General features: G+C 36.4%; 18 protein-coding genes, 1 long non-coding RNA gene and 1 other non-coding gene across 27 annotated transcripts; 11 read left to right on the top strand and 9 right to left on the bottom strand.

Annotated features, from left to right (window-relative positions):
* Positions 1 to 11,032: 11,032 nt before the first annotated feature.
* LOC112050314 (larval cuticle protein A2B-like) lies at positions 11,033 to 12,343 on the top strand. The gene is made up of 2 exons (XM_024088560.2): positions 11,033 to 11,114; positions 11,746 to 12,343. Exons 1-2 carry the CDS (start codon positions 11,103 to 11,105, stop codon positions 12,253 to 12,255), a joined length of 522 nt encoding a protein of 173 aa, XP_023944328.2. The 5' UTR covers positions 11,033 to 11,102; the 3' UTR covers positions 12,256 to 12,343.
* A 1,583-nt stretch (positions 12,344 to 13,926) lies between these two features.
* LOC112050330 (male-specific lethal 3 homolog) lies at positions 13,927 to 39,186 on the top strand. 2 transcript variants are annotated; one of them, XM_052888321.1, is made up of 13 exons: positions 13,927 to 14,360; positions 14,634 to 14,812; positions 15,370 to 15,500; positions 16,111 to 16,231; positions 22,973 to 23,161; positions 29,368 to 29,493; positions 29,954 to 30,132; positions 30,305 to 30,644; positions 32,367 to 32,465; positions 33,308 to 33,416; positions 33,792 to 33,879; positions 34,854 to 34,938; positions 36,983 to 39,186. In XM_052888321.1, the coding sequence occupies exons 1-13, from the start codon at positions 14,259 to 14,261 to the stop codon at positions 37,053 to 37,055; spliced, it is 1,821 nt and encodes a 606-aa protein (XP_052744281.1). In that variant the 5' UTR covers positions 13,927 to 14,258; the 3' UTR covers positions 37,056 to 39,186. The 2 variants fall into 2 exon arrangements, 1 of the variants encoding a protein (XP_052744281.1); XR_008251968.1 differs by lacking the exons at positions 34,854 to 34,938; positions 36,983 to 39,186 and having other exon boundaries at positions 32,326 to 32,465; positions 33,792 to 33,820.
* On the bottom strand, positions 16,921 to 17,011 carry LOC112050335 (U6atac minor spliceosomal RNA). Its single transcript, XR_002887144.1, has one exon. It is a non-coding gene; the product is annotated as a U6atac minor spliceosomal RNA (small nuclear RNA).
* On the top strand, positions 18,332 to 22,417 carry LOC128199317 (uncharacterized). Its single transcript, XM_052888319.1, has 2 exons — positions 18,332 to 18,927; positions 19,008 to 22,417. Exons 1-2 carry the CDS (start codon positions 18,423 to 18,425, stop codon positions 22,337 to 22,339), a joined length of 3,837 nt encoding a protein of 1,278 aa, XP_052744279.1. The 5' UTR covers positions 18,332 to 18,422; the 3' UTR covers positions 22,340 to 22,417.
* Positions 24,113 to 28,198, bottom strand: LOC128199318 (uncharacterized). Its single transcript, XM_052888320.1, has 2 exons — positions 27,603 to 28,198; positions 24,113 to 27,522 (listed from the first exon to the last, which is right to left on the bottom strand). Exons 1-2 carry the CDS (start codon positions 28,105 to 28,107, stop codon positions 24,191 to 24,193), a joined length of 3,837 nt encoding a protein of 1,278 aa, XP_052744280.1. The 5' UTR covers positions 28,108 to 28,198; the 3' UTR covers positions 24,113 to 24,190.
* Positions 39,187 to 43,798: 4,612 nt separating the features above from the next.
* LOC112050329 (histone acetyltransferase type B catalytic subunit) lies at positions 43,799 to 53,840 on the bottom strand. 2 transcript variants are annotated; one of them, XR_008251979.1, is made up of 9 exons: positions 53,460 to 53,840; positions 52,734 to 52,903; positions 51,228 to 51,399; positions 49,956 to 50,115; positions 48,280 to 48,445; positions 46,866 to 47,014; positions 45,922 to 46,090; positions 44,711 to 45,000; positions 43,799 to 44,474 (listed from the first exon to the last, which is right to left on the bottom strand). XR_008251979.1 is itself a non-coding variant. In XM_052888381.1 (8 exons), the coding sequence occupies exons 1-8, from the start codon at positions 53,518 to 53,520 to the stop codon at positions 44,833 to 44,835; spliced, it is 1,215 nt and encodes a 404-aa protein (XP_052744341.1). In that variant the 5' UTR covers positions 53,521 to 53,840; the 3' UTR covers positions 43,799 to 44,832. The 2 variants fall into 2 exon arrangements, 1 of the variants encoding a protein (XP_052744341.1); XM_052888381.1 differs by having other exon boundaries at positions 43,799 to 45,000.
* Positions 53,841 to 60,104: 6,264 nt separating this feature from the next.
* Positions 60,105 to 78,342, top strand: LOC112050328 (E3 ubiquitin-protein ligase Kcmf1). The gene is made up of 7 exons (XM_052888375.1): positions 60,105 to 60,313; positions 60,488 to 60,655; positions 62,212 to 62,348; positions 74,045 to 74,164; positions 75,321 to 75,415; positions 76,503 to 76,819; positions 77,480 to 78,342. The coding sequence occupies exons 1-7, from the start codon at positions 60,298 to 60,300 to the stop codon at positions 77,719 to 77,721; spliced, it is 1,095 nt and encodes a 364-aa protein (XP_052744335.1). The 5' UTR covers positions 60,105 to 60,297; the 3' UTR covers positions 77,722 to 78,342.
* Positions 78,343 to 87,114: 8,772 nt separating this feature from the next.
* On the top strand, positions 87,115 to 88,205 carry LOC112057550 (SAP domain-containing ribonucleoprotein). Its single transcript, XM_024098006.2, has one exon. The coding sequence runs from the start codon at positions 87,234 to 87,236 to the stop codon at positions 88,038 to 88,040; it is 807 nt and encodes a 268-aa protein (XP_023953774.2). The 5' UTR covers positions 87,115 to 87,233; the 3' UTR covers positions 88,041 to 88,205.
* A 1,425-nt stretch (positions 88,206 to 89,630) lies between these two features.
* Positions 89,631 to 90,853, bottom strand: LOC112054926 (S-adenosylmethionine sensor upstream of mTORC1). Its single transcript, XM_024094870.2, has one exon. It carries the CDS (start codon positions 90,685 to 90,687, stop codon positions 89,731 to 89,733), a length of 957 nt encoding a protein of 318 aa, XP_023950638.2. The 5' UTR covers positions 90,688 to 90,853; the 3' UTR covers positions 89,631 to 89,730.
* Positions 90,854 to 90,866: 13 nt separating this feature from the next.
* LOC112054925 (uncharacterized) lies at positions 90,867 to 103,191 on the top strand. The gene is made up of 5 exons (XM_024094869.2): positions 90,867 to 91,556; positions 91,629 to 91,814; positions 92,486 to 93,217; positions 100,365 to 100,596; positions 101,393 to 103,191. The coding sequence occupies exons 1-5, from the start codon at positions 91,446 to 91,448 to the stop codon at positions 101,491 to 101,493; spliced, it is 1,362 nt and encodes a 453-aa protein (XP_023950637.1). The 5' UTR covers positions 90,867 to 91,445; the 3' UTR covers positions 101,494 to 103,191.
* LOC128199331 (uncharacterized) lies at positions 93,230 to 95,761 on the top strand. The gene is made up of 2 exons (XM_052888376.1): positions 93,230 to 93,967; positions 94,997 to 95,761. The coding sequence occupies exons 1-2, from the start codon at positions 93,784 to 93,786 to the stop codon at positions 95,713 to 95,715; spliced, it is 903 nt and encodes a 300-aa protein (XP_052744336.1). The 5' UTR covers positions 93,230 to 93,783; the 3' UTR covers positions 95,716 to 95,761.
* Positions 103,189 to 113,896, bottom strand: LOC112054932 (abasic site processing protein HMCES). Its single transcript, XM_052888283.1, has 5 exons — positions 113,736 to 113,896; positions 113,409 to 113,647; positions 110,330 to 110,532; positions 104,458 to 104,670; positions 103,189 to 103,434 (listed from the first exon to the last, which is right to left on the bottom strand). The coding sequence occupies exons 1-5, from the start codon at positions 113,753 to 113,755 to the stop codon at positions 103,189 to 103,191; spliced, it is 921 nt and encodes a 306-aa protein (XP_052744243.1). The 5' UTR covers positions 113,756 to 113,896.
* A 279-nt stretch (positions 113,897 to 114,175) lies between these two features.
* On the top strand, positions 114,176 to 118,819 carry LOC112054930 (uncharacterized). The gene is made up of 4 exons (XM_024094874.2): positions 114,176 to 114,658; positions 115,446 to 115,816; positions 116,254 to 116,344; positions 117,036 to 118,819. The coding sequence occupies exons 1-4, from the start codon at positions 114,404 to 114,406 to the stop codon at positions 117,375 to 117,377; spliced, it is 1,059 nt and encodes a 352-aa protein (XP_023950642.1). The 5' UTR covers positions 114,176 to 114,403; the 3' UTR covers positions 117,378 to 118,819.
* Positions 118,809 to 139,440, bottom strand: LOC112054929 (scaffold attachment factor B1). 2 transcript variants are annotated; one of them, XM_052888369.1, is made up of 18 exons: positions 139,174 to 139,440; positions 138,653 to 139,084; positions 138,321 to 138,348; positions 137,415 to 137,538; positions 136,876 to 136,910; positions 135,864 to 136,006; positions 131,691 to 131,808; positions 130,532 to 130,665; positions 129,430 to 129,546; positions 128,584 to 128,664; positions 126,730 to 126,890; positions 125,395 to 125,508; positions 124,691 to 124,817; positions 123,490 to 123,619; positions 122,474 to 122,561; positions 121,409 to 121,533; positions 119,921 to 120,096; positions 118,809 to 119,153 (listed from the first exon to the last, which is right to left on the bottom strand). In XM_052888369.1, exons 1-17 carry the CDS (start codon positions 139,291 to 139,293, stop codon positions 119,924 to 119,926), a joined length of 2,250 nt encoding a protein of 749 aa, XP_052744329.1. In that variant the 5' UTR covers positions 139,294 to 139,440; the 3' UTR covers positions 118,809 to 119,153; positions 119,921 to 119,923. The 2 variants fall into 2 exon arrangements, with proteins under 2 accessions (XP_052744329.1, XP_052744330.1); XM_052888370.1 differs by having other exon boundaries at positions 121,418 to 121,533; positions 139,174 to 139,439.
* A 47-nt stretch (positions 139,441 to 139,487) lies between these two features.
* Positions 139,488 to 140,799, top strand: LOC112054921 (uncharacterized). The gene is made up of 2 exons (XR_002887476.2): positions 139,488 to 139,965; positions 140,230 to 140,799. It is a non-coding gene; the product is annotated as an uncharacterized LOC112054921 (long non-coding RNA).
* Positions 140,800 to 144,808: 4,009 nt separating this feature from the next.
* On the bottom strand, positions 144,809 to 188,519 carry LOC112054928 (glycoprotein 3-alpha-L-fucosyltransferase A). The gene is made up of 8 exons (XM_052888371.1): positions 188,288 to 188,519; positions 159,153 to 159,390; positions 158,437 to 158,600; positions 157,726 to 157,966; positions 156,322 to 156,519; positions 153,315 to 153,547; positions 150,504 to 150,675; positions 144,809 to 147,797 (listed from the first exon to the last, which is right to left on the bottom strand). The coding sequence occupies exons 2-8, from the start codon at positions 159,318 to 159,320 to the stop codon at positions 147,636 to 147,638; spliced, it is 1,338 nt and encodes a 445-aa protein (XP_052744331.1). The 5' UTR covers positions 159,321 to 159,390; positions 188,288 to 188,519; the 3' UTR covers positions 144,809 to 147,635.
* Positions 147,717 to 219,882, top strand: LOC112054933 (uncharacterized). 4 transcript variants are annotated; one of them, XM_024094877.2, is made up of 4 exons: positions 209,056 to 209,364; positions 209,651 to 209,807; positions 216,008 to 216,133; positions 218,185 to 219,882. In XM_024094877.2, the coding sequence occupies exons 2-4, from the start codon at positions 209,720 to 209,722 to the stop codon at positions 218,739 to 218,741; spliced, it is 771 nt and encodes a 256-aa protein (XP_023950645.2). In that variant the 5' UTR covers positions 209,056 to 209,364; positions 209,651 to 209,719; the 3' UTR covers positions 218,742 to 219,882. The 4 variants fall into 4 exon arrangements, with proteins under 4 accessions (XP_052744339.1, XP_023950645.2, XP_023950647.2 ...); XM_024094879.2 differs by having other exon boundaries at positions 209,078 to 209,142; XM_052888379.1 differs by lacking the exons at positions 209,056 to 209,364; positions 209,651 to 209,807 and adding an exon at positions 147,717 to 147,828.
* Positions 193,084 to 195,412, bottom strand: LOC112054927 (peroxisomal biogenesis factor 3). The gene is made up of 2 exons (XM_024094871.2): positions 195,189 to 195,412; positions 193,084 to 194,962 (listed from the first exon to the last, which is right to left on the bottom strand). Exon 2 carries the CDS (start codon positions 194,740 to 194,742, stop codon positions 193,633 to 193,635), a length of 1,110 nt encoding a protein of 369 aa, XP_023950639.2. The 5' UTR covers positions 194,743 to 194,962; positions 195,189 to 195,412; the 3' UTR covers positions 193,084 to 193,632.
* Positions 196,826 to 197,770, top strand: LOC112054923 (proteasome assembly chaperone 2). Its single transcript, XM_024094868.2, has one exon. The coding sequence runs from the start codon at positions 196,943 to 196,945 to the stop codon at positions 197,684 to 197,686; it is 744 nt and encodes a 247-aa protein (XP_023950636.2). The 5' UTR covers positions 196,826 to 196,942; the 3' UTR covers positions 197,687 to 197,770.
* LOC128199330 (uncharacterized) lies at positions 197,810 to 201,329 on the bottom strand. Of its 2 annotated transcripts, none has more exons than XM_052888374.1 (2): positions 201,078 to 201,329; positions 197,810 to 198,110 (listed from the first exon to the last, which is right to left on the bottom strand). In XM_052888374.1, the coding sequence occupies exons 1-2, from the start codon at positions 201,325 to 201,327 to the stop codon at positions 197,920 to 197,922; spliced, it is 441 nt and encodes a 146-aa protein (XP_052744334.1). In that variant the 5' UTR covers positions 201,328 to 201,329; the 3' UTR covers positions 197,810 to 197,919. The 2 variants fall into 2 exon arrangements, with proteins under 2 accessions (XP_052744334.1, XP_052744333.1); XM_052888373.1 differs by lacking the exon at positions 201,078 to 201,329 and adding an exon at positions 198,580 to 199,296.
* Positions 219,883 to 256,518: the final 36,636 nt, after the last annotated feature.

The raw sequence follows: 256,518 nt of genomic DNA on the forward strand, positions 1-256,518 counted from the left end.
CCTGAGGTAAACTTACTGAGGTGTATAGTCACAAAGAAATCCTAAAGTTCAGGATTTTCCTCCGTGAGGTACTGACCTTATCAATATGAAGCCGAGCTTGGAATTGAAAAACAGAAAAAAACGTTATAAATTCAGACATCGTCAAATACACTTAATAAAGATTGACATCGTAAAATAAATCTTGTCGTTTAAAATTGCTGCTTGTTACAAATTGCAACAATTTACTATTAAGTTAAATACCTATGCATAAATACATAATATTATATATAGTGTGCTGATAATGTGAAGGTAAGCTTGCAACGAGTATTATATAGTGTGTGCAAGGAACATAATGTCAGCATATTCTTAGAACGGGTTCACACATTTACGAGTACCTACATATAAATGAACTTATTAGACAAATGGCCTCTTTAGAAAGCTCCAACCCATATATGTATAAACGCCGTACATTGATAGCCAATCCATTGAGGATTTAATTAGATTTTAACTTATGAACCTTATTAAAAGGGTCAATGTCACTCAGCGGGCGATGGGGCGAGCTACGCTTGGAGTTTCTCTGCGTGATCAAATCAGAAATGAGAAGATCCGCAGAGGAACCAAAATCACTGACGTAGCTCAGCGATCCGCAAAGCTGTAGTGGCAATGGGCAGGCCACAAAGCTCGAAGAGCTGATGGTCGTTGGGTTCCCAAGGTGCTGGAACGGCGACCCCGAACCGGAAAGCGCAGTGTTGGTCTACCCCTACTAGGTGGACTGACGATATCAAGCGAGTCGCAGGGATTCGCTGGATGCAGGCGGGCCATGATCGTGATGTTTTAGAAGTAATTAAAAAAGGCCTATGTCCTGCAGTGGACGTCCATCGGCTGTTATGGCGGTTATGGCTATTATGAAAATGTTTAAAAATATGCGTAATGGAGCTTAAGAGGGAATTTTCGAATTTATTCGAGCGCAACAGATGAACGTATATAATTTGCAATTTGCATGATGTTGAATACACAAGACCTCAATTAAGGTAGGTTCCATTCTCATGGAGTATATGCAAGAAAACTATTTTAAGAATATTTGCCATATTTCTTAAATATGGCTAATACTCCCGTTCCCCTCCAACTAGTCGGGAAAGACTGTATTAGGAGTGGGTACGACAATAGTCCAACTAATCGTACCGCCATCCCTCGGTGATGAGTCTGAGCTTTCAAAAATTATGAACCTAATCTATACTTAATATTATAAAGCTGAAGAGTTTGTTTGTTTGGTTGAACGCGCTAATCTCAGGATCAACTAGTCCAATTTGAAAAATGATTTCAGTGTTAGATAGCCCATTTATCGAGGAAGGCTATAGGCTACATATTATCCCCGTATTCCTACGTCAGCGAGAACCACGCAGGTGAAACTGCACGGCGTCAGCTAATAAATTATAAATCATTGTCGTCTCTATATTGACCACGTATTTTTATAGCATTTGCATCATTAGTATGCTGTTTATAATAGTGTCCGTGTTGTGTAACATCCCTATTTGAGAAACAGTACTAAATCTTCCTGCTACACATTAAGAAATGTCTTTTATCATGTCATAATGTTAATAATTTTATCATTTCCGGTACTGCGAAATATTTTGAAATCCTCCTCAGATATTTATTAAAACTAGGAGATGGCAGCAATTTTGTCTGAGTGAGAAACTTTGACTATTTTAAGTTTTATACTCTATACTATATATATATTATAGTCTTGTCTCAATAACCTGTATTCCAAAAATCTTTGCTAAATATATCTGTATCACAATATCACCATTAACTAGTATCTTTAGTACTTCCGACTGGAGGTTGATAGTATGTCAGATAGCATTATATTTTATGAGTATAAAAATAAATACCCTAAATAATAATATAAATTTCATAAAATAAGGAAATGAAATACATATTAAATAACTATTTTGAAACTGTACACAAGGGCAGAATACTGACACTATATGACCTACGAATATAGTTTACCACAATAAAACGACGAGATTTTTATTGCAAGATGAGAAGTGAAGTCAGCTGTTAGGGGCAGAGGGTAGATCGATTCTGCCCCTAACAGCTGACTTCACTTCTCATCTCGCAACTTCAGTCCCGTCGTGACCACGATCCATGAAACTGGGTCGAAATATCGACAAAAAAAATCTCGTCGTTTAATCATGGTATGTACCCGTTTAAATAACATTCATAATGAACAACCACGAAATAAGTTTAAAATCATTAGTTTACCACAGTTTTCGCAGTCGATAAATACGATCCAGCTGATGCAATTCCGCCATGTCCTGCATACACTCGAGTGTCGGATAAATTGGATTTTGTTATCAATATTTTTATAGTGTACGCAAGGACACAAAACTGACACTATATGATCTATATTCCACCTCAGTTTTCGCAGTCGATAAATACGATCCAGCTGATGCAATTCCGCCATGTCCTGCATTCACCCGAGTATCGGATAAATTGGATTTTGTTTTCAATATTGACTTTAAGCCGACCTTTTACACTTAACTTAGGCGCTTAAATGGAATATTTGAGCGTGTTCAGTTACGCATATGTTATAAGGCCTACAGTTAACTTAGTGAACTAACCTCGTTGAGTTATTAAGTTGTAACCTTTACTGTTTTAATTGACAACATTACAAGTAATCTATAATTTTGACGGCCGTCGTGGCGCAGTGGTACGCGCGGTGGAATTACAAAACCGAAGTCCTGGGTTCGATCCCCGGCTTGGCAGATTGAGGTTTTCTTATTTGGTCCAGGTCTGGCTGGTGGGAGGCTTTGGCTGTGGCTAGTTACCACCCTACCGACAAAGACGTACCGCCAAGCGAATTAGCGTTCCGGTACGATGCCGTGTAGAAACTGAAAGGGGTGTGTATTTTCATCCTTCTCCTACCAAGTGAGCCCGCTTCCATCTTAGACTGCATCATCACTTACCATCAGGTGAAATTGTAGTCAAGGGCTAACTTGTAAAAAATAAAATAAAAATGTAAGAATAGATAATAATTATATTATTTGGATAGTAATGCAGTTTTCTCTGCGCGTTTTCAAGGAAGGCTTAATTCCTTGAAAAAGCGATTTTTTTAACAACGCCTTTCGTACATCTTTAAGATGTTTACTATCTAAACTAATATCATAAATAAGTCATGTTTGTGAGGTTGTAGGGGGTATGTAAAAAAATAACATAATTTGAGATTTTTTAAAAGTTATTTTTAATATAAATCGTTCATGTTTTTAGTTATGATTTTGTTAAATGATTAGTGGATTATTTATTAGCAATAGTTGAAAGTGTACATCGAATTCCACGCGGACGAAGTCGCGGGCATCGCTAGTGCAGAATAAAATGAGACGCTTTATGTAAGTTAGATGTTGTCTGGAATAATCATTGCGACCAGCCCTTATTGCGAAACATACTCGTAGTGTACGTGAACTAGATCATAAGATTTATTGCGCGTTGTACTTTTTACGTAAATACATTAATTCAGTACTTATTCTGCCGTGAATAATGTTTTCATCTTTATAGAGTATACCTAAACTGAGTCGTGATAGCCCAGTGGATATTACCTCTGCTCCCGATTCCGGAGGGTGTGGGTACGCATATTAAGAAATATCAAAACAATAACATAGATAGCCGTGATAGCCCAGTGGATACGGCCTCTGGCTCCGATTCCGGAGGGTGTGGGTTCGAATCCGGTGCGGGGCCTGCACCTCCAACTTTTCAGTTGTGTGTTAAGAAACTAAAAATCACGTGTCTCAAACGGTGAAGGAGTGTCTAAAATTCGTATTCTCTGTATACGAGTAAGAAAGTGAGAGATACAGACGAATCCTAGACTCGAGCCTACTGGCAAGTTGTAAAAAATATCGTTACAGAATACCGCCAATAATAATTATAATGTTATGATCGTCGCATGTTAAATAGTTCGAAGCGCTAGCTAGCTTAAGCAGTTGTATACAGTGGCTTAAGCAAGTTATATTCTGTACAAACGAGTAGCACCTTCGCCCCCTTAAGTATTTTACCACGGTAGGTATTAAGGCTGTGCTAGAGGTTGACGAAAAATTTAGATAAGATTGAGTATAATATAAGTATTTGTGCTGACAATCCAAATTGTGTGAATGTAAGATAAAGATTAGACCTATTATGTTCTTGTTTGGCCGTGGCGTTCGTTGGGTATGTCGCAGAGGTCACTTTGTTATAGCTTGGCAACTTTGTTCGTAACACCCCCGATGGTCCGCGCGGGGCAGGGGGCGTGTAGCGATGAATGAAAAACCCACGAATGATGCACGTCACTTCCCCTCACGCACGATTTCACACCCACGCAGTCTTTCCCCCCGACGCCCGCATATCATGGGAGTGTCATCAACGAACTTGCTAGACTATAATGCAGCCAGTACAAGTTATAATTACAACACTCAAACTTCTACTTATGGTGGACTTACAAGACGGAGGTCCTGGGTTCAATCCCCGGCTGGACCGATTGAGGTTTTCTTAATTGGTACAGATCTGGTTGGTGGGAGGCTTCGGTCTTTTTTCGTCGGTCGGTCGGGTTTCGTCCCGGTACGATGTCGGGTAGAAACCGAAAAGGCTGTGATTTTCATCCTCCTCCTTACTAGTTCGCTTCCATCTTAGATTGCAATTGCATAATCACTTACCATCAGCTTACTAACAAGCTAACTGTAAAGAATAAAAAAAACTCTTACTTGCAAAACTAGAACCTTTTTCATTTCAAAAAAAGTTTCAACTGAAACTATATTTATCTTCAACAGGAGTGTATTTACAAAAAATCTACTAATGTAAGTAGGTAGTACATTAGTACATTTTTTGTGATTTTTTTAGTCAAGGTGATTTTTTTATTTGTATTATTCGAATATCCCATGAAAAGAAAAAAAAACGACTCTAGAGCTATAAAGTTAGCTCTTTTAGTTCTACTCAGTGTAACAATATCAGATTCTGAGATAAATTACTGTAATTGGTTCTACGGGTATAAGAAACATTTTCTCTGTACAAGATTTATGTACCCGCAGACAAGTGTCAAGGTTATGCCCCGTATTGTTTCTAATGATATCTACGGACTTACGGAGGCATGGTCCGAATCATTCAATCATAGCTATATTCGGCTGACGTTGCAAATTTATTATTGTCATATTTAATCATTGTTTATTGTCTATACTGTGATAAAGTTGAACTTGCTAGTCACAGCTTTTGTTTTAAATTAACAACATTTTGTTATTTATTTTTATCGGCCTATTTTAACTGTCCCACTAGGTGGATCGAGGCCACCTAGTGGGACAGTTAAAAATGCAACCCGCTTGATATATCAAGCGGGTTGCAGGGAGCCGCTGGATGCTGGCGGCTCGAGACCATTGTGGCCTATGTCCAGCAGTGGACGTCCATTAGGCTGATAATGAAGATGATGATGATTTTAACTGCTTACTACACCCGGCGGACGTGCCACATAGCTACAGGACCCGGGCCTGTAGCTATGTGGCTACGTGTAGTCGATTCTCTTACTCTTCAAACGCTAACGCTTCCAAAACTAGAAAAATGTATGAGTATTACAGTTTCGATCGATAACTTGATCACGTGATCTGTTGATAACGAATGTCATTTCCATACATTTTTTAATTTTCGAAACGTCTGCGATCGTAGAAAGAGACGAGTCACATGGCTATAGGCCCAGGCGTCCCTTCTTACAGGAAAGAGGATATGGAATTTAGATTCAACCATGTCTCTGCAAAATGGGTTGTGGCAATAATCATTTTAAACTATAGATCGGTTACGTCCCTACAAAATCACCGCAAAAAGCGATCCGACTAATAGGCTACAAAACTGAACGCACACATGCACAATTTTGTCTTTTATCCATTATTTATTTATGTATATGTAGTTTTTACACTTCCTGGACACACAACTTGACATAGTAGACGATATTTAGGTAGTATTTGTTTAAATAACGTTCGTAGTTGACCACAACTAACATTGAGATGTAGAAATTTCCTCTTTTGAGCGCCTCATTTTTCGTGACCTAGTAACACATCTAACAGTATTTAATATCATTGCTTAGGGTTAATATCGTTAAACTATCACTTGATGTATTCTTCGGCACCTGAGGTTGCTTACAGTAATACCTCCAACTTTCTAATTCTAGAATAAGATTTTTTTTACTAAAAAGTTCTTTATAGAATGAAAAGCTCGGTATTTCATAGTCCGGCCCTGGACTATTACCCAACATTTTCTAATCCAAAGCTCTATTTTCTAAGAATGAGTGAATTTGCAGGTAATAATAATTAATTAAATATACAATTTATCTGCAAATTGTAAGTGGAATATAAGCATTTAATGTATATTTTTATTTATGTACTTACTAGCGGACGCCCGTGACTTCGTCCGCGTGGATTTTAGTTTCACCGGGAACCGTGAATTTTTCTAGGAACAAAAGTAGCCTATGTATTAATCCAGAGTAAAATCTATTTCTATTCCAAATTCCAGCGAAATCGTTTTTGTAGTAGCGGCGTTATAGAGTAGCAAACTTTCGAAACAAAAGTTTATAATATTAGTAGGGTATGTAATACATACATGGTGTACATAGGCACTCAATTCAATGGATATGCAACTATTTTCCTCCAAAGAAATTTATTCCACTAAGTGGTCAGTAGAAGCAATGACACATAAACACAGACCTTGCGCTAAATTGTAGAGATATGCATTGTATAGGTGAATAACTTGCAAAATGCGTCCACAGCGCCGCTGAAATATTAATGTCAGCCATGATGAAATCCTGAACTTTAATAGAGGCCAATCGTTTGTCATTACAATGAATTACTATTATTAAAACTGCCCCGTTGGTCCAGTGGTTAGTATATGCCACTTCGCATTATGAGATCGTGAGTTCAAGTCTTGGGCAGGGCTGAAATATTAATGTCAGCCATGATGAAATCCTGAACTTTAATAGAGGCCAATCGTTTGTCATTACAATGAATTACTATTATTAAAACTGCCCCGTTGGTCCAGTGGTTAGTATATGCCACTTCGCATTATGAGATCGTGAGTTCAAGTCTTGGGCAGGGCTGAAATATTAATGTCAGCCATGATGAAATCCTGAACTTTAATAGAGGCCAATCGTTTGTCATTACAATGAATTACTATTATTAAAACTGTCCCGTTGGTTCAGTGGTTAGTATATGCCGTTTCGCAATATAAGGTCATAGATTCGAGTCTTGGGCAGGGCTGAAATATTAATGTCAGCCATGATGAAATCCTGAATTTTAATAGAAGCCAATCGTTTGTCATTACAATGAATTACTATTATTAAAACTGCCCCGTTAATCCAGTGGTTTGAATATGCCGCTTAACATTATGAGGTCGTGGGTTCGAGTTTGCGTCGATCTGAAATATTAGTATCAACCTTGTTGAAATTTGAACTCCAATCGTTAATCATTACAATGAATTACTATTATTAAAACTGCCCCGTTAGTCCAGTGGTTAGTATATGCCGCTTCGGATTGTGAGGTCGTTGGTTCGAGCCTGCGTCGATCTGAAATATTAATATCAGCCTTGTTGAAATTTGAACTCCAATCGTTAATCATTACAATGAATTACTATTATTAAAACTGCCCCGTTAGTCCAGTGGTTAGAATATGCCGCTTCGCATTATGAGGTCGTGGGTTCAAGTCTTGGGCAGGGCTGAAATATTAATGTCCGCTATGATGAAATCCTGAACTTTAATAGAGGCCAATCACTTAATAAACACTACTATTAAAACTGCTTCAGTAGTCCAGTGTTTAAGCCCATGCGTCTTCGCATTATGAGGTCATAGGTTCAAATATCTATATAGAAAGAAGAAAGAAAGAAAAAATGATGTATGTGTGTATAATTGTTCTTACTGAAAAACGATGACTTCTGCATTTTCCGAAAGTATATCAAACCTCTTATATACTAGAAAGTTTTTTTCCAACCACTGCGCCATAAAGGCCGTCGATCCTAAACCGGTTACAAGTGGAACGTACTTAGTATTTATCTAACATCATTATGGTAACGAAGTGTGTCATGCCCCGTGTTAAATGGCATATAATAAGTTCAGTGAGCTTTGCTTTTGTGCTTATGATCTCACACGCGCTTGGCTTCAGACTTCGCAATCGCGCTCAAAATGGTCTAGACCATTGATTCCCAAAGTAGTCCAGGTGCATCCCCAAGGGTCTACGTTGACGTGACACAAAAATTGGGGTTCACGATTAATAATCAATCAATTCACAATAATTATTATTTGTGAATTGATTGGTTCCTTGTGCTGTGAGTTTAAAAATTAAAGTTAGCCTCAACGGTAAGAGCGGTCGGTCTCATTACCGAGGGGATGATTGGATTCCATCCCTACCCCATTGGTCTATTGTCGTACCCACTCCTAATACAGCCTTTCCCGACTAGTTGGAGGGGAATGGGAATATTGGTCATATTAAAAAAAAAAGTTGGCTGAAATAACTTTTTGCCTGAAAAATTGTAGTGACTTTTTAGCATCAACACACACAATCAATTAATTAATTGACTTGATTAATCAATTGTCATTATATATATTTTAACTGTTATTTCGTGGTGGCTGTTAGTTCGAAAAAACGCAAATTTCCATAAATGAATCTAATCACATTTTTTGGCAAGTTTTTGATATAATTATACAGGGGGTCCACCGTAAACAGTTAAATTAGAAAGTGGTGTATGAGATATATAAGTTTGGGAACCTCTGGTGCAGACATTAGTTGCAATCTATCTATTAATTTGTAAACAAAAAAAAACAATAATCGTTCCTTTTGCCTTATTAACTTGGTTCAGGAGTTTTGTTATCTTGATTAGGGAGCTAAACTGAAAATGAAAGGTATACCGTATAGGATTCGATCCCAGCTCATCATCACATCTTTGCCAGGCTCGGCAACAGCGACAGAAATCTCTGTTAAGTCTTACGATGGCTTCGATCATGTGCCTACATGTGACTTTTGTGCCCTATCTCTGCGCGCAATGTTCTGACGCAGAGAGGACATGTTAGGGTACCTACCGTCAACATTAATACGTGACTAGCGGACGCCCGCGACTTCGTCCGCCCTTAGACCTCTTTAATCCGGCCCTATCGCAAAATCCGTTCTTGGTAAAAATACCTCCCTGCCACTTCTATTTTTCGTGTTGAATTAATTATGATGATATTGGAGGGTGGTCTGGCTTTAAGATTTTTATAGCGATTGTCTAGATCTTGCCTTCCGCTTGTTTCCAAAATTAAAGGTATTCTGCTGAACTAAGAACTCTATTCAGGTCGTTTTTTTTTTGCTAACGACTCCTGATAAGTGGAGTCTATGTTACAGTTACCCAACCAACGCCTCTTCTCCACATCCTTATTTATACCATAAGAACAGACAGTTTTTATTTCCACTTGCCGTTCCACAGCTCTGAGTAGATCAGGTGATCCTCAACTATTGCACTATTCGGTCAAGGGGTGCAGGCAAAGAGTACAGTAAGTATATGCAGGGTTCAAACGTCCCAACTCTAAAGAAAGTTTCCTAGCAGATAAATCATATTAGGTATAATTTTCCAAGTGCGGCTCAGGATTTGAATCACCTCATGCTTCTCTCGGACCTTCGTATTTTGAAATAAAGTTAGAGTAAGCAGGTACTAAATATCGATTTAAACGAAGTCAATAAATAAAGACTTAAGTAGATAGAAAATGTTCTAATGCGTCTTATTACATAACTGATGTATGTAGGTATAATACATAATTCATGTTTCCCAGTATACCGGTTTTTAAAGTAATATGCTAGGTCAGCATTGGCATTAGATCAATGTCTTTACTAGAGGTGTTGACACTAATACATTTCATCATTTTTCTTCTTTTTTTATCAAAATTGTTTTGCAGGGATTTTGATTACAACTGGACTAAAGTGTGAGGAATCTTTTCACAATACGCGCCGTCTCAACGATTGATCCAACAGTCAAGCGTGTTACTCCAATGTCGGTATACGACCATTGACTAAAACGACTATCGGAACAATAATAATTGCTGACTGATCACTCCACAAAGCGACAATCTCGTGAGCTTTTTCTTTGTCAACATTCAAGTATATTTTTCCCTGTCAGCTTTCACGGTATAAAATCATTATGGTTGTCTTTTGTGACTTGAAAAGTACGAAAAAGGTTTACAGATTAACTTCTTACTTCTTGGAAGACTTCGAAGCTGATATTATTATTGTAAGAAATACGTAGCGCGTGTGAGTTTTCTTTTTAAACCAGGGTCACGGCTGACTTAAAATCATTAGGTTATCAGTTCAATCACTTATTATATTACCATACGACCTCGTGAGCTGTCGAACGGACGAACTATCGAGATAAATGATATATTAAAGGCGCTAACGATTGTTATCAAGTCTTGTGAGAAAGAAACTGAATAGATAAGTGGTCATAAACCAAATGCTTTACTTTATAGTGTTACATTAGCTATTTAGTCATAAGAAGTTATAACTATCACTGCCAGAATGCCAGAATCAGGATATTAGCCTTTGTCAATTTGCTAGACACTTCTTTACCAATAGAGTCCCTACCTGGTTAATAAATGCAACATTCAAATGCTAGTATAATTCTATTTTGATTTACCTCTGCCCTGCAGTTTCACTCGCGTATATATGCGAATTAACATGATTTAATTTAGAATATAACATCGATTCGGACGAATTCTACGACGCCCGAGTCTTTAGATATAATTTAAATTTAGTATATTTCCTTTTTTATTTTTATAATATGTAGTTAATTTTATAGGTAGGTACGTAGTTTTAATAATATTGTAAAATTTTATAAAATATAATATGAATAAATAAATGAATATAAAAGCTTGTAAACTGAGCCTACTTAAAATAAATGGATTCTTAATTTTTTGAATCCAAATATCAAATTCAAGTTGTACATTTTCGGGGCAGTGACACGTATGTCGCCCCTAGGGCGCGACGTCAAGGTCACTCGACGTCACGATGCAAGTCCACTGAGTGAAAGGGTGAACCCCCGCTTTTAATATAAAAGCTCTATGCACTAGCCATCAGCATCATTCCACATCCTCTCATCAAACCGACACAATGGTGTACAAGGTATTATCATTTTAATATCTCGCTACGTCTATCGGAGTTTTGTCCCAATTTCAAACTATAGAATTAGGTCAGCAAGTCAACAAAATTTTCATAGCTTTTTCTTAAGTTAAAGCTTCATTTTGGCAATTACTGTACATTTTCGTAGTCTAAACTATCAGTAGTTGAAAACACCATAGTTTTAACTAACATTCCACGTAATAAATTAATAGTGCTTACAAAATATATTGAACAGAGATTTTTTAAACTGTATACGAGTAACTTTTCTAAAAAGTTCTGCATAATTTTTTACGACAAAACTGCTCGGAATTGGGGAAACTTTTTTTGCTTAAGCTGCTGCCTGTGAAAACTCCATGAAAAGTGCATAAGTAGTCCCGAAGATAAATGAAAATAGAAAATTAGTGTTTAGTGTTCTACGTCTCTTCTTTTATTGACCCATTTTGGGTCATGTTAATTTGGTAATTTCATTAAAAGAATTTTGATTTCTACTCTCTTAATAGTAGGTATATATAATTATCGTTCAGAAGTTTCGTAAGGTTGTAATAGAAAAACAATGTTAGACAAATAACACTGTTAGGGAAAATTAAATTAAATTAAAATAGACGAGATTATATAAAATTTCTTGTTATTTCAGTTCGTTGTTCTTGCCTGCTTCGTGGCGGCCGCCAGTGCTGGTCTGCTCCCAGCCAGTCCCTACGCCGCCTACGCCGCGGCCCCGGCCTACCACGCAGCCCCAGTAGCCTACGCGGCTCCCATCGCCAAATACGCCGCCGTCGCGCCCCGCGTCGAGGAATACGACCCCCACCCACAGTACAGCTTCGCCTACGACGTCCAAGACGGACTCACCGGCGACTCCAAGACTCAGCACGAGACTCGTGATGGCGACATCGTACAGGGCTCGTACTCCGTCGTCGACCCCGATGGTGTCAAGCGCACTGTTGAATACACCGCTGACCCCCACAATGGATTCAACGCGGTCGTCCACAGAGAACCCCTCGCTGTTAAGGCTGCCCCAGTGGCGTACGCCGCCCCCATCGCTAAAGTCGCCCCCATAGGATACGCCGCTGCCCCCGTGGTACACGCTGCCCCCGTTGCCAAGTTCGCCGCACCACTGGCCTACTCTGCACCAATCTACCACCACTGAATAATGCCAAATAATTGAACTAGTGATATGATCGTGTTGTGGATCGACTCATTAGATTATAAGTGAAATAAATTATTTTTTACTGATACTTAATTTTATTTTAATTTAACCGACTTCAAAAAAGGAGGCGATTTCTCAATTCGACGGTTTATATTTTTATTCAAGCGTCCATGTACGTATAAAAAAGCAGTGAGGTCATTTTCTATTCAATTAAGTTAACCCTTGACTATGACGATGCAGCCTTTGATGGTAACGTTCTAACTTTGAAAAGATTTACCCAATACCCATACCTACCCCTAACCATTTCGACCGTAACGCGAAAACTACGATATTGATGCCGCTTGTCGAACGGCGCGCGATGAACCGCTTAGCGATACGTTTTTGCCGGTAGAGTGGTAACTAGCCACGTCCGATGCTTACTACAAGACCAAACCTGAGCCACCTAAGCAAACTTAGAAAATATGAAATTCGAAATTGACTCGAGCTTGAAATCGAGAGGTCAATTGGCAAGATTTTTCATTAATTATTTTGAAGTAGGCAAGCAAAGCGAGATACGAGATACATCATTATTTCAATTTCATCTAGAAAATAAAAAATATATAAATGATATTTACCAGCTAATTACTAAAAGTATACCTAATATCATTTACACGAGTATAAAGCTTCTAAGTACGTCCATATTGTACTGAGTATGTCAAGATTAGGCCTTGATATTTGTCTCGTTCCCACGACGTTGGACTGGGACACCACACAGGCCAACCGCTTGCGCAATTTGATCCATGAGTCTGTGTTAAGTACGCCTTGGCTAAAATAGTAACTAGTCAGACCTTTTGATAAGTAAGCTAAGCAATGCAAATTTAAAAGCTTTCAAGCAGTCTTAAGCAGAGTATTTATATTAAGGAGCCGTTTTAGCATTTAGCAATCAGCAGGTTATTCATATTGATAACAAAAACGTACTTACTCTTACTTTATGAATAAAACAGTACATAGTTAATAAGAAAATATCACACTTAAATCAGGTAATTACTAGCAACCACAGAATAAAGAATGTCCAGTTGAGTCTTTACAAGCAACGTGTTGAAGCCGGTGAAACCCATAAAAAACCGTCTCCTTGACATCCCCTTAAACCAACTTTTTTGTATTTAAAAATTTAACACTAACAACAATTACGTAAATTAAATAATATTCAATACATACCAACAAAAAAAACTCCATCATCTCAAATTTGACCACCATATTTTATCTTGAAAAGTAGGTAATACTGATGCGACGCGACGCTTTGTGTCGTACTGACTTGAGAATGTATTCGTTTTTCAATTTTGTATTTGAAACGGATACGACACCGTCGTCTTCCGTGAGCTCTATCTGTCTGTTATTCTTTTATCTGTGCTAGAAACGTTTTTATTATTTGAGAATTCAGAAATTGAAAATGCTGCTACCTTTAATAAGTAGGAATACATTTTTTTTTTGGGAACTTGGTTTTTTTCGTTAAAAGGTAAGCTTCACTAAAAGCTGTATACAATAAAATGTAATATTAAACTGACTCACGAGATTTTTTGCGAGTTTAATTTGCCAAAAACATAATATATTTTTGAACGATATTTTTTATCTATCAATCACCATCAATATCAATGTCATGTGTCAACTTGAGTTTGCTTTATCTGTCTGATTTGTTTACGCGGAGAATTGAGATTTGTCAAATTTGCGTACTTCGATTGGATGCACAGCGTAATTTATTAATACAAAATTATTCACGAATATGAAGTCGACAGTAAAAATCTTGGCTTGTAATTAAATACCACATATTTCCCAATAATTTTCCATTGATTATCTTGTTTTAACTCATTTAACATACGGGGTGTGTCTCAAGTTCATTTTGTCATGTTTTTTTATATTAATTCAAAGTCATGTCGCCGGTCCGGTGATGTACATTGTGTTATTAACGACTCTGTTAGTGTTTCGTAGTATATATAAATACTCAATCGTCAAGCTAAGCGAAAGTTATGGTTTCTACGAGAGGCGTACGCTATAAGTTTAGCGAAGGAGAACGTGTGTTATGTTATGAACCTGATCCTACTAAAGCCAAAGTTTTGTATGACTCTAAGGTTGGTCTGTTTACAAAATTTCATTATGCATTATTCCTATATAAGCTATTCAAAAACCTTACACAGAAATAAAAATGTAATTTATTTCACAAGGAGCTGTGTCCCGTGATTTTACTCGCATAGTGCCCGTTTTCATGAAAATATTGACACAAATTGCTTGACTGCTATTTGAGAATATAATCTATCTCTGTTTTAAATTTTATCCAAACCATTCTATGGTTCAGAAGTTGTGTTGATTATAAAAAAATATAATGAAAAATATACTGTTTCCAGGTTTTAGAAGTAATAGAGAGTAAGGATAAGCGTGGAAGGCGTACAGTTGAATACCTGATACACTTTCAAGGTTGGAATTCTTCATGGGACCGCTGCGTCAGTGAAGACTTTGTGTTAAAAGACACAGAAGAAAACAGACAGTTGCAGAGAGATCTTGCTGAAAAATCACAGCTTCAGTTGTAATTATTACTAATTCTTTGCTATTGATATATTAAATATGAATATAAAAATTAATCCATATATCCCTTGGTCACGCCATCACACGTGAAGGGCTAGAAAGATTTCACTATTTATTTTTTTGATGTGTTTGTAATTGTCAGGAGAAGGTTCTTATGACAGGAAAATTTAAAAAGGGGTAGGGGTAGGGTAGGGGTAGTTGAAAGTTTACATAAATTTTCATGTGGACAAAGTCGCAAGCGTCGGCTAGTATTAAATAAACTATGCTCCGAGACAAATATCATAGCATATGGATTGTCAGCAGTTATCACTTTCATTGTGTGGCAGAATTTATCTAATCTAATTTAATAATTCAATATTTAAAACTATGACTTTGTAGTATGAATTCAATATTTAAAACTATGACATTGCTCAAAATAAAAAAAAAACTAATCTTAAATCTTTCTAGTGAAGCATATAATATTTGAAGTCGAGCAGTTTTTTGGGCTCAGAATAAGAAAGAACAACTGAGATATTATTATAAATTGTTGCAAATATCAACTCTACATTTATTTTTCAGGGGAGCATACTTATACAGGAGAGAACGGAAAAAGGGTACCAGTACAAACTCAGGTTCAGGGCCAGCCAAAAGACCACGCCACGGCTTCAGTGATGATGGCTCGTCCAGCAGCACACAACCTGATCCAGATGGTACTATCATAACTTTAAATAAATTAACCAACAAACAAAAACAAACTTGATATTAAGTGATCACTTACATATACCAACACCTCTTGAGGTATATAATATCTTAAAGAGAAGTATGTAACCTAATAAAGCATATTTTAAGAAACCCCCGGAACTTGATTTGCCTATAGAACTTAATTGTAAAACCATTCTAAGAGTATATCTGTTACCTATAAAATATGAGCCTGCCAAATTTTATATTTGTCAAAATTCAATATCAGCTGTTGTCGAGATTTTGTGCTGAGTGATGTTTCACTTTTATATACATATTTATATTGTGTTATATACTTCTCAGTAGACCTAACATGCAACCCACGGTTTGTGGAGACAAAATGACTAATTATTCACGTAGGATGGTACAGGTGACAGTTCATATCACTTGAAAGTTTGAAAGAAATTAAATATCACGAGGAAACCTGCATACCAAAGAATTTTCTTAATTCTCTGCATGTGTTAAGTCTGCCAATCCACATTGGGCCAGCGTGGTGGACTATTGGCCTAATCCCTCTCATTCTGAAAGGAGACTCGAGCTCAGCCGAATATGGGTTGATGATGTAGAAGTTGTTAATTTCAGAAGCGGAAGCAGAGGCAGTGGATACAGATTCATCCTCAGGATCTGCATCCAGCACACAACCCAACTCACCCCCCAACTCACATGCAGGCAGAGCTAACATAATATTACCATCAGCTCTCAGGTAATACTTTTAATTATATGTACTAACTAGCTGACGCCGCGCGGTTACACCCGCGTGGTTCCCGTTCCCGTAGGAATACGGGGATAATATATAGCCTATAGCCTTCCTCGATAAATGGACTATCTAACACTGAAAGAGTTTTTCAAATCGGACCAGTAGTTCCTGATATTAGCGTGTTCTACCAAATAAACAAACACACTCTTCAGCTTTATAATATTAGTATTGATGTAATAAGGTTATTGTCACTGGTTCCTACTGGTAAACTACAAAAAGGCTTATTATACACTAGCCTACGCCCGCGACTTCGTCCGCGTGGAAATCAATGTAAACTTTCTACCCCTATTAGGAGTTTAATTTCAAAAACATTACATTACAACATTATATTTCGTATTTTTTAATGAATAATAAACAAATTTTTAAAACTGTAACTCTAAAAATGAAGGACTTACCATACAAACGCTATTTTACCCCTTTCTATTTTTATTTTAGGGTCAAAATATGTTGTTCCAACATCCTATGTTTTGCCCCAACATCCCATTATACCAAAATTCATATTATGAACTTATTATGAACCTCAAAATATTTCTATAATAATAATGTATTTTTAAAAATTTTATCTGGAATGAGATATTTGACACGGGCTCATTGACTATAGATCTATTTAATATTTTCTTTTTATTGTCATCTCTAAAAAAAATGTGGTAAAGTTGTGCCTTCACCATTTTATGTGTTCCATCCTTGTCAAGGGGAGTGCTAACCGTCTCTCCTTTCAATAGACACAATGTGGTTTCACATCACAAGCCTTATATACTTCTAAATGAAAAACACTTCAATAGCGTGAGTTAGGAATTTATTAGATTTTTACCAAAGTTGATAAAATTACGTAAATATTTTTTTATATTTATATTCTATTGTATTAAAAATACAAAATTATTATAATTTAAATATTAAATTGCTGATAAATTAAAGGAATATAGTAGAAAATGTTTTAAAAAATCTTCCTTTTGCTTTATTTATTAAAGCGCCATCTATCGATGATACAGTAAAACATGTAATGGCGCTAGTAGTAAGTATAGTTTTACAAGGAGTTTTACATTGTTCTTAGTAAATCAATAAAAAATATTTAAAAAAATACATAATACTATCTATATATATAAAAATCAATGCCACTTTTCGTTGTAATTCCATAACTCAAGAACGGGCTCACCTATCCAAACCAAATGCTTAGGATTTGGTCGGCATATTTAGTAGATGGTTTATGTGAAGTTTGCATAAAATCGGTCGAGCCGTTCCTCATTTGTCACATTTTTTGTAATAAATGAATTCAATAGAAACTTTTTTCACAGAAACTTTTTTGAAGTTTTGTTGACAGGACAAGCACGTTGTTATGTCATTCATGCCGTCAGTTCATTTTGGACGTGGTTCGATGAATTTATGTGTACTTTTCTAAGTTGCCGTATATGATTTCACATGGCATCATATGCGACAGCTTCTTGGGAATTTGTTTTTTTTTTGTTCTAATTTTTTTTTTCGAGTTTTAAGCGAAAACATATGTGCATACGGGAAAAATGCCACCAGCCAGACGAGCAAATATAGGTCGGCGAACGCGTAATGCAAATGATGTGGCATTACTAAGACGATCACAGACTGCAGATGAACGCGCACAAGCTAATGCATCGCAGCGTGAACGTAATGCACGCAATGGATTTGTTAACCCAGTACCTGTACTGAATCTTGCACGGCCATCACGAATACGTCGTGCTGTTTTGGCTGAAATGATGCGTGCTGCTTTTAATTACAACAGTCAGATTGATTATAGTATGTATGGATACATTGGAATGATGGACGCAATATGTCCACATTGTGATGCGGCTAACTTTCCAGGTGAAACGCCCGGCATGTGTTGTGCTAATGGCAAAGTGAGATTGCCAGCATTAGAAACTCCACCCGAACCATTGTATTCATTTATTTTTGGGACATCGCAAGCGTCGAAGCACTTTCTGAGTCATATTCAACAATACAATTCGGCATTTCAAATGACTTCTTTTGGTGCAACTAAAATTATTAGAGATAATTTTATGCCGACGTTTAAGGTAAATACTTCAACAGGATTATTCCATGTTTGTATCAATCTGAAGCATAAAGTATATTTAAAAAAAAACTGATATAAGATTTACCTAAAATTGTATACATGTTACAGATTCAGGGCCAGATTTATCATCAAGCTGGTTCGTTATTGCCATACCCCGACGCTGATCATCAATTTTTGCAAATTTATTTTATTGGTGATGAAAATCGTGAATTGGATCAACGTTGTGCAATTGTTTCGAATACAAGACGAGAAATTATTCGTGAGCTACAAAGGTTTTTCCATCAGCATAACGCATTAGTTCAATTGTTTAAAATTGCTCTCGATCGTATGCCAACTGATAATCACAAAATCGTAATAAGAGCTGATAGAACACCTTTTGGAGAGCATGCAAGGCGATTTAATGCACCAACAATTGATGAGGTTGCAATTGTAATTCTTGGTGATCAGTTTCAATCCCGTGATATTGTACTTCATCGTAGAAATGAGCAATTGCAACGTGTTTCGGAACTTCATCGTAGTTACGATGCATTACAGTACCCAATATTGCATTGGAAAGGTGACGATGGTTACCATATCAATATACCAATGATTGATCCACGAACAGGTAAATAATTGACCTATTTTTAGTGTGTTGACATTTCATTTCTACAACTTTCTAAAGTCACATTTTGTAATTATTTTCAGGTCTACATATACAGAAAAAAGTTAGTGCCATGAATTTTTATTCGTATCGATTGATGATTCGTCCACAAGAACAAAATTATATCTTAAAATGTGGTAAACTATATCATCAGTACATCGTTGATATGTATGCCAAAATAGAGACTGAACGTCTTAATTATATTCGTTTCAACCAAGCAAAATTAAGATCCGAAGAATATATTCATTTGCAAGATGCGATAGCGAATGATGCTAATGTTAATGACATCGGACGTTTAACTATATTGCCATCTTCGTATATTGGTAGCCCACGGCATATGAACGAATATGCACAAGACGCAATGTCTTATGTACGAAAATACGGTCGACCGGATCTGTTCATTACATTTACATGTAATCCGCAGTGGGATGACATCAAGAACAATTTATTTGAAGGCCAGTCGACAACTGATCGTCATGACATTACAGCACGTGTTTTTCGGCGAAAATTGAAAGCACTTATGGATTTAATTGTGAAATTACGTGTATTTGGAGAGGTGCGTTGCCATATGTACTCCATCGAATGGCAAAAAAGGGGATTGCCGCACGCACATATATTAATTTGGCTGGTAAATAAAATAACTCCGGATCAAATCGATAACGTTATATCAGGTGAAATTCCTGATCAAACTGTTGATCCTGAGTTATTTGATGTTGTCGTTAAAAACATGATACATGGTCCGTGCGGTGAACTAAATATGAATTCGCCATGTATGATTGATGGAAAGTGTTCGAAACGATACCCAAGACAATTGACTTCAGACACAATAACGGGCAATGACGGATATCCGTTGTATAGACGTAGATCACCTAATGATAATGGCAAAACGGCAACCATTAGAATGCGTAACCAGGACGTTGAAGTTGATAATCGTTGGGTGGTTCCGTATTGTCCATTATTATCGAAAATATTCAAGGCTCATATAAATGTGGAGTATTGTAATTCAGTCAAATCCATTAAATATATTTGCAAGTATGTAAATAAAGGGAGCGATATGGCTGTTTTCGGTGTAGCTGGTGATAATAGAAATGATGAAATTACTCAGTATCAACTGGGGCGCTATATTAGTAGTAATGAAGCTGTCTGGAGGATTCTGTCGTTTCCAATGCACGAAAGACATCCTGTGGTTGTTCACTTAGCTGTGCATCTTGAGAATGGCCAACGTATTTATTTTAATGAAGCAAATGCATTGGAAAGAGCAGCACACCCACCAGCGACTACGTTGACAGCTTTTTTCAAATTATGCGAAACTGATACATTTGCTAGAAATTTGTTATATTCCGAAGTGCCTCAGTACTATACATGGAATGTGTCTTCAAAAAAATTTCAAAGACGTAAACAAGGAACAGCAGTCGATGGGCATTCAGGCATTTTCAAAACAGATGCAATTGGGAGAATGTATACAGTACATCCAAACAATGCTGAGTGTTTTTATTTGCGATTGCTATTAGTTAACGTCAATGGCCCAAAATCATTTCAAGAATTAAGGACAGTCGACGGTCATTTGTGTCAAACATATCGTGAAGCATGTCAACTCTTGCATTTGTTGGAGGATGATGCACATTGGGATTCAACACTTAATGATGCATCTACGTCAGCTCATCCACAACAAATACGAATGCTATTTGCCATTATATTATCGACATGTATGCCATCAAATCCACTTGAATTATGGAACAAATATAAAAATTATATGGCAGAAGATATTTTAATTCGTATGCGTCATCATGCAAGAAATCCTGATTTGTTGATTACCTTGGAAATGTGCAACGAAGCTTTGATAATAATTGAAGATATATGTCTAACGATTGCAAATAAAGCATTAGTACAATTGGGTATGACCGCACCAAATCGTCCCATGCATGATTTGTTTGATCGTGAATTGCAACGTGAGCAGGAATTCAACTGTAATGATTTGCGTTTATTTGTACAATCGAATATAACCAAATTAAATATTCAGCAAAAACATGTATATGATACAATCATGCAAGCCGTTTCCAATAATGCAGGTGGATTATATTTTTTGGATGCACCTGGTGGCACAGGTAAAACGTTCGTTATATCATTGATTTTAGCGACTATTCGATCAGATCAGAAAATTGCACTAGCACTTGCATCTTCGGGAATTGCTGCTACATTATTAGAAGGTGGTCGGACCGCACACTCTGCATTAAAATTGCCATTGAATGTACAGGTGATTGAAACTCCAACTTGCAATATATCGAGAAATTCTGCTATGGCAAAAGTTCTGCGATTAACGTCAATTATTTTATGGGATGAGTGTACAATGGCGAATAAAAAATCACTAGAAGCATTCAATCGAACAATGCAAGATTTACGTGGTAATCAACAGCTTTTTGGTGGTGCTTTGATATTACTTTCAGGGGATTTTCGTCAAACATTGCCTGTCATTCCTCGATCAACTCCTGCTGATGAAATAAATGCCTGCTTGAAGTCATCAGTTCTTTGGAGATATCTACAAAAATTGACACTAAACATTAATATGCGTGTTCACCTACAAAATGATCCAGCTGCCCATGAGTTCTCAAAACAATTGTTAGAAATTGGTGACGGCAAAATACAAATCGACAGAACCAACGGATTGATCGCTGTACCGAACAATTTTTGTACAATTGCGCAATCGATAGATGAATTGATTGAATGTGTTTTTCCGAATATTGTTCAGAATTACAGAAATCATGATTGGTTGACAGAACGCGCCATTTTAGCACCGAAAAACATTCATGTCAATGCAATTAATTTTCAAATTCAAGCGAAACTGCCAGGCGTAGTCACGAAATATAAATCAATTGACAGTGTTATGAATCAAGATGAGGCAATGAATTATCCAATTGAATTTTTAAATTCATTGGAGCCGGCTGGTATGCCACCGCATTGCTTGAATCTGAAAGTTGGTTCTTCGATTATATTATTGCGAAATATTAATCCACCAAAACTGTGTAACGGAACAAGATTGGCAGTGAAAAAGTTATTGCCAAATTTGATTGAAGCTACGATCTTAACTGGTAAATCAAAAGGAGAAGTTGTTTTGATACCGCGTATACCTATGATTCCAACTGATATGCCTTTTGAGTTCAAACGTTTACAATATCCTGTGCGTTTATCATTTGCGATGTCCATCAACAAGGCCCAAGGTCAAACACTTCACGTTTGTGGTGTGAATTTGGAGGAACATTGTTTTTCACATGGCCAGTTATATGTTGCCTGTTCCAGAGTCGGTACCCCCAGCCGTTTGTTTATTTATGCTCAAAATGGAAAAACAAAAAATATTGTTTATCCAAATGTTTTGGATTAAGTGTGTTGTAAATAGCTAGCAATTGATTTCGATTTTAAATAAAATATTTTTTTGATTAAATAAATGAATTTGATGTTCCGATTTGTTTATTTTATTTCACTTTATACGTAGCGAAGCACGTACCGGGCCGCTAGTTTGTAATAAAAAAAAATTAAGAGAAATACATTTTATCACTTAGGCCGACATATTATAATAATATGTATAATTTTTATATGTTTAATTTTTCCTATAATTTTTAATAGTGTTTTATATTATATTTTGTATCTTGTAAACATTGTTAAAATTAAAAAAGGACAAATAAATAAATGAAAGAAAAAAAATAAACAGTAACCTGACAATTGAAGCAGCAAGCTGTCTAGATTATTATTACAATTAATATGACAGGTTAATATTACAATTGTCAAAAAGCGTACAGCATTTAACCAACATTACATTTAGGGAGTTTCTCCATTCAGTACGTATTATTTCTAACCGACTTCAAAAAAAGGAGGAGGTTTTTATGAGTAAAAGTTTGATAATTTCTTTTTTTTTACTGAATACAGTCGAGGGATCATTAACTGAGAATTCTTTAGCTGTAAAACTACGTTTATTGCTCACCAGTGTATGTAACAAATTTCTAAACGTTAATTCCAGGGACAGGTTGACATTCGACTACCACCTGGTGGTGAAGCGCGGGCGACTCTCGCGGCTGCCGGCGTCGCCGTGCGCGGCGCAGATCCTCGAGTCGTTCGTGAAGTGGTTCGCTCGAGCGGGTGCGTGGAACCCGCCTCGTGCGCGCCTCGACCCACACCATAAACCCGACATGCTAGATGTCTCGTGCAGGTACCATAGACAATTATATAGTTTATCATATTGATCGTATAACTAGTAGGTTGTTGAACGCGTGAAATTTTGTATGTATGAACGCGTGAATTAAAAAATCATACAGACAGACTATAGCCGAACAAAGAACCTCCATCTTTGAGAAGTGGGTTAATAATTATTGTTAAAACAACGCCATCTAGTAAAGAATTGTTTTTCACTTGTTGTAACTAGATGGCGTTATGGTAAACTTATATGGGTATTAAAACAGCGCCATCTAGTTATAAGTAGAGAAAACACTATCCGTCAACAGGTGACGCTGTTGCTTTTTCAATAAAGATTGGAGTTGCGCCTTTTAGTTACTTAAGAGATAACACAATCCGTCAACAGATGGCGTTGTTTCTTTTCTATATCAATATCAAAGATTCTAGAATTTTAAAATGCCTTGTTCACAGGACAACAATAAAACTCGATACTCATAAACCCTGTCTAGCTAACTCTAGTAGTCTGCGATGTTCTCCGTATTGTAACTTCTTAGTATTGTTATACTACCGAGTTACAAAGAAATCGGCGATATTATGAATTTTAAATAATAATTGGCACAGGGCGATAAAACAAGAGTAATTTGGTTACTGGTCCTAAAAACTATTTTTTTTGTACATATATTTGATGCAGTTTTTAGAGTGCTGAAACAACTATACATTCTTGAGTCAGTACGACATAAAGCGTTGCATCAGTAATTTTTAATATTATTCAAGAAAAATGGCGTCTTATATTATCAAATATTTTAAAAACTGTTTACAAAAACTAAAAAAAAAGATGGTGTGTTTTTTTATTGATAACGATATCAGTAGGTACACTATTTCTAAACAATCACTAATTTATTTTAATTTTGTAGTTTTAGTTATATATTTTACTAGCGGCCCGGTACGTGCTTCGCTACGTATAAAGTGAAATAAAATAAACAAATCGGAACATCAAATTCATTTATTTAATCAAAAAAATATTTTATTTAAAATCGAAATCAATTGCTAGCTATTTACAACACACTTAATCCAAAACATTTGGATAAACAATATTTTTTGTTTTTCCATTTTGAGCATAAATAAACAAACGGCTGGGGGTACCGACTCTGGAACAGGCAACATATAACTGGCCATGTGAAAAACAATGTTCCTCCAAATTCACACCACAAACGTGAAGTGTTTGACCTTGGGCCTTGTTGATGGACATCGCAAATGATAAACGCACAGGATATTGTAAACGTTTGAACTCAAAAGGCATATCAGTTGGAATCATAGGTATACGCGGTATCAAAACAACTTCTCCTTTTGATTTACCAGTTAAGATCGTAGCTTCAATCAAATTTGGCAATAACTTTTTCACTGCCAATCTTGTTCCGTTACACAGTTTTGGTGGATTAATATTTCGCAATAATATAATCGAAGAACCAACTTTCAGATTCAAGCAATGCGGTGGCATACCAGCCGGCTCCAATGAATTTAAAAATTCAATTGGATAATTCATTGCCTCATCTTGATTCATAACACTGTCAATTGATTTATATTTCGTGACTACGCCTGGCAGTTTCGCTTGAATTTGAAAATTAATTGCATTGACATGAATGTTTTTCGGTGCTAAAATGGCGCGTTCTGTCAACCAATCATGATTTCTGTAATTCTGAACAATATTCGGAAAAACACATTCAATCAATTCATCTATCGATTGCGCAATTGTACAAAAATTGTTCGGTACAGCGATCAATCCGTTGGTTCTGTCGATTTGTATTTTGCCGTCACCAATTTCTAACAATTGTTTTGAGAACTCATGGGCAGCTGGATCATTTTGTAGGTGAACACGCATATTAATGTTTAGTGTCAATTTTTGTAGATATCTCCAAAGAACTGATGACTTCAAGCAGGCATTTATTTCATCAGCAGGAGTTGATCGAGGAATGACAGGCAATGTTTGACGAAAATCCCCTGAAAGTAATATCAAAGCACCACCAAAAAGCTGTTGATTACCACGTAAATCTTGCATTGTTCGATTGAATGCTTCTAGTGATTTTTTATTCGCCATTGTACACTCATCCCATAAAATAATTGACGTTAATCGCAGAACTTTTGCCATAGCAGAATTTCTCGATATATTGCAAGTTGGAGTTTCAATCACCTGTACATTCAATGGCAATTTTAATGCAGAGTGTGCGGTCCGACCACCTTCTAATAATGTAGCAGCAATTCCCGAAGATGCAAGTGCTAGTGCAATTTTCTGATCTGATCGAATAGTCGCTAAAATCAATGATATAACGAACGTTTTACCTGTGCCACCAGGTGCATCCAAAAAATATAATCCACCTGCATTATTGGAAACGGCTTGCATGATTGTATCATATACATGTTTTTGCTGAATATTTAATTTGGTTATATTCGATTGTACAAATAAACGCAAATCATTACAGTTGAATTCCTGCTCACGTTGCAATTCACGATCAAACAAATCATGCATGGGACGATTTGGTGCGGTCATACCCAATTGTACTAATGCTTTATTTGCAATCGTTAGACATATATCTTCAATTATTATCAAAGCTTCGTTGCACATTTCCAAGGTAATCAACAAATCAGGATTTCTTGCATGATGACGCATACGAATTAAAATATCTTCTGCCATATAATTTTTATATTTGTTCCATAATTCAAGTGGATTTGATGGCATACATGTCGATAATATAATGGCAAATAGCATTCGTATTTGTTGTGGATGAGCTGACGTAGATGCATCATTAAGTGTTGAATCCCAATGTGCATCATCCTCCAACAAATGCAAGAGTTGACATGCTTCACGATATGTTTGACACAAATGACCGTCGACTGTCCTTAATTCTTGAAATGATTTTGGGCCATTGACGTTAACTAATAGCAATCGCAAATAAAAACACTCAGCATTGTTTGGATGTACTGTATACATTCTCCCAATTGCATCTGTTTTGAAAATGCCTGAATGCCCATCGACTGCTGTTCCTTGTTTACGTCTTTGAAATTTTTTTGAAGACACATTCCATGTATAGTACTGAGGCACTTCGGAATATAACAAATTTCTAGCAAATGTATCAGTTTCGCATAATTTGAAAAAAGCTGTCAACGTAGTCGCTGGTGGGTGTGCTGCTCTTTCCAATGCATTTGCTTCATTAAAATAAATACGTTGGCCATTCTCAAGATGCACAGCTAAGTGAACAACCACAGGATGTCTTTCGTGCATTGGAAACGACAGAATCCTCCAGACAGCTTCATTACTACTAATATAGCGCCCCAGTTGATACTGAGTAATTTCATCATTTCTATTATCACCAGCTACACCGAAAACAGCCATATCGCTCCCTTTATTTACATACTTGCAAATATATTTAATGGATTTGACTGAATTACAATACTCCACATTTATATGAGCCTTGAATATTTTCGATAATAATGGACAATACGGAACCACCCAACGATTATCAACTTCAACGTCCTGGTTACGCATTCTAATGGTTGCCGTTTTGCCATTATCATTAGGTGATCTACGTCTATACAACGGATATCCGTCATTGCCCGTTATTGTGTCTGAAGTCAATTGTCTTGGGTATCGTTTCGAACACTTTCCATCAATCATACATGGCGAATTCATATTTAGTTCACCGCACGGACCATGTATCATGTTTTTAACGACAACATCAAATAACTCAGGATCAACAGTTTGATCAGGAATTTCACCTGATATAACGTTATCGATTTGATCCGGAGTTATTTTATTTACCAGCCAAATTAATATATGTGCGTGCGGCAATCCCCTTTTTTGCCATTCGATGGAGTACATATGGCAACGCACCTCTCCAAATACACGTAATTTCACAATTAAATCCATAAGTGCTTTCAATTTTCGCCGAAAAACACGTGCTGTAATGTCATGACGATCAGTTGTCGACTGGCCTTCAAATAAATTGTTCTTGATGTCATCCCACTGCGGATTACATGTAAATGTAATGAACAGATCCGGTCGACCGTATTTTCGTACATAAGACATTGCGTCTTGTGCATATTCGTTCATATGCCGTGGGCTACCAATATACGAAGATGGCAATATAGTTAAACGTCCGATGTCATTAACATTAGCATCATTCGCTATCGCATCTTGCAAATGAATATATTCTTCGGATCTTAATTTTGCTTGGTTGAAACGAATATAATTAAGACGTTCAGTCTCTATTTTGGCATACATATCAACGATGTACTGATGATATAGTTTACCACATTTTAAGATATAATTTTGTTCTTGTGGACGAATCATCAATCGATACGAATAAAAATTCATGGCACTAACTTTTTTCTGTATATGTAGACCTGAAAATAATTACAAAATGTGACTTTAGAAAGTTGTAGAAATGAAATGTCAACACACTAAAAATAGGTCAATTATTTACCTGTTCGTGGATCAATCATTGGTATATTGATATGGTAACCATCGTCACCTTTCCAATGCAATATTGGGTACTGTAATGCATCGTAACTACGATGAAGTTCCGAAACACGTTGCAATTGCTCATTTCTACGATGAAGTACAATATCACGGGATTGAAACTGATCACCAAGAATTACAATTGCAACCTCATCAATTGTTGGTGCATTAAATCGCCTTGCATGCTCTCCAAAAGGTGTTCTATCAGCTCTTATTACGATTTTGTGATTATCAGTTGGCATACGATCGAGAGCAATTTTAAACAATTGAACTAATGCGTTATGCTGATGGAAAAACCTTTGTAGCTCACGAATAATTTCTCGTCTTGTATTCGAAACAATTGCACAACGTTGATCCAATTCACGATTTTCATCACCAATAAAATAAATTTGCAAAAATTGATGATCAGCGTCGGGGTATGGCAATAACGAACCAGCTTGATGATAAATCTGGCCCTGAATCTGTAACATGTATACAATTTTAGGTAAATCTTATATCAGTTTTTTTTTAAATATACTTTATGCTTCAGATTGATACAAACATGGAATAATCCTGTTGAAGTATTTACCTTAAACGTCGGCATAAAATTATCTCTAATAATTTTAGTTGCACCAAAAGAAGTCATTTGAAATGCCGAATTGTATTGTTGAATATGACTCAGAAAGTGCTTCGACGCTTGCGATGTCCCAAAAATAAATGAATACAATGGTTCGGGTGGAGTTTCTAATGCTGGCAATCTCACTTTGCCATTAGCACAACACATGCCGGGCGTTTCACCTGGAAAGTTAGCCGCATCACAATGTGGACATATTGCGTCCATCATTCCAATGTATCCATACATACTATAATCAATCTGACTGTTGTAATTAAAAGCAGCACGCATCATTTCAGCCAAAACAGCACGACGTATTCGTGATGGCCGTGCAAGATTCAGTACAGGTACTGGGTTAACAAATCCATTGCGTGCATTACGTTCACGCTGCGATGCATTAGCTTGTGCGCGTTCATCTGCAGTCTGTGATCGTCTTAGTAATGCCACATCATTTGCATTACGCGTTCGCCGACCTATATTTGCTCGTCTGGCTGGTGGCATTTTTCCCGTATGCACATATGTTTTCGCTTAAAACTCGAAAAAAAAAATTAGAACAAAAAAAAAACAAATTCCCAAGAAGCTGTCGCATATGATGCCATGTGAAATCATATACGGCAACTTAGAAAAGTACACATAAATTCATCGAACCACGTCCAAAATGAACTGACGGCATGAATGACATAACAACGTGCTTGTCCTGTCAACAAAACTTCAAAAAAGTTTCTGTGAAAAAAGTTTCTATTGAATTCATTTATTACAAAAAATGTGACAAATGAGGAACGGCTCGACCGATTTTATGCAAACTTCACATAAACCATCTACTAAATATGCCGACCAAATCCTAAGCATTTGGTTTGGATAGGTGAGCCCGTTCTTGAGTTATGGAATTACAACGAAAAGTGGCATTGATTTTTATATATATAGATTAGATATTTCCTTATATTTTATTTTTATAATAAGTTTAGCCTATTTAAGTATTATCTTCATTAATAAAAGGTAATCTTTGCTTTTTATCACTAATTGTTGTAAATGTTAAATCTTGAAATACAAATTATGAAAAGAGTTTGTATAAGCGGACGTCAAGCAGACGCTGATTGTATAGACTCATTCTGTATCATTGTTTATTCTGTGTTCCCAGGTTAAACTTACTACGGGAAGTGGCAGACGGTCTGCGAGTGTACTTCGACTTCATACTGCGCGGCCATTTGCTGTACAAGCAGGAGGCGGACCAGTACTTTGAGTTCTGTGGACAGTATGTCGACGAGTAAGTTAATATAAACTATATTATATCAATCCACTAGCGAGCCGCCATCAATTCCCATTTTTTTTTTAATTCATGATTTTAAAACCTGATGTTAATTGGATTCTAAAATGGAAACGGTGAAGGAAGGCTTTTGACTGGTGGCCATCGGCCGTGGTTAGTTTTAGCGTTCCGGTACGATGGCCCGAAAGGGGTGTGAAGTTTCATCCTACTCCTAACAAGTTAGCCCGCTTCAATCTTAGATTACATCACCACTTACCATTAGGTAAGATTGTAGTCGAGGGCTAATTTGTAAAATCGTGTGGAAACCTGCATATCTGAAAACTTTCATAATTCTTTGCGTGCGTGAAGTCTGCCAATCCGCATTGGGCCAGCGTGGTGGACTAAGGCCTATCCTCCTTCTGAGAGGAGACTCGTGCTCAACAGTGAGCTAAAAATGCGTTTTAATGATGATGTTGTTCAGATTAGATATAAAGTCGGAGCCGGAAGACGAGGACGAAGAGAACCAGGATCCGGCTCAAGAGGGCGCGGTGGCGGAGGCGGAAGCGGACGCGGGCGCGGCGGAGGCGGACCTCAAGAGTCCCATAGTGCCCGAGTACGCTCACCTGCCGCCCGACCCCGACCACGGAGAGAACGGGGAAGGTATAACAACCTCCCTGCCTTTTTTTTAATGGGTTTCACCGACTTCACCATGCGGCTTGTAAAGACTCATTCTGGATCATTCTTTATTCTGTGCTCGTAAAATAAATTATTTTCATTCAATATGCATTGGCACACACCAATGTGCTTGGCTAATCTAGATTCCTTTATTTAGAGGCAGTAGCAGAGAGCAATGAAGGCGAAGTCGAGGTAGAAGCGGAGGACGAGGCGCCAGAGGAGGCCGAGGCAGACAAGGCGGAGGGCGACGAAGCCGAGGCAGACAAGGCGGAAGTCGAAGAGGCCGAGGCAGAGAAAGCGGAAGTCGAAGAGGCGGAGGCAGAAAAGGTGGAAGGCGAGGAAGTTGAGGCAGATAAGGCGGAAGGCGACGAGGCCGAGGCAGACAAGGCGGAAAGCGAGGAGGCGAAGGCGCGAGGCAGCGAAGGTGCTATGAGTTCGCCTCGGACTGAGGACAGCGTGAGGCGGGCTGCGCCTCGATCACACAACCTCGCTAGAAGGTACTCTTGCTTTTTATTTATTTATTTATTAAGGGAAATCTACAGTTAATACATTAAATTCATGCTTACATTATTTACAATTTTAGGTTATGTCGATGCTTAACTATTTAAAAGATTTCCAAAACATTTACAATTTTTTACAGAGTATATATTATGTCATTACTTTCTAAGCTACAGATCTACTCATATCCATTAATTCAACAAGGTAACAACATGATCAAATATATACTAATCTAATCTGCAATATAATCTAAGATATCAAGTTTATTTATAAACAAGTAAAATAAATAAGTAATTTAATTTTCACTACTCTTGCTCAAAAACACTGTCATATTACCACTCCACAGCGGGGCTAAACAAGCATTTAAGCCTCTAGGGGCTAAAGTAATTTTGTTTTTTAATCCTTGTTTGTTACGAGTACTAGCCAAGTACTAGCCTACTATAAAACGGAGGAGGTTTTATTCGAAAATAGAATCATTATAGGTAAGGCCCTGATTGTTTCGAAAAATAAATAAAAAACTTTAAATTGGAATGAAATGCAGCGTTCTTGTCTGTGAAATACGTTCATTTTTTTTATTTAATTTTTATTGAGTTGCAAATAGAGCGAGATTTGAAGACATGGGAAATCCTTTACGGTGTAATACCTTTGCCTTTTTCTCACGTGAAAAATATAAAATTAAAAAACGAGAATTTAAAAACCAATTGGCGTGAATAATACACACTTGATTTTTTTCAGAAATTCATTGTAAATTTGTGACCGTAACTTACATATTTTTCAACAATAATTGTAATTGTTGTCTTCATCTAGTGAGAATGGTGATCCTAGTTTGGAGATGGATGAAATTTTCAATCTGTTACCATCAAAGTCGAGACGCATTTACTTAAATACCTACCTACGAAAAATTTAATAAGTGGAGAAAACAACAACGAATGGATTCACTTACGAAAGGAGTTTTTTAAGCTATTATCTCCCACGTTTACCTTACATAGTACATTATTCATCTTCAAAGTAGTCGGAAATTATGTTACTGGGTAAAAGCATCTCCCTTAATATCCAAAATTGTAGACTTTGTACATTTAATTTTCAATTAAAATAAATCATTGAATATTGTACTAAACTATTTTATTTTCTCGCAATCGTAGTCAAAAGCAGAATGTAACACGTGGGGCTAAACCCATTGGTCTCACAGTGGTTTCGTCAACATCTTGAAGTTATGGGAAATACTCCCGAGCACCCTGTATAAGGAAAGAAGTTTTTTTAGTGCTCAAATTTTTGTATTTCATAAACAATGAAAAGGAGATATACGAATTGGATGTAAACAGTTTAATTAATATCCGTGTAAGCTGTCAATGTCATGTAATATTGTCAAATGTCAATAATTGACGCAAGTTAATAATTCAAATTGCAAAACGCCACGAACGCTACTACGCGAAGATCACTGACAACCTGTCAAGGTTTAAGTTATAAGAATGTTGCCATGATAAAAATTCTTAGTTAATGTTGTCAGCTAATGAAAAAAATACATTTTATTTAATTAATTTAAAAAAAGAAATGCGGTTGATTGTATATTTTTTTAATAAATTGGGACTTGTCCTTTACGCTACTCGACTAAACTGCTACAGTAGTCCAACAATCCTTAATGGCGTCCTGAACAGAGTGACACTGTTTCATTCGTTGCAGGTATCGTCGACTATCCGTATATTGTAGCACATTGTCCGCAGGCTCCGCTCGCACAAGTCCGCGGTGTCGCAGTCCGAGAGCGAGGAGCCGGCGCCCTCCACCTCTGGCGAGCAGCGGACCTTCGAGACGCTGTCCTCCAGGTGACTTTAACCCACTTTTAAATAAGCAAAATCATCATTTCGACCTGTTTGTATGTAAATTTGAAAATTGTCTGTATTGCATTGTATTTTTGTATAGATATGTTTGTCCCCCCATATGTCCTAAATTAGGATAAATTAGGATTGCAATTTATTTTAAGGTTCTTTAACAATGAAAATGATAAACAAGAGCAATGATATTAGCCTGTCAGTATATATTTAGCAGTATAGTCTATGTAAGACAAAATATTAATTTGTACAAACGAAAAGGAGATTTAAACCCACGTCTTAATAGACACGGGCATAAATTAGTTATTTCTGCGTATCGTCTCCAAAGAGTTAAAAAATCTTTTGTAGGTTTGGGTGTACTCTTCTATAACAAGATCCCCAAGACTGTGATGGACTTGCCAATATGCACAACTTTAAGCAATGTGTTAAAAACATTTACTTAGTCGAGGTTAATACACTATTGATGAGTTCCTTTACGATAAAAGTGCCCAGAGGCCATTGGATCAGCTTCCACCTTCACACATGAAATAAAACTATAAGAATTTGTAATTGTTATCAATTGTAAATTGTAATACTGTATGACTTTTTCATTTCAAAAGAGCAACTGTTGAGTTTCTTGCCGGTATCTTCTCAGCAGAACCTGCCTTCCGAACCGGTGGTAGAATCTTTACAAATAGTCAACTGACGTGTCAAAAGTACTTGTAAATTGAGCCTACTTGAAATAAATGAATTTTGATTTTTTTTTTGGATCATAGACTTCAGACGTTTCTTTTTGAGGTTTGGGAGGGTCAGGATATGTCTACTTGAAGCTCACTGTAGTTAATTTGTTTTCACAGTGTAGGCAGCAGCGGCTCGTCGCTGAGCGAGAGCTGGGCGCGCCCGGCGCGTCCGCCCCCCGCGCCCCCTACGCCCGCCCGCAACCCGCTCTCGCAACTACTCGACAAGGTACTACTGCATCTACTCACTCGTTTGTTTGATCACACGGTGCACTAGCTTTTTTTTTTAATTTTCCATCTTATCCCCCCAAAAGTGACCATCATTTTAAAAATTTTAGAGTTTCAAAGTATTCCGGAAATCTTCAAGTGAAAAGCTAACGCTAACAGTAGTTTCGGAGAAAAACGGCATGGTTAATTGCCGTCTATTTGTTTAAATAACTCGAAGGCGATTTTTTTTTGAATTTAAAAAAAAAATATTTTTTTAAATCCTCTTTTAAATTTGAAGTACCTAGGTATAACACGATCAATTTTGAAAAAGTTGTTTTTTTACCCTACTATATGTATAGTATGTTTATGAAATTATAAGTAAACGTTCTTTCCCCAGGTAGCCAAATGGCAACTAATACCGAGAGAGAATACAGAGCACCTTCCCTGTAGAGTGTATGGAGCCATCCATCTAGCGAGACTCTTTGGTAAATATACTAAATTCTGTTTTATGTTCGTATGTACTTAAATAAACCTTGAAAAATCTGTATGTATGTCTGTATGTATCTTTATAACTATTACGCGGACCCGGTTAGGCTTAGCTTTGACTTATGTGCACTTCTTCCCTATCCCTATCCTACCCTACCATATCCCTATCCTATCCTAGCCTACCCTGCCTCTACCCTAAGAATCCTATAGACGTCTTCTGGTTCTAAGCTACCTCCCCATTCATTTTCAGCTAAATTATTTTTTTTTATTCACATTTTACAATCTCACCTGATGGTAAGTGATGATGCAATCCATGAAAGAAACGGGCTAACTTGTTAGGAGGATGAAAATCCACACCCACTTGGCGGTACGTTTTTGTCGGTAGGGTGGTAACTAGGCACGGCCGAAGCCTCCCAACAGCCAGACCTGGACCAATTAAGAAAACCTCAATCGGCCCAGCCGGGGATCGAACCCAGGAACTCCGTCTTGTAAATCCACCGCGCATAAAACTGCGCCACGGAGGCCGATTCAGCCGTTATTGAGAACTAACATTCCTTTAATAAACATATATTGAAATAGGAGATAGCTTTTTGTCTGTTTATTATTATAAAAAGAAAAGCCGTAATAGCCCAGTGATATGATCTCTGCCTCCGATTCCGGGGGGTGTGGGTTCAAATCCGGTCCGGGGCATGCACCTCTAATTTTTCAGTTGTGTGCATTTTAAGAAATTAAATATCACGTGTCTCAAACGGTGAAGGAAAACATCGTGAGGAAACCTGCATACCAGGGAATTTTCTTAATTCTCTGCGTGTGTGAAGTCTGCCAATCCGTATTGGGCCAGCGTGGTGGACTATTGGCCTAACCCCTCTCATTCTGAGACTCGAACTCAGCAGTGAGCCGAATATGGGTTGGTGACGATATAAGAAAAAGATAAATTCTTATATATTAACTAACCGATGTGTTCACTTTACAGTAAAACTGCCTGATTTCTTGAACGCGACGCAGATGCCCGACTTCAAATTGAAACTTATATTGAAACACATAGACATGTTTGTACAGTGAGTATTGCAACATTTATAATTGATATTTTACCTTTAGACTTGACTTCATCATCATCATCATCATCATCATCATCATCATTATCATTATCATCATCATCATCATCATCATATCAGCCTATGGACGTCCACTGCAGGACATAAGACTTCCAAACATCACGATACTGAGCCACCTGCATCCAGCGAATCCCTGCGACTCGCTTGATGTCGTCAGTCCATCTGGTGGGGGGTCGGCCAACACTGCGCTTACTAGTGCGGGGTCGCCATTCCGGCACTTTGGGACCCCAACGTCCATCGGCTCTTCGAACTATGTGCCCCGCCCATTGCCACTTCAGCTTCGCAACTCGCTCAGCTATGTCGGTTCGTCTGCGGATCTCCTCATTTCTGATTCGATCACGAAGAGAAACGCTAAGCATAGCTCCCTGCATCGCCCGCTGAATGACTTTGAGCTTTCTAATAAAGCCCATAGTTAGCGAACAAGTTTCGGATCTGTAGGTCATCACTGGCAACACGCACTGTTCAAAGACTTTCGTCTTCAGGCACTGAGGAATTTCGGACGAAAAGATGTCGCGGAGTTTCCCAAACGCTGCCCAGACGAGCTGGATTCGGCGATTTACCTCTTTCTCAAAATTGGACCTACCTAACTGGACTGTGTGTCCTAGGTATATATATTCGTCTATGATTTCAAACGCAGAGTCCTCAATAATTGGGTGAAGCGGTACATGACCATTAGACATGATCTTCGTCTTACTCATGTTCATTTTAAGCCCATACACATTGAGAAACTCTGCTGTGGTCGTTGAGCATGGTACTTTGACGCGTTTGTTGAAGACTGCAATCTCATTGCTTGCCTCTCCTCCATGAGCTTGTGTGTATGTTCCGAGAACTTGTTGGTTCTTTTTGTACGGTGGTTTTTGAAGAACTTAAACCCGACCGTATGGACAGTTTCCACAAGCCTGTTGTTTACATCGTCCACAGCAACGCAATCTGCTAGGCAATCGAAGCGGTTCTGTAACTCCAGTTGAAAACTCTCAGGGGTTTGGATTTGGGCACCAGTAGGTGGGAGCGTAGATTTCACCAGTTTATACCGTTCCAGCTGTAAGTTGATATTCATCGTGCCTCTTACTGGGACTGTTTGTTTTTGGCTGTATCCATAAAAGGTTGATGCCCAAAGAATGACCACGCTGGGCATGCGGGTTGGTCATTCGCAATCCTAGGCATCTCGCACAGCCGTCGCTGCTCACCGGTCTGTGATACTTATGAAGTCTAACTGAATTGAAATGGTTATACCGCCATTTACCGGTCGCCAGAGCCTCCTCGGTCCATCTGCAGGGTGCACCACGAGCAGGTGAGGTTGGCAGTTAAGGAGGCTGATTGGTACTAACCTCCCTCTTACACCAGCTAAAGAGGTAAACTCACACATCGAAAATATTTAACACCAATAAATATATCCTGTGTCCTTACACTTAAAAACTATAAAAGCTATACATTTAAATAGTAATACAAACACGTGTAATTTTAACAGAATGAAACATCGATTCTATAGACGCAGTTTGACTGAAATATTAGCTAACAATAAGTTTGAAGTTTAGTACATCAAGTGTGTTAGTGACGTCACAAAATGGACGTCAGCAATTTTGACGTTTGAAAATTTTTAAAAAATAAGTAATATTTATGTTAAGTTTTTTAAAAAATCCTACTTCATCATCATCTCCTTACCCTTATCCCACTTAAGTGGGGTCGGAAAAATATGTCAATCTTTTCCATTCGTCTCTATTACTCGTTAACTCATCATCCACTCCTTTTACACACATGTCCTCTTTCACACAATCCAACCATCTGTTCTTTGGCCTTCCTCTCCTCTTATGTCCTTCCACTTGCACATTCAACATTTTCCTAGTAATATGACTTTCCTCCCTACGCATTTTTTAATAAATCCTTAACTTTTATTGATTGATATCGATATATTTCGGACCCTTATTCCATGTACTATACCAAATATTGTTTATATTAAATTTGATATGAGTCAACTACCCTATTCCAGGTACCTGGACGAGCACAACGAATGGTTCGGAGAAATGTTCTACATCACAGACGGCGTGTCGCGTTCACACTGAGAGCGAATGTTTGACACTTGTTGATCCTTCAGAGATTATGTACAGAGCTTTAACGAGGGGCTCAATAGTACGACTTAGTTTGTATATACGCAGTGGCGTGCACAAAATCTTCAACTAGAGCATGCACTATACGTACAAATCGTACAAAATGTTCTACAATACGTCTTTCAGACAGGTTTAACGACTCATAAGGGTAGGCAGGGCATGTTTGCATATAAGAAGTGCACGCCACTGTATATATGCTGTTGAGCTTGAGTTACAATGGGATGGGATGGCACACCTATAATAGGGATGATGACATTTTCTTTTAAATTGTATATAAATTAGGAGTATTAAGTAAAGCAATTTTGTAAAAGTAACAGGGTATCTGCAACCATTACTTTAAACAGGATTTTAAGGGTCATATTTGCATCTCTGCCACGGATCACTTAAAAATGCTCCATACTAAATGTCACAAAAGAATGACGTCATCGATCAAAGTGAGTATTAAATTTGTATGCGCGTTCAAACACAGCTACAAATACCTTTTTTTATTTGTCCGTTTATGTTTATATAGTTTTAATATAGTAAAAAAATGTCACATTGAATGTAAGGAAGCTAAAAATGTATGAATTTTGTTAATAAACTGTTCTATTTTAAATCTGCTTCCCGTCATATTACGTCATTTACTTGTATCATGACAATATCTAAATCTATAACTTGGTTTGTTAAGGTTTGTTTCCTGTCATGATACGTCAATGTGCCCACGTATCATGACGTAGTATCATGACACTTATTAAGACCAATATTAAAAATTGCTATCAATTAATTAATTAATATTGACCTTATTTACCCGAATGTCTCCTAAAATCAATAATTCATTAAAACCTTGTCATCATCCCTATTATATTGTCAATATGTTGACAAATAGCGGACGCCCTGAAAAGAAAGAAAGAAAAACTTTAGTTATAAGTAATGCAACACATCACAATATTAAATTATAAAAATTTTATTGATTTTACCTGCGATTTTACCCTCATAGTACCGGTTCCCGTGAACACGGGGATATAATAAACGACACTCGCGAATAACGTGGCTTTCTATGGGTAAAATAATTTTCAAAATCGGTTCAATAGACAAATTACCCACTACAACATCACAAACTTTAGCTGTATATAATATTAGTTGTCAGGTTGATTTAAGTTAAAGCATACGCCGAACTGTGCAAATTTAATACAATAGGAATATTGTTATAGTCTGCATTCTTTATGAGGTCTCCGAAATAAGGTGATGTACAAAAAAAGACGCGTGAGGAGACTTCGGGTCACCGCGCCCCTGCGAAACCTGTGATACCTAAAATCTTATATTGCGGAACTCTACTCATTTGTTTAATTCAAGCGTATTTTAATTCATTTATTTAGTTTCGTGACGAAAAAAGTATAGTGGACATGAAAATATTATTCACGATATTGTGTCGCATAAAATTTCGAGGAATCATGTAGGCTTGCATATCTCGATACGAAATAAAGACAAATGTCGACCAATAGCGACGCAATCCAAAGTATCGCTCTCTCTTTCGTTGCGTAAGGACGTAAGAGAAGGATATTACTCCGCCGCTATCGGTCGACAATATGAATTTTTCAAATCTACAGATATGTTATGCCTACTAAAACGTAAAACCATTGTTTCTTTTAAAAACGCATGTAGTTGACAATAATATTTAAAATTTTAATAATTGTGAAATTCATTATTCAATATTTTCTATTTATTATTCAATGTATATTTTTCGTCCTTTCTTCATTCGTATTATGTGTCGTCCGAGCAATGTTTAAAGGTAATAACTCATTAGAGCCACCTTGCATTGGTTTACCTCGCCATAGCTTGCAAGTGAGGCGATTTGGTGCTATTTAGTACGAGATCCGTTATTAGAAGTATATACTCATACTCATCTGTTACTCATGTACTCATCTGTTATTTAATTGTAATTAGAAATAAATGATAGATAATATTCACCCTGACTCGTTGCACATAGGTTGCCTAGTTAAATTGTGACCAAACGATGAAAAAATATTAGCTAATTAATTAATTTCAATTGAAGTCAGGGTGAATAATATCTATCATTTATATCTAAATAACAGATGAGTGTCTATATTTCTAACTAGCGGACGCCCGCGACTTCGTCTGCGTGAAACCCTAATACTACCCCTACCCCTACCTTACACCTACCCTACCCCGTCCCTACCCCTACCCAAACCCTAACCTACCCCTACCCTACCAAGCGACGGCGACGGAAGCTTAAAAAATGGAGTAACTTCTCCCGTTTTCTCAACATTTCCCTTCACTGCTCTGCTTCTATTGATCGTAGCGTGATGAAAAGTATACTATAACCTGCCCAGGAGTATGAAGAATAATTGTACCAAGTTTCGTTAAAATCCGTCTAGTAGTTTTTGTTTCTATAAAGAACATACAGACAGACAGACAGACAGACAAAAATTTTACTGATTGCATTTTTGGCATCAGTATCGACCACTAATCACCCCCTGATAGTTATTTTGGAAATATATTTCATGTACAGAATTGACCTCTCTACAGATTTATTATAAGTATAGATAACGTAAGTAATATATTAAATGTCGGACTTTGTATAGTAAAGGTCATAACTCTTTTGAACCACCTAGCACCGCCTCGCCTCTTGACAGCTTGCATATCGTCTATCGTCATACCCCTGTAGCACACGGAGACTTGTAGTTATGCAGTTCGTCTATATTTTGGTGGACAAAATGATCGGGACCTTTTTTTGTCGACGGGAATATTGTTATCTGTGTGTCAATTACAATTTAACCCTAAAAGCGAAGTTTTTAAGTCCATTTAGACATATCAGGGACTAAGGCAAACCGCACAAGTCAGTCTTTTTACCTCCTCGCCACCTCTCCCGCTGTTATCATACCCTGCACATTAATACTGCGCGAAGGACTGAGTTTTGCGATTTGTCTGTAAGTATGTTGCTTTTACACAATTTGATATTTTAATATCCTTAAATGTAAAGAAACTAATTGTTGTTAAAATAATGTTGTAGTCAATCTATTCCGGGTATATAACTGAAGGTTTGTTACATTACCCGCGCTACAAACGTTCAGTTTTAACTACGCAGTTTTAATTGTACAGTTTTATCTAATCGTAATTTCAATCAAAACCAGTAGGACTAACTAACAGACACTACATACATACGATTTAACTGAAGCGTTCGACTGCTCAGTTAAATTTGGACGTCTATGGCACGAAATAAACAATGTCCCTTCAGTTTTACTCCAACTGTTAGTCAACTATTTACTATCAAACGCTTGTCTACACACCACTCGTTTTAAGCCTAACAGACTTCCAAAACGAAAAATTATAGTGCACATGAAAATTTCATTTGCAATCCTCAATCGAAACAAATAATATTGAGGAAATAAGGGAACTTGATCTAGAGATGAATCGTATTTTAAAAACCTTGTGTAGTTGACAATAATAATTTAATAATTTTGGAATTTATTATTCTGTGTATATTTTTGTAATGTGTTGTCCAAGCAATGTTTTAAAGTTGTAACTCATTAGAGCCACTCTGCACCGCTTCACCTCGCTATAACTTGCAAGCGAGGCGATACGAAGTTCATGTAGTTGTATGTCAATAGATGTCCATCTATAGAATACTAACCGTATGGCCTAGTTCGGACTACTTTAGTCGAGTACAAACGATTTACTAAAATACTAAAGTACGGCCTATAAGGCGAAGTGCTTGGTACGTAGTGACACTAATGAGCTATGAGACTTAAGCTTATTTAATTCTATTTTACATTACATTACTGCAACATTTTAATGTTTTTGACATGATTGATATTGATTTGAATACAAAATATTATGTATTACATTATTTTTTATTTGTAGTGCAAAATAAAAAAAAAATATTCATTGTTTATTTTGGAGGTCTTGAATTATTACTCTATGTATTTTACCTATGACGTTTTAATGTTTTTGACATAATGGATATTCAAATACAAAATGTTATGAACCTATTACATTATTTTTTATTTGCAGTGTAGGTATATCAATATAAATAAATTATTCATTTTTTTTTATTTTGGAGCTCATAAATTAAATGTATTTTACCAAAGACGTTTTAGTTTTTGACTCAGAATATAGAAAACTCCAGAAGGTGTGTTCGCGCATATTATTGAAGCCGTTTTTTCTCTAACTAACTACTCTTTTTTGGTGTAATTTCACGAACAAGCTATTAGTCACTCTTTGTATGCCGTGTTGTGTGATGTGCTATAAAAGGTACATTTTTTGGTGACAACAATGCTTTATAATGATGGCCGAACGTGGCTTCTGGTGTTTTCTGTAGTCTGAGGTTTTTGACATTATTGATATTGATTCGAATACAAAATATTATGTATTACATTATTTTATATTTGCAATTTAAAGAATTTTTAATAAATTACTGATTGTTTATTTTGGAGCCATCAAACTCCTATTAAAAAGTGAATGCACAATCAGCGACCACAAAAAACGTCCCCACTCAATGAGTGCCAAACACAACTTCTTGGCACTCAATTCAAGTAGTCGCATTTGCAAATTCAAACTTAAACTCAATCTTTAAGGTTGAATTTGCTCTGAATTTGCGATATAGAGAGAATATTGGACTATATTTAAAGGCCTTTAGGTGTAATTTTCTTTACCAAGAATTCTAAAACTGACAAAGCAAAATTGGCCAGTTTTTAAGTGAATTTTTTACATGATTGTGCGTCGTTTTATTATAAGAGGTCAATGTTTGGAGCTCTTAAATTATATGTACTAAAGACGTCATTCGCATTTCGTCAGCCTCAAGTAACCCGCTGCGGTACCTACGACATTGTTAAATTAATTTACGATAATAAGAAGTATGTCGTGTTGCAATAATGATAGTTGTTGCACTTTTTATCCAGTACAAAATGTAAATACTAGATCTTGTTATATAAGTAGATTTTTCTACTGATCGATCTTGTAATTTTTAAGTTTAGGGATCTCAGTCAAAGCTCACATATTTTTATAATAATACAAAAAAAAAATAAACCATTGTGATGACTATCGGTTTTTTTATTTATTATCCCAACAACAAAGCTTGTATACTAGCTTTTTTATCCTTTCCATCTAAAAACCTTAGCTGAGAATAGCATTGTAGTGCAAATGGTTAATTAGGGTACGCATCTATACTAATATTATAAAGCTGAAGAGTTTGTTTGTTTGATTGAACGCGCTAATCTCATGAATTATTGGTCCGATTTGAAAAATTCTTTCAGTATTAGATAGGCTATTTATCGAGGAATTCTATAAGCTATATATTATTCCCTATATAGTATTTCTACGGGAACGGGAACCGCGCGGATTCAGCTAATTATACATATACATTCTTGTTATGTTTTTAATCGATTTAAGAAAACAAAACTATGACAAAATTTAATCTCCAAAATAAAACATTATTATTTTCTGCAAAATAAACTCTAATATATCTGCACTTTGACTATGTTTATAATAGGTAGGAGTAGATTATTAGTGAACTCTTTTTTAGTAATTCACGTCTAGTGAATGTGGCAAATACAAATTACTAATGATTTTTATCGTAACCTTGGAATTTAAAATAAACAATGGTGACATTTCAAATATTTTTTTATTATCAGAAAGTACAAGGGAATTTTAATAGAATACGGGAAATAAACAAAAAATAATACATTTGAATTAGAAAATCATAAGTAAGGCACAAGTTTAAATTAATAAATCAAATTAAAGCATACAGATACAAGTTAATAATGTAATAATGAATAGCATGTTTCTTGTAAAAGAAAAAAAAACAGAATTCTTTTAGTACTTCCAATAAAGTTTGAATACAAAAAGAAATAGGTTTCAACACTCGACAAAAATTCTCAGTAAAACATTGAAAAAATAACATTCAATTTCAAATTAACAAAAAGCAATTATTTTCTTAGTTTTTAACATGAAAATGAAATGAGTTCAACATGACTGTGTTTCATAACATAGCAAGTGACATAAATCTCTTCAATTAAATTCTTTTATAAGGAGACACGAGAGAACTAACAAGAAAAAAAAAACACTTTGGCCAATATGGCAACTGGCCCAATCAGTGCTGTTATCACATAAAGTGTCACAAACATTTCTGACCCAGTGGCCAAAACTGGAACTAAAGTCGCGGCGGTCGCCATTTTGCAAAACATTATAGCGCGACAACAGCGCCACCCTCACCGGGGTCGATAAGTTTGTGGCACTATAGTGGGCTGATACATACAGTTCCACTTCTGGCCACTTGGTCAGAAAAGTTTGCGGCACTACAATGGCCAACATTGTGGCGAATTTAGTGGTTGGAAAAACGTTTTTTCTCACTCTCAATTTCATATGAGTTGACCAAAAATATGAGTATTATTGAATCATAAGAATTATAATTAATTTTAATATATTACAATAGATAACTACAACTCATAAAAGTTTGACAAAGTATCAATGTCGTTGTTGATGGTGTTATCTGTAAAAACGCTAATGTTATAAAAAAAAAAAAAGTTGCGACAGAAGTGAACTTAAACCTCCTGCCGTATGCATGAGAGAAAGGGAAGCTAGGTAGAGTAGCGTCGTAACGCGTTACATTATGAAGCGGTTTACCATAAGTAAACTTTAAAAAAAGTCAGTTGCTATATTCTTAAAATGCACAGCCAATCTGGATTTTTATTAAAAACTTGAAAAACATGTTGAAACGGCAGACCTTAAAAAATAACAATCTTCACTTAAGAGTAAATTTTTTTAACATCAATAAGTCTTCAATTTTAAACACCAGGACAAGTGTTAATTCTCATATTTTGAAATTAATAACAAATTTGTTGGTTTTTTTTTTTGGCAAATACTTGACAAATGTAACACTTTCTTCCATTCAACTTTAATATTTTTAATATCACTTCACTTTGACATCAGGCTAAACATTTCTCTTCACTGTTAAAGTCTTGGCACACTTCTAGTCCGTTCTGAACATAAGACAAATGGCTCAGTAAGACTATTATACCTGCGCAGGCGAATTACAGCTTCATAGCGGACTAGTTATGTGGCGCTTAGTACACAAGGTTAGTGTTCATTCACACGAGCGGCAGCTGTTACCGACGACTGCAGTCAACGACGTCTCGGCGGCAGCCAACGGCAGTCGACTGCAGTCAGTGACGTCTCGGCGGCAGCCAACTGCAGTCAGCGACGTCTCAGCGGCAGCCAACTGCAGTCGACTGCAGTCAGTGACGTCTCGGCGGCAGCCAACTGCAGTCAGCGACGTCTCGGCGGCAGCCAACGGCAGTCGACTGCAGTCAGTGACGTCTCGGCGGCAGCCAACTGCAGTCAGCGACGTCTCAGCGGCAGCCAACTGCAGTCAGCGACGTCTCGGCGGCAGCCAACGGGAGTCGACTGCAGTCAGTGACATCTCGGCGGCAGCCAACTGCAGTCAGCGACTACTCGGCGGCAGCCAAGGGGAGTCGACTGCAGTCAGTAACGTCTCGGCGGCAGCCAACAGCAGTCGACTACAGTCGGAGATGTCTCGGCGGCAGCCAACGGCAGTCGACTGCAGTCAGTGACGGCTCGACGGCAGCCAACGGCAGTCGACTACAGTCGGAGATGTCTCGGCGGCAGCCAACGGCAGTCGACTGCAGTCAGCGACGTCTCGGCGGCAGCCAACGGCAGTCGACTCTCGGCGGCGGTCGACGGCGGTCGTCGTAGTTGCCGCTCGTGTAAATAACCCTTACTCTATTTGCATCCTGTGTACGACTCGTCTGTAGTCATCCTCCAAGGCGAGGTACTGAGTGGACAGTCGGGCTTGAGTCTCACTCATGCCCGTAGTTGTTATGGCCGCTGCATACTCGTCGGGTTTTAATACCTTCTGGAGCTTTTTCATCTCTAACTTCTTTTTCTGCAATAAAAAAAAAACAAATTTTAATTATCCATCATTATCAATACTCGGCTCACTGCTGAGCACGAGCCTCCTCCCAGAGTGAGAGGTTTTAGGCCAATAGTCCACCAAGCTGGCCCCATGCGGACTGGCAGACTTGACACACGCAGAGAATGGGGATGATGACTAGGTTTGAATATATTGATTTTTATGATACATTCGGGTAAATAAGGTCAATGTGAAATTTATTAAAAATCTTTTATAGTAATTAGACGAAAATTACATACAGTTTTAGATTCCTTACGTTAAATGTGACATTTTCAATAAATGAACTAAAAACACAAACGCACAAATAACAAAGTAGTAATTTTGTTTGACCATCCATACAAATCTAATGATCATTATGCACCTACGACGTTATTAAATCGTACCATTTTGTATGGGGCGTTTTTCATGGATCCGCGGCAGCGCCGCAAATCTGACCCTTTAAATCCCTGTAGCTCCGAAAGTAATTATCGCAGACACCCTGTTCCTTTTACAAAATTGCTTTACTATTAGCATACTCCTAATTTATATACAATTTAAAAACAGCCATCCCTATTTTAGCAAAAAAAGCTCCGTTGACGTGCGCACTTCACACTCTGAACGTCGCTCGTAGCTAAGAACATCGACATATTCTCTTGTACGCTGTGTGAACTCACAAGGATTGCTGAGTAGTATATTTGTAATAGTAAGTAATATTAATTTTTAAATGTATATATGTAGGTATATAGAATTAAGTTTTAGATTTATAATAAAGTGCTAAGGTAGCGAATTAGGTGGTACCTGTAAGGCTAGTTTTAAGTTATGATGAAAAACAATAAATGAATGAATGAATGAACGAGGTTTGTGATTAAGTAAAAGGTGATTTGCTCGGCGAAATGCTGTATAGAAGTGACTTACTTGGTACGGTGCGTTCAGTCTGTTCTTAACGTCCAGCCTGTACTGTAGGTAAGCGCTCTTGTCCGATAGGTTGGTGTTCTTGAGCCGCAAGATCTCGTACACGCGCCTCGCCTGCTTCTTGTTTATCTTCAGTTTGTTCTGAGCCTGGCTCGCCATTTCCGCTGTGAACCTATAACAGCACAAAAAAAAATAACAGTCATCAATCATTAATCATTGTGGGAGGGAGGTATTTGTACGAAATTGTTGCAACAGTTGACGACTTGAGCTGAGTTGTTTGTTAGGCAGCGTGGACACCGTCACGCTGCTAGTCACGTTAGTAGTTTTGTGCAATAATGTATTGTTGTAATTATTGATCATAAATTATTGATGAAATTTTGCACACTCTCTGAGTTCTGATGACAATACATAACTAGCTAAGAAACGTCATTACAAATCCAATATAGCCGCCTCCCCAATCACAGTAACTATGAAGGAAAGACAAATCTTGGAATCCCAATTTGACCCACTTCCCGGTCTTCGTGTAGGATGAAATTTTGCACACGCTCTGAGTTCTGATGACAGTACATGACTAGCTAAGAAACGTCATTACAAATCCAATATGACGGCCTGGCCAAGCTTGTAACTATGTATATAAGAAAATCTTGGAATCTTAATTTGACCCACTTCCTGGTCTTCGATTAGGATGAAATTTTGCACACTCTCTGAGTTCTGATGACAATACATGACTAGCTAAGAAACGTCATTACAAATCCAATAAAGCGGCCTCTCCAAGCTTGTAACTATGTATATGTATAAGAAAATCTTGGAATCTTAATTTGACCCACTTCCCGGTCTTTGATGATGATGATGATGATGAGATGCACAGTAAACTGTTAATCCTAATCTTTTACATATATCAGATTTGATCAAACCAATAAATAAAGAATTGTTTGAAATATAAATACCTCTGTGTTAGTTTGGCGGGATGGAACGCAGACAATGTCTCACAAAGTTTAGCGTCCACATAATCTCTGATCCTCTGGAAGTCGTCTGACGGGTCTTCCACAGTGATGTCCACCACTTCAGAGTGCAGGATGAAATGTGAATATATAGCCTGGAAATAAAATGAATAAGTACATTATTATTAGCAAGAGAAGTCATAGGTTACTCTGAATGATAAAATTGACACTTATGATAAAAGTGTCGCTTACTACAATTTGACAGTCGATTATATGTCGATTTATACCTCCCCCTGGTGCTGTTGCTCCATCAAGAAAATTTATATTCAATTTCCAATATCTGATGAGATCATCGATTATTAAAAGTGGATGAAAAATAAGCGACCAAAAAAACACTACTTCTTGGGTCTCAATTCAAGCAGTCACATTTGCAAATTCAACCTTAAACTCAATCCTTAAGGTTGATTTCGCTCTGAATTCTTCAAGTCATGAGCTGGTTCTTGGTTTCACGATCCAAACTGTGAAGCGGCTGCGCGACGCGCTGCTCGCGTTGCGTGCTGGGAGTTTCGCAGTTTGGGTCGTGCCGCGATGCAAGATCCAGGTCATGACTAAAGGCCCCGTATGGGTTCGAAACTAGTCGGGCATACTCCGACCTAATATCACGTGAGTTTTAGCCGTGTTTCATAATCAATTATTAGTATAGGTCAATTATTAATCTCCAACCCGATGGCCCGATCTTCTAAAGGAAGCAGGAACCCGCACCTTTTACAGTGCCGTCCAATTTAAGCCTCAATAGCTCAACGGTAAGAGCGGTCGGACTCATCACCGAGGGATGGTGGTTCGATCCCCGCCCCGTTGGTCTACGACTAGTTGGAGGGAAATGGGAATATTGGTCATATTATAAAAAAGATGGCTAATATTCTTTTAAAAAAAAAAAAAAAATGGCCAGCGACCGTACTCGATGGAGGAGCATTGTAAACCAAACGATGACTCGCCAAGATGGTCACGATCCTAAGTCGTGAGGGACCGACTAGAGAGAGAGAGAGAGAGAGAGAGTATAGGTAACATATAAGTGAATTTTTTGACGGCCTCCGTGGCGCAGTGGTATGCGCGGTGGATTTACAAGACGGAGGTCCTGGGTTCGATCCCCGGCTGGGCAGATTGAGATTTTCTTAATTTGTCTAGGTCTGGCTGGTGGGAGGCTACGGCCGTGGCTAGTTACCAACCTACCGGCAAAGACGTACCGCCAAGCGATTTAGCGTTCCGGTACGATGCCGTATAGAAACCGAAAGGGGTGTGGTTTTTCATCCTCCTCCTAACAAGTTAGCCCGCTTCCATCTTAGACTGCATCGTCACTTACCATCAGGTGAGATTGTAGTCAAGGGCTAACGTGTAAAGAATAATAAGAGTGACGTAGTACCTGCAAGAGGTTGGCGCAGATGCCCATCTTGCGGTAGGGCGGCAGAGTGAGCACCTGCGAGATGCGCGGGCGCAGGTGTCGCGGGTAGGCGTAGTACCGGTACACCGTGGCGTACGCCGCCACAGCGTAGCGGGTCCCGCCCGTGCTGCTGCGGTACTTCTCGAACCTGGACAACACCAGAGTTCTGTATCTTATAGTAGGGGCGCCCAGCAGCTTATACTAAGTGATGATAGGAAGATAATCTATACTTATAATAAAACTGTAACATGAATGTTTGTTACTCTTTCACGCCCCAACTACTGAACCGAATTAGCTGAAATTTGGTATTAAGATATACTACAGCCTGGATTAACACATAGGCTACTTATCCCTCCCTTTTCTTTTTGATCCCGGAAAATTCATGGTTCCCGCGGGATTTGTGAAAAACTAAATTCCACGCGGACGAAGTCGCGGGCGTCCGCTAGTATACTAAAATTTTGAAAATATCTTCAATGTACAGAACATTAAAGATATTTTCAAAATTTTAGTATTTTAGAGTTCTACTTACTCTGTTCAAAAAGTAAGGTGATTTTATATTTTTATGAAAAAATATTTATTTATTCATAAAAATTTATATTCTCGCGCGATGCAGTTTTTTTTAGGTCTTGGCTCTCCTGGGTGCGTCCATTGGGATGATTGGGCTTTTTTTTGACGCCATAGTCATAAAGCCATGACACGTCATGATTTATGACGCTTTTGAACAAAGGAAGATCATCACCGATATCATATAAGAACTTCTGAGCGATGCTCAGGCGACGGTTCTTCAGATCAAAATTCATGACGTGAACCGATTGATATGTCAACATCCTCAGCAACTTCCTTTAAGATAATTCGACGATTTTCAAAATCAATTTTCTTAACAACTTCGACGATATCTTTTGTTGTTGACGTGCTTGGTGCGTCCAGAGGGAGGTTCGTCGTTGGCATCTTCTCGGCCATTTTGGATACAACATTTAATTATGTTTTACTCAAAGCAGACTTACCATCACTCACTCGTCACTCGTGATATTATAATCTACCGTCATATTATGAAAATACTGATTACAATTTAAAGTGTTATTTTTCGGTATATTATAGGTTATAATCCGAAGTGAAACCATCAATATATTATTATTATTATACTATGATGATGTCTAATAACTTAAACTTGGTGTTTATGTCTTTAGTGTCATAGTGTAAACCATTATGTTACACTTTGTTTACATGATCTACCTACTTGGACTGATGATAACAGAATAACATAAACTTTGCTTACTTTTGACGGCCTCCGTGGCGCAGTGGTATGCGCGGTGGATTTACAAAACGGAGGTCCTGGGTTCGATCCCCGGCTGGGCAGATTGAGATTTTCTTAATTAGTCCAGGTCTGGCTGATGGGTGGCTTCGGCCGTGGCTAGTTACCACCCTACCGGCAAAGACGTACCGCCAAGCGATTTAGCGTTCCGATACGATGCCGTGTAGAAACCGAAAGGGGTGTGGATTTTCATCCTCCTCCTAACAAGTTAGCCCGCTTCCATCTTAGTCTGCATCATTACTTACCATCAGGGGAGATTGTAGTCAAGGGCTAACTTGTAAAGAATAAAAAAAAAAAAAAAAAAAATACTTTATTGTTGTTTTTTAGAAGTGAAAACCATACTTACACAGTGAAGAATGTCCACCGATCGTCGTCCACATCAATGAAGGAAGCAGCGTCAACATACCACAGAAGGAACGTCTGCAGCCGCTCGTGGTAGGCTTGGAAACCAGGCGTGGACGTTTCACAATAGTACACTTCAAACTCTTGACTTTCACCACCTTCGCCTGGAAATGTAATGCTCTCCCTTTAAACATACGGCAATCAAAGACACTGGACATTTTTAAAAATGCCGTAGACTCATTATCTGGTGCAGTAAAGACGATTTGTATATATTATTTCTCTTCAATATAATGTATTTATTAGTATATTTTGATATGTATTTTATTCATTATTGTAGGTATTTGTGTAATATTGTTTATGTATTAGGATGTAAATTATTTGTATTTATGTGTATTACTAATACTATGGGTATTTTTGTTTTACGCCACTTGCTGATGTCCTTAAGTTTTCCTAAACCGAAGGTTGCCTGGAAGAAATCGCTACTTAGCGATAAGGCCGCCTTTTGTATGCTGATATCTTCCTAATTTGTTTTTTATTTCACTTGTTTTTGTCTTTGTGGTGTGCAAATAAAGTATATTTATCTTAATGTAATAATAATAGCAAACAATCAAAATTTCATTTCCATAAACAAATTTTAAAAATTTACATTCTACGAAAATTGCATTTATTTTCTTGTTCTTGCAATGCGAATTAATCGTTAGACTTATGCAGGTGAACTGTGCAACTTTTGGGCAGTTTCTGTCATGTAATCATCGAGCATGTCAGCTCACTTCAGGCGATTAATTGAGTGCACCACTGGTGAACTAATGAAGGGAAATTACATAAAAATCTACTTACGTAGGTCCAATCTCAATGATAAAGATCCATATTTAATATACTCCTTCCTTTTCCCATCTCTGGGGAGGAGGCAAGGGCGACCACATAAGAGATGGTAGGATGACCTGCCGAAAGGATGGCGAGGAAAGGCCAGAGATCGAGTAGAGTGGAAAAGTCTGGAGGAGGCCTATGTCGAAGGACAACCTGATTGCTCTAGTATATAAATTAAGTAATAGTATTAAGTATATCGTATGTATTCAGCAATCAGAGAATAAAGGCTATTTTTATTTTATTTTATTTTATTTATTTATTTTATTTAATATACTGCCACTCTTGGTGAATGTTTGTCTTTCTCTTGTACATAGATAATTAAGTTGTTGTATGGAGTATCACAAGTCTACTAACTTATTGCATACCTGCTACAAATAGTACTGCTATATCTAAAATGAGAGGAACTTACGATTTACAGTTGAGAAAGACTGAACAAGAACTCCGTGAGGTTTAAACTGTTTATCTTTTTTGAGCATTGACACAAACTCGTCTATGTTGGTCACATATCCCGGGGCTAGCACCTTGCGGAGTGCACCTTCCACGTCATCTGGCTTTAAGCCGCCCGACGTCTTTGGATCTATCTGAAATTTTAATACACATAACACTTAACTTCTTATAATTTTTTTAACTGTATCTTGAAAATAGGTCTCTTGATTAAACATTCAATTACAAAAAGTAAATACAACAAAAGTATATCATAACAAGGCGGTGTGCATCAAAAACATGAATTCGATAATACTGTTATAGTATAATAATAAGCTTTATTTTTCCCATTTAGATAGTACTTAACAATATCTTAAAACTATTCTAACTAATCTATATATTTATCTAAATAATTAATTTATGTACTAGTTAATAATGGGCCCCTTCGGGTATAAGCCTCCTCCATTTTTTTCCAATTGTCCCTTTCTTTTGTGAGTTCCATCCAACCTTGGCCAGCCACTGCGGTAATGTCGTCTACCCACCTTCCTATAGGCCTTCCTACCTTCCTTTTACCAAGTGGACCTTTCCAGTAGGTAATTTTCTTAGTCCACCGTTTGTCCTTTAGCCTGCCAAGGTGGCCTGCCCATCTCCACTTAAGTCTTTGTGCATGGTCCAGAGCATCTGTGAGATTAGTTTTTTTCCTAATAATCATACTGTTTATTTTGTCAGCTTTTTTTAGTTTCAAGATGCTCCTTTCCATTGCACGTTGTGTGGTGATGAGTTTGTGCCTCTGAGTATATTACAACAGATATCCAATTTTGGCTGGGCAGGAAGAATTACCTGTTACCTGTCCTCTTGTAGGTTAAGGAAATTTTGTTTTTGTGAGAAAATGATAACTCAATCATAGCATAATCCAAAATAACACCTAACCATTAATTCACTTGTAAAAATATGCTTTGGTATATTTTTACATGTGATAGAGATATATCATTTTACCATCTTTATTATTTTTAATAACATTAATCCTGTTCCATATTAAAAGAATAAAAATTGAAATTGCCAAATTAATATAATAGCCTCAATAGCTCAACGGTAAGAGCGGTCAGACTTTTCACAGAGGGGTGGTGGCTCAATCCTCACCCCGTTGGTCTATTGTTGTACCCACACCTAGCACAGTCTTTCTCGACTAGTTGGAGGGGAATGGGAATATTGGTCATATATTATAAAAAATATGGCAAATATTCTTTAAAAAAAAAAAAAATTAAAAAAAAAAAAAAAAAAATGAACTAGCATAATAATATCAGTAGTTTAAATTAGGTACAAAAATATAATGTTATTAAAAAAATGGTATATATATTAATCACATAGTATATACTTTATTCACGCATTCTCACGAGAATGGGAACTACGCAGGTTAAATTATACAGAAACCACAGCACTTTGGATAGTAATAAATAAATAAATATTTACATCCTTGCATTTCATACTGCACCTTATCAGAATATGATATGCCTAAGTATGTCTGCAAACTAGCTTCACTGTAATACAGTTTTATTTTCAAGTCTGTATAGCCAAATATATTTTCATTTTCTCCAAAAACTTGATGACACATCTCTGGACCAAAGGTTGTGTCGTCATCTTCAATATCTTCTGGCTCTCGGACTATGAACAACAAATCAATGATAATAATATTATAATTAATAATCATAGTTACACATTTAAAAATGAGAAAAATAAAATATAAAGCATGTAAAAAAGAGTAAACCATCCATATATTATAAATGCCAATGCAAGTCTGTCAGTCTGTTACTTTTGTACTGATCCAATATTTTGAAAATTCAAAATTTATTTATATCAATTGAGCTTAGTTTACAAGCACATTTGAAACACCAATTTGTCATGATTTAACAGTGAAAAGTAAAGTAGAAAACTTAAAATTAAAGTTACGGGAGTGCCAAACTTTTACAAACTTATCTAGAATTAAGTAGACAACCGTATAGTGCAGTTAAAGCTTGGAGCAAAACATAGACATTCTATCCTGGAAAAATCCTTGGTAATAGTTCCAGCGGAATTTGTTTGAAAAACGGAATTCCACGCGAACGGAATCGCGGGCGTCCGCTAGTCTTAGAATAAATCGACTGAAAATTTGGATTTCATTCGGAATTGAAATCAATAATTGTACATTTAAAAATTCGCTGACGGTCGCTGAAATGCTTACCCAGTTTGAATTGTAACACCTCATTGCCATCAACAACTAAATGTGCTAGAGCATCTGCCATTTTTTATGTTTTAATTAAACGTAAAATTACAAATTAATCGATGTTTATCATTTCATTCCACTTCAATACACTTTACGTGTTTGTTCCCGCGCAAAATACCGTCAATTTTTATTGTCTCTATCTGGAATTTTGTATATTTTATTAAAACCGCTGGTACTTTGACCTTTGTTCAAACGACTAACGCGATTTAAATTATGTAAAGTTAAGAACTACAGTTTTTCAAGAAAGTGAAATTATGATTTTTCAAATAAGTAACAATAAAAACAGCTTAAAATTATGCTCGCTTTTTAACCTTAGATAAAATGTTTTTTTTTCATGCATTTTGATGTCAATTGTCTTCTTCTTCTTCTTCTTGGTTCTATGGCTCCGCGCGTCGAGCGATTGAGCCAGTATCAAGTGCTTTTTTTTTTTTTCCGTTATTTAAAACGAGGAAACTTGTTTAATTATAAAACTCGAAATTTTGAAGGTACGGAAATTTTAGAAAGGATCAGAAAAGGAAAGGAAATATAAAATAGAATACTTATACTGAATATTTACAATTAAATACTAATCATTCATTTTCAATACTATAAAACATATATTTACATAAAAAATTGTACATCTAAAAGTATTTACAACTTAATATCATTAATTAGGATAAAAGAGGAAAAAAGTTTATATATACAAGGTTTATCATAGGACAAGAGGATGTCAACTGAAGTAGGAAGTGGGATGTGGAAAAGAATAAGGTCCTTGTAAAATGATTCTCGATAAAATTTTGGACATGATAAAAATATGTGATTAAGGTCACCCACTTCACCACACTCGCACAAATCACTGCTCACAATTCCAAATTTCGCAAGTTGAACAGGAGAGCAAACGTGGCCCAAACGCATACGCGTCAAGATACATGTTACCCTCCTGCTCAATTTTATCCTTGAGAACCATGGCTTTGTCGGAATAAAGTTTTGTATCCTAGCAAAGGCTTTGCCCTTTGATTGGCTGGAAATTGACCAAGCCACTTTCCAGGACTCCTGAAGGGAACGTTTTGTCAGTGTACACAAATCATAGGCGTAGTTACAATAGTCTGCCATATCTCCGCATGAAATAGCCTCATTGGCAAGCTGATCAGCACGTTCATTTCCAGGAATGCCTGAGTGACCTGGTACCCAGGAAAACACCACTGAATAGCCTTTTTCATTACATGTAAGTAGAAGTGTTCTAATTTTTAAAATAATATGATGAATTTGAGCAGACTTAAAAGGACATCTAGATAGAGCTTGCAGAGCACTCATAGAGTCCGTAAATATAATGGATTTCTTAAGTTTAGCAAGAAGAATATATTCAACAGATTTAAACAAACCAAGGCATTCTCCAGTAAATACAGATGATTCAGGTGGAAGTTTTATTTTCTGAACAATATTATATTGAAAATGAAAAACTCCAACTCCTACTATACCATCTGATGCATGCTTAGAAGCGTCACTATATATATAATGATAATCATTAAATTCATTTTCTTTTAATATGTTTACAAACAGAGGAGCTTCAAATTGATTTCTTGGAATATCTGGATTGATTCTAACATCCGGAGAGGTTATTAATGCATTATATTTAATACCGAAAGTAGGGTAACAATATGTACTATACATCGGCGCTTGTATGGAGCAAAATATTCGATAGCTTTTGATAAGACACGGGGGAGATTTATGGGACCAATACGAACAAGTGTCTGTAAATTCCAGAAGGAGTTGGAGTTTATTACGTAAAGGATGATATGAAAATTGCATAGCTTTAAATATATACCTATCAGATAGAAATTGTCGTCTTAAACATAAAGGTGGTTCAACACACTCTATTTGCATAGCATTGATAGGGCTAGATTTCATAGCTCCAAGGATGATCCTTAAAGCTTTGGCTTGTACGCAATCTAATTTACTAAGAGCTACGGCACTACATGGCTGTAGAACAAAAGTGGCGTAATCTAGCAAGCTACGAATTAAGGCATTATAAATAAGACGTAAGGATGCAGAATGAGCACCCCACCAGACACCAGTTAGACACCTGATCATATTTAGGTTTCTTTCACATTTAGTTACAATATAGTTACAGTGAGGAACTCCGGTAAGTTTGGAGTCTAAAATAACTCCCAAGAATTTTACCTCAGATTTTACAGGGATAGGATTATCCATATAAAGTACGTTAAACTCAGGAATGATTCTCTTTCTAGAAAATAAAACCACAGTACTTTTAGTAACCGATAATTCCAGACCATTGAGATTTAACCATTTATTTAATTTAAAAAGGGAAGACGATAAATATTTACTTGCATTTTGTATACACTTGTCCGAGATATATAGTAGGAGATCATCTGCGTATTGCAAGACGTTTACGTTTGTGTTTAAAAATATCTCTAAGTCACAAGTATATACATTATACAGCAATGGACTAAGGACCGACCCCTGCGGTAGGCCTCTCCATACCAGCCTTGAAAGTTGAGTACCGTTGTGTAGGTCTAATTTAATACATCTCTCAGAAAGCATATTGATGATAAATTTGATTAATATTTGGGGAACATGGAGGTCATGTAATTTATTGTGTAAGACGGAGATCAACACATTATCGTACGCTGAGCTAATGTCAAGAAAGGCCGCAAGAACTGCCTCATTCTTCGAGAATCCTAACCTAATATCCGAAACAAGTATACTAATATTGTCTATGGTGCTACGACCTTTTCTAAATCCCAGCTGATTGGCTGTCAAAATATTGTTATGTTCAATGAAAAATTCTAACCTATTTTTAACAAGATGCTCAACTAATTTGGCAAGAACAGAAGAGAGGGCAATTGGACGAAAAGAAGAAACATCAGAGGCTGGTTTATTAGGTTTTAATATGGGAACTATGATTTGTGTTTTCCAAGAAGAAGGAATGTTACCAGACAACATAATTGCATTAATAACACACAAATAATAGTTCAAAGAAGCGTCATTGCAGTTAATCAAGAATGAGTATGTAATACCGTCTTCGCCTGGAGATGAGTCTTTTACATAAGACAACACCCCTTTCAGTTCGGATAAACTAAAGGGGGCATTAAGGTCTGTATGACTACATGGTACAGAGTAAGGAATACAGCACTGGGCATTATTAAAGTTTGGAACATATGGAGGAGCCAACTTGTCAATAAATTGATCGCCTAGCTCAATTGGTAAGGTACCTGATGAAGATGAATAGAAAGCCGACTTAAATCTTCTAATATTTCTCCAAACTAACGATGGGCAAATATCTGGACTTATGGATTCGCAAAATCGTCTCCAACCCTCAAATTTCTTCTTTTTGAGAAGCTTGCTAGTTGAACGAGCTATTTGGGTATATATTTCAAAGTTCTCTGCAGTCATCACAGAACAATATTTTTTTTCAGCCTCTTTCCGTTGCTTGATGGCTATAGTGCACTCATGATCCCACCAAGGAGGAAATGGAATTTTACCCTGTCTATTACCTTTTAATGGAAATAAAGTGTTAGCAGCATCAATTAAAATTTTAGTAAACTCATTTGAACATATTGTTTCATTACCACCATTAACAATAGGAAGACTAGATATCTTTTGATCAACATAATGTTTAAATGTATTCCAGTTATCTGGCAGTTTATGCTTTAGTTTAGAACTATATTGTAGATTAGAATAAGGGCTAGAGATAGGTAAAGTAAGTACAATAGGTGTATGATCACTGCCATAAGTGTGGTCAAGTACACTCCAGGATATCAGAGAGGCTAAACTTGGAGAGCAAAGTGACAAGTCTGGAGCACTAGGGCCTTCACCAGGGCGAGTGCGTCGAGTTGGAGTCCCATCATTCAATATACATACATTTTGAGAATCTAAAATATCTGTCATCAATTCACCATAATAGTTAGTGTTAAAACTTCCCCATGATTGATTTTGACAGTTGAAATCCCCAAGTACTAAGTATGGGCAAGGCAAAGTAGATAATAATTGACTAAACTCATTATATAAGGAAGTGGAAGGGTGAGGTATGTACACAGAAATAATACAAATTTTATTTACAATCACAGCAATGGCATTAATGCCATCACTGAGAGGAGGGAGAGAAAAAATCTTATATGAAAAAGTGTTCTTAATGAGAATGGCCACTCCACCAAACCCATCAAATCTATCACTTCTTACAGTAACAAAACCAGAGATCCTAAAGGGAAACTCTGATTTTAACCATGTCTCAGAGAGACATATAGCCATAGGCTTATATTTATTTAGTAAGTAAATAATATCTGTTTTTTTGCTAACAGCACTCCTACAGTTCCACTGAAGGATTTTGTGGTCCATAATTATTAAAGTTTTGGTTTAAAGCTGTCAGTAAAGAATTGGCGACGTTGGACGGTAAAAAGTTAGTATTTGAAAATGAACAACTAGAATTTGAAAGTAATTTGATAAGTTCCAAAATTATTTCAGCAATAGATTGCTGAGGGATTGTATTTGATCTCTGTTTCAAAACATAACCATCAGGCATTTGAGAATTGTGATTATTATATTCATTGTTAATTGTTTCATGCATGGAGCGGTCATACCCTCCGGTTTGTTTAGGAGGGGCACGACGTTGAGTGAAAACAGTTTTTTTATGAGAACTGTTAGATGCCATAGGTTCATATGATCCAAAGCTAGAGGCAGGGTGTTTTTCATCGGACTTGGGAGGAGAGGAAGCTGCTACATCAGCATACAATTTTGATGTTGGAGGGTGGATCTTGGCTGCTTCTGCATATGATAAACAGCTCTGGGCCATTGAAATTTTAATCTTTTGCTGTCTTGAGAACTCCGGACACACTTTACTAGTGGCAAAGTGGCGACCAGAGCAATGGAGACAGCAAGAGTTTTCATATATAACTGAACATGTTTCTGAGGTATGATCATCACCACATTTAAAACAACGTGGTTTTGATCTACAGAGGACTTTAGTGTGGCCAAATTTGCAGCAGTTATAGCACTGTATTGTGGGGAAAATATATAGTTCTACCGGGAGAGCTGTGTAACACATGTACACCCTTTTAGGTAGCACTTGTCCATCAAAAGTCAGTACTACCATGTTGGTGTTGGAGAATGAAATTTTGCCATCAGTTATATTTTTCTTTTTGATTCTCCTAACCTTGATAATTTGGCCACATCCTATAGGAACAGTGATATTTTCCTGAATTTCTTCCTCCGACCATTCCTGGGGCACACCTTTTACAATACCAACTCTTGTAATACTAAAGCTAGGAATAAAAACTTTATAAGAAAGAGCAATTACAGAATTTTCAGTGAATAAATTTGCATCTTTATAATTTGTAAAAGCCATGGAAACTCTATTTCTGCCAATACGCTTTAAACTACCATTGACAATGTTCTTAATGTTAATTTTTTTCAAATCTTTACCAAATTGGATTGGGTGTAAAGTAACAGGGTCCGTTGGGGATGATGTTATTTTTTGGATGTGAACAGTGAAAGGTCCTAAATCTGTTTCCACATATTTTCTGTTTTGTGGTGATGCATTGGGTTTTGTACTTTGTGGAGGGAAGGAGGTCGGTAAGTTAGTTTTTTCACTATCTTCGTTATTTATTTCAATAGGAACTGATTTATCATCGGAGTCCTCTGAACATTTACACTGATCATATTCTTTTCCGTCTTTACTTTTACGTTTTTTAGAGTTGCAATGTCTGCACCTTTTACGGGGTTTACTACGTTTCCGTTCAGATTTAGGAAAGAGACCATCCTCTGTGTCCATTGAGGAGTCCTCAATGGTCACATTATATGCTACAGAAGGTGTTTTTGTAAACGTTAAAGGAGGTCCAGGGCCGGTTCCCGGACCGCCGGGATCGTCTGGGGGATCGACCCCCATAGTATAGAAAAGACACTTACCAAATATTTAAATATGTATACTATTTACACAATTTTATATATAAATAAGTAATAATAATAAACTAACAACTATTTTACACTCTACTGATCCACTTTACAATTATTTATAATCGAAAACCAAAAACACGTCCGCCAAATTAGAAGTTTCCCGCGCTTTCCATGTCAATTGTCATTGTCAAACCATTTTGACAATTGAAATTTTTTTACATCATTATTCTATAAAATAAAAAAAAATTTAATACCATGGAGGTTTTACGACTAAGTTATTAATCTGTGGACTAAGTGAATAGTGCGCGCCACAAACGGCTAAAAAGGTGCGCGCAAAATAAGTTTGCGCGTGGCCAAAATCGAAAATTATCAATAGTGGTGGCACTTTTGATTGACCGTGCCACCATCTTATCGTTTATCTCTATCTCCTGGCGGGTAAAAGAGATCACTATGGCCTAGTACTTTATCATTTTAGTCGAGTATGAACGATTTTTGAGCGGTAAATTGAAAAATTATTCGTACTCGTACTCGTACTAAAGTAGTCCGAACTAGGCCTAGTGCCTTAAATTAAAAAAAATACCTTTATTATTTTTTTCAAATAGATACTAATTTGAATAGTCATGAATAGTTCATATATTTTCCCAAATCGAGCAGAAACAAAGAAGTGATAATATATAATCTGTTTTGGATTGTGATATAATATATTTTTATACAGACAACACACGGACATTATGTGACGTCATTATGGCCTGGTTGGGTTAGGTTTGCTTGGAAATTTTTGTTAAATACCTTGTATTTTAGTGTATTATATGTTGTGCTACTTATTTTAGAATAGTAATATAAATACCTCAAATAGTAGCAGTAATCCTGGTGCCAAGAAGTGATTCGGCGACATTTTGTGGCGAAAATGAATCGCCATGAAGGTGGGCAATGAATGATAATCAAAATTTGTAGATGCTTTTGTCACCAAGATATTTTTGCGAAAATCGTAAACAACAGTCTTCTATATGATTTAAATAATCGTTTGTGCCAACCTTAGGGTAATTTTTCAAGCAAATGTTACACGAAATTGTAGTAAAGTCTTAATGTCATTGCAGGAGTCAGCTGTGATTCTTGTTTGAAAAATAATTTTAGAGGACGACGATACAAATGTTTGATATGCATCGACTACGACCTGTGCGCTGCTTGTTACGAATCCGGCGCCACGACAAACCAGCACACAACAGAACACCCCATGCAATGTATTCTGTCCAGAAGTGATTTTGGTGAGAAACCTTTTACAGACTTTGTATTAACATTAGACAATATTGGCCTACATTTTTTTCGTGTGAGAAATCTGTCCTTTGTTGACAGTTGTGTAACATTAATAGGAACTCTAAATTATTTTCTTACAATTTTTTAGGTTTTCTATTGAGAAACTCTGAAATGAATTTTAACATGTTAATAGATCAATGCAATCCCTAATATGTCACACAATAAAATGGTTTTAAATTTTTTTACTATTTTCTTGCTTACCAACAAACAAAGTAAAAATAAAGGTAGAAAATGCATGTCATATCATAGCTTATTTATTTTCATTAATTTAAGAACAAGTTAATTATAATAAATATTAAGTGTGAAATGACTAGTGATGTATACCCTCATTTTAAATTTGTTTGTTGGTAAACAGTACTCATCAAGTTAGGCTGTGTGCAAGTAGAAAATACCAAGTAAGGCTGTAAGTATTAAGCCTATTCTTTTTATTAAATTCATATTCATTATTTTGCACAAAAGATCGCTCAGGTTTAGCAACCTAGACTATGTTTAGGACAGATAGCTCAAAATGCTCAAAATAAGAGTGTGTTTACAATTTAAATGCAAAGTATACTTTAAATAAGTTATATTTTTTGGTTGGGTTTAAAAGTTATAAAAATATTGTATTGGCCTAGAAATTACTATTGTAGGTACTTATATAGTGGCAAATTAAATGTACCTATGAATCTAGTTAAAGCCTCAATAGCTCAACGGTAAGAGCGGTTGGATTCATCACTGAGGGGTGGTGTATCAATCCTCACCCCGTTGGTCTATTGTCATACCCACTTCTAGCACAGTCTTTACCAACTAGTTGGAGGGGAATGAGAATATTAGTATATGAGAATATTATAAAATATATGGCAAATATTCTTTTTAAAAAGTTAGTGTCAACCACAACAGATAAAGAATAGTCAAAGAAATAATATGAGGACTGTCAGTAGCAATTCGTCCATTAAACAGCTGGGCGAAGGTCATTTCTATTTTGGATCTTCAACTACATAAAATCAAGACGCGTGAGACCACTGTGGGTAAGAGGGAAGCCCCTGAGGAGGGTAATGCCCTGCTGCCGCGCCTCTATGTTACCGCTGATGTCTAAAATCTTGTATTACACAGCTTAATGAATGATGTTCTTAATCATCATAAAGGTTGCATTCCAATTCTGATCAATGTTATTATTAACATAAGGTCTGCTATACTTAAAGAAATATTTAAAAATGTATATTTATTTTTAAATAAAATTATAAATTATTGGGTGTGTAATGGCTAGTAATTTATACCCACATTTATAATTTGTTTGTTGATAAACATTCTACATCCAGTTTGGCTTAAGTATAGTCATCCATTATCGATCAGCCCATCAACCTGCATTGGATCAGTGTGGCAGGTCTATTCTCCAAATTCCTGTGATCATAATTTTTTAATAAATTATAAAGAAAAAAAAGAACAATTAATTAAATGACAGATAAAAATGATTATTTAGAGAAACTAGTTTATAGATTGTTAATATGCCTGTGTTTTACTTTCAAAGACCTCTACTATGGCGGAGAGAGCCTCGCATTGGAACAGCCACAAGCATACACATGTCCATTCTGCAATCGCATGGGATTCACGGACGCAGCGCTCATGGAGCATGTCACTGCCGAACATGCAGACACTTCTCTGGCAGTAAGTCCATTTTTCGAGTTGTTTAATAGGTATAATTAATTTTAGAAAAAAAATTTGCTTAGGCTACTGTATTAACTTTATATTTCCATGCTCTACTGAATTAAATACTTAAACCAAAGACATATTTATTATAAAGTAGAGGAGTCTATTTCAAATATTACTAGCGGACTGAGTAGAACTCAGTTTTTCACTTCAGTAGCCGCAGCACAAAAAGGGGAACAAACATACATACTTACGCACCCACACAGACACACACTTACATACAAACTATCTCCTTCATAATATTAGTGTGATTATCGTCAAAATACAGAATTTCACCTGTTACAGTTTTATTATTAACTGGCAACCACACAAGTGAATCCATAAAATATAATATAATACATAAATATTGCTTAAACTGAGGTTTAGCATAATACATAATAATATTATGTATGATAAGTTGACGGCCGCGTGGCGCAGTGGGTAGTGACCCTGCTTTCTGCATCCACGGCTGTGGGTTCGATTCCCACAACTGGAAAATATTTGTGTGATAAGCATGAGTGTTTTCCAGTGTCTGTGTGTATTTATACATTATATAAGTATTTATATGTAGTATATAATAATAATAATAATAAGCCCTTTATTCTGTGTTAAGAAATTACAATTATATATACAATACATTTTGTTTTCATTTTTTTAAAGAATATCTCTTAACATAGTGTGCCTTTCGGCATAGGCCTCCTCCAGCGACTTCCACTGCTCTCTCTCTAATGCGACCCTTCTCCACTTTGGACCTGCTGTGAGCTTTAAGTCATCCTCCCATCTAATGAACTGTTTACCCCGATTCCTTCTGCCATCTCTAGGGTACCATTCCGTCACCAGTCTGCTCCACTTCCCCGTAGTGTCCCTTAGCATGTGGCCTGTCCATCGCCACTTTTGCTGGTCGACACGAGTTAAAACATCGGTGACCCCAGTTTTAGTTCGAAGGTCAGTGTTTCTTACCCTATCCTTTTTCTTGTGGCCAGTCATGCTCCTCTCCATGGATCGTTGGCACCTGGCCAGTTTAGCCCTTTGAGCCATGGTGAGCGCCCAGGTTTCACAGCCGTATGTTAGGCATGGCAAGATACACGTGTTGAAGGCCTTCCTCTTAATTACCATGCTCAGTTCCTTGGATTTCATTATCTCCTTCAGGGACCAATATCTTTTCCAGCCAACGGCAATTCTCGTGCTGATTTCTTTTGTCATTTGGTCCCTGAAGGTAACAACTTGTCCAAGGTATGTGTATTCTTGCACATACAATAATGGGTTGTTATCAATGCCGATGTTGACCTCAGTACTGTTCGTCATTAGTTTGGTCTTCTTTGTGTTCATTTTGAGTCCGATTTTAATGCTCTCTTCATGTAGATTCGAAACCATGCACCCGAGTTTGATTGGATCTTCTTCAAATAGTACGAGGTCATCTGCGAATCTGAGATGGTTAAGTTTTTTACCATTAACATTGATTCCGAAGTCTTCCCATTCTAAGTTGCGGAATACGCTTTCCAACACGGCTGAAAACAGTTTGGGGGATAAAGGGTCCCCTTGTCTGACACCTCTTTCAATTTTAAACTCGTTTCCTAAGCTTTCTAGTTGGATTTTAGCTTTATTGTTGTTATAAATCATATTTATGATGTCAATGTATGCTGCGGGTACTCCTTGCTGATCTAAACTATCTAAGAGGGATTCATGGCTTATACTGTCGAAGGCTTTGGCGTAGTCGATAAACGCTATGTATATTTTTTTGTTATGCTCCGTGTATTTTTCGAGTATTTGTTTGACAGTGTGGATGTGGTCGATTGTAGAAAATCCTTTTCTGAAGCCCGCTTGTTCCACTGGCTGTTGTTCGTCCAGAGTTTTAGTGATTCTGTCAAGTATTATCTTCGCAAATACTTTGTACACATTAGACATCAGACTGATTGGCCTGTAGTTTTCCAAGTCGTTTTTATCACCCTTTTTATGCAGTAGAATAATGTGGGATTTGGTCCATTGCTCTGGAATTTTGCATTTTATTATGATTTCGTTGAATAGTTTTGTAAGGATAGGAACCAGTTCTTCCATTGTACCCTTTAGCAACTCGTTTGCTATTCTATCCGGCCCTGGAGATCTTTCTGCTTTTTGGCTTTTTATTGACTTCTCAACCTCGCATTGTAATATTTCAGGTATTGGTTCCTCAGGGTTTACCCGCGTCGGCTCCAAAAGTGTGCCACTCTGTTTGGTCTTTGCATTGTGACTTTGTGTTTGTGTGGCATAGAGCTGGCTGTAGAAGAGCGTGGCTAGGTCCTTGATATCCTTTCTTTTCGAAGTAGTTGTTGTTTTCCTTTTAAGCCTAGGTATCCATTCCTTCCCTGATTCTCTTAGTTCTTTCAGCGCCTTTTTCACTCCTCCCGTCCTCGTTATGTGGCGTTCTAAAGTCTTAAGTCTTATTCTTTTCCTATCCTTTCGTATATTTTCCCTTATTTTTTTACTTAGATCTGTTATCTTTTTAATTGATTCCTTTCGCTGTTTGCTTGATATTAGATCTTTTCGGTCCTTCAATAGATGTAGGGTGTAATCGCTTAGTTGGTATTTATTATTTTGTTGATTTCTGTAAATGTTGATTGTTTTAAGTCTATTTTCTAGAAGTTCATATTTTTTTAGTGGGTCTAGTACTTCGTTTGTAATTTGCTTTTTGATTTCTTCAAAGTGGTTTTCATCTACAAGGGTCGGAAGCACTTTCTGTTCATATCTATGATTTTTCATGTGATGTCTCGGTGTTTTGATCTGTTCCGTTCTTAATGAGCAGCGCACCATTCTATGGTTTGTGTTGAAATTTAGCTTGTTTATGACCTTTGTGTCAGTGAATGCTTTAGGGTGATTGCTTATAATATAATCAATTTCATTTTTATAGGAACCATCGGGTGGGATCCAAGTCCATTTATTTCGTGTGTTTTTCTTGAAAGTTGAGTTAAGAACTGTGAGATTATGTTCCATGAGAAATTCAACTAGTTTTTGGCCATTGCGACTTCTTTTTCCGTGTCCGAACTTTCCAAGCACATATTCTTCGTTATTTTGTCGGGCCCCAACTTGGGCATTGAAGTCACCCATAAGTAGGATGTGCTTATCTGCGTTGGTCCTTATTGCTCGTGACATCTCATCATAGAAAGACTCTAATACTGCCACATCAGATTGTTCGGTTGGCGCGTATGCTTGCATGATCGACCATTGCTTTTTGTATCCTGGTATTTCTATGTTGAGTATCGCTAGTCTGTCGGAAATTCCAATCAATTCTCGTATGTGTTTCTTCAGAGACTGTTTTATTAGGAAACCTACTCCCTTTTGACCGCCTGGTTCTCCTTTTTGGTATAATATGTACTTTTCATGTTCTTCTATCGTTTCGCCTGCTCTTCGCATTTCACTGATGCCTAGTATATTGTAGTTGATTTCTTCCAGAGCTTCTTCAAGTTCTAGAAGGCTTTCTTGGGTTCTAAGTGTTCTGGTGTTTAGGGTTGCGATTTGTAATGTTTCACATCATGTAGTATATAATTGTATATTAATATTATAATATCAACTATCTTAGCACCCTTAACACAAGCTACTCTGTATGCTTACTTTGGGGCTAGATAGTGATGTGTATTGTTTAAGTATATTTATTTATTTATTTATTTTTATTTTTAACATTTGTAGTGGAGAAATAAGTGGTATCTATAAATCACATACTCACTTCTGATTTGCATAGTTTTCAAATGAGGAATCACTGAAATCAGTGGAGATATGTACCAAATCATACTGGACTTATTCCAATTATAATTGGACAAATAATATTAATTAGCAAATGTAATTATCATTATATGTACTAAGGGCCCCCACACAGTCAAACAGTGGGCGATGGAACGAGCTATACAAAGAGTATCTCTACATGATTGATTTTTTTTTTTACTCTTTACAAGTTAGCCCTTGACTACAATCTCACCTGATGGTAAGTGATGATGTAATCTAAGATGGAAGCGGGCTAACTTGTTAGGAGGAGGATGAAAATCCACACTCCTTTCGGTTTCTACACGACATCGTACCGGAACGATACCTCATTTCTAGTACCGCCAAGCGATTTAGCGCTTGGCGGTACTAGAAATGAGGTATTAGAAATGAGGAGATCTGTAGAAGAACCAATGACACCAACATAAAGTAATGTGTCGCAAAGCTGAAGTGGCAAAGGACGGGGCACATAGTTCGAACAGCTGATAGCTGTTGGAGTTCCAAGGTGCTAAAATGGCAGCCCTGCACCAGAAAGTGCAGTGTTTGTTGACCCTCCATCAGGTGGACTGATGACATCAAGCGAGTCGCAGGTATTCGCTCGATGCAGACGACTCAGGATCATGATGTTTGGAAGTCCCTACAGAAGTATGTCCTGTAGTGGACGTCCATTGACTGTACAATCAGATAACCCACTTCACGTTAAGTGGAATATAATATACTAGCGGATGCCTGCGACTTCGTCCGCGTGAAACTCGATGTAAACTTTCAACTACTCCTATCCGATCCTATCCTACCCTACCCTACCCTACCCTACCCTACCCTACACTACCACTTCAATTTCTATTTCTGGCATAAACACAGTTCTCCTGACAATAAAAAATACATGAAAAAAAAATAGTGAAATCGGTCCAGCCGATCACGCGTGATGGCGTGACCAAGGGATATATGGATTCATTTTTATATAATACTAGCTGACGCCGCGCGGTTTCACCCGCGTGGTTCCCGTTCCCGTAGGAATATAGGGATAATATGCCTATAGCCTTCCTCGATAAATGGGCTATCTAACACTGAAATAATTTTTCAAATCGGACCAGTAGTTCCTGAGATTAGCGCGTTCAATCAAACAAACAAACAAACTCTTCAGCTTTATAATATTAGTATATAATATAATGTATTTTATGTATACCTATTACATAGCAATGCTACACTTTATTATCTCTGTTTGCTTGAGCCACTACTTAATTTATATCATACTAGTAGACGCCGCGCGGTTTCACCCGCGTGGTTCCCGTTCCCGTAAGAATACGGGGATAAAATATAGCCTATAGCCTTCCTCGATAAATGGACTATCTAAGACTGAAAGAATTTTTCAAATCGGACCAGTAGTTCCTGAGATTAGCGCGTTCAATCAAACAAACAAACAAACAAACAAACTCTTCAGCTTTATAATATTAGTATAGATTTTCGTTTTTCTAATCACCTAATATTAATTTTTTTTCTTTTTTTTTTTCAAAAAATGACAAATATACTCAGAGGTACAATTATCCGCCCACTTTAGTATACTCGCGATTATTAAAGTGGGCGGATAATTGTGCCTCTGAGTATATTATTTCTTCACAAATTCATTACACCTTTAAACTTGTTGCGTATGATATTACATTAGCTTTATAAAATTATATTAAAACTCCTTTAACAGCCTTACTTATATGGCTTTCTTATACAATGTAGGTCAATGTGAGGTTATTTTTATATGTGTGATCAAGCGACGGCTATGATACGTACACTATTACACACAGATAACAGTTTTTATAGGCTTAGAATAGATGCCTATTTATAAACCTGTTGAGTATGTTAAGATTAAAGATTAATTAGTTATACCTATAGGCACATGTAAAAAAATACAAAAGTCTAAACGAAAAATACTCAGCATTTTATATGCTTTTTCTTTCAACCATTCATAACAGGACCTGCCTCACTAACCGTTACCCCTCTGGCAAAGATCAAAAATCAATGATCTAACGCGTTTATAAAAACTGTTGCTATAGAATCGATGTTTCGTTTCGTGTAGTTGAATGGCATAAAAACGGCCAAAAACTTGTAAGTTTAGTAAAAGATGGAGTAACATTTCATTCTTAAGTATTTCTACCTTAATTTTATAAAATTTTTAATAAAAACAATTTCTAAAAAGAAACGATTCTTTAGCAAACAAACAAACAGCAAAAAAACGATCAAGTAATCGAATATTCTATGTATATATTTTGTGGATAGTGTAAGCGATGTGTTTGTTTGCGTGAAAATTACGCGTGTGTACACACATTTCAACTTCTATTTCAGCCCCTTCTGATTTTATTTTCGCATCAAAAAGTATCCTTTAATCTTCTTTATATTATGTTCTCCAATTGTGTCAAGTTTTATTTGAATTCATTCGGTAGTTTTAGCGTGATCCCCGATCAACAAAAATACAGACGAAAAATAATGAAAATATATTTTGCCTTCAGAATCAATTATATAATAGAGAGTTTTAACTACCAATAAAACTTACCTATTATTTTTTCATCAATGTCCGGAATCCATCTTGAGAGAAGCACCCGTCTTTCCTTGCCGGAAGTCAGCTAATATCACCTATCCGATGGTGGCGCCCCCTTGCCGCAACCTAATACCTATGTACAAGTGACCGTAGCGAGCCGAGTGAATGTTCGCCATTATTATACTCATGATGCACCAGGTAGGCCTTACCTGGATTCCCGACATTGATGAAAAAATAATAGGTAAGTTTTATTGGTAGTTAAAACTCTCTATTATTTGTTTCGTATCAATGTCCAGAATCCATCTTGAGTGAAGTGTTTGTTATCACCTGGTGCTCGCAAGGTTGACGCTTTAATGTGAGTTATACTGAAAAGTATTTTTGAATAAATGAAAATTCTCAATTTTGAAGAACAAATATACTCTTAATATGTATATTGACTTTTAAACTAAGGACTTTAAAATTAAGGAATTTGATAGTGGCACTAGGTAAATCAGTTATGTATACCTATTTTAGAATTCATAATCAGTGATTTTCTAGAATTCTAGATGTTAGTAATTTTTAAAAGTATGTACTTAAATCTGACTTCCAAATCCGTCCGAATTTCTAGAAATGGATAGAATCTGATGAAATTTGATTTGCTTTACAGATCTTGTAAAAAAAATTTATTTAACCTATTATTGTTCAAGATGCATGCGTAACATAGCTCCTAATATTAATAAATTAGTTATGTTTTGCCATTCAGTTACAGCAATACAAAGCAGTTGCCTAAACCTATAAACCATACTTGGATTTTTTACTGATTATACGGAGGATGAAAATCCAACAAAACTCTTCTTCATGATACTCTGCACTTTAAAGTCCAAATATGTTAGCCAACATGACACGCACAGGAACTTGGATATGTACCTATAAATAATCTACTTACCACAACCCATCAGACAGATTGTGCCACATCGAAATGTAATTTAATATCATTAGATTCATCATTCTGGCGATAAATGAATTTTAATTTAAGTGCAATATTTCTTCTCCAATAGTTGATGACTTCGTAGTGAGACCTCACTGTAGCAGCATGGTGGATTCAAGCTCCATATCCCATAAGTAGGCAGGCCCGGCTGATTATGATGACGGTAAATGAGTCCGGTAGAAGCGAATCCTTTGCATGTATGAGGTGCACGTCACTGCTGTTCATTGTACTAGTATCTTGATTGATAAAATTATAACAATCCATGCTCAACAGTGAAAAAGCCCTTGCTAAGCTGGGTGTAGAAATTATTGTTTTTGTCAGGATCATGTAAAACTATATAATACGGTGGTAAGTTCAGGATACCAAATTAACTTCTCTTCCGTTACTGAAATAGCTTTGGGTATTGATACCAACATGAAGAAGCATTAATATAAGCCCATGTCACCTACTAGTCAAATTAGTAGTAGTTTTTTTTTTTTTTTTATATTAAGTACCGATTTCTGTATTGGCATACTTTTGTCATCCAAGACAGATAGCAAATTATTTGTCCAACATTGTAGAATATAAATTCAATGGTTTGTGGGATACACCATTTCTTTACATCCGTCTCAAACTGGCTTTATCATATGATTGTAGCGGTAGCGCCGGCTGGATATTGATAACTGCTGCCCTTGATCAGGTCATCGATCAACATTTCTAGTCACTCAAAATCGATGAGGCTCATTAGTTATAATCTTGAATCACTGGGGCATGTGCATCTGTTTGTTTCGTGGTGTGTGTGTGTTCGCCAGATTTAAAATTTTTAAATTTAATAGCTTTTCACTTAAAATGATTGGAATGATTCCGGTAGCCGTGTAGGATGAGGTTTGGTGGAAGAGACAACCAGTTGTGCTTCTTTAGTACACATAACGTGTTGTTGTGTATAAGGCTTACTAGTCCTGATCATCTGCTCTCGAAAGGCTATTCAGCATGAGTAGTTCCTACACAAGACGCTTGTTTTGGGCGTGTCTCACACTTGAAATAATATAGCTGTCGCACGTCAAAAAGAAAAATCATTCTGACTAAGTTTTCTGACTCGAGAGGACAACTCTGTATTAAACCCGTCCAGGAAATATTGAGCTATTATATAAATATTTTATTTGTCTAATTTTGTTAGGACCTGATGTGACTGTTAGATAATTCTGTTCTGTTTATATAAGCAATCCACGTATCGGTTATAGATCTGAAGAAGCATCTAAGCACTTTGCAATCGACAATGCTGATAAAATATCGCAGTACAATTTCTTGTGGTGTGCGTACCATGTGAGTCATTCGTCCAAGACATCGTGAATTTCATGTCATTGAATTGCGTTTTCAATCCACATCTAAAAGCCAATATGAGTGTGTGTTGGCATGGCCAATAGGTGTTTTGCCGGATCTATTTTGCCAAGTGTTCTATAGGTATTCTTGACCTATCAATCTATATCTGGGCACAACGGTATAGGAATAGTCGCCCTGCTACACCTATGTTGACTTATCGGCAGCGGTCGGTTATAGTATTGCATTGTCCAACTGTGTAGCCTGCTTATCCGTCCTAAGCAGTGCAACAGGCGTGTTGTAAACGTAACCTGTTGACTTAGCTGCTCGAAGGACTGTGGCCCAACACACACAGGTCGCAAAGGTCAGCCTCTCTTTAAGAGATTGATATTTGTCAGAGAGACCACCTGCGACTAAGAAGCTGTTGCTGAAGCGCTGTTGCGTAGCGTTAAGCACTTCGACTCCGACAAGGGGACTTTGCGTTGCGTCTTGCGTCCCAGTTTGCCAAGAAACTCGAGGCAAAGTATCGGAGTCAGCACAGACTTCTTGGAGTTGTTTATCCATCCTAATGTTACTAATGTATAAGGACTGTAAAGTCCTTATTGTGAAAGGGTCAGTCCAGTCCATATGAGATTAGCATTGCTTTACCTCTTACGTTTAAGAAGATGTCGCTCAAGTGTTTTGCATAGCGTTAAGCACATACGACTCCTACAAATACTTTACGTTGCTTGTATCCAAGTTATGCCGACAATCCCGAGGTATTGTGTCAGTATCAGGACCGACTTACAGTCTGAAGGGTGTAATCTAGAAAAGGTACACTTGTTCCTCGATTTCTTGGAATCGTGCAACCCAATTCGTTGTTATTGCAAAGGTTTTTAGGTGCTTATAGACCGAATGTCAATTAGGCCAGCTGAAGTAGCTGCTGTTTGTCTAAACTTCAGTGCTAATCGAGTCCTAGAAATATGCGGTGCAAAATTGGTTGCATAGGCGAAAGCGGTTTTTCTCTTTCCATCAGTTGCGTTCAGTTAAGTTAAGTCAAGATTTAGGATTGGTCGGAATGTTTGGTTCAGTCTTGGTACCAAAACCAAAATGGACAAAACTGTATTGCGCCAGTTCTAAAATAAACATTACGTTTACCTGTGTAGCAAAAGTTAATAGGTATTGAGTATACATACACAGTGTACGTTTTATTTCTGAAACGCTGCATGAGTAGAAACTAAAACTGAAATAGGTATATGATATGGTCTGAAGATATGAACACCATTTAAAAATGTCTGATGGTCCACATATTTCATACTCAAATTTTTTTTTTTTTTTTTAAACATCCGTCTTAAAATGTAAAAATGTTTTCGTTACGTTAGCTTGAATTATCGGTAAGTATAATAGATGTTGTTCTTAAATGACACGCTGAAGAAACAAGACAGTTTTGCTCTGTTTCTGGAAGTAAGTGTATCAAGTGTAAGTTTTTTAGCCCCCTCCCCCTTGTTTTGAAAATCGCTTTGCACTTGGGAGGAATTTTATACAAAACATCATCATAACATATTTAAAATTTTCATTTCACGTAAAAATAAATTGATAAAATCATTTCATCTACCATTGTTTTGTACTTGTATGTATAGATGACCTTTCGGAGTAATAAGTCTAAAGTCTACTAATATTTGTCACGCTTTCTTGTAAAACAACTATTTGGCAACTTAAGAAGTTTTACAAAGCTGCGAAAGAACATTCCAGTATATTTGAATGCAATTCTTTCATAATTATGTACCTCTAAACGTTTTCTTTCACACTAATTCCGGGTGTGAATGATAAAATGTGGGTACCCACATTTTTCTTTTAAGTGAAGAAAAGTCGTAACAAAGGGCATATAACAATATATATTTAAAGGGCATATCAATACTCGTATTTAAAACGATGTTTGAATAAATTCATGGTTTATGACTCGCCTTAGTAAATAGATTCCCATAAAGTTGCAACAATTTCGTACTAATTTGCAGACGTCTTAAGCCAAGATCAATCGTTACTACCGTCGCTTTGTCTGTAATTGTACACGTATTTTTCACTATTTCTATTCATAGGATTTGTTGAAAATGTGACGTGTTGTAATAAAATTTAAACTGTACGTAACTCACGGTTTGCAAAGCCTTACATGCTCTGCGCTGCGACTTCTCGTAGGATCACTACTGCCGCTGCCGCTGGAACTCGACGATGGAGAACGTGCACGTTTTCATTTCACTTTTAACAAAATCACTTACGTTCTCCATTTTCGGAGAGGTTTATTCACACAGAAAATATAAAATATGCACCTAATATGTAGGTATAAATTGTTTTTTCCGTGATCACAATGGCTGACTTGTGAACGGCGTGAAAAAACGACGCTTAATGGCGAACATTCACTCGGCTCGCTACGGTCACTTGTACATAGGTATTAGGTTGCGGCAAGGGGGCGCCACCATCGGATAGGTGATATTAGCTGACTTCCGGCAAGGAAAGACGGGTGCTTCTCTCAAGATGGATTCCGGACATTGATACGAAACAAATAATATAAATTTTCAAATATCTTCAATGAAATTCAAAATACAGAATTGGACCTTTTACAGTTTTATTTTATTTTTCTACTCTCTATATTTATAGTAAATATATATTAGAATATAGCACATGATAATTTCATCATTGAACTTTCATATGAGAGTAGATAAAATCTATACTTATAATAAATCTGTAGAGATGTCAATTCTGTACATGAAATATATTTCCAAAATAACTATCAGGGGGTGATTAGTGATTGATACTGATGCCAAAAATGCAATCAGTAAAATTTTTGTCTGTCTGTCTGTATGTTCGTTATAGAAACAAAAAGTAGGTACTCGACGGATTTTAATGAAAAGTACAATTATTGTTCATACTTCTGGGCAGGTTATAGTATACTTTTCATCATGCTACGATCAATAGGAGCAGAGCAGTTAAGGGAAATGTTGGGAAAATGTCTCCCGTCTTCCCAACATTTCCCTTCACTGCTACTCCATTTTTACAGAAATACTACTATAAAGGCTGGATTAAAGAGGTCTAAGGGCAGACGAAGTCGCGGGCGTCCGCTAATTACATAATATATTATGGGTAATTGGATATAGATAAAGTAAGGATGTTTCAACGTTGCAGGTGGTGTGTCCGGTGTGCGCGTCGCTGCCGGGCGGGGAGCCCAACTTTGTGACGGACGACTTCGCCGGCCACCTCACGCTCGAGCACCGGACGGGCCCCAGGGATCTCATCTCATTTTTGATATCCTTTTTAATACTAAAGAGATGCTCCACTCTCCATACATTATTCCATCATCATCATTAATTAGGCAGATTAAGATTTTCTTAATTGGTCCAGGTCTTGCTGGTGGCTAGTTACCAACCACCCTACCTACAAAGACGTACCGCCAAGCGATTTAGCGTTCCGGTACGATGTCGTGTAGAAACCGCAAGGGGTGTGGATTTTCATCCTTCTCCTAACAAGTTAGTCCGCTTCCATCTTAGATAGCATCATCACTTACCATCAGGTGAGATTGTTGTCAAGGGCTAACTTTTAAAGAATTAAAAAAAAAAAAATTGGTTCACTGTTGAGCACGAGTCTCCTCTCAGAATGAGAGGGGTTTGCCTGAGACAAAAATAAAAGGTAGTGTGTCAAGATGAAACTCTTGCTCTTGACTTTAATGTCTACATTAATTATTATAAATTTTGTTTTTGGCCTAGATAGTAGGGTTGGATTATTGTGTAATGAGCATATCTCACAAAAAAAAATAGTGTAAAAATGATTTCCTAGATCTTTCAACAATTGTAAGGTAATTTTAGCAGATTTTCATATTATTACTACTATTAGGCATCTTGATATTTTTAATTTCTCCTGGGGCACTCTTCTTTAGAAGAGCAAATCGAACCAAGGTTTTTGAAGCCTACTTTTTCTTAAAATAATATTAGCCGTCTGGGATATTTATTGCACTTCAATATGTCTCGTGTTCAGAGCAGACTCAAAATTTGGGACAGTCTATATCTACAATGGTTAAAAAAACATTATTTATATTATATTATTTATTATTCAACAAACAACACATTGTAATTAAGCCTAACCATAGTGCAACACAAACCACAGTTGGTTTTACTGTGCACTGGTTATTATTGCATAATACAATATTTAGGAACAAACAGAACATTATTAACAAACAGAAGAGAATAAATACCAAGAATAATCATTATAGGGTGGTTAAATAAAAGTGTGAGTGAACCGGTGCTGCGACGCTACACAGGCTGTCCCAAAAAATAATTCTTTAGTTTCCGCTTATGTACGTTTGTGAGTATATTGGTTTTTTGGATTTAGAAGATTGTATGTATGTACATTATGTACCTTGTACCTACACATCACATTCAAACTTTCCTTAACGTTAGTCATGCACGACGAGCCAAGCGGGATCCGGCACGGCGGAATGCGCCGCATGCCGCCCACAGGCCGCGGGGTTGGTCGCACGAGGCGCACCAACATGCACTTCAGGTGATTGGTGACCACCTGCGCATTTGTTACCACAGAGAAAAACGCAGCCGTGCTTTTCAGATCGGTCCCCCGAAACAAACCCGGACTCACAGAAGTCTCCCTTTACAGAGCTCCCATCCCCTGGCAATGTACTGCCAAGTACCTAGGCGTAACCTTTGACAACCGCATGAGCTCCATGCACATCAATGAAGCGAGGAAAAAGGCTGCATACGTAATGCACCGCCTTTACTGTTGAAAGCTTACGCTTTATAAAACCACGATCCGTCCGATCTTAATCTACGCTAAGCGTTTGGAGCGGCTTAAGGATCGCCCACCGTCCCAAAACGAGCTTAAGCCGCTCCAAACATTGCGAAACCGGTTTGTACGACAAATCACGGGCGCACCGTGGTTTATACGCAATAACGACCTATCTAGTACGACGTATCTAGTTAATAGCTAGTTATTCATCCCAACCAACTGGTTGAGGCCTGCAACTACACTCCCAACCTTAACGCTAACTTCAAGCAGAGGCGTCCCAAAAACGTCCCTTACGATCCAGACGATGACATGACGACCGACAATGCTTCCCGGGCAACACAATCATAAACTACACAGCGTCTTCGCCGGCGAAGACGAAGTCCCCGATATCTGACGTCACCCGGACGTGGGTTTTCTAACTCACGATATTGGGGGCGTTCGGACTGATTCACACAGGTCACGGTTACACCCTTCCGAATGGCCCTCTAAGCCGTCCGAGTCTCACAGGAGACGCCCTTAGAGAGTCGTTCCGCCCTCTATCTTTATTTCAGCCTTCGGGTTTCATCAGTCGATGCTTCTGCGCTCGCCCAAACCCCCCAGTGACGCCGTAGTGGACCCACCTGGAGCCATCGGCACTTACTCAACACGAAAAAAAATTGTTACCGTTGTACGTGCACGGGCCGAGCGGCATCCGTGGAATGACTATTTTTTTTTTAATTTTACACTTCAAAAAGGATTGTTTCTAGGTTCTTTAAGAACGCCATCTACTGGTAGTATAAAGTAACAAGAACTATGCCGGTAGATGGCAGCACGCATCTGAAACTATAACGTCGATGTTGCGGTGTTGCAGCACGAGCGGCGGCATCGCGTCGCTGTCGCCGTCGTCGCGCGACGCGGTGGTGGACCCCATCGCGGAGCTGCTGTCGCAGCTGTCGGGCGTGCGGCGCGGCGCGCAGCCCGGCACGCCCAGCCAGCTGCAGCAGCTGCAGATGCAGCTGCAGCTGGAGCGCCAGCAGGCCACGGCCGCGCGCCAGCAGCTGGAGCGCCTCCCGCGCCGGCCCGCCGCCGCCGCCGCCAGCGCGCCGCCGCCCGCGCTGCAGCCCGCCGCGCAGCCGCCGCCGCAGCCCGACGCGCCCGACGACCACTTCCTGCTCGCCAGCTTCCTCGGTACGTGCCTCGCTGCCTCGCTCGCTCACCGTTCATACGGCTCCATGCTGCTCATATGTCGTATACTCACATGAATTGTATTAATCGAGACTGACTGACCAACTTCTCAACGTAACGTGAAAATTTAATTTCACCATAATACCATACAATTTCACATAAAATAATTACCAAGTATAAAATCAAGGCTTAAGTAATTTTTCAGCACATGGTATAACTAAGCTGCATTGATTTATGTATTTCGTACAAAAATCAATATAACTTAAAAACCGTAAAATTTCGGATAACATACATACGTAACACCCTGTATATGTTTTTTTAATGGACATCATCTTTTTATCCAATTACCTATTATTATTTCCAATACATCAACTGTTGTGATAATTCATACCTCGAAAAAATTTCTTTTGTGCGAACTTTCAACGCCACAAAGGCGGAATATCAACATGAAATGAATCATCAAATGAATGAAATATATGCCATTAACTACGAATGTACGCTTCGTCGAAACCCTGAAGTGAACCGAGATGTGTAGCGAGGTGCTTTATGCTCGAACTTCGGATCGTTTCGAGTCCTTTTCCTCTGGACTGACAATAAATCGGAAGTTGCGTGAGGCGAAGTTATCTATCGTATCAGTACTGTAGTGGGGTGTAACTGCCGCAGGTGCCACGAACGGCACGGACAGCGCGGAGACGGAGAGCCGCGCGGCGCTGCTGCGCGGGCTCATGCTGGCGTCGCTGGGGCGCGCGCCGCCCGCGCCGCCACCCGCGCGCGCGCCCGCGCCCGCCCCCGCGCCCGCGCCCGCGCCGCCGCCCGCGCAGCCGCGCGCCAAGCCGCAGCCGCGCACCAAGGCGCCCGCGCCGCCCGACCCGCCCGCCGTGCCCGCGCGCCCGCGCCCCGTCTGACCGCCGGCCGGCGCCGCGCTGCGCTGCCGTGTACACATAGTGAGCGGCGAGTGAGCGCGCCGTCGCCCGCTCGCCGCCCGGTCTCCGGCCTCCGGTCTCACTGACTTGGTTTTTTTGCTAACACTTTATTAGTGGACGCTTATGTTTGTTTTGTTGGCTTTCGAAATATCAGTGTGATTTTCCTTTATAATAAATAGAGAATACTTAAATAGTTATGGAATGTTTTAATCGATTTTTAATAAAATATATAAGGTGATGACAGGTCGCGCGCGACGTTCAGCCGCGACGCTCGAGTGCGAGAGGAGTCGCCCCGACCGTTACCGCCGCCGGCACCGCCAGCAGTATTGACATATTATTGTTTTTGAGATTAAGTTATACGTCACATGTTACGCTAGTTGAATATATTTAATACGTGTATTTTTGTAAGAGCCGACATCTCGACTTTGCTACTTGGACTCCTCTCCGAAGTTGTAATAATGTTTAGTAAATTTTATTAAAAGAAGCTGATTCTACACTCGAATTGTCACTTGCTATCCAAAAATGCTTATTAGTTTGGTCATATACTCCAACATTACAAAAAGTTTGTATGTACCCTAATTAAATTCTATAATATTAACATAATGATTTGTATTTTATTTATGTTCCCTCACCTCTGTGGTCACTGTTTCAATAATTATACTATTGCCTCGAAATCTAGTATGGGTAATTTCTTAAGTTCGACTTTGTAATTATAAATAAAATTTAAGTAAAAAACGAAACGTGTTTTTAGTTTTACTGACAACTAAATATCCTGAGAAACGGATCTAGATCCTGAGAAAAGATTATGGGACCCAGACAAGCTTCGTTTTATCAGTAACGTAAGCAAATAAAGTGCACACGATAAGATTCATCATTAACAACCCATATTCGGCTCATTGTTGAGCTCTAGTCTCCACCACCACGCTGGCCACAATGCGGATTGGCAGACTTCACACACGCAGAGAATTAAAAAAATCTCTGGTATGCAGGTTTCTTCACGATGTTTTTCCTTCACCATTTAGGACACGAGATAATTAATTTCTTAGATGCACACAACTGAAAAGTTGGAGGTGTATACCCCGGACCGGATTCGAACCCACACCCTTCGGAATCGGAGGCAGAGGTTATATGCCCATATATAAAAAGTACTCTGTGGGTTATATCGACAATATTGCGCGTGGCCAAAATCGGACCTAAATGGTCTAAGGACCTAATCAAAAGTACTGCCATCTTGTCTATCTTTATGTATCTCTTGGCGGGTAAAATAGATTACTAAAGCTGGCAACATAATTGCGCATACTTATCTTGCGCTTATTTATATTATTTAGGTACTTGTACCGAATCGTAAATCTATGATTTTATCTATACTTGAAATTTTCTTAGATGTCAATTTTAAACAACAATAATGGCTGACTATGAACCAAAGACAATCAGTAGGGTTGAGAAGTTAACCGCGGGCATCGTAACGATATCAAGTAGGTATCGTTATATCTGAAATAACTAAACTAAAATATCCGTTACTATACGTCATCTTAAAAAACGAATACGTTCCAAATTCGTTTCGTTTTCCAACTTTTCAGTTGTGTGCATTTTAGGAAATTAAATATAATTTTAAGAATATATACTCCAAGGAGGAGAAGTGAATCATGAAATACATGAAAATGTTAGATATAGTAATAATAATATAGCCTTTATTTCCAAGTACATAAATTACAAAAATTTTACAGTTTACATTTTTAAAAATTACAAAAGATACAAAAGTTACAAAAGTTAAAAAACATTAACATTTCATTTCATTTTGTTGGATATAGTAGCGACATTATTTCCGCATACGAATATTTTTGAAATAAAGTCAGTGGCAATTTATAATGGAAATTTTTAATTTTTAAATTGTTGAAGAAAACAATTGAGAAAAACAAAAAAGCGACAAAAATATTTTTCTATTGAATTAAAGATTATTATTTCTTTCTTTTTTTACCTTGGTTATACACCACTAGTCCAAATGACTATGTAGAACATAATTGGAATTAATGTACACTTACTGTCTGTCTCTAATTATAATTCGTAACATTTTTCTAGCTCTAGAACCTACTAAATTTATTACCGCATAATGTCATATATTCAAAAATCTTTGTACTAAAGTTTCGGCCCCTTGTACATCACTATCTCTCAAACTTCTTTATATAATAGGACTGTTTTGCATTCCAACAAAACAGGTATTATGTGTTGAATAAAACACACAGCGTTAGATGAAGAAAGCTGATGTAAATTTGCCTTAATTTAGGTTGTCTATGGTTAAAAACTTACCGAATTGTCTGCAATTGTATACCTTTCTCTTTCTTTCACCAGCAGGCATCCTCTTCTAACATATAAGGATGCTTGAAACCTTTGGTGTCAATGTCATAGTCTTTAAATCTCCAGCAAGAGGATTGCTGCAACGCTGTGTGTTTTATTCAACACATAATACCTGTTTTGTTGGAATGCAAAACAGTCCTATTATGTGTTTTCTAAAACACACAGCGTTAGATGAAGACCTGTTTGTTATCTGCTGGTGATAAATATCAAATGCTATGATGAAAAATAAAAAATTAAATAATTAGTTTCTTATTATTATATATTATAACCCAAAACTAAATTCAAACAAAAACAAAATATCAAAACATAATTAACTATATGTATGTATAAATCATTCTAACTATTATAAGAAAAAAACATGAGTAATAAATTAACTTTAGAATCGTTAAGTTTGCTTACAGTCTTACAGTAAAATTTCTAGAAAGTTGTAATACTCCTCCAGTTTCCCCTATTCTAGAGGCTATTGCCAAGCAAATACTACCTGGTGGAGCATCAATATTAGCTTATTTAAAAAATGCTTCTTAACCATCATTGTTATGGAAACAGGTATCAATTTCTCTGTTAGAGAGATAAATAGACTTGTGACAGTTGTATCAGTGTCCCATCTATGTCCAGAATTCAGATCTTCTAGTAATGTGATGGACAGGGCAGACCCGTCGGTCTGGATGTCTCCGCAACATCTAGTCTATCTAAATTAGTCCTTGAACCAAACCTTGGCCGGAGAATAATCCCTTCCTCAGAAAGACTGAGTTTCTCCAGACTGTTGTCCATTGAAGTGATCATGGATTCTATGACTTGAGGCTAGCAAGAGTATTGACATTGTCCACCAAGCTATTTCAGATGGAGAGTCAGAGTTATTTGAAACCTTTAAACACTCAAATAGTGTTTTATCACTGGCCGAGTAAGTGAAATGGTTTTTAGAACTTGATGAATAAGAAAAAATAAAAAAGAAAATAATAATGATATTAAAAATGTTTAGAGATACCTGCCTCTGAAACTGTACAGTAAGTTGAAATAGCTGATGATATAAGAATGGTTCTATAAGCTAAAAGCTCTTCTAAAAACAAATTTTGCTAGAAATCTAGCCACTTGCTGGCCTTCAGGTGCTATTGGGTTAATCTTATTGGTCTCACACCAAGTTAACCATCTCTTAATTGCAGCATTATATTTTGTTAGTAGATGTCTGCCAATAACTTTTTAACAAGTTTTGTTCTTACAGGAACCAGTGAGCACCTTGGTTGGGGCCCATCCCGCAACTTTCAAGGCCAGAACACTGAAATTGTCCACTTTTGCTGGGCAATTGCCTGTGGTCCAATCAATTAAAACCTTCCGCAGGTTCTTTACTGGAAGAGGCTCTGATAGAGTCCTCGTTCGCAGCTCTGCCAACCAGAAACACTTAGTCCACTCTGGTGCTTTTAGAATGTATGTTCCCTTTGAATTAATCAAGGGAACTATAACTCTTGGTATTAAGCTGGGTGGGGGAATGCCCAGCCCAGCTGATAGTCCCATAGTCAGCTGTAAATGTCAAAGAAAATTGCAGAACAATCTTTGCAATCTAAGGTAACTAGTGGCGTGCACAAGGTCTTTAACTAGGGTAGGCAATGTACTTACAAAAAGTACCATCCTCATTATCACAGACCTCTGGGTAGGCATAGCATTATTGCATCTATTAAGTGCACACCACTAAAGGTGACTTATCCTAGATACGACAGCTGTTGAATGCTCTTGACGTGAGCAAGTTTATGTCTGGGACACCCCATACTTGAAATATTACCTCCGAGGCTTGGGGCAGAAGATGCCACTCCGGTACTTTGCGATACCTTTGCGATACATTGCGATAGGCTATCTGCAATTCTGTTACTCTCCGAGAGATTGGTTGCCGTGAGTGTTGGCTGCAACTGCTTTGCAAGTTTTAGGACTGTGGTTGTGAGTCCTAGCAATGCAGGAGAATGTGTGCCACCCTCTTTCCCGAGGAATCCCCCAAGGGTCTGATTGTCGGATTGTTGAATTAATATGTGTGCCTCTTGTAGAGTCAACCCCTGACTGTTTAAGGCTGTGAACACAACATACATCTCCCTTCTGTTTGACTGCCGTGGACCCCACTTTTCTGATAGGTAAGTTCCATTCATGTGGGCTCGAGAGCTTGCTGCATCTGTCATTATAGAAGTAAAAATGAGTCACACTGTGTGTGACTATTGATGTTGAACTGTTTACAACAGTTTCTAACCATAAATTTAGATCCTGTTGGACAAGTAGTGGTAGACCTTTTCTTGCTCTTGGCCCATCTTGCTTGACCACTCTTAGAAACAGCTGGGTCCTGCAACACCGCAGAGGACCCTCTAAGCTGTGTAATTTGCAAAGTTTAACAAATCTAATAAAGTTAGAGCTTCTCGAAGACAACTGTCTCTATCTCTGACCCTCTCGGTTATGATGTGTTTATTTTTTATTGTCTTCTTTGAGTTTTGTTAAAATAGGTATGGTATGGATATACTAGATCAAGATATTCTACTTCTTGAGAAGATTCCAGAGCAGACTTGTAATAATTTATCTGCCAACCTAAGATTCTCACTATTCTCAGTGTTTCCGCAACCTGAGAAAACTAATATTGTATGATCCTGATTGACTAGGAAAAAATCATCTAAATATACAATTATCTGGAAACCCTCTGCATATAGGATCTCTGCAATCCAATTAATAACTATAGAGAACCTTCTTTGAGATTGATGTCAGGAAAAATGGTAGAACTGTCAATTGTAGAACTTCATTGTTCTAAAACTATCATTATTTTGCCCTATCATTGGTAAATGCTAAAATAAGCTAATGATAATAAGCCTCATGAATCTTGTCTTTCATTAAACAATCATCTGTCTATAAAAAATTCCCATCATCTGTCTGTGAAATTAATAGGAAATGTTTCACTGAGACATATGAACTCAGACCTGTGAGGTCAAGAATTGGGAGTAATCCTCTTTCTGTTTTTTACCAAGACTATGCAACGTAGGCATCCTTCGATGGATCCTATCCTTTCGATCCTAGGCGATTGAGTAACTTCTTTATTCTTATGTGTAATTTTTCAATTTCTCTAATATTTTCTGTTATTTTAAATTGTACATCACATTTGTCATCTCTGTTGCACCAGTTATTAAGCCCATAAGTAACTGTTAGCGCCCTGCTGTTTTCACTGGTGAGCATGGTCTCCTAAGCAATCATTAAAAAAGACTCTTCTCTGTAATATAAGGTAGAGCGCTAAGCCACCTCTGTGATCCACCTATGGATGCAAAGCCTCCCTGTCAAATTTCTGACTTGGTAGAACTCTAAATGCCCACTCACCATAATCATATAATATGGTAAGTGACCATACTATATGATTACACACAATTTACATTGTAGTCTCAGAATTGAACAACCCAACATATAAAATAAATATCATTTATTTCAGTTTATAAAATTAAATAAATACATGTGAGTTTGTACCTACCTTCTTTTAGAAATACTAATCCTCTTTACAAATATTCAATTAGCAGTTGAATTAGTTGATGTTCAGTCAAGCAAATCCTGCAACACTGACTTCAATAGCTATATTTTAGTGTTAGATAGTCCAGCTGTTAAATTCTCAATTGAAGCTACTTAAATAATCTTTATTTTACATTGGCACAGCTGTTCGTTCAGCTTACGGTCTACAAACCCAGGACTAGCAATACCAGATTGTAAAAAAAAAAACACGAATACCCCATTCTGAGCCTGACTGTCAACATTTTAAGGTTTGAAAAGCAAACACGCGACAGGCTGCTGTACAGCGCGCTAGTTCGGTATGCGTACGGTACGTGGTACGTTAATAATCCTTCCGCAGGTTATTGTAAACGCCCCTAATCCACTGATGGGATAGTGTATTTCTCATAACACTCTGTACCGTGCGCAAGCAATGAAAAATATTTTTTTTTTTTTTTTTAATTAGAGGTTGGATTATTTAAGAAATCAGATGTAGAAGGTCTCATCACTTCAGGAATAGAATACCATTCGACAGTAGCGTCGGCAATGTAGTTTATAGATTTAAGAAAATATACTTTCAGCACCATCTCTCGTTGTCAACTCTCGGATCCGAGTAAGTCTGAGACGATTTGATTTTGTACTTACATTGTAAGTGGAGGTGATATTCCTGGAGGATGAAGAATCTGCTCTCCTCAGCCTCAATGACGACTCTCGTACGAAGCGTTCACCTTCGAACCTGATTCACCTGAGTGCACAATGCACATGCACACTGCACCTCACAGAACACTATAATACTCCTAAAGGAGCTGCACCTCCTCTTAAGCATCCATTTAAGGATATTACACTGTGTGTTAACAATTTTAAATCTATATTTAATATTTCAACACTTTTTTTAACTTGGAAAATTTTTGCGACGTTTTACCGGCAAAATTTTACAAACGCTATGACATTGACACCAAAGGTTTCAAGCATCCTTATATGTTAGAAGAGGATGCCTGCTGGTGAAAGAAAGAGAAAGGTATACAATTGCAGACAATTCGGTAAGTTTTTAACCATAGACAACCTAAATTAAGGCAAATTTACATCAGCTTTCTTCATCTAACGCTGTGTGTTTTAGAAAACACATAATATCCTAATAACTCTGACTATCACGATTTACGTATACCAGAAAAATAAAAATCTCACCATGTTGCGAAACAAAAGTAATAATTTTTTTTCCATTAGTATTTCAAATCTTTTATTTATCTTTCTGATCCAGCAATCATAATATTCAAGTCGTATTTATGTATTGTTTTCTTTATTCTTAATTTAAAAATTTTGCAAGTGATTGAAGAATCGGTTTATCGGTTTTTTAATAATTTTTGATCGTGCTATATAATTACAAACATTCGGGAGCACTCGCGCCGCGATCGGTTAAGCTCGGTTTAGGATGAGTTAACTGCGAGCAAAAAGTGCCACATTGTCGCTTCCATGCTCACAGTGAGGTCGTGTCAATGTTTGTTCCATATCATCATTACTTATTTGTTTCGTTTGCAATTGTTAGTCTTGTTATTTATTTGTTGTTTGGTTGTTATATTATTGCTGATTGCTGAGTAGTGTACGACTAACAATAATATAACTAACCGAAAATTCCGACTTTCAGATGGGTGGATTTTAGGTTGAATTTCATATGGATTGATTTATTTATTAGGTATATTAAAAATATAAAAAAAAAATATTATGAAAAAATACAACCGACTTCAAAATGTTAACGTACCCACGAAACTAAAAAGGGAAAGATAACATTATTATATTTTCTACTTATTGATCATTTTGAAGTCGCTGCCAAGCCCGTCTGATGTTGACTTAAGTCGTTACTGAAAAAAACACATGACAGACAAAAATAATGTCTGAGAAACAAAAATCTTTACGATAGGGTACACCTTGAATTAATAGATTGAATACACTGGCTTGGCAGAAAATATAATGATATTATTTTTCCCTTTTTTAATTTCGTGGGTACGTTAATATTTTGAAGTCGGTTGTATATATTTTTTTAAATCATTATTTGTTTTTTCTCAATTAGGTCCTTCAACTATTTTAAAATCAAAAATCTCCATTTAAAATTGCCACTGACTTTATGAAAAAATATTCGTATGCGGAAATAATGTCGCTGCTATGTCCAACGTTTTCATGTATGTAGATTTACTTCTTCTCCATGGAGTATATATTCTTTGGTGCTGTGTTAATAAAGATACACATTTATTTTATTTATAAGCCACAAAGGACACAAATATTAAAATTAAAAAATATGTACATAATTATCGACAAGTTATAATTTCATGTATCTTTCCCGTCTCTTCAATTCATAGACAATCTAGCATTACGAAATGTCAAATTCGCAACATTTTCGTTAATCTGTAGAAATAAAACTTGTTGTGATTTCGTTTTTAGTGAAATAAATGTGATATAATAGTTAATTACAAGCAGTTTTTATGTAATTCGCGGTGTGCGCGTTAAATGAAGTGATGTGTATATAAATGATTTAGTTTAAACGGACGGTTTGTGAGAAATATGTGAATGTCGTGACGACGGATCTTTGTTTACCTTTTTTGCCATGTAAGGAAAAAAATGGTATACCAATGTAACTGTGAGTCATACTATGTATCTAGTATCTATGTCATACTCATAATTATATTATGACGGTACGGAGCTTTATGTATCTAAGGTACGGAGTAATTCTATGGTCATTCTTTATTATAAGCTACGCAATGGGTGAACGGGGTCATACTTGCCCTATGTTTTACTTCATTAAGCAAGCAACCAATTGGTTCGTTGTAATTACAAGACAGCCGTAATAGCCCAGTGGATATGATTTCTGCCTCCGATTCCAGAGGGTGTGGGTTCGAATTCGGTCCGGGGCATGCACCTCCAACTTTTCAGTTGTGTGCATTTTAAGAAATTAAATATCACGTGTCTCAATCGGTGAAGGAAAACATCGTGAGGAAACCTGCATACCAGAGAATTATCTTAATTCTCTGTGTGTGTGAAGTCTGCCAATCCGCATTGGGCCAGCGTGGTGGACTATTGGCCTAACCCCTCTCATTCTGAGAGGAGACTCGAGCTCAGCAGTGAGCCGAATATGGGTTGATGACGAATTACAAGAAAGCTATCGCCGAATATAAGAATTCTGCATTCAAACTGAATGAACCAATTGAACACTAGATATTTAAAATAAAACATTTTAAATCCTCTTTGATACTTCTTACTACAATGAAGTCAAAACGAATCAATCATAATACATTGTAATCTTTGGAATCAATGACGTTTGACAATTCACATTCAGCTGGTGTGTCAAAAAGGAAAAAAACTTATTGTCATCTTTCATTTGCCAGACTTTATCATGTAAATACCCAAAGCGTCTTTGCCTCTGAATACTCTCGGGAATTATAATTTATATGTAAGACAACCTTTGTATTTTGCTCTGTGGTCCTTCATTTGACGTATCACGTTTCTAGTCTATAGTGATCTGTGGTATCACGTCTGTGATTTTCTCATATTTGACGTTTGTGATTTTTATTTTATTTCTGTGTTCTGTGATTTTACGGATTTTCTAATTCACCGTAGTAAATAAATATAAATATCTTTTAGCATTAGAAAAGGTGTTTATAATGGCAGACTCTACTGTTATAAACGTAATCGACGTCAGTAAAATGAAAGTACCCGACATACGAAAAGAACTGAGATCACGTGGACTACCATACACCGGTGATAAAGCGGACATCGTTAGCAGATTGCAAGCGGCAATGTCTCAGGAAGAACACGAAGAACACGGAGACCTAGATTCAGATGAATTGGATTCAGACGGAGTGTTGGAAGACGACGATAAAAGTCAAAACGATATTTTGGACGATGCAGCTGTAGATACTCTAAACGAGGAGTTGGCACTCGAAGAGGGCTCTCCCCAAAAGCAGCCTCTTGATGACAAACCTCAGAGAACTCTAAAGAGGAAAATCACGACCGAAACAAAAGTCCCAGAAAACAAGGAGGCGGGTACAAAGAAAATTGTTTTAAACAGGACAACTTCTGTAACATCTAATTTGGTTAAATCTGAAGCAAAAAAGGAGATTACACCACCAGAGGCAGATGAAATTGTTAAAACTTCAAATAACAAAATCAAAATAACTGCCGATATTGATCCTAAGACAAGGTTAGAGATGCGTGCTAAGAGATTTGGTTTGCCAGTGAAATTGACTGATGAGCAAAGGAAGGAAGCAAGAAAACAAAGATTTAACCAACGGACAACCACTGGCACCAATACACTTGATAACACAAACACTGGTAATGTGTCTGATAATTTGGATAAATTCAAGAAGAGAGCCGAGAGATTTGGCCAGTCAGTGTCCGCTATTATGACCGACATAGAAAATAAAGAGAAATTAGAAAAGCGTAAAGCTAAGTTTGCATCTCTTAAATAGCATCTACATTACCAAACTTTTGATTGATGGTGCATATTGCACAGCTTTACTTGTATGACTTAATTTCAAATTCATTATTGCTAGAAAATTTGTGACTAACTAAATATAATATTTTCTTTTTATTTTAAGATAGGAAATAAGAACAAATAAAAGAGTAAATTGCTATTTTTTACTTATTCAAATATTGCACCTCACTAATATTATGTAGAGCTCTTTTATTTGTGTTAATAAAAAAACATACATACAGCCGAACGTAGAACCTCCTCCTTTTTGGAAGTCGGTTAAAAATACAAAACACTATTAAAATTAATAAAAAAATTCAACCCTCCCACAGTGGGACATTTGTGTGCCCAAGCAGTGGGCGGTCAGGGTTCCAGAGTGAGGAACCTCTTCACAATATGCGCTGTCTCAAGAATCACTGCCTACTGTATCTGACTGTTGATCCAACAGTTAAGTGAAAGCTTCTTAAGGTGTTTGTCGAAGCTTTACGCTATAAGACCATTGACTGAAACAACTATTGGAACAATAATAGTTGGTTCAACATTCCACATGGAGGTAATCTCGTGAGCAAGGTCCACGTATATTGATATACTTTTTCCTTTTTGGCTTATCAATAATAATCGCATGGTGCACTGACTGCTTGACTAGTACTATATCAGGTCTATTGGCAACAATATACCTGTCAGTGATAATCATTTGGTCCCAGTAGAGCAATGCACTGCTATTTTCAAGAACTGATGTTGGGCCGTACCTATCGTAAGGCAAATCTGAATCGATAAGACCATACTGAAGAGCCAGCTGTTGGTGGATTATCTTGCCTTGGATTAGCTTTATGGACTTTAGGAATTGATAGACATTGTACAGACATAATTTACTTGATTATGTTTATACAATGTCTATCAATTTCTAAAGGTCCATAAAGCTTTGAATTTAATAGTAAGATGACAGACCAAGTTGAAATGTGTATAAACTGAGGGTTTGTTTTATTGAGACGGTCCTTCAGTTTACACACAGAAGACTCTGACAGCAAGTTTCTTCATTTATTGTTTGAATGTAGAGTAAAATGTTCTGATGGTTGCTTCAGTCAATGACATTTAATAGCAAAAATCTTTTAACACTTCAGGAATCTTTTGCTTGGTTGTATCACTGGTTAGGACAAATAGAAGGCAGTAATACTTGGAATTAAGATGTGGTTGCTTCAGAGGGCTTCATTATTGTAGTGATACTTCAAGATTCTTATTAGGCCTGCTGATTTCTAACAACAACTTTCAAATGGGTTCAATAAAATCCATCATTATAATGTTAAATATTGCAAATTACTTTATTTTTTTTTTATTTGACATTTTACTGCTTCAGTACTTACTATCTGACTTTTCCTATGAGCAACTTCCCCTTTGAATTTGGAAGTATTTGTAAAATGAACATTTTCTTAAGAGTGGTTTGTATTATACTTATGCTTTAAGAGATTATGTGTAAAGCATGACAATTTGGTATTTAAATATATGTATAATGAATAACTACACTAATTTGGGGTATACAAGAGATGTGTGTATTGTCCTAATATTTTTAAGTAAAAGAGAGAAACAAAAATCATTGTATTTAAAATATAATTTAACAACAAATTAATAAAAATACAGTGAATCTTAGGATATACAGAAAAAGCTTCCTTGAGAAGCTCCAACAGACAAGATTAACTTAAAATATCAAAAGGTAGTTCTCTAAAATCATCAACATCTACTTCAATACTTGTGGCTATTGTACACCCATTATTGGTACTGTAGTCTTGAGGGATATGTATGCAATAGTCCATATACATTTCTTTATGTAGAGTTGCCCATCTGACTGCAACCTCTTTATTTAAACACTTCCTAAATGCCATACAATGCATATGTTTAAGTTTTTCATACTTGATCCTTGAAAATCCCATAATAGACAATGTATATCTCCAACATTTCATAAGTTTACTGTTAGCACCAACATGTTTTGAGTCAGGAGTACTTATGAGTAGCAAACCACCGTCTTTTAGAAGCTTATATGCTCTTTCACAAGCATTCACTCTTAGCTCTGATGATGGAATGTATTCAAGAAGAAAACAGAATGTCACTACATTGTAAAAGTTTTCTTTTAATTGTTTTACTTTGTTGTTTATTAGGATAGTGTCTGATTCTATAGGGACATGTAGGAAATCACATTCAAATACAAAATCATTTGCAGGACACAAGTCTATCACCAACACATCTAGAAAATCATATATTCTAAAAGGATTGTAGCAACTACCAACATCAAGGAGTGTAATAGGTGAGGAATATAGTTCATTTGTATTGTTTACTTTTATATTGATTTTGTTTCCAATATCTATTTCCTTTTCTCTATGTTTCATAAAGGATTTGTTTATGAAATATTCATATGCAAAATCGGCAGCCCACGATATCCGCGAAGAGGCTAAACTTTGTTCATCTGATGAGTTTCTTTCCCAATGTGTTGTAGCCAGTTTCTCCATATACTGTGCGTAAGTATTGAGAACTTCCTTATTACTACAGTGATTGTGCCATGCTTTTTCCACTCCGACCTCAGCAGATGATTTTCTTAGTGATAAATGAACGTCTTTTAAAAAACTAGCTAAATGTTTATGTTCTTCGTTAGCCATATTAAATAATAACAAAGACAATACTTAAAATTTTCGGAATCACATAATTATTTGTAATGTAAGTTTTATTTACGATAAAATTCAAAACGGAAAGATTATCACATTTCTTTCTGTTTTGAATAGCAAAATCAAAACAAATGCCACAGCACAGATTTTCAACTTTTTTTATGCTAAGTCAAAGAATACATACTAGGTAAATTCCTTGAAACAGACTTTAGACGAATTACCTAAGGACTTGTATCGCACTTAAATAATAAATTCATCAACAAAATTGTTTGTCGTTTTTTTTTGGAGGGGGACGAGCAAAACTCCACCAATAAATATATCCTGGATCCATAAACTACGCACAACTATATATTTAAATCGCAATACACACACGTGTATTTTTAACACAATGAAAATCGATTTTATAGACGCAGTTAGTATAAACACGCTAAGTCGTGTTCATATACTTTTGACTGAGGGGTAATGTTTAGCGAGCGAGGCAGGTCCTTATAGTAATATACTTACTCTACTCTTTGGTAATTAGTTTGAATGGGATTGTGATGCGTGCTTTCTGTCCGTCTATTTAATTCTCTATCTACGAAAAAAAGACGTGACATTGACATTTTCAATAAATTTATTTTGTTTTTGACAGCCGGCGAGGTTTTGTAATTTGTTTATAAAAATAAATAAACCAAGAATTTAATGAAATATTTGTGTTGGATCTTATAAAGTCGCAGTATTATAGAAAAAGTTTTTCCGTTTCAGTTTACAAAATGGAGGATTGGGAATCTGATAGAATTGTCGAGAAATGGATACAAGAAAACGATAAAACTTTCATGGCTGTGCCATCTATTGAGTCTGAACCCCACCTTCTTATATCCAAAGTAAGGTTGTTTATTTACTAGTCATTGATAATATAATATTAACTATGTCAATGTGAGTTTTTGCTCCCACAGGTTCGTAAGCATTATATGGAGTATCTTATTAAGTTACTTGCAGTAAATTATGAGAATAATCAGAAATTGCTGAACAAGAATATATATCTTCCCAGTGCTATTTGGAGATGTGCCAAAATGATAGAGATGTCAGCAGCGCAGGCATCCATGGTGGTACATTTATACAGAAACAGTATTACTGAAGTGGTAAATGCATTTGATTATTATTTATCTGTTCTTTAGACTTCTCTGGGATGGTTCTGCCAGTACATAGGACTCTGATAAACAGAACTTCTAGAATTATTGATAATTAATATATGATACAAACTTGCAAACTGTAGCACCATAATTAGTAATGTAGCTTGTATGTCAATTTTTACCAGATCTTTAAGGCACAATTTAATAGGCATCTACTAGTATTATTGTAAATGTAAAGAAACCAATTTTTTTTGAAAAACAATTGATCTTTATTAATGTTATTTGACTAGTCATCTTTGAAAATTCAAAACTTCAAAATGCATTTATTTCAAGTAGGTTCAGTTTACAAGCACCTTTCAAATGTCAGTTGACTATTCATAAAGATTCTACCACTGGTTCGGAAGGCAGGTTCTGCTGAGAAGAACTTTAAAAAAAGAAAGCTTTTAAAAAAATTCATACAGTATTATAGTTTACAATTGATGACAAAACAATATTTCAATTTAATATATGAAACGGCTCTTTTTTTGCTTGTGGTCATAAAACATATAAAACTGCAGCTGCCATATGTCTAAAATTGTCTTCATGTCTTGTCAATCACTAAATCAGGCTCAAATGTATTGTATATCAAGGTCAAGGACCAAGGTATTTGGAATTATTGAGTAAAAACAATTTTATTACAGATCAAAGGTTTAAAAAAATCTACAAGCAAAGGTGCTCTATACAGAAAACTGTATGAATGTCTTCACTACGCACCAGAAAATGAAAAGAAAGTTCAAGCTACCATGATAAGTACAAAAGATTGTAACTGTCAATGTTCATGTAACCAAAGAAAAAAAGTGAAAAGAACGTCTGAATCTCCAACACAAATGAATGAAAACATTGAGCAGCTTACGCTTAATAATAATAATGTAACCCAAAACTCAAACAATATTGTAATTGAACCACAGAATGATAAAAGTATTGCCAACAACAATACTTCACCAAAGACTAACATAAGAATGTCAATTGATATGCCAGACTCGGATGATTTAACTCAACAACTCGATAAACTTTTTCAACTCGATAAACTTGACGAAAATGATGATGACCTATTTGACAGTGCCCTGTGCATGACAGATGACTCGAAGATAATTGATGACAGTTTAATACAACTTAAACCTGTGATTCAAGAAGTTAATTTGCCAAATGAGGACAGACAAGATTCTCATAAGTGTTTAGATGAAAGACTGGCTTTAATAAGTGGCATATTAGTTAACAATGAAACAGTAACCCAAGATCCAGTCAATGTAATTCCAAAACTAATTGAACACAAAAGAACAAGTAAATGGCTATGTGAGGAATATTTCCAAAAAGTTAAACTGTATGAATTGTTAGACCAAATTAGAGATTGTGACAGAAAGAAATATGCAAGGGTAAGTATTGTAAAAAAAAGAAATTCTGACAAAAGCAAATCCTTATTCTATACTGCAGCCCTACTCAATGTGTACTGTTTACCCATAAACATATTAGGAATGAAGGTAAAAAATGCATGTCATTATTAATAACTTATTTATTTTAAATTGTTTATTGTTTGTCAATAAAATGTTATTCAAAATATATTAACTCTAATTGTTCTAAGTTTATTAATCAAATTTATTTTAATTAATTTAAGACAAAGTTATTTATAATTAAGTATTATTAGGAGTGAAATTACTAGAGATTTATACCCTCAATTTTAAGAGCGAGGCCCCATTAGTGCGTTGCGCTGCGTTGCGTCGTCGCAGCGTCGTCGCTGCGTCGTTTTCCATACATTTTTTATGACATGCCCCATTAGACCGTTGCGTCGTCGCGCGCGACGTTTCAACGGATCGACGGACAAGAGACTATAGCGGGAGGGAGGGTGATGCGCTGCGTTGTCGGAGCTCCGCTGCGACGACGGACAGTGATGCACTGCTAGAGGAGAAAGCTAGACGAGCGTAACGACATTTTCTATTTTACCATGAGTGAGCAGGATATTGATATAGATTTTCTCATATCCTTGGTCCAAGAAAGACCCATTATATGGGATAAATCACACGAACATTACAGTGATAAATTTCGTAAAGCGAATGAATGGGTAGCTGTTTGTAAAAAAATATTTCAAGATTACGAGGAGTTTGAGGACCAAAAAAAGAACAAAATTGGTGAGTTGTTATTTATTATATTATTTGTAAATTCAATACATAAGTTAATTTATATCTTTTTCAACTGCCATGGTAAAGCCCCTTCTGGACTCGTAATTAGCAAATTGATCTCTGATAAAATTTTCGGCTAATGATTCTTCATTGCTATGGGGTCTCAATTGTGAGAACCTACTTATTGCCATATTGTCTTGTTGTTTTAACCCATCGTGTTGTATAACAATATTGTGTAAAACACAACATGCTTTCGCAATATTAATAGTTAAATCATATGACGTATCAATTGGCCTATGTAAAATGCGCCATTTATTTGCCATGATCCCAAATGCACATTCCACGTATCTACGTGCTCTGCTAAGGCGATAATTATAAACTCTTTGTTTCACATTGAGATTGGATCCGCCGTATGGGCGCATAACATGCTTACTTAAACCAAAAGCTTCATCACCGACGAGTACATAAGGGATGGGTGGCTCGTTATTATGATCATTTCCAAGTGGTTGAGGATCAGGCAATGGTAATTCATTTCTCATTAAAATCTTGTACAGTGTCGAATTTCTAAAAATAGTAGAATCACTTTCCTTACCATATGCACCCACGTCGACAAAAACAAACTTATAATTTGAGTCAACAACCGCCAGCAAAACAATTGAAAAATATTTTTTATAATTATAAAACAGAGAGCCACTTTTGTCTGGTTTTATTAAACGTATATGTTTCCCATCAATTGCCCCGAAGCAATGAGGAAAGTTAGCTTTGAGATCAAAATCTAATGCAATATTTTGTAGTTTTTCTACTGTGATCTCTTCTATGTACAGTGGTCGAACATATTTCCATATAGCTTGACAAACTGACGAAATAGTTCTAGAAATTGTTGCTCTTCCACGTTTAAATTTGAAATGCAAGTCGTTTATCGAATTTCCGCTGCCTAAGTACCTGAAATAGAAACACAAAAAAATAAACAGGGTGGCCCATTTAGATTGGTCAGTGTAGACAAGTTAGGTACTTACACATTTTTTTCTTTCTTTGCAGGTAACGAGGTTGTGAAAAAATGGAGAAGCGTGAAGGACAACTTTTTTCGATACGTAAAAAAAATAAAAGAAAACAGTTCGTCTGGATCAGGGGCAAAACAATTGAAGAAATATCATTATTACAATCAGTTGCTGTTTTTGATGAAAGTTGCCCAAAATAAAACTGATAGTAGCCTTGAAATGGTGTCTGAAGAAACGGAACGAAATGAAAACACAGCATCATCTTCTCCATTTCCTACAAAAGAAATGTCCTCGTTACCCCCAGGTCCTTCTCGCTACGTGCCTGCAAGCCGTAAGAGATCAAACCAAGCAATAGATGATTTCGAGGCGCAAGCATTAAAAGCGTTGCAAGAGAAAGAAAACCGCCACTTATCATTTTTCAAAGGAATTTTGCCTTCTTTGGACAGCTTTACGGAATTACAAACTTTGACATTCCAAAGCAAAGTTATAAATATCATTACCGAAATTCGGTTCGGGGAACAGACTCAATCAACAACATGGCAGTCACGCGGATATCAAACTGGACAACAGTATCAAGCAACACCATTGCAGTCACGCGGATATCAAACTGGACAACATGCCCAGTCACCATCGCCATCATCGTATCGAACAGATGAATTCGAAGCTACCTACTCAACCAACACTACGATTAATAATTTTACTGATGATAGTCAAGAAGAAGATTATAACTTTGCTTTGTTACCTAATAGTAATACTTAAATTAAACTGTTTTTAAAGATAATAAATTAATAACTGATTAACATTACGAGTATTATGATATTTGAATTACTTACCTCAATGTAATACCAATCATTTCAATTGGTTCTAAACGGTTCCTGAATGGTATATTGCTTTTTTATATGTGGTTTTAAGGTTTCAACCAAATTATTAAAGCTGGCCACACTCATTCTAAAAAATTTTTTTTTTTTTTTTTTTTTTTTTTTTTTTTTTTGTTGGTTTTATCTGCAATCAGTCGACAGACTATAAGCGGATTAGTGGTAGGAAAGCATGGCGTTGGCAGAACTGGGGACCACTGTCCTCAAGTCTGCATTGTATCGAGCACGTCTGCCCGTTTTAATCTTTTAACTCTGTCAGCAGTCAACAGCCCACAAGCTAGTGGGTTTGGATGTTTCAACAAGCGTGTCCGATGTTGCATTTTGTGCTTCTTTATCTCTTCCTGAATTGTTGGTATTTCTAAGTATTGGTGTATTTCAGTGTTGCGTGAGTACCAGGGCGCATTAGCAATTGTTCTTAATATTCTATTCTGGGCTCTTTGGATGACTAGAGTGTTGGATGTGCTAGCGGTAGACCAGATCTGAATTCCATAGAGCCAAATAGGTTTCAGAATAGTGCAATACACTAGCAATTTATTGTTGAGAGACAATACAGACTGCCTGCCTAGGAGCCAGAGTAAGTTTCTAAAGCGGTTATTAAGGTCGTCGCGCTTATTTTTAATGTGATCCTTCCATGTGAGACGTCGGTCTAAGTAAAATCCTAAGTACTTCACGCATGTAGTTTGTGGTAATGTTTCTTTGTCAAGATTAACTGCCGGACAATCTCCTGATCTTAGAGTGAAGGTAATGTGCTGGGATTTAGATGCGCTAGGCTTAATTCGCCACTTTTTAAGCCATTTATTAGTCACGTCAAGCTGTTTCTGTAGTTGTCTACTTGCTATAGTCGCATCATTACTGCAAGAAAGAAAGGCAGCATCGTCAGCAAATGTAGCAACAGTAACATTCGATGAGAGGGGTAAGTCGCATGTAAAGATATTATACAGCACAGGACCTAAAACGGAACCTTGTGGCACTCCAGCAGTACACCTGTAGAAACCAGACCTCGCATCTTGTTCCTTTACTTGAAAGAATCTATCTTTTAAGTATGACTCTAATATAGGGAACATGGAATGAGGTAAGAGTTTTTTAATCTTGCATAGAAGCCCTTTGTGCCAAACTTTATCAAATGCCTGTTGAATGTCAAGAAAGGCTGCAGAGCAATATTCTTTTCTTTCAAGGCATTGCCGAATAGTATCATACACTCTATGGACCTGTTCCACCGTAGAGTGTTCCTGACGAAAGCCAAATTGATGCTCAGGTATAATACAGCATTCCTCAAGGTTAGTTTTCAGTCTTGCCAAGAAAACTCTTTCCCATAGTTTGGATAATACCGGCGTAAGGCTTATCGGGCGGTAAGAAGACGTTTCTTCAACAGGTTTTCCAGGCTTGGGTATCATAATCACTTGTGATACTTTCCATGTGTCAGGAAAGTGGCATATTCTAAATGTAGCGTTAAACAGGTTAGCAAGGAATATCAAGCACTTTTTGGGTAACTCTTTTAGTACTCCAGGTGTTATAAGATCGAAACCAGGGGCTTTCTTACTGTCTAACAGAGCAATTAATTTTCCAATTTCCTTTGGAGATGTCGGTTTAATGGGTAAGCAAAGTTGCAGATCCTGGGCTAGGATAGTATCGATATCAGGGTCATCAGGGTCTTGGTGTTCGTTAGGCCGAAATACACTTTGCAGATGTACTGCAAACACTTCCGCTTTCTCTTCGTCAGTACGCGCCCATGTCGTTCCAGTTCTGATCGGTGGAAGGTGTTTTTGGGGGTTTGCTAAAGAGTTTTTGGTGGCCTTCCACAATGAGTGATCCCCTATACCTGTAGGCGACATTTGTTCTAGGTTATTTTTAGAGATTTCATTGTTAGTCGTTTTAAGGATCTCTTTAAGTTCTTTGGCAGCGCAGTTAAAAAGTGTTCTGTCACTTTGATTTCGCGAAGTTTTCCAGCTGCGCCGAAGTCTTCTTTTTTCCTGAATTTTGCTCCTAATATCCGAGGGAAGCCATATACCAGCTTTGGCTTTATATCTAATATCCGGTGTGCTTAACCAGGCCGCAACTTGAATTGCATTGGTTATGTATACACATGCATCGTTAACCTCCTCAGCAGTTTTAAGGGGTACCTGTAGATTGATTTCCCGTTCAAGATGATCGCGGAATGATTCCCAATCAGTTCTTGAGTTGTGCAGACGTTCTGAATTATCTGTGGTTTTGAGGATTGTAGAACTAATTTCCATAATTACCGGGGTATGGTCGGATGAACCGTCAAGGCTAGATTCAATAGCTGTGTATAAATGGCCAATGTTTTTGGTGATGAAAAAGTCAAGTAAATCTGGTTTTTTCTTGGGATCTTTAGGCCAGTATGTAGGTTTACCTGTCGATTGTGATTGAAGATGGTTAATATCAATGCTCATCTTCAGTTCACGACCCCGTGAGTGAGTATATCTCGAACCCCAATAGGTGTTCTTGGCGTTCCAATCACCTCCACTCAAAAAACGGTTTCCTAGCGTTTTGAAGTAGTTAGAAAACATAGCCGCGTTGATGCTATGTCGAGGTGGGCAATACGTAGCTGATATGGTAATGTAACCAGAACGATCTTTAACTTTGATGGTCGTTGCTTGCAAATGATCCGTTACATAGGGCTCCAGCTGGCAGTGTTTTAGATGTTGTCTGATGATAATTGCAGTTCCAGCATGAGCAGTACCATCTGGGTGAGGAGTCAGATAAGTGCAAAAACGAGGTATATGGAAAAAGCTCCTTTCTGTGACATGTGATTCCGAAATGAGCACAATATCTAAGTTATTTGCTGCTATCAAAGCCTCCAACTCATCCTTTCTACCGGAAAGACCGTTAATATTCCATATCGCAATGCGTAGGGAAGTCATTTTTGCATTTGAGTGACGAGTGTTGTTATAAGGCCCATGAGGGTGCTTATTTGTTGTAATAAAGAGTCGATCTTTTTGTTTTGTTCCGCGAGTATGTTTTCTAATGAAGTCGTTATTGGTAAATCTGTGTTTTGATTGGTATCCTTTGTTGATGGGTGGGTGGAAGCTACTTGGGCATATGTCTGACTATGCGTGTGAGATTGTTTTGGTATTGTAGGAGCCGACTTTGCTTCTTGTTTCTTGTTTTCTGATTGATTTGGCAACTGGGGTCCTCTATTACCTTGTGTTTTCCTCGATAGTATTTCCTTATAGACCTGACAGCCTTTATAATTGGCGGGATGGTCAAGGAAACACAGCGCGCACTTTGCAGGTGTATTTCTTTCTTTTTTAGGACATTCTGAGGTTCTATGTCCTTCGCCACATTTAACGCAGCGGTAAGGCCGCATACAGTTATTTTTAGAGTGGCCGTATTGTTGACACCGATGACATTGAACTATGGTCTTAGATTTTCGGGGATTTTCTATTTTAACACGTTGATGGAATATATACTGAATTTCTTTGACTAGTTTGTTGTTGGTGCTGGGTTCGAGATTGACGAAAAATGTTGATGTTGGGATTTTGTTCGGACCATATCGGCTGTTAATGATTTCACCTCGTACCTTGTTACCACTAGTTTCGATAGCTTCTATTATGGCACTGTGAGGCGTAGTATGGTGTAAATTTTTAATAACTATGCGGAAACATTTTGTGTCCTTTCTGGTGAAAGTGTGGCCGATCAGATTATTTTCTCGGACAACATCAATTATGGTTTAAATCTAAAAAAATTAAAAAATGTATTTTCATCTAATAACAACTCCCTATATTCCTGCATAAAAAACTGACCATCACTATTTCTTAATGCTATCAAAGGAGATATCCAGAATCTTCTATGATTTCTACGTTTATTTCGGCGGTGCCGTAATAAAAGCAACAAAAGAACACGTTTGTATCTATCCATTGCAAAGGCTGAACTGAGACGCAGCTGCGTCGGCGTGCATACCCTCTTGCGTTGCGTTGGCGCAGCGTCAACGCAACACAGGTGTGGCATACAATGCGTTGTTCCGTTGCGATGACGCGACGCAACGCAGCGCAACGCACTAATGGGGCCTCGGCCTAATTTGTTTGTTGGTAAACAGTACACATTGAGTAGGGCTGTAGTATAGCCATATTTATATCAGCGATTCATGCATGACATTGATTTTTTAGAAGCGTTTTTTTTTTCTCTATAAAAAGCAATTATATATTTTCTCATTGTCTTATAGCATATTAAATTCAAAAATAATAAAATTAAGATTTAAACTTTAGTATTGTTTAAATAACTATAAGCATTAAAACATTTATTTTAAAATCTCAGACACACTTTTTTTTTTATTAAATTCATTACTATTGTCCAATCAGCTGCAACAGCTTTAAGCAAATTGCCTGTGAGTACTACATTAGCATGGCCTTCAATGGAAGGTCAGCTACACATGCCATGTAGTACTCACAGACACACTTTAATTTTCTTTTCGTTAGATTGTGTAAAATATGTTAGTTTAGAATATAAATTAACATATTTTACAATTTAACGGTGACATATGCACTAGACTTTCAGTGTTTTATTATTTTTCAGGTGAAAGAGAGGCTGTTGTTATTATTTGGCGATGATAGTGATGATGAAGGTGTAGTATCTCCGTTGGAGGAGACACACGATTTTATAAGTAGTTGTAAAGAAAGAATTGCACCTTGGATAGTGAAAATACTTACACCATATTATGTTAAGGGAAGAATAAGAGGAAAAGCATTGTTCAAGTCTTTGGTTAAACACTTAATAAGGCTAATATACCAATGCAGTAAATATCCACGTGAGTATTCTCAGTTAAATATATGGAAGCATTTCTGTAACTGTAAACCTATAAATAATAGGGTAGTTGACTCATATCAAATTTAATATAAACTAAATTTTGTATCAAAAATTCTTTTTAACATAAAAATGGCACCGACTTCAGAGATGTATATCAGTTATTTTGATTTTAAAATTACTAAACCGATTTTAGTGAAAATAAAATTGGACCAATCTGGAAGTATACTCCTTTAAACAAACAAAGAATATTCAAAATTGGTTAATAAATCACGAAGTTCTGATGTAACAAACATTAAAAAAAAAACATATGCGTCGAAATGAGAACCTCCTCCTTTTTTGAAGTCAGTTAATAAAGTTATTGAATAAAATCAATAAATATGTAATAATATTTATATCATTATAAAAGTTCTAATTGTATGAAAACTTATTACTATCTGGCTGCGCTTGCACTTTGTGTGATCGTTAGATAAAACACTTTTGTTAACACAGTTTGAGTTTGAGCTGTGATAGCCCAGTGGATATGATTCTGCCTCCGATTCCAGATGATGTGGGTTTGAACCCGGACCGGGGCATGCACCTCCAACTTTTCAGTTGTGTGCATTTTTGGAATTAAATATCACATGTCTCAAACAGTAAAGGAAAAACATTGTGATTTCCAAATGCGACTACTTGAATTGAGTGCCAAGAAGTTGTGTTTGGCACTCATTGAGTGGGGACGTTTTTTGGTTGCTGATTGTGCATCCACTTTTTAATAGGAAATAGATGGAATAACATTATAATTTTTTTTTTTTTTTCAGAGGAATATGAAGTACAGAGCTTTGTCAAAGATTTTTTGGATACTCATAAACTGATTCGATGTGAAGCTGATTTTATGCAATTTAGAATAGAAAATTACTAGAACTGTGAATAATTATGTTGTGATACATGAAGGCTTTATTACAATGGAAAATTTGTGTTCACATAAACAAAATGAAGATGAGCTTTGTTACAGCTTGCTTCTAGTGTAACCAAATGTGAACCCAATGGGTATATACTCAGAGGCACAATTATCCGCCAGCTTTAATATGACGCGAATACATTAAAGTGGGCGGATAATTGTGCCTCTGAGTTTATGTAAAATTTAGTTCAAAAACTCAACTTCAAGAATTTAACAACATATCTACGAGTAGTTGAAGTAGGTAGTTTGTCTTCATTGAAAAAAACTCATGAAGGTAATATTTTTTTGTGTATACTTTGATTACAACTAACTACAGTACGATCCAAACTTTGACGTTTCGGAAATACAAAATTTTGGGTATCAGCGGGAACGTAAGGCTGCGGCGGCAATACCCCGCGCGCGTTTGATTTCACTGTACTTTACGTACCGTAGCGACGTTTCCGTGACGTCATAGCGTTTGTACACCTGCGGCTTGTTTCTGTGACGTCATAAAGTTTGCATTGGACTATACGGTATACCGAAGCATCTGAATGCACATTTGGCTTGTCATTTTGGCTCAAAAATCTGATAACTAATTCTCCTCTAATGTATGTTTGAATGTTGTTCAGCAACTAATTAAAATGCTGTTCTGAAATAAATATTTGTATGAGATGAACACATTTGAGTGTGTATATTGTAATTCATATTAAGCTGGAACACTAGAGTGTGAATGTCTATTGTAATTCATATTTAGGGCACCGTCTATTAGGTAATAAGTTACAGATGTGTGTTTTTGAAATATCAATTTCAATCCGCGTTTTCCCTGAAACCAAATGTACTACTCGCTTTGAAGAAGTACAGATGAACCGAGTAGTATTATGAGGCACTTTGTTTGTACCTCAAATTGCTTCAGTACTTGTAAGACTCTGGTGCAAAAAAAGGTTGTTCACAAAGCGAAGTTTGTTCATACACTATTAAATAGGGTAATTGACTCGTATCAAATTTAATATAAATAATAATTTCGTGTAGTACATGGAATAGGGGTCCGAAATATATCGATATTAATTAATAAAAATTAAGGATTTCATAGAAAATTTAATTTAAAAATTGTGTATAATTTTTTCAAACTTCAAAAAAGGGTCGTCCATTTTGTGACGTCACAATGTTACTTGATGTCACTAATTAATATTTTGTCAAACACTAAACCGTGTGGTTAAGGTTTAGCCCTATTTCGGACTACTTTAGTATTTTAGTCGAGTAAGAACGATTTTTAGGCGGTAAATCCAAAAATTGTTCGTATTCAACTAAAATACTAAAGTAGTCTGTATTAGTAGGCCTATTAGTGTTTATGTGACGTCATGACGTACAGATAAAATATAGACCAACAAGACGACAGCGTTTTGGCTCCTATTGTAAATTTTTTTTTGTGCATTCATGTCTCTAAAAAATATGATAATTTTTGTTTTCAATCTAGTAGAATGATAATGAACAATTTAAGACCCTTTAAAAAAATGTCAACAAGCCTATTTACTACTTCGTGAGTAGTGTATTGGAGGAAGTATAAAAATGGCCTTAAGTTTCGACAATAACAGTTTGAATCTCTAGTTATTAATTGCCATGCAGATGATTGTTACATGCCTGAATGGCATTTGTTGCCTTTCAAATAAATAAATAAAGTTATTCCGTTTTTATTTTCTTACTACCCTCGCTCGTTTCTTCAGTCGATTTTCGCTTTGCCGACTTTGTAAAGAATGATTTAAGAGTTTTCTGTGTGGTTTTACTTTCAATCCTTTTGTTACAATTATCAGACTTGTTTTTCGAATTATTCACAACTGTTGATACTTGATGCCAAGTTAGTAACTTAACAGGATTTAGATATGAAAGTGCCTTATCTGCATCAACATGGTCAATGTCTAGCCAAGCCTGGAAAGAAAATAATATTATTGTAAATAAAAATATACTTAATTACAATTTTTTTTTCTTGTATAGCCAATTTGCGATCAGTCCTAAGACTATAAACAAATGTGTTGTGTTTACACGAGAATTAAAATGTTGTACACAATATATTAACGATATTTAATTGTTTTAAGCTTGTTAATCAAATTTTCATTAATTTAAGCACATCTTAATTAAAATTATTATTAGGTGTGAAATGACTAGCAACGGGGATGACTAGGTTTGAATATATAAATTTTTATGATAACATTCGTGTAAATAAGGTCAAAGTTAACTAATTTATGCATAAAAAGCAAAGATTGTCTGGACATTTGCAAAATAAATAAGATTATAAAATTTCAAAATCTATTAATTTTTTTTTATCGTAATTAGATGAAAATTCATACTGTTTTAGCTTCCTTACATTAAATGTGACATTTTCAATAAAGAAACTATAAACATAAACGCACAAATAACAAAGGTATTAGCGATTTAGTTTGAACGACCATACAAATCTAAAGATCAGCGAGCCAATGACGTCACTTATTTGTGCCATTTTGTATGGAGCGTTTTTCAGGGATCCGCGGCAGCACCGCAAATCTGACCCTTTAAATCTCTGTAGCTCCGAAAGTAATGATCGTACCCTGTTACTTTTACAAAATTGCTTTACTATTAGCATACTCTTAATTTATATACAATTTCAAAAACTGCCATCATCCCTATTTATACCCTCATTTTTAATTTGTATGTTGGTAAACAGTACTTCATGAGTTTGGTTTTAGTAAAGTTCAGACTACTTTAGTATTTTAGTTGAGTACAAACAATTCAATCCTAAATTCAGAGAAAATTCTCCCTGCATTGAGTTTAAGGTTGAATTTGCAAATACGATTTCTTGAATTGAGTGCCAAGAAGTTGTGTTTGGCACTTTGGAGACGTCTTTGGATGCTGATTGTGCATCCACTTTTTAATAGGAGATTGTTGGATAATTGTCTAAAAATACAGGATGAATACCTCTATTTGTTCTTGAGTATCCAAAATGGCTGGCATCCTATGATGCAGCCAGTCTAACGTATTGTTGGACTCCATAGTGATGACAGAGTAGGAATAAATTATAGTGCCTTCAGCTTGCCACGTGTGGTACAACCCAGCCATGTGAAGCAACTTGATGCCTCTCCAACCTTCTTCCTCTGTGAAGGTGTTGTTCCATGAACTGGGATCATCAATCTGAAAATAATAAATACCAATTTTTTTAGCTCAGCTTTTTTTTTTTAAAAAAAGAATATTTGCCATATTTTTTATAATATGACCAATATTCCCATTCCCCTCCAACTAGTCTGGAAAGACTGCTACGGGTACGACAATAGACCAACGGGGCAGATCTCCACCCCGTGGTCAGTGTGGAAATCAATGTAAGCTTCAACACATAATTTACCACTTTAGGGGTTGAATTTTAAAAATTCTTGAATTGCGTTAGGTATATTTCATATTTTGTTTTTATGATTTACTAGCGGACGCCCGCGACTTCGTCCGCGTGAAAGTCGTTGTAAACTTTCAACTACCCCTACCCTACCCCTACCCTACACTTAGATATAGACACGTCTACTACGCACGGGTACCGCGCGCCTAATGGATGCTAGCGCGGGAGTACACCGTGCGTGCGGTTGTTGTTCCCGCCTCCCTTCACCCCTTTCACCTCTCCCTATGACTCAAGCCAATCACGGATTGTTTTCGTTAGTTCGCACTTGTTTTGGTCATCAAATGCACACTAAGATTTTGTTTTGCAGAAAAAATAGTTTTATTGTTAAAATGGACACTTTTTTTGACTTTGAGTTTACACAAGAACAATTACATGTAATTGACAGTTTAGAGAGGTCACATTGCAGTACTGACCATGTCATAAGTGAGGGCGATGAAGTGATAAATATTCCACGTACCAGAAAACGTCGAGTTATTTTGTCGGACAGTGAAGAAGATGACTGTGATTTATCTCCAGCTTTATCCGGCCATACACCTGAATGTGAGTGGTACCAGCCACGTGGTAAGCAGCCTCGTTTAATTCCTTTTACCGAAATACCGGGACTGAAACCTTACTCACTTCGAAATCAACTAGCCAATGCTACACCTGTCGATTTCTATTCCCTCTTAGTCACTGACCAGTTATTTGAAAATATAGCACATCAGACGAATATATTTGCCCAACAAAGTATCGATAAAGGTGGCATTAAAAATAAGTCGAGACTACGGCTCTGGACGCCAACCGACAAAGAAGAAATGAAACGATTTTTAGGCGTGATTATTTGGATGGGTATAGTGAAGTTACCAAAAATCGTAGACTATTGGTCTAATGATGAAATGTTGGGTCAATCGTTTGCAAAAAAGACTATGAGTCGCAACCGCTTCGAGGTTTTGCTTAGAATGCTCCACTTTTCCAACAACGAAGAAGTTCCAAAAAATGACCGGCTGGTTAAAATACGAAGATTGGTTGAAATATTGAACCAAACATTTTCAATTCATTATACTCCCGATGAATGTTTATGCGTCGATGAAAGTATGATACCATTTCGTGGGCGTATCATTTTCCGCCAATATAATAAGTCGAAAAGACATAAATATGGCATCAAGTTATTTAAATTGTGTACTACTCCTGGCTATACGACAAAGGTGCAGGTATATGGAGGAAAGACATTAGATTCACAGGATAATACTCCAACCAACGTTGTCTTGAATTTAGCACGTTTAGCAATTTTTTACTTTGGAAAAGGTCATACCATGTTCGTAGATAATTGGTATACAAGCTTAGATCTAGCTGAGAAGTTAGTTCAACACGATACTCATTTAGTAGGGACCCTACGAAAAAACAGGAAGAACTTACCAAAGGACGTCATGACTGGAAATCTGAAACCGGGTGAGTTTATGGCAAAAGAAAACAAAAACGGAGTCACGGTTATGAAGTGGAAGGATAAGAGGGACGTGTGTTTGTTGTCAACCAAACATTCAATTGGTTTTACAAAAAAAAAGAACAAAAGAGGTGTTGAAACAATTAAACCGAAAATTGTGATTGATTATAATAAAGCCAAAGCAGCCGTTGACTTGTCTGACCAAATGAGTGCTTATTCGAGTCCATTGCGAAAGACGTTAAAGTGGTATAAGAAGCTCGGTATCGAATTATTACTCAATACTGCTGTAGTAAATGCAAGAGTACTATATGAAAGTACAACGAAGAAGAAGATATCTGTCGTCGATTTTAGGCGACTGTTGGCAAAGCAGTTGATTGAGGGTAGTCAAGAAAATACGGGATTGACCACACCACGACCCAGAAGACAAAAACACGAGCTTAAGAAAAAAGAAGGTGCAGCAGTATCAACAAGAAAATTTTGTCGTGATTGTTACAAATCAAATGTTGAGTTGCATGGAAGAAATGTGGCCAAGAACAAAACAAAGAAGGTTTCTTGGTTTTGCACCATTTGTCCCGGCAATCCCCATTTATGTCGTCAATGTTTTGACAAATGCCACTAAAATGTTTGATTATCCATTTAGAGTTGAATTAATCTTTAGTTTGAATGTTGTTCGTATGACGATTTGTAATTGTGGTTTGATAAAAAACGTTCCTAATATTTTTTGTTGTATTGTCTTTCTTTTTTTCTTAAATTTTGATAAAAACATGCCTAAAATTAATAATATTCTGTTGTCTTTTCATTTTTATGCATAAATGCAACTTATAACAGAAATAAAAATATATGATTCGAAATCCTATGTTTTTTCATTAACTTTTTTCTCTAAGTCCTAAAAACAGGTATGCCATCAAAAAATCAAAAACCAAGTAGTTACAGGTGTTCACTGGGGCCGCGCCGGTCACATTGTATGGTTGAATACACAGCTTTTGCATTCTGCGGCGCGAACGGGCTTCGCAAAGGTAGGTCTGGCGTGCCGGTCATTTTGACCCCCCATGGCCCAAATGGCTAGATCAAGTGCCGGTCATTTTGACCCACCATGGCGATGAACGTGTTAAGGATGCACTTCTTTATTCCCCACCCACGCGAGTCGCGTCGAGCGCGGCATCCTTTACACAAAAATAATCCATATAGCATGAATTAATATTCACGCGCGTTGGTTTAGCGTATTTCTTGTATAACTTTGGTGTTTCTTTACCGATTTTGATGATTCTTTTTTTATTGAATAGGTAATAATGTTAACTTTTTTAGTTAGGGATGAGTGATGAGTGTTATAAACATAAGAGTAGACAAATATAATTAGAAAGCTCCGAACTGCTAAGCTATCGGGAGTTACACGTGTTATTGTGAGTCAACCATAAAAGATAGACATATATATGCTATTGTGTTTTATAGATAATTTTAAGGAGAACATTTCCGTCGTACATGATTTCTATGTACCTTTAACCATTAAGGCTGTACACGCGACGGAAGCTTAAAAAATTGAGTAACTTCTCCCGTTTTCTCAACATTTCTCTTCACTGCTCTGCTTCTATTGATTGTAGCGTAATGAAAAGTATACTATAACCTGCCCAGGAGTATGTAGAATAATTGTACCAAATTTCGTTAAAATCCGTCCAGTAGTTTTTGTTTCTATAAAGAACATACAGACAGACAGACAGACAGACAGACAGACAGACAGACAGACAGACAAAAATTTTACTGATTGCATTTTTGGCATCAGTATCGATCACTAATCACCCCCTGATAGTTATTTTGGAAATATACAGGAAGAAAATTTTTTTAGTGCGGATATTTTTATATTTTGTACATAAACAAAATTTAAAAATCACGTATTTTTTCTTTTTTTTTTTAACTCAAAAATAACAAAATTATCGTTAGCTAAAGTTATTTACTTTTGAACAGAATTTTAGGGTCACCCTATTGTGCGTTTATTTTATTTTCGTTTGATACCTAAAGGACGTCACCAGATCACTTTTAAGCTGAATATATCTTGTTTAGTAATAATATGTACATTATTTTGTTATTTTAGAGACATAAATTAAAAAAAAAAATACATAAAATGTATCGAACTGTTTGTAGATTTATATTCTATTAATGATACTGAACCACGAAAAAAAATATCCGCACTAAAGACCGAATCACCCTGTATTTCATGTACAGAATTGACCTCTCTACAGATTTATTATAAGTATAGATGAAAAAAAGTTTAAAACTCACTGAAAATTTAAGCACTTTCAATACAAACTTTCAACCCCTATTTCACCCCCTTCTATTTTTATTTTCAAAAAAGTACCCTATTGCTCCAAGGTCCCATTTACCATTATACCAGAATTCATCTTGTTCAGTTTAGCCATTTAGCTGTGAAAAGGTGACAGACAGAGAGAATGACTGTGTTTTTCTTTCATCATTTGAGACATGTTATTGTAATATTAAATTTCTTAAAATGCACATAACTGAAAGATGGAGGTGCCTGTCTCAGACCAGATTCAATTCCAATTCACACCCTAAGAATTGAAAGCAGAGATTACAGCCACTGGGCTATCACAGTTATGATATAAATCTATACGAATATTATAAAGAGGTAAAGTTTGTAAGTTTGTAAGTTTGTAACAATTTTTTGAAATGGTGTAATCTTCGAAACTACTGGACCGATTTTAAAAATTCTTTCACCAGTAGAATGCTACGTTATCGGGGAGTGCTATAGGCTATATTTTATATTTCTGTCATATATAACTACTGAGATATCGCGGGTTTTCTCTTACAGGTCAGACCGAAAAACTTACTTATTCGCATGCGCTGCCTCAACCATTGCGTATAACTGAAATAAATGTATGGAGGCTTTTTGAACCTTTAAAAGTTCTACAAAAAAGTCCACGACACCCTATATCTATCTTTTATATTTTAGTAGATATAGTACCTTTAGTACTTTAATAAATTATTTAAATTTTAAACTAAGGTTTACGTCATTATTTACACAACTAAACTTAAATCCTTATCAAAATAAATGATTTAATAATCACAAGGATATTATAGAGATAAGATTTGCCCTTTACAGTATGTTAATTAGTTATATAGTTTCGGAGATAAAACAAAATTTCTGAAAGTCGCAGAAATACCGCTATATGACGCCCCGCGGTTTCAATTACGCGGTTCCCGTTCCCGTATGAATATGAGGACCAAACATAGCCTATGACACTCGCAAATAATGTAGCTTTCTATTGGTAAAAGAATTTTCCAAATCGGTCCAGTAGATCCAGAGATTACCCCCGACAACCACACAAACTTTACCTCTTTATAGTATTAGCATAGAAGTCGCTTGGGAAATTATAGTCTTTTGGTCATTGCACCACGCACAAAAGGCTGGACCAATTTTGGATAGGGATAGGATAGAGGTAGGGAAGGGGTAGGATAGAGGTAGGGTAGGGGTAATTTAGGGAAAGTGTAGGGTAGGGTAGGGTAGGGTACGGTACGGTACGGTACGGATAAGGTAGGGGTAGTGTAGGGTAGGGGCAAGGTAGAGGTAGGGGAAGGATATGGAACGTATAGGGTAGGGGAGGAGTAGGATAGGGGTAGGGTAGGGTAGGGGTAGGGTACGGGTAGGGTAGGGTTAGGGTAGGGATAAGGTAGGGGTAGGGAATGGTTAGGGTTAGCGGTAGGGTAGGAGTAAGGTAGGGGTAGGGTAGGGGTAGATTAGGGGTAGGGTAGGATAGGTTACGGTTAGGGTAGGGTAAGATGGGGGGAGGGAAGGGTAGGGTAGGGTTGGGTAGGTTTACGAGCAGGGTAAGGTAGAGGTAGAGAAGTTTACATCAATATTTACGCGGACGAAGTCGCGGGCGTCCGCTAGTTGATTTATATTTGTCAAGATATAAAATAATATGAAAAATTAGCGGAATCATTTTCCATCTAAATTACTTAAAAAGATTTCTCACCTTAACATTACTATCCTGTGGTGCATATATGTAAAATGGTTGCTTGATTTTGCTCTTCACAGTTGTTTGCCATTCATAAAATCCTTCTGCAATGATTATACATCTGCCACCACCTGATAATATTGGCCCGTACAGTTTTGATGTCTTTATGTTCTCAATGCGGCAGTTGTTTGTACTAAGATTGTGAGATTTATAATCACCCTAGATTGAAAATATTTTGTTTTATAGTACAAACATATTATAGTGAATCTTAATATTTTTGTAAAAAAAAACATAAGACCAAGCAAAGACAGAACAATAAAACAGACACTAATTATTTAAGTAAAGAAGAATATTTTGTGTGTAATTTGTTGGACACCAATAGGCAGTGGCGGTCTTACCCATTGCGAGGCTCCGGGCGGCAGGTTTTTGCGAGGCCCTTTGTCTTCCATAAAAAGTACTCGTATGTAGGTTTAGGCATATGTCATGTTTTACGAGAAATGCATAAGTTATAAAAAATATGTAAAATTTCAGTTTTAAAACATTTTACATAAAAAAATGTAATAAAAAAAAACAACCAACTTCAAAATTACATAAATATATCCACTAAACTAAAAAGTAAAAATAATATTGTATGTGCTACCTTCTGATCAATTTGAAGGCGGTGCCAAGCCAGTGACGTTTTAATTAAAACTGTTCCCAAAAGAACCACGTAAAAGGACTGTCTGAAAATACTAAATCTTTATGACTATAACGGCAAATTGATCAGAAGGTAGCACATACAATATTATTTTTTGCTTTTTAGTTTAGTGTTTACATTTATGTGATTTTGAAGTCGGTTGTTTTTTTTTTTATCAAAATTTTTTATTTTTCCATTTTTAGTTGTTAAAAATACGAAATATGAAAATCAATATATTTACTTGGGTATATGACCAGCCGAAGCCACGGTCAGAGGCACTATATATGAATCCCCGGCCTAAGGCCGCGCGTTTTTTTTTGCGCATTATATTTACTTGGACAAAATGACCAGCTGAAGACAAGGCTTTATCCCAGATCCACGGCCGAAGGCCGATGTATACTAAAGCGCGCGTTTTTTGTTTTCGTATTATATTTACTTGGCTAAAATGACCAGCTGAAGCCACGGTCAGAGGCTCTATATAAGATCGCCGGCCGAAGGCCGCGCGTTTTTTGTTCTCGCAATATATTTACTTGGGTAAATGACTAGACGAAGCCACGGTCAGAAGCTCTATATATCAACACCCCGGCTAAAGGCCGCGCGTTTTTGTTCGCGTATTATATTTACTTGGCGCGTTTTTTGGTCGCGTGTTATATTTACTTAGATAAAAGGACCAGCCAAAGCCGTTGAGGAGTTTCCTTAACTGACCTTAGTTTTCATCATCAGACCCTTAATAACAGTCACAACCTATGTAGGTGGAAAGTTCTCATCAAAACAAATTAGTCAAGCCCAATCACAAGGTAGCTATTGTAAGCCGTTGAGGAGTTCCCTTAACTGTCCTTCGTCTTCATCATTAAATCCTTAATAACAGTCACAACACAATTAGGTGGAAAGTTCTCATCAATACAAATTTATCAAGCCCAATCACAAGGTTGTTGCTGTAAACCGTTGACGTGTTCCCTTGTCAGTGATTCGGTTCCATCATCAGATCGACTCCAAATCTTCAGCAAGTTGTACTGCATTAAAATAATTTATGAAAAAAAAGGAAACGCATTGGCCGCCCCTACAATTTTTAATAGTTTCTCTCGATTTCTCCAGGATTTCATCATCAGATCCTGGTTTCCTTATCATGGTACCACCCTCGGAACATCTCCTTTCCAACCAAAAAAGAATTACCCAAATCGGTCTATAAATTACGAAGTTATGCGCGAACACACATAAAAAAAAACAAAGAAAAAATATATACGGTCGAATTGAAAAACCTCCTCCTTTTTTTGAAGTCCGTTAAAAATAGGTTATTTTGAAAATATCTTCTGCATTCAACTCATGAGCTTCATCTTCCCCTTCATAATCAAGATGTTTTTTTTTACGTCGTCTATGTACAACCTTCGTAGCAAACCAAAAAAGATTTGCTAGTACACAAAACGATGCTGCATCTCCTATGATGAGATTCCAGCTGTGAGTCTCACAAGATAAAAAAAGCAAGTGGATTTATTTCCTTAAAACTATTTCGTTTTTAGGCACCACTTTTTTCACCCCGCATATTGGCACCATTAATCCATGACCTCTGCAGTTTTGCAATGATATACCTAACTGTTGTAATTCTGTGATTATAATATAATTCATCAAACTCTCAGCTGTGGTTTTTTCGACGGCTAAGAAACTAATAAAATGTTCTTCAATTTTGGTTGTATTAAGAAATCTCATAATAATAATTGAAAGTTGCTCAACACGAGATAGGTACGTCGTGTCATCAATTATTATACTTAATTGAGTAATATTTATTATTATTTTATTTTTCATAAATTTCAGTCACGTGATTTGCCATGAATTGTTTATTAGACAGAGGAGATAGAGGTGAATTCACAACTCGCACTTGCGCATTAAACAAAAGATCATTACAGAATAGCACTCCTGACCCGAGTGCTATGCGAATATAAAACAAAACTAAAACAGATCTTCAAGTGTTTTGTGGCGCGATGTTTTAGCACTAAATAATGAATTTTTCTAGTATGTTTTGAATTAGTTAACTAACTATATTTTAGTTTACCTTAATAAATAATTAAGCATTAAAATCAAAAGTTAATAAATAAGAAAATTTAGTTGTTAGGTCTAGGCGCGAGGCCCTTGCAAGAGCGAGGCCCCGGGCGATTGCCCCGTTCGCCACCCCCTAAGACCGCCACTGCCAATAGGTCCATGACTAACCCAGACGTAATGCCTATAACGCCTATACTTTAGTATGTTAGTAGAATATTTTTGGATTTACCGCCCAAAAATCGTTTGTACACTACTAAAATACTAAAGTAGTCCGAACTAGGCCTAAGGTTCAGTCATCATCTGTTGTACTACCCACAATTTATAGAAAAAGCTCTCTGTTTAGGCAAATAGAATATTGGTTATATGTATAAAAATCATACCTTATGGTATGCCATGGTGGTATAATTCCCCACATCATTGGCTTGAGTGCCCTATTTGTTTTGGCAATATGTTTGAACTTAGACGACGAGATTAAGACTGGTGTCACTTCAGTTGGAGTTATGTTGTAAGAAGGAATGTAATCTTTACCAACATTATGTTCGGGAAGCCAATCAGGTTTTTGATATACATCACAATCTTTAGATTTGAAGCTACAGGCGCACTGGATCTGTTCCTTACTAAGAGACCTGTTATAAAAAAGGTTTAAAAAATATTTTTCATAAAATTTATGTTCATGTATTTGTGTATGTATGTATGTAACTTATCGACACTTACAAACCAGTCCGCCCACACATATTTAAAGAATACTGGATTGTGGATTGTTTTTATTTTAACTAATTAACGATGTTAACATGTTAACTTTCAAATACAATTTTAAATTACTGCAACTATAAAAGAAAACATGTTTTTATTTTGCCGCTAAAATCTTAATTTACGATACGAAGCACAGTCACAGACGACAAATGAAGTATTACCACAGATCAGTAAAGAAATCAGAATTAGAATAGATTTTTGATTAAAATAACGTTACAAAAATTTCGTTCTAAAATTTAGTTTGACATTGCAATCGTCGCGTTTATAACAGTACAGAATAACCTCCTAAATATTAATTTACTCTTTGATAACCTCAGATTAAACATACGATGTGCGTCGTTTGTGGTTCTGTGGTTTGTGATTGACAGCTGAGCTGACTTTTTCATTATAGGTTAGTTGTCTATGGTGTGAATGTGAGGTAAAAATAAAAAAATGCTATAGTTTTTTGATTGCTGATTGGAATTGGATTTGCTTACATTTTTGTGTTTATTTTGTGAATTCGGAATTTTCTGAAAGTAGTGTTTTTATTGTTCAAGCGAGGTAATTCTAGAAAGCAGTAATTGTATTGCTTAACCAAAATGGAAGTCCTTTAGCTATTTTACTCGAAATCACTATAACTATTTTTAATCATGTGGAAATATGTTACGCGTCGTATCAGAGATACATTTGAGAGAGGTGCTAATCATTTCGATAAACGGCATTCGGCTGTGATAAATACATCAAAGAATAATATACACGAAGAGAAAAACAAAAATGCGAATTCTCCGTGTTGTTGGTTTACACCTAGAAAGTGTTGGAGCAGTTATCAAAGCGAAAACGACACTAACAACAAACGATGGAACTTTGAACAACTGAATCGCACTTGGATCGGAGCCATAACATGGGTAAGATTATTTTTAGACTGTTTCGATTGGTTTCATAGCTTTTTCAATAATTTGTACCATAAAGGTCAGGAAAAGCTTTGTTATGATCTATTAACCAAGGTCAGCTTGTTTTGCTGTTTAAAAAAAGAATTGTTGTTATGCTGTTCCATAATAAATGTTGAAGTTCAACATACCACCAAGTGTGGTGTCCTTCACGTTTAATCCCTTCACACTCACATTTCACTAAAAATCAAAAGAAATATTTGGGTAAACACTACACTATCATTACATCCATCATAGGATTAATGTTTCAAAGTCAAAGTTTCTTTATTTTGAATTGTCTTAATACATTTGTTATTTGGGTTAGTCATGAGTACCTCAAATTATTTGTGATGCTATAAGCCTTTCAAAAGCTAAGCCTTAAAAAAGGATTGACTACAAATAAAAGACAACATAAATTTGCTAAAGCAGTTTCAATATTATATTGCCCTATTCAATTGTAAAATCTTACCTGATTGGACAAAATTAATGGATATGTATGATAATTAACATTATAAAATCCCAAAGAATGTATCTCTATATCTTGACTGGACATAATATTTCTTTTTTCTGTAAGTTAATAAGTATGATGACCTAACAACCAACTAAAAATGATCATGTGGTCAGTTTATATTAAGCTTACAACTATCAAATTGGTTTATTTTTTGACTGCATCATTTGCCATGTTTATACTATATGTATATTAGTTTATTTTTCTGATCAGGCCAAATATTTACTGTAAATTTTAACATTTGTTTTTTGTTCACAGAGCAGTGCACTCGTTTTTGGATGGTACACCAGCCAGCTCATACATTTGAAATGTAAAAAGCAATCAAAAATTGACAAAAAGTGCTATTTGCCTAGAATCAGCTACTTACTTCAAATCTTACCTTGTTTGAACAATCATTCTTTGGATACATTAAAGTTACCTTCTCAGTTAGATACCTCATTTCCAAATGTACCTCCTATTGTTCATTTGGTAACAAATGATCATAGTGAAGGTAATGGAGAAACTAGTCGAAGCAGCACCAGTACTGATGCTTCAGATGATTTAGGAGAAGTTCTCAATTCAATTGAGAATAGACTTGGTTTAGCTGCTATAGAGAATGGGCAACACCAAGATGGACTGAACTTACTAAGGTGAATTTTATCATTATCAGAATTTTAACTGGCCAGGCTTCCATATAGGAGAGGATATGTGGAGTTTAGACCCACCACAGTCTTGCAGTGTGGTTTGGTGAGCTTGAGCTATATCGTCACTATGAGATGGTAATGATAATCAAAGTTGGGGTCTCATAGACAATACATAAATTGTTCATAGATTGTGCACTTTCGTTCTTAATCATTCAGTTTACAAACTAGAGTCAAAAGCTTATTCTTTAAAGTATGTGTAATGAACGGTTATGTTTGTTTAAATGAACGTGAGTGAACTTTGGTCTAAGCTTGTTTGATATATTCTCCATAAATACACATTCACAGTAAAGCCAACTATAGTTTATGTTGCATTATGGTAAGGCTTAATTTCAATATGTATGTAGAATAATAAATAAATAAAAAATATACTCATTGCTTTTTAGATCTGCAGCAAACCGTAACCACCCACCAGCCTTGTACAATTTGGGCCTTTGTTATGAACTGGGAATGGGAGTTGAAATGGATGAGAAAACAGTAAGTTTGTTTATATTTATCAAAGTTTCACAGAAAGCCAGAAGACGAAAAAAAAAAACATTTGATGACACACTGATTGAAATGTTTATTCACGTTATATTGTGGCTTATCATAAATTTAATTTACTTTTTCATTGTGATTAATACCAATGATAATAATATGCATAGCCTATTTGTTGTTATCTCAGCAAGCTTTATCTATATAAGTTGTGAGGTTTCAGGCGCAATCTGTGGATCTACTAAACCAATTTTTAAAATTATTGTATTACCACTAGACTCACATAATAATATAAATAAATCGTGCAAAAACTGCTAATCAGATTTGGGGATACAGATAGTTAATTTACTGGTGTAATCAATTTATCAGCATTACTAAATGTACATACAATTTTGTGCCGACTAAATAGGAAATTTAGTTGGCACATTTAATGTTAATCATAAGGTTTTTATCTAATTTGTGCCATCTGTACCATGTACTTGATACTGGCGAGATAAACGGTGTCCAGTTGGCACAAATGAAAGCTAAGAAGAATTGAATTGAATTGAAGGTTTTGATCAAACTAACAACATAGTTCCACAAATTTCTGTATTGATCATGATCAATCCGCCTGCATGATTAGTCCCACCATGCTGCTCTTAAGCAGTGTGGCGGGTTATCTGCAGTATAGTACAGAATATTTATATTTTATTAGGCTATGGAGCTATACCGTTCAGCTGCAGCATTGCAACACCCGGGAGCACTTTACAACCTTGGGATATACTATGGTCAAGGCCGCGGCGGCCTATCTAAAGATAGAGCAACCGCGATACGACTTTTACGTCTAGCTGCCGTACAAGGGCAAGAAGATGCAATCGCAGCATTGAAATCACTGGAGGAGCCGTCAACACCACCACCCGATACTGATATGGACGCTTGGACAAAACAATTTACACATATACATGGTAATATTGTACCAACACATTCAGTTTTGTTTGTGGATAATTTGAACACTTTAAATGCACAAAACTATAACTATGAACCTGTAGTATATTAAATTCATTGACATCCTATAATAAAAGGATGCACAGTCATGTAGAAAATCTTCACTTAAAAACTAGCCAATTTTGCTTTGACAGTTATTGGTAAAGAAAATTATACATAAAGGCCTTTAAATATAGTCCAATGTTCAATACAATCCCAAACACAGCAAATTCAACCTTAAGGATTGAGTTTAAGGTTGAAGTTGCAAATGCGACTAGTTGAATTGAGTGCCAAGAAGTTGTGTTTGGCACTCATTGAGTGGGGATGTTTTTTGGTCGCTGATTGTGCATCCACTTTTAAATAGGAGATCGATTATTAAATTATATTAATCAAGCTACAGTGGTGGTGGTAATTTTTTTTTTGCATTTAAAAATTATATGCTGTAACATCAGGAAGGAGTGTGTTTTTTAGGATTGTAATTAAAATGCTTTCTTTTAGGGTTTAGTTTTATTATTCCTGTGCTTTAGCACACTTTATTTTGAAAAAAAAAGATATAACTATAAGTTTCTTTGAATTAAAACTAAAAATTCTTATAACTTGTAATATTATATTGATAAGACAAAAATAACAACAACAAAATATGTTATTGTTTACATATTTCTTGTCATTCAAATAGTATGTGATAAGATAAAATACTGACTAAATTTTATATTATTACATCAAATAATCTGGGATTATAATTATTTTATCAGGTAGATCTGTTGTAACTATAAATTGTAGTTGCTTACTAGCTAGCTTATGCTATCTAGGAGTGTTGAAAATTTGAATAGTTTTATTTTTTAAGTATAAGGATTGCAACATTTTGAGTGTACCAGACAGTGAATTTTAATTATATAATTATTATCGATCTACAATTTCAGTGACTATAGTTAGGTAATTCGTGAATATAATGAAATTTCATATGTGGTATCAATCAAAAGGTTAACCTCATGTACATGTCTCGCAGTGTAAACTACATTATCAGTAGTATAAAATTATTTCTTTAAAGCTAGGTATACACTATATTCTCTTGCTCAAAATGCCATAAGATTCTATGCAATTGCAGCTGTAATAAAGCAGATGCATTTCATCATTACTTACCTACAGGTCAAGGGCTAACTTATAAAGTGACATGGCAAGAAATTTCGTACTACCCACTTATATTTATATACCGAATTCAATAAATAACTATATTAGGACAGAACACACATTGCCATCTAACCCCCAAAGTAAGCTTAAAGCTATTCTGCCTATAAAAGTACGACGAAAACAAACAGTCAATATTCTCTTTCTCTCGGACCACTGTCTAGTGTAGATATATAAATAGTATTTATGTGACAACTGTACCATGTTATGTGCATTACAATTTTACCAACCAATTGCAAATTTGCAGCCAGTTTGAATATAGTGAATAACCAGCTTGATTTTAAAAAAAACTGTGTAACAGTGTTTTGAAATAAAAGTCTTGTTTTGTAATATTATGCGTTTTAATGAAACCAATTAATCGAGAATCAAGCTTACTTAATTGTAATATATTTTCAAATCTGATTTTGTTGCAAAACAATTTGCAATGTTACATTTCTTTACATAGAAACAAGATAACCTAAATAATTAGGTCCAACACACTTTCACACAAAAAGTATAAAGTAAATAATTTGTTTGCACATTAAAAATAATATCTACAAATTACAATATAGAAAAAACATTAAAGGGAATGAAATATTACTTAAATACCAACTAAGAATATTACTAAAAATACAAACAACATGGCGAAAATTGTACAGATTACAGAGAAATCCCATCAATGTACCTGGAAATAAAATAAATTACATTTAAAAATGTGCAAAAAGATACAAGAATCATCTCATCATACAAAAAGGGAATGCCCATCTCCTGCCGTGGCTCATCTTAACCACTCTGCAATAATCGATGCAGCAATGCGAGATGTGATGATGGGATCCTGGAGAAATCCAGGGGAACTTCTAAAAATCATAGAGATGACATTTATGAATATTTTTATAATGTATTTTAAAGCACTACAATGTAATGAAGGTCTGGAGATGGAGATGAAACAGATGAGGGAACTCTTGAACGGTTAACAGTAGCTATCTTGTTATTGGACTCAATTTGTTTGTATTGATGAGAACCTATCACCTAGATGGGTTTCATCTTTGTGAATATAAGCTGTGATGATATCATAAAAAAAATACGAAACATAACGTGATTCAAGAATTTTTAAAATTCAACCCATTAGATTAACAAGCTATAAATACGTAACTCAAAATACCGTCATACGTCGTATACAAAAATATACATACATATCATTCATAACATTCGTATAATATGCATACATAACGCACACACGCACATCTCGCATTAGTAAAACAACCATAGGTATTAAGTCAGTCACAATTAAACCTAGTCAAAGTGCAGACGTATTTTCTTCGGAACATCTCGACTACCTGCAGGCGGAGAATTCAACCTTAACAAGTTCATCACAACCCATAAAGTGGTGAAATAGGGGTTGAAAGTTTACATTGATTTGAGTGAAGCGAGGTTGCGTTGGGTGTACCGTACCTGTCAGTACTTGCGCGCGTATTCGCGGCCCGACGGGTACCGCTCGGGGTAGGCGGCGGGCGGCTGCGGCGCGGGGTAGGGCGGGTAGCGCGGCTCGTACGTGCCTCCGTAGCGCGGCTCGCCGCCCGCCCACGGCTCGCCGCCGCCGCCGGCGCCCCCGCCGCTGCTCGGGTTGCCTGCAAATGGATGGAACATTTGTTTATTACAAGTTTATAAGCATTTTATTTATGAACTCATACAATAGGCTACGCGCCTGTATCGCCATGGAGGTTATATATATTAGTATATTAATATGAAGGGGACGATTGCATTGGTATGTAGATTTATTCACTTTACTGATTATAATAATTGTATATGGATATAAAATAAAAGCTTAACAAATAGATGAAGCGGTGTGGAACGAAGAACTGGTTAAGATTTAATGTCTGGGCGAAACAATATCTCCACGCGGTCAAGGGAATTCTAAATATGAAAGTAATCTGGAATGTGAATGTAGATGGAGATGTAGATGGCCTAACCTAAAGTGGGCGAACGAAAGAGTTCGTTCGCCTCACCTGCTGTACAAAAATAAGACGATATTTAGCATATAGGCAGTTTAGATTCCTAGAAACTCTAATCACATTTTTGTTTGTGAAAATAATCTCGTAATTTTAATATTTCTATAAAACAAAATTGTATTTTTATCACGTCACCGCAAACGCCAATCATAAACTGTGACGTCATTCGCTACAAGGCATCGGTTTGTGATTGGCGCTTGCGGTGACGTGGTATATCACATCCCTGCAAACGCCAATCACGCTGTTATCTCTATGAATGACGTCATTTGCTAATGTGTTGTGTTTCGGCGGCAAAAATTTAGCGTAGATATTTTTTCATTTATACTAAATTTTTTACTGGTTATTATTGACGGGACAAAATAAAATATATTAATATATAAAATATATTATAATACTTCCATAATTCAGTTTAAACACTGTTTGCAAGAGGGAAGTAGCCTATTGTTATAGAATAAAAAAAAGCATTTAAAATACGTGACGATCATTTTTCAAGTGGCATAATAGTATTCTGTCCCATGACGTTAGAAGAAGAAAGAGGTAGACAGGTTACATAAACCACATTCGATGTTTACAACTTGCACACAAAAAATATTTTATTTTTCTGAAATACTGTGATAAATATAATAATATATATATAGATCATAAATAGATCTACTGTGTGCTCTGACTAATTACATAAGGACTAGTATCGCACCCGATTTCAGGAACAAAACTGTCTGCCTTTTTGAGGAAAACGAGCTTAGATTAGGTATATAATGGATGGAGAAGCGACGAACATGACTCCAACTATGAAACATATATTCAGGCAGTTTTTAAAATCGCATTAGATCGTTGATTATATAGTTTGACAGAAAAGTCCCGTCTAGCGAGTCAGGTCCTTATGTAATTAGTCTGAGACTGTGTGTACTCATTGCTGTCTAAATAATAATACCTTTAATACCTTTAGAAGGTGCCGGCGCGTCAGGGTACCGGTTGGAGGTGTTCCAACTGCGTGGCTCTGGCTTGCCCGGGGGAGACGGCCGGTACGAGCGACTCTCCCGCGCGTCGTACGATCGGCTGTAAAATGTTATCATCATAATTGTTCGTCATTACCAACCCATATGCAGCTCACTGCTGACCTCGAGTCTCCTCTCAGAATGAGAGGGTCTAGGCCAATAGTCCACTACGCTGGCCCAATGCAGACTGGCAGACTTCACACACGCAGAGAATTAAGAAAATTCTCTGGTATGCAGGTTTCCTCACGATGTTTTCCTTCACCGTTTGAGACACGTGATATTTAATTTCTTAAAATGCACACAACTGAAAAGTTGGAGGTGCATGCTGAGAACCGGATTCGAACCCACGCCCTCCGGAATCTGAGGCAGATGTCATATCCACTGGGCTATCACGGCTCTCATAATTGTTAGCTTAACTCAATGGCTCACTACAGGGCCAGGCCTCCCATATAGGATAATATGGTGCTTAGTCCTCCATGAGGATATGCAGGCTTAGGGTGATAATGTTCTGAATTTACCAGAACGGACATGTTGATTATTATTGTAAAAGGAAACCCTATACTACAGACTTAGGGTTAATAATCGCTTGCCCATGTCGAGTTGTTTACCATTTGAGATAAGAATTTTTACAAGTTAGCCCTTGATTACAATCTCACCTGATGGTAAGTGATGATGCAATCTGAGACGGAAGCGGGCTAACTTGGTAAGAGGAGGATGAAAGTCCACACCCCTTTGGTTTCTACACGACATCGTACCGGAACGCTAAATCGCTTGGCGGTACGTCTTTGTCGGTAGGGTGGTAACTAGCCACGGTCAGCCAGACCTGAACCAATTAAGAAAACCTTAATCGGCCCAGCTGGGGATCGAACCGAGGACCTCCGTCTTGTAAATCCACCGCGCATACCACTGCGCAACGAAGGCCGTCAATAATATAAAGGGGAGCTTTTAATAAATTGTATACAAAATACATACATAAACAAACATTTTTTAATAAAACTCACCTAGGCTCCTTCAATCTGGTGCCAGGAGGCATTTGTTGCCTCGTGTCTTCATTTGTGCTGCCATTGCTGGGGTATTTCATGTTACTTGCTGAAATAATTAATAAATTTATTAGAATTACAAGAGACAGAATAAAGTCCATATAACGTCAAACTCGCTAAAGCGTCGACATCACATGGGTTTCATTGGTTGAGCTTGCTTTCCATACAATGATGATTTATAGGGTTACACCCACTCTCTATAACCACAATTAAGTAATAAAAAGTACCTTTAATGTTGCCAAATTTAGTGAAAACCACACAGCTGTCTATGTTCTTTTGTCGCTTTATTATCATAGCCCGTAATAAACTTTCTAAGAAATTCGTTCTTTTGTTTACAAATTGGGATGATCATGACTAATAAGTAGAAGTCATGGACTTAATACGTAATCATATTCTTAGTTGTTCACTAGTAAAAGAAAATCACTGTATTGACGAAAAAGTTTTACTCATACACCTTTCTTCTTTCCATATAACGACCACTGTCTATAACGTCATAATATGTAGTCCCTTTAGTGTCGTTATAGAGAGATTACATTGGATTACATGAAATGTTTTTTTTTTGAGTAACTTGATTGTTTTGCGACGTCACAAAATGTACGACAGCGTTTTAGACGTTTGGAAAATTTGAAAAAATACATGATTTTTAAATTAAGTTTTCTGAGAAATCCATTTTTTTCCAAATTTCTAAGAAAAATATAAATTAATATTTCGGACCCTTATTCCATGTACTATGTGAAATTAATATTGTTTATATTAAAATCGATATGAGTCGACTATCCTATTGACATAATTATTATAGCTTGGTTGATGACACTTCCATTATATCCAGGCGACGGGGGGATTTCACGCGGGTGTGAAATCGTGCATGAGGAGAAGTGAGGTGCATCAGTCGTGGGTTTTTTATTCATCGCTACACGCCCCCCGGCCCGCGCGGACCATCGGGGGCGTTACGAACGAACTTGCCAGGCTATACTTACAGGAGACATGTCTGGGATAGTCTCGCTTGTAGTCCCGGTCACGTTCGCGCTTGTCGGCGCCGCGGTCGTAGTTGGTCGGTATCTCGAAGCGCGGCGGCGGCGGCGCCTCGAACTGTCCGCGACTAGATGTCTGCAAACAAATTATCACAATCAAACACGATATTCGTTCATCATTAGCAACCCATTTTCGGCTCACTGCTGAGCTCGAGTCTCCTCTCAGAATGACAGGGAATTGGGCCAGTCCACTACACTGGCCAAATGCAGATTGGCAGACTTCACATACGTAGAGAATTGAAAAAATTCCCTGGTATGCAGGTTTCCTCACGATGTTTTTCCTTCATTGTTTGAGACAAGTGACATTTAATTTCTTAAAATGCACACAACTGAAAAGTTGGAGGTGCATGCCCCTGAATCTGAGGTAGAGGCCATATATTTTTAAATAATTTTCCTTAACTCTCGCTGCGGCATTCATTTTTCTGTACTTTCCTCTGGTGCAGTATGAAGTTTTTTGACCTCGTACTAGAACTTTATGTGGTCCGGTATGAGGTCCATAGACCTCCTAACTCTTGAAGACGTACGAGGTCAATTGACCTCGTACCGTAGCGAATTTGTTAAAGAATATGATCCTTTAGTTATGGAATTACTCCATAGCACCCTGTATAGTATACTCGTGCATACCATTTGCGGCGGCGGCGGTCGCTTGTGTCGCGAATAACTCTTGAAGACGCTAGACGTACGAGGTCAATTGACCTTCGCTATTCGCTGCGGTACGAGGTCAATGGGCCTCGTACCGCAGTGAATGTGTTAAAAAATATGATCCTTTAATTATGGAATTACTCCCTATCACCCTGTATAGTGACGGCCTCCGTGGCGCAGTGGTATGCGCGGTGGATTTACAAAACGGAGGTCCTGGGTTCGATCCCCGGCTGGGCAGATTGAGATTTTCTTAATTGGTCCAGGTCAGGCTGGTGGGAGGCTTCGGCCGTGGCTAGTTACCACCCTACCGGCAAAGACGTACCGCCAAGCGATTTAGCGTTCCGGTACGATGCCGTGTAGAAACCGAAAGGGGTGTGGATTTTCATCCTCCTCCTAACAAGTTAGCCTGCTTCCATCTTAGACTGCATCATCACTTACCATCAGGTAAGATTGTAGTCAAGGGCTAACTTGTAAAGAATAAGAAAAAAAAAATACTCGTACATACCATTTGCGGCGGCGGCGGTCGCTTGTGCCGCGAGTCTCGCTCGTAGGCGGGCTCGGGCGGCGGGCTGGCGGCCGGCTTGCGGTACGCGCTGCCCTCGTAGCCGCGCTTACGTCGCTCCTCCTCCAGCCTGCAGTATATGTTTTTACATTACAATGTCAAAGGAGATGGTCCATGTCAGGTCCGCTCTAGTACCCCATATCATTAAAATTTCAAAAATACAAGGATTTTATTAAAATCTAAATAAGTGAATAAATGTAACTAAATAAAAAGAAATAAATAAAATTAAAACCCAAGTTTTTGAGTTATATGAAGATAGCGGCCTTATAGCAACTATGACAAATGACAAACAGCTAACGTCAAATCGACTACTCCAATGAAATCGTCATCATTCCGCCATTATTACCCGTATTAGTTGCATTTCTTGGGAGAGAATGAATATTATTTCGAAAGAATTAAAGTAAATTTGTAGATTTGTATAATCAAAAATAGTTTAAAAAAATATTTTGTTTTAATTCCGCCAGGGTACAATGACTGATCCTGAACTCAGTACAATTTTGGATCATCTCTTTAAGACAATACATATGTTGTTATCATTGTAAAAAAAATACAGACAAAATTGCGGGCGTTTGTTAATTATTTATTATATTATATAGTCATTACAATTATGTGTATTAAATAGTGTGGTGATATATAAAGATACTAACCTTAGTTGTGCTCTCTTCAGTTCCAATCTCTCCAATTCCAGTTTCTCTCTTTCCAGTCTATGTCTCTCGCGTTCTAGGCGTAACAACTCGTTCTTTTCACGTTCAATTTTCTCTCTGAAAAAACAAATTACAATTATAATAAATATTGGTCTAATGTATTTTGGAATAAAAAAATGTCCCGATAGTCAATAATTAAGGTATCAAAAATTCACATTAGAGCACAGGTATTTCAATCTGATGACAACGATCAATCGAATGAAGTTTGTGTGCACAATGTTCGATTAACCTCAATCAACTTTGCCAGTACTGTATTGTTGATATGAGGTACTAAGGAATATTGGGAAGAAACAAAGGACATGTCCTAAAATGGTCCTTTCTTATTTATAATTTATAAGCAGGTCCATAGTATTTTTTCCGGATAGAAGATACAGATTTTAGAATTTATAAAATAATTTTCAGAATTTTTGGAACCCGCATTTATTAGATATTTTTTTTTGTTTAACTTGTCTACAAATTAAAATAGCCAATACAGGAAAAGTGTCCAAACAGCCAATAAAAATAAGTAGAACTGAATTCATATCGGGTGTAAGCTGTCAATGTCATGTAATATTGTAAAATGTCAATATGATACAAGTTAAAAAGAAGCATTAAATCGTAGACAGAGAAGCATGAAACGAAACAATTCCATAAATTGCCTTAAAAACGCATTAAACAAACGCGACTAAGCGAAGATTACTGACAAATTGTCAGGGTGTGAGTTACGAGCATGTTGCCATGATAAAAATTCTCAATTAATGTTGTCAGCTAATGAAAAAATTACATTTTATATAAATGATTAAAAAAAGAATGCGGTTTCCAATATTTTTTTTTATTTTACGCTTTGGCCCCTATATTTTACGCTTTTAAGATGAAAATAATTTATTCTGCTTACTTGATACTCGGAATAAAGGCCCAGCCTCCATACAAACAACAATTGGGACACGATCTTTGGTTATTTAAAATGTTGCAACTTTAAAACTTTTGCTAATTTAACACGTTCGCTGCGACACGAGGTCAATTGACCCCGTACGTCTAGCTGCTTCAAGAGAGACCACACCTCGAACTTTTAGTACGAGGTCAAAAAACCTCGTACCGCACCAGAGGAAAGTACAGAACATACGTACGAGGTCAATTGACCTCGTACGTCTAGCTGCTTTAAGAGTTACTAGGTCGATTGACCTCGCACCATTCAGTAATAAAGTTTAAGTACGAGGTCAAAAAACCTAGTACCGCACCAGAGGAAAGTACAGAAAAATCAGTGCCGCAGCGAACGTTAACAAACTGATAGTTGAGTACCGTTCGGCGCGCAGCTTCTCTCGCTCGACGGCGAGGCGGTTCTTCTCGACGCGCTGGCGCCGCTCGCGCTCGCGCAGCGCCTCCTCGGCCGCGCGCCGCCGCCGCTCCTCCTCGCGCAGCGCTCGCGAGCGTTCGCGCGCCCTGGCCACGTCGCGTTCCTTCTGCAAACGACCAAACTCTAACTTTAAATTCATTCTAAGTAATCTATACTCTATCGTCGTTATCAACCCATATTCGGCGATATATGAGAGAGGTTAGGCCAATAGTCCACCACGCTGGCCCAATGCGGATTGGCAGACTTCTCACACGCAGAGAATTAAGAAAATTTTCTGGTATACAGGTTGTACGATGTTTTCCTTCACCGTTTGCGATACGTGATATATGTATAATTTCTTAAAATGCACACAACTGAAAAGTTGGAGATGCATGCCTCAGACCGGATTCAAACCCACACCCTCCAGAATCGGAGGCAGAGGTCATATTCACTGGGCTATCTCTATACTTATAATAAAACTGGTTGAATTCTATACATTTCCCTCAACAAACGTGAGCGTTGCATAAAATATGCCAGCGCCATCTAAAATCTATACTTATAATACGAATTCTGTACATTTTATACATTCTGGACATTGAAGATATTTTGAAAATTTTTGTTGGGGGGCATTAAATCATCGATACTGAAGCTAAAAATATTTTTTTCGATTTTTTGTCTGTCGTCTGTCCGTGTTTGGACATCACGCTGAATCTACTGAATGAATTCAAATGAATCATAATACGGAGAAGGTTATAAGATACTTTTTATTGCGTAAATAAAATGAGAAGGAGGTGAAATACGGGTTGAAAGTTTGTATGGAAAGTCCTTAATTTTTAGAGTTACAGTTTTAACAATTTGTTCATAAATCATGAAAAAAATACGAAAAATTTTTAAAATTCAACCCCTAAGGTGATGAAATAGGGCTTGAAAGTTTACATTGATTTCCACGCGGACGAAGTCGCGGGCGTCCGGTAGCAAATGAAAAAATTCAAATAGCTCTTTTATTCTGAACTAGCAATTAACATTAAAGTTATGTACATAAATGTCCATAATATAGTATACTGATGTTAGGTGTGTCGACTAACATAGGCCCCTCCACTAACCGTTTCCACCATTCTAGCAATTATCATCATCAAATACAACTGTTATTTTACTTGCTTAGTTTCGTTAGGGACACTTTTTTTTCTTAAATTAATAAAAAGTTTAATCATTATTATTATCCAGCCGGTTCTTAACCACATTCAGTGAATTTGCGGTAATCACATCTTCAGGCAATTTATTCCAAAATTAAGCAAATATTCCTTTAAAAAAAAAAAAAGAAGTACTCTATTACTGAGGAAGTGTTTGAAGGGCTTAAGAGAAGCTCTTTGGCATCCGAGTATGTTATTATATCCTCTCAATTTAGGATTACACTTTCTAGTGAATAATTCTATTAACTCATCATGCAATCGTCATCAATCCATATTCAGCTCACTGCTGAGCTCGAGTCTCCTCTCAGAATAAGAGAGGCAAGGCCATAAGTCCACCACGCTGGCCCAATGCGGATTGGCAGACTTCACACACGCAGAGAATTAAGATAATTCCTCACGATGTTTCCTTCACCGATTGAGACATGTGATATTTAATTTCTTAAAATGCACACAACTGAAAAGTTGGAGGTGCATGCCCCGGACCGGATTCGAATCCACACCCTCCGGAATCAGAGGCAGGATCATATCCACTGGGCTATCTCGGCTCATGCGATGCTATGGTGGAATAGTAGGCTGACAAACTGTTAGCTTTGATAAAATGAAGTAAGTCTGGCTATTGCAGTCACTCACCCATATCCGTGAAAACGATAGCACTTCCCGTGCAGGAGAACGCCTCGTCTCGCGACTCCGTGAACTACGCCTGGCTTTGTCCTGTATGAAATACAAAAAATTGTATGATTATTACACTAGTGAATCATCATCATCATTATGAACCCACATTCGACTCACTGCTGACGAGTCTGCTCTCAGAATGAGAGGGGTTCGGCCAATAGTGTACCACGCTGACCCAATGCGGATTGGCAGACTTCACACACGCAGAGAATTAAGAAAATTCTCAGGTATGCAGGTTTCTTTACGATGTTTTTCCTTCACCGTTTGAGATACGTGATATTTAATTTCTTAAAACCACTAGTGAATGCCTGCGTGAAATTCTTTCACAAATTCTAAAATCAAATGTATTGTAATTTTCGTTTATTTTGTCTGTCTGTCCGTACTTTTGTTCACTGAACATCACGCTAAAACTACGGAATGCATTCAAATTGCCGCGGGCGTCCGCAAGTATAGAATAAGTTGATTGATGATTTTTTTATTCATTACAAGTTAGCCCTTGACTACAATCTCACCGGATGGTAAGTGATGATAGCAGGCAACTTGTTAGAAGGAGGATGAAAATCCACACCCCTTTCGGTTTTCTACACATCATACCGGAACGTTAAATCGCTTGGTACGTCTTTGCCGATTGGGTGGTAACAAGCCTCAGCCGAAGTATCCCACCAGCTAGACTAAACCAATTTAGAAAACCTTAATTGGCCCAGCTGGTGATTGAACCCAGGTCCTATGTTTTTTTTTAAATCCACTGCACCAAGGATGTCGTGAAGATTGGTAAGTGGATGATTAATAATGATGTAAACTGACCTTATCAGAGCGGTGAGACTTCTCCCGAGACTGTGACCTGGTACTCTCGGCTCCAGACACGTCACCTTCTTTCTTCACCTTTGGTTCACTACTCTTTTCTACGCCTTCTTTATCATCCTAGTGGGTAATATTTAGGTAATTAATGTGATCAAATCGTCGGTCTAGATGTGATATCTCGTAACTAACAATTCTTGGTAAAAATTGATTTTGATGCAGAAAGCTTCAAACAGCTTTCCCGGTGGTAGCCCGTAAATATTTTGTAGTATGTACATTATAAAATATTTTGTAGTATGTACGTTTTTGGTCGCATAAAACGACTTTTAGTGATACCTATAAGATGTTTCTTGTCTCTCCTGTAAAGTTCGTCAGTTTGCATGTATGAGCTATCACATCTAGACCGACGAAATAATAATTGAACATTTGTTCAAAACATATTACAATTAATTCATAGAATGATATAATTTAAACTAATTTTATGAAAGCAAGGCTGTCTGTCTGTCTGTTACTTTTTAGTTACAGGACCTTGGATTATTACACTATTGAATCATCATCATTATCAACCCATATTCGGCTCACTGCTGAGCTCGAGTCTCCTCTCAGAATGAGAGGGGCCAATAGTCTACCACACTGGCCCAATGCGGATTGGCAGACTTCACACACACTCACAGAAAATAAGCAGGTTTCCTCACGATGTTTTTTCTTCACAGTCTGAGACACGTGATATTTAATTTCTTAAAATGCACACAACTCAAAAGAGCATATCCTAGTTAAAAACCACATGCACGCCACTGCTCAACAACTGTGAGCTCAGAAGAAATAAAGCACTAAAAAAATACTACTATGTGATAATTTTTCTGGACCACAATATAATGCCAAAGGCCACATGGTATATACTATATAGTCTGGCAAGTGCATTGATAACACGCCACTGTAATGCGGGCGACGGGTGGGTATGAAATCGTGCGCGCGGGAAAGTGACGTGCATCGTCGTTTTTTCATTCACCGCACACGCCCCCGGCCCGCGCGCAACATAGGGAGTGTTAAAAACGAAGTTGCCAAGCTATATTTACGCTACTGGTTTGGGGAGTAATGAGATGCTTACTTGGCCTTCTTTAACTTCATCCTTCCTGTCCTTGCTGGTTCGTCGTTCAAGTCGACCGGACGACGGCTGACGGCGCGTGGACGACTCCGATTCTGATTTAGCCTTCTCCACAGATATCATACGCCCATGTAGTTCTGTCATAACAAAGTATGTTAAATCAATTGATTATGAAACACGGCTACAACTCACGTGATATTAGGTCGGAGTATGCCCGACAGTTTGGATCGTGCCGCGATGCAAGAACCAGCTCATGACTAAGGGCCCCGTATGTGTTCGAAACTAGTCAGGCATACTCCGACCTAATATCACGTGAGTTTTAGTCGTTTTTCATAATCCATTAATATGAATAACACTCACGATGGTTTACATTCTAAAATATGTTAAATTTTTCATTTTATTCATTATTAACCCATATTATAGCCTAAATAGCTCAACAGTAAGAGCGGTCGGACTCATCACTGTGGGTGGTGGTTCGATTCCTGCCCTGTTGGTCTATTGTCGTACCCACTCCTAATACAGTCTTTCCCTACTAGTTGGAGGGGAATGAGAATGTTGGTTATATTGAAAAATAGGGCAAATATTCTTTAATAAAAATAAAAAAAATATTCGGCTCACTGCTGAGCACAAATCTCCTCTCAGAATGAGAGGGGTTAGGCCAATAGTCTACCACGCTGGCCCAATGCGGATTTGCAGACTTCACATAGAGAATTAAGAAAATTCTCAGGTATGCAGGTTTCCTCACAATGTTTTTCATTGACCGTTTGAGACACGTGATATTTAATTTCTAAAAATGCACATAACTGAAAAGTTGGAGGTGTATGCCGCGGACCGGATTCAAACCTACGCCCTTCGAAATCAGAGGCAGGCAGCGATCATATCCACTGAGTAATCACGGTTGTATGTTAAATCAGTACAATATATTTACTTTAAAAAGAAAATCACAACTTTTATAATATGGCCAATATTATCTTCCCCCTACGATGAGTTGTAATCTTTAAAACAAAATGCAACGCCCGCGGTTTCACCCGCGTATTTTTTATCCCCGTAGGAATACAGGGATATAATATAGTATGTGTTACTCGCTGATAATGTAGCTATTCATTAGTCAAATAATTAAAAAAAACTAGTAACAGTACTGTGAAAGTAAGATTCGAACTACCTGTCCTATGCAGATTTTTGATGCAATTCTCAGCGTCCAGAGCGCTCGCCATCGTCACATACCCGTAGCAGCGGGAGCCCGGCGTGCGAGCGTTGGTCACCACTTTGGCTCCAATCACCTACAAAACGTTACAAAATATATAGCCCTTATTCACTGACTTAATAGAGCCTCTATTCAGAATTTGCATGATTGTCCTTAAGGACAAGGTCCTCCAAGCTTTTCCACAATTCTCGATCTATTACAGAGTTTGCCCTATTGCTCCCTGTCAAGTCTTATTTTGTCCCACCCATCTCTACTTTGGCCTTGCTCTTCTTCACTGACGACTACTATTTATAATGTGACAGAGTACTTAATCTGAACAGTCAGGTTGCCCTTTGACATCAGTCTCATTTTATTAACCGACTTCAAAAAGGAGGAGGTTCTCAATTATGTATGTACACCGATTACTTTAAGACGCCTGGACCGATTTCAAAAATTCTTTTTTTGTTTGAAACGGTATAGTCCCCATTTGGTCCCATTGCCATCATGTCAAGATCTGATGATGGGATCCTGGAGAAATTGAGGGGAACTTTCGAAAATTATATGGGTGTCTAGTGTGTTCGTATACTTTTCCATTTAGTACTTTTAAGCACTACAATTTCATGAAGGTTTAAAATCGATCTGATGATGGAGCCATAAAATAGACGAGGGAACTTCTCGGCGATTTACAGCAGTTACCTTGTGTTTGGGCTTGATTAATTTGTATTAATGAGAACTTTCCACATAGATAGGTTGTGACTGTCATTTAGGGGTTTGGTGATGAAGACCAAGGACAATTAAGGGAACTCCTTAACAGTTTACAGCAACTACCTTGTGTTTGGCCTTGATTAATTCGTATTACTGAGAACTTTCTACCTAGATGAGTTGTGTCTGTTATTAGGGGTCTGATGATGAAGACCAAGGTCAATTAAGGGAACCCCTTAACGGTTTACGGTAGCTACCTTGTGCTTGGGCTTGATTAATTTGTATTGCTGAAAATTTTGTACCTAGATGGGTTGTGACTGTCATTAGGGGCCTGATGTATTCATTTGAGATGAAATTTTACACTAAAAATGGAAAAATAATAAAAATTTTAATAAAAAAAATACAACTGACTTCAAAACCTAAAAACGTTCCCACTAAACTAAAAAGTGAAAAATAACATCATAATATGTTCTACCTGCTGATCAGTATGAAGGCGGTGCTTAGCCGGTGTTGTCTTAATTTAAGCCATTTCTGACAGGACCACATGAAACAACACTGTCTGCAAAATCTAAATCTATAAGATATTCTCACATGGCTGGGAACGTTTTTAGGTCTTGAAGTCGGTTGTATTTTTTTTATTAAAATTTTTATTATTATTATTAATTACAAGTTAGCCCTTGACTACAATCTCACCTGATGGTAAGTGATGATGTAATCTGAGACGGAAGGGGGCTAACTTGGTTTCTACAAGACATCATAAGGCCGGTAGGGTGGTAACTAGCTATGGCCACAGCCTCACACTAGCCAAAAAAGGAAGTTGTTTGCAAGTCCTTAAAGCCTGTGTTCTGAAGTGGATGTCTATCACATAAAATTATGATCTAGCCTACTTATGTGACTAATTAGTAATTTAACTTTAACCTAAACATATAATATATTATTATTATACTAAGATAATGTCCAATAACTTAATGAAATGAAATGAAAATGAAATGAAAATTTATTGTTTTATCAAGTTTACATAGCTGATTGGGCTGGGACCTTCTATTAAGTACTAGACCTGTATCAGAAAGCCCCGCTCTTCCTTAACTATAATATTATTATAATTATAAAACAAAAACAATAATTTCAACATAAATCAAATAATACATAATTTTCTTACAATTCTAACATGCAAAATAAGTGAGAAATAAAAATAAAATTGTGTGCATGAGCATGCGTACAAGTGCGTGTGTGCGTGTATGTGCGTGTGAGTGTGTGTGTGTGTGTGTGTGTGTGTGTGTGTGTGTGTGTGTGTGTGTGTGTGTGTGTGTGTGTGTGTGTGAGTAATTGAAACTGAAATGGAATGTGTATCCAATCTAATATTCCTGTTTATTGTTTTGTCTTAACTAACTCGGAATTTATTTAATAACGTTCAACAGATCTTCGGTTTCATCATAGGTAAGGCCTTGTAACCATGGAGAGAGCTTCCCTTTGCAGTCAAAGTAGTTTAAGGGGTAAATACCCAAAAGTTTATTAAGTCTATTATATAACATACTTGATCGTTTTTTATATTGCATAGCTGCAAAACAAGTTTTGTTAATTATTGTGGTTGTAACGTTGCCGTAACGTCTTTTATTTAAATGATCTGGATTAAAATGAAGGGATTTGTGCAGTTTCAAAGTGGCGTTTAAGATGAATAATTGTCTTACTGTTAACATTTTACTTTCTGAATATAATAAGTCCGTAGGGTGTTGATAGGATTTAAAATATATGGTTTTTAATAAGTACCGCTGAGCTTTTTCAACTTCAACAAATCTTGTTTTAGCAGCTCCTCCCCATAAAGGAATACAATAAGTTAAGATGGGTTGTGCCAAAGCAATATATATTTTGTTGAGCAAGTTAGTCGGAGCAACATATCTTAGTTTCTTAAAAATCCAGTTCAATTTCCTAACCCTATTTGCAACTAGTTCAATTTGTGGATACCAAGACAACTTTTGGTCAATCATGATACCTAGATATTTAATAGAGACTACTTTGTCAATAATAGGACAACCACAAGCTTTACTCGTTACGTCACCGCATTTATGAATTCTTATGCAAAGGTCATTTTTTGGTTGACTATTATTTTTTATAGAGAAACAAATATAATTAGTTTTAGCAGCATTAAGAGTAAGTAAATTTAGATTTAACCATGAAGAAACCAATGCAAGACCTTCTTCAGTCGAGGATGTAACTTCCTTCCAGGTTGAGCCGGAGAACACAATTGCCGTATCGTCAGCGTACGAAATTATTTGAGCATTTTTCAAATTTAAGTTACATAGACTGTTGATGTATACCAGAAACAGAGTCGGCCCCAAGACACTCCCCTGTGGTACTCCATATGAAATATTTGTCTCTTCGCTAACATACTCTCCTATTTTGACTTTTTGCTTTCGATTTATTAAATAGTCCCTAAATAACTTTAAAGGAGTACCTCTAATTCCTATTCCTTCAAGCTTCTGCACCAGAATGGGAACCGAGACGGTGTCAAAAGCCTTTTTCAGGTCCAAAAAGACACATAAGCATTTTTTTCTCAAATCAATTTGGTCAACAATTGATGTTGTTAGGTATAAAATGGCATCTTCAGTCGATTTACCCTGTCTAAAACCGAATTGTGTTTTTGATATTACTTTATATTTATCTAAGTAATTAATAAGTCTTTTATTTATACATTTTTCTAGTATTTTAGATATAACTGGTAGAACCGATATTGGCCTGTAGTTATTTACATCGTCTCGGGCACCACTCTTATGTATTGGCGTTATAACAGCTTCTTTTAGAGGAGAAGGAAAAATACCCCTTTCAAAGCATAGGTTGGCGAAGTGACAAATTATTGGGGATACCACATCTCTGGCCATCTTTAAAAATCTAGTAGAAATATTATCCAGTCCTGTAGATCTATTGGTCTTGAGACTAGAAAGCACACTATTAATTTCTTCAGTTGACGTACTCAATAAGACAAAAGATGACAGTTGAGTATACACTGTATCTGTTGAGTAGGACTTTGACTGACCAGAAATAATATCCTCTGCCAAACCCTTACCAATATTCGCAAAGTAATTGTTAACATAATTAGTTGAGTCTGTAGGAGATGCCTTGACTTTAAGTAAAGCGGTATTATATGTGTTACCCGGAGCTAAGTTAGTTACCCTCTTAATATTTTTCCATAAAGTTTTAGAATTGTTGGAAGATCTTGCTAGTTGTTCCCTGTCATAATTCAGTTTAAGTTTCTTTATAAGATTGTTACAGTGATTTCTATAACGTTTATACGTTATTTTTAAAATTTCATTTAGGGGGTCTTGTTTACACTTAATTTAAGTCTTTCACTAACTATTACGTTTTTAGCTCACTTTATCTACGTGATAATCACGCCTAACTATGGTGATGACATCTGCATTTAATCAAGCCACAGTTAGGTTATTATAAACTCACCTTGCCATGCTTGCTGCACAGCTGCTTCAGATCCTTAGCTCTGGTGTCACCAGACAGCCCACTGACCCACAGGTTGCGAGCCCCTCCTTCCTTACCGTCATCCTTCTTTTCCCTTTTATCATCACCATCTTTGTCTTTATCATCTTAAACAAGTAAATCTTGATTTTAGCACCATCAAACCATTTTTCATCTTTATTTTATTCTTTATTTGTACCATTAATAAATAATTACTAATAGTAGGGGAGTCGAAGAGGGGATTTTAGTAACTCGAGTGCGGCAGATGAACATGAGGGAGTATTCCTTGCATGTTGTTCAGTACCTCCACCAAGTATGAGCCCTTAATATTTGTGGGTGCGATTAGGGTAACGAAAAAAAAAACTAACTTCAAAAATACTAAACCAGCATATCAGATTAAGTTAAGGCAGGTGAGTTGACAGCTAAACGATGTGCATTTTGAAAATCTGACAATTTGAGCGTAACATACTGGAATGGGAGGGTTCCAAAGCTACAAAATAAAACCCTAATATTTCTGGTTGACGCCACAATTGCGGTTAATTTTTTACTTATTGTATAAAATGAAAATTTCTAACAGTGGAATGGAAATTTTAAAATATCAAAATTTTCTTTCATTCTATTAATTTTCCAGAATTTCGCGGTTTCAACTGCGTAGTTCCCATTGTTGTAGGAATATGGGATAAAATATAGGTATACTTTCGTGATAATGTAGCTTTCTCTTGGTGAAGGATTTGTTCAAATCAGTTCAGTAGTTTTGAGTTCAAAAGTTACATACAAAAATACAAATCTTTCCTCTTTAAAATTTTAGTATAGATTATTATATATCACTAAACCAAAATATTTGGCTGTGTAGAGTAGTGGTATGCAGATAGATACCAGCATACTAAAGAAAAGCCAAATTGATCTATACTAAGTACCTATTAACCAAATATTAATTGCAAGACTAAGAGCAATAGAAAAAGCTACCCAGTATTTAAGTAACTAACTAAAACCTTACCTTTTTCATCCTTAATAGTTTTCTCCATATCATTGCTGCAATAAAGAAATACTGTTTTAGTAAGAACTGAATATTGTAATTTTGTGTGGAAATTATCTATTGTAATTTTTTGTGAAATTGTTCAAAATATTATTTTCAATAATATTATTGCAGCACACACATCATCTACAAAGTTTTGCACCAATAATCCAACACGCAGGGATGACACCTTCTCTTCATTGATGTCCAAGTGTAGCAGCAACATCGGAGCTCGCAGCACCCGTTGTGATGCCCGTAGACAGTGGCTCCATCTATGACAAAGCACTGGCCCGTAACAGCTTCATGTTGAACTTCTCAGGGTCTTGACAGATGCCGATGTCCGGGTTGATGCTCGGAGCGACTTCACCGGAGTATGCGACGTCTAGTATCAGTTGCAGCAGCTCGGCTCGTACAAGGAGGTGCAAAACTTTGTAGTGATAACAATTTGTAAATATGAGAACGTTTATATCGTAGTAATAGCTGCAAGACGACGTCGCGACGATCGTTCGGTGTGCACCAACCTAGTGGCAGCAGCTTCGGAGGTTACTTGTTGGTTTTCATTGTTGTCATCGTCGGCTGTAGCGGAGTCCTCCTGCGCGGGGTCGTCGCCGGATGCGGGCGCAGGTTCCTCGCTCGCGTCGTCATCTACGTCAGTGTTAACAATCAGCGGTCAGCACAAGACGCTCGTGTCGAGCGTCCCGTCCTGGTGTCCGTTCTTCTTTGCAAATCATTATACAACGGCTGTATGTTTCTTGTTAGTTTCCTTTGTTGAATAATTTTTCTTCACCTGAAAACTTGATTTGACATTAACACCAGAGCCTCTGACACACGGAGCAATGTTACCTCCAGAGGCCATGTCCACGCCCACATACGGATACGACGCTAGTGCTGGTGATAACTGGATAGATGCAACAAATTATTATGATAGAAGAGCCACTATAGCAATGCTTTGAATATTGATGAGTTCAGAAACTATTAGCCTGGGTAATTCCTCGAGCCCGGTGACAGGATTAAATGTATTGTTTCAGCAAAACCAAGGGCTGAGGAGTTAATAAGTGCTAATTGATCTCCCATTTTGCAAATATTGTCCTTCTCTGGTAAAACTTTCTTCATGACATCCATGTACTGGCAGCAGGCTGGTACTGTTTTTGTCTCCCTATTACTAGTTCTTCCTGTTTGTCCACTCCAGTATCGGCATCACTTCACAATACATATAATTTTTTTAGTTGAATTTTATGAGAACATGAATGTAAATTCCATATTAAATATAGAAACAATAATAATAATAATAATTAACTTCTACCATTTTAGAAAAACATACAATGTGGCAGTTGCAATCATTTCTTTTATGTTGTTAGTAGCATAGTAGTTGCATGAAACAATGTGCATAGAATTTACTTTGTTCGTGGATTAGCTTCAAAACTTACCTTTTTTAATTTTAGCAGTGTTGTCAGTCTGAAATGGAAAATTAAATTTGAATATGCAGTTAAGACAAAATGAGTATAACAGATCTTGTAAAAGTGAGTGAAACAAACAAAAATGTTAGATATTGTGACTATTAAAAAAATAGAACATTGCAAATAGACTATTATTTTTTTATTTGCATAATTTGTAAATAAATAGTAGTTAATAAATAATAATAATAATTACTGCACTGATTTTCATTTTATGCCTAATCAATTTCCATCAGAAATCCATTTGAGCGATTTGTTTTAAGTGTTGGCAAAGTAACATTCACCGTGAAGACATAGAAACGTACCTCTTCATTTAACAGTTCATCATCTCCAATATCTAAGTTGATGCTGTCCTCTGCATCAGTGTTGTTCTCCAACTTGTCCTCAACTTTGACATCTTTTTCTGTGCATTGCTTCTTCGATTGAGTTGCTTCAGACTCCTCTTTGCTCTCACGTTTTCTGCTGACTTTCTCAGATTCATCCACCTCCATTTTGACGTCAGTCTCGGCTGGGCTCTCCTCGACAGTTTTCTCGTCTTTATCTTCTGTATTATCAATTTGTTCCTCTTCGCCCGCTGTATCTTGAACTATCATATCTTCCAAAGCGGGAGTTTCCTCTTCATCCGTCGGTTCCTTTGAACTCTCTATCCGCTTCGCTCTTTTAGACGGAGTCTTCGTTTCTGTAGTACTTAATTCGAACGTAAACGTTTCCGGGTCATGGCCCTCCTCCTCCAAATGCTACAAACATAAATTCATTTTTAGAGGTACCTTTTTCATCTGGTTATACTAATTCTTTGACTAAGTCTTCAAAATAAAATGTTTATTACCTTTGATAAACGTTTTAGGAGCACACCGCGAACTCCGCTCTTGTCTAGGTTGCGTTTTTCTAATTCAGCGCGTAGGTCTATTACCCGAAGATCGTCTAGTAAACGTTTTCGGTCCGACATCGCTCGGAGTTATTTTAAGAAAAATTCTATTTATACTCTAGAAATTACAGTTTTTATTTAACTTGTAAAATCTGGTAGAGCAAATCCCACTTCATGAAATATGAATAGAGATAGAGAAACAAAATGGCGGCCACAAAATCACAAACGACAATGGCGACCACAGATTAATAGATACTACGTAATGGCGACGCTTCCTTGTCTTGGATCATGACACAGACAAAAACAATAGAACTTTTTGTCTATGGAAGGCCTCTAGGACAAAAACATTTTTATATTTATATACTAAATTACAATGGCCAACATGTGGGAGATCACGAAATTACAGGATAAAGAGAGCTTTAGGCTTTACAATGAACCATAGAGAAGAATGTATACAATGATCATGATCATGTGACAACTGACAAATTGACAATGTCATTTTCAAGGACAAAGAGCAAGGACCACAAAAAAACCGAAAAATCAAAATATAAAATATTTTTAGATATTTATTATTTTGATTAAATATTTTTATAATACTTGTGATTGTGATTAAATAATCATTATTCAATTTACAATATTCATTTCGAGTAATTTAAATTAGTTGGTGCTTAGATTACCTTGATTGTCGATTGTTATTTCTACATACAAATTTTAGGGTAGAAAAAACCAAAAACCTTGCTTCACAGAAAAAAGGTATGGGTATTCGTATCCCTATTTTAAATAATATAATCATCAAATAAAAGACTCTAGATAGAATAAAAATCAGACTATTGTTTTATTGAATCACAAAGAAGTATCTATTTACAGGTTCAGGATACAAATCAATATTCTATACTACTATTTTTTTTCCGCTTGTTTGTTAGCTCTCGCCTGTACGTAAATAATTCATACAACATTTAAATATTTTAAACCTGTATTCTGTATTCATAATGACCAAATATTTATCCATAATTTCAGACATGGAGTTTGATCCAGAGGCAGTAAGCGATTTGCTAGATAAACTAGTATTACACCAACTGCATTTGATGGAGGACAAGATGGCTTGTGAATTGAACATAGAAAAGAGTATAAACAATGGTAGTATTCATTTGGCAAAGTCTAGATACATTATGGGACAGAGTTCTGTTAGCAAAGAGCGACTGCCAACAGAGAGCAGCCCAGAGTTTTCTGCCTCTGTTACATGTGAGTCCATTGAAGAAGACAATCAAAGAAAATTGAAGGTGATTGAAACAGAGGACACTAGTGTAAACCCTCTGCACTGGTTTGGTGTGTTGGTCCCCCAGAATTTACACAAGGCGAAAGGTATTTTCCAGAATACAATCAATTTTATTGTTGAATGTGCAAATGTTCAGTTACAAATATATGAAAACATAAAGAATATTGAAGCATTGAAATATTTTAAAAATAATGTTAGTTCATAAAACTAGTGTTTTCTTCTTAGTACAGCAGTACTCTGAGTAGGTACCTAGTTCTATAAATAGAGATTTCAAAAAATGTATGTAATTAATTATATCTATACATTCAAGACTTTGAATTTTTTTTTATGCTTTGAAATTCTAGCAGGGTTATAATATCTGCATAGTTTGGCTTGTGTCTTCAGAGAGGACTAGAACGTTGGTGCATATTATATACTTTTCATCAAAAAAATCTTAACTGCCGGCCTGTTGGTATTTGCAGACTGTTTTGATTTTTTTGATGAGAATGTCTAATCTGATTTAATCATGCTGATAGACAAATTTTTTCACTTTTATCCATGTTCTCCTCCTTATACTCTTGTGATAAAAATAGATAAAGCTGCTACATATTACCTGTGAATTTAGTTTACTTTCTGAAAGGTGGTGGTTATAAAAACCCACCTAACTGAAGTTTCCCAAGGAGGGTTGACATCAGGCAGGCAGTCATAAAATCACTAGCCAAAACCAATTAAAATTAAAACAAAACTTGTCACTTAAGTGGGACAAGGAAAAGGAGATTATGTTGATTAGTTTACTTTCAGGGATTCAAGTCGATGTTAAATGTTATTTATAGATGAAGTTTGTTGAGCTGTTGTGTTAAAATAAAATTAAACAACATTTTATTTCATGTACATAGGTATTTATTTATTCAGAGCGACATCTGCTATTCATGTTTTAATTAACAATTAATGGTATTACTGTACAAGCATGATTTAATCATAGTTACAAATTACAATGTTCCATATGCAATGCATAAGTAATACAGGCAATAAAAAAATACTCTTACAATTACAATTTGTATTATTCAGATTTGCAATCAAAATTGTAATTACACACATACAAGCACTTACAAAATACAGTAAAATCTAAAAATTTGGTTTAATCAACAAGAAAGTAGACAAACACAACACTGTTTAGTGAATTCCAAGTGGTTCTTGTAAAGACATGCAACAGTCAAATAAGGTGAAAGATAAAACAATACAATTTTTAACAACTTCATTGGATGCTTCCATGGCTATGCTAAAGTACTACAATCTTAACTGAACGGAGTAGCTATTCAAAATGAAAAACACAGCTTTGGCCTGCAGCTGAATTTAAAAGTATGGTCCAAGAGTCTGTTGTAGCACAGTTCTTTGCAATTTTATAAAAACTGAAGGTTAAGTTCTACTCTTTCTAGCTGGCTTTGAGAGGTAAAATGTTTCAAAGATCCAAACTCAATCACAAATAATCATGTCACAGTCACTAGACACTTGGTTTCCTGGCAAGTTCACTAAAAAGTTTAACAGTTTTTTTAAAGGCAAATTAAAAAATATACAGGATGCTTGGGAGTATTTCCCATAACTTCAAGGTGTTGACAAGTCACTTAGTAGCCGAACTAAAAATAAAAACTTTATGTTTTCATACAAAGTAATGCAAATAATTCCGACCATCCATGTAGCACACGCCTTTATCAACGTCAATAAACGTATGTTTGGCTACGTCATAATTTTAGGGATGCATATAAGGGACACATTTTAAGATGTATTTACAAAAGAAATATTTTTTTATTGTAAAAATATTTATTTTAGTACACATGTGTGTCATTCTAAGACATATTTAATTAATTTTCCTTAAAGAATATAACCCAAGAGTTAAGGGAAATACTCCCGAGCACCCTGTATAAACACGAATATTTTAGTATTTATCATACAACTTATTGGGAATTGTGAATATTTTGATAAAAGGTTCATTTCTCATATTAAACAGGCAAAGTATTTATTAAAAGATTTATATGGGCCATTTAAATAAAATGAATTACTTGTGCTTTTTAAAGTACTATTTTTGCAAGAAATATGGTGTTCTTAATTTAATTTAATGCTGATTTAAATTACTAAATCAATTACAAAACAATTCTTTTGCATTAAACAAAACTTGCAGTGAGTATGTTTAAATATTCATTTCAATTTACTTAGATACAGTTCCCTCAAATAACAGTTTATTATTGAAAGACATATTATTTCTCATAGATTTATTGAAAAAGAAACAGGTGACAGAATAACTCAAGTTAAATAACTATTTTTTTTATTTTTACGGTAAACATCGCCAAACATTTAAAATCCTCAGAGGTTTAAAAAATAATTTAATGGTCCTTCCATTTTGAAATTCATTATTTATCAAAAAATAATAAACTTGTAATGTGCTAAATATGTTTTTTTGTGTTACATAATAATAATAATTTAAAATAAATAAATAACTAAATACGCACAAATTTAAAAATTTAATATCATATTCATAATTATTTTTTTTTATTCTTTTTAATTGTATGAATTAAAAATGTTGATTACAATATACATATTTTAATTCAGCAACATTATATTATGTCCCACAGGAATCACGGCGAAGGAACTATGGGGAATGAACAATACAATACAATTTTAAACCTCTAAACCTTTACAGAATATTTGTTGTAAATGTTCACTAAATAAAATTAACATAATCACTCAGAATTATGACTAATTACATAATATAGACAGTTATAAACAAAATCAAAGTTATAAACATATGTGTAACAGATAAGTACATGGTGCCACAATAAGCATTAACAGTAGAACTTCTCGGAGAAGTTTAAAAAATAATGCTAAAAATGCAAAATTTTAATAATAATAATTAACAAATAGGTAGGTACAATTAATAACGAAACGAACTACACTTTGTGCTTTACAATAAATAAAAAAAAAATCCTCATTTTACTTCAAAACAAACACATACTAAACAATATTTTGTGCTCAATTTACATGGTGTCATGACTAGACACAATATGACTATGAGCATGATTTACAATATACTTAAATAGGTAGGTATATTTAAGCAATATTAAATATGGCGTCTTGAAATATTCAAAATTATGAGTGCGAATTGTTACGACAGCTTGTCTTATTAATGTTAACTATAATAATTTGGTATTTTTTTTTTTTTTTATTCTGTACAAGTTAGCCCTTGACTACAATCTCACCTGATGGTAAGTGATGATGCAGTCTAAGATGGAAGCGGGCTAACTTGTTAGGAGGAGGATGAAAATCCACACTCCTTTCGGTTTCTACACAACATCGTACCGGAATGCTAAATCGCTTGGCGGTACGTCTTTGTCGGTAGGGTGGTAACTAGCCACGGCCGAAGCCTCCCACCAGTCAGACCTGGACAAATTAAAAAAACCTCAATCAGCCCACCCGGGGATCGAACCCAGGACCTCCGTCTTGTAAGTCCACTGCGCATACCACTGCGCCACTGAGGCCGTCAAAAACGGCATTGAGTGCGTTTTATCTTTTGGGAGGTATATCAGCAATGCAATACATTTAAATAGGTACTATTAATCAGTGAACTAAAATCTTTCGTGCATTGCATTTAAAACCCCCACAAAATAATTTAAATATTAAATTGACATTAAATATTTTAATAAAACTAAAGAAACCCTGTGTATACATAATTTAAAATAAAACTTTGTTAAATAATATATTACATTTATTTTAAATAGCCATTTACAGTAATAGATACACATAACTTTATTAAGTACTTTATGGAATGTTATTTCTAAACTAGGTAGATCTCACTAAAAATTGTGATTCTATTACAGGCGCTCATAACACACAATCATACTGTAACAAAATTTTACTGTATACCTAAATTATTTTTACCTGACAAATCAATACAATTACCTACGTACTTTCTTTGAGTATACAACATAATTTTCCTTAGTCATTGCATTGTCTATAAACGAACGTACGAAGCCGTACAGACTACATTAGTATTTTAGTCGAGTACGAACGATTTTTGGGCGGTAAATCCAAAAATTGTTTCTACTCGACTAAAATACTAAAGTAGTCCGAACTAGGCCTAATAAACCATTTTCATGCTCTTTCAATCACGTCTTCACAGACTACACGAAAATAGAACGATGTGCCAGGCAAAAATAGTTTACATATACATATTTAAATTTAAAACTAAACTAAAATTTTAACAGGTAACTCATACAATTAACAAAAACATATAACTTTTCTTTTTAGGGTTCTGTCTTGCTCTGAATGTAAACAATCATTAGAGTACAATCCCTAACATTATAAACGTATCTATATAAAATAAAAATAACTAATAATAGAATACATACAAAATAAAAATAATTAATAAAACGAGATACTTTGTTATTGCAAACAAAATTATTTAACACAATAACCTTTTACTATAAAACTTTTAGCAAAACAAGCTCCAGCAAAGGAAGTCGTTTAGTATTTTTTTTATTTTATATTTTTGTTAATTTTTAACATTTTCTACCTATTCAATTAATATAATAAACAACTTTTATTTTAATTGAATAAGTACAAATTGTACAAATTAAAAAAAAAAGTGTAAAATCATTGCAATTTATGGTATGTATCAGGTCTCGTTCACAAGTCACAACTACACTTTGTGCTAAGTAGGTACTAACAACGAAGCCACATTTATCTAAATCATTTCTATGATTCTTAATGTTTTAAGAATCATTGCATCTATAACATGTATTAAAATATCTTATATTATAGTACGGCGGGTAGCTACATGTTACTATATTATGGCGGTACCAGTGGCGAAGAATGGAATTTAGATGAAGGTAAACCGTCCCAAAGACAAGGAAATTCATATAGCATGATAAAAACTCTGGTTTCCCATATATCTAGATCTGCCGATTCCAGTTTACCTTTAAAAAACATATATATTCATTGTTGTACTGTTACAACAATGAATATGTATGGTTTTTAAAGGTAACTTGGCGGGAATCGGCTTGCATGAACTCTTTCTTCGCCGCTGGTAGGTACTTATACTAACAATACCACTGGAACTTGCCATGGGCATTACAATAATGGACGCGAATACATATATAATTATTTATATGACACATGGAATGATGGTTACAGTTACAGTTTTGTTGAGTTACTATATTATTGAAAATAAGTTATCGCTGGTGATTTATAAGGAACAGTAGGTATGTCAATATCACTTGATAAGAAATCACTGAAATTGTAATGATAAGTAAAAATATCAGTATCGTGATGAATGATTACTATAATATCAAGTATGTTTGAGATCGTTGTATTGATGATTCAACTGTGCGCCGGTTTGTTTCAATGAATTCACTCTTGAAACCATTTGGCACACCAAAATGTGCTAAATATAAACTTCACAACAATTCAGAAACAATGTTTATTGTTTTATTTGTGCTCAAGACATTAATAAACCTTTGATCGTTAGTAATATTCTGTTTAGGATACGATCAGCATGACTTTGCACAGGTTCGATAAAAATTGGGTTCTATATTTCTTTACAAAAAAATGTTGCAAATTACTATATGTAAGTATAGTATAAGTAAAAAATAGTAAAATAAAATTATTAAATTATTGTATAATTATAAGTAAAATATTAACGTAAAAGCTCTGTGTTTATCAGGGAGCGGGCTTCGAGCAAGCGAAGAGGAATAAATGGTATGCAATGAACTTGATATTATTAAAAGATAATAATTAATAAATAATTAATCATTCTTTCAATAATATTAAAGACTATAAAGTTCAATAGTCTTTTAATAATATTGAACTATAATAATGGATAAATTAGTCTTTCAGTAATATCTGTGCGTTTAAAAAAATATCAAGAATCCATAGACAAATAAATTGCAGTATAGCTGAAAAACGTTCAGTAACATTACGTAACATAGCTCTCCTTGGCTTTGCCTTATCTCTAACGAGTAGCCTAGTTTACAGTCCTCAAATGACGAACTTGAAAATTATACAAAAAAAAATTAACATGACATGACGTCATATTTAAATGAGTAAACAAATAATGTTAGGTAGGTAGTTGTTTCTTTTTGGTAATATTATCTACTACTAACCAATAGGTATTTTAATTTATGTAATTAGGTACTCCAAAGCACCTAAATATTTTTTTTCAGTACATATTAAATTTCACATTCGCGATTTTCGATTGTTGAACAACAATAAAAATTTAGTATAATACATATTACATATACATAAAGTATCTTTATATCATTGACGTGCTTTAATCATCAAATGCTAGACATCTTTTACTACTAAGAAATGTCCAGTATGACAGGGCCTAAGGCCTAGTTCGGACTAATTTAGTATTTTAGTCGAGTACGAACGATTTTTGGGCGGTAGATCCAAAAATTGTTCGTACTCGACTAAAATACTAATGTAGTCTGTACGGCCTCTAATGGGCAATGGTGTTTAATTAAGTCCTCGTCTGCGTGAGCAAGGCGAGTAAGGCCACAGGCGTACCTATTCTTCTATTACTTTTTTACAAATAATTACACTTACCGAATGGGAATGAATAAATATATAGCTATAAATGCTTATAAGTGGGCACGATTCGTCTGTATGTGCAGTGCGCGTTGCGTTGTCTACGCGAATTCGCGTGTACCGTTGCGCATGCGAGATAGAAGAAGTAAGAGTATAAATTATAGTAATAAATAATAATAAATTATCAATTGATTAATAATAATAATTTACCAATGGCCCTGCGACCTGCGTTATAAATGCTTTTGTAAGGATCTTGACGCCTGCGTCGCGCCACCACGCCTGCACGTCTGTGTAGTGCGTGCTGCGTGCACTAATACGTAGACTAGATAACTAGCTACGTATTGATAAATTGTAAGGGTGATTAATAATAATATGTCATCAATGGCTCGGCGTAACAAATGCTCTAAAAGCGTCCAGTCGGTACGCGTGCGTGAGCCGTCGCGCCACCACGCCTGCACGATGTGTAGTGCGCGCTGCGTGCACTAATACGTAGACTAGATAACTAGCTACCTGCTGATACATTGTATGGGTGATAAATAATAATAATTCATCAATGGCTCGGCGTAACAAATGGTCTAGCAGCGTCCAGTCACGGCGACTGCGGCGGGCGCCAGTCGGTGCGCGTGCACGAGCCGTCGCGCCACCACGCCTGCACGTCCGTGTAGTGCGCGCTGCGTTGTCGGCGCGAATTCGCGTGCACCATTGCGCATACGCGACAGAAGAAGTACGTGTTGATAAACTCCCCTGTGCCCTGTAAAGGAAATTTACCGTTTTTATGATACGTACGTAATTTTGATATATTTAACCTATGCCAAAGATTTTTTTTTTTTATTCTTTACAAGTTTTTTTTTATTCTTTACAAGTTTAGGTAGGAAGAGATCGCTACTAAGCGATAAGGCCGCCTTTTGTATTCTACTTTTTCTTATGTTTCTGTTTTGCTTGTTTTCTTTTATTTTTTGTGGTGTACAAATAAAGAGTATTAAATAAAAAATAAATAAAGTTAGCCCTTGACTACAATCTCACCTGATGGTATGTGATGATGCAGTCTGGATGGAATTGGGCTAACTTGTTAGGAGGAGGTTGAAAATCCACACCCATTCCGGTTTCTACACGGTATCGTACCGGAACGCTAAATCGCTTGGCGGTACGTTTTTGCCGGGTGGTAACTAGCCACGGCCGAAGCCTCCCACCAGCCAAACCTACATATGTGATCGGTTATCAAAATCTACGTTAATTATTCTGATTATATTAGAATCAGGTTTTCATGTAATTGGGATTTAATTATTTACTGTTTAAATAAATAAGACTGTAAAAGGTTGATCACGCGACTTTCGTTCAATAGCATCGCGTCGGTAGCCGCGAAAATGGCGCGTAACCGGTACGCTTGAGAGAGAGAGGCACCCTGCCCCCACTGTATTCTGCTAGTTGAGCAGTTGAGTTGTAATCGCGTCTTTGAAATGGATAGTCGTCTTCCATTTATTAAACAGTGTAATAGTGATAGTGATTCAGAAGTTCAATGGGCGAGTTATTCGTATAGTCGGACCATTGCATTGTTAGTTAGTTAGCCGGGAGCCCTCACGAGCGGAGAATGGGGAGTATTAGTATACTTTAAAAGACGTCTTTAACCCAACTGGAATCGGTTACAAGTCCGAGATCCGCTGGTGGCTGACTCCTTGCTATATGATAGTTAATCTTGGTTTACATGTGATAGTATCAGCGCTGTACTTGATCAATATTGTATTCGTAAGTAAAATGGTCGTTCCGGTAATGATCGATTATTTTACTTTGTGTATCTGCCATCCTTGACACGTTAAGCTTAGAACCTGCTCTTAGACTACGGCTTCTCTGTTATCAGAAGTAGTATTTAGTCTGCTCCGCCGATATAATAATTTTATATCGGCTAGGTATCTATATCAGACTAGGTACATACTATAACCTATGCCCAGAAAAATATAAATCCTTGCCATATTGCATATTGAAAGCAAAGGAACTAATTTCTTCTATAAACCTATACTAATATTATAAAGAGGAAAGATTTCATTGCTAGCATTGACAAGCTCAGAAAATATTAATTAGTAACACTTCTTCTTGTTGTTTCCGCCCGCGTCACCACATGGCTCCACGAAAGACCAGCGCTGCGCTGGTGCATCCATCACTAGCGTAGCACATGCGGAGTGGTGTCCATTTTGGTACCACACACATCATTTTTTATATATTTTTTTTTTTTGGATTTAATTTAGTTTTATTAGTTTAATATCTCTAATTTATTAGTTCACTATATTTTTAAAATTACTTTCTTTAGTTTTAAAGTATTTGTTGTCTTTTGTGTATTATGTGTGTGTGTGTGTGTGTCCAAATAAAAAAATTTTCTTTCTTTCTTTCTTTAAATTACTGAACCGATTTGATAAAATGTTTAACTGTTGGGAAGCTACACTATCCCTGGGTGCTCAATCAAATCTTTCCTCTTTATAATATTAGTATAGATTAATAAATCATCGGTCTTTGCACGTATCAGCTGTACCGCTCCTTTAGTTTACACAAACTAATTTAAAAATGATGAAATTCATGAAAGTAGTAGTTAGGTACTTAGTATACCGGTTATATTAACCCGTTTATCTATGTATGTTCGTAGTAATATATGTATCTATTGTATCGTTGCTTACCTCAGACTAATTACCTACTATGGACTTGTATCGTACTCAAATTTACCAACAAAATTGCCTGTCAGTTTTTGAGGGCGAAGACATCGAAAATATTTAACACCAATAAATTTAACCTGTGTCCTTACACTACAATAACTATAAATTTTAAATCGTTATACACACACGTGTAATTTTAACACAGTGAAACATCGATTCTATAGACGCAGTATGTATAAAAACATTTGATCATGATCAAATAGTCTTGGCAGAGCGGTAACCTCTAGGCGAGGCGGGTCCTATAGAAGGTTTTTTTTATTCTTTACAAGTAAGACCTTGACTACAATCTCACCTGAAGGTAAGTGATGATGCAATCTAAGATGGAAGCGGAATAACTTGTTAGGAGGAGGATGAAAATCCACACCCCTATCGGTTTCTACACGACATCGTACCGGAACGCTAAATCGCTTGGCGGTACGTCTTTGTCGGTAGGGTGGTAACTAGACACGGCCAAAGCCCACCCACCCAATCCCACCAGCCAGACCAATTAAGAAAACCTCAGCCGGGGATCGAACCCAGGACCTCCGTTTTGTAAAAAAAAAAAATACCGCGCACACCACTGCGCCACGGAGGCCGTCAAAAAAATTGAAGCTAATTAAGAAAGTAGAAGGCGAATTTCTAAAGAATTGAAACAGTGTCATCTAGTGGTACTACTGCAAAAATGTTTCAATTCCTTAGAAATTCGCGTTTACGTTTACGCGATCGTCACAGTATGAAAACATTGAAAACTCCCACTAGGCCTGGCCTGAGTTGCTTACCTTCCACTTGAAGTACGAGTTATAGAGCGTGTCGTCCTCATCGAGGCGGCGCAGATAAGCCGCCAGCTCCTCGGGCCCGGCGAACTCTTCCACGTGGATGTACGAATTTAGGGGCGCCGCCGCCGCGTACTCAGCAGGCCGAGCCCCCATTACTATTGGCAACACGTCGTGCCTGAAACCATCACATCATCTTTTAATATAAGCGCGAAAGTTTATACAGGGTGCTGGGGAGTATTTCCCTTATCTCTGTGGTTATATTCTTTACCGGAAATTAATTTAAAATGTTCAAAGATTTTGTTCTAAAATTAATATTTTCGGGGTAAAAAATATTTCATTTGTTGGAACTTAAAATGTGTCCCTCATCTTTACAATTTTAACGTAGCCAAGTTTTACGTATTTTAAAATGCAAGTATAGATAAAGGCGTGTATTACATGGTTTGAATTATTTAATTTACTTTGTATGAAAATATGAAAAGTTTTTAATTTTGAGTTGAAAAGTACCAGTCATGGAGATCGGCTTCTATACGTGGACTCGTCAACACCTTGGTTATGGGAAAGACTCCCGAGCACCCTGTATAGATGCATGGATACTTATTCTAGTGCGCCAATTTCTTCCGGTGCTTCTGTAGTCTATTGAGGCTTTAGTATGTATGGAAGTTTGTTACTCTTTCACACAAAAACTATTGAACTGATTTGTCTAAAATTTGGCATGGAAATAGATTTTATATACCAGAGACTTGGTCGCTAATTATTATGGGCCTTATTAGTAAGCTCAAAGTCACATAGCGGGCGATGGACGTTGGGGTCCCAAGGTGGTGGAATGGCAACCCCACGCCGGAAAGCGCAGAGTTTGTCGATCTCCTACTAGGTGGACCGAGGACATCAAGCGGGTTGTAGGAAGCCGCTGGACGCTGGCGGCTCGAGACCGTTGTGTTTGGAAGTCCATGGGAGAGGCCTATGTCCAGCAGTTGATATCCATCGGTTGTTAATGATGATGATGACTTTTTATAAGCTAAGTCTAAGCTCCAAATCCCCTATCCTTTAGGGATGTCAGAGCCCGTACCCATGTGGCACATATCGATTGATATGGGAATGACATTTGATATCGTCAGGTCACGTGATCAAGTTATAGATCGGAGCTGTCATTCCCATACATACACGCTCCCTCCCCCTGTATCGCCCCTATGCAATCTAAGTAGGTATTTTAGATTCTTATCTCGCGAATCTTACGAAAGAAACTTCCTTTTGTGAAGATATGGTCTTATTGGCTATATTCTATGGTTTGGAATTCGGGTTCTAGATTTTTCCACGATACTTGTTTACTTGTTTTGATTTATTATTAAAATGAAATTAAACGTGACTGATGTGCTGTGAACTGTGAAATTGCACTTAACTGGTTTATCGCTTCGATAAAAATAATATTTACTTTAAAATCAATAGAATCTATAGGTAGGTAAAGCACTTACTTTAAGTATCTACTTAGGTAGGTACTTATAACCTATACATGTGACGAAATTAAAAGGAAAACTACCACAGCTAAGTAGGCCTTACAAGTACCTACTTAGGTAAAGGAGTTATATTTGTGGGTACTAGGTAGTCGATTAACTTCAGAAACTTGGCCGGTATTTCTGGTGAGACTACAAACGAGTTTCTTTAAGACATCATAATCATCATCATATCAGCCGATGGACGTCCACTGCAGGGCATAGGCCTTTTGTAGGGACTTCCAAACATCAAGATACTGAGCCACCTGCATCCAGCGAATCTCTGCGACTCGCTTGATGTCGTCAGTCCACCTGGTAGGGGGTCGACCAACACTGCGCTTACTAGTGCGGGGTCGCCATTCCAGCACTTTGGGACCCTAACGTTCATCGGCTCTTCAAACCATTGCCACTTTAGCTTCGCAACTCGTCGAGCTATGTCGGTGACTTTGGTTCTTCTGCGGATCTCCTTATTTCAGATTCGATCACGCAGAGACACTCCTAACATAGCTCGTTTCATCGCCCGATGTGTGACTCTGAGCCTTCTTATGAGGCCCATAGTTAGCGACCAAGTCTCGGAACCATAGGTCATCACTGGCAACACGCACTTTAAGACATACATTACTGGTATCAATCCTTTGTTCAACAGTATGCTATTATTTGGTCTAGGTACTCGTGTGTTCTTCAATACACTAGACAGAATGACATAGATTGTATATCTACAACACTTGTACCTACCATAGAGTTCTTATACTTAGTCTCAATCAATTTCTTTATCTAATTATTATTATCTAAACATATAATCTAATCAAAGCGCTGATGGACAAAGGACTAGATTTTCAATAGGTTCGTACTCGTAGATTACCTAGTTAGCAGTGACGAAGGATGGAATTTAGATGAAGGTAAGCCGTCCCAAAGAAAATAACCTAAATTCATGCGTGTGGTACAAACTCCGGTTTCTCATAAGTATATGTAGATACAGTACAAAAGCTCATCCTTCGCAACAGCTAAGTAGTGTATGTATGTATCTATACTAATATTATAAAGCTGAAGAGTTTGTTAGTTTGATTGAACGCGCTAATCTCAGCTCATCCTTCGCAACAGCTAAGTAGTGTATGTATGTATCTATACTAATATTATAAAGCTGAAGAGTTTGTTAGTTTGATTGAACGCGCTAATCTCAGGAACTACTGGTCCGATTTGAAAAATTCTTTCAGTGTTAGATAGCCCATTTATCGAGGAAGGCTATAGGCCTTTTCCTTTTTATTGTATCCCTGTATTCATACGGGAACGGGCATCTACTAGTACTGAAAGATAAGCGGGAACTTACTGAAGGCCGTTCACAAAGAACTTCTCGGTGACGTAGTCGCGGCAATTCGAGTTCTCAAACGCCAGATAGAACTTGTATTCCTTGTCCAGCATCTCCAGGCAGTTGGGGTCGGCGCGAGGGCAGTGGTGGGAGCCGCAGGCGCCGTAAATGTCCACAGAGATGAACTTTGACAACTGCCTCGCGTACTGCAGCCTACGGTTGCGTGCGTGACAGTTTGAAACGAACCACGCTACCTGAAATAATCACACTAATATTGTAAAGGCGAATGTTTGTGCGTAAGTGTGTGTGAAAGTGTGTGTAAGTGTGTATGTTTTGTCCTTCTTTGTGCTGCGGCTACTGAAGCGATTTGGCTGAAATTTGGAATGGAAACTTTTCATCATAGAAAATCTATGGTTTCCGCGGGAATTCTGTGAAAACTGAATTCCACGCGAACAAAGTAACGGACGTTCGCTTGTTCATAAATATATTCTAAAAGAAAAATTGCAAGAAGCCGCTGGATGCTGGACATCAAGGGATGAGAAATAAATAAGAAATAGACAAATTTTAACCAATTGCGGCGCAAACGGAAATACTCAATATGTCTTTCATTTTGTTGGTACGAAAGAGATCGGGCTGGAAGAACTCCGACGCCATTGGGCGACATTTTCTCGATTTTTTTTATTCTTTACAAGTTAGCCCTTGATTGCAATCTCACCTGATGGTAAGTGATGATGTAATCTAAGATGGAAGCGGACTAATTTGTTAGGAGGAGGATGAAAATCCACACCCCTTGCGGTTTCTACACGACATCGTACCGGAACGCTTAATCGCTTGGTGGTCCGTATTTGTCGGTAGGGTGGTAACTAGCCACAACCACGGCCAGACCTGGACCAATAAGAAAACCACAATCAATCCAACCGAGGATCGAACCCAGGACCTCCGTCTTGTAAATTCACCGCGCATAGCACTGCGCCACGGAGGCCGTCAAAAAATGTGTGTATGTTTGTTCCTTCTTTACGCTGCGGCTACTGAAGCGATTTGGCTGTAATTTGGAATGGAAATAGATTTTACTCTGGATTAACACATAGGCTACTTTTCATCCCGGAAAATCCATAATTCCCGCTGGAATTAAAAAAAACAGAAATTACACGCGAACGAAGTGGTGGGCGTTCGCTTGTTAATAAATATACTTAGGTATTCTAAAAGAAAAATTGCAAGAAGCCGCTTGATGCTGGCAGCTCGAGAATGTGGTGTTTGGAAGTCCACACAAGAGGCATAGTATGTATGTCCGTCTATAACGGCTTGTAATGACAATGATGATTTTAAAACAATATTAGATATAGTTATAACTTTTAACTTTAGTCGTGATAGCCCAGTTGATATGACCTCTACAATCGAAGAGCGTAGGATCGAGTTTGCTTCGGGCATGCACCTCTAATTTTAAGAAACTAAATATCACGTGTCTCAAACGGTGTAGGAAAACATAGCGAGGAAACCTGCATACCAGAGAATTTTCTTTATTATCTGCGTGTGTAAAGTCTGCCAATCCGTATTGGGTAAGCGTGGTGGACTATTGGCTTAACAACTCTCCACTAGCCGAATATGGATTACTAATGATAATTTTTAGACACTTATGACCAATATTTTCCTTCTCTTCCATTTCGTCCATCATCATCATACCATTTCGTCAAATTTTGGTTAAGTAAATTACATTACGGTTTTGTTTCAGATATTTTCAGCAGGATTTTCAGTCCGTGCAAATTACGTCTGTGCAAAATTTTTTTATAATTGGTTCAGTCGTTTATACATAAATTTATAATACCTAGGTATTAAAATTTATAATAGGTATTGGTAGACAGATGATTCGATCAATGAAAAAAATTATCACGTACCTATACCTACCTAATACTTGTAGGTACTCTTGACTTAAGCCTTACCGATTCATACGATAATATCTTCAGATAACATGATGTATTGACTATTGTTGACACACGATACCCGTATAGAGGATGTAGGGTAAAATGATATGATTTAGCCGACTTACTTTGGTAGATTACTGACATCAGACATGTTTTACGTTTGTTGTCATGCATTCTCATCATAGACGATAACGCCTTTCAAGGACTTTCAGGGACGCAGTAAAAGACTCAAAAATAGTAAATTAAGGGGCGTTTCATCATCATCAACCCATATTCGGCTCACTGCTGAGCTCGAGTCTCCTCCGAGGTTACCAAGCTTCAAATACGCAGAGAATTAAGAAAATCTATGGTATGCGTAAAATACTCAAAAAGAGTAAATTAAATTAATTTAGAAGGCACATAATATGAAACGGGAGACGATATGGTAAGAATAATAAGCCTAAGCGGCTCTTAGATTAAGACATATTGAGCATTTCATTGTTCCGAGTTTATTTTTTTTAATCTTTACAAGTTAGCCCTTAACTACAATCTCGCCAGATGGTAAGTGATGATGTAATCTAAGATGAAAGCGGCCTAACTTGTTAAGAGGTGGATGAAAATCTACACCCCTTTCGGTTTCTACACGACATCGTACCAGAACGCTAAATCGCTTCGCGGTACGTTTTTGCCAGTAGGGTGGTAACTAGCCTCGGCCGAAGCCTCCCACCAGCTAGACTTTGACAAATTAAGAAAACCTCAATCAGCCCAGCCTGGAATCGAATCCGGACTCCAAATAGTTTGTCTTTTAAATCCGCCGCGCATACCACTGCGCCTCGGGGGATGCTCCGTGTCCAGGAGAGCACGGTAAGCCGACGGTATCAGTCACTGTCACTAGATTTGAAATCTGATCTTGCTTACTTTGTTTTCTTCGATCACAGTTTTATGTCTTACAGTTACGACATATTGAAGTGAGGAAAATCAGCTCAAATACAAATCCTTCATAACCTCCCTACATAGGTATACGTCATGAAACATCAATGGACGAATTATAGCAAAGATAATAAGTGATAAGTAAAGTAAACTTCATGTTGAAGCTATAATTATAAGTTTTCCAAAAAAAAAAAACATACCTTCTTCGTTTTATTTGCTGCATAATTCCTCTCGGGTTCTTTCTCCGTGAACAACGCATCGTGGTACACCCATTTTTCGTAAGGAGCTACAATGTCCGAGTCGCGGCGGTATGTGGCGGTCCAATTGAACACGTCCAGCGATGTGGGTCTGAGAGACGCCGTGTGGTACGGACATTCCAAATAATAGAGGATCCAGATCTGTAAAGTACGCAGTTTGTGGTGTAATATTTGACTTTATACAGTTCGAAAATTTAACCAATATTCTTGTACCTTCTGCGTGACATTTTATCATCTGTATTTAACTGTTTAATAGCTTGGCACGTTCGTTTATGACACACCCATGATATGCGGGCGACGCGGATTGCGCGGGTGTGATATCGAGCGCGCGGGGCAGAGGGAAGGACTGCGCGGATATGAAGTCGTGCGCGCGGACAATCGGGTGTGTTACGAATGAATTTGCCAAGCTATAATCTGAATACTCTCGTCTGTCAGTTTACATATGAAAAATGGAAGAAGGGTAGCGAATTTCAAAGGTCGGTAGACGGCAAAAATTTAACAGGCCATTGGCGGCAAGTCAATGTCTGTGGAAATATTCGTAAATACCTAACCCGGCAAGTAAGTTAAACCAAAATGACAGTTGTTTGCGCAGGTACAATTATAAACATAAAATTGAAACTTTTGAGAAACCCGAAGGTCATGAATTTATTAATTACACTCTCGATCAAGTCATCAATATTCTCTTTAAGTCCGCTGTCATTTAAGATCCCCCTCGAGTAGGTACAATTGAAGACAGAAAGTTATTCTTCCCCACTTTCGCCCGCACAACTTTTAAACTCAACCAATTTTCATTAAACATGTCTACGAACACTCGCACATAAGTCACCTTTAATACAAAAAAAAAACTAATTTGAAACACACAGACAAACATACCTACATGACAAAGTTGTAACACCCCTCATTTTCGTCAGGGGTTAAAAATCGTTCCTTCGATGCCTTGCGAATGTTGTTCGCGATTTACTATCAAATAACTGAATTGCTATGTGTAAGGGGCGTGACAATTTACAAGCAAAGCTCAGACCAATTATAGAAGGACCAGTATCGTAACCAAAGTCACGAAGAAAATTGTCTGCCATTTTCTGAGGAAAACGATCTTACATTTGGTACATATCATAAACTAAACCATTCTACTACAAAAAAGGTACTTTTACGAAGCTCCGACTAACACGATAACAACTATGAAACATCGATACCATAGAGACAGTCTTTATAATTGCATTAGATCATTGATCATATACTTTGACAGAAAAGTAATGTCTAGCGAGGCGGGTCCTGTAGAATAATTGGTCTGAGAAGCAAAGCCATAGCCTAAATCAAGTTAAAGTAAAAAAAAAAAACTATTATTACCTGATATGGTGGTCGTTGCACACTGAATGGGATGTGATGATCCTTGTACAATATGGCGTCCGCGGTGGACGCCTCCCTCGCGTCCGCGGTGAGGCTGCACGCGTCCACCGGACACTTATTCCGGATGAACTCCGTGCGTCCGCCGGACACTCCCCACGTGCCAAGACCATTCGCTAGTAGTATCTTCTTTATAGGCACGTCTTCGTCCTTCGGTAATGTGTAAGTGAGCTGTTGGACAATTCTGTGAAAAAAAAGTTATCATGTTACGTTTATAATGAAAGCACTTCCGCTATTAGATCTTTTAAACTATTCAATGAATCTAAATCTGTCGTAATCAATCCATATTCGGCTCACTCCTGAGCTCAAGTTTCCTTTCAGAATGAGAGGGGTTAGGCCAATGGTCCACCACGCTGGCCCAATGCGGATTGGCAGACTTCACACACGCAGAGAATTAAGAAAATTCTCTGGCATACAGGTTTCCTCACGATGTTTTCCTTCACCGTTTGAGATACGTAATATTTAATATCTTAAAATGCACACAACTGAAAAGTTGGAGGTGCATGCCCCGGACCGGATTCGAATTCACACCCTCCGGAATCGGAGGCAGATGTCATATCCTCTGGGCTATCACGGCTTTAACCACGTCACCGTGGACGCAACGCCTACTATCGTATCTATGAGGTATGGAATGTTGAAAATGAAAATTCTCACCTGTCATCGCCAGGGGCATCTTCAGGGAACAGCTTAGCCCCAGGGTCGTGCTGCCACGGACGCTGCTCGCCGCCAGACATGAACCAAGGTAGCCGGGGCTCATCTTCGATGTCTTGGTTAATGCCCTTCACCGGAATATCGTTTTCATCCTCTGTTATTGAGTTCTAAAACAATACAACAATATATTAATTAAAACATTTTTATCCGATTTCAATGAAACAACTTGTTTAGCCTATTCATATAAAACGCTTGAAATCTGTTAAATTCATTCATTTTCAAGTTAGCTTAGGAAGCACCTTTGAAACGTCGATTATGTTACCAACATAGCTTAAGTGGTAATGGGCGCGGCACATAGTTTGAAGAGCCGATAGACTTTAAGGGCTCAGTGCTAGAATGGCGATCCGAAATCGCTGACCCCTCACTAGTTGGACTGAGCAGGACCACTGTGTTTGCCCACAAAACGTCATGGACATCCAACCGTTGCGTTGTACAAAAGTGTCAATCGCCCATTACCACTTTGCGACTCGAACGAGTCGCAACTTGGGTTAATTTCTCATGAGTGATGATAGATATTCAATCTACCTTTATATGCGCTTCCTCCCTCGGCAGCGGCGGCGGCGAGGGCAGCCGCGCGAGTCAGCAGCAGCACTACGCGCTGCAGCAATCGCTCCGAGCGCACCCACATGTCTTTCAGCACGTATACTTAGTAGGTATACCTGTATATGCGCTTCCTCCCTCGGCAGCGGCGGCGGCGGCGGCGAGGGCAGCCGCGCGGGCGGGCTGTACTGCGTGGGACGCGGCAGCAGCAGCAACGCTAGAGCAGTCAGCAGCAAAGGGAGCAGCAGCACTACGCGCCGCAGCACTCGAGCCGAGCGCGCCCACATGCCCGCTCAGCGCGCTTGCGCTTGCCGCCCTATGCGCTCGCCCATCGCCCGCTCACTGCTGTTCTAACACCTGCCGATAGAAGACTGGTTGGAATCTTCTATATTTATGCTTCATACTTATAGATATACTCGTACGAGCGGATCCCTTGACCCCTGGAAACCCCTTGACAGACTTGCGTGTGACATTTGATCATTAAGTATCTTATATAGTTGCAGTGTAAACACTAAGCTACAAATTCCCTACTTTTTGTAAAAATTCAAGTTTGTGGGAAAAAGGAAGGACTTTCACATAAAGTTGCGCGAACCTTTTATCATCTCCTTTAGCTTATCCCACTTAAGCGTGGTCGGCAATAATGTCAATTTCTTCCATTCGCTTCTATCATTCGCCAATGTATCATCTGCTTCTTTTACACACTCCAACTATCTCTCCTTTGGCTTATTTCCTTCTTTTTTTCCTTCCTCTCCCTTTCGCGACTCTTTAGATCTCTAGAACCTATCGCAAAATCCGTTCTTAGCGGGCCTCTACTAACTATAAACTACCAGCGTACCATGTTAACTTTTAGCTGCCAAACAGCGTTGACGTGTGCCGTTCTGAAGAGAATGGTTGCCAATGTGATAAAAACAAATGAGGTTTACCTACGCCTCAGGTTCATCCGATTCCATCAACCTGAGCCGTTTCCGGCCGGGAGCCGGGAGTGTTCTTTGCATGTCTTAACCCTGAAGTATTGATCTGTTTGTGGTTTTCAACTTAATATCAGGTGAGCTATTTTCCTAGTCCATTAATTGTTGCTATAAAATAGAATATTATGTACCTACCACAAGTGCCATCGATATAATAAGTTAACAAATGGGCTATAATAGGTAATTAGACCTAGTTAGACCTGTAATCTTTCGTCTAGGTATCTGTTATTGCTACCATGATTATTTAATTTTATCAATGTTTATATTTGTAAAATATCAATGGTAAAAACAGGTAAAAATGTATAAAAATAAAACTGACTAAACCATGTCAAAATATTAGGTCCAAAACCAAAACGTCAGTAGGAGACTTATCAGTGGCACTATCAACGAGGTTCTAATTAAAAAACTGGACAAGTGCGAGTTGAACTCGCGTGACGAGGGTTCCGAACGATGTAAATATATCATGTTTTTGAAAACTGACCTGAAATTGTACATAATTAGTATATAAAATAATATTTTCAGGCTTATTTGTTTCGTTAAATATTTATCAAAACCTAAAATTAGGTATTATTATAATCAGTTCTTATTCAACAAAACTTAACATTAGTTTTGATGAATATTTTTTAATTATTTTAATATGCAAGTTGGTAGGCACAATATTGAATGATTTATCACTTTAGTTAAAGATCGTGAACTTCCACAAGGTTTCCTCTAATACACCTAAATGTACATAGGGAATCGTGGTCGAGAATTTGAAGTCTTTATGCTCTCCCGGCACTTCATATCCAAAATTCAGCTTTCTCGGTTATTTGCATTCCAAATATAGTAGTTTGTATAGTAACTCGACTAATACCTACAAAGTCTAGGCAACCCTACGGTTGTGCCATCTTGAAAGCAGCCAACCTATGTGTTTTCGACTCCCTTTTCTGACAGATAATTAAGATTATCTACAAATATTAAGTAAACTTTGAGAAAAAAATATCAGTCAAATTTCATTTACAAAAGCGTAAGACCAAAGGTAAGTTTATCGTAGATTTCATTAAACTGTGTTTGTCACTTATCATAAGAAAGGACAACTTAGTATTTCATAGCCCGTCTCAGGACTTGAACCTAGGAAGTCATGATTCGAAGCCACGTAGGCCAACAACTGGACCAACGAGGCAGCCTTACTTATCAATAATTTTGCTATTCATTCAGTACGTTTTGACGGTGGATTTACATGACGGAGGTCCTGGGTTCGATCCATGAATGGCAGATTGAGATTTTCTTAATTGGTCCAGGTCTGGCTGGTGGGAGGCTTTGGCCGTGGCTAGTTACCACCCTACCGACAAAGACGTACCGCCAAGCGATTTAGCGTTCCGGTACGATGTCGTGTAGAAACCGCAAGGGGTGTGGATTTTCATCCTCCTCCTAACAAGTTAGTCCGCTTCCATCTTAGATAGCATCATCACTTACCATCAGGTGACTCGTACTTACCTACGTGTTCAACTTTTATTGATTGTAAACTATTCCAAAAGAACAGTTACTTGATTAGCAACTATAATATAAATAACTGATATGTGACTGTACGTTGACAAATAGATATTATAAATATACTGTTGGTTTGGTTACAAAACGGTATCGAATTAGCGCGTCGACTTCGAGAAACGCGGCTCCATGGTTGTACGGTAAACAGAGTCAAGTTCATGATTAACAAGTTAAAAGGAATTTTGGGACTTTTTAAAAGTGTCGCCTAACAAAATGGTACGCATCATTAGAACTTACTATAACCACCCTATCAAATTTATGTGAAAATGGAAGTCAAGTTCAATATTAAAAATGTTAATCGTTACCTACAAAATAAATGATATTTACGTGGTTGCTAAGTTCTTAGAACTTATATTTAGAACTTCGAATAAAACAAAGCTCAAGGTTTGAATTGGCTAGTTTTTGTCAGCAAATAAAATCCTTAAACCGTACAGTTACGTGCATGTAACTTAAATAAATTAATAATTATAATAAAATTTTATTTATAATACTATAATCTATTTTTAGATTATTTAATAAATTACCTAAAATAGCCATAAACCCAAGAGCTACGTGCTTGAAATATAGGAAAACCCAAAGCAATTAGCGAACAATATTGTAAGTACGTAAATACTGTTCCAAAAGGTCTTTAGCTGTCCTATTACTATACCACACGAATTACTTGTACATATGTATTCTTTGCTAATACTATACTTTAGTACTCGTTTGTATATTACACACGTCTGTGTAAAACATTGTTTTGAGTTAGACAGTATAACTCGAAACAATGTTTTGTCTGATATGATACTAGTCCATTGAAAAGTTACATTATTGTGGGCTTGCGTTTTTTAGAGGACGCAATTTTTTTTTTGCTGTGTATTGGGGGGGCAGTGTAAAGCTAAAACCAAGTTTGTGGGGGTCGCCACTCTTGTCCCGCGGCCGCCATCTTGAAAATAAGGGTTGAAATGGTTTTTACGATATATCTCGTAAACTATTTATTTGATAAAAAAATTTGTTAATATTTTGTTTAGCAAATTAAACTCTCTACAACTTTGGTCTAGTAATTTTTTGTCGTAGAACAATAAATAAAAAAGTAATTAGCAAAAATGTTCAGAAATTCCAGAAATATAATAATTTATATTTTTCGATATAACTTTTTATTTTTATAATTTTACGAAAAAATAACATCAGACCATCTCTGTATACAATTTTTTGGGAACCAACTTTTATACGAAACATTTTTTCATTAAGTCAAAAGCTAAGGTTTTACAGCACTTCGAAGAGAGTACTATTTTTCAGTACTCTCAATTAGACATATATTATACGTGTGTATGTGTGTACTGTGTAATTTAGCTGAAAAATTGCAAAGAGTGGCTTTATATCCTTGTTGTGGCATAGAGTCCTAAGTATTGTTAAATTAAAACATTTATTTTGTAACTGAAACCTTGAAAATATTATGTGATAGTATCAATGTATTCATACGTGGGCACAGCATGAGTGTGACGTGGTTTATCAGTATTTTTATCGATACACAAGAACACACGTGTTATGAGCGTAAATATGTTATTGTTACAGCTGCGTTTTAATAGTTCAATTACTATTAGAATTTAGTATAATATTCATTTTTCATTTTAATATAAAATGTATCTGATATTTTTAACATCCAAGAGGAAATGTTCATTTCACCTTGGTTTTCAAAAATCGAGTTTTCATCGAATCTAGGCGTTTTATGGTTTTAGTTTTACGATGATGTTTGTGTGTGTGTGTATATACGAGTATGTAACCCTCTTATAACATTTGAACAATAAATTAAAAATCGATGCCGATTCTTTCAGAAATTTCAACACAGTCAGACACAGAAAATTCTCTTGACTTCAGAAAACTACATCGTTTGGATAATATGACAGGAATGTCCTGAAGAGTCAACCGTTTTATAATTGTACTCCGTACCGACTCTTGAATCTTTTACTCATATTTTTTCAAAATATAGATAGTTAGGTACCTACTGAGCCGTGATAGCCTAGTGGATATGACCTCTGCCTTCTGTAGGGCATAGGTTCGAATCCGGTCCGGGGCATGCACCTCCAACTATTCCGTTATGTGCATTTTATGAAATTAAATATCACGTGTCCCTAACGGTGAAGGAAAACATCGTGAGGAAACCTGCATACTTAAGAATTCTTTTAATTCATTACGTGTGTGACGTCTGCCAATCTACATTGGGCCTGCATAGTAGATTAAGGCCTCTCACTCTGAGAGGAGACTTGTGGTCAATAGTGAGCCGAATATGGGTCGTTAATGATAATGATACTTCATTAAAAACTCGATGCAATAAAGTATTGGTCCAGGCGATGCTTCTGCGCCCGCCCAAATCCCGCTGTGGACCTTCTAAGGAGCCATAAGCACGTACTCAATCAGAAAAAAAAAGAAAAGAATTGGTTATAGCTTTGGCGGTCTATGGTCTGTGGTAATAACAGACAACGTTCTAATTCTATGCAGACAACAGTTTGATGTTGTTACACACCAGTGCTTCACAGAGAACGTTAATCCGTTCGTCCCGGTCATTATCATTTATCACTTAAGTCTGATAATAATGATTGTTACAGAGTGACAGCCTAGTTGTTAATTTAGAACTTAATAGTTCCTGGGTTTGATTTTTTTAATAATAAATTATTTAATGTACATTAATGTACACAGCAATTAATTACCATTTGTAATAATATGGATGAACTGGTTTTAGATAAAATTTAGCTTACCTACGTATAAGTAACTATTTATCTACCATGTAACAAAATACTTGGATTCAAATTAGGCGTTGAGTTTAACGATAACCATTTTAGACAGTAATAATTATGTGAAACATATTAAAATGTTATTCTTTCCATATTAAAATGTTACTTTTTATAGTCTAGGAGCCAGTGACCAGAGATTTCTCTTCACGTAATTGCATGTCAGCTCTACATTAGACAACCACAAGGCACATTTATGTTACATTATAAATCGATAATAACTGGAATATAATATGAAGTAAGTAGCAAAATTAATTGACTATTAATTATTTCGTTACCATTAAATTAAAAAGACATTTTAGTAATTATTTATAATACATTATTTCTAATGGATGAATGAATTCCTGATACATTCGAACACTAGCGGACGCCCGCGACTTCGTCCGCGAATTCAGTTTTTCACAAATCTACGATCCTGTATTGGTGAAGGAATTTTCTACAAAACGCCTATGAAGTCATGCAAATCGCAACTAACAATCCAATAAGTCCACGTGCCTGCAGCGGACATCCGATAAAACTGATATAGCTTGGCAACTTCGTTCGTAACACTCTCGATGTACCTCGTGGGCCGGGAGGCGTGTAGCGATGAATTAAAAACCCACGATTGATGCATCTCACTTCCCCGCATGCACGATTTCACACCCGCGCAGTCTTTCCCCCCGTCGCCCGCATATCACGGGAGTGTCATCAACGAACTTGCCAGACTATAGCGCTGCAGGCACATGGATTTATTGGATGGTGAGTGGCTAGCAAACTGTAACTCCTGTACAATTCTACAATAGACTACAGACTATGTATACCTATACAGTTCGTTTCATGTAGAATGGTGCGGGTGACAGTTCGTTTCACCCTTAAAGGGAGATGAGATGGTCCAGAATTGTATGGATCAGTCATTGTACCCTGGCGGAAATAAAAGAAAATGTTTAACTAACGAAACTAACTAAAGAAATTTTTAACTATTTTTGATTCTACAAATCTACGAATTTACTCTACTTTTTTCGAAATAATATTCATTCTCTCCCAAGAAATGCAACACTATTAAGGGTACTAATGGCTGATTGATCACGTTTTCAATGCAGTAGTCGATTTGACGTTTGCTGTCAATTGTCATGTCATAGTTGCTCTATGGGCGCCATCTTGATATAAGTCAAAAACTTGGGTTTTAATTTTATTTATTTCTTTTTATTTAGTTAGATTTATTCACTTATTTAGTTTTTAATAAAATCCTTGTATTTTTTAAATTTTAATGACACGGTGTACAAGAGTGGACCAAATGGACCATCTCCTTTGTCGCCATTCACGATATACGTCATACAGGGGACTGTCACCGTATCCATGCTATCTGAAAATACTTAAGAGATAAAGAAATGGTAGATAATAGAAACACAAATATGCATAGACTCGTATTAAGTAGCTATGAGTATGTTAAATCTATGCAAATATGCACCTACCTTGTAAATCAACTAAGAAGAGAAGGAGTCGATTGATACCGGTGCATTTATTATGCAAATGCAGGTGACGTTTCATACGAGGATGCTACGTCTATTATTATGGAAATAGGGCATCATAATTCATAATACCAGGATGATGTACTATGAATTATGGTGACCTAAGTACATAATAATATTATATGGTTTTATCAATTAATATTGTTCCGATAGTTGTTTCAGTCAATGATCTTATAGCGAAAAGCTTAGACCAACATCATAAGAAGCTTTCGCTTAACTGCTGGATCAAGGGTCGGATACAGAAGGCAGTGATTCTTAAGACGGCGCGTATTGTGAGGAGGTTCCTCACTCTGGAGCCCAGACCGCCTAAATAGTGTTTTGTATTTTATTTTGTATTAACATTGCTAAAAATTAAAAAAGGTAAATGAAATATGGTACCCTCAGAATAATAATTAATGAATACCTATCAGTACATGCCACATGTTGTTGTTGTTTATTTTATTTTATTATTGTTTATTTATTCATTTAACGAAAAGTGAAGTCGCAAACTAAAAATTAAAAATCTATGAAGGTTCCCAACGCGTCATTGAGAAGAGCCCATGTCAACTCTGTCAGGGCTATAAACCTTATAATGTGGACCCTCAACACATACATTGTGTTTATGTATTGTATATTATATTGTGTCGTAATTGGTATTGTCTATTAGACTTCGTTCGCAACTTTACGCAGTGTACGCAACGGAAGTATCAAAGGAATATTTTTTCCCGTTTTTGCCATATTTTTGTATATTGTTTTGCGTGATATTATGTGGCATAATGCCGTCGTCGATATATATATAGAGGCATAATTAAACGCCCTCTTTAATTTGACGCGACTATATCAAAGTGGGCGGACAATTGTGCCTTTGAGTATATTATGCATAAGTATATATTTCGGTAGGAAACCACGTCTACACACATACGAGCAGTGTATCAATATGTTAAGATGTCATTTAAAAGTTTACGTGCACAGGTAAAACTTTTTATCATAAGTGTAGATAAGGGTAGCATTATCAATGCATGTCACACGTAGGAGTTATCTAATCTGTGGTTTATTGAATGTAATAATTTCTGAGATTTTAATACGATATATATTTATTATCATACGTTAAAAAATTACTTTAAAACTTAACTAATCCTTCCATTTCCTTTCCAACAAATCGAAAAACCAATGGAACCTGTCTAAACTAGGCTTCACTGGGTCCGCTATCATATTATACGAGCATCATCATTATAAGCCCATATTGAGCACGAGTCTCCTCTCAGAATAAGAGGTGAGTACCTATCAATGCGGATTGGCAGACTTCACACACGCAGAGAATTAAGAAAATTCTCAGGTATGCGGGTTTCCTCGTAAAGTTTTTCCTTCACCGTTTGAGACAAATGATATTTTATTTCTTAAAATGTACATAACTGAAAAGTTGGAGGTGCATATCCTGTACCGGATTTGAACCTACGCCCTCCGAATCGAGGGCAGAGGTCATATGCACTGAGCTATTACGTCGCCACCTCTGAGCTTACTCGTAAAATATTAATACGAGTAGATATCAGTGGCGAAGAGTCCATAAAAGCTGATTCCCTTCGGGTTACCTTTTAAAAATCCATACATTATTGTAGTGAATATGTATGGATTTATGAGAAACCGCAGTTTCTATAAAGCGGTATAATTTCCTTTTCTTTGGGACGGCTTACCTTCGTCTAAATTCCAACCTTCGCCACTAGTAGATTTCAGCGGCGAAGAGTCCAAACAAGGTGATTCCCGCCGGGTTACTGTTTAAAAATCCTTATAGTATATTCATTATTGTAATAAATATGTATGTATGGATATATGAGAAACCATATCACTCGGTATGAATTTACTTTTCTTTGGGTTACCTTCTACAATATTCCAAACTTCGCTACTGGTAGATATACGTATGTATTCTTCAGAATCGATGATCCTGTAATATTAATACTGGGCGTAAGATACCGTACTTATTGAAATGTTTATACGCGCTCATCCGTACTCAATGTTATGTTTAAAACGTGCATGACTGTACTTCGGTAGTTACATAACAAATGGCAAGAGACGAGATCGTGGCGATCGTGTTGATGGCATTTCAAACGGCTTTCGTGCCGGATATTACTTGTAATTATTGCTCTAGAACTATTTCAACTGAAATACTATTTATGTTTTATCTACATTATGGGCTTATTCAAATGGACAATTACAGGACCAAACATTATATAGTAAACGGGATATGGTATTTAGACGCGCCAATCAGAAGGAAGTGGCTGAACCATCTAGCCACAGAATTGTGGAGCGAAACAATCAGGCAATGGTATACAAGTATTTGAAAAGGAGTAGAGGAAGGCCGAGGTAGAGATGGGTGACCAAAATAAGACAGCTGGGGGCAACTAAGCAAAATCTGCAAGGGATCTGGAATTGTGGAAAAGTTTGAAGAAGATCTATGTCCCAAAGGACAATTAGATATATTTCAAATAAAGGCTCTTATTGCTGCTGCGTTGCGGGCTTAGGGTGGTAATGTTTGATTTTGTAATGACCACTAAAAAGTCTTAATAGCTCAGTGGTAAAGAGGCCGGATTCATTCTGGCCGGACTTTTGTCATACCCACTCTTATCACAGTATTTTCCGACTAATTTTAGGGGAACGGGAAGCTTACTCATATTTAAAATATATAACAAATATTATTTTCAAAAAAAAAAACAGCTATCAGATGTTGATGATGCAAGTGGATTTAAAACTACCAATTTCCCAATTTTGGGTGCAAATTTTTACAGAGATTTTTTTGAAAGACAGAAAAGCTTAATATTAACTCAATGTATATCATACAGGTATGTATTAAAAAAAATTTTACAATGCGACTGGCAGATAGGTCCAGAGTGCGTCAAAACTCTAAACAATCAAACAAACATTCATACAACAATACAGAAACAAATAAAAAGTAAATAAATAATTGTACCACTTTATTAAATTAGTAGAATAGATATTATAAACATAACGTTTTAACTTTTAACAATAATTTTGACATTGAAAAATTTATAGAAGATGAGTATAACACATATTTCTTTGAAGAACCAATGAATTGATAGTAAGAAAATCGAAGATTTATGGTCTACATTTGTTTTGCAGCACCAACTGTTATAAAAATTATAATTTATTTAAGTACCGAATATTATTCAGAACATAGGTTTCTGTTACACATGCGATTTTGTAGCGAGGTAATAGCGAGGCGAGCTTTCAGCGATATGCAACAAGCGCGAAACGTCGCAGCTATCCACTGCTATCCACGATATCACGACGATGACGACCGGTCGCTATGATGGTGTTTAGTGTTAAGTGAACACAGAACATTGTTAGAAGTGAAGTGTATGTATTTCAATTAGTGATTTTTAAAGAATCTAATATGAATCTCTTTATGAAGGCACGGGATCACAGCAATAAGAAACTTAAGACAATCAAAAATTTGTGTTGGGCAGATTTCCCAGAACTGCAGCATATTTAAAATGTTGCTATTCTTTGGGTTATTATTATCCAAGCGCATGGCAGTGCACATGCCAAGTTCCAGCAACAGGCCGCGTGTATTATTTATAATATTTAATTCGTTTTCTGAAAACAGTAAATTATTGCCCTAAGTGTAAAAGATTTAAAACTGTACCTACTCAGAAAGTGGCTCATTAAGTATGGATTCTATTCACCAAAGATTTTTTAATTATATAAATAATTATTTAAAAATGTATTGTGACATTTTTAGAATTAAGTATTTTTTTATTGATTATGTTTATCATTTATATTATTATTATTTCACATAAAACCTGCACAATTGTATTTTTTTTAATTTTTAAATGTCCATTTAATTATTTGCAATTGAATTTAATTTTTTCTTTTGTTTTGTCTTAAATATAAATTCTTGTATGACAGAAATGGCAAAATACATTTGAATGTATGTGTTCTCAGCAAATAAAAAATTGAAATTAAATGGTTTCTTGCTGGTCCTGCGTATTAGTGTTGGTCTGTTATATGCAATGGATTTATATAAAAATCTAAAGCTAAAATCAGGTAAGCCATCTTTTTTCAACTAAATAAAAGAAAACTATAATAAACGCAGATACTATGACGAATTTGATACCTAAGTGCCTAACCGGCTGGAAGAGCACGACACGACTCGACAGATGCGCTTAAAATAGTCAAGTCTCTGAAATGGAAAATATCTATTTGATGGATGGATGATTTTACACCTTTTGTATTTACTCAATCGTTAGATCTTTAGACTATGTCATCGTTAAATATACTCAGAGGCACAATTATCCGCCCACTTTAATATATTCGCGTCATATTAAAGAGGGATAATTCTGCCTCTGAGTATAGTATTACAGAAGTAAATTAGAAGTAGCTTTACCTTAGTAAACGACTGCGCTGTTTTTACAAGAAGTATAATTTATTAAAATATATAAATGCGAAAGGTCATCACGAAATGTCAAAAATAGCTAGATGTACAAAGATGAAATTTGGCAGGGAGGTAGTCTATAGTTAGTAGGTATTCGCTAAGAACGGATTTTGTTGAAGGGACGGATTAAAGAGGTCTAAAGGCTCTCACAATTTGTATGAAAGTTCTTAATTTGTTAAACTAAAAACTTGAAATTTGCCCCAGAGGTGGTTTATAGACAAAGAAAGTAAATAGAGAAAGAAAGTTTACACCGATTATTACGCGGACGAAGTCGCGCTAGTAGTGTTTAAATGTAGTATCGCCTCGCTTCGAACTCGCCATCAAATCGCTAGTGTGATAGAGGCACATAGTAAGATGGATAGCCTTTTAACTTTCTAAAAGCAATTTCGAAAACGTTGGCTTAAAAATTGGCACCACACATTAATTAAGAAAATAGCTGAAAAGCTATAAAAGAAAAAATTAAGAACCAAAGGTTTGTCGCATATTACCGCAAGGATCGTTTGCGACGAAGGCAAACTGGCAATGCACTTTTTAGGAAAAAAGTGAAAGTGATTCGAACCCACTCCAGAGGTCATATCCACTGGGCTATCACAGCTCATTTTTGTAGATGTACCTATCATGTACCTACTCTATAAAAACTACCTCGGCGACCACCCTCAGTTAGATTCACGCACCGATGATATATGATAGTACCTTTGTCGATGACTTTGCCCGCGTCTAAAAGAATCAATACATACTTTACTAGTTAAAAGATTTGTTTTTTTATATCCCTGACTGTGTGAAAATTTCAAAAAATTTACTATCGTATTCTATAGTATATACTAGCAGACGTCACGCGGTTTCATTCGCGTGGTTCCTGTTTCCGTAGGAATGCAGGGATAAAATAGCCTATAGCACTCAGGGATAGTATACCTTCCCAACAGTGAAAAAATTTTTCAAATCGGTTTAGTAGTTTCAGAGCAAACAAACAATCAAGTCTTTCCTCTTTACAATATTATAGACTAAAATAGCTAGATATGGTTGCAACTTGCAAATTATAAATTAGCCTATGTACCGAAATTTTATTAAGCTACTGCATACATGCATTTTTTGACGGCCTCCGTGGCGCAGTGGTATGCGCGGTGGATTTACAAGACGGAGGTCCTGGGTTCGATCCCCGGCTGGGCAGATTAAGATTTTCTTAATTTGTCCAGGTCTGGCTGGTGGGAGGCTTCGGCCGTGGCTAGTTACCACCCTACCGGCAAAGACGTACCGCCAAGCGATTTAGCGTTCCGGTACGATGCCGTGTAGAAACCGAAAGGGGTGTGGATTTTCATCTTCCTCCTAACAAGTTAGCCCGCTTCCATCTTAGACTGCATCATCACTTACCATCAGATGAGATTGTAGTCAAGGGCTAACTTGTAAAGAATAAAAAAAAAGGATAGCTTTTATCGCGGGCTTTGAGCGCGGCGACTGAATCAAGAAATTCCGTAACGAAAATAAACCTCTACCCAAGTGCATCTAGTTAATGCATTTCGACGTTATCATATCGAATCAACTGGATAAGTGGTGTGATCAACACAGCTCAACGTAAAGACATTTTTTATGTTGTTTTTAATTTTTTTTTTCATTATTTTCTAAAGAAAAAAATACTTATAATTGCATAATTTGATAATAAATGCTATGCAATAGCTTTACCGCGGCAGTCCTCGAGTGTCATTTTGTTAATCTACACTTATCTACTAATGACACAATAAACTGTTTTATTAATTAAACGTATCTGCCGGCAATGTGCGATCAACTTCAAGTATCCATTTATAACGATTTGGTTGTATTCTATAACTAAAATTAGGTTGGATTGTGCAATGCGGCGTGGATGTTGTCGTAGTGTCGGGCTTTCACCGTATCGTGGACTACATCTGTCACAGTATGGGCGCATCGCATCACTCGCGCGAAACAACAAACGAAACCAAATAAAGGGCATGCTAATGGAATTATTATCCATTAGACCGCGATTTCGTCCGCGTGGAAATCAATGTAAACTTTCAAGCCCTATTTCGCCACTTTGGAGTTCGAATTTTGAAAATTTTTGAATTACATTATATTTGGTATTTTTTGTGATTTATGAACAAATTTTTAAAACTGTAACTCTAAAATGAAGGACTTGCCATACAAACTTTCAACCCCTATTTCACCCCTTTTTTATTTTATTTTCGCAATAAAAAGTATTTTATAACCTTCTCCGTATTATGGTCTTAAACCAAGTCAAGTTGCATTTGATCATTTGCAAGTGATGCCCGAAAACAAAAAACAAGGACAGACAGATAAAGAACATATTTTGATGTTATTTTTCACTTTATACTTTAGTGGGTACGTTTTTAGGTTTTGAAGTCGGTTGTATTTTTTTTTATTAAAATTTTAAATGTGTTCTGTAGTGATTATACCTAATGATAATAAATTAATAAGTTCATCATACCTATAAATTTTTTAACAATATTGTGTATAGTTAATAATTTAGTATGTATCTACCGGTGAGTAGAAGATTTTTATTTAACTGACTTCCAAAAAGAGAAAGTAATTCCCCATTTAGCGCATAAGAATATAAACGGGACAAAAGTAGGGAGAGTGAGGAGCAATAACAATGGGGAAATTACTAGGTTTGAATTTGAATATATTGATTTTTATGATACATTCGTGTAAATAAGGTCAAAGTTAACTAATTTATACATAAAAAGCAAAGATTGTCTGGATATTTACAAAATAAATAAGATTATAAAATTTCAAAATCTATTAATTTTTTTATCGTAATTAGATGAAAATTCATACTGTTTTAGCTTCCTTACATATAATGTGACATTTCAATAAAGAAACTATAAACATAAACGCACAAATAACAAAGATATTAGCGATTTAGTTTGAACGACCATACAAATCTAAAGATCAGCGAGCTAACGACGTCACTTATTCGTGCCATTTTGTATGGAGCGTTTTTCAGCGCCGCAAATCTGACCCTTTAAATCCCTGTAGCTCCGAAAGTAATGATCGCAGATATCCTGTTACTTTTACTAAATTGCTTTACATATTAGCATACTCTTAATTTATATACAATTTAAAAAACTGTCATCATTCCTATTGAATGAAGAGAGCATTTCTTGGACGAATTTATCAATTTATAGACATTTTTAAGATAGTTTTATTTAGTTTCGGGCGAAGGCCGAAGCATGATGGGATAGCAGCAGCAGAGATGGGCGGAACGTCGCTCTAAGGGCGTCTCCTTTGAGATTCGGACTTCGGCTTCGAAAGCCGTTTTGAAGGGTGTTTTGGCTTTAGTGTATCACTAAGTGTATCACTCAGCAAGTCGCGAAGCTGAAGTGATACACATGACACATGGCCACATAGATTTTTTTTTTATTTTTTTTTATTCTTTACAAGTTAGCCCTTGACTACAATCTCACCTGATGGTAAGTGATGATGCAGTCTAACATAGAAGCGGGCTAACTTGTTAGGAGGAGGATGAAAATCCACACCCCTTTCGGTTTCTACACGACATCGTACCGGAACGCTAAATCGCTTGGCGGTACGTCTTTGCCGGTAGGGTGGTAACTAGCCACGGCTGAAGCCTCCCACCAGCCAGACCTGGACCAATTACGAAAATCTCAATCTGCCCAGCCGAGGATCGAACCCAGGACCTCCGCTTTGTAAATCCACCGCGCATACCAGTGCGCCACGGAGGCCGTCAAAAATAGTTCGAAGAGCCGATGGATGTTGGGGTCCCAAGGTGCTGGAATGGCGACCACGATTAGGAATGCGCAGTGTTTTGTTTGGAAGTCCATGCAAGAGTCCAGCAGTGGACGTCCGTTGGACGTGTGATCTTGTGATTTTATCATTTTAATATCATATCATTTTCCCCAATCCAACTAATATACTCGTATGTGTACCTACAAAACGGTAACTGTATACGAAGACGTGCTGTTGTCTGTACAAACAACCGCATTGTGCCTTGACCTCGCTAGCTCATATATTTTTCACATGACGTCCCCCATACATTTTGTCAGGTTTTACGTTAACAGGAATTTCATATTTTTCACTTTCATAGATGAAGAAAGAAATAAAAATGCATATTATAGATCTTCATATAGATCTTTAAACATACAGATCTTCATAACATCTTTTAACAATAAGGGTTTCTTATGAGTATGTTCATCGGCTGATATATTACTAATTTATTACTGATGCTAATTTAGCTTCCATTTCTTATTATTATGTATTCTGTGACTGTGTTTAGTTTATGTGGCCACAAGTTGATTGGACGTAAAGCTCAAATTGAAGTACAAGTACAAGTAAAGCTCAGTTTACAAGCACTTTTTAACCCACTTCAAAAAAAGGAGAAGGTTTCTCAATTCGACCGTATATATTTTTCTGAAACGTCAGTTGACTATTTGTAAAGATTCTACCACCGGTTCAGAAGGCAGGTTTTGCTGAGAAGAGCCGGCAAGAAACTTAACAGTTGCTCTATGTATCATCTTTATCATTATATCTATCCATGACTTGAACCAAGGAGTTCCTGATCTGAATACTAAATGTATTTTATGGGTAACTCTAGGCAAATAAGTGCATTTTCCGCAAATAATTGATTATTGCGGCATATCAAATAGTGAACTAAAGCTAATTAGATGTTTTTAAAGTTCTCGCTTATCGACGTTTCGCGGAAAAACATTTATATTATGATTAGCTCATGGCGCGCTGTTTCACCCGCGTGGTACCCGTTCCCGTAGGAATACGGGAATAATATATAGCCTATAGCCTCCCTCGATAAATGGGACACTCTATCTATCGATCTAACACTGAAAGAATTTTTCAAATCGGACCAGTAGTTCCTGAGATTAGCGCGTTCAATCAAACAAACAAACTGTTCAGCTTTATAATATTAGTATAGATAGAAAGAGAGCCTTCTTGGCAGTCCACATATGCTCCAACGTACTCTAAGTACAGTAGGCAATCCTTCGAAAAACACATTTAAAGACTAACCTGTACAATAGCTACATTCATCTGTCATCGATCGTAGATAGTTAGATGGGCCCCGAAGCGTCGCGGAGTTGTCATTTGTTTCGCAAATACTTACCCATGGAAAGTAGCACCTTTCCTCTTTATTCGTGTTACGGCTTGTGTTTTTACATTTCCAAAATGAACACGAAGGCATAATTAATTGATTAAACAAGAAAAATCTGTAAAATATATTTTTAAGTCCACGTCCACTTAGCATGCGCTTGTTGCGTACTAAAATGAAATGTGCGTTGAGTAATGACATATCATTGTGCGTTCTTTAATATGTAGGGGCCCATCTAACGATTTATATCGATGATCTATGTATCTTTAAGCTAAAATTTTATAATGAGTTGACTATTTTCACCTGAAGGTACGTAACCCCGTGTATTTGATTGGTATTTAAGTCATTTAACTGTTCATGTTGGGATAGCTGTTTGTATGTTAGTGTTTAGACAGTCCAAGATGCAAAATACCAGGTAGACGAAAGTGCACGAAGTGCATCAGGTAAACCAGTTACTAAATGCCAAATGTCGTTTGATAAAGTAGGTAGGTATCTAAAGGTGCTGATAGACTTGAGCATGTAATAAGCTTTCGTGCGAATGTTACATCACAGAATAATACGAGAACATTTTAGCGGGCATTCTAGCGAGCATTTTCTTGGTGCTTTTTGCTTAGCCAAGATGTTCAATATTTGGCTCTAAGCTTGGCTCGGCTCGTCGTTCAGTTCGACAAATATAAAAACCGCGAATGCTCGATGTTCTGTTACAAGTGAATGCTGAAGTCAATCAGCACCTTTACCTTTAGGTACTGTAGAGCAGGGCTGTCCAAACCTGATGTAGGGCCAATAATAATGTGATGAAAACGAAATCAATTGGGAGGGAGTATGGCATCTGAAATAAGCATAGTAGCACATCCCCAGAGCATTGTCACAAAAAAGCTACTACTAGGACTAAAATCCAAACCTATTTATAAAAATCCGTTGCTTTAGCAATTTTTTAGACATTAACTAATTACGGATGCATTGTGGGCGTGCCATATACAATTTCACACACAAACACCATTGTCATGTATTCTGTGCCACTACAATCGAATCCTAAACGTCTTCCGAAAATAGAATATCTATACTTATCTTTGCAGTCCTATTCGGTTACGTAAGTAAGTACTACCTATATGGACAAGGACTATTGTAAACAATAAGACATTAAGTACAAAGTTATGAGTAGATAGTACAAAACCTAACTAACTAATTATAGAAGTTAGAATCGTTAACACGTACAGTATTCGTAGATAACAAATGTATCTACCTTCATAAATAAAACACACTGTTATAATCACAAAAATATTATATGAATAGTAAGCAGAAATAATAATCATATACAAGACTACTGACGTCGCGTGGTTTCAACCGCGTGGTTCTTGTAGGATAAAATATAGTCTAAAGCCTTCCTCGATAAATGAGCCATCTAACACTGAGATTTTTTTTCAAATCGGACTAGAAGTTCCCGAGATTAGCGCGTTCAAGCAAACAAAGAAATAATCTCATCAGCTTTATAATATTAGTATACCAGTATATATAGACCAACACATATGTTTACAGTGCATTTTTTTAGAATTTCTTAAGTCTATTTTGAGAAGTCATGTCCCCAAACACTTGCTTCGTGGCAACCCTGCAAAGAACACTTTTAAAAATATTAAACTTTATGCTTCGGGTCTCTGCGAAGAGCGATGAAGCGGTCTGGCAACTGGGGACATGATTTTTCAGGATATCCTGAAATATAAGTAACAGACAGACCGACAGACACACACACTTTCACATTTATAATCGCTATCAACCCATATTCGGCTCACTGCTGAGCTCGAGTCTCCTCTCAGAATGAGAGGGGTTAGGCTCATAATCCACCACGCTGGCCCATTGCGAATTTAGGACACGCAGAGAACTAAGAAAATTCTCTGGTATGCAGGTTTCCTCACGATGTTTTCGTTCACCGTTTGAGACACGTGATAATGAATTTCATAAAATGTACACAACTGAAAAGTTGGAGGTGCATGCCCCGGACCGGATTAGAACTCACACCCTCCGGAATCGGAGGCAGAGGTCATATCGACTGGGCTATCACGCCTTACATTCATAATATTAGTATGGATTGTAGGTCTGAACTTATAAACTTGCCAAAGCTTTTACAGTAAAAAGTTAGGAAAGTCCGGCCATATCTTAATCTATTCGCTTACTCAATGGAGACTATTATTTTTTATTAATTTCAATATTCATTATAAATTATAATTATCTCCGTTTCATGTCACAAGGAATTAAAAGAAACATGGCTAGCTTTTTATAGCAGCTGTGTAAATGTAATTAAAATACGTAAAATAAATAACCTGTGTACGTTTAGTGGTTATTGCAAGATATCGTAACAGACAAATAGGTACCTACTACAAAAATTACTAAAATATGAATAGTTGATAAGTAATACTTATTTCATTATTATTATTTTGGTACTTCTTACATAACTTCAAGGAAATTATGAAACACCAGCTATGCTTCGTGGTTTCATACGTGAAAATTGCTGTGAAAATATCGGGATTAAGTGAAGTACTACTATACCAGATCCCCGATTGGGCAGATTGAGGTTTTCTTAATTGGTGTAGGTCTGGCTGGTGGGAGGTGGTCAAGGGCTAACTTGTAAAGAATAACAATAACAAAAAAAAACAGATTATCTTTGTTTAGATCCGTTCATCCGTTGACCTGTGTTGCAAATTATTTACCTGGTGTATTAATCTCCTTAGATGCTAAGGAATAAATTTAAATCACTCGCTTTCTTTATGGTTCAATGTAAGAATCCTTCACTATGGTATTACAGAATACATTACAGAAGATACACTCATGACAAACAATAAAAGACTTAAAAAATCAAAAACTCAATAGCCCAGGGTTTTTCAAAGTAGGGTACGTGAACCCCTGCGGGTTCGCCATTCGACGGCAGGGGGTTCGCGACTAGATTTACGTAATGGTGGCTTGATAACTGATACCGAGTCCGAGTTAAGTCTCCAAAATTACTCCTAACATTGAATCCATTTGCGACAAGAAACAAGAACACCCATCACATTAATATTACAAAGACCTTCAGTGCGCTTTCATTTGAGACCCAATTCGAGTATATTTTCAAAAAATCAGTTATTCTTCCCCACTATCAAACCCCAGAACTTTTAAACGGCTCAACCGATTTTCATCATACATGTCTAAGAACACTCACCCATAAGTCACCTTTCATAAAAAAAAACTAAATTGAAATCGCTTCATCTGGTTCGGGAACTGCGGTGCCACAGACAGATAGACACGATACATAATACGCTTCTTTTTGCGTCGGGGTTAAAAAGCTAATGTTTAGTGCAATATAGATGAAAAACTAGTAGGTATTCTATACAGTACAAAACCGCATAGCAGCAAATGTGCCCTGCTATTAGGGTTGTCAATCGTACTATAATATATAGTACTAGCTGACGTCGAGCGGTTTCACCCGCGTGGTTCCCGTAAGAATTCGGGAATAATATATAACCTATAGCCTTCCTCGATAAATGGGCTATCTAACACTGCAAGAATTTTTCAAATCGGACCCGTAGTTCCTGAGATTAGCGCGTTCAAACAAACAATCTCTTGAAGAAATACTAAGTATATTTTTTGAAGCGATAACGTATAGCGTATCCGATCGCATCAATATAATTGTTGTTTTTCATTCATTTTAAAATTAAGGTGAAATCTATGTGTCACTCTATTTTAGAAAAAAAATCTTGAAAAATGGAAGTAGTGCTATTAAATAATAAATGTTTAATCTATATAATTATTATTTTCATCTATTTTTTGCTTATTCCATAAAATACTATATTTTATTTAAGTGTACTAAGTATATTATTTACAGCTTAATTATGAAAAATACTATATATTTCTGAAAAAATGTTGGCAACCCTACCTGCTATCGATTGAAACATGAAATACCTACTAAAAAGTAGGCTCTATTCAAGAAAAGCGTTCGGTTGTGCAAGTGCATAGGGTAGTTACGAGTGGGTAGAAGGGGTGAGTTTTTGGTGGAAAATGAAACTATTCTCTCGCACAAGTAATGTGTAATAGGTACCATCGACGCCATATGATAAACAAAAGGTGTGCTAAAAATAAATATATAAGTCTGTAAAAAATAGAACGTTGCAAAAGAACAATTACTATAAGTATTAATTACTATACTATAAGTAAGTATAGTAAGGCTAATCACAATGTGCAATGTTTATCAACAAACAAATTAGAAATGAAGGTAGACAATACTCGATACAAAATTTTACATGTGAAAATCTCGCGACAGGCGATACCATATACTTATTACCGACTAGCTGACTCTGCGCGGTTTCACCCGCGTGGTTCCCGTTCTCGAAGGAATACAGGGATAATATATAGCCTATAGCCTTCCTCGATAAATGGACTATCTAACACTGAAATAATTTTTCAAATCGGACCAGTAGTTCCTGAGATTAGCGTGTTCAATCCATCAAACAAACAAACCAACAAACTCTTCAGCTTTATAATATTAGTATAGATATACGATGTGTACTACCTAGCTGTGATTTTGGTTTTACTTGCAGTGATCTAATTTTCGAGGGAATAATAAAAGGTATCGTATCGTAGTTATTCCAGATTATAATCTATAAATTAAGCTCTGAACGAAATTTCATTACAATCAGTCTAGTAGTTTTTACGTCAAAAAGTAACAAACATTTAAACATCAATCTTTCGCTCGCTCGCGTAACGAATAATCGCAGATTGAACTCTTCTCGACTAAACTACAATAATAATTAATCTTAGAGTAATAAATAATTATTTAATTATTAATTTTACTCTAATCTTAGCTTAGCTAAGTGTTTAGCTTCAGAAGTAATTATTATGTTTTAGGTATTGAATTATGGATTGTTTCGTATTTCGTAACTCATACACAGCTCGGTTCAGGTAGGTATGTCAGTGTAAACATTCTGAGAGTATCTATAACATTACGTACGTTTTCACCCAAAGGTAGGTGGTTCGATTTAATAGATTCCTATACCTAGATACCTAGTTCTTGTTCTTCTTCCTCCATTACTGAAGGTGGGCGGCCATCTTTTTAAACTTTTCCTTGCCCATGGCTAGGCGGAAAAGTTCTTCGACTGTCTTTATGCCAGTCCACTTCCTTATGTTTCGTAGCCAGGATTTCTTCCTTCTTTTGCGTGCAATCCTTTCCATGATAATGGTTTGAAGCAAACAGGACGTCGCAAGATATGCTTAGGTACGAGAACTCATCACGTAATTTTTTTATGCAAGATTCTGAGATCAAAATTATAACAACTTAACGTTTTCAAAGAGCTTTTAAACTAAGCCTACTTAAAATAAACGAGTTTTGATTACCAAATACTATCTTTCTATCTATGATCTATCTTTATATATTGGTCTTATTACTATTTTTATTCTTTACAAGTTAGCCCTTGACTGCAACCTCTACTGATGGTAAGTGATGATGAGCTAAGATGGAAGCAGGCTAACTTGTTATGCGTAGGATGAAAATCCATTCCAATTTGGGAGATTTTCAGAAAGGCCCGAATTAAGGGCGGACGAAGTCGTAGGCGTCCGCTAGTATAATAGGTATAATATCACAAGATATCATTGAGAATCGAGGATATCGAAGTATGTAAATGTAAATATTATATACCTAGGTAGCCTGTGAAAATCAAACATAGGTACGAGAGGTACTTAGATAAGTACCTACTTACGTCGTTTTTCGAAGGCTGAAAGTTGGCAGCCTGGTCCTATTATGTATAGGTAGGGTAGGTAGGTACATAGGTAGGTACTTTACAATAGCAACAAAGTGTAATTCATAATAAAAGCAATGGAATAAAATAACACAAGCTGGAATGTATAAACTGTATTTCAAATAACTTATTACTCATTCTTAAACAAATCGTTACTTTGGTAGATGGATAATACATTAATTAAAAAAAACTTCACGCCACATAATCGCATGTTCGCCTCTTTTACCTAGAGTATATATCACAATACCCTACCAACCTCAGAATAAAACCATTATCATTAATAAACAGTACAGATTAAAACATTTATCTGGAAGAAGGAGTTTTTATATGTTGTCTTATGTATTTATAATTATTTAAATAATTAAAAATCTAACATTCGGCCATACTGACTACAAGTTTGTCCTCAAACTTTGTAAACACAAATAAATTCTAACATTACATTATTATAAAGATTCACTGAACTATGTCTCATAGTATTTAAAATTTTAATTTATGTTTATTACCACAACTCATTAATTCTCCAATAATTTCTAATTATAACAAAAGTGAGTCCCAACTAATCTATTATTATTACTACTTGCTAAATTCACTGATTTACAAGTAGTAAAATTCAATTTTGTCATTACAGATATTTTCTAATTTTAAACCTTGATTTAACAATATGTTGAAACACCCTACAATACATTTAATTATTCTTTAAGAATTATATAATTATAGTTTAACAGATTTCTCATTCAATATTTACAAATTGTGAATACAGACCTATACAGATTTTGATAGTGATTCTATTGATAAAAATCCAAACACTTAAATTCAGTTAAACTGGTATGTTAATTCTTGTTTTTACAAATTTGAAATAAATTCAATCTTTAATCACTTCCAGATTCAGTCCAATTACCCAAATTCATGACAAAATTGTCTGTCATTTTGTCATTCCTAAACTAAACTAAAAGTTATGTTAATATAAAGTTATAACTATGAAACCTCGATTCTACAGAGACAGTTCTTATAATCGCATTAGATCATACAAGTAAATCATGTACTTTGACGAAAAACAACATCTAGCGAGGTAGGTCTTATGTATGTCTGAGCTTCCAGATGACAAGAGGGAGCTTTACTCTAGACAGAGACTTATTAAATATTGTAATTAACTTAGACAGAGTAGTAGATTAATTTAAAGCATTAAGTACATAGACGATATGTAATATTTACAAATGTAATGTCTTTATCTTCTAATATTTGTCTGAGCTTCCAGATGACAAGAGGGAGCTTTACTCTAGACAGAGACTTATTAAATATTGTAATTAACTTAGACAGAGTAGTAGATTAATTTAAAGCATTAAGTACATAGACGATATGTAATATTTACAAATGTAATGTCTTTATCTTCTAATATTTGTCTGAGCTTCCAGATGACAAGAGGGAGCTTTACTCTAGACAGAGACTTATTAAATATTGTAATTAACTTAGACAGAGTAGTAGATTAATTTAAAGCATTAAGTACATAGACGATATGTAATATTTACAAATGTAATGTCTTTATCTTCTAATATTTGTCTGAGCTTCCAGATGACAAGAGGGAGCTTTACTCTAGACAGAGACTTATTAAATATTGTAATTAACTTAGACAGAGTAGTAGATTAATTTAAAGCATTAAGTACATAGACGATATGTAATATTTACAAATGTAATGTCTTTATCTTCTAATATTCGGCCATCCTTACTAAAAGTTTGTCCCCAAACAACACAAGAATATCATGAAATTATGACATTACTATAATATCAACTATAAATAGAACAATGTTAACAATAAAATTTTATAATTAATTATCACACAGCATCCCATAAGTTATTTAAAAGAATCCAATGAAACTATAATGAAATTCTTGATTTCTTCTATATACTTTTATCATAAAAATGTTAAATAAGAATAAGAGTGATACATATTATAAATAAACATAATGTTCATGTGAAGCTTTTGTCAATCAACTTATCTATTTTCATCATTTCAAAACATTATTTATATTTGTCAAATTCGTCATCATCGATTAATGGCATCTGCACCGAACCCCTCACCACCCAGTCCAGAACTAGTAAAGTTACAGGACTTTGTGATCGTGTTAGACTTCCAGATGATGTGTGACATCTGCACCGAACCCCTCACCACCAAGTCCAGAACTAGTAAAATTACAGGACTTTGTGATCGTGTTAGACTTCCAGATGATGTGTGACATCTGCACCGAACCCCTCACCACCAAGTCAAGAACTAGTAAAGTTACAGGACTTTGTGATCGTGTTAGACTTCCAGATGATGTGTGACATCTGCACCGAACCCCTCACCACCAAGTCAAGAACTAGTAAAGTTACAGGACTTTGTGATCGTGTTAGACTTCCAGATGATGTGTTGCATCTGCACCGAACCCCTCACCATCAAGTTCAGAACTAATATAGTTACAGGACTTCATGATCGTGTTAGACTTCCAGATGACATGTGATAGAAGATAATCAAAATATAAAATCAGATATAAATACATATACATACATTTTTAAACGACTTCAAAAAAAAAGGAGTTTATCAATTCGTTGGAATCTTTTTATATTTATTTATTTATTTTATTTTGCTGTGTAATAATCAATAGAGAAATTATTATACAACAAATATATCCATAATCATTCACAAAACAAATAACGGTATATTAGTCGTCATAACACTACTATACTATAATACTATCTAAAATATTATCGATAACACCGGCCGACAAATGAATACTTTTTGAACGTTGTTTTGATTTCAGTAAAAATTATCAGTAATTTATAGTATTTTGAACACAAAAATACCTGCACAATTACTCTATCACATCAATTTTTTTTTACAAAAAGGAAAACAAATTTTACTTTAAAAGCTTCTAACATACAGCAAAAATAACAATATCTGTATGATTGTCTTGCTTTCACTATATCATAGGTAGTACCAAAAGGTAGAGATTGTCTTTTGCTGTATGTCCAGTGTCCACTGCCTTAATTGTTCAACACGATTAGTACAAACTGCAGAGTCCACGATTTTATTTGTATTTTGAAGTCAAAATAAGCTACATATTTATTATACATATTTTCCACAAATTTTTCAGTTTTTGCTTAGAATCATAAAGTTTCAACAAATGTAACAAAATATATCTGGACTATTGTGACACTTTATAGAAGACGTTATGTTTATCAGACGTTTTCCAACAACAAAAAAAACCATTAACTAAAATATATATATATTTTTTTTTAACAAAGGCACTATAACAGCTTATTTCCACGAAACGCGTTACAAATAGGTGTGTCGTTGTTATAACTGAAGTAATTTCTCATGAGAGGTCGCTTAATTCAAAGAAAGAGTGCCAAAACTCGAAAATTTCACTGAAAAATCAAAACTAGCGAATATATTAATTTTACTAAAAATCTGATGTGATATGATAAAATTAGGTCTGATTTCGTAATCAGCACTACAAAATCAGTAGAAAAAAAATAATTATATCTTGGACAACGAAAATCGTGTCGGCCTGTGTAATACATCTATCCTTATATTAAAATTTTACCAAAACACAAATCGTCATCAGTAAGTCATAATTAATGAATAACATCATGGATGTGAGCAAATATTTAAAATATATGTATATATGATATCAAAACTAATAACTCTCAATATAATACATAATTATAATATCATCATATCATAAATAAAAATACTAAATTTAAATCGTGTGTTATCAATACATAGTGTAACTTCTCTCATCTTTGTGATTTGGGTCAACTGTCGAATAGGGCTGTGTTCAACCCAATGATTATCATGAGAATCTCATATATCCCATATTCATCAATCAATATCCATGCATCTCGGATCTGTAATCAAATATTTTCACACAGTATCACATAGCTCAGTCACTTAATCGTTCAGATAAATATCATACTTGTTTGACAAATAATTTAATTTAACATAACTAGCATACCTAGCATCCAAGAGAAAATCAGTCTATAATTGAATGAACCTTAGACCCGGTACATAAAATGAAATAAAATGTTAAACATGTGTTAATCTATCAATTTACTTTAATTCAGACAAAAGACTCTTTCTCTTAAAGAAATGCTTTTTTTTTTTAATGATAATAAAGACTTCTTGAAAATATTGCGATTTATGATTGTAATAATTTTAGTATGTAATCCAATCCTAGTAGTTATCACTAGATAAGAAAAGATGATATTTGACTATGTATTGTATAATTATCTTCAGACTACCCCCTTTTTTGTAATAATAGTAGCATAAACCTGTCTTAGACCAGACCACCCCCTTTGTTATATACCTCTAGTTTGCTATCAGAGGTTTTACCTATTCATTAATTTTAGTATATTCTTTTTTTTTAATTCTGTTAAATTTCTTTTTTTTTTTTTTTTTGGCTATATCCATTAATTATTTTACTGATGTAATGATTTAAGTCTCTATATTGATTCATACTTGATGCAGACCACCCATCAGTTGCATGCAGGTACCAACAACTCGGTGGCGTGCACTTTGTAGATGCACAAATGTACTGACTACCTAAGGACCCAATACAAATCTATATTCAAAACCTATACCACTTAATATGTTGGCCAAGGAATTTTCTAATTTTTTTTTTTACCTTTAGTGTACTAGTATACCCTAGTTAAAACCTTATGCACATATCATTGTAACCATCCGAATATATAATTCTAACCACAACCCCATAATAATTACTAATTTTCATAATTATACAAAATGTTGCAATCTAATAAAATGCTAGAAATAAACAAATGAGACATGGATTAAATACACTAGTGTATCTGCAAATAATAAACTGATTGATTGAATCTAAAACAACAGCAATAGTATGGTTAATTTACTTGTATGTAGAATCTATACATCTGCACATGACCATTAATGAAAAGAGAGCCCAACGTCACCCACCCACAAAACTGTCAAAATATGTCTTAGACAAATACTTTACAACCTATTTATGGCAATCTGTGTCTCTTTACTTGAAGTCCATACAGACTGGGCTCTAAGACAATTTGTGATCAATGATATTATTATAATTAATTATTTATTACTCAATTGTCACACAAGTAACTTTTTAATATCACCCTAAAAAAAAATCTCCAATTTAATTAATTATAAGATTTCATTAAGATGAATATCATAATATCTCTTAGTACTCTTGTAGATAAGCCGAATATAATAATATTCATGGATAAGAATCATTTACTGTGTTGCTGCAGATTGTTAATAACTGTTCTATACTAAATAGGCTGAAGGCATGTTGTCAACGCTTGAATAGTTAAATAGGTTTTCAAACATAACTACAAATTTATTTTTCAAGAAATCTATCAATCCAATTTCTTAAAAGATTTAAAAAAAATTTATATTAAGTACATACAGTAATCTACATAATGATATATCTAAGCAAATCCTATCTGAAAATATTGTAATAGCTGTCTCAAAACTTGTTATCAGGTACCTACATCAAGGCCTAAAATAATACTTGAACCATTACATAAAACTTCATATATTTTTAATTTTTATGTTATTCAGTCATAAAAACTCACATATAACAAATGTATAGTTTGAAGTTACAGGCACAAAAAAAAACAATATTTTAGTTAATTCATTTTAGTCCCATGTCAGCAACGGATGTAATGTAGTTCTATAATTAAGATTTCTCAATATTACATTATGCCAGTGTCCTACATCCTAACAACCCTAGAGTGGTCTGTCTTCATACGTTAATTTCTTGAGCAGTGTGTATGTGTGTGTGTGTGTGTGTACTTTTCACTTAAATGATTTTGGTTTCCTAGATATAGTCATCTAACAAAAATGTTTTGACAATAAGCCAGACAAACTGACAACCTATCAACCATACTTAGTTTCACCTAGTGATTATTTATTCTTTGTAATTTTATTTCATATTAGTCACAACTGAATAATTTATGAGGCTGTTTAATCAAACTAATAAAACTCACCAGACACCTAGTTTAATATATTTAGACATCATTGGTATTTCTCATCCGTCAAACCAACAGGATTCCATCTCATATAACTCTGCAGCTAACACCACACATGCATCTTTGTATTTTGTTATTAATTTACACGTTCTTCTCTGTTCTCTCGCAGTTTTTCAAATAATATCCTCTTATGAGTGCTGTTGGACTGTTTGACTGTTTTGCTCATAAATATCGTCAACATGGTATAAGTGTGTTACGTTTACGTTTCTTCATTCTTGTTAGATATTGTAAGCATCGACAACCGACATCGCATAAATACTTTTACCGGGACCAGTGCGGCGTGCGTCCCATAGCCGTCAGTGGTATACATACTTAATGGTTGTACACACGTATGATTTTTATCGCATTTCTCGTAATGTAAACCACTGTTTCCCAAATTCACACTTCATTTAAATGCCGTTACATTTCTTTCTGTAGATCGACTTTAATGTAGGTAATGACATCGTGTTCGTAGGTACTCTCACTTCTGATAAAAGCAATGGAATAAAATAACACAAGCTGGAATGTATAAACTGTATTTCAAATAACTTATTACTCATTCTTAAACAAATCGTTACTTTGGTAGATGGATAATACATTAATTAAAAAAAACTTCACGCCACATAATCGCATGTTCGCCTCTTTTACCTAGAGTATATATCACAATACCCTACCAACCTCAGAATAAAACCATTATCATTAATAAACAGTACAGATTAAAACATTTATCTGGAAGAAGGAGTTTTTATATGTTGTCTTATGTATTTATAATTATTTAAATAATTAAAAATCTAACAATAATAACTTCTATGACGACAGCTGATTGTAATTGTGTATGTGTAGGTGCTTACCTATTAAAAAGATAATAGGAAAGTTATAATGTTTTTTTTTAAATTCGATGTTACGTTTTGACACTTCATGCACATTTTAAACTTTTTATGTTGCCTACAATCCAACGTTTAGATCATTGTTTTGGATTCCAAAGCTTTTTAATCGTATTTTCTTGACACAAGAAAAGGCTAAAGATATCCTTACCCACCTATATATACATGATACTTAAATTTGTGTGGTTATAATTTTTTTTCCTATTAATTTTGTAACATTACTAAGACAAAAAATATGTTTTAGAATATATTATTTACAATAGCAGTGAAAGGTAAAATGTGTACTTACATTCAATCACAAGGTAAGGCAAGCTGTGTGGACGTGTTTAACTCGAAAATGTTGTATACTTATCACTTATTTTAACACAGAATTTTCACAATTTCACATCGGGTGTGTATCAGCCGAGTGTTCGATACCACAGAGGCGCGCGCTTGCCATGTGCGACGGCGAGTTATTGGCGCGAGGTTTATGCGCGCGCACCGCTCGCCCCGCGGCGTATCACTGCATTGGCGTGACGTACGCCACAACACCGTTCGGCTAGCACGCTCCCAACGTCGATTGCAGATGTAGACGCCTGAAAAACGCCCTTTACGATCCTGGCGCCTTAGCCATATGGCATGTCGATTCTCTTACTGCAAACGGTAACGCTTCGAGAACTAACAAAATGTATGGATATGACAGATTTGATCGCGTGACCAGTCAATAGTGAAATAGAATCATTCTCATACATTTTTTAATTTTCGAAGTAGCGTTTGTAGCAATCGACGTGCCACTTGGCTATAGACCCTGATGATGATATAACGACCAACGCCGACTACGCTTCGCCAGCGAAGACGAGGTTCCCGATATTTGACGTACTCGGGTGTAAGTAATTGGATTTTGTAACTCACGATCTCGGGTGCACCCGGACATAAACAGGCCATTTCAGAACAGCTTTCTAAAGCGAGTTCCGAGTCTTAGAGGAGACGCTCTTAGAGAGTACTTCCGCGTATCTGCTTCTGCCTTCGATCCCCAACAGGCGATGCTACTGCGCTTGCCAAAAACCCTTCTGAGAGCTTCTGAGACTGAGAGCCTTCGTCACTATCAGAAGTAAATGCTAGCCCGCAGGTTTTTGCCCGAGAGTCTGAATTGGAACATGTTCATTCCGCAATCTCTCTCTCTCTCTTTTTCTCTTTATAAGATCTCTCTTTCTTTATTAGATGTACCAACCGATTTAATATGTATTTTCTAGTGGACCCGGTCAAGCTGCGCTTTGACTAATGTGCACCTATCCCTACCCTACCCCTAGGGTGTAGAGGTTTGAAAAATAGATATTGGCCGATTCTCAGACCTACTGAATATGCATATTTTCATAAGAACCGGTCAAGCCGTTTCGGAGAAGTATGGGAACAAAATGTGACACGAAAATTTTATATACATACTAGCGGACCGGGTCAAGCTTCGCTTTGACTTATGCACTTCTTCCATATCCCTACTCAGTGGCGTGCACAGTTTTTAACTAGGGTATGCACTTGTACAAAGTGGAAAATGCTCGTAATAAGTTCTCAGGGTAAGCAGGGCATTTTTGCATCTATGGTGTGCACGCCACTGACCCTACTCTACGCCACTCTACCCCTACCCTACCCCTTGACCCTTAAACGTTTGTATGGGAAATAGAAAAGGGTTGTTTTTATGGTTTTCCCGACAATTATTCTATTTTTTCTCACCTTTTAAACCTTCCTTAAACCTCCACAAACATTTCAAGATCAACATAAGAAAAATCCGTTCGGCCGATCTCGAGGTTTAGCGAGACAAACGGACTGCAATTCATTTTTATATAAAATTATATGGATAGATATTACAGTTGTTACACTATCGAACGCCCGTAACTTCATCCGCGTAGAAACTCATTTATAGAACTTTTAAAGGGGAACAATTTATATGATTTTTGCTATAAATGATTTTAGAACAACTGTTTGCGCAGCACAGGTAACGAAAGCTCTTTATAGAATTTTTTTCCCCGCTTTTTTCTCGGGGGAATAATATTTATTATACATATGTTTTCTGTGACAATGCTCCATGGGGATTGAGGAGACCAGAGGTTTCCAAACTATTTTTTCTCATAGACCACTTTCGAAATCTAACAGATCGGGTGGACCCCCTGCAGCAACATTTCTACCATTACCCAAATTTCGAAAAAATATATATCACTACACATCACAACTATGGAAATTTGCATTGCGGCTCAGTTTCAAAAAAATAAGAACGAAATTATCAGTTTACGTTTGAGAATGAGGACATGAGTGACAATTAATTAATTTATTGTGCTGTGAATGGATGTAAAAAAGCAAAGTTGGCCAGTCAAAAAACTTTACTTTTTAATATCTAGGTACTCACAGCACAAAGAGTCAAAAAAATCTCACTAGTTTTAATTAATGAGCGTTTTCCGCTCATTAAATATGAAACTGTGAACCCCCAGTTTTTGTTACGACAACGTAGACACCTATTGAGTCTCCCGTGGACATTTGGGCCACTTTGGGAACCAATGATGTAGGCGGATGAACGCATTCCCATGCGTTCATCCGCCTACATCATTGGTCAAACAACAACACAACTAGTTGCTGCTTTAAGCTTATAGGAACATTTGAGCATAATTAATTTAATTATACAAAAATGGAACAGGAACAAGAATCACAATTAATTTTAATTAAGTGGGTATATTAATATAGCTGTACCTACCTCCCCACCCACAACCACCACATACTTCATTATCGTTTTATTTTCCCGTTAATTTAAATAACTTTTGTTACAGTTTATCATCAATAAAATGAAATACCGCTTTTAAATTTATTAGAGCAGGAACAGTTTTTTTACTTATGTACCAACACGAGCCATAACGCCTGTCGGCCATGATGGTCCTTATTTCAACAGTTTCATGACGTCACTGTAAAAAATCCCTTACAAACGGAGCGTTTGACAAAATTCTTAGCAATTAGTTTGACGTTTTGTACATCAAGTAAAATTGTGACGTCACAAAATTGACGACGACGATATGAACAAATTTTTAAAACTGTAACTCTAAAAATGAAGGACTTTCCATACAAACTTTCAACCCCTATTTCACCCTTTCTCATTTTATTCTCGCAATAAAAAATATCCTATAACCTTTTCCGTATTATGTTCTTAAATCGTGCCAAGTTTTATTACTGTTTTTTTTATAAGTTCTAGATGGCGCTAGTAGTACCTTATGCCACGGTAACGTTTGGTGTTACAAATGGTACATGTAAAATTTTAAATTGCGTATTACTGTATAGAATTCGACAGTTCTATCTATACTTATAATAAATATGTAGAGAGGTCAATTCTGTACATGAAATATATTTCCAAAATAACTATTAGGGGGTGATTAGTGATCGATACTGATGCCAAAAATGCAATCAGTAAAATTTTTGTCTGTCTGTCTGTCTGTATGTTCTTTATAGAAACAAAAATTACTCGACGGATTTTAACGAAACTTGGTACAATTATTCTTCATACTTCTGGGCAGGTTATAGTATACTTTACATCACGCTACGATCAATAGGAGCAGAGCAGTGAAGGGAAATGTTGGGAAAACGGGAAAAGTTACTCCATTTTTTAAGCTTCCGTCGCGTGGTAGAATAGGCGTAGGAGTAGGGTAGGGGCAGGGTAGGGGTAGGGTAGGAGTAAAATTAGGGGTAAGGTAGGGGTAGGGTTGAGTCCCTACTTATCCCCTGTATGGTAGGGTAGCTGTAGATTGGGAGTAAGGTAGGGTAGTAGTAGGTAGGGTTTCATGCGGACGAAGTCGCGGGCGTCCGCTAGTCATAAATATAGATATAGATTATAAATGTTTTTCATACATTCTAAGAGCCCCCGCTCACTTACAACTTTAAGTCGGCCGATTATAGAACAGATATAGCGATGTATGACAGCCTGCACATCTGTCCAGCTGAATCACACACAATTAAAAAGTCGGCCAACTAAAAATCGTCAGTGAGCGGCCACCCTAAGTTTGTTAAATTCTGATACTTACGATTTTGATGAAACTGGTGGTTACTGTCGTTTCACTTTCAATATTAGTTCAACTATTGTACAATAGATGGTGGTGCTATTGAACAGTTTACAGTTGCTAAAAGAAGTAAATAGACAGAGTAATATCATTGTAAATTAAAATATATACTAGCGGACGCCCGCGACTTCGTCCGCGTGAAATTTAGTTTTTCACAAATCCCTCGGGACCCATAGATTTTTCCGGGATGAAAAGTAGCCTATGTATTAATCCAGAGTAAAATCTATTTCCATATGCGCCGTTAAATAGTAACAAACATCCAAACACAAATCCATACAAAATTTCGCGTTTTTAATATTAGTAGGACGATTTTGACGAAACACTCTTGTACCTTTTCATTTCATTTTTCAGCAATATATTTTAGTATCCACTTCTGTACGGGTTCGTAACGGCGTATAATCAAAGGTTGTATTACCATTAGTGGATGGTAAGGAGAGCCATCTGTGTCGAGAAATTATTTTGTCTTTGCCACCCAACCATTCTAGTCCTAATGGTTCGGACTACTTTAGTATTTTATTCGAGTACGATCGATTATTGGGTGGTAAATTCAAAAATTGTTCGTACTCGACTAAAAAAAATACATACAGCCGAACGTAGAACCTCCTCCTTTTTGGAAGTCGGTTAAAAAATACTAAAGAAGTCTTTTCGGCCTAATAAGCTGAAGGCTTTAACCCCGAATGAGGTTGAAAGTTGAAATCTGGTTACTACTTATGATTCAGCCTGTGTGAATGCCCCGCGGTTTCACCAGCATAGTTTAGGAATATGGAGATAAAGTATAGCACATAGCCTATATGACACTCACAAATACTGTGGCAATCTATTGGTAAATGAATATTCAAAATTGGTTTTCAAACAATCCTGAGATGAACCCTACAACCTCACACATCACTGCTTTATAGTATTAGTATAGATTTATTAAGTTGATAGCAGTAGAAAATAAAATACAAAAAGAATGGTTTAATAATATTCCATGTTCATACAATTTATGTAAACTACTGGCTGGATAAAATCAAAGTACTTATAGTTTTAAAAAATCATTTTTTTTCCATTTGACCCACAATGTAATGTACAATTTATACAATATATCATTACAACAAAAATACCAAACCCATTTTAAGGTTTTTTACCCAACTGCAAGAAGGGTTATACATAGTTCAATATTATAATCAAATTATAATTATGTAGTTCTTAGTCTTACATCAATTTAGGAATTTTATCCTTAGTCTAAAATATATCATGGTTTAATCATTTTGAGTCTCAAAAACAGATTTTAGCCCCCATTAGCACAAGAGTTTTTTTTTAACAGACATTAAAAAAAGCATTCAAATACAACGAATGCATGTATATGTTCACACAACAGCGTTTTTAAAACACAACGCTTTTAATCAAGCAGCATTTTCAATTTTTGGCATTGAAAATAGACCATCATTAAACTTCATACTATAATTGAACCCTTTTTTAACGTCTGTTAAAAAACTCTCATGCAAATGAGGGCTTAGACATAATTTATGAAAGTACTTCAAATATTAAATTAATTAAACTAAATGACACCCATATATATAGTTTTTTAAATATTACTAAACACTTCATATATATTGGCTCCAAGGACCTTTAGCTTCTCATTTAATGTAAGATGATGAGTTATTAAATCTGGAATGTTATTTGATTTCTTAGTAATAAGTTCATTAACAACTGGCAATAATTTGACAAAGTGCATTTCAACTTTATTGACATCGACAAATGGATCTGTGCTGCCTCCCAGTTTCAAAGCTCCATTTGTGACAACATGGTCTTCGAGAACCTCCAAATGGTTCTTCTTAGTTGGAACCCATTTTGACGCAAATAATGTGGCAACTTCATCAACTACAGTAGAAAAGTTACTGCTCACTGCTGCCATAGTAACAGACATGACTTCATCGCTTTCCAAAATATCCATTGTCTCTTTGACAATAGTATCAAATTTGGCTTCTGTAACTTCTGTATGGCCAACTAAATAGTGGACCATTTTCTTAACTGGATCTCCATTATTTGTGTCCGTGCACAGAATTGTTTGTACTGACCAAAATACTTGCTCCACTTCTTGCAAAGTGATTTTCTTTTTCAAAGATATCGGCTCAACAACTCTCTTCACAGCTTTTTCTATTTGTCTAACTAAATCCTCTACTCCTGGACCTACAAAGTGATGACATAGAGACAGGTATTTTGCTTGCAATCCACTGTCAATAAGGGGATCATCTTCATGCATAGAATCTCTATATAGATATCCCCCAATAATGTTCAACTGTACTCTCAATGTGACATTTAAGATGGTCAATGCGTAAACTAACACACAAATCCTAGTAAAAATCATAATTTTCATCTGTTCCCACAGAGTGAGTTTGCTGTCAGTGTTATCTTGCAACTTCTGAACTATTTCGTCAGTGTTAAGAATGCTCAAGATACTCTCGGACACAATTTTTGACAAAGTAAGTATAGTCTGGTTGCAAGTGCGCTCAGTGCTTTCAAAGTGTTGTTTCTTGCGAGTCATATCAAAGAATTTTTTCGCTTCTTTCTCTTGCCATTCCCTTAGTCTTTTTTGAGCATAGCTCATAAGTAAATACAGTGATCCAAACACTGCACCTGTAATTATGAACTTTCTCTTGTGGCGCTGTAAGAAGTTTCTAATGCTGGAGAACATTTTGAATTCTTTTTCAATTTAATTTCTATTACTCAAATTCTAGTGGTGTGTCGGACCTGTATTTTGTTGTGTTCATGAGACGTTTAGTGATAAAAGTGGTGGAGTCTATGAATCTTTCAACACAGTTCATAATGCATACTTCAGTCTTAGAATCAAGACGAGTTGAAGGTCGGCCCATACAAGTTTCCCAGCAAGTATCTGTGAGACCGTGAACGAGAACCTGTAATTTATGATGTATATACATTAAAAAACATTCGCTTTTGAATTTGTTTGATTGAAACAGGGCAAAGGTCATGTAAGCAGCATTATTAAGATTCTACAAATTGTAAAAATAAATTTTAGTGATGCTAAATTCACGCAATCGTATGAGGAAAACTGAAGTTACTTAACGATACGTAATATTACATAAATGCATACATACTGAGGTTTTATAAAAATATAGATACCTGAAATCGTTGTTTCTGCGTCTCTGTAAGAATAAAGCTTTCAATTTGCGGATCTACGTGCTCGGTCTCACTCATAATCAATCAAGGAATAGTGTGTGGAAGGGTTTTCTAGTTCTATTAATAATTTACAACAACATTAAGGAAAAATATTAATAATTTATCAGGAAATGTAAGATAACAACGCCACCACATTTGACCGAACGAAACCGAAAGAAAAAGGTGTTTTGGCAAATGTCAGTGTCATTTGCACAGAACATTAATACTTGGTCATTTGTCAGATTGACAAGGAGTGGAAGCAAAGATTACAGTGTATTATTGGAAATAGATAGGCTACTCGAACTTTTTTCGGAACGCCTGTGATAGCGCCATCTAGTGACTAGATACGGTATTTTTAGTATAGTAAAAAGTAAAAAAATAATAATGCATATTTTTTGTAAAGGAGACATTTTTGATTTTGTAATAGTTGAAGAAACCAATTGAGAAAAACAAAAAAAAAAAAGACAAAAAGATTTCCTTTGTTACCCCCGGGCTCGAACTCAGGATTATTATATTGTACCTTTGTTATGCACCACTAGGCCAAATGAGTAGATGGAAAATCGTTGAAACTAATGTACACTTACTGTTTTTCTTTAATAATCCTTTTGCTTTTGAAATACAAACACATAAATTATTACGCGTCAAAATTAAAAGGATAAATAATTCTTTTTTTTCGGTTTTTTTTCCGTACTTACACGGGTTTAATCTCTAAAAACATTCTAGTACGTTCACATCATATGCAATTGTATTTACTATCCTGGAATCTTAAATCTAGGATGTAGATGGCGCTGCTTCATAAAGATTTCACGTTCTTCTAAGTTCCCATGGCATGAGTGGAAGTGAACCTACAAACGAAAACTTTAGTTTTAACAGCGATACTATTTCCGCAAACGAAATATTTTTGAATTAAAGTCAGCCTTTTTTATTTTAATTTTTTTTTCATCGAGTTTTAATAAAATACTTACTTTAAAAATATTTGAAGAAACCAATTGAGGAAAACAAAAAAAAACAAAAATGATTTTCTAAAGTTAACCGGGAACTCTAAGAAAATTATAATATAATAGTACACCATTAGCCCAAATGGCTATGTAAAAATTAGGGTAGTTGAAATTAATATACGCATATTGAAGATTCGACCTCTTGGTTGAGATAGACTCCAATGACTAAACAAAATCACTACAAACATGGCACGTCCACTTATCCTCAAGGATTTAAAAATCACTAAATAGTGCAAATAACATTACTGAATTACTATTCGGACAAATTAATATTATTTTGTATTTACTCCTAATAACGTTTTTCCGTGGAATCCAAAATGTTTTACTTTTAAACAGAAACAGTCACACATAGAAGCAAAGCATAGAAACATAAAAAAATCTTATACGTTTGAATACTGTAAAGTAAAGGATTGCCGGGCGCAGAAGTCGAGTGTACAAGAAACAGAAAGAGATAATACTCTTCATCTTCTAATCCTCTGAGGCTCAGCAGTAAAAATGAGAAAAAGAGCTATAGACACAACAAATACACATGACCATAGACATAGACATTGATCATTGAAAGTCATGTCATGTGACAGGATACGAGTATTAGTGTTCTGTGACTGTCATTGTCAATGTCAACATTTCATGTAATGCGGTAAATAAATAAAAAGTTTTCTTTACTAAAAACATCTGATAATTAATTTTAATTTTTAAATCATCTACTAAAGTGATTTGAATATGGAGAAAACTAACATTTGGAAGTTTATAAATGACTGTAATGTAGTAGGTTACACGCTCATTATTCCGAGCGTTGCCGTTGGAAATGTTGGACAACTGTCTTGTGACTTGCTAATTTCGTCGTTGAATATGGTGAAAATTGCGTCGATATATAGCCCTGCACAGATCCCTGTAATTGGATACGACCCCTACGATCTCAAGTCCAACAGCCTCTCGACATCTTGCGATATTTACATATCAGATATTCGAAAATTATTGGTTCTACAGTTAAGAGCACCCTTGGTACATAAATATGCTAGCGGTTTCCTGAAAGACGTAGTGAGTACATTTAGAGAAAAGCAAATAACAGATGTAATTATACTGACCAGCAGCTTTGCTCATGAGAAGAAACACATATTAAGCTCGCCTTTTAGATTTGTTGCGAGTGAAGGAAATCCGCACACCCAAAATGTAAGGAAAGCGAATCTTGTTAAACACGAAGAAAATACAGGTGAACCAAAAGTGTTTGGAGGAGGTTTTGCTAGTCTACTTTACAAAATATGCCTGGAGTATAAGCTGCCATGTCTGATATTGTATAAATATTGTTCAGAAGGCGACAATATACCTGATGCGTATGACATGGTTCAGAATTTGTCAAATGTTGTACCAATATTCGCAGAAAATCAAGACTTGCTTACACAGTTAAAACAACCTGTTTCCTGGACATTGTTGTTTGGTCGCCCACCACCTCAGGACATTTATTAATATACATTTTGTAATTTTTTTTTAATATTTTAATAAAAGGGTATTTGTTAAAATGATTTTTTTTAATATAGTGATTATAATTTTTTTTTATTTATTTATTAAACTTGACCAATTTAATTCTTCTTAATATAATGAGTATTCTTCTTCTTCTTCTTTATTCTGGGCCGTTTCCGCACTTAGCCATTTGATTGGCCGTTGTGCGTGGGTCCCTCCGGTGTAGGTTCCCGCTGGATTTATTCCATCCAGCCGAGCTCGCTCCAGAAGCTTAGCAGGCCGCCCAGGTCGCCGATAGCCTCATGGAGTGTCGCTGAGGAGCCAATGTAGGTTGCTCGTTGTTCCGTTACGCCTCTGCAACTGAGCATAACGTGTAGCGGTGTCTCGTCCTCCTCCATGCAGGCTCTGCACAGAGGACTGTCTGTCATACCTAGAATTGAAAGGTGTTTGTTTAGTGGGCAATGACCAGTTATGAGGCCAACTACTGTTCTCAACTTATCTCGTGGAAGGTTTATAAGTTTCTTTGTTAACCTTGGGTCGGGGCTTGGAAGTGCCTCCTTTGTATGTCTACATGTGGTTATACTGCCCCATAGTTCAGCGTGGGTTCTGATGGTTTGTTTGTGCAACCATGTTTTGTATTCACTGAATGGTATGGGTACTATTGGTTCGGGTCCTACTACCTTCAGTGTCGTGGCGCGACGCGCCAGTTCGTCAGCCGCTTCATTACCTAAAATTCCGCTGTGTCCCTTTATCCATCTTAGGATGACTGTGTTATTTGTTGCAAGTTTTGTTAGGGCCTTGTGACAGTCCAGCAGTAGTTTTGACGTGGTCGAATGTTTTGCCAGTGCTTTTAGTACTGCCTGACTATCGCTAAGTATATTAATGTTAAAATTTGTTACCTGTCTGTTGGTCACGGCAACAGCCGCAGTTGTGATGCCGACGCATTCTGCCTGGAAGACTGAGTTGTGCTTACCAAGCGCTTGTGCAATCCGTATATTGAGGTCTTGGCAGTAGACTCCTGCTCCAGTACCTGTGTCTGTCTTTGACCCATCCGTGTACACATCTAGGGTGTCAGGGTTTGTGTAGCAGTTACTAGCTTCTTCTGTATTGATTTTGTATGTTTTGTCCATCACGAATTGTTTTTGTGTTTTATCACATATCCACTCCATAAATGGGTTTATTTGTATTCCCTCTTTTAAGATGTTGGTGTGGGCTGTGTTTGTGTGTTTCCACAGTCCGCATGTTTTTAGTCTGAGAGCTGTAAGCGTTGCTTCCTCTTTTATATGGAGATGTAATGGAGGAATTCCTAGTATTACCTCCATTGCAGCTGTCGGTGTTGTGCACATACTGCCTGTTATGGATAGCAGTGCTTGTCTTTGGAATTTTTGAAGTTCCTGTTGAGTTGTCGTTTGGATCACTTTTGGCCACCAGACTATAGATGCATATGTCATTGAGCTTCTTACAACTGTAAGGTATAGCCACTTCATTATGTGCGGTTTTAGTCCCCATGTTTTGCCTATCATGCGTTTGCACTGACATAGGATGATTGTAGATTTCTGAATTTTCGTTTCAATATGTTTTTTCCAGTTCAACTGTTGATCTAGTGCTACCCCTAAGTATTTTACCTCTGTGGTTAGCTTTAGGGTTACTTTGAATAAAGTCGGAGTTTTTGGAAAGTTTGGTTTTCTTTTATGTGTGAACAGAATAAGTTCTGTTTTTCTGGGGTTAACAGATAGTTCGTTAAGTGTACACCATTTTTCTATCTGTTTGAGTGCATCTTGCATTATTCCACTTAGGGTGTTTTCATGTTTTCCTCCTATAAGTATTGTTAGGTCGTCAGCGTACCCTATTGTGAGGAAGCCATTGTTGTTCAGTTTACTGATTAGTTCATTTACCACCAGGTTCCATAGGAGTGGGGATAGTACTCCTCCTTGAGGGCATCCTCTGGCAGCAATGGCTTGAGTTTTACCATTTATGTTTATCTGTATCGCCCTGAGTGATAAAAGGGAATTTATCCATTTTCTTATTGTTAGAGGTACATTATGCCGTTCAAGGGACTTTTCTATACTGTTGAACGTGGTTTTGTCGAAAGCACCTTCTATGTCTATGAAGGCTCCTAGTGTTGATAATTTATTTTCCATGTTGTGTTCTATTTTGTTTACCACTGAGTGTAGGGCTGTTTCTGTGGATTTGCTGGTACTGTAAGCATGTTGGTTCGGGTGTAGGGGGGTGTTACTCAGTACCCCATCCCGTAAAAATCTGTCTACTAACCTTTCCAGGGTTTTTAGCAAGAAGGATGTTAGGCTGATTGGTCTGAAAGCTTTCGGATCAGTGTAATCTGATTTACCTGGTTTTGGTAGGAGGATTACTTTCACATCTCTCCATAGTTTTGGTATATATCTGTAAGCTATGCAGGCTCTGTATATTTCTGCTAGCCATGGTGTTAGCCATTCCAAACCCCATTGTAAAAGGGCCGGAAAGATGTCATCCGTGCCTGGTGATTTGAAGGGGTGGAACGTGTTTATTGCCCACTGTATTCTGTTATGTGTGACTATCTTGTTGGCGAGTTCCCTGTCTGATTCTACTGGGTTGTAGGTTTCATTTATGTTTGTCCAGTCTGCAGAGTCTAGTATTTTGCATCCTGGGAAGTGTGTTTCTAGAAGAGTCTCACTTACTTCTTTGTCGTTTTTTGTGTAACTACCATCAGCTTTCTTTAGGGAGCCTAGTATGAGGGCGTTGTCTTTTGCAAGGATTTTCCTTACTCTGTTAGCTTTCTCACATGATTCTATGTTTGAGCAGAACCGGCGCCACATTTTTGTGTCCTTCTGCCTTATTGTTTTGTTGTAACTGTACTGGTGATCTTTGAAAGTATCCCAGTCTTCATCCTTCCTGGTGTTCTTAGCTTTGTTAAACAGTCGTCTAAGATTATGTCGCTTCCTTTCAAGGTCGGGGCTCCACCATGCATGCATTGGTTTCTGTTTTGTTGTGCAGGTCTTTATGGGACAGGCTTTTATGTAGCATGACGTGATGACATTAGTTATGCTTGTCACGTTGTTGTCTATTTGATTTGTTGTCTCGATTGTAGTGTTATGGAGTTCGCTCTCATTCCCATAGTTGCTATGGAGTAGTGTTTTATATAGTTTCCTGTTTGTTTTCCTTGGATTTCTCCGTGGTGTGTCCTGTGCCGTGGTCAAGTTCAATTCGAAATGGATGCGTTGATGATCACATAAGGTGAGATCATCAGACACATGCCAGTTTCTTATTTGATCCATTACACCGTTAGACGCCAGAGTTATGTCTACTATTGTTTGGGAACGGCTCGTGATAAACGTTGGTTTCGAGCCTTTATTTAAAACTACAAGATTAGTTGTTAATAGATATGTTACAAGTTGCTCACCTCTTTTGTTGTTTTCGTTGCATCCCCATAGGGTGTGATGTGCGTTGCTGTCTACTCCAATTATGAGGTCAGTGTTTTCGTCCTCACAGTATTTTATGAGGTCCGTCATCTCTTTTGGTGGTATATGTTCTTCTATGGGTAGATATAACGATGCCAAGACTAGTGGTCTTGTCCTAGCACCGGTTTGTTGTCCTATGCCACTTTGTATTCTTATTGTTGTTATGTCTCTGAAACAGAATTGTGTTAGCATTGTCGCTGTGATACAGCGAGGTATATAAATACAAGTTCTCGGTGGAGTTTGTTTACTGTCATAAAGAAACTTACCGTTGCAGTTGCCAAAACCACATATGCGGTTTCCTCTGACCCACGGCTCTTGGATCAGCACTATGGTTTGGGCCCCCTCCTCCAGTTGTTTGCGTAATGAGTATTATGTTTTCTCATACTTTGTAGATTATTTATGGAATGGAAAGTTAAATTTTGTTCTGGCAAAGTCCAAGTTCATTTATTTCTAAGATATTTCTTTTAACACGTTCGCTGCGGTACGAGGTCAATTGACCTTATACGTCTAGTTTGTTCAAGAGTTACGAGGTCGATGGACCTCGTACCGAACTACTTAAACTTTTAGTATCAGTTCAAAAAACCTCGTACCATACCAGAGGAAAGTACAGAAAAATCAGAACCGCACCGAAAGTATTTGGGCCTCTTACTAAATTTGATATATTAGTTACTATTAGTATAAACGAATTCTAGATCCGTATTATATAATGAAGTGTTGAACTACCCCAGGGACGGAGCTATAGACGAACAGTAATACTCCATAACAAATGAGGTCACCAAACCCTCCCTCTATGCACCGTAATAAAATTTTACTTTACGAGCGACCCTAACATCGACAATTTCGTGGTGTGGCCGATTTTCACTCATTTTAATAAAACCGTTTAGGGAACACATTCTGAACCCTTATTCGCACAAGAGTTTTTTTAACGGACGTTAAAAAAGCGCTCAAATACAACAAAGTAGGTACCTATATATTTACACGACAGCGTTTTTAAAACACGACGCTTTTTTTCGAGCAGTGAACACTAGTGTATGATATTTTTTCGAGTTTTTTCGAGCAGTGAACACTAGTGTATGATATTTTTTTGGAAAAATTAAGAAGGACCGTCTCTGAAATGCATTAAAATTACAAAATTTCGGACCTACTTGTATGTACAATCTATAGGTACTTATAATGAATCTGTAGAGAGGTAAATTCTGTAGGTACATGAAATATATTTCTAAAATAACTTTCAGGGGGTGATTAGTGATCGATAGGTACTGTTCCCAAAATGCAATCAGTAAAATTTTCGTCTGTCTGTCTGTTTGTCTGTATGTTCGTTATAGAAACAAAAACTACTCGACGGATTTTAACGAAACTTTGTACAATTATTCTTCATTCTCCTGGGCAGGATAAAGTATACTTTTCATCACGCTGCGATCAACTGAATTATCAATCTGCGAAAATCAATGAATAGCAGTGAAGGGAAATGTTGGGAAAACGGGAGAAGTTACTCCATTTTTTAAACTAGGGTAAGGGTAGGGTAGCTGAATATTTACATTGAGTTTCACGCGGACGAAGTCGCGGGCGTCCGCTAATAGTTTATAAAGATACATAGCTGTGTATGTACATCATTATTTACGTGGAACTTTGGGAGCATAAAATGTGTTGGCGATTTAGCTGCGAAGCTACGAGTAGGCGAGGGAGACGCAAGTGTTATAAATTGCCTGTTATCGTCCAGGCAATAACTCTTTTATGGTGGCATAAAAATGTACGTTTTCTATGGCATATAGATATTTCTATGTAATATAAATGACCACACAACTCAAGAACAGTTTATGTTTCTTTTTTAGTTACTAAGTAAGGGCTAGCTAACTTTATATAATATGGTAGGTAGGTATGTATACCTACATACTTTAACAACCCATATTATGGCTCACCGTAGAGCATGAGTCTCCTTCCAGAATGAGAGGGGTTAGGTCAATAGTCCACCACGCTGGCTCAATGCGGATTGGCAGACTTCACACACCTAGAGAATTAAGAAAATTCTCAGGCAGGTACTTAGACAGGTTTCCTCACGATGTTTAAGGTACGTGATATTTAATTTCTTAAAATGCTCATTACTGAAAAGATAGAGGTGCATGCCTGAGACAGGAATTGAACCTAAGCGCTCTGAATCGAAGGCAGAGTTCATATCCACTGGGCTCGGCTATATGATGGGTATATTCATTTATTTTTCGCCAATTAATCTATTTTATCACTAGAACAGTACTACAATCATCATACATACATATTTGTCAAACTGACAGTTTTTCTAAAGATTTTGAAAAAAAAAAAATATTGTTAAAAAAATTAAAAATATTGTTGTTATAAAGTTGGTTGATTTAGCCAACGTAGACTTTTCTGAAAATACTTATACTACTTACCATCAGGTGAGATCGTAGTCAAGGACTAACTTGTAAAGAATTAAAAAAAATAACATTATTCATTCGTAGTTAATTTTTACTAGCATACACGTAGAAAACAGTTATTTTTATTATGGTATATTACGGTTCTTGCTATGTTTATGACTTAAGTACTTAACTATGGTATTAATTTACAGCATAGGCATATCTGTGTCCATTATGTACGATTGGTAGAGAAGCATAATCCTATTCCGGAGTGCCTCGATTCACTGCATGTTAATATTCAGGCAGTGTGATCCGATTTGTGTCGCTGGAGCCCATAATGCCAGAGCTGATTAATATTTCGTCCACGACTGGGGCTTACAAGCGTATCATGTAATTGAAATATAAACGATTTAGCATTAGGTACTCCAATTTAGGTTTATACTTTATTATACCTGTCTAACATATTTAGGACTTTTTCATTCAGGCCAAACACTCTTCCCAAACCTAAGCTCTAAGCCGAGGTCCTTAGAGAATCGTTCTGCCCATCTCTTTTATTCCTTTCGCGCCCCACCAGGCGATTCTTCTGGGCTCGTCTAAAACCCCCGGCAACGTTGCTAATGTTCCATTATGCGGCTCTTCGGCACCTATTCAAGCAGAAAAATTAATTATTTAAGTTTATTATTTACCTATTAATTGGGTAAGAAAAGTGAGTTGACCAAAAGTACCTATAGCTTGATCAGGAAAATAAAAAACCTCACCATGTTGCAAAAATTAAGAAACTAATTTTTGCTACAAGCATAGGTAGTATGTAAAAATAACTATTGACCAAAAGGCCTCAGCCCAGAAAGGAAGAACAACACCCTGGGAGAATTCACTCCGCTTTTTAGCTAGGCAAGGAGGCTAAGCCTCGAGGCTCGTAACCCCACCCTACTCACTCGGGAGGAGATGACTCATACATTAAATCGTACATGCTAAAAAGTATACTTGTGGCTTCCTTAATTCATGTTTTACATGAACAAGTAGCTTGCTACAACTACAAATCATATAATTATTATCATCGCCATATCAGCCGATAGACGGACGGCCATCATAGTCATAGGCCTTTTGTAGCGACTTCCATACATCAAAATTCTGATCCACCTGCATATAGCGAATCCCTGCAGTCCACCTGGTGGGAGTCGATCAACACCTTGTACATATATTCTGTGGTGCGAGGTCCTTAGTCCAGAACCTTGGGACCCCAACGTCCGTCGGCTCTTCGAACTATGTTCCCAGCCCATTTTTGCGACTAGTTGAGTTATGTCGGTGACTTTGGTTCTTCTACGGATCTCCTCATTTCTGATTTGATCACGCAGATATACTCCGACCATAGCTTATACTTTATAATAGGTACACCGAATATAATAAATCTTAGAGGTACTTTAAATGAAATGACTAAAGTGTAAAACGGCCTTTACGAGCAGAATAATGAATTTGTGAAGCTATTATTACCTACTTAGTCAGTAACATTTATTATTTATGCGCTTGCCACTGCCACATCAGCTTCCTCGTTGACCTCTCATTTGAATATTTACTCACTACATTATTTACAGTGTATATGTCCACACTGTAATTCTGCCTGGCCGACAACAATAATTTAAAAAGGAAAAAGGGTTGTATCTCTCTCGTTAAAATTCGTTACGTTTTGGTAAAGAAAGAATTATTTACGAAGGTCTGAAAGCTTCAACAACCTACTTATGTATTTACCTAAATTGACTCGCGGATTTGTGAATAAAAATTTTGTATTATGTTAATTTTGCTTAATGTAAAAATGGCTAAGAGGTTGCAATATAATTTTTCTTTTTTTTGCAGTATTTTTCTCAGTAATATACCCAGTTTTATTTTTCAACTATGTAATGCCCTCTATCGTATTTATTTGAGCGAAAGTGACGTCTTTTATTTCGCATATTTTTACCGAATTTCTATGTTTAAATTATCATTTAGAGAGATAGATTTTGCGATTTAGCGATTTTGTAATTTACACGAGCGTGTCGCAGCGAAACGTCTCTCCTGCTGATGAGTGGTCTACTATTGTTCTTGTATTTCTGTCATTTAATCTACCAAATCGAATAGGTCACATACGTTTAGCATTATGGGCTGTCCTACCAAGAAGAATAATGTATAATGTAACGATTAGCTCAGCTTTAGAATTGTTATAGCTCAGCTAGACTCTCGCCTCGTACATTGTCTCGTACCTAGACGCGTTCTCGCCTCTCATCTCGCGAAAATGACTTTCATGTTCATACTCTCGCGATGCGTACAGTAGTCTTTGTGTCAGCAATCATGGAGGACGTAGAAATATTAGCGGCATCAACTTCGTTTTAACTGGGGTTATAATAATAAATAACCAAATAATTAATAAGTTATGCAAGTAATTAAAAAAGTAAAAATAAAACAAAAGCGTGTGTCAGCTCCAACACACGAATGGAACTCTTTCAGATCGACTGTCTAAATAAGTGAATGTTGCCCCGCAGCATACACTATGTACGTCTCAATACACGTCACGGTGAAAGGTACGCAGAATAGACTGCGCACAAAAACATAACGCTATCATTCGTTCATCGAATTTTACTGCCCATATTTTTTTCATACCGGCGGCTATATATGAAAAATTGATTCTTAAGGAGAAACTCCAATAAACTCCAAAAAGAAAACGTCGCAAAAGAAGATGGTGCCTTGCCGCCAGCGCGAGAGTGTAAATGAGCTAGAGCACATGAGCAGAAATTCTGAAAGTGTCAAGTTGCAACAACTTTGTAAGTTTATAATCTCGCCGTGACAGCGCGAGAGAGCATCGAGCATAGTAATTATTTGTTCACCGGTAAACTGAGTCTGAGTTCATGTAAGTTTTAATTGGCTCAATGCAATGGACTTTGGAAAATTTATGAGCTAAACCTTTTGGCTTAGTACATTTACTGAAGTTGTTGGAAAACTTGTGACAACTTTGTATCTTGATATTCTTTGAGTAGCTACTGAACTACTAAACTTAGACTAACTACTAGACTAACCAGTGCGCGTAATGCGCTTGCTGGGCGATGAACCAAGTTTCAATTTAGTTTCGTCTAAAGTTTTAATTAGAGCTGTACTGCAATGGCCATGTAAAATTTATAATTAGACGATTTCGCTTTGACGTAAACTACTTACATCTAAGTTTGTTTATTTAAATTGTTTAAATTTAAATTATAATGTTTGTCAACTAAGTAATTTTTGGCTGGTGGGAGGCTTCGGCCGTGGCTAGTTACCACCCTACTGGCAAAGACGTACCGCCAAGCGTTTTAGCGTTCCGGTACGATGTCGTGTAGAAACCGGGATGTGGATTCTCCTCATAACAAGTTAGCGCGCTTCCATCTTAAATTGCATCATCACTTACCATCAAGTGAGATTGTAGTCAAAGGCTATTATGTAAAGAATAAAAACAAATACTAAATTTCACTTTTTGACTTTAATTATCACCATAATAACCTGACGGCTCAAATGGTGCTTCAAACCATGTTTATAAATTTAGTTTCTGTCTGGTTCCTAAGCAACGCTCGTTTTTGTAAATGGGTTTCGATGTCACGCCGTGTATCACTTGAAATTATACAACGTACAGAAATTATATCTATACGAATCACAGACATGCCATAAACAATATCTTATATTAAACATCACAAAAATGTTAAAAAAGGTAAATGTATTGTTTAACGTCCCACTTAATTGATTAAATTACGTTCCCCTCAGTTTATTGAGGAAGAAAAACAGTAATGATCCGTCAAAAGTAAAAAATAACAAATTGTTATTTTTACTTCCTCGTTATTTAGAAAATAAAGAAGAAAAATAAGTAAAAGCTAAAAATAATCTGCTAGTTAATAAAATATGGCTTTCTGCGTCGAATAATCAGGACAGCTCCTGCATTCTGTAAATTTACAGCGATGTGACATCGCTCATTTCCATGGCAACTTCGTTGTTAGTGACATTTTATTTTTGGCATTCCATAGAAATAAAGTTCAAAATTGCTAATAAAACTTGTTATAGGCATCGACGAGTATAAAATAACGGATTCACCCCCTGGAAAGATTATTGATTGATGGTTTAACTAGGAGATCTAAGTCAATGCAGACTTGATAGAAGTAGGAAAAAATGCTACAAAGGGCATCCCAATTCAGCTTTTCTATATGAGCACCCCACTGAAGTTTACAATCTAAGGTCACTCCCAGGAAAACAGTTTCAGTGTTTCACCATCAATCATTATAGGCTTATCTAATTTTATAACATTGGGTAATGAAAACTTAATACATTTAGTTTTTTTGCATTTAAAAGTAAATTATTTGCAGTGCACCAATGCGACACATGCTGTATGGCACGCTTTAAATCGTCAGAATTGATATTGTATTGAATATAGTTTGTGTTTTTTTTTAGAATGTATTTTTGTAAATGCTGCAACAGTCCCTGGTGGACCAAATAAATATATAAATATCATCAATAGATGATAGGAAATAATAAAAAAATGTAATTCTTTGTCACTGCTGTCCGCACATTTAGCGAGAGAAACGTAATACTCAGTAATGTGCGACCAGCTCAAGGGTAAACGCTTCTAAAGACTATCGAGCAAATGAAGGCCATTATCTAATATCTCCTCGATGAGTAATGGGGGGAGAATGGGCATTTGGATACGGAAATTGCCAATTAATGTATCCGTCCACCCCCACGTCCCCGTTCCAAACTCCGTGATTTTTTTCGGGAGATTTATTTATTGCTGCTCAGAATATATTATACTTATTTGTAAATAATTTTATTTGCCAACATGCTCTCTGCAATGCGGTATTTTTTTCAAATAACGAGTAACATTTAATTTGTATAAATTTAAATTAATTTAATTTTGCTTATAATTAAAATAATAAATAACGTTTTATATAAGAATAACGAGTGTAATTCGTTAGATAAAAAGAATATTATATCCATATCGTCGCTTTTCGAAAAATAAGCACACATACAAAGACCTAACCTAGTTTTCCTAAACCGAAGGTTGCCTGGAAGAAATCGCTACTTAGCGATAAGGCCGCCTTTTGTATGCTGATCTCTTCTTAATTTGTTTTTTATTTCACTTGTTTTTGTCTTTGTGGTGTGCAAATAAAGTATATTTATCTTTATCTTTATCTAACCATACAATCACACCTTCACAATTTTATGCAACGTGAGAGTAAATTTGTTGATTGTTGACGTTATTGATGATATTAATAATAACATGAAAGGATTAAATCGACCTTTGCTGAAATATCATAATAGAATCTGTATCAAACAAAACGATACACAATAATCCACTCAATTGCCAGGCAATCCACTGAGTGACAGCTTGAAAGTTACTTTCAACGCTAATTATTTTGATACAAGCGAAAATTAACACAACATTGCTCCTTTTGTTAATAACATCATTAATACTAAACGAACATAAGCAGAAATAGAGATGATGTAAATAATTTCCGTTGTTCATCGCAACGTTCTCAAGAGATTTGATACTGCTGTCAGGCCCAGCATCTCGGCTACGTCAGTTGCCTACGGGACGTAGCTGCAGACGCTACGCGCCCAGCTACGTCGTAGCGATTTGAACATTCGTCTTTTATCGGTTTGTGACTAAATATAATTTACCAAATAAATATAACTCGTGTCGCCTTCTAGTTTCTAAATCAAATACTTAATTTAGCTATACTTAAATTAAAACCAAATTTGAGACCAACCGAGTTATTCGAGTAATTTGTATAATCAAATTTTGAAGCTTTGATTTCGTACGGTATCATTGTATGAATTCATAATTGTAGAAATAGTATTTTATTTAACTACAATTAAGGTAAGCGAAATAATTGTATTAAAAAAAAAACAAAATTTAACAAAAGATAGATTAAATCAAGTTTTTAATATTGTTAACATATTAATTCTACTTACCCTTAACTTATAAGTATCTACACAATATATTTAATTTGCTGAGTGATTAAAACTAATTGAACAAATTAAGCCGCCAAATTGTTCAATTTTGTGAACAGGAAAGAGATTAAGTAAAATGTACTCTGGCGATGAAGCGTAAATTTGCTAAATTGTGCGCTTTTATGCGAAAATTATTCACCAATCTGTTTTAGGCGCTACCCCGAAATAATAGTCTAAATTAAGTCGACGGTTTTGAGGCGAAGTAATTGAGTGTAATTCAAATGAAAGTAAAAATGTGCTCGATGCTGGTGTTGGGTATTTTATCCCTGTTTGTGACTGACGCTTGGACCGGGACTTTACAACAGAAAGGTGAGCGTTAACATATCACTTACCTTATTAATAATGGGGATGATGACTAGGTTTCAATATAATATAAATTAGAGAGTAGCATTACTATATGATGACGTGCGTACATGATTTAATACAAAGAACTTTAACAATGAATGAGTTATGAATAATGGGGATGATGACTAGGTTTGAATATAATGATTTTTATGATACATTCAGGTAAATAAGGTCAATGTTAACTGATTTATACATAAAAATCAAATATTTTTTGCATAATTGCAAAATAAAGAAGATTATATAATTTCAAAATCTATTAAAAATAATTAATTAATCGTAATTAGATGAAAATTCATACAGTTTAGCTTCCTTACATTAAATGTGTAATTTTTTTAAATAAATGAACTATAAAAATAAACGCACAAATAACGAGCGATACAAATCTAACGATCATTATGTACCTACGACGTCATTAGTTCGTATCATTTTGTATAAGGCGTTTTTTAGTTATCCACGGCAGTGCCGCAAAACTGACCCTTTAGATCCCTGTAGCTCCGAAAGTAATGATCGCAGATACCTTGTTATTTTTACAAAATTGCTTTACTATTAACATACTCATAATTTATATACAATTTAAAAAACTGTCATCATCCCTATTATAGTCAACTTCTGTATCTAAATGTCAGTCAGGTTCCTAAATTGAAAACCTCGTTCGTGGTTTCTGGTGTCAAATACACATAGTACTCGTATGAATATGTTAAAATGTTTCTAGTTGACAATGGTAATTTTTAGTTAAAGTAGAGCCCAGTGGATACGTGACAGCCCAGTGGATATATGTGATCCATGATAGCCTAGATGTGTGTTATCTCTGCCTTCGGAGGGCGTAGTTTAGAGGGTTCAAATCCTCTCCACCTTTTAGTTATATGGTGAAGTAAAAACATCCTGAGGAACCTGCATACCAGAGAATTTTCTTAATTCTTTACGTGAGTGAAGTCTGCCAACCCGCATTGGGCCAGCGTGGTGCACTATTAGCCTAACCTCTCTCATTCTGAGAGGAAACTCGTAACCAACAGTGAGATGAATATGGGCTGTTAATGATGGTGATGTTGATATCAACAGCACGTCAACATTGAGGCGAATTAAATGGCTAATTCTGGGCGCACATTGGGCTAACATGGTGGACTATTAGAACTTCTCGGACCAAAGCGCATTTGGAACCCTCATAACTTTAATTTTCAGTTTTCGACTAATTATTATCACCATTATCTAATAACATTAATAAATAACAATAAATAGCAGTAAATGGGCTTCCTAATGCGCTCAGTCCAAGAAAATTACCACATTAAATTCTGACACCTATTGTCGTCGTTATCAACCCTTATACGGCTCACTGCCGACCTCGAGTCTCCTCTCAGAATGAGAGGGGTTAGGCCAATAGTCCACCACGCTGGCCCAATGCGGATTGGCAGACTTCACACACGCAGAGAATTAAGAAATTCTCTAGTATGCAGGTTTCCTCACGATGTTTTCCTTCACCGTTTGAGACACGTGATATTTTATTTCTTAAAATGCACACAACTGAAAAGTTGGAGGTGCATGCCCCGGACCGGATTCGAACTCCCTCCGGAATCGGAGGCAGAAGTCATATCCACTGGGCTATCACGGATCTCTTATTAATTTAATTATCTTTTTTTCATTTTTAATACACCTATGTTTTATTAGGTGTTACTTGTCCCTACAGTCAACCACCCAATTACGGACTGGGTCCACTTTGCTTAACCATCTCAATCTCTCTCCACCCTCAGTTCCATCCTCTCATTATAGTTTGCACAAAGTTGTTCAAGTACCCTCAGTATACATACTCGTCGTCTCGACATAAAAAGGTCAACTTGTTCAGAATAAAAGAATCAAGAGCGCTTATTGAATAAGATTTGTGCCCATACGGTAAGGTCAATAGTGTCCTCGAAGTTATGCAATTTTTTATTAACCTACTAGAAGTTGAATGGGACGTGCTATGAAGCAGTGGCGTGCATAAGGTTGTCGATCAGGGTATGCACTAGTAAGAAAAATTAACCAAACTGGGAAAATCTTCATTTAATTGAGCATTAAGAAAACAACTCTTAGTAAAAGAATTGTCAAAATCGGTTAAGTAAATTTAGAGATTACCCTCTACAATACAACATATTCAAACATAAGTATAACGTAACAAGGTACAAGTTAGCCTTTGATTAAAATCTCACCTGATGGTAAGTGATGATGCAATCTAAGGTGGACGCGGGCTAACTTGTTAGGAGTAGGATGAAATCCACACTTCTTTCGGTTTCTACACGACATCGTACCGGAACGCTAAATCGCTTGGCGGTACGTCTTTGTCGGTAGGGTGGTAACTAGCCACGGCCGAAGCCTCCCACCAGCCAGACCTGGACCAATTAAGAAAACATCAATTGACCCAGTCGGGGATCGAACCCAGGACCTCTGTCTTGTAAATCCATCGCGCATATCACTGCGCTACGAAGACCGTCAAAATTTCATTTTAGTTTTAGTTATTCTTTAACCGTAAAGAATTGCCACTTTTAAATTTTTTGGCTGGAAGCGGTCTTAAGGGTGCAATTTAGGAAGAAATTTTTCATTTGTACCTACTTGGTAATTTTCACCGGTTTTACTTTCCGGTCACGTACAGAATATTAATAAATTAGAACTTTGTTATAAAGTCAGCACTAATATATTGGCATTACGTGAGAATTTACTAATGAAAATTAAATAAATAAATTCTAAATATAATTTCATTTTAATGATTTTAATCGTTCTTGATTTAATTATAAATAGGCTCACAATATCTACAAATTGGTAAAGACCGGGAAATATGCAAATCTTTTTACCTGAGGGGGGTACCAGCATATAAATATCTTATAATAGTACAAAATGTAAAGGAGAATGGCGAGATTGCATGTATTTTGGGACTAACAGATAGAAGTAGCGTACTTAATGGAAACCCGTTAATAGTTGTTAATCGTGATTAAACTAAGAAAAAAGCAAATGGTAACCTATCTTGAAAAGCAGGGAGAAAAGAGATATACCTTAAAATTTGATGGTACCCTATCTATGCATACAAATAAATGTGAATTTATACTGAAAAACACCGCCGCTGACATACAACTGCGTGATTGTTTTATGCATACGACAAGGCGTTTCGGTCTCAGGCAACAAGTAGAACATTTTACTATGCTAAGTATAGAAGTAATCTTGATTCCCGTTTTGTAAAATCTCAATATTTTTTTTCAAGCATCCTATAAAATAATAGTTTTAATTAATACAAATGTATTAGTGTACGACAGTTCTGAGAGTGACTCCCATTCTCCTTTAAAATTAACTGGAAATAAAAGGCCGACGGTTGAGGGTCTGGATCCTTAAAACCTGCTACCTCCCAAAGCCACCACGGTCCAAACTCCATAATTGTCTACCGTACTTACTCATGGTAGGATTATGAGCTGACAAACTTTCAAACTTTTATAAAATTACAAAGGTCTGGGGTTCACGGGTTCACCGTCTATATAGCATTATATAAAAAAAACTTAAACCATCGTAATGAAATCTTGTAATAAATTTAGAAATCACAAACAAGCGCGTCAAAGAGAGGCGTAAAGCCGGACGGACGAGACGAAGTTGTGAGTGTTCCTGCGAGTTGTTTGTTGTCGACAGTCGACAGTCGAGTGGCCGTTGGGGCCAGGAGACTTCGACGCTTATAAAATATCCGCTTGTAAAATCTATGCTTTCTTTCTAAGCATAGACAAGACATTGTAATTCAAATATTCGCTTGCAAGGTTTTATCTTTACATATTTATTTATTCTTCACTAGCGGATCCCCACGACTCCTTACGCGTAAAATTTTACACACATCACACTGGAAACGAGGGAAAGTAGCCTGTTGCTCAATTACCTCCTTTATCTTTCGGTGAAAGTCCTATTAAAATTGGTCAAGCTATGCGTGCTTATAGACAGACACACAGATAAAAATTTAAAAAAAATTTAGTACCGTGAAACAACTACAAGTACTTGAGAATATATTGCTATTTAAATTACAGTATGATACTTAAATTTTTTATATGTAATACTAGATGACGCCCGTGACTTCGTCCCAACTCCTTAATCTGGTCCTCTCGCAAAATCCGTTCTTAGGGGACGTCTTCTAACTATAAACTACCTCTCTGCCAAATTTCAACTTTCTACGTCAAGTGACCTTACGCTTTTATATATTTATAAATATGATATTAATTATGTATCAATTATATAGAATCTTCTCACACTCGACACATGTTAAATAAAGATTTCCTGTAGAATGCAATATAATATTTACTCGTATAGGTATTTTTAAAGCTCGATGCTTGCTGATGAGAGCGAATTTCCTCTCAGCGTTGTAGTTCATGGCCCCACGGGTAGCAGGCATTGAGTTATGACTGCCTTTTGTGAACATAGCACAAAAGATGAATCGATCGATCCTTCTTTTCTCTGCACTAATCTGGCTATTTTTACAAGCTTTTATCTAGGTGCCCTGTTACTATGTGGGTCAAATCTTGAAAGGTATCTAAATAAGAACCTCTTTCTTATCGTACTAGTTATTTTTAGGCCATGTGGCCTAAAATACGAGAGAGTTCGAGTTTTGGGTCAGGCTAAGAAACACCTACCGATCTTATCTTTGTTTCAGTAAAAATTAATAGCTCTGAGTTGGTAGTATTGTCACTTGTCTCGGAGACGTCAAGCAGTCTCGGTGGTTATCATTAACATTTGATAAGGCCTGTAAGGAAGAAGGCCTGCCAGTCAATTCACTAACTAGCTAGCTACCTAAAAGTATTAACATCAAAACAATAACAACCGTATTTTTTACCCGACTACGGCGGCTAGCTAAAAGGAAGGGTAATGATTTTGGTAGTCTATGTATGTATGTATGTATGTATGTATGTATGTATGTATGTATGTATGTATGTATGTATGTATGTATGTATATTTGTTCCGCCGTAGCGCCTGGAGAGCACATTACAAATATGTATATAAATCATATAGTTTAAGTCAAAATGTATCTTTAAAATGCAATCGTAAAGTTCTCGCGGTCCAGTCTTTTCATATCAGAATGCGACGATGTAGGTATTCGTAGGTACTAGTAGATATTGCAAGGCTAGGCTCAATTGGGTAACGGAAAAATATTAAATAAAAAATAAAGTTTAAAAACTTTAACCCGACTACGTAAAAAGGGGTCTAATAAGAACGAAACAAGAAAATATTTCAGATGTAATAGAGAAATGCATAGGAACAAAAATATTCATGGTAGAGCCGTGGTCTAAAAGTTTAAAAACTATAACGTAAAACGACTATAACGTAATTCCGTAAAGCCCATTAACAAACATCAAATTAACTAAGAAATGTCATTTACCTATTGTATGATATCCACAAACGGTTGTCAGTAGGTACCGGATAAAAATTTTTACAATCTCATATATGTCAACTAACATAATATGTCAAAGTAATGAATTAGCCTGTTGTTTGTCGTAAAAATAGGCTGATAGTGATGATTATATTACACAATACACAATTGAGTTTGAGATGTTGTGGTTTAGATTGGCATGTCAGTGATCTAGGTAACAGAGGTTTTACTTTAAGACTCATCACCGCAAAGATGTTACCATTGCTATTAGGATAAGTTAGCCTACCTTATTGTGTTCTTTCTCATTACAAAAATACACGACTGAGTTTGGGATGCTGTGGTTTAGATTGGTATGTCAGTGATCTAGGTTACAATGTATTGGTTTTGCTTACAGACTCATCGCCGCAAAGATGTCACCACTGATATTAGGATAAGTTAGCTTAAGTTCCTTATTGTAATATTTCACAATACACATTTACACGATTGAGTTTAAGATGTTGTGGTTTAGATTGTCATGTCAGTGATCTAGGTTACAATATCCTCAATAGCTTATCGGTAAGAGCGGTCGGACTTATCACCGAGGTGTGGTGGTTCGATCCTCACCCCGTTGGTCTATTGTCGTACCCATTCCTAGCACAGTCTTTCCCAAGTAGTTGGAGGGGAATGGGTCATATTAAAATGGATAAGTTAGCCTAACTATCTTATTGTGTTCATTCACAATACAAAAATACACGAATGAGTTTAAGATGTTGTGGCTTAGATTGGCATGTCAGTGATCTAGGTTACACTGTATTGGTTTTGCTTACAGACTCATCGCCGCAAAGATGTCACCACTGCGTCCACAACGCGTCGTCGAACTGTGACCGGTTGACCGCAGCGCCAGTGCTGTGCCCACTCGGAGAGCCATATTGCGCCACTGTAGCTAGGACGCCCAGTGAGTTGAAAAAACGCATTATTAGATAATAGACCCGTTCAAAACTTTCAAACTCATTCAAACTAAATAAAACGAATTTAATAATGAAAAACTTGAAAATTAGTAAAAATAGCAAAACTAGCAGGCACCCACGTAGCTCCCGTACCCATGGGAATACGTTCATAAAATATAGCCTACCCCCTACAATACAACAAACTTTACCTCTATATAATATTAGTATAGACTAGACCCATTCAAAACCCTTAATAAAACAAATAATAATAAGGTCTGGTTAAAAGAATGAAAAACTTGAAAATTAGTAAAACATTGTATTAAATTAGTTGATAGGTTTACGAGCTTTATGTTCCTAAAGTATGAGCATCTCACGCGATTCGGAATAACATAAAGAAAAATAATTACAAGGAACATGAAAATTGCAATTTTTGATCATAAAATGAGCTATATGATTATAGTACATTATGATATAAGTGCGGTAAGTTGAAACTTTGAGCAAGTAAGGAACTTTAGTAAGGAAGCAGAGGCTGTAATTATCAAAGCGCACGTATGTCATACGATGTTTTATAACATATGTGCGAGGAAACACACTTTCTGAAAATGAATTTGCTTCTTTGCCCATTTTTCTCATTATGCTATCAACATTTACATAAGCACAAGTACAATTAACTTTTAACTTAATTGAAAATACGGTGATGCGCTAAGTTAATTAGCCTTTTGTTTCTAAATGTGTGGGCTTAATAAGGGTTGTGTGTGCATGATTTGCAGATGTTACCCGAAACTTGTGTTAATTAAATTTGTAATTTTATAATTTTAGCGTACAGATTGTATACTTACAAATATATTAAAAGTAATATGTTAATAAGTCATTCAATATATAACATTTTCGTGTCGCGCAAGCTTGATATTTATTTATTACTAGCTGACGCCGCGTGGTTCCCGTTCCCATAGGAATACAGGGATAATATATAGCCTTCCTCGATAAATGGGCTATCTATTGCTGAAAGAATTTTTCAAATCGGACCTGTAGTTCCAGAGATTAGCGCGTTCAATCAAACAAACAAACAAACTCTTCAGCTTTATAATATTAGTATAATATATATAGATTCTACATTTTTTTATTATACATATTTAAATTAAGCCTAACCATGATACAACACAAACCACAGTTGGTTTTGGTTAAAAGAACAGACAAAAATAGAAAATAAAAGAAAACAATCATTAGCGGGTAGTAAAATAAACAGCATAAATTATTATTATGTATGTGAGTGGACCACGGCTGCGACGCTACACAGGATATCCCAAAAAGTATTCCTTCAATTCACGTTCGTATAATAGTCGTATCTTTTAAAAGATTTTTGACCGTGTCCAAAAGATCGTTAAAATTAGCTGGAACAATAAATTTCAGTCTTAGCTTTGCCATGTCCGTTTATGAAGTTATGTACATGCATTTTAAACTTCTTAACTATTTTTTTATTTATGGTATTTAAAAGGGTGGACCACCCAAAATTTACAAGACAAATAACGTTTGCCGTGTAAGCTCGTATTATTATTAGACTGTTGATTGAGTTATTAATCAAAATGCGGTTTTCAATAACAAAGTTTCGTATTAAAACCGCAAATTATTTTATGACCATCATCGATTAAAGATAAAATAGATTAAAATTAACTAGCGGCTAGCTCAGCGTTTAATAGGAAATTAAATAATTAATTGTTTTATAACACGTTTGCTCGTAAATTATCTTTTATTTCACCAATTTCAATATCGTAATGATCTTGTAGTCTCATTATGCACAACATGTGGAAACCTGCATATAAGAGAACTTTCTTAATTCTCTCTGTGTGTGAAGTCTGCCAAAAAACTGTGGGAGAGACTCGAGCTCAGCCGTGACCCGATTAAGGGTTGATACGAACGAAAATTAAAAATGTTTGATTCGATGCATCCGATACGTACGATGCGGATCTGTGGACGCCTGCCATTCTTATAAAACTTTGGAACTATATAATCCCATTACGCTACGGCAGTAGTTTTAACTAACAGCATTATTATTTCACAGATTTCACATCGTCGCTAACGTGTGCAGCTGCAAAGGATCCGCCGTGTTTATTAACGTTTAACTCAAAACTGGAATTAGAGATGAGTTGCATATGCAATGAACAGCTCTGCAACGCGCCGTACTCGGCTCAGTTACGGAATGAGCTGCTCAATTTTTCACACAGAGCACTCCCCAACGCCACCGAGCTCACCGAAACGTTTCTAAAATCCTCAGTTTTTGCGAACGTGACCAGCACGGATCTGTATAAAGTAATAACCGAAGTGCGAGCGACGGAAGGGCCGGTGTTTGCCGCGCAATCAACGACGATCGCTTTAGCATCGATTGCTAATTCGGAGATAGGTCCACGGGCGGAGGCTTTGAAACACGAAGCTACTGTACCGCCAGATGATGATGAAGACGAAGGGGAAGGCAGTGGGAGTTTCGAAGAAGCAAGAACCCACGCTTCACCTGCAGCTCCTAGCTCATACCTCCCAGCTGAAGAAAACAAATCCGCAACACTAGTTTTTAACGTATACCTATTAGTATTTTCAGTGTTTCAATTGCACGAGATATTGTAATATTGTATTGATTGCGAAATGTTCTTTTTCATAGAGAATATATGATAGTGTTGACCTTTATGTAAGTATGTATTGTACATATAATTATGGGAACAAAAGTCGTTTCAGTCTAATTTGTTCATTTAGGACTCGTCAAAGTAATTGCCAAAATATTTAGCAAGTAAGTATCAATTTTTAAGATGTGTTGATGAGTTAATTTTATGTTCGGTTACAAACTTTAATTTGGGAACCATTTACAATTGAATATCACACAGAAAATTAATACCTTGAATAGGTATTTACTAGACCTTACTAAAACGCGTAACTTTCCTAGGGTCCGATAAAAAAAAAAAAAAATAGGGGAGTCAGGGGAAGTTGTCATCTACTATATAAAAATAAGTCGGGTTTTCCTTCCTGACGCTATAACTCCAGACCATCTCCTTTACTTGTGGTCATTCAAGATGTCCTTTTCAGTGCAATATCATTGCTAATCTATTTCAGGAAGTCGGTTTATTTCAGTTTATTCAGAAGTGATACAGGGGAAGACGTGGCATAGAGACTCTAACACTAAGGCGATGCCTAGCAACCTTGTTTTATCATCAGATAAAATTTATAAAAAATGTATTCCCTAAGCTAAGGCTCTTTTTTCACACACAAACGCGCATGTAAAACGTCTGTATACTTTACTATTACAAATAAACAACGCCAAACCGCCTTCCAAAAATAAAAGATCTATACTTCTTTGTTTTTTCATAGATATAATTATCTCATTTATATCTATGAAAAAACAAAGAAGCATCATATAATGCAAAAATGTGTTGAGATGCAAAACTAAATATTTTACTCATATTATTTTAAATGTAACTTTGGTGAAAATTAATGCTACGTATACGTTCTCTGTAATTCACATAATTTAAGATATTGATCAACTTACTGATGTAGATAGATTCGGCGAAATGTCTTTATAGACTAAAGCGTTATGTAAATATACATTATTACTAAATAACATGCCACTTCATTGTCACATGCACGTTCTCTAAACATAGTTATATATTATTTTTTGTAGACATAGAGTCAATTACAATTTACGATATACATTTTAAAATATCACCGTCGTTCTTTCGATGCGTTGTTGTGATTTATTAAAAAAATTAAAAATACATTATGTTGTTTCATACTTGCCTTGTTACCCCTTTATACCCCTTCTATCTATTTGATATACCCCTTCTTTAAACCAATGGTTAGCGGCTTCACCCACGTTTGAGGTTCTGAACTACGGCATTATTTATTTATAATGAGTTGTCTACTCATTTCTATTGATACCATTCTTATTAAAAGTAATACATTCGTAAAAAAATTCACATTTCAACCTTGAAAGATCTTTCACATAAAGTTCTTCCTCCTAAAAATTATGGAAGGAAATTGTTTATTTTTTCAACTTATTTGTCTAATTACTTTTGACTGTGCGATGGATCAACATCTGGGGAATGGGGAGTATTATTAGATTCGTTTGATTCGTTCTAACTTTATATGGTATTTTAATATTTATCAATGATGTCTTAAAAATATGATTCCAACATTTCCCTTTCTCCTCTAACAAAGGAATTCATAGACGTTGTAAAGGCAGCCCCTGTGGATCATTCACCCAAGTGTCAAATTCTCAAACAAATAGAGGTTAACTCGACACTCAGCACACCGTGCTAGTGGATATGACCTCTGCTTCCGATTCTGGAGGGTGTGGGTTCGAATCCGGTCTGAGCATGCACCTCCAACTTTTCAGTTGTGTGCATTTTAAGAAATTAAATATAACGTGTCTCAAACGGTGAAGGAAAACATCGTGAGGAAACCTGCATACCAGAGAATTTTCTTAATTCTCTGCGTGCGTGAAGTCTGCCAATCCGCATTGGGCCAGCGTGGTGGAATATTGGCCTAGCCCCTCTCATTCTGAGAGGAGACTTGAGCTCAGCAACCCAAATATGGGTTGATAACGACGACACTCAGCGGCCGAATGATCTAGAGGTGTCCCTACAACGTCTATGAATTTCACTATAAGAGAAAGAGTATACGAAGACAAACGGAGACAAAAATTTAACTCTAAGGTTCACAGTTGGCACAAGGTATGTAACAAATTGACCATTTATTTAAAATACAATCCGTGGTCGATGTATCTCTAGTCTGAACAAAAAAGGAAAATAGGATTAGAGAAAATAAACAAGATTATCCCGCTGAGATAAAGTAATTCATTTACCGAAAACATTGTGGGGATTTATCTGTTGTGTGATGCAAGCACATGTCAGCTGCGAACAGTGAGATGTGACTATCCAGAGGGATATGTGCTAATAAATCAGACGCGACAACAAGGACACTGCCCACATGATCCTTACAACAATGTACTTAAGTAAAGATATTTTTATTCGTTAAGATCGTTTGTTCATTTTGAATCGTCATGATACAGAATGGAAGTGTAGTGAAGTGAGAGTAATTATTAACAACATTTGTTGGTTTTGTTTTAAGTTATTTAGTATACAAAAAAATAAATTCGAAAACTCAAAATTAAAATTACGGCTCAAAACGCATCTTGGTCCGAGAAAAACCAAAAATAAATAAATAATGAAAACTGATGCTAAGAGTACGAGTAGTTGTTAGGATTTCAACAATTTTTCAAAAACCATTCAATGTACCTACCTATTTTGTATCTTTACGATTACATTGAAAACAATTTCAATGTAATCGTAAATTCTAGGGTCTTATTTTGGTTAGAGTTTGATTTGTTAATTAGGTTGTCCTGACAAATGTTGTGAATCATCTTTCGTAACCTTTTTTCCAAACCAAACCTTTTTTCGTCATTAGTTTTCTTATTTTTGTAATCACTTTTGAGTTCTTCTAAAAATAGGTAAATAAAATAATAAATTGAATTAGTAACATAAATAATAAATTTACTTAATACGTACCTACGTTATACGATGAAACACATATTAAAATAGGTACTATATTGCTTAACTAACAACTATGTATTTTCAAAATAATAAAATGTACTAAATTATAACAAGTCTGCGAACATCAAAGCAGATTCACAATTTCCAGAAAATCTGTATGTATTGTACTTGAAAATATATCAAATTCCAAGAATTTCATTATTCATATTACGGGCAGGTATAAAGTCTAGACGGCTTAAGGATTCCGACCTACTTTTCTATTTTCGTCTTGTTGAAACATTTCTTCAGTACTGAAGAGGTCTAGGCTCTAGAAAACAAATCACTCGTAGAACCAGGGGCGTAGCTACCTCCGTATCAGCCGTATCAATGATGCGGGGCCCCTGGACTACTGGACTACAGGGGCCCCTTAAGTGTGAAAGCAAAAATCAGTAAAATGTAATCCACAATCTCACTTAATTTGGTGCTTCCTGGCCCTGAGACAAAAAATAATAAAAACTGCCAGAACAGAAATTGACAAAAGTCGAAAAAAAGCAAATTTTAGGTACTTAGGTTAAGTCACTGTCATATTTATTTTAAGCAAGCATTTTTGTTACTTTCGCAAGAAATCTTTATTCTTCATTGGGCCCCAACTTATTTTGATACAGGGCCCCCCTCCAAGGCACGCTACGCCACTGCGTAAAACCAATGGTTTAAACTAACGATTCGAATCCTACGTCAGTTAATAATAAACAATTGAGGTTTTATGTCAAGAAATTCTCAGTAAAAAGTGTTGCTTACACTCCATGCGTCAGAGAACACGTTAAACCGTTAGTCCCAGTCATTAACTTTAGCATCTGATAATGATTTGCTCAATAACCTCAGCAGAAGTCCAGGACTTGTGACTACTGGATGTAGGGTTAAGGAATTCCTTGACGATCGATCAACACTCCCCTTCTCTGCTCGTGTTGTTCTCCTTACCTATCCTGGTAAGATCCTATAAAAGCAGCTTTGGATACTCGTTCTAATATAGAACTAGCTGCACTTCTAGAGGGGCCAAGGTCTTTAAGCAAGTTATAGAGAGATTTTGCTGGTAATCCTCTCGCACCTACTTCTACGGCGTACAGACTAACTAGGTACATAGCAATTTTTAGTTAGTTCATTTGTTTGGTCATAATATAAAAATAGTTTAAAATTATCTTTGGTTATTGTGATAATTATTAAGATGCTAATGCTCTGGAGGGGTAGTCACGAAGATTCCCGCAGCGCTCGTATATCAAACTCGCAGGTGAGGCCGTCGCCGCTCGCTGTCAGCAAATGAGACAGTTAACTGACGTACAACAAAGACGTACGAGTAAGTATAAATCGCAGAACGTAGAAAATGGCAAAGCTGACGGTACAATTATATTTATGAAACTTTGAATTATTGAGCCGTGATAGCCCAGTGGATATGACAAGACAGAGTCTTCGATTCTGATGGTGTAGGTAGGTTCGAATCCAATCCGTGATATGCACCTCCAACTTTTCAGTTATGTGCATTTTAAGAAATTAAATATGACGTGTCACAAACAATGAAGTAAAAACATCGCGTTGTAAATTAAATATCAGAGATTTTTTTTTATTGTGAAGTCTGCAAATTGCGGCATCATTATGATAAAAGACTCGTGCTAAACAGTGAGCCAAATATGGATACTTAATGTTGACTTATTATACATATAAAGGGTTTTCATTAATTTGTTTACATTTGTTTGTTTGTTTTTATTTGTTTGTTTGTTTGTTTGTTTGTTTGTTTTATTTGCAAATGTTGACGAAATTTGTAGCAGATGACCGTGGGAACCTCTGACTCTTTTATCATAAAAAAAAACTTTCATTCTGCCTCTTCTTTCCCCTGTTTCCCTTATCGAAGTTAAAATTATAAAATTACTAATTTGCAAAGTTTGCAGCGCATTTTTTTATAAGTTATACATTATTACATAAACATACTAGTATAGATAGATAAAAAAAACACTCTGAAAAAGGCTTTAAGAAAGTATTTTGTAAAAATAACAAGCTCTCATCTCATCCAAGTTTTAATATTTAAGTTTCAGTAACTTTTAAGTTTTCCTCAAAGTCCGGTCGATGTAATATTTCAGATACTTCGTTGTACTTTCGATATTGTTATGAAAGGGCTTATGGCTGTGAAGGCAGTCCTACCAAACCCCTTTAAGTTTTAATGAATGGCATAATTTGCTTACTGCTTTAGACAGCGCGTTTGCGCTCGTTTTATTATGTCTGGAATGTTAAAACCTGCCTTTAAAATTAAGTCGATACGGCTTAGGCTCAGTCCAGAAAGGGCGAATTCGCCGCGATTCTCTCGCGCGTGTTACGCGCGACCGTTGCGTCCACAAGGTGCGTACCAACGCACGAGCATTTGGGGAGGAATTCAGTACGAAACATGGAGATTTTTTTTCGTGTTGAGTAAGTGCCGATGGCTCCATGTGGGGCCACTACGGCGTCACCGGGGGGTTTGGGCGAGCGCAGAAGCCTGATGAGACCTGAAGGCTGAAATAAAGATAGAGGACGGAATGACTCTCTAAGGGGTTGTACTCGCTTTAGAGTTCGCGCGTTAACTGGACAAGGCGTCCCTAGTATCTCGTACTCAATACGCGCGAAATAAGCGTGCGTCGAGAGTCTGGCGTAGTGCACGCGATTTACTCTCGTATTTTGAATTCGCGCGATGCTTGTGGACGCCATGTATTGATGTCTAGTACTTTGACAACGCGCGTATGCATTCGCGCGATACCATTCGCGACAAACTCGCCCCTTCTGGACAAGGACTTAATTTCTATTACGATTACGTAAGCTGACATCAAGTATACTGGAAATATAATAGGTATACTTTATGTCACGTACACATGATGATAATATAGAGTTAAAATTAAGGTATCAAAATCTTTTTAACTAAAATACTTCAAAAATACTTCAAAATCACGAAAATAAATTAAAAAGCGAAAAATAACATCGTATGTGCTACCTTCTGATCACTTTGGAGGCGGTACCAAGCCAGTGCCATGTTACGATTTTAAGGCGATGGCAACCCCGCACTAGAAAGCGCAGTGTTGGTCGACCCCCCACCAGGTGGACTGACGACATCAAGCGAGTCGCAGGGATTCGCTGGATGTAGGTGGCTCAGTATCGTGATGTTTGGAAGTCCCTACAAAAGGCTTATGTCCTGCAGTGGACGTCCATCGGTTGATATGATGATGAATGATTTCATTATTAAAGTAGAATTATTAAGATTGTTTTAAATATATGTAAGTAAATTGCCGGGTGGTTTGAATAGGCCAGGGCCGGAGATGGGTATTCCCTTTTACCTCTTTATAATATTAGTCTATACCGGTAAGCCTGCTATAAATATTTTTATTTAATTTTACTATAAATACACCCTCATAAAGGATTACACAATTGGGGGATGAAATATTGAGGGTGAACGGTCACGTTGATTTTCTCATAAAAAGTTTGGACCCGGGTCCCGGCGTGACAAATTTGCCTAAATAAATAAGAAGGAGCACTTTAATGACGGTAGACTGTTATGTCTTTGTTTTCTTATGGTATAGGAGCCTGCGATAGCCAGATATACCTTATTTTTTTATTCTTTACAAGTTAGCCCTTGACTACAATCTCACCTGATGGTAAGTGATGATGGAATTGGTCTAACTTGTTAGGAGGAGGATGAAATCCCCACTCCTATCGGTTTCTTTCCTGCAGAAACCGATAGGAGTCGGATAGGAGGACATCGTACTGGAACGCTTCGCTTGGCGGTACGTCTTTCTCGGTAGGATGGTAACTAGCCACGGACAAAACCTTCCACCAGCCAGACCTGGACCAATTAAGAAACCTCAATCGGTCCTGCCGGGGATCGAACCCAGGACCTCCGTCTTGTAAGTCCACCGCGCATACCACTGCGCCACGGAAGCCGTCAAAAAACTAATGGTCACTGGCAAAGTAGAAGAAAAAAGCCACGGACAAAACCTTCCACCAGCCAGACCTGAACCAATTAAGAAAACCTCAATCGGTCCTGCCGGGGATCGAACCCAGGACCTCCGTCTTGTAAGTCCACCGCGCATACCACGGCACCACGGAAGCCGTCAAAAAACTAATGGTCACTGGCAAAGTAAAAGAAAAAAGGGCCTGATGCGTTAGTCTGATCAGATCCACACCACACTCTCCACAGTCTAAAGCTCTCTGGGTAGCCGAAGATAGAAACAATGGCGTGACAAAATAAAACTGTAAGTATGTTTAAAACTGTAAGTGTGTAAGTGTATTCGAGCTATGTATTTCATCCTCATCATGGCATAGCACATGATAGAGGATGAAATACATAGCTCGGGGCAATTCAAGATTCAATGGACCGTACTGTATACCTACATTTCAGGAGCATGTTTCGTACTACGGTCAGTATACAAAAATATAAGCCTCCTTTATTGCTCCTATACTATAACGCTACACGTTTATTTTTTTTTATATATGAAAGTAGCAGACGCTCCGCGTTGTTCCCGTTCCTATGACGCTCACAAATAACGTGCCTTTCTAGTGGTAAAAAAAAACAAAAATCATCTATTTCAAGTAGGCTCAGTTTACAAGTACTTTTGATACACCACTTGACTATTTGTAAAGATCCAGCAAGAAACTAAACAGTTTAAAAAAAAATCATACAATATTATAATTTACAATTGATGACAACATTACAATTTCTTATGTTGTTGTAGTTTTACCTCCTATGTGAAGGTGGAAGCTGATCCAATAGACTCCAAGCATCTTTAAACGAATTCCAAAATCCCGAGGAAATCTTCATACCTAAGAATTTTCCGCTAATCCGCACTGGGCCAGCGTGGTGTAAGGCCTAACCACTCTCATTCTAAGAAGACACTCGAGCTCAGAAGGGAGCTGAACATATGTTGATCCCAAAAGATTTAAAATATAAGATGTTGAATGTATTGCAGTGACATTTAACCTTAGGGAATTCATAAACTACTTGAACAAGGAGCAAGCGGCAAGTTGAGAGTGGTTGGCAAACTATTAGTTGTTTGCCGAGTGGCTCCAGTGAAGCCTCCGGGTTATGACTTTGAAGTTTGAAGATATCGGGCCCTACACTAAGTCAGTTGCTAACAGTAAGTATGTTAGGCACTTTAGTTTTGTAATATATATGGTTTAAGTATGTTTGTAATGCATTTTAGAAGTGTTTTCCTAAAAATAAAGAAAGTCCCAACACTTTTTATTCGATTGCAAGAAAGGTTAAGTTTTTCGCGCATATCTTGTTTGTATGTATGTATGTTTTATTCTTTATTCTACTAATATTATAAACGCGAAAGTTTGTACCGATGTTTGGATGTTTGTTTGGATATTTGTTTGGATGTTTGTTTGGATGTGTTTGTTTGGATGTTTGTTATCTTTAACGCCGCTACTACTAAAGTGAATAGATTTTATTCTGGATTAACACAAGGGCTACTTCTTATGCATTATGACTGTGTGTTTATCAAGAATAAAATCTATTTCCATTCCAAATTTCAGCCAAATCGCTTCAGTAGTAGCGGCCTTAAACAGTAACAAACATCCAAACAAACATCCGTACAAACTTACACGTTTATAACATTAGTAGGATAGTTTTTACACTTTACTGAACACACAACATTGTAGACGACATTTAGGTATTATTAGTCTGTTGTTTAGCGGGTTGCAGGGAGCCGCTGGATGCTCGCGGCTCGAGACCGTTTTGTTTGGAAGGCCTCTTGCCTATGTCCAGCGGTGGACGTCCATCGACTGTTAATGATGATGATGATGATGAGTTCGTTGTTTAATATGCGACTAAATGAAATAAAGTGAATTTTCCACACTTGTCCGCCTCAATTTAGATGTGCTAGTGTCCCATCTTTAGTATAAAATATTGGGTATAACCGGCAAACAATCTATTTATTTATTTATTTATTTGTAATGCCAACAATGACAGCAGAAAACATTATATATAAGTGATTTACAAAATTCTTGAACTACTGCAGCCATCTTTTACAGGCATTCACAGCACTGCAGAGTCCGGTTAAAAACCTTATATAATAAAAGATTAACCTACAATCTAAAATCAACAATCGACAGACAAGCAACATTGCGACTTTGCTGCAAAATTTAAAGAGTAAAGTGGGTAAAATACAATTTTAAATTGCGATGCGAAAATAGTTTTCGGTATTCATAGCTGCCCACTCAAGTAATTCTATGAATAATCGCACAAAAGATTTTACCGGGTCAACAACAAAGAAAATCGAATTCAAAGCGCGCATTTATGTAATGATAAATGGCCGAGAAGCCGCTAGCTTTAACCAATGAATGCTATAATGAGTGCCAATAAATTTCTATTCACAGTGAAAGCAAGAAAAATACGGGATTTAATAATAGCTGGTAAGGCCTTGAACACATCATAGAAGTGTGTGGATACTTGGGTAGTACTAAAATATACGTTCGCTCGCCGTGATAGGGGTTGTAAATGGCGCTATCAGGGTTTGAACCTTATTTTATGGTTATCAGTTTTTCTACACCCAGAGAGTTGGAATTTCTTGTCTGTAAACTATGAAGATAGTTGAATGGCTTTTTTTTCGAGGTTCATACATTTGTTATGTAGTGAAAATGGTCGATATGTTGTGTTGTTTGGTGTTTTTAGGGGGTAATCTGGAAAATTATTTTACCTCTAGAAAGCCACGTTATTTGTGAGTGTCATAAGCTATATTGTTTGTCATAAGCGTATTCTCAAGGGAACGGGAACTACGCGAATGAAACCGCAGGGAGGGGGTAGTTTACAATAAATGCATTTTAAAAGAATCTTTATGCGATGCTGAGCGAAGCAATGCTTTCCTAGTGAAAATATAGAGCATGAGCAAGTGAAGGTTAGCTCTCTGTCATTTAATAAAAGCTGAAAGTTATCCCAAGCTCTTACTACGATAAGTAATATGTATGGAGTTTCTATCTTCGTGATTTTATCATGTTCACATTTAGGCATACTATTTTCGAAGTCTGTCCAACCAGCTGTCTAAACTAACAAAACTTTATTGTATGGTTACCAACTAAACATTGACGAATAGTTTCACGTAAAATAATTGAATTTGGTAACGAAATAATAGTCACTATGTATGAATAAATGTAGTATCTAAAGCCTTTCCTGCAGGTAAATTCCCTGATACTTATAATTTTAAATCTTTTTTTAAAACTTTTTAATAGTGTTTTGTATATTTTGTATGTATAACATTGTTAACAATTTTTTTTAAAAAGGAGAAATAAATAAATGAGAAAAAACAATAATTCTTTTTAATATTTTTAAAAGCAGTTGTAAATAAATTACCCTATTAAAATAAACAATCAATTCTTTAACGAATTATCACGAAACTAAGTGTCCGTTTCAGTTATTAGGAAAACTACGAGTATCTTTAACTATCCGGAACAAAATCTGAAAACATTTTAACCAAATAACTTACTTTTCCAATAGAATATAAGAATATAGAATATATTTATATTGTCGATAGCTAGGAGAATCTTATATATTTCGGTACACCTGAATAAAATTCTTTACAAATAAGCTGCAGTCGAGACGACGAGATTGAAACCTAATGGAGTTGAAATTAGCATGAGAGCAATTTATTCTGGCGATAGAGTCGGCACGGCGAGACTAATCAAATTATACCCGACCATTGAAATATGTACGAGATATAAGATATAGTAGTCTTCGCTTTTGGCGTAGACAGATAAGTCAACTGATTGAAGTGCCTTTGTTAGTTAAAAGATACCTACTTAATAAATCTATACTTATAATAAATCTGTAGAGATGTCAATTCTGTACGTGAAATATATTTCCAAAATAACTATCAGAGGCTGATTAGTTGTCGATACTGACGCCTTAAATGCAATCAGTAAAATTTTTGTTTGTCTGTCTGTCTGTATGTTCTTTATAGAAACAAAAATTACTCGACGGATTTTAACGAAACTTAGTACAATTATTTTTCATACTCCTGGGCAGGTTATAGTATACTTTTCATTACGCTACGATCAATAGGAGTAGAGCAGTGAAGGGATATGTTGGGAAAAAGGGAGAAGTTACTTAATTTTTTAAGCTTCCGTCGCGTGGTATGTTTGTTATAGAAACAAAAACTACTCGACAGATTTTAACAAAACTTGGTACAATTATTCTTCATACTCCTGGGCAGGTTATAGTATACTTTTCATTACGCTACCGTCAATAGGAGCAGAGCAGTGAACGGAAATGTTGAGAAAACGAGAAAAGTTACTCCATTTTTTAAGCTTCCGTCGCCGTCGCATGTCCCTACCATAGGGGTAGTAGGATAGGGGTAGGGTAGGGGTAAGGGATAAGGTTGGGGTAGGCGTAGTAATAGGGTTTCACGCAGACGATGTCGCGGGCGTCCGCTAGTCATAAATATGTAATAACCTTAACACATTCGCTGCGGTACGAGGTCAATTGACCTCGTACGTCTGGCGTGTTCAAGAGTTAAGAGGTCGATGGACCTCGTACCGGACCACATAAAGTTCTAGTATGAGGTCAAAAAACCTCGTACCGCACCAGAGGAAAGTACAGAAAAATTAGTTCCGCAGCGAACGTGTTAAGTTATAAATAATATGCCTACTAACAATATTAATTTTGTGTCGTTTCAAAACTGGAACAACACGATTTGTTTGAGAGAATTCCAAATTCCACATGGAAAATTCCCGGGTGTCTTCTAGTTATCATAAGTTGTAAGCGTATTCGATATTATTGGAATTGTAGAGACGGATGTCTGAGGTAGCGGGGACTGAATATATGAATAGTAAATCAAGCGTCGGATTGCAAGTTTGAGGTCAATATTGGTTAACCAGTGAAACGGTAACAGCAGCCTCTGACATTCGATATTATTAAAACTGGACCTCGACGAAATAGTGGGCCACATAGGTACCAGGGGCAGGGGCTATCCTAACAACACGTTTTTTTAATTCTTTACAATTTAGCCCTTGATTACAATCTCACCTGATGGTAAGTGATGATGCAATCTAAGATGGAAGCGGGCTAACTTGTTAGGAGGAGGATGAAAATCCACACATTCGATTTCTACACGGCATCGTACCGGAACGCTAAATCGTTTGGCGGTACGTCTTTGTCGGTAGGGTGGTAACTAGCCACGGCCGAAGCCTCCCACCAGCCAAATTCCTATTGGGTTACCTTTTAAAAATCCATACATTCATTGTCATTATTCATATAGTAATATATTTTACACGCTCGAAATAGGTATTACAACAAACATTTCTACAATCTGTACAATAAACGTGCAACTAATAAAAATCAGTACACAGTCATTCACACTAAAAACACAAGAACGGAAAATTTCAGCCTTCGCTACTGATAAGTACAGTAGGTTACTTCACTATGTTTGACGTATGCTAGTGTTTACATATACGAAATTCAGATTCTATGTAACAAATATCATCTGGTGCCTGCTGGTGGATATCATACATTAAGTAGATGACATTTCTCAATTGATTTGATGTTTATTTTAATAGGTTGATAATATAGAAAGAAGTAGTGAATAGGTCGACTGGACGTGTTTGGGATTGAACCGCCACCTCTCGGTGATGAGTCCGACCACTCTTACCGTTGAGCTATAAGGGTTTTACACACACAAACTATCGCCTTCATAATATTAGTGTGATAAAAAGAATTTTTCAAATCGGTTCAGGCGTCTTTGAGTAATCGGTGAACATAAAAAAAATATTCCGATGAATTTATAACCTCCTTTTTTTGAAGTCGGTTAAAAAGTACAAACTCGTATTATAAAGTACTCAAAAACATCGAGAAATACACTCGATTACAAGAAACATTATCAGAAAGTTCGTGTCACAAAACCTTGCAAACTAAACGCAAAACCTAGAATAGTTCCAGCGACCGGAAAATCTCGCACGAAACAATATCGCCGGTGGTCATGCGGTTTGCTGGTAAGTTTACGCTTGCATCGGTTTTGAGGTAAGAAAATACAGAATTCATTAACGAACACCAGTAATTAGCGCTGTCTAAAAAAACACCAAGTGAGAGTCATAGCAAGTTATTTTTAACTCCCGACGCAAAAAGAGGGTATTTATAAGTTGCGTGCCTGTGTGTCAGTCTGTCTGTAGCACCATAGCTCTCGAATGGATGAAGAGATTTCAATTTAGTTTTAGACCAAGAGAGAAATTCGCACTTGTGAGACATACCAAACATCGTTACTGAATAGTCCATCTGGTCCTCTAAACGGCAGTAGGTATGTTAGTAATAGTAGTTATTTAATACTATTCGACGTTCCCGTCACAATACGGGTATATAAGAATTTTCAAAATCGGTTCTTCAAAACCATACAACACCACAAACTTTATCTCTTTATAATATTAGTAAACCAATGAATATCAACTTGATACTTTGACATGTTAGGAAAGATTCTTCTGATAGACAGATAGACGGGCCGCAGAGTGATTCTGTAAAGATTTTTTAGTTATAGGTACGGAACCGAAATCTATAGATACTAATATTATAAAGCTAAATAGTTTGTTTGTTTGTTTAGTTGAACGCGCTAGTCACAGGAACTACTGGTCTGGTTCGAAAAATTATTTCAGTGTTCGATAGCCTATTTATCGAAAAAGGTTATACGCTATATATTATCCCCGTTTTCCTACGGGGACGGGAACCACGCGGGTAAAACCGCGCGGCGTCAGCTAGTGTACCCATAAAAACTTGTAGATGGCTGTAAAATTAAAAATCCAGTAATCACAGTAATGACGCAGATGAAAATATTAAACTTAATACCACGTCAAAGACAGGGCCATTAGAAAGTTTTCTCGGAATAGCGTTACATAGCACAATTAATTTTCAGTGGCGAGAATTGTTAAGCTATTTTAGGCAGACATTTTGTTTAGGCATCAAGCGATCTGTATTCGGCAGGTCGTTAATAGCCGTTACAAGTTGTAGACAAAGCCCGCCGGCGTCTGACGTCGGAAATTAATGTTAGAGCATCTTTTAATAAGTTGCTCTCAATTTATGTATTAGCTACTATTTCTTTACGTATATTTTTGGGCAGAATTGAACTTTGTTATTATAAAATGTTATAAAATCTTTTCGTCCAAAATTCCCCAGTGCCTGAAGACTAGTCTTCCAATAATGCGTGTTGCCAGTGACGACCTACGGATTCGAGACTTGGTCACTGAGCAGGCGATGGAGCGAGCTGTGCTTGGGGTTTCTCTGTGTGATCGAATCAGAAATGAGGAGATCCACAGACAAACAAGCTACTGACATGCCTCAGCGAGTCGCGAAACTGAAGTGGCAATGGGCAAGCCACATAGTTCGGAGAGCCGAAGGACGTTGGAGTCCCAAGGTGCTGGAATGGCAATCCCGTACGGGAAAGCGCAGTGTTGGTCGACCCTCCAGTAGGTGGACCGAGGACATCAAGCGGGTTGCAGGGAGCCGCTGGATGCTGGCGGCTCGAGATCGTTGTGCTTGGAAGTCCATGCATGATGAATGATGATTATAAAATGAGTAAACAGTAGGTACAATTTATACAACCTCAATAGCCCAACGGCAAAGGTGCCGAACTCATCACCGAGAGGTGGTGGTTCGATATACGCCCCCTGGACTATTGACGTACCCACTCCTAACACAGTCTATTGCGACTAGTTGGAGGGGAATGGCAATGTAGGTCATATTTATAACACATGACAAATATTCTTGAAGAAAAAAAACTAAAAGATTCAAAGGAAGAACATTTAAAATTAGAAGCTTTCCTGCTTTAAAATGAGGTGAGGTGGAGGTTGATAAAAATTTCGGCTTTCGTCATTTAGAAATTTTGCCGGACATGTTTGAAAGGAATCATACAATTTACTGTCAAAAAAATTCACAAAAATAACAACTGGGCATACGGAGATATTTACTCGTCAATATCCAATTTATTTTAATTTAATTTATGTGAATTTATTTTAAAATTTTCAATTGAATAAATTAATTAACAAATCCTGTAAAATCATGAAATTTCTTTTCGTATTGGCTTTTATTAGACGGCGCTGGTACAAAAGGTTCTAAAAATAAAAGGGAAAACAAAAACATTCTTTAATAAAACAATACCATGATAATACTCTCAGGCAAGTGGAATATTCTTTCGTTTATTGCGGTGTGGTGTAAGTTGATCCTTGATTCAGTTGATGGCATATCGTCGTCACTGTCGCATAAACGAATGGCGATAAAGATGTATGCAAATTAATATATACTTACTAATATTATAAATGCGAAAGTACTCGTAAGTTCTCTGTCTGTTTGTTACCTTTACACGGCCGTACCGCTTAATCGATTTGGATGAAACTTTGTATAGAGATTAATTGGACTTTGGAGTAGAACAAAGGATACTTTATATCCCGGAAAAGTCCAAGGTTTCCGCGGGATTTGTAAAAAATACAATTACTCGCGATAGGAGTCGCGGGCGTCCACAAGTCTCTTTATAATATAAATGCTTTTATAGTATATATTTGATACTTCAAATGTATGTCCTAGTAGATCAAACGCATCAAAAACTTGCGGATGGTTTTGCTAATTAGTAAACATTGTTACTCACACTGGAGAATAGTTTTAACTGAACGTGCATACTTATTTGGCTTTTGGTTTCTATACAGCATTGGACTGGTACTTTGAATAGCTTGTTAATAGCTTTCTGCACATAGACTGCCGTTAGCCGTTGTGTTAGCCGCTCTCGATGACTAGACCAGATTAGACGAGAGTAAACTTAAAAAAATCAACTGAGCTGGGAATTTAAACCAAGGCATTCCCGACTGCGCTATCATCATTTTATAGGACGTTAAATACTCTAGTCAAGTAAATGAGTGCCGGTTACATAAATCATAGTTTAGTTAGTTGAAAAAGCTTGCGGCTCTTGAGGTAGTCTACGATCAACACGCTGTCGTAGGGTGAGTTAGTTTATGACGAATAAAACGTTCATGCCAGCAACTTGTCTTCCTTCGAAGACTTCATTTGCGTTAGAAAATTGAACTTAACTTTGTGGAGTTTCCTTTTGCGTTTATACTCGTAAACTTCCTTTTGTAATTATTAGAACGTGTTCTGAGTAGCTGTGCTCTAAGAACTTTTACATGTATACAGTTGGGTAGTTACAACATTTATAACTTCGAAATGGCTGTATGGATCTGGATTAAACTTGTTACAGAAATAGATTGAAATTTGAAATAATAAATGTTACGTTTTATCTAGATATTCTATAGAAATTACGCGCGTGAATTAACGGAGCACAGTTTTTATATTATTGGCTTTATATTAGTGGTTTTATATTAGTGGGATACTCCCACTAATATAAAACCACTGGATGGATTTTTTCATATAACGACAAGTTGACTGGGATTTCACCTGATGTTAAGTGACGATGTAGTCTGAGATGGTAGTGGGCTAACTTGGAAGAGATATTAAATAAATAATAATTTATTTATTTCGCTACCATCCGCGAAAAGCCGACGAACCCATGCGACAACGTCACCCAAATCCGACAAAATACTCTCTACGTACGTTTCAACCCGAAACCGGAGCATCCTTAGGAGATGTTGACTCTACCACATGCAATTGCACGTTGTAGAGTCGTTATTTTGTCGGACCTGGGGTTTTGACGTTGTCGCATGGGTTCGTCGTTTAAGTTTATTTTACCTATAGGTAACTTAAATGGCAAATTAATTTAAAGTCGCTCAGCGAGCTATGAGGAGGGCTATGTTAGGAGTCTCCAAAGGATTAGCAAACTCAAGTGAAAGTGGGCATTTATCGCAGAACAGATGGCCGCTGGGGCAGACGTGTTCTGGAGTGGAGACCACGCACCAAGCGCTGCAAGACGCCCTCCATCCAGATGTTTCGATGACATCAAGAAGGTAGTGGGAAGTGGCTGGATGAGGAAGGCGGAGGATCGGGTGTGGTTGCGCGCTCTCGGAAAGGCAGTCCAGCAGTGGACGGATATAGGCTGATGATAATGATGATGATGATGAATTGAGTTGGTCACACAAGTGAAGTAATAAATTATAACCCTATTATTAGCAGACTCAAAAGCTATTACAAAAATAAGAAAACTAATGTCGAGCAAAGGTTATGATTCACAACATTTGTCAGGACAACTTAATTAACAAATCAAACTGTAACCATAATAAGACCCTAGAATGGCAGAGAATGAATGACCTTGAGTGAAGTCACGCACTTGTGAACGTTGTGTGTAGGGTTAAAGGATCCTTTGACTGTTAACAAACACTGCCCTTTTCCACTCAAGTCACTCTCCCCGTCTATCCCAAGTAACCCTTGAATTACACAACAAGAGATGTGGACGGCTCGAACGCCACGAGCAAGATTTATAGTGTTATCACCGCAAGTCGTTGCAAGCTGCGATAACACTATAAATCTTTACACACCATAACAATGTCATTATGTTTGTAAATGACGCAAAATGACTGTAATGTAAAATATTACACAAAAGGGTATTTTCAATAAAAACAGCACAATGAAATTGCTTTTCATTTCGCGGCAATGGAAAATATTCCGTTGTTTACACACGCAGTGTTTATTGACGCGGTATAATTTGATCCGTCAGTATAAAAGCTTTCGTCGAGTTAGTTCGCGATGAATAAAATATTCACGCCGCAGCTCGCCTCTCCTAACTTTGTTGAGTTTTCAATTGTGTTCGTGTGTTCCATTTTAGAAAACATTCTATTCTAGTTACGTTTTGTGTAATGAGGTCATTTTCCGAACCTCTGAGTGGAGAAAACTTCGAATATACAGTGGAGGAAACTCGATCGGTAGTACCAAATCTCTCTAACGCCGAGATAGCCCAGTGGACGCCGTTATAGCCCAGTGGATAGGACCTCTGCCGATTCTGGAGGGTGTGGGTTCGAATCCGGTCTGAGCAGAGGCGTGCACAAGGTTTGTAACTAGGGTAGGCGCAACTGGGTCTGGGGCATGCACCTCTAACTTTTCAGTTGTTAAGAAATTAAATATCACGTGTCTCAAACGGTGAAGGAAAACATTGTGAGGAAACCTGCATACCAGAGAATTATCTTAATTCTATGCGTGTGTGAAGTCTGCCAATCCGCATTGGGCCAGCGTGGTGGACTATTGGCCTAACCCCTCTCTTTCTGAGAGGAGACTCGAGATCAGCAGTGAGCCGAATATGAGTTGATAACGATGAACAACGAACAAATCTCTAAAGTCTAATCAGAACTAAAAGCACAAGATTAAAACAAGTTCTATGTTAAAAGTGCAGACTCTTTCTCAACATTGTGACATTGATAGTTCTAATTTTATTAACTGACTTCGAAAAAAGGAGGAGGCTAAACACAAAATGAAAGTTAAAGAACTCTACCTATTTAGTATGGCACCACCGCCTTCAAATCAATCAGTTTAACTAAGGTATATGGTATGTTTTCTGCATAAATAAATGTAACATGAAATTGATTATAAGCCATACCTACCTTAGTGAAATTTGATATGACTTGAGTTTGAAATAACTACCTAAGTCTTCCATTGTAAAAGCTTTTCAATCACGACAGGAAAAGAGGCCTTTGCTCTGGTAATTTTCCGTAGTTGACTTATAATAACCTCTATTTGAACGAGCAATATAATTAAAAAATATTATGCATACTTATCTTTGGTGTTCTTTGAAACGGGTTAGACGGCATTTTTGCTTCATAAATCTATACTAATATTATCTAAATAAAATAAATCTGAAGAGTTTGTGTGTTTGTTTCTTTGTTTGATTGAACGCGCTAATCTCGGGAACTATTGGTCGGATTAAAAAAATTCTTTCAGTGTTAGATATTTAGCCCATTTATTAGCCCATTTATCGAGGAAGGCTATAGGCTATATTATCCCCGTATTCCTACGGGAACGGGAACCACGCGGGTGAAAGATGTATATTTGGATTTCCTCAAAAATAATTAAAAAACATTTACAATACTAGATCTACTTATACATGTACATATTTGCCACTGGTGTATAAATAAAATTGTAATCTAATAAGGTTTTTTTTTTATTTTTTTTTATTCTTTACAAGTTAGCCCTTGACTACAATCTCACCTGATGCTAAGTGATGATGCAGTCTGAGATGGAAGCGGGCTAACTTGTTAGGAGGAGGATGAAAATCCACACCCCTTTCGGTTTCTACACAGCATCGTACCGGAACGCTTAATCGCTTGGCGGTACGTCTTTGCCGGTAGGGTGGTAACTAGCCACGGCCGAAGCCTCCCACCAGCCAGACCTGGACAAATTAAGAAAATCTCAATCTGCCCAGCCGGGGATCGAACCCAGGACCTCCGTCTTGTAAATCCACCGCGCATACCACTGCGCCACGGAGGCCGTCAAAAAATACGGTTAAGTAATATTAATATTTAACACAAAATGAATGAATTCCCTCGTTCGATCACGAAACACGAAGCAAGGCAAAGACGAATTTTGCCCTGGAGATCCATAATAATCTCTCTTAGGTATTTCAGAGTACATCTCTTCATACTGCCTCGTTTATTTATCTTATTAATATGCTGGCTTAGTACGATGCACGAAAAAATATAATTGGCTGTTTTTCATTACGTTTTGTCTTCCTACAGAAGTGCTAAGTCGGTGCAATCTATCATACTGCACGCTAATGGTACTTGGTAGGAAAAACAGAAGAAAAACGTGTAAGGGTGCTTTTCCACCAGAGATGAACTACGCTACGTTGCTAGGGATGTGTTTGATATCCACCAATCACATTCATTTGTGCACATAGCTTAGCACTGGTGGAAGCGGTTTCAACTAAGATATGTTTTTTTATATGGAAGGATGCGTGCTATGGATTCGTGCTATGGGCCGTCGCGAGATACTCATAGCTCGATCTGCGCAGCTACTTTGCGGTGGCGCATCTTCTTACATACTCGTAGCTTAATAGAAACGGTCACATATTTTCGTATCGTAGATTTCACATTTCCGCAGCATAGCACATCTCTGGTGGAAAAACACTCTAATGGTGGTGTAATAAAAAGGAGATTTTAACACAGTTTTAAAAAAGGGTTCTTTATTCAATGCTTTTTGTATAACCGCTATTTTCCGCATAGACACATCTGGTATGGTTTCTATTTTTTTCAGAGAAGGTATATATAATTTAAAAGCGGCCAGGTTTAATTTTTTTCTTATCATCCTTTTGTGAACCTGCCCCCCTAGCCAAGTGGCACGACGTTTCTCTTTCTACGATCGCTAACGCTTCGAAAACTAGAAAAATGTATGGGAATGACATTTGCCATCGACAGGTCACGTGATAAAGATCTGTCATTCCCAATCCACAATCTCCAAAAATAAAAAACTGCCTACTGAGTTTTCACTTCAGAAATGACAAAGTAAAAAAAAAACGATGAGTTTTTTTGGGTTAAGCGTGCGCCCGAATGTTGGACACACTTTTGTGAGAAATCGTTCCCTTTCTTATTATTTATTATGTTTATTTTGTAAAAAATCTTTACCCTTCATTTGGGCCCCCCAACAAATTTTAATATTGGGCTCCTCCACGACACGCTACGCTGCTGATACATAACACGATGTACATATTTTTTGGATTTGAGTGCCGGACATAGAATTAAACGATGAAAATGTCTAAATTTCTAATTTTCAAATTTAACATTGTGGTTAATTAACAATACATATTACATTGTAGTTCAAAAGTTAGGGGTGCATCAAAAACTAAAGACATTTTTCAAGCAAAGTCTCTGGTATATATTATTATTAATCTTTAGAAACATCAACGCCATTTATAGAGCTGGCACCGCCAGTATTACATAGTCTTTGGGATATGAAGAACATCTAAGCAGACTACTTTTTAAAATTTTTGTCTATCTTTTTACGCTAATGTTCAAAGTTACTAAAAGATAATTATTTCAGAGCGTTTTGCCTTAGTTTTATTTTCAACAGACATATTAAGAAAGCTATCCAAAGAAAACTAAATTCCATGCGGATGTTTTCGCAGGCTAATGTAATAATACCCAAACAACACCTCTCCAGGGCAGACATTAATGGAGGGAAATTATCATTCCCCGCGTTACCTGCAAACGATATTTGCATTATTTATTCAGCTCAACTACGTGGAACAAGGAGAATATATATTTTGTCGCAATCGATCTTCCCGTTTTGTTTTGTTGCCTGGAGACCTTTTTGAATGGTAATGTGTCGTATAAATTTTCCTCGCCTGGAGTGCGGAGTGCGGGCGTCCGACTCTCGGGTAAAAGGTGCTACAAATTAATTTAATCAGACGTCAAGCCCCGGGCTCGTTCCATAGAATACATTAGACTATATTACGCCGAAACGTACCTAGGTCGCGCGTCCTTTTTTAATATCAAAATTGTTGAACTTGAATTAAAATTAAGGATATATAGCTTACGGTAATTATTTTATTTATTAATTACATTATTATTTATTTAGGGAACTTGAAAAAACCTTACCTTTGTTGCTAACAAAAACTAGCAATGAAATTATCTCTTTACAAACCATGGATTTTTTTAATTTTACAGCATTGTATTGCAGGTTATATAATACGTACTTACTATAAATCGAAATTAATGAAATTTTGCTTAGATACTCGTAAATTAATATAAAAAATTTAATAAAAATAAATACAACCGACTTTAAAACCTAAAGACGTACCCACTAAACTAAAAAGTGTTATCGCCGTTTAGTGTTGGAAATAGTAGTCTGTGACGGCTATGGCATCGCTCGATCTCGTGTTGGCTTCAGTGTGCTCGTGGCGTTCGAACCGTCCACATCTATTGTTGTGTAATTCTTTATGGGTTACTTGGAATAGGCGGGGAGAGTGACTTGAGTGGAAAAGGGGAGTGTTTGATATCAGTCAAAGGTACCTTTAACCTACACACATCGTTCGCAAGTACGTGACTTCACTCAAGGTCATTCTCTGCCATTCTAGGGACTTATTTTGGTTACAGTTTGATTTGTTAATTAAGTTATCCTGACAAGTGTTGTGAATCATAACCTTTGTTTGACATTACTTTCATATTTTTATAATCACCTTTGAGTCCTATAATAAAAGTGAAAAATAACATCTTCATATTATTATGTTCTACCTGCTGATCAGTTCGAAGACAGTGCTAAGCCGGTGGCGTATTAATTTAGGCCGTGTAACCACAAGAAAGAGCACTGTCTGAAATACCTAAAAAATTTCAATGTTCATGGCTTGAATATATACATCATCGGCTTAGCACCGTCTTCAAACTGATCAGCATATTTTTTACATTTTTAGTGTAAAATATATAGATACTAGATGTAAAAAATTATCTTAATATACAAAATGAACACCCTACCATTCCCTTTCCCATTAAATTCGAAAATTTCTGAACCGTCGAGGAGTTCCCTTAACTGTCCTTCGCCTTCATCACCAGACCCCTCATGACAGTCAAAACCCATCTGGGTGGAAAGTTCTCATCACTACAAATTCATCAAGCCCAAACACAGTTCCCTTAATTGGCCATAGTCTTTATCACCAGACCCCTAATGACAATTACAACCCATTTCGGTGAAAAGTACTCATCAACACAAATTAATCAAGCTCAAACGCAAGGTAAATGCTGTAAATGGTTGAAGAGTTCCCTCGTCTTTCTTATCATCAAATCGATTCCAAACCATCATTATGTTGTAGTGTTTAAAAATACTCAATAAAAAAATTACAAACACAATAGTCATACAATTTTTGAAAGTTCTCCTCGATTTTTCCAGGTTTCCAGCATCAGATCCTGATAACTTGATCACGTAACCTGTCGATAGCGAAATGTTATTCCCATACATTCTTCAATTTTGGAATACATGCTACACGCCCAGTTCTGCATCACCAGAAATTTGTAATTCTTTCGTAAATCGTTGAAAGCTTTTGTCAAAAAAAAGTCAAAAACGTTGTTATAAGCGACATTTGGAACACTGTGAACCTACTGAAAAGGAGATGTCCGAATATGGACAGTTTTCAGAACGATACAGAAATGAAAAGTGTACCAAACATCTTGTATATTTTACAAGATTACTCCATTACAATCTTAGCCAAAATAATATTCGCCATCAGGGTGATTTTTTTTCATTTTTACATTGATCCAGCTTTGCAAACTATGCGTTTGCATGTGCGTATGCGAAGTGATTTCACTGATTGTCAGTTGTCTTTCTAAACACGGACTGTCAATGTCATTGTCATTGTCAAATATGGATTTGACATTTTATACACTGTCCTATTTTTAATTCAAGTTAGAGTCAAATAATGCAATTAATTTCATATCAAAGGGATACAAATTATTACCCATCAGTAACAAGTGTTTTAATTGATTAGGCAAAGATGTATTTTTTTGAAAATTAGCTTCATGAGTTCTGCATAATTGTCCTAATTTATATCCAATTTTCAGCTCTGTATAATTTGGGCCCGAGTTTGTATAGATACTGGGTTTCTCCTTCGTATCGTCGTTGAGAGCTTTAGCACAGTATAATAAATAGACTGTGGCTTTAGTCAAAAACGTCGCTTTAAGCGACATTTCGATCACTATGTAGGTACCTCCTGAAAAATTGTGAAAACACACCCTTATTACCAGGTCAGGCTCACGAAGTCTTCCCTTTATAAAAGTTTCCTCACACTTTAGGGCTCGGGGTGAAATATGTTGGCAATATTTTTTGTTTGCCGGCCGCCGCAGTATTTACGTGTATTTTCCCTCTGGCGATGTTCCAGTCATCGTTATTGTGAGATAACGTAACTCGCTTGGAAATAACCATTAACTGTTATGTTGCTTAGCGAGGATTAACATCGTTCTATTGTATTGTGAAGATGGATTGTAACCATAGAACATCTTAATAACATGGCAGAACGACGTTCAGTGGGTAGTGATCCTGCTTACTACATCCAAGGCCAAGGGTTCGTATCAATGTATACAAAAAATTGTGTGACCATCTTTTCCGAAGTTATTATTCTCGTACTATGAGTATTTATGAACATATCATTTATTTTACACAGCAGACTACGTCATCTTCAAAAATACGTTAACCAAAAAATCTAATTATAAAAAAAATTGATTTTATGTATTTAAAATGTACATTTCAATATTCTTTTGACTCTTAGTCTTAATTTATTTTAAATAGATTACTTAGACTTTCTAGCTTTACGCTTAAAAGTAAAAAAAAATCCTCAAGGAACTTTTAAATATTTTTTTTTCATCTTCGCCAAGTCGAAGAACAACTCAATCGTAACATTATTTATCTGGATTAGCTTCTCATCTGGCGATCAAAGACTAACCAGTCTCTCGTCTGGTGTTAAATTAAAAAAAAAATTGTAAACAGCTGCTAAATTCCCTCAGTGCACCTTTCGCCTTCATCTTGGTTTTCCTAGGTAGTAAAGTCAGTACATCTTTCGGCTTCATCTTTGTTTACCTTGGTAGTACAGTAAGTACACCTTTTGGTTTCATCTTTGTTTTCCTAGGTAGAAGAGTCAGTACACCATTCGGCTTCATCTTTGTTTTCCTAGGTAGTAGAGTCAGTACACCATTCGGCTTCATCTTTGTTTTCCTAGGTAGTAGAGTCAGTATATTTTCGGCTACATCTTTGTTTTCCTAGGTAGTAGAGTCAGTACATCTTTCGGTTTAATCTTTGTTTTCCTTGGTAGTAGAGTAAGTACACCTTTTGGCTTCATCTTTGTTTTCCTAGGTAGTAGAGTCAGTACACCTTTTGGCTTCATCTTTGTTTTCCTAGGTAGTAGAGTCAGTACATTTTTCGGCTTCATCTTTGTTTTCCTAGGTAGTACTAGTCAGTACACCATTCGGCTTCATCTTTGTTTTCCTAGGTAGTAGAGTCAGTACACCATTCGGCTTCATCTTTGTTTTCCTAGGTAGTAGAGTCAGTACACCTTTCGGCTTCATCTTTGTTTTCCTAGGTAGTAGAGTCAGTACACCTTTCGGCTTCATCTTTGTTTTCCTAGGTAGTAGAATCAGTACACCTTTCGGCTTCATCTTTGTTTTCCTAGGTAGTAGAGTCAGTACACCTTTCGGCTTCATCTTTGTTTTCCTAGGTTGTAGAATCAGTACACCTTTCGGTTTAATCTTTGTTTTCCTTGGTAGTAGAGTAAGTACACCTTTTGGCTTCATATTTGTTTTCCTAGGTAGTAGAGTCAGTACAAAAAAAACTTTCAAAAATGCTTGTAAATTAAATCTTATTCAAATAAACGAGTTTGAATATTAAAATTTTTAATAGTCTACAATTTACTTTATACAGTAGGTATATTCATGCACAAAAGAGTAAAACTTATTATCATTTTTCTGAATATTTATTTCCATCCCTGACCCGTACCTGCAACAATACGTACGCGAGCAATAACCTGCAAACGGCATTACATAAAAATATCTGCGACGGATCGATCCCCATTCAGTCTACTGATTGTTTTGCTCGTCGACTCATAAAAACTATTTGGATGGTTCAACGAATTAGATTGGTATTTTGTGTTTTCGGATTATCAGGTATAAGGGCCTGTTTATACAACTGTGTCATTGTATATGAGCTGTAAGTTTGTCTCTGTATTCTTAATATAGATATGTAAGTAGGTCGGCAGCTGTGGTGCTTGGATCATTGTGCCTTCGTCAATTTTTAAAGAAAAAAATAATATTTTTAATTGAGAAAGTATATCATAATGCTCTCTAACTTATGGTTATGTTATCAATTACTTGACACTTTACGATACTATCAACAATAATCGTTATATTACAATAAATTTAAATAAAACCCTTATATTTATTTTATCAGGGTTTTATAAGAGTTTAAATAATAATACCTCAGAAATGGTATTACCGTTTTTTATGAAATTTTCTGTGTATATCGGATATCTCTGAGAATCATCTAAAATTCATTTTTTATACCCCAAAATGATAAGGAATGGGTATCCTCACCTAAATATTTTTTGTATTTTGTTTTTTTATTTTCATTTTATTATTATTTACAACCCTAAATTTTAACCCGTCTACCACCAACTGTTATTTTTTAATATATATCATATTAATTTATTAGGTAAAACAAAGTTTGGCGGTTCAGATAGTTTCTTTATAAGATGCATATAAGATATCTTTAACCTTTTCAAAGTTTAATAATGCAGCTACACGTCAGAACTAAAATTTAGCAAACTTCAAAGTAACGGCCATTCCAATTAAGATTCTGGGTCGGGCTTGTGCTAATCATGCATAATATAGCAGCTCCAACACTTCTGGGACTTGCACACCCTTCGCACCAGATTAATTTTGTATGAATATCGTAAGCAAGATTTACAGGTTGAATTGGTGTTGAAACGAAAGTTAAAAAGTTACCGTTTCATTAAGGCGATGCTAAATATCGCATACATTGACAATTTAAGGGCCGTTTATACTACGCGATAGACATAATTAGTACGAGATCCAGTTCAAGAAATATATACAATCACGTTATTTAAACGGGATAAGAAATAAATGATTGAAAATATTCACATTGACACTTTGCACATAGTTTACCTAGTTAAATTTTTAGCCGGAATTCAACATATAATTTATTTGTTATCCCAATTATTTATTTTAATATATTTTTATCTATTCTAATATTATAAAGAGAAAAGATTTGATTGTTTCTTTGTGTGCTTTGAATAGGCTCTATAGTGTATTTTTTTAAAGCAGAGACTGAAATGACAATTAGAAACGTCAAACATAAAAATAATGTGTCCAGCATATAAAGAATAAGGTTGTCCTAACGATTCTGATTCTATTGAAATCGATAAAAAATATACATAAGAAGTAAAATATTTTTTTAAAATGTGTAATTATGATATCAAAAGTTGCATAAATCATATAATAATATTCTTTTTGTAAATTATTAATACTTAGTATTTTGTATTGTATTTTATTAACATTATAATAATGACAGTTCTGTTACAGTATGATAGCTAATGACATGATGTCATTTTGTGTCTGTTGGCTTTCGATACGTTTGTGTTCTCGTGGTCGGATGTGTTATGCGTACGAACGTTTTTTTAAAGTGTTGTTTTTGTTATTTGTTACGTTAAGTTTCTGTTACGTTTATTTTTTTTGTTGTTAGTTGAGTTTTGTTTTTTTTTCCTGTTTTTATTATTAAATACTCAATAAGATGACTGATGATCAACCATCTACTTCTTCGCATAGGCGCCGTGAAGAAGTTCTTTCTCCAAGGAAAAAACTTGAAAAATTAATGATGTCAAAAAACTATTTGAAGAAGGACTTAGGCTGGTATCCCCGTAGCGATGGATTACCTGTATATCACACGTTATCAAAATGGAAAATGAGATGTACCGTCTGGGCTCTATAATAGAAGAAGTGGATTTAGATTTTTAATTGAAGTTGGTAATGACTCTGATACCAGTTCATACATTGAAAGTTCAGACTCTGAATAAATATAATATTAAAATTTGAATTGCTTTTTTTCATTACCTTGAATGCCCAATTGCCCAAATGCCCCATTGCCCATGGTCATCTATTTGTTACAAAAAATGTAAACTTAACTCAAATGACACTAAAAGAAATTAAAAAGTACAATAAAAAAAATCGAATTATACGTTATTTATATAATATTATAAATTAACAATTTACTTTATACTATCTAATGATTAATTTTTTGCGAAAAATACTGTTCATTGTAATTGAATTACAAATACATTTTGTTGAATACATTGATAAAATCGTGAATTAGTTAAATATTTCCGTCGATAATAATTATTTCAATTAAATTTTTTGGTCCATATCTGACAAATCGATATTATGCAATCATTCAATTCCTGAATATCGATTTTGTGACGTCCCTATTTACATCATATAAAAATCAGGCAACACATGAAACGTCATTTTTGTCTCTGTAGAGAAAAAACACACTTTAGAACCGATTTGATAAATTCTTTCACTATTGGACAGCTACACTATCCCTGTGCTATAGTCTATATTTTACACGGGAACCACGCAGGTGAAACCGGTATATTATAAGCCAAATCTCGTACTAGACTCCCTAGAAACCAACTATACTAACTTATGAGATTTACCACATTGTAGTATATATAACAGAAATGTAACATCAAATACACCCGGTCCAAAATACGGTCTGCAATCACTGTGGATTTGGTAAGCAGCCAACTTAAGTAGTACGCGATTTGTAAAGTTAACGATACCGCGACGAACTTGCTACTAATTGCCAGTTAAAGTTAGGCGATATGTTACCTTGGCTTGTTTTAAATGTTTGTATTAGGTAGCTACTTAATCAGAGCGTGAATTTATCACTTAAGTTTGGCAAAGTCGTTAACTTGACGCAAGTTAGGACGATTTCCCGTGAATTAAGCACTTAATCTCGGAATGTGTTAAACATTTTACTACTTTGAGTAGATGTTCATTTTAATTAAATTTTATTCCCTATATCCTTATAATACAAATGCAAGAATTAGTTGTTTTTTACGTCGCACAATATTTAAATTAAAAACTACTTTTATCACTTTACTCGCTTTAATAACCACACATTAATGTTAGTTTCTCCATTTTTAGTTCTGAAATATTATTTTTATTTCTGTGTGTTATAATAATTTTCATTCTTAGTTTATTTTTTCTTTAATTTGTTAAATTAATAATAGTAAAAATAAGCATGTTGTGACTACCTATAAGTAGATTTACTCTAGATATCTCTATTATTTTAGTTCTTGTTAATATATGTGTTTGTATTTAATTGTAATCTGTTGGTGTCCAAATACAATAAAGTTTAACGAAACTGTTTTAAAAAATAACGTTTAAATATATTAGTAGGTACATTTAGTTAACTTGGCTCTAGGTTTTTAAAAAAGCTTATTTTTTTAAAAGAATATGTTACGCTGTTAAATTTTATTGTTTTTTAAAGAGACTTTGATAGTTTTATAAAATGCACTCGAGTTTTAATAAAATGCCCGTTATGGGAAGCCCAGTTTCGTAATTTAGTTGTCGAAAAATATTATTATTTTATTTATAATTCGCAAAAGCCTTTTGTCTTTATTAAAATTTTTAGAGCTGTCGTTTCCATGGATACATTTTACATACAAATAACAGAAATAAATTGTTTTAGCAAACAGTTCGTTGATTTAAATCAGCCGCAGTGTTGGTTTGTGTATTCCTTTACGAATATAATTTAATATCCATATTCAGTTAGGATATTTATTTTCAAAAAGGAACGTTGGATGATATTTTTAATATTATAGTAATAAAACAATTCCATTTAGACTGCAAAATCCTTTGCAAACAAAAAATGATACGCCAGCCCGCATGTAATGCACGAAATAATTAAGTACTAAATAAATTAAAGCAGTAACGGTGGAAGATCCGTATTAGAAACGACCTTCATCCATCTGTTTAATGGATGACAAGTATTTTATATCAAAATTGGAATGTTAAAAATATGTTGCGAGTGTTGCCTCAAAAACTCCTGGCCAAACTTTCATTAACGATAATTAGGTTAATAGTAGTTTGTCCAGGATTTTTAGGCAAACTACTTGCAATATATTTTAATCGTACTAAATTTTATATTAAACACTTTTCATCTATTAAACAGATGGGTGAAGATAGTTTCTAATACGCATCTTAGACTATAAGTAACTAGCTGACGCCGCGTGATTTTACCCGCGTTTTTCCCTTCCCCATAGGAAAACGGGGATAATATATAGCCTTCCTCGATAAATGGGCTATCTAACACTGAAATAATTTTTCAAATCGAACCAGTAGTTGATGAGATTAGCGCGTTCAATCAATCAAACAAACTCTTCAGTTTTATATATTAGTATAGATTAAGGAATTATCTCCTTTGTGTTATGGTTAGCTTATGTGTGGATCACAAGGTCCTGGATTCAATTTCTGGATCGGACAATGAAATATTGGTCTATCCTTTCTTCCAAGAAATTCACAGTTTAATTGACAACCTGCTGGGTCAGTGCATAAGTTGCATACGGGTTTCATTTACAGCTAAGAAGTACGTCAACACTAGAGAATAATTCTAAGAATTTAAAAAACCTGTAAAATAAAGGGAATGAAAGTTTATATGAAAATGTTACAACGCCAGAAGAACCGGCGTTAGTCATTCGTAAAGCTGGTGCTGGCAGATTTAAACCCTCTCACAACGTGCTGATGTCGTTTAGCGACACTTTCCCCGATCAAATACCGTGTTAATAAGGAAAGAAAGAGAAATGCGAGACTAATACCCTGCAATGTGTGGCATAACCCAGAAAATGCCCCAGCTCAGCATAATGCTATGTGACCATTTGAATAATAGAGAAACATAATGGTTTACCCGATTACAAATACTAAAGTAAACAGTGTTTAAACACTTGAATATCTTAGTAGATGAAGTAAGTACTCGGTTTGCACGCCTATGAGGCAGATTGTGTATGAACATTAAAATGTAACAATATGTTTATATGACCACATTCTGGCAATAAATGATTTATGATTATGATTAAGGACATCAGAGTAAAATGAGGGTTTTCTAGGCAAGCGCGCTCCAACCTAGACCTCATCATTGCTTTCCACCAGGCATGATTGTAGTCAAGCGCAAGTCTATTATGAATAAAAAAAAAGGGTTTCCTCAATCAATACTAAAGTAGAACTTATCTTACCACTTGAATATCGTTACACGAAGTAAAAATAAGGGTAGTAGAGTTAATTAAGGGTTTCCTTAATCAAATACTAAAGCAGAACGTGTTTTAGCATTCGAATTTCTAAATAAAAGGGTAAAATGGGATTCCATTATCAAATCAAATAAAATTCCTATTACAAGTGGAAAGTTTTCCGATAACAGTCGAGATAGGCACTCGTCAGTTCACAGTGTAATTCCGATGTCAGGCCGTTGAAAAATTAGAGCCGTTTCGCTCTTGACTCTCCACTCTGAGGGGTGTTTTATAGCAAACCACCCCTCAAGGAATACCTCCTTGACTTTATTGGAGATGTTACCTCAATTACAAGAAAACTGAATCTCTTGTAGGTATGTAATCTTGGTCGCCATTCTCTTATGTACCTACTTTTTAAGGACGGCTGTGTTTTGATCTATACTAATAATATAAAGAAGTAAGTACGTATGTGATTGTGAATAAGTGAATTTGTAGGTTCTACAGATACAAGCTATTATAAGTCAATATAAAGAAAATGTTTCTATTGGTTTCCAAATAACAGCGTCAGAGTGATCTGAATTTCGATAGTCCGTTTTCTAATCAAGTATAATTTATTACGGTTGAATTATCAGAGAATCTGCCAGCAGTCGAGATAGGATAGCAACCTTTATCAATGTATGCAGTGGATATAGTAAACCCGTTTCACAGCGTTGTTCTAGTAATCACTGATCAACAAGAGAATAATAAGTAGGTACATAAGCAATAAACGATTTATATCTGCCTACATTTATCACTAGCTGAAGCCACAGGGTTAGACGCGTGTTCCTGTCACCGTGAAAATACGGATATAATAGTTTAAAAAGCTAAAAAACACGCTTTTAGCACGCACTAAAAATTACAAATATTGGATTTAAGTCACGTGACTATTTTTATTCGTATTTCTGACAGCAAACCCTTTCATTTGATATCCATATCATGGGGGTGGCTTTCAAACAGCCAGTCCGCCATATTGGATTTGTAATAACGTTTCTTAGCTAGTCATGTATTGACATCAGAACTCAGAGCGTGTGCAAAATTTCATCCTACACGAAGACCGGGAAGTAGGTCAAATTAAGATTCCAAAATTTGTCTTTGCTACATAGTTAAGGTGATTGCGGAAGCCGCCATATTGGATTTGTAATGACTTTTCTTAACTAGTCATATATTGTGATCAGAACTCAGAGCGTGTGCAAAATTTCGTCTTAATCCAAAACCGGGATGAGGGTCAAATTACAAGATTTTCTTACATACATAGTTACGTATGTGTGTAAGTGAAGCTACTTACTTATGTTCGGTGACATTGCAATAACATGTCACTTTGGACTTTGGAGCTCAGATAATGAAATCGGAAAGTGGCCTTTGAACACCTAAACTAAACATGATAAACCCATCGAGTTTCGGCTCATTTATCTCGGCAAACACTCTGCTGCAACACGTAAGAGCTTTTATATAAAAGCTTATTAAAAGTATATTATGAACACCGATCAAAAAAATAAAAGCTTTGAGAAACCCTTGACTGTTTAGGATAATTATTTTTGTGTCAGGAACTTCTTATGGCATTGTTTTTTTGTCACCGCCTTCAAAAAAGCGTTAGCTTTTAGCGATGTCTGTTCTGTGCTTCAAACTGATGAATAGAAAGGACATAGGTACGATGTTACTTTTCGCTCGCTTTTTAGAGTCGCTCGCATCTTTGAAGTCGGTTCAATATTTTTGTTAACAAGATTTTATTTTTCTGTTTATAGCGTGTCCTAGCATAGTGACCACGGTATGGCAAATAACATTCACTTATTTCAGTTATTTTGGTTTTAACCCAAGTTTACTCAACCTGTTTTCGTGAAAATTGAATGGGACCAATCTGGAGGTAGTTAATTTAGTGAAATATTATTGTTATAGTGCTAATAATTGTAAATTTTATCTCTTTCAAACAAAAAAATATGTTTTAAAATTGGTAAATGAATTACGAAGTTATGAGGTAACAAACATGAAAAAACATACTCAAATGGAGTACCTCGACCGAGAAGTCGGTTAAAAATAACTTATTTGCATGTAACGAAATTAAAAAGCGCCAAAAAAAAATAAAGAACGCTATAATGAACGTTATAAAATCCTTAAGCATGTTTCAAACCCCGCCGATATTTTCCTTTTCCCCTCGTAGGAAACTAGGCGTAAAGATTGCGGTAAGTGTGGGTACGACATTATTCACCAGAGTGAAAATTGAGCTTTAATTCAATGCCCTATTACAATCAGCGAGACGTAAAAAGCAATTTGTGCGTCGGGTACTTTTAGTGATAATACTCATATATTACGAGTATTATTAAAAACTAGCGACCCGAATATTTCATGGGTAATATGACATATTTGCTTTCCAGTGTTCCGTGTTTCAAAAAGAAAATGCAGCCTTTATAGTAGTTCATATCCGGCATACGAAATATACAGGGTGCTGAAGAGTATTTCCCATAACGCTGGGGTTATATTCTTTACCGAAAATTAATTAAAAGTGTTCAATGAAATGAAAATGAAAAAATCTTTATTCGTCAACTAAGTCTTACAAACAAGTAGCAAGGGCCCCTGTACTAGGTGGAAAACCCGTATTACTGGGTGCCCCGCTCATTCACCACACAGAACAACCGTAGTTAACAAATAACAGAATTATAAATTATAATATATTTAGTGTGTGTGTAATTAAGGCGTGTGTTACATGGATAGTCGGAGTTATTTGAATTACTTTGTATAAAAACAAGAAAAAAAGTATTTTTTTGTTAAAAAATATTAGTTACGCATGTAGTTCGGCTCCTATAAGTGGACTCGTCAGGTTGACGATATTTGCTATAACGTCAAGGTTTGACGTTATAGCAAATAAATATTCTCGAGCATCTTGTATGCCTACATCTGTAATTAATTATTTAGGATGAGAAATAAATTATAAAAAATAATAATCACATCGATACATTGCACAAAGGTTGCCTAGTAAAATTACGGCTGGATGGTATAAAAAGATTATTTTTTTTTTAATTTATTTGATTTCCTTTCCTCATTGGTTAATTTGAAAAAAATCGTACACGAGTTAAAACAATATACCCAAGAGAACTAAAAAAGTAAAGTGCCTTCTTTTACACTGCAACAGTGAAGTGTGGGGTAGTCAGAAATTAACAGTTTTTATGCAACAAACGCGCTATTTTCGTACTAGAGCGGTAAAAATAATAATTATCGTTATAAATACAAATAAAAGCATCCTAGGGTCCTACACCCACACTCTGCACCTACGTCTAAGGCCTGCCTACGCAATCATTAGCGCCTAAAAATAAAACATTCAATGTCAAAGGTTTATGGAAGCAATCGATACTTGTTTCTTCTATACGACAGGATAACATGAACAATAAATAACACTAAATGGGTGATAGTTTGGGTGTCTGTAAGTGTGTATGTGTGTAAAGCCGGATTTATATTTGTCTGACGTGTCGTGTCGTGACGCATCAGAATAGAATCAGTATCATACATTTTGTATGTGACGGCCTCCGTGGCGGAGTGGTATGCGCGGTGGATTTACAAGACGGAGGTCCTGGGTTCGATCCCCGGCTGGGCAGATTGAGATTTTCTTAATTTGTCCAGGTCTGGCTGGTGGGAGGCTTCGGCCGTGGCTAGTTACCACCCTACCGGCAAAGACGTACCGCCAAGCGATTTAGCGTTCCGGTACGATGCTGTGTAGAAACCGAAAGGGGTGTGGATTTTCATCCTCCTCCTAACAAGTTAGCCCGCTTCCATCTAAGACTGCATCATCACTTACCATCAGGTGAGATTGTAGTCAAGGGCTAACTTGTAAAGAATAAAAAAATAAAAAAAAAATGGCAACGTTTACACTTGTGTGTTGTGATTGTGACATGTCGTGATGACTTCTGATGTGTCGCATACAAAATGTATGATATCGATTCTGTTCTGCCCCTGTAGCCAAGTTGCACGTCGATTATCTTTCTACGATCGCTAACGCTTCGAAAACTAGAAAAATGTATGGGAATGACATTTGTTAACGACAGGTCACGTGATCAAGATCTGTCTTCCCCATACATTTTTCTAGTTTTCAAAGCGTTTGCGATCGTAGAAAGAGAAATTGGGCTGGAAATTTGTCTGACGCATCGTCACGACACGACACGTCAGACAAATATAAATCCGGCTTTAACTTCTTCACGTCGCAACTAAGAACCGTCTTGGCTGAAATTTATAACGAAGACGGATTGTACTCTAAATTAACATATAGGTTAATTTTTTCCCGGAAAAATTCGACTCTTTGTGGTATTTGTGAAAAAATGAATAGTGAGACAGAAAAGGAGCGGCGGGCGACCGCCAATTAATCTTTAAAAACAAATTGTACAACATTTATCTTAATAGGGCATTTACTGAGATTCTTGCCGGCAAAATCCGCTTTTTGAATCAGTGGTAGAGTCTCACTTATAAACACAGAATTAAGAATAAATCCAGAATGAGTGTTTACAAGCGGCGTGGTGAAGCCGGTGAAACCCATAAAAAACCAAACGCCACACGTTTTCTTGACATCCGCATATAAACAAACTTTTATCATAATTTGTATTTCAAAATTTAACACTAACAACAATTACGTAAATTAATATTTTAATAACCAATAAAAAAATACTCCATCATATTTCTTTAGTGTTTGTGAACAATTTTTAAAATATTTAAAAACATAAGACGCCATTTTTCTTGAATAATATTGAAAATTACAGATGCGATTCTTCGTGTCGTACTAAGTCGAGAAAATTTCGTTTTTGAATTTTGTATTTGGAGCGGTTACGACACCGTCGTGTTCCGTATGTTCTATCTGTTTAATTTGTGCTTATAAATTAGACTTTTTAAAAGTGCTTGTACTACTTGTAATAGTAAACGGTTTGATAATATCACGCTCCATGATATTCTTTCGATTTTAAACCATACTGTACTTTAGCAATGATGAGTAAACATTTTCACTATTCAGACAAACCAGCAGGGAAGGGAAGCGGTGCCAACAGCGGCGGAAATGGCTGAATCCGGTGAACGACACAAATATGCCTCTGTCGGGAGCTCATATTTGTAAAGTTCGTAGTATGCGGTGGCATAGAACTCTAGAACAATATTTTTTTGCCTTTAGTTACAACTGAACTTAAAAAAGAATAGGTACTGGCGTATTGTAGGTATCTATTTAGTAGATGCAAACACTACATCATCTTCATCATCATTATCAACCCATATTCGGCTCACTGCTGAGCTTGAGTCTCCTCTCAGAATGAGAGGGGTTAGGCCAAAAGTCCACCTCGCTGGCCCAATACGGATTGGCAGACTTCACACACGCAGAGAATTAAGAAAATTCTCTGGTGTGTAAGTTTCCTCACGATGTTTTCCTTCACCGTTTGCGACACGTGATATCTAATTTCTTAAAATGTACAACAACAACTGAAAAGTTGGAGGTGCACGCCCCGGACCGGATTCGAAACTACGACCTTCGGAATCGGAGGCAGAGGTTATATCCACTAGGCTATCACGGCTCAAACAAACACTACATTCCTTCCTTTTTAACAAACAATGACCTTGAGTTGGTTGCCTTTGGTTTGTTTTCCAAAATCTCGTTGGTCCAAGGTTTTGGATCACAAGGTTCTAAATTCGAGTCCTAGGTAAAGCTGAGAAATATTAAGCGTTCTTTCTTTCAAGAAATTTTCAGTAGAACCTCCCAGTGGGGTTTATCAAAATGGGGGGTGGAAATTTATCTTTTTTTTTATTCTTTACAAGTTAGCCCTTAACTACAATCGTACCTGACGGTAAGTGATGATGCGATCTAAGATGGAAGCGAGCTAACCTGTTAGGAGGAGGATGAAAATCCACGCCTCTTTCGGTTTCTACACGACATCGTACCGGAACGCTAATTCGCTTGGCGGTACGTCTTTCTCGGTAAGGTGGTAACTAGCACGGCCAAAGCGTCCCACCAGCTAAAACATTATCATTAACATCTGACTAATCTGATACCTCAGATAGCAACTTTATAATGCAATCTTCATAGTTGTTTAGATACCGTACTAATCTATGGTGCAAGATAAATGCTCATTATAAGTACGCAACATAAGCTGACAAACTTTCTTATACCACAAGTTGACATTGTATTAGTTTTAGAAAAGCAGAAAGTTTGGGAGTGATGAACACATAGGCGTATATGGAGAGAGGGAGGGGGGGGCATGCCCACCCTAGAATGGTCCAGTGCCCACCCTAGAATTCTGGGCTACCGATTTAAAATTCGATGATAGACACCAAAATACACAATATATAAAAAAAAAAAAACAATAAAATCAGCTGTCCCGTTTTAGTGGCCAGCGTCCATTACAAACATTGTAAACGAAATTTCTATATTGACTGTCGACTCTGCTCAGCGTCATGACAGGGGCCAGCCGCTAGGCCAACCCTAAGAAATAATTCTAGATACGCCAATGGATGATAAGCTTCAAAAGACAGCTGGGAAAGTGGATAGATGATGTCAGAGAGTGCACCATGTTAACCTACACACAGCTTGAAAGTTTTACAAAAGACCGGAATACCAAAGCTGGCCATTCTAATCCACACACACACACACACACTCACTATCACCCACATGCAGACATACATTCATACATAATTACATACAGATGTTAAAAATGGGTTATAATTGGAAGAGTGAGGCCTTCTGTTACAGGCACAACCATGCCCAAAATAAGGTTTCAACAATGAAATTCATAAAAACTTGTATGTTTAACCAATTTTTGTATTTTTGTATTTTGTCTTCTATACTTATAATAAATCTGTAGAGAGGTCAATTCTGTACATGAAATATATTTCCAAAATAACTATCAGGGGGTGATTAGTGGTCGATACTGATGCCAAAAATGCAATCAGTAAAATTTTTGTCTGTCTGTCTGTCTGTATGTTCTTTATAGAAACAAAAAATACTCGACGGATTTTAACTAAACTTGTTACAATTATTCTTTATACTCCTGGGCAGGTTATAGTATACTTTTCATCACGCTACAATCAATATGAGCAGAGCAGTGAACGGAAATATTGAGGAAACGGGAGAAGATATTCCATTTTTTAAGCTTCCGTAGCCGTCGCGTGGTAGGGTAGGGGTAGTAGTAGGGTTTCACGGGGACGAAG

The sequence above is a fragment of the Bicyclus anynana genome, chromosome 22, assembly GCF_947172395.1.
Source record: "Bicyclus anynana chromosome 22, ilBicAnyn1.1, whole genome shotgun sequence".
Lineage (NCBI taxonomy): Eukaryota > Metazoa > Arthropoda > Insecta > Lepidoptera > Nymphalidae > Bicyclus > Bicyclus anynana.

Coding starts and splice junctions, on each gene's coding strand:
- LOC112054933 (XM_024094877.2), top strand. CDS start 209,720: ATGAAAGTAAAAATGTGCTCGATGCTGGTGTTGGGTATTTTATCCCTG. Junction 209,808..216,007: donor CGGGACTTTACAACAGAAAG/GTGAGCGTTAAC, acceptor TTTTGCTTACAG/ACTCATCGCCGCAAAGATGT. Junction 216,134..218,184: donor CACTGTAGCTAGGACGCCCA/GTGAGTTGAAAA, acceptor ATTATTTCACAG/ATTTCACATCGTCGCTAACG.
- LOC112054930 (XM_024094874.2), top strand. CDS start 114,404: ATGTGGAAATATGTTACGCGTCGTATCAGAGATACATTTGAGAGAGGT. Junction 114,659..115,445: donor GGATCGGAGCCATAACATGG/GTAAGATTATTT, acceptor TTTTGTTCACAG/AGCAGTGCACTCGTTTTTGG. Junction 116,345..117,035: donor TTGAAATGGATGAGAAAACA/GTAAGTTTGTTT, acceptor ATATTTTATTAG/GCTATGGAGCTATACCGTTC.
- LOC112054929 (XM_052888369.1), bottom strand. CDS start 139,293: ATGTCGGACCGAAAACGTTTACTAGACGATCTTCGGGTAATAGACCTA. Junction 136,007..136,875: donor AACTATTAAGGATGAAAAAG/GTAAGGTTTTAG, acceptor TACTTGTTTAAG/ATGATAAAGACAAAGATGGT. Junction 125,509..126,729: donor GAGAAGCTGCGCGCCGAACG/GTACTCAACTAT, acceptor TTGTTTTTTCAG/AGAGAAAATTGAACGTGAAA.
- LOC128199317 (XM_052888319.1), top strand. CDS start 18,423: ATGTTACAGATTCAGGGCCAGATTTATCATCAAGCTGGTTCGTTATTG. Junction 18,928..19,007: donor AATGATTGATCCACGAACAG/GTAAATAATTGA, acceptor AATTATTTTCAG/GTCTACATATACAGAAAAAA.
- LOC112054923 (XM_024094868.2), top strand. CDS start 196,943: ATGGAGAAAACTAACATTTGGAAGTTTATAAATGACTGTAATGTAGTA.
- LOC128199331 (XM_052888376.1), top strand. CDS start 93,784: ATGAGTGAGCAGGATATTGATATAGATTTTCTCATATCCTTGGTCCAA. Junction 93,968..94,996: donor CCAAAAAAAGAACAAAATTG/GTGAGTTGTTAT, acceptor CTTTCTTTGCAG/GTAACGAGGTTGTGAAAAAA.
- LOC112054932 (XM_052888283.1), bottom strand. CDS start 113,755: ATGTGTGGGCGGACTGGTTT. Junction 110,533..113,408: donor AATTATACCACCATGGCATA/CCATAAGGTATG, acceptor TATTTTCAATCT/AGGGTGATTATAAATCTCAC. Junction 103,435..104,457: donor ATACTCAAGAACAAATAGAG/GTATTCATCCTG, acceptor TTTTCTTTCCAG/GCTTGGCTAGACATTGACCA.
- LOC112050330 (XM_052888321.1), top strand. CDS start 14,259: ATGGTTTCTACGAGAGGCGTACGCTATAAGTTTAGCGAAGGAGAACGT. Junction 15,501..16,110: donor CACACAACCTGATCCAGATG/GTACTATCATAA, acceptor TGTTAATTTCAG/AAGCGGAAGCAGAGGCAGTG. Junction 16,232..22,972: donor ATATTACCATCAGCTCTCAG/GTAATACTTTTA, acceptor CGTTAATTCCAG/GGACAGGTTGACATTCGACT.
- LOC112054928 (XM_052888371.1), bottom strand. CDS start 159,320: ATGTGGGCGCGCTCGGCTCGAGTGCTGCGGCGCGTAGTGCTGCTGCTC. Junction 153,548..156,321: donor CAGCAAATAAAACGAAGAAG/GTATGTTTTTTT, acceptor TGATTATTTCAG/GTAGCGTGGTTCGTTTCAAA. Junction 150,676..153,314: donor TTCTTTGTGAACGGCCTTCA/GTAAGTTCCCGC, acceptor TGATGGTTTCAG/GCACGACGTGTTGCCAATAG.
- LOC112054927 (XM_024094871.2), bottom strand. CDS start 194,742: ATGTTCTCCAGCATTAGAAACTTCTTACAGCGCCACAAGAGAAAGTTC.
- LOC112050328 (XM_052888375.1), top strand. Junction 60,656..62,211: donor TCTGTCCAGAAGTGATTTTG/GTGAGAAACCTT, acceptor TTACTTTCAAAG/ACCTCTACTATGGCGGAGAG. Junction 74,165..75,320: donor GGGATCTCATCTCATTTTTG/ATATCCTTTTTA, acceptor TTAGTCATGCAC/GACGAGCCAAGCGGGATCCG.
- LOC112054925 (XM_024094869.2), top strand. CDS start 91,446: ATGGAGGATTGGGAATCTGATAGAATTGTCGAGAAATGGATACAAGAA. Junction 91,557..91,628: donor CCCACCTTCTTATATCCAAA/GTAAGGTTGTTT, acceptor TTGCTCCCACAG/GTTCGTAAGCATTATATGGA. Junction 100,597..101,392: donor CCAATGCAGTAAATATCCAC/GTGAGTATTCTC, acceptor TTTTTTTTTCAG/AGGAATATGAAGTACAGAGC.
- LOC112054926 (XM_024094870.2), bottom strand. CDS start 90,687: ATGGCTAACGAAGAACATAAACATTTAGCTAGTTTTTTAAAAGACGTT.
- LOC112050329 (XM_052888381.1), bottom strand. CDS start 53,520: ATGGCAGATGCTCTAGCACATTTAGTTGTTGATGGCAATGAGGTGTTA. Junction 50,116..51,227: donor GTCTTTCTCAACTGTAAATC/GTAAGTTCCTCT, acceptor TTACATTTCCAG/GCGAAGGTGGTGAAAGTCAA. Junction 45,001..45,921: donor GACTGAACGCACCGTACCAA/GTAAGTCACTTC, acceptor TTTTTATTGCAG/AAAAAGAAGTTAGAGATGAA.
- LOC128199318 (XM_052888320.1), bottom strand. CDS start 28,107: ATGTTACAGATTCAGGGCCAGATTTATCATCAAGCTGGTTCGTTATTG. Junction 27,523..27,602: donor AATGATTGATCCACGAACAG/GTAAATAATTGA, acceptor AATTATTTTCAG/GTCTACATATACAGAAAAAA.
- LOC112057550 (XM_024098006.2), top strand. CDS start 87,234: ATGGCAGACTCTACTGTTATAAACGTAATCGACGTCAGTAAAATGAAA.
- LOC128199330 (XM_052888373.1), bottom strand. CDS start 199,203: ATGATAGGCAAAACATGGGGACTAAAACCGCACATAATGAAGTGGCTA.